Source organism: Rissa tridactyla, chromosome 19, assembly GCF_028500815.1.
Source record: "Rissa tridactyla isolate bRisTri1 chromosome 19, bRisTri1.patW.cur.20221130, whole genome shotgun sequence".
Taxonomy (NCBI): domain Eukaryota; kingdom Metazoa; phylum Chordata; class Aves; order Charadriiformes; family Laridae; genus Rissa; species Rissa tridactyla.
Window position 1 is genome coordinate 6,041,181 of NC_071484.1, and position 279,238 is coordinate 6,320,418.

Below are 279,238 nucleotides of genomic sequence, written 5' to 3' on the forward strand. Positions count from 1 at the left end.
GAAGAACAGTAAACCTCCTACACAATTACCGGGGTCAAAAGCCATATAGATCCAGACGGAGCGTAAACTCTCCTCTGGGAACTAGTTAGATCCGCACGCGGAGGAGACATGGGTCTATTGCGTTGCATCTGTTGGGCTGTGGATGGTTTATCCCAGAGCTCATCAGCTCCTTTTAGATCTCCCGCGGCCTCAGCTCGCGCTGTGTAGATGTTCCTGCCCTGCTTTGGGAGCAATCTCTGAAATACTACATATTTTTGACAGATTATTGGCATCTGGGTGTGCTGCCATCTGTGGGTCCTGGCAGCCATTACACGGTTTAGATGTTGCATCATTCCTGGGGTTTTTATTTAAGATAAAGGCAAATTGTTTATCTTGCACTAGGTAGAAGGAATAATTTGCGCTGCTGTGTTTCAGTGTCTCTCTGGTGTTTCTAAAGCATCTGTCACTTTTGTATGTCCATATGTGACAGATCAGCTGGAGAACTGGCTTAAATTTTCATTAAAATGTGAATTTGCTCCACGACCATCATGAACAAGCAGATGGTTCTTCTCTCGCCTCTTTTTGCGATCAGATTTTCCTTTTCTCCCAGAAAAGGAACCGTCTCTAGCAGCCGCATGGTGGTGTACCCAGACAGCAGAGAAGCGATGAGACATTTACACTGCTGGAGGCATTTCAAAGTCCTTACTCCAGCAAAGGGACTGGTTATCGTATTTGATGCCCAACACTGGAACAGAGTCACTGGTACCTCCTGTCCTTGGTCTGCTGGTGGGCAGACTGCTCTCACGCCCGGGCCAGGACGCCCAGGACGCCCCGGAGAGGCAATTTATCAGCGTCGCTGCAGATTCACCGTGTCCATACGATACGTCGGGGTTTGCATCCTCGCCACGGCACCCCCACAGCCTTCGGTAAAACACCAAAAGAGGCGAGTGCGTGTCGGGCCCAAGCTAAGCCCGTCGCTGGGGATGGGCTCAGCGCTACCAGGGAAACGGTAACATCAATTTTTCGTTATTCAGAGCTGGCACCTGGGCACCGGGGCCGAGCCCCCTGCGCCCTCCTCACCTCGGTCCATCTCTGGGTGCCCGGGCCCGACCTCTCCCGCCTCCTGCCCGCCGAGGAGCTGCCGCCTGCCCGGGAGAGGTTTGTCCCGGGCTCCCCACGAGGTGGCAATGCTGATCTCCTTTGCGAGAGCAGCTCTCGGGTAGCACCGAGTGGCTGCAGCTTCTTTTATGCCCAATATCTGGCAAACCACCACCTCCCTCCGTCCTCTCCGGGCTGAAGGCTGGCTCTGTGCAGAGGAAAATCCCAGTGCGTGGGGCCATGGCTCAGACTGGTGAGCCGCCGGCTTTGTTTTAGGGTCAGCAGGAGGAGCAGAGAGGGCCCAGAGCAGTCTGTGTCCTTATTGTCCCCTCAAAGACACGGCGCTGCAGTCGTGCTTTGGGCTGGGGTGGCTTCTGGAAACCAGCTTGTCCCTTAGCAGCGAGTGGTACAGAGGGACCGCAGGGCCCCTGCGACGAGGAACCGCGCTGATGGCGAGGGCAGGGGCTGCCCAGCATCCGTGCTCCTGCTAGACCGGGGGAATTCAGGGGGAGACACTTCCACGAGCACCTGCGTGTGTGTTGCGCACGACAGGCCTGGTGACGCTCAACCCTGTGTGCAGGGATCCTGCCATGGTGGTTCCAGGGGCTCACGGGTGCTCTGGGTGGGCGACCAGCCCTGGGCGGCTGCAGGTCTCTGGCTTTTGAGACCGCCACAGCCATTACACCCCGTGCTCTGAGGTGGGGGGGTCTCGGAGCCCCTCCAGAACAATTGGGGAGTGGAGCAGAAAGGAAGGAATCATGCTGGCATTTGGCTTTACTGCTTCTCCTGCAGCTCAGAAATGCCCTCCGGGCTGGGACATTCCTAGAAACCAGCTTTTCTCCTCTAACATCCTTCCTGCAGCCTCAGTGTGACTGCACAGACTTGGATTCAGGATGAGCTGGATTTTTGATGTGCAGTATTTGATCCCATTAATCAGCGAAGGCGGCACTGACAGACGTTCGCCCTGGTGATTAACCTGCTCCTGGAAAGAGCTGAGGCACGGCCGGGGTGAGCCCTGCTGTCACGGGGCCAGAGGCAGCGCAGGGAATCCCAGACTATTTGCTCAAGTACGACATTCCCTTTCTTTACACAGCTATTCCTGGCAATTCACACCCCCAAGTTTGCAGACCCTGGCAGTGTTTACTTCACGAGCAGGTGAGCGGATCCCTGCCCAGCCGAGGCCTGCAGGATGCTCGCTGTGATACGCGTCTGTCGGATGCTCCCGGGACGGAGGCACTGGATGTGCTGTAACACAGACATTCACAGGAGGGTTTCAAACGCATTCTCCACAGCACACCAGCGGGTCCCGGCGCAGCAAGGGCACGTCCCGATTCCTGTCTAACCCAGGGACTCCCACCCACCAATTTGGCTCCTGGTGTATTACAATTACAGATTTCTAATGGTGTTTGTTCTCCCCTCCCCTGGCAGGGCTCTCCCTCCCCACTGCTCAGCCTTCGCCTGTCCCGGCGCTGGCTGTGAAACCTCTCCTCTCCGCGAGGTGCCAGGAGAGCTCCAGGCACCAGGGCTGAGCCTGGCCCAGCTGGGCTGCTGGGGGTGGCCAGCGGGCACCAGCCTGGCTCCCAGCCCGGCTCAGCCTCTCCCTGCCCGCCCTTGTGCCCCAGCCACTGGGCGATGAGCTCCCTGGTCTGGGCTGGTCCGGGTGAGTGGCCCCACACCATGCCCGGGGGGGCTGCAGCCCGAGCCCGAGCTGCTCCGTCCCTCTGGGCTTGGGCTCAGCTCCTGCTTCCCGGTGCAGGGGTGCTGCGGGTTGTCCCTGGGAGGATGGTCCGGGGGCTGGGGGATCCATCGGCTTCATGCAGGGAAGGGGTGCTGCACCCTCTGCTGCAGTCCCGGCCAGTTCCTGTGTCGTAGAATCGTAGAATGGTTTGGGTTGGGAGGTGTCTGTTCTCACAGGGCCAGGATGAAGCCTGTCCTGCACCCACGGGGACCCCCCTGGCCAAGGTTCAGGCCCCCGCGGACACATCACTCAGCGCTCACATTGCAGGGAAGACATCAAACATCCGCCTTGTGGGGGTCACCGGGGCCTGGACACCCCCAGCCCTCGCCTGGGGACTTGGCATCAGCCTGGAGCAAACCTGACAGGGCAGCAGCGATGGCAGGGACTGGGAAGGGTGAGAGCAGGTCCCCACACCCAGCGCCCTACCTGCCCCCCTGCCCCCCTGCCCAGCTCCCAGCACACGGGCGGCCCCTTCGGCTCTGCCCACGGGGCTGGGGCAGGTTTGCACCGAAGCAGATGCAGACGCCTGCCCAGCGCCGGGCTGTTCCTGGGCAGTGCAGACCCTGCCAGGGCTTCCCAGGGTCCCCAGTGGCTCTGTGGGCATCTGCTGGAGAGCAGAGATGCTGCTCTGAGACACGGTGACCCCTGTGCATGGGCCACACGGTCCCCAGGGACATCTCTGGCCCCTCCATGTCTGCTCCCCCTCTGCTTAGTGACGGGGAGCCCGTCCAAAGGGTTTTCTGCAGCGGAGGGGCCCAGACCAGGCGGCGAGGGCAGCTCGAGGAGCCGGGACAGGGAGAGCCATGTCAGGTTTTTGCATTCAGTCTCTCCTGACGGAGGACGGGAGCGCGGCACTGCCAGCACCAGGCGCAGCCAGCGCTGGGCTGACTCAGAGCCTCGGCATCAGGCCGTGCCGGGGCGGAGGGAGGGATGGCCCCTCACGGCAGTTCTGCGTGTCAGCCCCGGCACGGCCTGTTTGCACACGCCAGCAAACGTGCTCTTGCCAGGCACGTCCTGCCTTTCTGCAGTTTATCACACCTGGGCCATGGTGTCGGGACGGAGAGCGGCTCCCATGGCACCCATGGGAAGGGACAAAGGTGCCGGGTTTTGCTCCTGGCTGGGATGCAGTGGGGTCAGCGTGGCAGAGGAACAGCTGAGGACATGGGGGTCCAGTTGGGGACATCACATCTCCCGCTGCTTCTGCCCTGCCCGGCCCCAGCCCGGCCTCCCTCTGTTCATGGCCGTCCTGCCCTGCAGCCCCCTCGCTCCTCATCACCCCCCCGACGCTGGCTGAGCCAGGCAGCTTCGCCCGAGCCCCGAGGGAGCTCCCAGCTCCACGCCACGGAGAGGGTTTGGGCCACGGAGAGAGCCTGGGAAGGGCCACTGCTGAAAGTCTCCTGTCCCAGACAGGGCCCTGCTGAGCTGGGCTCCTGGCCCATGGGAGCTCACCACTAGCCCCAGCACCAGCACCAGCAAGGTCTGTGGACACAGAATGGCCCAATCTGGGCCCTTTTCTGCCATGCCCGGGTATGAGGATACCCTGAATGCACTGGGAAGAGCAAGGAGACCCTCCTCCCAGGTGCCCCGTCCCCCTGCTGCCGACGCTGCCTTCCACAACGGCGACCAAAGCAGAGTCCCCTGTTAGGGCACGGCAAGGGCAGAGGGGAGAGCCTTGCCGTGCAGCTCTCCCCGCGTGCCCGGGGGGCTCCAGGGCCCAAGAGAGGAGCAGCCCCTTCCCTCCCCAGCCCGGATCATTGCTGCCCACTTGGCACTGCCCAGGCTGGGGGTTACTCCTGCTCCTGCCAAGGGAAGAACCGTTCCTGCCGTGCGAGCAGCCCGGCGTGCAAACAGCTCAGGCATCCTGCCCTGCCCCGGTGTGCCAGGGAGAGGACACCGGGCTGAATGCACCGCCCGCTGACCCAGGGGTAAAGGGACAGGAGCTTTTTGGGGTAACAGTGGCAGAAACAGCGAGCACAAGGCAGAGCCCGGCTGTCCCCACTCTGCTGACTTGAGCAGAGAGAAGGGGCAGGTCAGGCCAAACGCCTTGGTCAGCATGTGCCTTGTTCCAGTTCGCATTTCACTTACAAGGCAAAACCTGCGAGGGCTGTGATCCCGTCCCCGCGCACCTCCAGCCTCCCAGCCCGGCCCCTTCCCTGCCCCACGGCCAGGCACACTCATCCCTGCCTACACACAGCAACTCCCCGAGGGCCAAACACTGGCCGTGGGCCAGCCCTCCTTCCCGCACGGCTGGCAGAGCCCAGCCCTGCCGCCCCATCCCGGCACAACGCCCGGCGCAGCAGAGATTTGCCTCTTACGAAACACTTGGCCGCGGCCCCCGCGCTGCAGAGCCGGGATGGGAGCCGGCAGCGGGGCCGGCCGTGCTCCGGGGTCCCAGTGGCCTGGCTCCCACAGCACAAACCTGAATGGGGACAGACTGGCCCTGGGGAAGGGGGAGCTCTGGGGGCACAGCTGGGCTGCAGAGAGCACAAGGTGCAGTGGCAGAGGAACACTTGTGGGGACCTGGGGTGCCTGAGGTCCTCTGGGGCATCATGGCTGCAAAACCCGCAGCCACAGCTCATGTTTGCTGCCACGTCCTGCAGCTGCCGGGCCCTCCCGTGCCCGCTCATGCTGCTCCAGGGCTCTCCTGGCACCCCAGGGGTGCAGGAGCAGCGAGTTTAGCGTGTCCCATGGCGCCAGGCAGCACACAGCCGCTCACGCCCCTCAAGACGAGCATGGCAGGGGGACAGGGGAACCTCCGCAGGCTGTGCCTCAGGGGTTCAGCTGGAAAACAGCTCGGCCACAGCCCCTTCTCTTGGCCAGGAGACGTCAGGGAGCCGAGCACCCATCTGCCCGCAGACCTGCCAGGCCTCAGCCAGCAGCAGCACTCCAGAGATGACACCGGGGATGTGTCCTCCCCAGGGCACCCTGAATCCCCCCGCTCCCTGCATCCGCCAGCAGCGGTGCAGGCTGGGGCTCCATCTGTATCTGCCCCCAAAGCCCCTCTCTCCGCAGGGGGGGTTTCCTGCGGCCCCTGAGCACAGGCTTTGCCGTAACAGCCGCTCAGCCGCCATGTGCTCAGCCATCCTGACAGCCACCATGCTCACCCCGTGGCCTGGGGTTCCCCTGGAAAACCAGGTCAAGATGGAGCCGTTGCCCTCCCGCCAGCGGCTCCACTGCAGGCTTTGCCGCGCTCGTGCCACGGGCTCAGCCTTGTGCTCACCGGGAGGTAAAGCCACGGCAGCTGGGCCAGCGGGAGCCAGGAAGGGCCGGCGGATCAAGCAGGTTTTGGGGGCGCAGGGAAGCCCAGGGCCGGTGTTGGCCATGGCACCCTGTCCCAGCAGCAGGTTCTCGCCATGTTTGGGTGAAACCTCATGGGGCTGAGGTCAGAGGTGAAGACACTGCCCGGGTCCCCAGTCTCCCATCACCCTCCTGCTCCAGGCCAGGCTCCAGCTGAATTTCAGTCTTTGCCTTTGATCCTTAACCAGGAGCAGGAATAATCCCCTCCCCTGCAGCCTTGCCTGCCCGGGGGGGCTCTCTCTGAGCCCGTTGGCTTCACTGGAAGCAAACACAGCCCAGGGGACGGGGGCTGCCCAGCGGCCCCCAGCACACAGCCCCGGAGCAGGAGACCCCCCGGGGCTGGTGGGCGAAGGGGTAAATTGCAGGTGTGTCAGCGCGGTGTTGTTTGAGCTGACACGGCCGCCCTGCTGCGTCCCTGCTGCGGCTTGCCCCCACGCCCAGCGCTGGGCTGTGATTAGCGAGGCGGGGGCCTGCCCGCGCGTTCCCATCTCCCGTGTCACCGCCGCCACCGCCCTGGCTGGCGCTGCCAGCCAGGTGTGCCGCCCCGCCGCCCGCTCGCCCTGGGGGAGGCAACGTTGCTGAGCTCCCAATAAGGAAACCTGCTCCCTCCTGCTTGCAAAACACCTTGGACTTGGTGCTGTGCTGACGCCGCCCGTTCCCAGCAGCTCCCGGGAGGTGGCGGAGGCCAAAATGGCCTCTGTTACCCCCAGCTGGGCTGTGGCTGACAGCCCTGGGACCCTCAGAGACGATGCTCCAAACCCCGTCAGGGTTGGTCGTTGGGGTCCCAGCGAGCGAGGGACACAGGGAGGGGACGCATGCGGGGAACCGCAGTCTGAGCGTGGGGCAGACCCATGCCATGGGACCGACATGCTGTTCGTGGCGTGCAGGGACCCCCAGCTCCCAGGTCCCACGCTGCAGGACATGCAGGGCGAAGGGCTTGCTGCCTGGTGGCGGTGCCGGCTCTGCACCCTGTGCCGCGCTGGGCTGGCTGGCGTGAACCATGTCCCTGGTCTTGCCAATGAGCCACAGACCGCTGGGTGCAGAGCCCTGCTGCAGTAACGCTCACACTCCCGTGACAGCTCTTGCTGGTGCTCAGCGCGGGCTGCATGCACCAGACAGGGCCAGCAGCAGGACAGCAGTCCCAGGGGCCTCAACGCAGGGTGACCGGCAAAGGGTGGGAAACACGGCGGTGGCTGGAGAAGGACGAAGCAGGTGGCTCTGCCGAGGGCTGTGCAGTGAAGCTGGCGCAGGGAACCGCCTGCCTGCATCTCTCCGTGTTCACAGGGGACAGGGAAGGGCACAGGGGACAGGGGGGATTCGTGTCCTTCCCCACCGGTTTGCCAGCCAGGAGGGACGGGAGGTGTCCAAAAGTGCTCGGCGGGTCCAGCCCTGTCTGTCATTGGGGAACGCTGGCTGCCCGCGGGCTGTGGCAGCAGTTGACAAAAGTGCCCAGAGGAGAAACAGCCCCTGACCCCAGCGAGTCCCACGAGCCCTCCCGTCCCTCACAACAACCCTGGGTGCAAGCCCCGGGTCCCAGGCAGTGACCAGGTCCCCAGCCGAAGCGAAGGTGAAGGTCCTGGCTGGCCACCAGTGAGGCTCCAATCTCTTGGGGACGCCGGTGCAAACCCCGCCAGCTTCCAGTTCCCAAGACCCACAAGCTCTGACCCCTCAGGGAAGCGCCGTCAGACCCCAGCCGTGTCGGGACACCGAGCTGTACCGTACCCCGCACAGGGAATGGTGGCACCAGCCCCCCCAGAGCCCGCGGGAGCTCCCGGGGCAGCAGCAGAGGGGACAGGGGTGTCTGCAGCACCCAGGACAAACCCAGACGGGGCTGATGGGAGCCCCCATGTCCCCTGAGCCCACCGGGCTCCCTGGGCAGGGCCGCACAGGTGGAGAGTTATTTCTCAGGAACTGGCTGATGGTGAAAGTTGTTTCCCAGGTGTGGCCCGGGAGGAATGTGAATCCTCTGAAGTCCTCGCCTCCCCTGTAATTAGCCAGGCAAGTTTCAGCTTGGAGCTGGGCCGCCCCAGCCCCAGGCGTGGGAGCGGGCGGGGGTGACGCAGCCGGCCTGTCCCTGCAGCGCACATGTCCCCTCCTGCCCCAGGAACGCGCCCGCTGACTCACAGGGACGGCGGGGGCGGCGAGGCAGGGCAGCGCAGGGGGAGCACCCGCAGTCGGGGCGCCGGGTGGGTGCACCCCAGTGGGCTCCTGCAGCTGTGGGGCCCCGTGTCCTCCAGCCTGGATGTCCCAGGGGGAGACTGAACACCAGGATCCCAGTCCCAGGGTCTCGGCAGGCCCAGGGAAAGGCACCTCCCTGGCTCCGTGGGGTGGCTCTGGCCATGCAGGGCACCAGCCTGGCCTGGCCCTTGCCCCGAGCGTCCCCCACCCGGACCAGCTCTGCAGCCACCATCCCCGGGAAGCTGACAGTGGGTCAGTGGACCCATTTCTGGCAGGTCTGAGCCATTAGATGCCAAAGTGTTTTGGCTCATGGGGCTCTCAAAGAACAGGGCCATTGCATGGGGCTGGCAGTGCCTGGCCCGTCTCAGGGGGGTCTGTGCAGCCCCAGAGCCGGAGCCGGAGCTATGCACAGAGGCCAGGCTGGCTCAGGGCCCTGGCACAGTGGCTTGGGGACAGGGGCTCAGGGTGAGCACACTGAGGGCATTCCCCATGGGAATCACTTAGGAAGGAGCCCTGGACGGCTCTTGCATGCCATGGCTGGGTCCCTGAGCTGTGCAATTGGGGGTCGGTAATGGGCACGTGGCCAGAGCAGAGGCAGCAGCCACCAAAATGTGCCCTCATGGCAGCACAGGGGCTGTACGCCACAGCCGGGGTGCCAGCGGGACGCTTCCCTGCCAGCCTCTCGGCGCGGCGAGCAGCAAGTGGTGCCATCTGTGGCAACCAGTCAGAACTACCTACAGACATGCGTGCGCACGCCTGTGCACACCCTTACACACTTGTGCACACTCGCCTCCTCCCCTCGCCAGCTGAGAAGGGCAAGGGCCCAGCTCTGTAAGGCTCTCAGGACGCAGGCGCCGGCTCGGTGCCAGACCCAGTGACATGGCGGCTTGAACCGAGGGCCTGGATCTGCCTGTGCCAGGAGCGGGATCCGGCCATGGGGTTGCCGGGGTGCAGAGTGAGGGCAGGACCCTGGGCCCGGCTGTGACCAGCACTGATGTGATGCACGAAGCCCCTCCGGTGCGGTGGTCCGCGCCCCGTCCACCGGGCCCCACGCACGGCGTGCCCCCTGTCCCCTGCGCTCCAGGAGCCCTGCGTGGGGAGCAGCACTGGCAGGATGCAGGCAGGGAACGGTGCCCACATGGAGCACCCCCTGCACACCCCAGTGGACCCCGGCACCACACACACCCCCCACCACCCCCTGCACCCCCAACACCCTCTGCACACCCCAGCACCCCCTCTGCACAGCCCCGCGCATCCCAACGCGCCCCAGAACCCCCTACACCCCCCTGCACAGCCTGGCGCACCCCAGCACCCCCCTGAACGCCCCAGCACCCCTTTGCACAGCCCCGCACCCCACCGCTCCCGCCGCCGCGCCCCGTCCCGTCCCGTCCCGTGTCCCGTCCCGTCCCGTCCCGTCCCGCTGCGCCACCCGCCGCCAGCAGGGGGCGCCCCGTGCGCAGCGCTCCCGCCCTGCGGCGCCGCACGGTGCCCAGCCCGGCCCCCCCCTGCACGGTCCCCCTGGTCCCCCGGTACCCCCTGCACTGTCCCCGTGGTCCCCCCAGCCCGGCCCCCCCTGCACGGTCCCCCAAGCCTGGCCCCCCCTGCACGGTCCCCCTGGTCCCCTGCGCCCCGCCGCCGCCCCCCTGGCCCGGCGCGGGGCCCTCCCGGTCTCCCCGCGGGGCTGGGGTCACCGGCGGTGCCCAGGGGCTGCCCGGCCGCGCTCCGCACCGCGCGGGGGGTGTGTGTGTGCGCGTGTTTGTCCGCGCCCACCGGCGCAGGGCCGGGCCGCGCAGCCCCGCCGGACGGCGCAGCGAGACGGGGCGGGAGGTGGGGAGGGGGGCTGTTCGGTCACCCGCGTTGGCTCTCCCCCGCGGTGAGCGGCTGGGCACGGTTATTTGCGTTAAAAATAATCACAGAGGCGAAGAGCCGGTCGCGGAGCCGCAGCCCGTCGTTACCGGCACCTGCAACGGCCCAGCCCGGCAGCGCCGAGCCCGGCCCGGGCGATAATCGCCTCCCGCAGACACGGCGCTGGCGGGCGGCCCCGGCGCTGCCTTTGAACCCCCCGCACGGAAAATCATTAGCGCTGCGGGGAGGAGCCGCGGAGCGCGGCCAGGAGCGCTGCGGGGCACGGCGGGGCGGGGCGGGGCGGAGAGCGGCGGGGGCACGGCGGGGGCACAGCGCGGAGCGGGGCGGCGGGGCCGGGGGGGGGGGCGGTGCTGGGGGGCTCCGGTCCTCGGGGGGAGCTGGGGAGGGGGGTTATGGCTGGGGACCTCCGGAAGGCGCGGACTGTTTGTGTCTCGGTGATGGCTTCAGGAACCGCCTGCCACGGACGGATTAAGCGAGTAATTACAAGCGCGTGGGCGGCGACAGCGCAGCCCGGTTGCAGGGACCGCTCCGGGGCAGCGCAACGGCTCTCGGCGGGGGGCACCCCCTTCCCGTCCCTCCCCGCAGCCGCCGTGTCCCCCTGCGAGCGCTCCCCCGCCGTCCCCCCGGTGGCCGGACCCTGCTGCCCCGGGCCACGGCGGGACCCTCGCTGCCTTCTCACCGGCGCCAGCCCTGGAGGGGCACTGAAGGGGCGGCCGGGAGGGGACCGGAGGACACGCGGGTCCCGAGGCGTCACACCAAAGCCCTCCCAGAGGGGACCAAGCCCACAGCCAGGGTCCCACCCGCGCAGAGGGGCTTCCCCTGCGCACGGCAATAGAAAAGCACAGTCCATGGGGGCCGTTTCCACCACTCGTGTGTCACCAGGGTGCGTGGGGTGGGTCTGCACAGAGGCCAGGACAAGCCCCGGGAGTGGGAGAGCCCTAAATCCCGGCAGAGGCTGCCACGGAGGAGTCACGGGGCTGGTGGGGTCCCTGTCACCAGCGATGGGTTTGGCACATCCTCCTGGGGTCTTTTGGTGTAACCGGCCGCACCCCAGAGCAGGGAGAAAGCGCGATTCCTGCCCTTCTGTGAGCACGAGTGTCTCCAGGCTGATGTGAGCATCTGCCTCACCCCACTGCCAGCGTCACGGGTGTCCTGAAGCTGGGGTTCCCACATGTGGCGTGGAGACCTGGCTTGGAGTCACTGTAGGTGCAGCAGGTGTGGGCACAGAATGAAAGCAGCAGCCGCTGGCTGTTTCCTGCAGTCAGCATGGGAAAGTACGCGCGCAACTCCCTGCCCGCTCTGCCGTGCTCAGCGAGGGGAGAGGAATGAACAGACAGGGTGTGATCCTGTTTCCACACCGGCAGAATGAGACATGAGGAAATGCAAGAGCTGCTGCTATCTGTGAGACAGACACTGAAAAAACGTGGGAAACTCCAAAGGTTGGAGTTTGCTGCAGAGATGGAGCTAAAGCAATTCGTGATAGCTTGGGAGTTTGGCTCTGCTCAGGCACAAAAAAACATAGAGTAAAACAGGTGCTGATTTGCTGTCCGTCTGTCTTCCCTTCGCCAGCCGAAATGACCCTCTCGTCATGCCTCTGACTCTGCAGAGAGATTCATGGGGAGAGCCCTGGTCCCGCAGCTGCTGCGGGGTGACTCTGGACCAGGGAATCCCCATCTCTGGTCCGTGGCTCTGCGTATTGTTACTGGGCTGAGCCCCAAAGCGTACGAGCTGGGACGTCAGCGGGGTAAGAGGGAGCCAAGCTGCTCACAGCACTGAGCTCGCTGGAATGGGTTCCTCGTCCCCAAGTGGGGACAGAAGAGCCAGGCCAGTCCTTGGAGACTTGTCGGCAGTCACAGCGCTTGGATGGCTGCGAGGACGAGCAACTGCAGCAGGACCAGGGGGAAGAGCTTGAACGGTCTGTTGAAAGACCATCTAGTGCCAGACAGGTCTGTGAACCCCGATGCAAGGCGGAATGAACCCCACCGCTCCTCGCTACCCAGCCCCGTCACGCAGCGTGTGACCTGGCTGTGTTCACAGCACTGATTCACTGGGAATCACTCCCGTCAGGGGATCTCCTTGGCACATGCTGTGCCCGAACGGGCAGAGTGGGTCTCAGGCTGGGGAGCAGCTTCGCGCTCCAGCAAGGTGCTCACTGGTGGAGGTGGCTTGCGAAGCATCAAATGATGGAGGGTCAGGGCCTCACCTGATGCTCTGCAAACAGCTTGGGGCACGGGCCAACACAGAGGAGCATCACCCTCTCCCACACTCACCGAGAGGAGGAAAAGGCCTGTCGAGAGCCCACCGTGGCCCTGATGCGGGGCTGCCGATGGAGGCTGCCTGCAGAGTCCCACAGGCAGAGCGGGGTCTGGCTCCACCGTTGGAGCCCAGAGAAGGACAGGATGGAGTCGCTCCCCTTGTCTTCCCTCCACTCGCTCCTTCGCCCTGCTGGCTCCATTGCTGCCTCCTCCCCTTCCCAGCTAAAGGGGACGAGGCCGTGCTGCCCGTGTCCCCTCCATCCTGCAGGCAGCACAGCGGGGGATAAAAGGGGTGAGCATCCCCCATCCCCCTGCAGCTTGGGCAGCCGTGGCTCGTCCCGCTGGCTGATGGCTCAGCGCCCTCAGCCTGCCCAGAGGGAGTTTCCATTGCACACACACCGCGGAGTTTCCTTTCACGGTAACAGATCTAGGATCGCCTTTTTCCAGATAATGTGGGGGGGGCTGTCAGGACACGTCCTAGCAGATGATAAAGAATTAGCAGCTGAGATAGAAACAGAGACAGCGTATTTCACTCCACACCTTGATATATTTGTTACCCGTTTTGGTGTTGTTCAAACTTACAGAGCAAAGCTGTCAGCAAGGGGAAAGGCTGTGCCTGCCATTCCTTCCATGCAGGAGCCACCGTTCCCAGGGCTGCATCCTTCAGTTAGTTTCTCCTGAGCCGTGCGTTGCCACGGACAGCACTCAGGAGAAGCTGGCCCACAGGGGAAACTCAATGACTCCTAATTAGCTCTTATTCACGGCATTAAAAGCACAATTAAGTGATATTGTTTGAGGCAAATGCAACACACTGACCCTGGCTTTTTCACACCAGCCCTCACCACGCTGGGTTACCCGCACTCTGCTTGTCCCTCCTAAGGTGTAATTTCACCGCCCTTCCTATGTGAATGGAGGAGTTCAGTTCTTTCTTTCCCCTGCAGCACAACAGAGGGAGAGATAGCATCTCCGGCATGCTTCTTGCTGGAACAGACTCCGATACCATCTCCTGAACATTATGATGTGTTTGGGTGTTTTTTTTTTTTTTATCTCAAGGGAATTTACTGTGGGTGAGCGTTTCAGGAGAGCCTGGGAGATTGAATTCTTCTGGTAACATAAAGCAGCTGAAGCGGTGCACGCTCCTCGGTACAATCACGCCCCGTCGACAGAGCCAGCACAAGGGGAACCGTGTGCGAAGGGTTTCTCTCGTCAGAGCGGGGCCAGTTCGGGGATTGCCCTTTAGCAGCCCAGCCAGAGGTCAGGGCAGCAGCTGACTGGCAAGAACATTGATCAGAAAAGACCAGAAAAAGCTGATATTGCAGGACAATCTCCAGATCTCATCTGAGGCTCCTGTGCCAGCTGTAATAAAAGAGCTTAAAGACGGGCTGAGGTTGTGATAATAGAGAAAGAAAAGCCCTCAGCCCGGGGGTTTCCAGCCTGTGGGGCTGTGGCGGGGCTGTGTCTCCGTTTAGGGCAGTTGTCACCTTCAGGCTGAGTCGCAACTTGGCCTAAAACGTGGTGGGGGTGACCTGAGCAGGGGGACAGAACTCACAGCGCAGTTTCTGGCCCACGTGAGGGGCTCGTAGCCAACATGGGAATTGCCCGGAGCAGGAGGGTGTTTGCTAGAGCAAACCTGAGCGAAGCGAGCGCATCTGGAAGAACTCAGAGCAAGGGTGGCCAGGGAAGGGCCCCCGAGCACAGCTCCCCCACGGCGGCTGTTGGGTAATCCCGTACCCCCCACCACGGAGGGAAGCGGGCCAGCAGGAACACTAGTCTTCACCCTGCCAGGTTGTCCCAGGATTTCCCTGCAAGCTGAGCACCATCTGGCATGCTCTGCCGTTTGCCAGCCCGGGGTCGCTCCCAGGTCCCCTCCTTTCCCCCAGCTCTCTGAGGGACGGGGCACGTCTGCATCCCAAACCCCCAGATTTCACAGCTTGGGGAGTCAAAAATCCCAATCTGAAGCCAATCAGTTCTGAGGCAATGCTGGCCAGAGGCTGGTGCCCTCCACCAAGTCTGGTTTTGGTTAAGCCGTTTCCTCGGTGGCCGCCCAGAAAAAAATCACACCACCTCTCCTGGAGCTGCTGAGGAAGGAGAGAACGTGACTCCCTATTAAGTCCTTGAGATCTAACAGCGATGCAGATAAAGCGTTGTTGTTATTGTGTCCTTCAGGGAACAGATGAAAGAAAGGAAGCACTATGAATTACGGAGGGTGAGGCTCTGGGAACGTTTTAGTAACTCCAAAATCAATTAAGTGCATTAGAATGCGAAAACAGCCAGAGGGGCCTTGGGAAGGAAGGAGATCACCACAGGAGAGAAAGCACAAAAGGGTTCCTAATCCCTATAACTCTCTTTCGCTACCTCACAGGCACCTCTGCTAAAAGAAAAAATAACTCCTCTTATCTGAGAATGACATCGCTGGAGCCAGGCAGGCCAGCAGGTTGGGTGTGCGATTTTCCACTGTAAACTGCAAGAGCTGGCACCACATCAGTAAAGGGATATTTTTTTTTTTCCCCCGACAAAGAATAAAACAGAGCAGTGCCTCCTTTTCTGGTTCTCTGCTGCTTTTTTTCACGCTAATACCTGTCCAGCTGCATGACTGCAATCACCGTGCTCAATCCCTTAATAGCAGGGTGCAGGCGTGGCTAGCGGGGCGGCTGCGTTGCCTCATCTCTCTGCATCTCTTCCGCGTGGTCCCGTGAAACCTCTTTCTCCTGCGTGGTCCTGTGAAACCCTCCGCTCCGTAGGTGGCCGCCGTGCTCTCGCCCCTCGCTGCTGCGTCTCTTGCGCTTTGCCCACCAGTACTTTTCATACAGGTGCTGCTGGTCCTGCTGGATTCTGCTGGCATTGTGTCTTGCAGCTGCAAATGTGTAGGAAAAAGCCTGTCTCCCCGCAGGCGTAACCACGGCCAAGAACCGATCACACTCTTCCCATCAGGGACTGCCCGTAATGCGTCCTGGCAGCGGGGGTCTAACATAGCTTCAAATTCTTTTTCTCTGATTTAGACTATTTAAGCGTGAAAACCCGTCTCAGCAACCTCTCTGAGACAGAAGAAATTGCGTCCCAGAAGTTTTTAGCTTCTACAAATCTTTTCGAAGTCACAGACCTGCCGCTGTGGGGTTTGTGGAAGGGGATGCAGCAAAGCAGGGAACGTCAGGCATCCGCCTTTAAACTGACTGAAAACCCATCGCTGGGGGGACTTTCCACTCTCTGTAAACCAGTACGTAAGCAGAAATTACTGGAGTTTCTTCTCTTTTGAGCTACAAGATTTCTGCCAAATATGGTATCAGTACACAAATACGGCCAGGTCTGTGCTTGTCCTGGGATAGAGGTCCTGACGGAAACGATTCCATCTGGCTTTGGGTCGGCCAATATAAAGATTATGGATGTTCAGAGCTCTTAAGTCAGCAGCTTTCGTTGGCTTTTAGACTCTTTAAACAAGCAAATAAAAAGATTTGTAGATTTTTAATGAGCTAAGACACTTGCAGGCAACTTGGCATAGAAGAGAGGATTCACTTGTGTTCCCTCCTGAGGAGCAGCGGGGTGGAGCTGGAGGGAGCACCTCCGCTCTCAGGTGCAACAGCGGAACGCTAAAACGTAGCCGTGAGCGAGGAGCCTTCGGTCTGAATCACGCTGGGTGCTGGGAACCACAGCGGAAGGAGAAGATCCTGTGTGTGCCGTGGTGGGATGTGACAAAAGTCGTGAAATCGGGGAGAGAAAAATGATGATTCTGGAATTTGGCTCTGGCTGTCAGGGGTGACGAAAAGCGCCGGCAACGCCTCCCGCCCGGGCTATAAAGGGCTCCCGGGCGGGGGGAAGCCAGCACTCGCTGTCTGCGCTGCCGAGCCGGCGTCTCTCTCCAGCCCTCCAGCCTCCGCCAGCCCTCGCCATGAGCACCACTGTCAGGCAATACTCCTCCTCCACCTCCCTCAAGGGCTTTGGGGGCCTGGGGGGGGGCTCCAGCCGCCTTTCCTCCGTGCGCATTGGGGGAGGAGGGTACAGGGCCCCCAGCGTCCACGGGGGCTCTGGCAGCTACTCTGTCTCCTCCCGCGTTGTCTCGGGGCTCGGAAGCAGCTACGGGGGCAACTACTGCAGCAGCGTAGGAGGGGGCCTCGGCAGTGGCTTTGGGGGCAGCTATGGGGCTGGCTTTGGGGCTGGCTTTGGAGGTGGCTTTGGAGCCTGCTTTGGAGGCGGCGATGGCATCCTGCCGGCTGGCGAAAAGGAGACGATGCAGAACCTCAACGACCGCCTGGCTGCCTACCTGGACAAAGTGCGTGCCCTGGAGGAGGCCAACACCGACCTGGAGGTCAAGATCAGGGAATGGTACAAGAAGCAGGGGCCCGGTCCAGACCGTGACTACAGCCCCTACTACAGGACTATCGAGGAGCTCAGGAACAAGGTAGGATGCTGTGATTAAGACCGTGGGATGTCTCGTTGTCAGAGGAAGCAGAAACACTGGCTGCTGCCTCTGTAATAAGTAAGCACTAACTGTGTGGCAAAAGAGTGTCTCAGCCGCACGAGCAGAGCACCAGGCTGGGAACTCCGAGGTCTCTCAATGTCAGCTTTTGATTGCATCCTTCTAGATGGAGCAAATGGCAGTTTTCACTGGAAGAAGCAGATGTAAAAGGCCAAAGTGCAAAAGTGAAGAATACGAGACAAGTCTGCAGTGATAAGGCAGTTCTTTGGAGAGTTTAAAATGAATGTGCAGGGAAAGTCATAGGTGTGTGCAAGCTGGGGAACACTGATGTCACATTTGTAAACATTCAGTCAAAGAATTGGCAAACTTGTTTCAGCTCCTCCTATTGATGTGATTTAGATGCTAAAGAGAAAAAGATGGAATTGACCAATAATGAGTTTTTCGCTTTCTTTTGGCAGTCCCTGCCCAGTGCCAGGCTTGCCGCAAACCCACCCCCCAGGCAGCTCAGGGGGGATGTCTCTCGGTTCTGGTTCGATTCTCAGCACTCCATTTTGGAGGAAATACTCAAGAGTTGACTTTGTTCTTCTCTGTTACTTCTTACGTATGAATTGGCCCCGGTAAACGTGAGGGAAGGCAGCGTACAGCTGGAGCTGCGGGAGAGCTGGCAGACGATGCAGGGAATCCACTTTCCCTCCCTCTCCTGTAACTGATGTCCTCTCAAACTCTGACCTGGATCTTCTCCCATCGTGGATTATTTGCTCCTGGTTTTGTGATATAAAAATCAGCAGCTGTAGGCACCTGCTGACTGCGTTTTGCTCCATTTCTGCAGCCAACAAAACAAATCCACCCCTGACGAAATGGGCACAAGGTTTGCCAAGCACAAGTGCCCCGCTGGCCCGCAGGTGCTGTGGCGGGGGGAGCAGACCATCCCCATCTTGACCCTTGCGTAATCAGCGCACACCCTGAGGCATGGAAACAAATGCCGTCATCAGATGTCACTCCTCTTGCGTGGCTTCATGCTGCCTGTGAAGGATTTTTGGAAAGGGAGGTCACAGAGTCATCAGCCTCTTCCTGCAGTCGGTCTCAGCTCTGTCTGCCCCATCCTGCTTCGATACACACCTCTGCTAAGGAAAGCCCAAGCTTCCCCAAAACTTTTCCTGTCCCGGCAGCGTCACTTGTGCTGCCATCCCTTGGTCAGCCAGGAGGAGTTCCTGACTCTCATTTAATGCTTTTTCTTTGTCCTCCACCCTCCAGGTCCTGGTGGCCACGGTCGACAATGCCAACCTCCTCCTGCAGATTGACAACGCCAGGCTGACAGCTGATGACTTCAGGACCAAGTAAGCCACATTTCCTGGAAAAATGCAATGAAGTCTGCAGAGGCGTTTGATGAAATGGGGAGAAAATCCCATCCAAACCCTAAAAGGGCAATGTGGAAATGAATCCTTCAAAATGAAGGTGTAATTTCCAAAGCAGTAGGTTATCCAAATCTATAGGCATTTGGGGATTGTTTTGCTTCCATCCAAAACTTCACTGTTTTATTCCCATTGCTTGTTCCTCTGTGGAACGACCTCTCCTGTGCAGAGAACTCACACTGTGCCTTTAACTTGTGCGTGTAGCTCAGCAAAGCCCAGCCCCAGCAACAAGCCCCAGTGATATCAGGAGCAAGGTGATGTTACCGACCCAGATGGATGCTGTTTTGTCCATTGTTCCCCTGCATTCACCATCAGAAGGTTGCCCATGCACCATCGGAGTCATGCAGCATCGACCCGATGCCAGCAGCAGCACTGAGGTTGTTCTGTCCGGGCTGGACAAGATCCTGTGCCACTTTTGTGACGGTTCTTGTGTCCCCAGGTTTGAGACGGAGCAGGCTCTGCGCCTGAGCGTGGAGGCTGACATCAACGGCCTGCGCAGGGTCCTGGACGAGCTGACCCTGGCCAGAGCTGACCTGGAGATGCAGATCGAGAACCTGAAGGAGGAGCTGGCCTACCTCAAGAAGAACCACGAGGAGGTGAGAGGCTCAGAAAAGTCCACCCTGGGCCCAGAAATATGAGGTCTGGTCCAACCCTTTAGACTATGCTGGGTTTTGAACTGCTGGGAGGGAAGATGGGTAGTGCTGGCAAGGAAGTAGAGATGATCCATTCTGGATAACAGCCCATCCTCTCCGGAGACTGTATAACACCATTCACCATTTGCTATTTCAGTATTGTCCACTGTAGCTATTAGAGATTTATTAACAATCCCAGCAGCTTCAGGCCTGGAAGGTCTATCTCCTGAGAAACGAAGCCAACTACAGGCTTTGATTTATTCTCTGAAGAATTAACTCAAATGGAGATTTATTAAGAATTTGGATTATTTTATTTGTGATTGAGGAACAAAGGCCCCAGCTTGCTCCCTGTTGATGTGCCTCAGTAGTACCTGCTGAAGGATGCTACCTTTCCTGAAGAATCTGTCTTGAGAGGAACATCCTGATGTGCTGATTGTTGGATCGCATGAACACGTGTTTCTCTTTTGCGTCAGGAAATGAACGCCCTGCGCGGGCAGGTGGGCGGAGAGATCAGCGTGGAGATGGATGCTGCTCCTGGCATCGACCTCACCAAGATCCTGGCTGAGATGAGGGAGCAGTACGAGAGCCTGGCGGACAAGAACCGCAGGGACGCCGAGCAGTGGTTCTTCAGCAAGGTGAGACGGTCGCCAGCAGCACAGCGGGGCGCGCGGGATGCCAGGCTGTGCCCACCGGTGCTGGAACGGCATCTGACAAGGGTTTTGCCTCCTGGCAGACGGAAGAGCTGAACCGGGAGGTGGCCATCAACACGGAGCAGCTTCAGAGCGGCAAGTCGGAGATCACGGAGCTACGACGCACCATCCAGAGCCTGGAGATCGACCTGCAGTCCCAGCTCAGTACGGTACGAGGGGCCGGCTCCCTGCGGGGTGGGGGCACGCAGCAGCGCGGGGCAGGGGACGCAGGGCTGCTCCCATCCCCGCCTCCCTCTGGCCCCCCCTGAACCCGTCCCTCCCCTCTGCTCGCAGAAAGCGGCGCTGGAGGGCACCTTGGCCGACACAGAAGCCCGCTACGGCACCCAGCTGGCCCAGCTGCAGGGGCTGATCACCAGCGTGGAGGAGCAGCTGGGCGAGCTGCGCTGCGACATGGAGCGCCAGAACCACGAGTACAGGGTCCTCCTGGACGTCAAGTGCCGCCTGGAGCAGGAGATCGCCACGTACCGCCGGCTGCTGGAGGGCGAGGACGCCCAGTACGTAGCGGGGCTTCAGCTGGGAGGGTGTGTTGGGAGGAGATGGGCAATAGTGAAGGAAATAAAAAATAAGCAACCTCCGTTCCCTGGAGGATCCTGTGAGCCCATTTCCCGACCTGTGCCATGCAACAGGGTCTCCCTTTTTGGTCCTACTAGTGCAGAGCAGTCCAGTGGTGACCACAGCGCTGCAGCATCCCTGGGATGCACTTTATCCCCCTCGAGTGTCCGTGTGATCCCAGGGAAGGAGCAGGTACCGCTGCTGCTCCTTGCAGCTGGGATGCGCCCTGCCTTTACTCCCGAACCCCCGTGGTACACAGACATCCTGAGCATTTTCTTCCTTTCAATGCTGACCCTAGGCAGTTTCCAGAAGGCATTTTAATCCCATACTGGTACAAGAAGAAATGGCAGGGTTTTAAATAATGATTTTGTCATAGAGGCTACTCACTTTTTTCCCGTTTCTGACCATTCTTTCTCTTTTCTCCTGTAGCATGTCTTCTCAGTACGCCTCGCAGCCTAAGGAAGGTAAGAACATGCCTTGGCTGAAGCAGCAATCACACGTAGCTCTGTCACAGCCTTAGCCACCTTCTTAGCATAGACTCTTTTTACTCATTTACCAAAATTACTATTTTATTATATTTTCAAAATGTGAATTGACATAAACCACCCTTATGTTATACCAAAACGCGTTTCAGAAGATTATTCTGTGCAGACTGCAGCTATATAATATTTAGGGGTAGGAATGTGCTGGGTACATTGGGTTTCTGAGGCAGTTGGTGGTAATAACAAACCTACCCATGAAAACTTTTAAGACACTTTCTCCTTCGTTGCCTGTAAATAACGGTTCCTTCTCTCTCCACCGCAGGACCTATAACTACCCGTCAAATCCGCACAATCTTTGAGGAGGTGCAGGACGGGAAGGTGATTTCCTCCCGTGAGCAGATCACCCAGGCTGCCCGCTGAGGCGGCGGCTCCGTTTGCTGCAAACCTCGCGTAGCAAAGCAAAAGCAGATCCCAGCTTACGCGCTGCGGCTTTGCAGGTCACAAAATGCACCTTCCCTTTTTATCATACTCCCGCTTCCCCCACCCTTCCTCCAAGCGCCGTGCCGCGCTCAGAAATCAAATAAAGCTTTTCTTCACACTTGTGCAAAGCAGGGTCTGGTCTGGTTGCTCTCAAGAGCCAGGCTGTCCCCTCCTGGGGCTGTAGGACAAAGCTCCTCTCTGGAAGGAGAAATATTCTCCCATCTTTGGTACCCCGATGGCAGGGCCAGTACAGCTGCACTTCTATAACACCGGAGACCCGGCTGCTCAGTGAAGACGGCTGATGCGGGTGGAGGTCTAGGAAGGAACGGATTACACGGTCGTGGGAGGTGAAACTTGGGAGAATCTTTGTATTTCATCTCCGATTTGGCACTGGGACTCTCAGGTCGGGGCAAAGTGCTGCTTCCGCAGCTGCAATGTGCAGCAACAGCAGAGCTGAAGCTTCACACTCAGGGAGTCCGAGCGAGAAAGCGAACAAACCCCAGGTCACACAGACAGGACCCTGCAATCGATTCCCTTCCCAGCTCTGCCTCTGCAGCAGCCGAGCAGTCCGGGTAATAAGCTTCGTGGTAAAATGAAATTAAGCCGTAGATGTGGCAGGGATACACTGGCTGACGCCCCTCCAGAAGCACAAATTCACCTTCCTTTAACAGAGGCGCCGCGAAAGGGTGAGGGAAACAAGCGCTGGGAAGTGGTGGGTACGGTCTCTACAAGCAGAACGATTAAAACTCTGCCGGGAGTGATCCTGGCAGCGCTGCCCGTCCGCGGCTGCTCCTGACGCAGCACTTCGCCGTGCCGTCAGCTGGTCCAGCCGTTCCTGGAAAGCCAGTTCAGACACATTCTTGGCTGGATCCTGCCACATTTATTACTTTGTAAATCCAACATGATGATTCAGAGGAGTGCTACCGCAAGTGTGTCAGAATGGAGCTGGCCACGCCGTTTTAAGACCCCTTTCCAGAAAATCTGCCTAGATTTTATGGGGATATAAGTGAGAATTTAGGTTATTTTTCAAAACATTGATAGGATCCCCACCGTGCATCACCCGCAGCAGAAGCCGAGGCAGCAGGGGCAGGGACACATGCTCTGGACCCCCCCGTGCTGTGGCCATGTGGCTCTGCCCAGGGCTGCACCCCTGTCACGCAGAGCCGAACCTCCGCGACCCGGGCAGGGCTCCCCCTGTCCCCGCGCCCTCTGCAGCAGCCCCGGCCGAGCCGGCTTAAACTCTACTTGTGGCAGACGTGGCTTTGGTTTTGAAGCTTGCCACTGACAAACTGTGATCTCATTTCCACTCGGATTCCACCACAGGACACATAAACCCAAGCCAGTAAAGGAGCGCTGTGGTTGGGAGAGCGGCTCCCACTGCGCTGCCACTGCACGCCCTCACGGGCCACCACCAAATAACAGGGCACGGCCTGACCCGAGGCACCCCCAGCCCCGGCACAGTCCCACGGACTACGCTCTCTCCGCTCCCGCACCCTGCAGGGAGCCGGAGGGGTGTCCCGAGGGCGCTCCGTGCCCTGGGGCTGGATGAGGGCAGGCGCTGAGCAGCCCGAGCTCAGGTGCCTGGGAAGGGTAGGGACCGACGCAGCCCCCAGGGAACACCCGGGGCTTCCAGGACACCTCTTAGGGACCCCTCTTCTCCCCATGGGTGGCGCAGGGACCATCCCCACCTCCCGCAGCTCCTCGGGGTCCCCCGCGGCGGTCGTGCCCCTCCGGCTGCCACCCTGCGACACCCGCCCTGGGGATGCTGTAGGTGCCTCGCTGGAATTCACCCGGGCTTTAGATTTTCCTCCTGGAAAAGTCTGGGCACACCCATGTTACTACAGAAGCAACAGATAACACTTTGTTAACAAAATCCCCTGTTTTAATTACTCCTGTTATTGCAGATTGGGAGGGAGGTGTGGAAAACAGATGTTGATTCTCTCCTGCCTTAAGTGTTAATAATTAGTCCTGACCTTAAGGAACCCGCCGAGGAGGGAGCTGCAGGTGGCGGCTGATGCAGACCAGCAGCGGCAGCTTGGGGCAGGTTTCAGAAAGTGGTATTTTATTCCAGAAAGAGGGTTTGACTTCTCAGCCTACAGCGAGTTAATCTGACATTAGAGACCACTTTAGAAAGAGACGTTAAGGTGTGGCTTTTCAGCTCATTTTAGGGAACTTTCCTATGATAATCTGATACCAGGGCAAACTTTGTAAGTGCGCTAAAATAAACGGAGAAGTGTTTTTGTCCAGGTAGTTGCATCGACCAGGTCTGTCGATATGTGTGTTTGGAGCTAGAATTTCATCTCCGTTTTCCTCCTGAAGTAAGACGCAATTGCGTGTTTAAACACCAATGTGCTACCATGAAGTTCCTGTTATGCCATAGAACTGGCATTCTGACTTTGAAATGTATAAAAAATAGGCTCATAGTGTGCGTGTGCTCATGAAACAGGGGCAGAACCTGATTTATTAGTAGTCAGCCTTTTTATTTTAAAGAGAGTGCGATACAAACAATATGCAGTCATTTGTGGTTGTGTTCAATGGGAAGTCATGTAAATAACATCTTAGAATTTTTAATATGTTGTTTTAAGTCTTAATTAACACTCCATGATTTTAATTGCTGCCTTGTGGTATTATCAAAATATCATAGATATTTTGAGCAATGTGTATTTTTATGACACAGCGGTTAAAGAGGAAACAAAAGATGAAAGAAAAGGCAATTTCACGCAAAAGAATACGTTGTTAACCTCGTAATGCTGCGACAGTTGTTCATCCTACAGCTGGGCTGTGGGAAGCTGATTATTGCTGCTGTCCTGGGGGTCCGAATGGCTTTGCTCGCACCAAGGCTGAGGGTTTGGACCCGCACGGGGGCTCTGTACTGGTTTTGTGACTGACAGTCCCCTTCCTCCATGCCACCGCTGCCCTCAGCGAGGACAACCCAGGAGTTCTGCCCTTTTGTACTCCCCTGGTGAAGGTGAGGAAATGAAGGTGGCGAGAAAGCACATTCCTTGGAGCTACGCGTCCCGGCCGCCCCCGTGCTGCTGCGCCTTTGCCATCCGCACCTGGGGAAGGCGAGCAGAAAGTGGGCGTCTGCTGGCTCGGCGCCCCGTCTCCCGGCCCTCACGCGACAAGAAGATGCTGCCGCCAAGAGACTGAACCCGTCCCCCAGCCAGAGCAAACAGGGTGGAGGTTCCAGTTCTCCCGTTCTCCAAGTCGTGCAGCCTTGTCTCCGGTCACCAGTGGCAAAGGGGAATGCTGCTAGCTGTGCTTCTCCGCAGCAGCCAGCTCCTGGTATTCCAAGGACACGTCCCACTCCTGTATCGTTTCCAGCTTTCTGCAGATAGAGGGGAGGCAGTCATGCCCTTTAAAGCTACTTAGAAATCTACCTTCGTTGCTTATTTCCATACTCTTTCCCCCCTCCTTTGGCAAGTGATCTAAGGAAGAACTTGGCTGTTGGGAAGGGGTTGTTGGGGCCTGTCTGTGAAGACAGTCAAACAATTCACCGTGCAGACACATGAGAAATATCTTCTCCTCCACACCCTGCATTATTAGCTAGTGACACTCAGATTTGTGGTTTCTGCCCATGACGCAGGTCAGCCCAGAGAAGAGGAGTTGACCATGCCTGCTGCGCTCGTTTTTTGAGCCTTTTTGCTCTTCAGAGGCAACCGCTACCTCTCCTGAAGCTCTGTTTGCACGGGAGCCATAAACTCTGAACTCACACTGACGTTGTCCTCCCTGGTCACAACTGATTGAGACGTTCACCACAGAAAACACCGTTAGCTGCTAAGCTGTGTTACTGTCAACTTTGCACTCTTGTTCACAGCGCTGAGAGACCAGGAGCTTTTTTCCTTCCATCCTTCATCTACTTTATGCTGTTCCACATTTTTTCCTGGAGCATCATAATTTTTAAGTTACGCCAGTTAGTAGCCGTCCCCTGCCCTTTCTGAATGGTTTGCTAGGCTCTCGTTCACAAAGAACACCACAAAACATCCAACGCTTATCGCCTTTTCGTATTCCCCCCCTCTTGGGTGGTCTCTGAAGCGAAGTGAAGAACTGAATGAGCCCTGAAGCATGAACTCCCTTTTCATTCCTTTTTCATTACAGAACACCCCTCTCTCTGTGGATAAGAGAGGACTTGTATTTCCAGGATTGGTAGCCAAGTTCCTTCGAGCACGATTGTACTCCCGGGACTGTAGATGTACGTTCAGGGCTTCACGACACAGTGGTTGTCCCTGCAAGTGTGTACAACCTCAGCACAGAGAGGGAACTGTAGTAGCTGTGACAAAAAGACGCAGCGAAAGAGATGCTGATTTACTCCATCGAAAGGCTGCCTGAATAGCGCCGTTTCAGAGCTAACAGTACAAAGCAGTATTAAAATGTAGCCCTGAGCAAGGAGCCTCCTACTTTGAATCACACCTGACTATTTACTTGGAAACGGAAGAAGCATAAAGACGCCCTTTGTGAGATAAAAAGCTTCTACTGGAATATGACAAAAAGCATGAACAGAACAAAGGCAAAAATGACGATTCTGGAAGTTGGCTCAGATTTTAGGAGTGATGAAAATCATCGGGAATGCAACAGAAAAAAACGCGCCGGCAACGCCTCCCGCCCGGGCTATAAAGGGCTCCCGGGCGGGGGGAAGCCAGCACTCGCTGTCTGCGCTGCCGAGCCGGCGTCTCTCTCCAGCCCTCCAGCCTCCGCCAGCCCTCGCCATGAGCACCACTGTCAGGCAATACTCCTCCTCCACCTCCCTCAAGGGCTTTGGGGGCCTGGGGGGGGGCTCCAGCCGCCTTTCCTCCGTGCGCGTTGGGGGAGGAGGGTACAGGGCCCCCAGCGTCCACGGGGGCTCTGGCAGCTACTCTGTCTCCTCCCGCGTTGTCTCGGGGCTCGGAAGCAGCTACGGGGGCAACTACTGCAGCAGCGTAGGAGGGGGCCTCGGCAGTGGCTTTGGGGGCAGCTATGGGGCTGGCTTTGGGGCTGGCTTTGGAGGTGGCTTTGGAGCCTGCTTTGGAGGCGGCGATGGCATCCTGCCGGCTGGCGAAAAGGAGACGATGCAGAACCTCAACGACCGCCTGGCTGCCTACCTGGACAAAGTGCGTGCCCTGGAGGAGGCCAACACCGACCTGGAGGTCAAGATCAGGGAATGGTACAAGAAGCAGGGACCCGGTCCAGACCGTGACTACAGCCCCTACTACAGGACTATCGAGGAGCTCAGGAACAAGGTAGGATGCTGTGATAACCAAGACATCTTCATTAAAGTCACTTTTTAAAAGATTACCCTGCTCCTAAAAGCTGAAGAGTATTAACAAATGACAGGTAATTGGTCTGAGATGGGAAAACAGAAGGAGCATCCTTGGAAATACTGGTCATAATTCATGAACAGCAGTCTCTTGATGATGTCCTCCACAAGGCTCAAAGATGGGTGTTCCATTGACTGTTCCAGTGCAGGCAGACAGGCGGCAGGGAGGCAGGGGTCAGGCCATCAGCCATGGGTTCCGTGACCTGATGCTGCAGGGTGCTGCCACGCCAGGCATTTCCTGCCTGTCCTCCATGCTGCTGGTGACCCAAGTATGTGCTCCCTTTCCAGGCTCCTGATTAAGCGCTCTGCAGGCAGGGACACGTTATCTCTTTGGCACTACTCACTACTGAATGATACGCAAACGCAGATGCTAAGTTGTTCTCATAAATATCCTACAAATGAGATCTTTTCTAGCCTGACAGGAGGCTCAAGGTAGAGGTCAAAAAAGGAAGAGACTGCCCCATGGGATGCTGCTTCTTTGGGAGGTGCAAACACCAACAGAGATGGAAATCCAGGCGTCAGGATGTACTGGGTTGTGGTAGATGGCTTCAGAGGTGCTGAGGTTAGGTCTGTGCCCTGCTCTAAAATGCAGTAGAGGAAACCAAGGCCAAGCTTGTTTCTTTATCCTTAGCAGCTCCCTGGATGATTTTAGGCAAAGGTCCTTGAACGAAAGCACCAGAATCTGTCCTTCCTCTCCTCCCCTGCCATCATTGTCCTCCCTCTGCCCACATTACTCATCACGAGATGACTGCCTGGTTCTTCACCACTCACCCTGCCTACTCGGGGTGACAGCATCCTTCCTCACCTCCGGCTCCCCTGGAGAGGCTGGAGGTGTGGGCGGTGGGGTAATGACAATACCTGGTCTGTGAGAGTGAACGCCAGGGAAATGGGCAGCTGCTGACAGGCTCAGAGTCAGCCCCTGGGGGAAATCACATACCTTGAATTCTTCAGTTCTTTAACCTTTCTCTTGGGCTTCTCCTTGGGGGGAAGGGCTCTTGCCTTGATGCACAAAGCTTCTCTTTGAATTCCAGCTTCTCAGGTGTGCTCTGATCTGGAGCACAGAAACATGTGGAGGCAGAAGCTGTCTCCAGATTTGAGCAATGAAGTGCTGGGTCTCACAGAAACCCTCTACTTGGGATCCTGAGGGAGACAGACCCTTCCTCCCCTCCCGCGCCGCAGCTGGGAAATTACCACATCAGTATTCCTGGATTATTGCTTGGATATCCCCTGAAGCATCAGAACTCAGGAGAGAGCTGAGAGCTTTTCATTAGCTTGTGGCTACAGAAATTACTGCTCATTAAATGGCCAATAATTTTCAAAATCCCAGAACAAATATTTGCACCTCAGGTATAATTACGAAAGAAAAGCGATGCAGTCACAGGGCACTCCTTCCTCCACCCTTTCTTCCTTCCCAGCCGGGCTGCGCGGCGTTGCCAGACAAAGCCCAGGGTGCTGCCAGGACTCTGAGCATGGTGGGAGCGCCCGGAGGTGCCACTCTGGCAGGGACAATGGGCTGTGCCATGTGTGCATGACCGAATCGGTGCCGGTGGGACACTGAGCACGAGTGTCCTGTCTCTCTCTGCAGAGTCCACGTGGAAACCCAGCCGAGGAGGCTCAGTGCTGCTCCAGTCCTTCCAAATGGAAACTCAGGCAGCAGCACGCCTTTTTTTTGGAAGTACTTTTTCACTCTTTCACTTTCTTTTATCACCCCCCAGATTCTTTCTGCAACTGTCGAAAATGCCAACATCGTCTTACAGATTGACAACGCCAGGCTGGCAGCTGATGACTTCAGAACCAAGTAAGTCCAACACCTTCAAGAGTTCTTCCCAGAAGGGAGGGAAAAGGCAGGCTCTTTAAGGCTTTTCTTTGCTTTCTGCAACTGAAGTTGCTCCACCAGGTCACTGCTGACTAAAAGTGTGACATTTGGGAAGTGTACATCCCTTTCTGCACACAGCATTGTCTGGACATCCCTGCGCTGTGGGGAGCCATGCACACACATTTAATAAAAGATGCTTGGCAGAACTACGCCACGGTGGGGAAGGAAACAACAAGAAAAAACCTGTATCAGCTGGGCTCCAGGGTGCAAGTGTGTGTGTGTGTCCCCAGGTTTGAGACGGAGCAGGCTCTGCGCCTGAGCGTGGAGGCCGACATCAACGGCCTGCGCAGGGTCCTGGACGAGCTGACCCTGGCCAGAGCTGACCTGGAGATGCAGATCGAGAACCTGAAGGAGGAGCTGGCCTACCTCAAGAAGAACCACGAGGAGGTGAGCACAGAGCCAGGCTCAAACTGGGACCGACAAAATGTAGGGGTCAGGTCAAATGTGCAGGAGCGTCTCTGCAATTAGGGCTGTCAGGAGACACTCGAGTGGGAAAGGGGGAGGAAACCAATCTCTTCAGATAGAAACTCCAGGAGAAGGTCTGTGGAGTTCATGTGCTGGCTGCAAATAAGGAATTAGTCGTGATGGAAATATACCGATTTCACTCTGACGTGCATCATGTGTCTCTTGCGTCAGGAAATGAATGCCCTGCGCGGGCAGGTGGGCGGAGAGATCAGCGTGGAGATGGATGCTGCTCCTGGCATCGACCTCACCAAGATCCTGGCTGAGATGAGGGAGCAGTACGAGAGCCTGGCGGACAAGAACCGCAGGGACGCCGAGCAGTGGTTCTTCAGCAAGGTGAGATGGTCGCCGGCAGCACAGCGGGGCGCGCGGGATGCCAGGCTGTGCCCACCGGTGCTGGAACGGCATCTGACAAGGGTTTTGCCTCCTGGCAGACGGAAGAGCTGAACCGGGAGGTGGCCATCAACACGGAGCAGCTTCAGAGCGGCAAGTCGGAGATCACGGAGCTACGACGCACCATCCAGAGCCTGGAGATCGACCTTCAGTCCCAGCTCAGCACGGTACGAGGGGCTGGCTCCCTGCGGGGTGGGGGCACGCAGCAGCGCGGGGCAGGGGACGCAGGGCTGCTCCCATCCCCGCCTCCCTCTGGCCCCCCCTGAACCCGTCCCTCCCCTCTGCTCGCAGAAAGCGGCGCTGGAGGGCACCTTGGCCGACACAGAAGCCCGCTACGGCACCCAGCTGGCCCAGCTGCAGGGGCTGATCACCAGCGTGGAGGAGCAGCTGGGCGAGCTGCGCTGCGACATGGAGCGCCAGAACCACGAGTACAGGGTCCTCCTGGACGTCAAGTGCCGCCTGGAGCAGGAGATCGCCACGTACCGCCGGCTGCTGGAGGGCGAGGACGCCCAGTACGTAGCGGGGCTCCAGCTGGGAGGGTGTGTTGGGAGGAGATGGGCAATGGGCACAAAATATGCTGTCTGGGGACTCGGTCCGATTGCAGCTTTCCGGGTTCATCCTGATGTTGATACCAGCCATGGGTGCCCAGTGCCCACTGGTGTCCGTCTGCAGGGAGATGCTGTAACGGGCACCTTTCACTGCTGGAAGGGGCAGTGCTGCCTCTGCCCTCCCCCTCCAGGAGACGCCGAGCGGAGCAGAGGTTTTAGCAAATGCTAGGAGAAACTTCTGTTTTCTTCCTGTCTGAATAGAGAGCCGGTGTAACAACAAAAAAGAATTTTGTCCCTAACTTCTCTGTTTTTCTCCTTCTCTCGTAGCATCTCTTCCCAGTACTCCTCTGCCATGTCCTCACACTCGGGCAGAGACGGTAAGAACCCATCTTGGTACAGACATCTATAACAAACAGCTTTGAGACCTGCTTTTAGAGCAGCTGCCAAACTGACGGAGTGAAAATCACTCCTCGGGGTGCTCTGCCGCCTCGCTGGCTGAATCGGAGTGACAGGGGTCAAGAGCTTGTGCGCATCTTACAACTGCTAACCTCAGGGAAAAGCCGTCGGGAAGGGAAATACCTTGCACTCCTTTAGCACAGGAATGATTTGCCCTAAATGGGCCCTGTGGTTGAGTAGCCAATCTTCTGGCTTTACACAGACCTGAAAAATCAAGCGATGCCATACATTAGGGAGTGTGCCTTTTGCCTTCCTGAGCTTTCCCATCAGCCTGGGAATCCTGCCTCCCAGCCAATGCAGGGTTGTTTAAAACAGCGTTTTCCAGTACCTTGTGGAATTTCCCACATCTTCCTTAAGAATGTGCAACATCTGATAACGCGTTAAGAAATTTCCCTCCTCCCTGCCCCCTGAATAATTGTCCTCCGCTTTCCTTTTGCAGTCATGACATCTTCCCGTCAGGTCCGCACCATCGTGGAGGAGGTGCAGGACGGGAAGGTGGTCTCCTCCCGGGAGCAGGTTGCGCTCACCACTCGCTAGGAGGGGAAGCAGCTCTGTGGACCCTCGGCCCCAGACCCAAGAGAGCGACGAGCTGAACCAAGCACTGCCTGAGGCCGTACGGGATGGGGCTGTGTCACCGAAAGCAGTCAGCTTCATTCACCTGCTCCTCCTTCCTGTTTTACCCTAATTCCACATGGGTGCCATCGTGCACTCTGTACCCATTTAATAAAGCTTTTTTTCCCCTTGTTCATGCAACTGCAGACTTGTCTGTCACTGATACACGATCTCTCAGAGCCTCAGGGCTGTGTGTTTGTGCCAGGGAAAGTCCTGAGAAACCACAAGAAGGAGCCGGCGAGAGGAGGGGAACGGAGGGATATGGGTTCCACCTGGAGCAAAAATAATTTGAGACAGCTTTTTCTAATGAACTCATTGCTTGTAAATACATGGGACTGACTGAGACATAAACCAGTTAAATTTGATATTTGATGTGGAACGAAGGCAATGATGGAAGGATGGCGTTTGAGGTCAATGTGCCACACAACTGATAATTAAAGCCAACAAAACAAAGCTCACTTCTCTACCCCTTGGTTCCCACTTTCTCCTGTAAGATGAACTTAAATGGCTTCAGCAAGACTACTACTGTCATGGGTACCATCCCGAGACACGAACACAACACCTGACTGGTTGGCAAATCTTATATATACATGCCTTCTGTCTTATTTGACTGTCTTTAAATCACACTATTAGGCACACTGTACAAAAACTTTATACAGGTCTTTTCATGCTGCCTGGGGCTGCACTTAACAGGTTCTAAAGCAACCATTGCTTAATGCGCAGAGGGATGAGTAGCAACAACTTTTTATCATTACGGCATCTAGTGGATCACTGCTGAAATCCTCCTTGAAACACACGAGCTAGTTATCGTACGTCAACACCGTCTGCCGGCAGGCTGCCATTCAGGATTAGGTGACGCAACTGGTGCACTCGCAGCCAGGCACCAGAGTTGCCTTTGCCCGCTCAAGCCCTGGAGAGTGACCCAGGAACCAGCGGGTGCCGCGCTGGTCGCACAGTCCCCAGATGTGTCTTGTGGGACGGACAGGAGAAGAAACCATGTTAGACCCAAAAGCCTGATAGAATCACTTAGATCCAACTTCATGCTTTCTCGGCAGCGGTGCTCGGGAGCTCTGCCTTGCACCATGGCCTCACGTTGGCCACCCACCTCAAGAATACAGATTTGGGCCTCAGACAAAAGGAAAAGGTAACAGTCTGCAGTAAATCAGCTTCCCTTTGCTCATAACGATGTACAAGGGGCTTCTGCGGCTGAAGTTAAGCACGTTTGTCTCTTGGATTATTATTGGTGATTCACTCTCCTCCAGCCTCCACAGAGGCACTATGGTCCCCATTGGACAATGACGGAGGTGGCTCCCCGGCCTGGACAGGCTCTTGGAAAGACCCGGTGACATCACGCTGGGCATGACAAGACAAGCAAAGGAGAGGGAAGGTGATCGAAGAAGTGGGGAACCTGCCAGGTCTTTCCAGAAAAGGGAGTGTGTAGCGATGTTATCTGCCCGTGTTACTGTTCAGCAACTACAGAAAAGGGTAGGAAACGGAACACCAGAGAGCAGAGTTCACCGACTGTATCATGCTTTTCTCTCTGCTGGAATAACAGACCTTCCTTGCAGAAACAGGAATTCTTCCAACCCAGGTGAGCTAGAGTCATCTCGGAAATAAAAACTAGATCAAGCAATAATGTACTTTATCATCAAGCTGTCTTAGACTTTATGGCAATGGGCAAGGGTGCAGGCTGGAAATCCTGAATAAATGGCAAATATGCTTTTCTTTTTTTGCCATGAGAAGAGAGTTGTTATATTTCAGTTGTAAATGGCAGCTTTTTAACTCTTGAGCCATCTGCAGAATGCCCCAAGTGTCTGAATACAGACAGGATTTCTGAAAACCACAAAGATTACGGATTAAATATAAGTAGGAGGCTAAAAGAAGATGTCAGTCCAAGAGTATCTGTCTCCGCTGGCAGCACAGTAAGGCACGGCCACTTCTGCAGCCAAACGGACACAAGGGAGAGATTTATCAAGCAGAATATTTCATTTTCTTTGACATCCGTCACCCAGTGCTAAGATACCCATTTACATCTGTCAGTGGGAACCGCCTGCACCGAATACCTGAGAAGAGCTGGGAGAGCTGGTGGAAAGCCCAGGTTTGTAATCAGTTTATTCAGTTCCTCTGGGAGGATCTTATCAGGAGTTTTCCATATTCAGCAAAGTACATTTGCACCAATGAAAAAGGCTGAAATTCCGCATACAGCTCCACATAACCCTGTTATCATTAACAATAGAGAAGTCCAAGCTCACAACAAGTAATCACTGCGTTACATTACAGAGCTCTGAAGAAGGAAAATACCACATAACTATGAGGCAATTTATTTTTTATGATTACACCCAGTTTGTACCTGTGAAACACGGACAAATTATCATGTCCAAGAGATGGACAGACAGTGGTTTGGGGGATAATTTTTCAAATTTCCTGTGAGATGCAACCATAACAAGAAACACCTTGTTAGGATTCAGCAAGGAGTTATAGAAGCAAGTCCTCAGTGAATAATGGCGAAACTTTAACGGACAACAAAACAAAAAAGGAAAACCAAGAACATCCTTGGAGGGTATTTAATCAGCTGAGACAGAGAGAAATGTACAGGATGTGCCAGTGTCCAACTTAATACAAAATAGCAAGCTTACAATGAATCATACTTAAAATGAGTATCATGTTTCCGATATTTAAAGCTCCATGTTTGCATCAGACAGTTGTTTTTACAATGCCCTTGAGAAGGAGGATTACTGTTATTGTTTCCATCCTACAAAGCATGAAATTGAGACTCAGAAAAGCTGCAGGATTGGCCTGGAGGGACTTGCAAAGCTGGGATGGGAACCCTGGAGCGTCTGGTGCCATCAGCGAGAGGGAGATCAGTTTCGGTACGGCCAACAACACGCAGAAGAAAAGTGGAATGACAATTAGGTAGATAAGAAATAGGTAGATAAGAAAACACTTTGTTAATAGCAAACCGAAGAATTTTCCATAGGTGAAACTCTGAAATTTAGCCGGGGGTGAGCTGAGCGGAGCTGGGGCTGCTGCAGCTCTCACTGCTATACAAGGACCCAACGATGAGGCTCTGCGGGGGCTGCAGGGACACCCACACGCCCCAGCGGGCACGCTCCGGGTGCCAGACTGCGCCTGGCTCTCAGATCTCTGCCCTGGCACTCCCTGGTGGCTGCTGCAAGCCCAAGCCTGAGTGAGCCCGGGCACGCAGGGCGATGGCCACCAGCTTGGGCTCCGGCGGGGGCTCGGGGCCCGGTGTCGTGGCTGAGTCACCGAGGCCGCAGGGGAGGTCTCTTGGACATGAAAATGGCTAGTGACTCAGGGAATATTTGTAATAACGTGAAAAGCTGGATCTCCTTCTTGGGGGCACATTATACTTTCTGTACTTCATATGCGTCAGCTGAAGAAACAGTCTTAAGCCTTAAAATATCCCGAGATTACCAAAGGAGTTCCCTCTGGGGAAATCTAGTCTTGCGTTCTCATTTTCATTGCTCTTTTGAACCTGATCATTTTGTGCAGCAGAACAACCCTTGGGAATAAGGCCACAGTGCCCATCCTCCGCCACCGTCCTGCTCTCCCCTCTAAAGCACAGCACAAGATGCAAATGTAAAGCCGAAGTACAGTTCCCTTTTTTCTATGTTTTGCAAAGTTGATTAAACGGGAGCAGCACCTTTGCCTAGGGGAGGCTTTTCTGCTCATTGGTTACTTGAAGTAATAATTCTTTCCTTGTCAGGCCTGCACGGCTGTTTCTGAACCGCCTGCCAGGAGCTCCTCACAAGCCACCATTTATTTCTCGGCTCCCTCGAGTCCCTGGGGACACCACGATGCTGCGAGGGGCTCCCAAGATCCCAAGTCAAGTGAGGGCGGCTCATGAGAGCCTGAGGCTCCCTCTGCAGACTCCAGTCTGGGAGTCGGTAAAAGTTAATTCTGGAAAGAGCCTTCCATTATGCATGTAGATACCGTCATTAACAGATCTCCTCATAAAAAAATTAAAATGGCTTTTAATAAAATGAGGACTGCAACTGCTGGCAGGCCTTGAGGTGTGCTCTGGTGTAAAAGCAAGAGCTGGTTTTAAGAGAAATTAGAAATTTTGGAAAGGAAAAAAGCTACCATGAAGAACCCACAAATAGAGTAAAATCAAGAGTGAAATTATTATTCTCCTTTACAAAAGCTGTAGGAATTCTAATCACCATTGGCCACAGAGACCTATGGCAAGGTCTGAAGTTCAAAAAGTAAGGAAGAAACGTGGACATCTCTGCTCAGTTTTCGATAATTGGAAGAAACCTTCACTCATTAACATTTTTCTTATTGAAAAATGAAGTACCATACGTTTCCAAATTAAATTAAATTAAACGTTAGCTTCACATTATTTTTACAGTTCTTCTATGGAATAAAGACCGATTCCGCCCAGTTCTGCTCCTGATTCGCCTCCTGCCCAGCAGCGAGAGCAGCTGCTGCTGGCTCCGTGCGGAGGTGCCTGATGCTGGCCATGCCACAGCCTCCACTCGGGATGCCACGGCCGAGGCACGCCTGGCACCCTGGCACAGGTACTCGGGATGCCACCGCCGCCAAGGCATGCCTGGCACCCTGGCACAGGCTTCACCCGCTAATTATGGATGTAACAAAGGATGGAGACACACAGAACCCACACCACATTTAAGGTGCTCTGGATTTGCAGTGTCAAGATAAAATCAAGACTAATGAACTTACCCAAATGAAATAAGCAATATTTCTGAGAGAGGCTGCACCTGACGCATCCTTTATGGGACGTGTCCAGGTGACCTGGATGCCAAACCCAATGCTGAACACATGGGGGAAAGCCAGCCAATATTAGCATGGCTGTATTAATATTATTAATAAAATGAAAGATTCAGATGACAAAACGGTTTAATTATTTCCCTTCTTCCTCAATTCAGCATTCCAAGAGTAAAAAATAGGTTTAATATATTTTTAAAATTATCTTTCCTAGTGTCTTTTCTAAATTTAACACGTTTCCCCGAGATTATATTTGGAGAGTTTCCATTGTGCGGGTTGGAACTGCGTCAGCCCTACACGAGATCAGGCTCCTTCTGAAATTCTCCACGTTACTGTTTTAGAAATCTTATGAAACATCCTATGTGTCCGTCCTCTCTTGGCAGTGAATAGTCACGGTTAATTGCGACATTTGGTAGCCAGGAAATATCCTTTTCTCTTTTATTTTGGATAAATATTTGAATATTTTGTCTACTCTCGAAAGCAGCAAAAGAAATACCACGGGGTCTGCCCTCTGAAAGGGGATGTCTGGGAGTGTGCAGGAGAAGGAGAAGTAACAAATAATCACTGGCGCGCTCAAGTGCGCTATTTTTTGGTGCCTTTTGAGGTCCAGTGACCCAGACCCGGCAGGTTCTCGGTGCTCTGAGGACAGCACAGACGGGTGCCCGCGCCGAGGCAGCAGGGCAGGGTGCTCCCTGGCTCCGGTCCCGGGGACCGTGAGGAGCTGGATGGGGGGGGGGGGGGGCACCTCCACTTCTGGTGGCAAAGGGGGCAAACAGGCTCCGTCGGATAGGGCGGCTTTCCGACAGCTTTCACTTTCCGGGTAGACTCGCCCACATCAGGGATGGATAATTGCTATGATGTTTCATTCCCCGGGCACTCTCGGGTATCGTCGTTTTTTGTGTCACTGCTGTGTAGCTGTCATCACAGGTCAGACCTGATGATTCAGGAAGTAACATTTTTGATGTAGTTTTGAAACACGCTTCTGTTAACCAAAGCATCTTTCTGTTGTGGGATTTCTGGAGACAAACGCCTTTGGGGAAATATTTCCGGCTGAAAAAAAACAAAACAGTACTAGCCAGGTCACAAGGAGGAAGAATAAACAGCCCTTCTCCGGTGGCAACATCCAGGAGGAATGGTATAAATAGAGGACTGTGGGGACAGAGGGATCACAACCGGATCCCGCAGCGATCTGTGCCGCTTGCCTTGGGCTCCGAGCTGGATCCTCGTGCTCTCACCATGAGCTGTGCCGTCAGGCAGGTTGTCACCACCTGCTCCCAGGGCAGGAGCAGCGCGGGCAGCTCTGCGGCTGGCAGCGGAAGAAAGGTCTCCTCCGCCTCCTCAGGAAGACACGCTGCCTATGACTTGGGTGGTGCGGTTGGCAACTTTTCCGGTGGCAGTTTGAGCGAGGGATTCCTTGGGAAGCAGCTGAGCGCTGGCAGTGCCACCGGTGGGAGCTTTGGAGCTACCCAAAGGGCTTGTTCTACCCTTGGATTCAGCGGCGGAGGCATGTGCACTCGAGGCGTCGGTGGTGGCTTCACCAGGGCCAGCGCTGGTTGCGGTGATGGGATCTTATTTGCTAACAACGAAAAGGCGACGATGCAGAACCTCAACGACCGCTTGGCCTCCTACCTGGACAAGGTGCGACTCCTGGAGGGAGACAATGCCGACCTCGAGTGCAAGATCAGGGAGTGGTATGCCAAGGTAGGGCCCAGCTGCGAGCCACGGGACTACAGCTGTTTTCATAAGGAAATTGAAGACCTTCAAAACCAGGTAAATCATTGTTTTTCAAGAAAATTCTAATATTTCTTCAGGCTTTGCTTTCACATGTGGATAGACCAATGTCAAATGGTAGAGGCAATTTGTCTCTGGAGGGGCAGATGAAGCAATAGTTTATATGAAACGGACGGTTGGAGGGAGGAGGACACCTCATTTACAGAGAACCGGAGTTTCAGCACAGGCTGCTCCACCAAGCTGGCACGCGGGTTTCCCCAGCATAACGCCACCTCACTGATTAATAATCCCAATATAAGGAATTATTATAAAATCAGTGGGTTGCATTATCCCAGGGCGGATGTTTCCTGCAGGGCCTTCTGCAGCCAGAGGAAGCCACAAGCCTGAATCTCTCTCCTGCGTTTTCTTTTCCAGATCCTGTGTGCAGCCATGGAGACTAACAAAATCCTTCTGAACATTGATAACAACAGGATGACCGCTGATGACTTCAGAGTGAAGTGAGTAGGGTCCTGTGCTGGACTGGGGGGGTTCCCGCTGCTCAGTGGCGAGCGGTGGTGACGGGGAAATGCTAACACTCTGCTCGTCGCGCTGCCGTATTACAACGCAGAGCTCCGGGAAAGGCATGGCCACCGCTGACCATGTTCAGAGCATCGCACGCCTGAAGCAAAAGAAGAACTTGATCCTAAATTTTCTCCCCACAAACTCAAGGGCTCGCCATGGTTTACTGACATGCTGACCTCTCTTTGTTGCCTGTGGTTTAAGGTACGAGACTGAATGTGGTCTCCGGCAAAACGTGGATGCAGACATTTGCAACCTGCGCCCTGTCCTGGACCAGCTGGCCAGCTGCAAGACCGACCTGCAGCTGCAGTGCGAGGCTTTGACCGAAGAGATGTGTTGTCTCAAGACGAACCACGAGGAGGTTAGATTACTTACTCTCTGAGAATTAAGAAGAAAGAAGAAGGGAAGTCCCCCGAGTGTGAATATTACTGATATGGTGCACGTATTCTCTGCAGGAAATGAGCTGCCTGAGGAAACAGGCGACTGGAGATGTGAGCGTGGAGGTCAACGCCTGCCCTGGCCCAGACCTGAGGAAGATCCTGGAGGATCTGAGGTGCCAGTATGAAACGCTGATGGAGCGCAACCGCAAAGAGACTGAGCAGTGGTACGCCTGCAAGGTACTGCACACACGCAGAGCTGTACCTTACTCTGCCTGTTGGGGGAAAAGGGAAAAACGAGAGATGAACACGTTTACTGGAGGTGTCTTAATATCAGCAGCTCTGTCATGGATGTGCTCAGCGCCTAATGGTACTGCCCACTGTCAGTGCTCTTCTGGTCACGGCAGAGGGGCCACCGCATGGTGTTACAGGGTCCCAGTGGAATAAAGGGGGGGGCTTTACATTCGGAAACACTCGGGGGCACTGCAGGGCACGCACAAGCAGGGTGGTGAAGCCCCTGCACAACGAGCTGCTGTGGGGGGTGAGGAAAAGGGTTCTGTTTTCTAACCTTGCAGGTGGAGGAGGTGAATCTGGAGGTCATCACAAGCAGCCAGGAGATCGAGTCAAGCAACAAACAGGTCACTGAGCTGAGACGTCAGCTGCAGGCCTTGGAAATCAATGTACAAGCCCAGCTCACCATGGTAGGTGATGGCACATCTCAGAACTCCCAGCTCTCGTTAGAAAGCTGCATGACCAGAGTCCTATCTGTAACCGACGGGCCAAGTTTGCAGCATGCCCAGGCACCTTTGTGTTGTTTCCGTTCTCAGAAAGAAAACCTGGAATCCTCTTTGGCGGAAACTGAATGTCGCTACAACAAATACCTGGCTGAGCTACAGAGCCAGATCTCCTGCGTGGAGCAGCGCCTGGCCGAAATACGAGCAGAAATGGAGTGCCAGAACCAGGAATACAAGACCCTCCTGGACGTCAAATGCCGCTTGGAGCAGGAGATCCAGACCTACCACTGCCTGCTGGAGGGCGGCCAGCACGATATCATGTACGCAGAGCACTGACAGCACCGGGCACGCTCTAATCGCCGTGCTCTGTCTTACAGGGACATGAAAATTCATGGTACCAGTGGTAAAAGCTGCGCTGTGGTGAGGAACCAGTGCTGACCTGTTCCCAGACAGGGCCTATTAGCAAACCACGAGGCATTTGAGGATTTGGCTCTGATAAACGTCCGGAATGCAAGCCAGAGACCGTGCCCCCTCTTGGGCTAGCAAAGGCAGCCGGGAGTGGCCCCCAGCGCTGTCCCAGCCACCCGGGCAAGGCGCAGCACTGCAGCTCCTCACTCTGAGCTGGGCAAGGTCTTTTACGAACACTGTCATTTAACTGAGTTTTATCGGCTTTGCCGCAGCTAGACAGGAGTAGGGACTGGCAGTTAAATTAACCGAAACAGATAAATTATCTAAACATTTTCAGTTTCACACAACAATTTTAATTAAAGTTTTGGGGAATTTAATTTGTATGCAAAGCAGTTGGCTCTTCCCTGCCTCCCATTGCCTGAGATTTTGAAACAGTAAGGCATGCTGTTCATCTCACAAATGGCTGCACACACACATAACCGGCCCGAGCACCCACCTGCTCCATTAGTTTGGAAAAAGAGGTGTTTTAATGGTGGTGCCCTGAGGTGGGCTCTCCAGTCCTCAATTAGTTACATGAAAAATCATTTCTTGTTCCAAAATGTCAGTTGCAGTGGATGAAACGACACTGTCAGAGCTTGTCTCAGAGCCTCCGGTAATCCTGAGTGCTTCAAGATGGAAAAGCAATAGCTGTCAACAGCCAGGCAGGATGGAGGATGCACTAATTGTTGCTCTTAATGACCCTCCTGGGTCTGAAGGGGTAATGGCCCATAGTGACTGAAGAGACACAGCTAAACCAAGGCTGGGAGCAGCGCCAGGTCCCGGGGCAGATCTCCGGGGCAGGAATGTCGGGGCTTTGGTGACCAGAGCTGTCTCCTTTCACAGAGGCACGGTGGGAAGAGGAGTCCCTGCAACATCTGCTGGAAGAAGTGGTGGCCTTAAAGCCAGCCTGTGCCAGCCGTGCCTGCCCTGAGCCTGCGCGCTGGGGGAGGACAGGTAAGGTGAGGTGTCCTCAAGAAGCCCGTGAGCGTGAGCTGCTTCTTTAGTCCCGCTGTGCACCTGGGGAAGAGGAGGATGAGAGATCTCCAGGCTTGCCCGGGTGGTGAAGAGGGCCAGGATCGCGGTGGTGACTGTTAGTGGCAGAGCATGGGGACGAATCAAACTGTGGGAGAAAGCAGTGGCAAGGGATGCAGCTATGGGGCATTTATAAATGTATGCATAGAAAATATATTTGACACTGGGGGGTTACTAGTAGTAAATGTGTTTAAATAAGACTTTCAGCACACCACAAAAATGAGGAACTGGCAGGGGGAAACAGTCACGAGTCTTTCAAGAAGTACATCAAATTAAGCAAGGTAGGGAGAAGAGGGGAAAGGGCGGGCAGCACAAGAGCAAGGGGAATGTAAGCGAAAGGCACGGTACGCAGATGAAACCCCTGAAAAAGTAACGCCTCCTGCTCCCCCTCGGCAGGTCACCGCAGAGACGAGAGCCAGCCCCACTGCACATCTCCCCAAGGAGGTCTCGCAAAGAACCAAGCGTTTGGGAAAAGCAAGGCAAAAATAACTTGACAGTGCTCAGCTCTGCTTATGGCACCGGTCGGAAGGGACTTTGCAGAACGGCTGCTTCCCGCCACCCGCGCTGCTGCTGTCCTCGTCCTGCGATGCTGCTTTGATCCAACCACTGGTCTTTACTGGGGCTAATCTGTTTTGCGGTCAGTTGTCTGACAACCACCAAAACTTGTCTCTAATAAAACTTTGCTACTACTGACACAGCCTTGAACCTGAGAAATAATTTCTACAGTAATTTAAGTAAATTAATATACAAGTATTTTAAAAATTGTTACGCAGATAGTTATATGTGTCACACACCTTTGGTTAGAAATCCACCTTTCATCTATATCCACGAAGCAATCATTACAAGGGAAAAAGAAAAATAAGCCATGTGTCCATCTGCCGCACTGCTCCTGCTGAACTCACGGGCTGCAGGACGGTGATGGAGGGGCGGCTGCAGAGGATGGAGGAAAGGGACCAGTGACGCTGTGGAAAGGGACGTTTGCTGCCGGAGGAGGAAGCATAAGGTAAGACATGAAGTAGAAGGTGATGAGGAAGGAGACACTCAGGGAGACCGGACAGAGTGCAGGGAAGGAGTTCCAAGGCAGTCCGACCAACCACCTTCTATTGAAAGAGACTTCTGAGCGAAAATCAAGTTTTCATTAAAGTAGGTGTGTGCTAATATAATATAATATAATATAATATAATATAATATAATATAATATATAACACCTTTGAGTTATTATGAATGTGCAGTAGCAGGATAAAATCAAGAACAACAAGTTTTCCCAAATAATACTGAAGTAGTAATTTTGACAGCAAAGCTCTGCTGGACTTGACACACCCTTCTGGTGGAGGAAAACAATTCCCAGAGAAAATGCTAAATAAAGAACCTCTAAATGGATTTTAAAAAAAGGCAAACAGGAAGAACCAGCTGGCAACACGTGGGAAGATAAAAGGGTGAGACAAATTAATACGTGGGAGAGAATTTCTTTAAAAGTTAGATACAATAAACAGCCAGAAAAAAAATAAAGATGCTGGTATTTTATTACCACAGAGAAAGAAATTACAAACACATTCAGGAACACAGCTCCATTTTGCTGCTTGTGCAAGCAGAGACCCCAGAGCCAGCCTGTCCTGTCTCAGCGGCAGCGGTACCTGACGCAGGTGTCAGCCAGGCTGGGAATGGTGCTCACAGTCTCTGCTCCTCATTACGTAGCTCTTCTTCTTCTTCTGTAATGCAACACTGGATGGGGTTTGATGACTAACCTCATAGAGAGGTCTAACACGAAGGCTTCTAACATGAAGACTTCAGGGAACACGATGAATCTTAATTAGCGTCCATTTCTAAAGAAAGAAACGGCTCAGACGTTTCTGGAATGACAACATGGGACAAGCCAAAGCTTGGCCACAGGCAGCTATTATTGGCAAAAATCACAGCAAAGATGGGCCTTTTTGTAGCCAGTTTTGCTTCTTGCTCTGAGCCTTTGCCCTGCAGAAAGCCTGGTCTGCTCCTGTGTCACCTCTCGAGCCCCAAGCTTTCAAATGCGAGCCGCACGCCATGTCCGTGAGGGCAGGAGCAGAGAGGGCCAGGGGAAGCACGGACGGGGCTGTCCTGCTGCGGACGGCTCTCCCCAGCCTCCGCCCGAGCAACAGACACTGGCTAGCCCTGCGGGGGTAATTGCTCTAACGAGATCTGGACAAGGCTCTGTGTTAAATACTTTCTCTACTAAGTTCTGTATCTCCCGTTCCTGCAACGCTAATTATACTGTGCGTTTCAGTATTATTTAACCTGCCTCGGTGTTTACACAGCACCTCTAAGGTCACCGCGTTAAACGCTGTGCAGCCATGGAAAGATGCCTTCCCTGCCCGAGGAGTTTATAAGCTGGACAGTGATGGGAAATGATGACTGTGGAAACAGCATAGGAAGAGTCGGGGAAGGGAAGAGAAACGAAACGCAGAGGACGCAGTGCATGGGACAACAGGACCAGAAGTGACCCAGGACATTGCCTGCCGGCAAACCTCCGTCACATTCCCCACACGCAGCCACTCACACCAGCACACGGGCAGTGCAGTTTCTAAGGGCTCGTTCTTTGTCTCTTTTAATGTGCAAATCTTGTAAAGCAAGAATGAATGAGTATCTCAAAGACAGACAGAGACTTAGGCTGAAGGAGTAAGATTGGGAGAGGAACCTAAGGATGAAAAGAGCACGGGTGGGGGCCCCAGGAGAAGAGGGGGAGTTACCAGCGCTCGGGCTGCGAGCAGGAGCTATCAGCATCGCCACCAGTGCCTGCAGGTGCCAGGTTCTGTGAGTGCTCTGGCAGACACGGTCTCTGTCCTACAGAGAGAGCAGAGACATGTGAATTACACCACCACCAGGAAAAATCCCTGAGGAGTGAACGTGCCAGCGGTTTAAGACATCAGTGAAGAAACAGAAAGAAAACAACTTAGTTCTGCAAATTGCCAATGCTGGAAATCAGCCATGAGTTAAGGACTGCACAGCACAAGCAATTATACCTGATTACAGGCACTATGCATTTTTAATAGTAGGCCATATTCTGGTGTGACATATACGCTATAATTTCTCTATAAAAGTCTATTTTATAAAGTACACAGACAGGTACAGTCTCACACCCATAGTAACTATCTGTGAGCCTTGTATTTTTGTTTACTGCCTTGTGTAACATTTATAAAGAATCATAGAGATGAGAAAACTTCTACTATAATCAGCAGGAGATTTCTCAGCTCAGAACACTGAGTAACATGATTTAAACTGCCAGTATGAACCACGTATTGAAAACGTATTGAAATCAAGAGACTTTTTAGTACAAGTATGAAATGCAGATAAAGAGAAGGCACTGGGGAGGCTGGGGCCGGCCCACACCTTTGCCTGCCTGTCTCCACTGTTCCACCGTGTGCTGTTTGAGCGCAGGGAGCACCCGAATGCTCCAGTTTTGCTGGTCGGGTTGTGGTTTGACCCCCGCGGCTCTGCCAGCAGGGACCGGACAAAAGCCTTGCTCTCCCTCCCGAGCTGCACCGCACTCGGCTGTCCACGGAGTGACATCGCTGCAGTCTCCTCACCCATCGCCATTCCAGTCCATCCCAATACAAAGTCTCTTGTACTCTTCTTTGCCATGCTAATCAGCAGCGCTTCCAGAGATGCAAATGCTGGGAAGTCTGGCTGCACTGTCATCGTCTGGTAGGCGCTGGAAGGAAATTAAAACCCTTCACAAAATGAATCAGGGAAGACTGTGAGCTTCAGTAGGAAGAAACCTCCACGTTCTGCTGGACTTCTACTTCATCACTAGCAAATGTTCAGAGGTAGTTTGAAGATGTGAACAGTCAGCAAGAAAGAAACTGAAACAGAGTAATCACTTTGGTCTCCCAGGCATATTTAAGACCGAGCATCATGCTGTTAACAAAGTCATTGTGATAATTATTTCACTTGCCTTACAGGAATTCTGCTAAGCACGGTGGTATAAACCAGTGAGTCACCACCCAGAAAAAAGTCATGGTCTGCATTTGAAAGATGGGAGCATGAGGTCTGGAGCCGGTTCAGTATCACATCAAAGAAGTGTTTAATAAGCGATGCCTAATGGCTATTATGCAAATTATTAATGGTAATTACAAGTGACAAGATAAAATCATATTCCAGTGTGGTTGCACAAACATCACTGAAGCAATGCTTATGAAAGCAAAGTTCTGTCAAATTAGACACACCCTTCTTGTAGTTGACACAAGAAAACATTATCAGCTCCGATAAGTAACGCGAGCGGAGCGTGAAGAGCCGGGCGGACGTTCCGCAGACAGGCTGCGCCGCGGGACAGCCACGGCTCCCACAGGACCGGCCTCCACTGCCCGCAGCATCCCTTGGGAACGTAACATCTTCCGGCCTCCGCCTGCGCTGCCCATCACCGTGTGTCAGTATTCACACCGACTACCTCTCCGTCCACTTTCACATCTCTCATCTTTTCCATAGTGCCCACAAGAGCTAACAGCGTTTGCAGCGACACTGTGCTGAGACCACCGCCGACCGCGCTGGCTAACAGCCAGCATCGCGTCCCTTACTTCCATCTGCAGGAAACCAGTTCTTTCCTCCTCTCTTACACTTGGGTTGCAAATTCTTTTGGGACATTCTTATGTCTTAGACTTGCACAGCCCTTTCCTACACGCTGCTCTGCCTCAAGGCCACGCTCCTAGGCTACAGGCATACAAATAATAACAAAAGTGGAGGTAAAGAAATCAGTTCAGTGGGGAAAAAAAGCTGGTACAGATGGATGTTTCAGACCAAGAGGGTGGCTCACAGCAGGAGAAAGCAGAGCTCCACACAGGCAGCAAACACACACACCTCTGCCCACCCTGCGGCGAGGTCTCGGTGCACAACTACCACGCGGCCGCACACTGCCCGCCGGCCAGCAAACGGCCCAGCCACCCAGCACAGAGCGAGGAAAATTCAAACTGGTTGTAAAATGCAGTCTGGTTAGTCAGGGACTGGCTTTTGGATGCATTTGCTGTGTCAATCCTATGTTCCGTGTCCCAGGGAAACTGGCAGGAACCCAGTAAAGCTCCAAAGAATGTAATTATATCCCAAGTATGAGTACTTTGGAAGAATTGTATGATAGTTTCTAATCCTCACTGGTAAAAAGTGATTCAGTAGCCTGTGGACCTTTCAGGCAGGACATATGTATTGAAAAGACGGGTAGACAGTGCTTAGAGAGATGGTTTAGTGATGGTTTTTGTCAGAGTTAGGTTGATGGTTGGACTAGACGATCTGAAAGGTCCCTTCCAACCTAGGTAATTCTACGATTCTATGGTATGTAAAAGGTTGATCAATGCTGCAAATCTGTTTATTTTGTAGAACAAGACCTATTCCTTCTTTCTATTAGGAAATTGCTGAAAGAAGTGGGTGTAGGTGCTCCTTGCCCACCCATAGAGAAATGTCAAGTATCTGCAGCGTCTCCTCCTAAACTCAAGACTCTGAATGAAGGGAAGGGAAGGGAAGGAAGGGAAGGTAAGGGAAGGGAAGGGAAGGGAAGGGAAGGGAAGGGAAGGGAAGGGAAGGGAAGGGAAGGGAAGGGAAGGGAAGGGAAGGGAAGGGAAGGGAAGGGAAGGGAAGGGAAGGGAAGGGAAGGGAGCCTCAACCCAGGGCGCTGCTCTCTCTAGGTTGCTATTAGGCAGCTTCTGCTGAAACCCTACACAGCAGAAGCAAAGCTCCGAGCAATCCAGACATTATCTTAATTTCTGTTGGCTCTTACAGCCACACCCTGTCTTCAATTATATTCCTCAAAATGACGGATGAAAGGCAGATTTACTCCCTACCCTCCTTTTTGTTCATTATTTTCTCTATTGTGAGTCTAGGCTGTGTGGGGAGCATGGGGATGTCTTTCTAGGGGGGGGATGGACTTGTATTTCAGGCACTGCAGTCCCAGCTAAGAATGCGAGCACTGACAGACTCCGGCTCTGTCCTTGAGCAAGTTCCTTCACTGAACCATCCAAATCATGAATATTCAGGATGTTGCCAGCCTCGGGTAGGCGTCTTTTTATCATTTCTGATCTAAGTAAAGAAATAAATTATCTCACTGGAGAGTGGAGAGTCCTAACTTATGCTGGTGAGAAGATGAGCACACCTATATATACTTGGGGGACACTCTCCTACCATGGTGACAGAAGCCACCTCACTGCACACATAGTCCACCTTCCCAGAGGCATGAGAGGTGGCCGAGGTACGAGTGCGGGTTTCCTCTGCCCTTCTGCCCGAGGTGACGGCTGCTCTCGGGGCTCCCTGTCAGGTGTCACACTCACCGCCAAAGAGGATTTATCACAACTGCTCCTGTAAATATGGACATACTTGAGTCAAAGGTTACTTGTGAGTAAGAGTTGCTTGGAAATTCCACCCTGTAGGGAAGAGAAGCCTCTGTTCCCTGGAGAGCAGAATATCCTCTCATTACAGCAGTCTGCCGGAGAAAGGTACCTGCACTGGCGGAGCCAGTTCTCCGAAGGCTCCTTTGACTGTTGCTCGCCTGGTTTTGGAGATGGTGCTCCCATGACTAGCGAGGCTGTGCCAAAGCCTGCTACTACTCTGACAAACTCAGTTAAGAAATGCAGAAAGCTTTTCTCCTTCTTGCACAGCACAGCTTTTCTCCTTCAGCACAATCTTGGTAATGGGAAAGACCTGCGGGATCACATCTCGGTCCATCCAGGGAACTAGATATATCGCCCATGGATACTCCCTTTCCTGTCATCTCTTTATCTACGATCACCACAAATTGAGGCGGCATGGACAGCAATTAGAGTAATTGAAAAATAACTTCAGAGAGGTACTTCATACGCTTCAGCTTCCATCAAGTCTGTGTAACATCTAGGCACAGAGACAACCAGGGACTTCCAGCATTTAACAGTCCTGATCTCTGCAGACTGGGAGCACGTTGTCTTCTTGTGTTTGCACGACCAGAGAAACATAAGCCACAGGGAACTTACCTCAGTGATTTAAGAAATCTCGCAGTAAAGCATGTATTAGACCGACTGCCTGCATTGTGCCAGGTGACAGACATCTACACCACGACATCCCTGGTCTTTTCACACCTACGGTCACTATTAGTCACACTTTTCAGAAGTGAGAATTTATATTAATTTCCCATTTTTGTTCCACGGACTCTACCATAGCATGTGATATAAAAATGTTTATTGGACTAAGAATAAAATAAATACAAATTAATAAAAGATAAAAGGCACTTTGATGTTATAAATACCAATGTTTCTTCTTTGTACATAATCTAGGGCAAATTTTTTTCTTGACTTGTTGTAAAGTTTGCATCATACAAAAAGCTGATGACTCATAAAACATTATTTTACTTTTTGGAATAAGCTGCTGACATGTAAAGTATCTTCCTTGTGAACTGGGATTTCTAGAGGGAAACTGCCTATGGGCTATTTATTCTTGGCATAAACAGCAAGACTAGCCAGCCCCGTGGGAAGAAGAAACACCCTATAGGTGACACCCCCTTTGGAAGGTATAAATAGAGATCTGCGGCAACAACCAACCTGCAGTCTGATTCAATATCAAGCTGTGCATCTTGCTTTGGGCTTTGGGTTGGATCTGCAGCTGTCCTCAAAATGAGTTGTAGTATTAAGCAGACAACTGGCTCTCTCAGGGGCAGGACCAGCGGTGGCAGCTGTGTTATTGGTGGCGGTGGTGGTGGTGGAGGAGCACGGATCTCCTCAGTCTCTTCTGGAAGATACACGACTTGCGGGATAGGTGGTAGCCGAGGGTTTTCTGGTAGAAGCTACTGTGGTGGTGTGAATTACGGAGGAGGACTGAGCACTGGCAGTTTGGTTGGTGGAAACTATGGAGGTGGCTTAGGAGCCGCTGTCCTCGGAGGATGTTCAGGCATTGGATTCAGCGGTGGCAGTGCTCGCTTTGGCGGTGGCATTGGAGGTGGCCTTGGTATTGGTCTTGGTGGAGGGGTAGTTGGAGGTGGTTTCGCTGGTGATGGCTTTCTTCTTTCCGGTGACGAAAAGGTCACCATGCAGAACCTTAACGACCGCCTGGCTTCTTACCTGGACAAGGTGAGGTGCCTGGAACAAGAAAATGCTGACCTGGAGTGCAGAATCAGGGAGTGGTATGCCAAGCAGGGCCCTTTTTGTGAGCCACGGGACTACAGCTGCTATTACAAAGAAATAGAAGATCTTCAAAATCAGGTAACATCATTTCTCAGCTGCTTTCTCCCCTGTAAGCTTCTCCCACGGTGTTGGTTCACAACTGAATGCAGTTTTATCAGGAGTAACATTTCGTTGGTGTCTGATGCTTTTCATAAACAGCCATTAAGCAAACTACCTGCAGAAAGCCCTAGAGCTCAAAGGTAAAAACCTTGCGTCTTTGGACTGTTTCCATCGCTTTTATTCATCAGATGTATTTGAAGGGGAAAATGTTATGTTTATGGAATACGTCTGGATTGGCTCAGAATTCTTTCTGAATTAGGTTTGTGCCAAGGAGTTTAAATAGATATATGCCAAGAAAGCGACTAAAGGAGAAATAAATAATGGATCACATTAATTTGCCTGAATCTATTTTATTCTGTCACCGGTCTTGCAGAATTCCAGTTGAATGCTATTTCCTTTTTTTACAAGTTTACTCTTTCATACAGAATTGGGAAATATAGGACATCTAATTAAAAATAAGAACAAAGAGAGCATTGCCATAACACATTTTGAGTATGCAATTTAAAATTAAAAACATTTGTTTGCAAAGTGTGTTTGGCAAAAATCCTAGGATGTCAATGCACAAAGAAGAAGAGTAAAGCGAAAAGAATCCAGGAAACAGACAGGATGAGACAGACTTATAATTAAGTCTCGAAACAAAGCTTTTACATCTCTTATCCGTGAAAGTAAGATTTAGATGTAAAAGGTTAGGTGGATTGTGGCTGCTGCTGGACAACGCTAATTATACCTCCCTGACTGTCTGCATCTGAACAACGTATTTTAGCATTTTAATGCCTTCACCGTACTTCACTGAACACTCAGCCCTGTGACTACTGCGCTCCTCCACTCCCCCACGTCTGCTAGCTAATATTTAAAAAAAATAGAGAGAGAAAGAGGTTGGGTCTGGCAGCGCCAGTCAGTGGGTACACTTGAGCCTGAGGATACAGGGGAGAGACTTCAGGGGTGAATGTTCTTTTTCCAGATCGTCTGTGCAACCATAGACAACAACAAGATCATTTTGAACATCGACAACAGCAGGATGACAGCCGACGACTTCCGAGTGAAGTGAGTACCCCATGGCACACAGCTGTCCCCTCCCTCTGTCACTGCGCTCCGCCTCGCAGAGCTGGGGAGAAGGAGCTCTCAGACGGGTCTCCTGGGTCCTGCTGGTCAGGACGGGCTGGAGGCTGTGCAGAAAAGCTCTTCCATCCACTGCCTCCAGAGCTGCCTTAATTAGTGGAAGTTCCAGAATGGAAAGTTTAGGACAAGAAGATATTTTTGGGTGGAGATTAGAGTTCTTCAGAAAGCAGAAGGGATCCGCAGACAGGGAGCAGCGTGGGCTCACCTGAGCTCCCGTTCTGGCACGTGGTGTCTTTCAAAGGGGAAGCCTTTGCTTTTTCCTGTTGGAGCGCAGGAACGTGGTGAGTGACACCTCCGCCCCAGTGGAAAAGCTCCAGAGAAGGCAGACTGAGGGCAGATTTGACAGAGCAAGCCGCAGACCGCTTTTCCTAGCGTCCTGCAAAGCTAGTTAGGAAAGTACTGTAAGAAAGATGGATGGCCAAATGAAAAAAGAACAAACAGTGGTGTCAGACACTGACTCCTCTTTCTTGCTTTCTTTCTCACCCTCAGGTACGAGACGGAGCTGGCCCTGCGCCAGAGCGTGGAGGCTGACATTAATGGCTTACGCCAAGTCCTGGACCAGCTGACGCTCTGCAGGTCTGACCTGGAGGCACAGCTGGAGTCGCTGCGGGAGGAGCTCTGCTGCCTGAAGAAGAACCACGAGGAGGTAGGGTCCTGCCCCTCTCGCCTCAAAAGCCTTAATTCACACAGGATCCATCACCCTCCGTGGTCCCCACCCCTGGGGTGCTGCCTGCAGAGGGGCCAGTGGTTGGTGAGACTATTCATGTGAACTCAGAGCTCTGAACGTCCAGCAGAGAGGGGCTCTGCCAGGGGCTCTGCTTTTCCCAACAGGGGCACTTAGCTCCCTCGGTTTTTTCCTTCTTTTTAAAAAATGACACGATCTGGGTGGTGTTTTCAGGAAATGAGCTGTCTGAGGAAACAATCGACTGGAGATGTGAGCGTGGAGGTCAACGCCTGCCCTGGCCCAGACCTCAGAAAGATCCTGGAGGAGATGAGGTGCCAGTATGAAACGCTGATTGAACGTAATCGCAAAGAAGTTGAGGATTGGTATGAGTGCAAGGTGAGTAAATTCATGCAGTTCTCATTTTGCCTGCCTAACACCACAGTTCCACAGTAATTTATTACACATCAGAACCACACAACCTACTGTAACAGCATTTAGCTGCTGGTTTAGCTAGCTAAACCATTTAGCAGTGGTTTAAAGTGACCAAGTGACATAGGGGATACTGCCGCTCTGCGTCCTTTCATGGAGTGACAGGAATTGCTGCATGTTAGCGAGACTTGGGGCAGGAACTCTTTACAAAGCAGTAAGCAGTGAGAGGAACTGGACTATTAGAAGAGCAAGAGGAATGACGAGCACGGTTTACACTCCATTAGGATGAGAGAGGTCACCCAGACCTTTCTCATTTCATGTTTTTTGCTAGCTTCTCTGCCCTTTTCTTTATACTTAATCTGACTTACATTAAACATTCGCTGAACATCTTTATTCCGGACTGGTGATTTTCAGATTGAGGAGGTGAATCGGGAGGTTATTACAAGCGGTCAGGAGGTAGAAACGTGCAACAATCAAGTCACCGAACTGAGACGCCAATTGCAAGCCCTGGAAATCGATCTCCAGGCTCAGCTCAGCCAGGTGGGTGTGAGCTGGCGTAAAGCTCCGCTGTCTCACAGTTGTGCTCTCGTGTAAGAATTCGCAGCTTAAATGCAGGGTTTCTCTTGCCTGTATTTGCATTGTGACACATGTCACTCCTCAGAGGGACAACCTGGAGTCCTCGCTGGCTGAGACAGAGTGTCGCTACAACAACCACCTTGCTGAGCTCCAGACCCAGATCACATGCGTGGAGCAGCAGCTGGCTGATCTGCGCGCAGAGATGGAGTGCCAGAACCAAGAGTACAAGATCCTGCTGGACGTCAAATGCCGTCTGGAGCAGGAGATCCACACGTACCGCTGCCTGCTGGAGGGTGGACAGCAGGACCTCATGTAAGTAGGCTTGAGACGCACCAAATGATACAATAAAATACCTGTGTCTGGGGTATTTTAACCTAAAAGCAAAGTGAGCAATAGGTGGAGGCCCTGCACAGCTCCTTCACCCTCACTCGTCTATTCAAGCTGCCTTGTAATCAATGGTGACAATTTGCTTCCCCACCCTGTGCCCGCCATTGCCACAAGAAGAAAAGTCACTGCAATATTCTTCCACTTTTTGTGAAAAATGAAAACCGATTGAGACAATGAAGAAAGTAGTTCTAGTTTACCTATCTGTCATTTCCTTCACTAAAATGTTATTTTCCTGTCTCCTTAGTCAGCAAGGAGGAATTGGTCAGTCTTCGGGTCTAGGAGGAGTTGCAAGAACAAGTGGAATAGGAGGAGGAGGTATCATTAGAACAAGCCACACTTACACTTCGTCTTCCCAGATGCCATCCTGTGCAGCTGCGGAGATACAAGGTAAGAACTCCAGCACCCTACACGATTTCCACAGTCCACTCTAACGCAACAAGGACAGGCAGCAACAAAGCTCTTTCCCACCCAGCTTACAGGCGCTATTGGAAACTTTTATTATGAGGCTACTGGGAAATACATGATGGGAGGCCACAGAGGAGTGGCTACGAGTGCTCTCAGGAAGCTGTGGCTCTGCTAGGAAGCATGAGAACTGCAAAAGGGGAAGAGGGGGAAGAGGGAACAGAAAGGAGAAGGAGAGAGTCAGCAGGCAGGCAAGCCATGGAGAACATGGGGAAAGGACTGACATGAAATCTGGGACAAAGGAAAGAGCAGGAGAAAGCAGAGTGCCCAGAAATCAGAAAAAAAAGCAGGAATCATAGGAATACTGGCAGGAAACTCCCAGTACTATTTCAGGAGGAAGCTTCCAGCCAAACTGAAGAAAGAAAGAAATACGGCGACAGTTGGTGCAGGAGAATGAGTGTGCACAGGGGCACTCTTCTGGCAGGGACCCCGGTGCGTTCCCCACCCAGATTGCTGCCGGTGCAATGTCTGCAGCTTCCACCATTTGGCATTTTTATGTAAAAGGGCAAACCATGCTCAAGCCAGCTACAAATCCCATCTGCCGGACTGGCAGGCAACAATCAGACCTTTCCAGGAAGGGACGGTATTTATCTGAAATTTTAATTGAATTGGCTCATGAAATGATCACGTGTATACAATGACAGTGCGGGAAAGAAACTATTTTTGCTATAAACGAAGTAATTCTTCCTTTGATCTCTCCAGTGCCTTGCAGAAGGATTTGTGATTAAGCAGAGAAACGAGAATATCCAGCAAGAGAACCCTGAAGCAGAGCCATGGATGAAGAGAGAGAGTATTTACCCTATGCCTCTGCAAAGGGCGAGGAGCGTGCTCTTCTGTATTACTCAGCAATGCTAAGCAATGTGTCAGGGGGATACGCAGAGCGTTGGGCCACATTCTGCTTTATTTTGCTACTTGCTTTTTCCAGTCTGTATCCTGCGTGTGCCCAACCACCATGACTATTGCTGGAGTAAGCCAGTAGTATGATCATTAATGTACCTGCTGGTGAAAAAGTGTCTCTAATAAAACTTTGCTTCTGCCTGATGCAATCAAGAAACCTGTGTCTGGAAACTGAGTTCCTTTAGAAAACCAGGTGCTGATCCATGCACAAGGATCACCTAAACTGGTCAGGATCATACTCCACTGGGAAGAAGGCTGCTTTGCCAGTGGGAGCCAGAGAATGGCCTCACTGACCTTGCAGGTCTTGTCCACCTCCTCTCTGTGGAAGCCTGTAGTGTACGTTGCCCATTGCATGACATCCTCCATGATGTACACAGACAGCCTAATCAGGCAGATGCTGGTGTGCTTCCCACAGAACAGTGTGCTAAAACACACTTTTAGAAATATTTTGAAGGTCAGTGATGGAACATCTGGAGGCAGATTGCCTCGGCCCCAGTCTAGTGCTGACACACGTGGGCTGTGTCCTCTCATACCTCATCGTCCAGCCTGGGGACTGTGATTAGGTCGAAGAGCAAATCTTGGCCTCCACAATGGATTCAGTTTCTGCTGACATGGCTTATATTCCGACCTATCCCTTATGTTTTATAGGAATCTTCCCATTGGGAAAAGGACTGTAGGCAAAAGGTTTCCTTCCTATCTGTTTTCACATAGTGACTGAGTCATTTACTGGTCATCCTTCTATTTCAGAGTTTAACCTGAGCATCAGGAACTGTTGAAACATCATCCTCACATTAGACATACCTTCTTGGGAAAGCTGGAGAGGGCAGGATGGGAGCTGAAAAAGTGCAGTGCAACAGAGAATACAACGGACAAAAAAGCCATCCAGGGCCTTTGGAGACACAGAGCCATTATGTCTTAACCCTCACACGCAAGGCAAAGACCACTCCCTCCCTGGGGCCTCGAAGAGCAGCCACGCAGCTGATGCAGAGTCAGCGCGGGCTGGCGGGGTAGTGTCTGTGCGTCCTGACACTGACCTGCCCAGAGAAGCCAGGGCAGCACTTTGGTAACTCAGGGCCCTGGAGCTCTTCTGGGGGTGCAGCCATGGGAATGGGCCACACTGAGCTTGCAGAGTCATCCCGGCTTTGGAGAATTTTCAGTTAAAAGTCGTTATGAGCTGGAGGGTGTTTTGCCAATTAAATGGTCTGTTCATCCAGAAAACCAAGCAGTGACCGGTTTCACGTGCCCACTCCACCCTGCAGGTTCACAGCTAAACCAGCAGCACCGGTACGCTGCGATGCGGCTGTTACAGAAAGAGTCATATTAATTTATGAGACGACCTGGCAAAGCCAAACTCCTGGTTATTCCTTTTCTGTCAAAAGCTGGAGGCTGTGGAACAGCCAGCCTTGGGGGAGGAGGAGAAAGGGTACAAGACCAAAACATTTCAGTACCATCTATACACTATAGTGTGGCACACTTTTCTAGCATCAGTTCTTTTATATAGACACCAATTTCTCTGTTGCTACAGAAATAGACTTAACACAACCTGGAACCTTCCAGGAAAGCAGCATCTCCAAGGCCTGTAGGTAGCAAGTGTCTGAAGAATCTCAGTCATTAGCGTACGAGGGAGCAGGTGAAAGGTGCCCTTCTGCTGTAAAAGACCATGGAGAGCAGATGTCTCAGTGGTATTTCTTTTATTTTATCTACCAGACATTAAACCCAATAGTATCCAGGGGCTAGAGCACCATAAGAAAATGGAACACTGGAAGAACTGCAATAATGACTCAGAAGAGTAAGTAGATGTTTTTAAACCAAGACTAAATCAAATTGTCTTTAAAGATCAGCTCCAGCCCTACAGAAAGTGCCAGACTTGATGCAGAAATCTCCCAGTAGACGTGTAAAGCCAGCACTTCACAAGAAATCAAAAAGAGATATGTATCATGGTATAATGGCAAATTTCCATCGGTTGGACTCCTCTGTGTGTATCCCAGTTGTTCTCAGAGCTCTGGCTAAGAAAGTCAGAAAGCAAGTCTTTCATTTCCATTGTCTCCTCCTGCCTTGTTCAGTGCAAAGCAAGATGTAAGATAACCCACCGCTGCCCTTCCTGGCCTTAATGCTTCCCAACCTACGAGTCCTCGCACTCGCATTTCTAAAAATATAAATATATACTCTACTGACGCACTTCCAGTTTTCAGTCCTCTGGAAACTCCAGGCTACCTACAGTATAGAAGAGCTTGCCGCTTTCCTCTGGCAGCCCCAGCTGATTCCCACCAGGCCTGGGCTAGTCTCCATCTCTTGCGAACTGCTACTGACATCTAGCTGCTCCACCACATTCCCTCTATCCATATCAAAGGCTTCCCACCCTTCCCACCAGGTCCGGCAGGTGCAAAGCAGGCACTTTCACAAAGGAGCTGGCCTAAATTCCTGAGAGGTGAAAGAGACCTAATGACATGGCCAGAAAGACTCTAATGATCCAGACTTTGTGAATATGCCTCTGGAAAGCCCCCGGGGGGGGTACAGACTCAGCTCCTGAGACGCTGTGATGTTGTTTGTGCACCTACAAGTTGGGATGCGTCTGGAAAGCAGCTCATGAGAAGGCAGCTTGTGATAAACAGTTCCCCAGCAGAAAACACCCTGGAAACAACCCATATATTAAGGAGCTTCAAATTATGGAGTGAAAACCTTGGGCTGGAAACTACATTTCCATGAGATTTCCATATTTCTTTGTGCTAATGAGACAGACCCAGGAAATTTATGAGTTGAAATAACTGAATGAAAATAGTAGGGAAAGCTTAATTTATTTTTTTAAGGTCTTCAGAACAATTATTTAATTTTATCTGAGCTTAATTAGTGCACCCATTTCCTGAAGACAAAAAGGAAAAATAGCAAGAAAGAGGGCAAGCGTGTGCCACTGAAGGATCCTGGGCAAAGGCACCGGCCGATGGCCCGCAGCAGAAAGAGGTGGGTCTAATGGATAAAGCTCCAGGCCCCCAGGGGACCGATGTATCTCAGAAGAGCAGGAGCCATCCTCTCTGCCCTCTGCAATAATTACCGCAATAGGCATGTAGACATCCTCCACTCCCACAAAGGAGTAAGTCATTCCGTGTTTCTGCCTGTATTATTCTGATGTGCTAAATGATAACTGTGGAGCAGAGGAAGGAATGCGTGCTCACGCAGAAAAGGTGCTTGCTGCAGACAGCTCTTGGGAAACTCCTGAAGAATCATATGCAGGACAGGCAAAGCTTCAAGCAATGCAATATGACATCAGTTTCGGTTCATTCTTACCACCACACCCTGACTCCAATTATGTTCTCCAGTCCTAATAATGAAATCCAGGTATTCCTTCCTATACACAATAACTTTATTAGAGTTTTTACCTATTCTGAGCTTTGCTCCTTTGTATTCAGGGACTGAGTGGAGCACAACTTGGGAGGAAGGGCAGGCTGACATCAGGCACTGCAGCCTGATCCAGCAGACCTGGGTTTGACTGCAGACTCTGCCAGAGGCGTGCTCTTTGTCTTTGAGTAAATCACTTTGAGCAAGTCCCTCCACACCTCTGTCTCCAGCCTGCTGGAGATATCACGGGAATGCCGCTGGCTTTCATTGTACTGGATCCAAGGATGCAGAGATAATGGGAGGCATCTTTTCAACAGAAATAAGGAGGAGAAGAGCAATAAAATGATGGGCAAATCCATGAATACTGGGATAATCCTATCCTTCACTAAGGGGTATTATTTACTTGCCATAATACTAGCTATTTCAATCCACAATCCTGACACGGAGTGAGGGCTTGAGCAAGAGTTCGAGCTCGCTTGTTCTCTGGTGAAGCAGGCTTGGAGAATTTCTTACAGCGAAGGGTTAGTTTCAGAAAGCTGCGGAATGCCTGTCTCTTGCTCAACGGCCAGTAGAAACAGGCTGTCCCAGAGGGAAGGCCATTGCTCTTGAGCCTCAGCAAAACATCTCAAGAAAATGAGCTTAGCCTGAATTCTGATGCCAGAAAAGTGAAAGGGTTCTTACCTCTCAATTTCTTTGTCTAGTTAAGATTTGGAGACATTAGTGATAGAGAAGAACCTCTAGTTTGTACTTAATCCATCTTCTCCAAGCCAGTGTAGAACTGCACTGGGCAACGACTGCTCTGCCAGCTTTATCAGCAATTCTGCCTTTATATTTCCTAGGACAGCAGTCCTAAACCTCTTATTAGAATGCAGCGCGTATTGACAGAGAGACTGCCCATAGGACGTTTCCACTCCCATTCACTGTTTCAAAACACCCACCCTTCCTCAGCAACAATCACTATCCATAATGATGAAAACTGCGGAAATATCTTTCACCAAACAACAGGAAATATTTAAAGTACTTTTACCTTACTTTACCCTCTCCCCATAAAGAAACAAATCCTTTGTGTGTTACTGGAGAGCCACAATCATACACGAAGAACCTTTCATCCACGTCCATTAAGAGATCACGCCACGCTCTCACTGGTCTCGTAGCAGAGAGCTCTGGAGTTGTCATTTTGCCAATGGAGAAACTTAATCTCTGTGTCTCTGATCTTTCCACAAAGTTCTTACATCATTCCTCATACATCATTCGAGAGTCAAACTTCGTATATATTCTTTCTTTTTCATCTCACATATTCCAACATCAGCACCTTGCAGGAAAACTGCTTATTCAACTCAAAATAAAATGAAAATAAATTAATGAGAGATAAAGAGCCCTTTGATGCAATAACCTTTAATGATTTCTTCCTGGTATATAATTTAGGACAGTGTTTTTCCTGGCTTAATGTTGTAAAGTTTGCATCATAAACAAAAAGCTGATGATTCATAAAACATTATTGCTAATGTATTTTTGAAATTAGCAAGAGACATGTAAAGTATCTTCCTTGTCTACCAGGATTCTTGAAAGGAAACTTCCCTTTGAGAAATTATTCTTGGCACCAATGGCTGGAGTAGCCAGCCTTATGGGAAGAAGAAACAGTGGTGACACCCACTGTGGAAGGTATAAATAGAGTTTCGCCGCAACGGACAGCTCGCAGTCTGATTTAATATCAAGCTGTGCATCTTGCTTTGGGCTTCTGCTTGCATTTCCAGCTGCTGTCGCCATGAGTTGCAACATTAAGGAGACTATTACTGTGTCTAGCAAAGGCAGGAGCAGTGGTGGCAGCTGTATCATTGGTGGTGGTGGTGGAGCACGGATTTCTTCCTATGGGATAGGCAGTGGCAGAGGTTTTTCTGGAAGGAGTTACTGCGGTGGAGTGAATTATGGAGGGGGACTGAGTGTTGGTAGCTTGGCTGGTGGGAGCTATGGAGGTGGCAACTGCTATGGCAATGGCCTTGGGTTTGGCCTTGGAGGCGGTGTGGTTGTTGGTGGTCTTGGTGGCGACTGTTTGCTTTCATCCTGCGATGAGAAGGTCACCATGCAGAATCTCAACGACCGCCTGGCTTCCTATCTGGACAAGGTGAAGTGCTTGGAGAAGGAAAATGCTGAACTGGAATGCAGAATCAGAGAGTGGTACGCGACACAGGGCCTCTCCTGTGAGCCCCGGGACTACAGCTGCTATTACAAGGAAATCGAAGATCTTCAAAATCAGGTAATCCCCTTTTTCAGTTGCTCCTCCTCTATTTAAAGCTTATTTATAAACTTGTATTTAGAACCTACTGTAATTGTTAGAGATAACTTCGGTGCTGTTAAACGTCTTTGCAAACATAAATTTTGGCAAGTTCCCCTCTGACACTGTTGACTGTGGGTGCGTATTAAAGATGGGTGCTGCAAGGGGATACAGGTGGGATAATACTCTTAAAAGGAAAAGGATGCTTTGTTACATTGCGGTTTGACTATACTGTTATAAATACGACATTACCAAGTGTGCTCTGAGGAAATGCAGTGGTAGGAAGAGCAAAGCAAAGAGAACTATAGAACTATAGAACAAGAGGAAAACATACATAGCAAATGCTGTATCAAACGGAGCATTATAAATTCTAGGTGAGAAAAGCTGAGTATTTAAAATAGATTGCTGCAGTGGCACAAAGACCCTGATACTACTATGTGCCCAGTGAAAGCTATGGCTGATCTTCAGGCTTAAAGACACCTTCCAACTGTATCCCTGAAGATCCTTAAGCTTGAAGCCAAGAACACGCCATGGTGAATGTCAGCTGAGACTTAATGTCTCAAGGAAGGTTCTTTAGGTTCACTTCTCTGTGAAGCATCTTTGGAACTTGCCTTCAGACCTTGAAACTGGGAAGTCCCATCTCACAACTCTTTCACTCACAACCTCTTTTCTTTACTGACTGTGAGTTAAGGAGGCAAAGCTACCTCCTGCAACTGCTCCGCTCAAGGAACAAGGTGACTTAAGAAGGTAACAGAAAAAGGAAATTGTGAAGAGTTAGTACCTAACTGCAATCTAGATACACCTCTAGAGTATAACAGCAGAGAAAAGTGAGACACCTCTCATGGTCTGCTCTCTTCCAGATTGTCTGCGCAACCATTGATAACAACAAGATCATTCTGGACATCGATAACAGCAGGATGGCTGCCGATGACTTCCGTGTGAAGTGAGTGTCCCTCTGCGTGGATGAACTCCCTTGTCTCCTCCCTGCTCCTTTACATCTGACTTGTGGAGTCTCGGTGCACTAATTATAGAGACTTCAGACAAGTCTCACTACAAAACCACATTAGGGCAGGATGGAGTGATGAAATGCATTTTGCTCTTGGTCACCAGCCCTCCCTTAATTACTATTCTTGGGTAAAGCATTTGGCAAGAGTGCTTATTGGTGAGGGCTGGAGACGAGCAATGGAGGGAGTGGTCCTTAGTGGTTTGGTTGGCACATTTCCATCGCAGACCAGCGCAGATTTGGATCAGAAAAACAGAAATGCAGATGGATGAGTGGTATCAAACATACATTGATCAGGAAAAAGATAGATAAGGAAGAAAAGTTTTCACATAACAGACATCAAGTGCGGTGCAGAAATCTAATGCACAGCGCATTCAGCTTAGACAACAAAATCCAGTTTAGAGCAGGCAGGTGGGAAAGACCTTTGCAGAAACTGAGTGCGTGTGAGATGTTACTGTTCTGAGTTCCTGCTTTCTTGCACAAACCAGGTACGAGACAGAGCTGGCCCTGCGCCAGAGCGTGGAGGCTGACATTAATGGCTTACGCCAAGTCCTGGACCAGCTGACGCTCTGCAGGTCTGACCTGGAGGCACAGCTGGAGTCGCTGCGGGAGGAGCTCTGCTGCCTGAAGAAGAACCACGAGGAGGTAGGGTCCTGCCTTTCCCTGGGAGCACCGTGGCCCTGACATGAAACTTTGCCTACACGAATGTGCTCTAAATTTAGAAGCAAAGATCAAGCACTTTCACACCGCAGCTTTCCCATCAAACGCTTGTGGGGTTCAGAGCTGTCTCCTCGTGGGTGGAGGTGGCTGCTGCTCTCGGGGCTGCGCTGGCACCGGGAGGGCCAGAGCGGGGTGAAAGTTGCTGCTGACTCCAGTGGATGAGGAAAGAAATTACCCAACAGATTTGTTGGGGAAAACACTTGCAACATCTTCCAGAGCTTTCCAGCCACAGCTGGGAGGCACGGCTCGCAGGCAGCGCTGTGCTCAGCCACCGAGCTCAGCTCTTCTGCGCTGTCTCTCAAAAGCCAGTATGTGTCTGATCCGGGTTATGTTTCCAGGAAATGAATTGCCTGAGAAAACAATCGACTGGAGACGTGAGTGTGGAGGTCAATGCCTGCCCTGGACCTGATCTCAGGCAAATCTTGGAGGATTTGAGATGCCAGTACGAAACACTGATAGCGCGCAACCGCAAGGAAGTTGAGGATTGGTACGAGTGCAAGGTAAGGGACAAGCTCCTGCTGCGAAACAAACTGACATGCACATTTCAGGGCACAGGAGAGTTTCAGAAAACAGAGATGGAGAAAATAAGCAGTTCCTCCTTTACAGTGAAGCCCGAGATCAGCATTCATTATACCCTGTGTTCCACAGCAGACACAGGCCTGTCTGACCAGTTTGTTGTGTCCCATCTGGAACAGCCGCATTTGCCGCAAGGCCCTGTGGTGTGTTGTTGGAACTGAGATTTTCCACGTTTGGATTAAAGAGACGTAATAGCCACAAGGTTAATGCGATTTGTACAAAGAGCAAGCAGGTGAAGCCAGCGGTTAATGCCCAGTGCACAGAGAACTCGCCCTGCTCCCTCTTCTTTTTGCTGCCTACTCACTGTATTCTGTCTCTGTAAAAGCAAGTCCCATTTGCACAGATATTCTCTGAAGCTCTTTTTTCTGGATTGGTGATTTTCAGATTGAGGAGGTGAATCGGGAAGTTATTACAAGTGGTCAGGAGGTAGAGACGTGCAACAACCAGGTTACCGAACTGAGACGCCAATTGCAAGCTCTGGAAATCGATCTCCAGGCTCAGCTCAGCCAGGTGGGTGTGAGATTACAGCTCCAGGTGGTTCCTGCTGGATCTCTCAGCAGGAACAGCCAGACCTACCAGTCAGCATGGCGGTGGTGAATAGCTCTTTCATTTCTGCATTGGAAATAACAAACTCCAGGGTGACACTTAAATGACTGTTGTTTCTTTGTTTGGTTGTCTTGTTTATCAGAGAAATAATTTGGAATCCTCTCTGGCTGAGACTGAGTGTCAGTACAACACGCTCCTCGGTGAGCTACAGAACCAGATCACATGCGTGGAGCAGCAATTGGCTGAAATAAGGGCGGAAATAGAGTGTCAGAACCAAGAATACAAAACCTTATTGGACGTCAAGTGCCGTTTGGAGCAGGAGATTCAGACCTACCGGTGCTTGTTGGAAGGAGGACAGCAGGACCTTATGTATGTAGACCTCTAAATCCACTAGAGAATAAATTAAAATATCTAGGATTTGTATTACAGATTGGGAATCCCCCATAATCCTTAGTCCATCTTAATGCTTTCTCTGACATGAAAAAGTTGTCTCATGAGCAACTTTCCTGTGATGAACATTCAAATGTGAACTAAATGTCACTCCTTGGGATCTGCAAAGCAGAGAAACCAAATCTGTTAACTGCCAGTTACAACATCGTAACTACTAGTATTATGTCAATATTAGCAGCAATCTCTTTTCTGTAGTAAGAGAACTGTCGTAATAAGAATTAATTGCAACACTCTTCAATGCATTTCCATGCCAAAGGGGGGCAACAAATGCAAAGCAACTCTGAAGATGAAAGAAGAACACAATATAGAATACCCGAACCCCTATAAAAGGCATAGTTTGAGACTTTGTGCCCACCTTAGTGTGATGAGAAGTTCTAAAGTTCCCTATTTCTTTCACCAAATTTACCCCACTAGTCATGGAGGAGGAATCGGAGTAGGAACCGGGGTAGGCGGAGGAGTCATTAGGACAAGCCACACCTATACGACAACTTCAGCTTCCCATTGCCAGCCCCAAGTCCCTCCCTGCAAGACTGGAGATATACAAGGTAAGAGAAAGGAAAACTGTGTTTTTCGGTTTGTTCCTTTGTGATAAGGCCAGGACACAACTCACCCTCCTAGGACACGTTATTGGTATCTTCTCAGAGAGTTACAATGCTACAGGTGTGATGGGCTACAATGGATCCAACTACAGCGCAAAACTGGCTGTGTCTCGAAGACAGAGGTTCAAAGAGGGCTCCGACTGAATATGGAGCAGCAGAATGCAAATGAGAGACAAGAGGGAGCAGCAGTAGGACTAAGAGGAGAAAGCGAGGGAAATGAGGCAGAAAGAAAAGATCTGGAAGTAGAAGTAAAGAAGACGATAGCCAAACAGAGCTTAGCGAGAGTCTGGATGGAGTGACTAGTAGAGCAAACCTGTAACTTTACGAGTGCAAATTCCCATTAAAACACAATTATTTAGGGAATTTCTGGGATTTCCTGAGTTGTCTGCCAACTGCTCTTGTTTAACACCATGTATTCTTGAAATAAGGGCACTACATAGACCAAATTTTTGTTATTTGAAGGATTTTATCTCTGTTCCAGTCAAATAATACTGCTACATTTTTTCTCCAGTGACCTGCAGAAGAATTTGTGATTAAGGAGGAATGGACTAGAAGATGACATACAGAGAAACCCACAGACAAAAGAAGAACACGGGATGTTCACTGCACACCTGTCTGCAGAGAAAGTAGAAGTAACTCAGCGATGCTTTGCCATGTATCTAAAGGGGCCTGTTGGAGGCCACTTTCTTCTCTGTTCTGCTGCTTCTCTTCTTTAACGCTGCAATCTCTAGAAGTTACTTGAGTTAGTCAGGGTCGATAATGTACCTGCTGGTGAAAAAACTTCTCTAATAAAACTTTGCTTCTGCCTGATGCAATCAAGAAACCTGTGTCTGGAAACTGAGTTCCTTTAGAAAACCAGGGGCTGATCTGGGTGCAAAGCACATCCTCAGCCAGGCCAGCCAGCCTCTGCAACGGCCCCAGCAGGAACAGCTGGAAACCCATGCACAAAGGGTCACCTAAACTGGTCAGGATCATATTCCACTGGGAACAAAGCTGCTTTGCCAGTGGGAGCCAGAGAATGGCCTCGCTGACCTTGCAGGTCTTGTCCACCTCCTCCCAGTGGAAGCCTGTAGCGTACGTTGCCCATTGCATGACATCCTCCATGATCCACATGAACAATCAATTCAGGCAGATGCTTGTGTTTCCCACAGAGCATTTTGCTTAAATCATTGTAGAACAACAAAGGCGGAAATAAGCGGGGCTGGAGGTCATCAATGAAAGGAGAATAGAGAAATCAGTGACAGAAATTTCCATGAAACAGCAAGCTCAGGATGGTGTCTATCCATACACAGTTATCGGCACCATCCCTGCTGCGCATCTCCAGCTGCTCTCCAGATGTGTCAAACATTAAGCTGAGCAATGCCTTGGCTGCTGGGGAGGATGATGTCAGTCATACACGTCTCAACAGATCTGCACTGCAGTCACCTGGCGGGAGGGAAGTGTCTTCTGACCTCACCTCTCTTCTGGACTCCTCTAATATAAGTGTGTCCAAGTGAGCCTGCCTCTGCAGAGCAAATCCTGTGTCAGACACCTGCCCGGGCAGAGGGACTGTGCAACGCAAGTGCCTTTTCTCTTGGGTGACTGTAAGTGGAGCAGAGAGCAGGTGCTGAGATGACAGCATTCAAATTTTATCATGAATCTCCTCTTCTCTTGAGACAGCAAAGGGGTGGTTGGACACATGTGGCTGTGCAGAGACACCCACAGGGTGGAAAAGGCAGATGGCCTGAAAGTCCTTTTTATAGCCTATACAACATGGCACAAACATTTCTCACACCTAAACCCACGTAAAGTATTTTGAAGTCCTTTGCTAAGAAATTGAAAAATATCTGAGGTATAAAAACAAGCGCATTTCCCCAAATCCCGCTCCTGAATACGCCACGCTCCTGGAAGAACAGCATTCCTGGCTCTGCTCGGGGTCAGGTTATGGGCCGCAGCCAGCAGGGAGCGGGGCCGGGGCGAAGGGAGGATGGCGCCCTGGCTCTGAAGCGGAGCGGCAGGGCTGAGCCCTGGCTCTGAAGCGGAGCGGCGGCAGCAGCAGCAGCTCGCCTGATCCCTGGCGGCGGAGCAGCGCGGAGCAGCGCGGAGCGGGGGCGGCAGAGCCGGGAGAGGCTGCGGGCGCCGCTGGCCCCCCCCAGCGCCGGCAAAGGGTCCGGGCAGGGACGGGTGACACCAGGTTCCTGGCTGATGTGCGCCAGGGCAGGGAGAGGCTGATGGCAGCAGCACAGTCCTTCCCTGGGGTCGTGCCAGGCCCGCCGGGGCCCTCGTCCCAGGCCGTGATTTCTCCCCCGTTGCACAAACCCCCCGGGGAACCCCCGGCCCCGCAGCGCTGCCGCCCCCGGCCCCCCCCGAGGGTCTCGGCTCAGCGGCAGGAATCAAACCCCCTGAAGTGAGAGAGGGTTTCTCCTCGAAACTGAAATCCTGCGATTTTGGCACCCGAGTTTTCACTTTCTAACTGCCATCGGCACTGGCATCTCCCTCCTGCCACCACAGGAGGAAAGAGCAACCTGGAGCACTTGTGAAAATATTTATACTGGTTTGTTTAGTTTTTTTGTTTGTTTGTTTGGGTTTGTTTGGTTTTTTTCAGAGAAAAGAGAAATTGAACGTGTTTGCCTGAGAACGAAGAGCAAACTCGGTAGTTTATCCAGCTTGTACCGAGACTCAAGCAAAAGTTTTTCATGAGCACTGTATTTGATTTCAGATAAAACTTCAAAGGAGGTGTATAATAAATTATCGTGACATACAAACGGTGCCTGTGCCAGAGAACAAGGAAATGGAGAAAGTCCCTGGTAAACACCGGCAGACGAGACATCTCGGTACTTCCCAGATCTCTCCATAAGGTGTCAGAAGTTCTTAACTGGTGGATCCACAGGAAAGGCGGAGCGGGCGGTGTCCTGCTGCCCAGTGCCTGGGCTGGCACAGCCCCCTCCTGCTGCCGCTCTCCCGTTATCGCAGCCCGAGGGACTGGGACCAGCTACTCCGCTTAGAGTGGGAATTACATTTTACTAAGAGGCCAGGAGCTGCAGATAAGTTTGGCTAATACCATCTATAGCTAAATGGAAGTTGATGTTATCCTATACGACAAAAGTACAATCATATGTGATTAAAATAATACTATATAAAAATATAATGCTCCATAATATACAGTAGTTTCAGACCTGTCCTCTGGCACACAGGGAGTCGCGATTGGTGCGCTGCAGTGGGGTGGGGAAGGGGAAGCGTTCCCTCTTGCTGCTGCCCGTCTCCACGCCCACCATGCTGAGCCACGCAGACAACGTTTTGCGTTTCACCTGGGACACTGGGCCATTGCGTTTCATTCAGGGACAGGCGGAGAGGACAGCACAGGCCCCGCGCCTCGTCTGCAGCTCGCTCTCTAGAGGGCACCCGGCTCTCACCCACGCTGCTGCAGGGTGCCCAGGCCCGAGGCAGCAGCAAACCCAGCTCTGATGGCTTGGGTAATCTCTTCCAACAGGAACACCCAGCTAAACAGATGAAGCAGCGTCTGCGGTATGCGCTGGGGAGCTCCTGCTAGCTGAGAACACGGAAACAAGCTATTAGCCCTGACATCTGGCTCCAGCTCGCTCACCTGTATTCAGCGTTCACGTTCGTAGGGAGGTTGACACGACCCGATTCTGGCGTGGGACTATCGCAGGAGGCGACGCAGGCCTCCTCCCCACCTCTTTGAAGACCCCCCCAACTGCCTTCTCCTGTGTGTACCTGTACAGAATGGACGCCAGGCTGAAACTCGCTGCACCGATTTGCCAATGCTTGTTTATTGTTTTCGAACGGCACTGGAATATTTTGCCTCATGTCATTAGGCAGGAGACAGGGACACCCAGGCTCTCCGTAGGGGCTGGAACTGCATTACCATGACCCCTCGCTGACAAAGGCCTTGCCAATGAAGTAGCGTCAGCTGAGACCCCAGAGAGTCAGGTCTGCAAGCGGCTGTTTACACCCAAAATGACAAAGTTCCCAACCAAAGGGTTTGTACTCTAAAAGTCTCTTACAGCTCTGACTCACCTAATTACTGTTCTTATCATAATCACCATCGTTCCATTGGGTGGTGGATCTTTTGAAGGTGCCCTTTAATGTTTCATCAGTACTAGTCTCTGCAATAACGAATGAGTAACAGATCAAGTATAATGTATGCAAGAACTATTTTTTTCCTGAAGGAGAGATGTTTGCTGGATTGGAAACTACTGACCACCCGTACACGGAGGGCAGCGGGTCCCCCAGTGCTGCCGTCCGCTTTTCACTGACCGGGGGTGAGTGTCCTGTGTTAGCGCCGTCAGAGGCAACGAGGAGGACACGTTCCAGGGATATTCCCATGACCACACATCTCCAGGGGTGGGCAGATGCCAAGACTTACACACTGTCTTGCAGAAGACTGCAGGAGAGGTGGGGACTTTCTTACTTCAAAACAGATATTTTAAGAACCTTCACTTAAAAAAAAAAGCCTGAGTATGTTTTGGCATGCAAAAAATGATCATATGCAGATGGTTTTCATCGAATTTCACTCACTGCTTTATTTTATGAGATGTGGCCATAAATACACACAGGAAGAAAGAAACAGAATGCATAATACATCCTGTGTACTGCTCCACTAAGTAACGCTAAAAATGTGTGAAGGTGTTCCCACGGGGCACCGGGGGTTCACGACAGTTGTACAAACTGCTGTGGGACAAACCAAAGTCCACTGGTTGAGTGTCCCACTGCCAGGAGAAGAATGGGGCACAGGTTATTGACACAACTATTTCGAATCACAAAAACACATTCAGAGAAAATGAAACTTTTCACTGGAAATAGTTGGTATTGACAACACCAAATGTTTCTGGAGGGAATGGCTGCCAGGCACGGACAGCTGAGTTAGTGGGAAAAAAAGGATTCCAAAGCACAGTGTGCCCTCATGACAGAGCACACAATTGGGAATCGCTAGGTAGGAATTACTACTTTTTTTCTTAGAACTCTCAGTTAATTAAAACGATTGAGCCCTAATATGTTTCAACTAATCTGAATCAACTTTTCTGAGATTTTTCAGTTTTCAAACATCTAGCTTTTTATCGGGATAAGAAAAAAAACCCCCGTCATTTAAATTTTAGCAGAGGGGAAACAGTTCCCTGCTAAGTGTCAGGCAGCTGAACCGCGGCGGCAGGAAGAGCTGCGCGCACCCTCAGAAGGAGAACAGCGCTCTCCCTCCAACACAGGCATACTTCAGGGGCTGGGTTTCTTCTTTACTATGAAGAAATATTGTTCTATGGGATTATCTGGGGATAATAAAATTGCTTGATGATTATATAATGGAAGTTAGTTTATAACGTATAATTATGAGAATGAGTCATATTCCCCAGAGAGATTTTCTACAGTTTCTCTCTGTGTACCCACATAAGCAAATTGAATTTTCCCGACAAGAGCTGACCGGCGGTATGAGGGGTGGAAGGGGGTTCACCACCATTGAGGCACAGAAAAAGGCTGGTAACAGCCCAGTCGCACCCCCCCCGAAATGTGCAGTTTCTCCCAAACGCACCAGTGCAAAGGAGGCTGTAAACGCAGAGCTCAGAAAAGGTGGTGCCACGGGAGCTGACAGGAGCTTGCGTGTGCTCAGCCCACACCCCCATCCCCGTGCCATCACCCCGGCCCACCAGGGAGGCCATTTCGGCCTTTCCCTGCGCTGCTGCCACCCACTCCCCGAAGGAAAAGGGCTCCATTCTCTCCCAGCCTCCGCTTTCAGCCAGCGCACGTCTGTGTTACCGTGGAGCACATGGTAATTCTGCCATTTAAACGCAGCGGGTGAATTCATGCCCACGCTGGGTGAGCCTCTCAGGCTTAAATAGTCCACCACCCTCTTCCGGGCAGGAGCTCCTAACAGTTTCACCACGGAAAAAGGGAAGAGGCCTCATAGCAAACAACTATGGTGTCACCTGCCCCCAGGGCATCTTCCTCCTCCTCCTCCACCCCCTCCTATCTTGGCTGTGACCTGAAGCTTGTCAATCATGCAAGGGCAGGTTTTCCTGAATGCCATCAATCTCTTAGCTTTGAGGGTACACTGTGACTGTCTGCTCTCTGTTAGCTACGCCTAGTGCAAAAAAAAAAAAAAAAATCTGTTTCAAAAACAAGTCCTGTGTTTTAAATATCACCTTGCAGATCAATTCACACTTTTTTTTATACCACTGTGAGAGGCACAGATGATCGCAGCTTCTCTGGAGCAGCCTTTCAGAGGTGTCTCAAGCAGAAAAGAATCTGAAAGAGCAATTTAATACTCATACCCACCGCTCCTGGGACTTGACAGCAGCCAGGGCCGAGGATGCACAACACAGAGCCTGTAAGAGACATTCACTGCTGAGAAATGAAGACTCCCGCCCTGTCACAGCGTTCAGCCTGAGCACGGCCATAGCTGCCTCTCCGCCCCTGCTTCTTGCAGCAACTGGAGCTTTCTCAGCTTTTTTCATCTGCCCACGACTGAGAACTGCCCTCGGTGTGGTCAGGAGATATGTCCGTGCCTGTTTCCAGCACTGGGAAGCCCACTGAGGTGGGCAAGCAGAGGAAAGTTAATTCAGATGCTCAGCTGGTTATGAGCATCCCATCCCGGAGCGATGCCCGGCAGTTTTGAGTCTGGGTGACGCCAGGGGAAGCCCCACGGCTCCTTGTGCTGCGGGCACTGGCTGCAGGGTGGGATGGCAAAGGGCACACCGACCCAGGGTGGATGTGCCCTGATGTGTTTGTGGAGCAGCAGCCTGATGCTGCAATATGCAGCACCAGCCCGAGATTTCCTCATGTTTCACTGTCCCGTTTCACAGGCACTACTGGGGTCCTTGTAGTCTCTCCAGTTTATTGAAATCTCTCTTCTGTTAAGGTTTTCCCAGCCCTCCAGGTTCTCTTCTGCAGCTTTATCTCTCGATTTGGCTGGAAACATTATCTAAGATCATCTAGTTAGCTCAGTATGCTTGTAAATGCCTGGACAGTCCTATGAGACATAATTGCAGAGAAAACTACCATGTCATAAAACTGCTTCCATCTTACAGCAAACTTGGAAATACAACATTCCTTTCAGGAGCCATTTGTTCCGTAACTTCTATCCCTGATCCTGGCCAGTCATTTCCAGATACACTGAATCCATCAGGCTTCTTCAGTTTTAAGGAGCTAATCTTCACTCTTGAGGTATGTTGCCTGCATGAATTCTAAGGTAAAAATAGCAATAACTCTTCCTTTCATGCCTTAAACATGAAGCTATGAAGTATGTTGCACATGAGCATCCTCACTGATACTCAAACTACCCAGGCATGGGTTTTTTTGTGAACAGAAGACATGAGGCTTCGTCCACCTGAAAGGAATGACTCATACAAAAGATGTAATAAACACCTTTCCAGAAAAAAAAAGCAAAACCCAAACCTTACCCTTCTGCAGAATTATACAGAACAGCATAGAAACGTATCCATGGCCTTAAAACATTGGTGTCAGCAACTGGAAGCCAACAGTTAAATAGAACGTAACCCAATGGTTTCATGAGCCAAAGCAGCTGTTAGTATAGGAGAGAATTTCACGCGCTTCAAGAGAAAGGGATTTCTCAACGGAACGAGCTAGAATCATGACCAAGTTTTGTAGCGAACCATTTAAATTTCTGCAAGCCTGAGAAGGCCTTGTGTCCCGGGACATGTCAGAAATGAAGGCCAGCAGAAGAAACTTCAGGCGTGTCCTACTGTGTGGGAGAGGGTGTGCTGGGAGGGGTGTTTATAAAAAGATGTTTCCACAAACACTTGCTATGAGCCATAACAAACAAACCTCTAAATTGGCAACAACCAATATCCCGAAGGCTGAGGGAGCCAAGAATAACACAGAAATCAATACCGGAAGCCGGCTATCACACAACCAGTTCAGCCTACAGGGAGCGACGGTAACAGAGCGCGTTTTGCCGAGGATGCTGTGACGGGAAGGAGGGCAGGCGAGGGGCAGGCGGGAAAGAAATGTCAAATGTTTGAGGCTCAGGTTGCTGTAAGAGCTCAGAAGACGGATGCTCAGCTGCGCTGCTGTGTGCAGACACAATCGTAAAAGAAGATGCAAAATAGCAAATATTTCCTACGTTTGGTCATGCTGCGTCCATGAATGGAAAACTAAACTGAAGGGAAAATACTATTTTGATGTACAGCTTATTGACTTAATCCCCAAATCAGGAACTTAACCTTTCTCCTCTGAGTAAGTACGTTTGTATTTGCACTGCAGAAGGAAAACGTCCTGATTGACATTCTGAAGTCCCTACAGGAATGAGAGCATTATCTCCCATATTCACAGACACGTCAAGAGAGACCAGCCCAGAGCCGGGATGCTCTCCCAGGTCTCTCAGCCATCCTGTAACTGCATCTGGTCTGAGCACATGAAGAGTTATATCCCCGCAACAACCTGGCACACTTCCTTTCCTTACAGTCTTACACAGAGCTATTTTCCAGTTGTCACACAATTTTTCATAATTAAATTGTTACTTATAAAACATAATTGTAGATGTATATTTGCCAATGTTCACTAAGTTTTTATGAGAAATTCCAAAGATGTCAGAGTGGTTCAGTGTACCTACAAAATACATCCTGTGATATGGTTTCAGAAAGCATAAAGCAATAAAGGAGTGAAAATAAGGAGCGTACAGCATAAGATAACCATAAACCAGAACCTATTAAAATTTCACTTAAGTATTAAAAAATCAGCTTGACAAATATCTGAGAGGGGAAAGACCACGAGGAACGACTGTATTAAAAGAGAGACAGTACCATTCATTACTGCCCCATATGATGACAGTTTATTGTTGTGCTGAGACGTGAACCAGATGAGGTGAGTGGGATGAGTTTAATGCAGGTGACTGTAAGTCAGTGGACTAGATCATGGAAAAGATCTACCTAATTCAGAGCCACCCAATAGAAATTACATGTTTTGTGTTAATAAACAAACGGTCGTGAACACTTTGAGTATGGGTTAAGCTTCCTGATACTGTCAAACATCTTCCTTTGGCAAATTACCCTTGGCGTAAAAACTTCGGCTTGCACGTGTACGCGGATGGAAGGTACTCCCTTGGCGGCGACACCCACTATCTCAGCTATAAATGCAGACCAGGCAGGGTGGAAGTTGGAGCTATGATTCCAGAACAACTGTAGGACCAGATTTGAGTTTTAACCTGAATAGTTTGCTGCCGCCACTATGAGCTGTGGCTCCAAACAGACCTCGAAAAGCTGCCTGCGAGGGAGCAGCGGTGGCAGTGCTAGCAGTGGTGGGGGTGGAGGGGGCAGCAAGTATTCCTCTGCCTCCTCAAGAAGAATCACTTCTAGGTCAAGCGGTGGTGGCAGGATGTCTGGCAGCAGTTGTGGCGGAGGAAGTTCCAGGAGCTGCCATGGTGGGGGAGCCGGCGGTGGTAGCTATGGGAAGATGAGGCGCAGCAGTTACGGAGGAGGAATGAGCAGCGGTAGTTGTGGAGGAGGAATGAGTGGGGGTTATTATGGAGGGGGAATGAGTGGGGGTTATTATGGAGGGGGAATGAGCAGCGGTGGTTATGGAGGGGGAATGGGCTGTGGCAGTACGGGAGCAGGCTTTGGGTCTGGTGGGAGTGGGTTTGGTGGTGGTTACAGAGGAAGCTTTGGTGGAGGTGGTGGTGGTTTCAGTGGTGGCAGCTTTGGTGGTGGCGGCTTTCACGGAGGGAATGTGGGAATTCTCTCCAACGACGAAAAGCTGACCATGCAGAGCCTCAATGAACGCCTGGCTTCTTACCTGAATACGGTCAGAAATTTGGAAAAGGAAAATGCTCAGCTTGAACAATTAATCAGGGAGTGGTACCAGAAGCAAGGTCCTACTGGTTCAAAGGACTACAGCCACTATTATGGAAAAATTGAAGAACTTCAAAATCAGGTAGGATGTTCTTTGTTAGAGAAGCTTAAGCATTGACAGATTTTTTGTGATTGAGCAGAATGTTTGAGGGACCCAGCACAGATACTTCCAACGTTATTAAGTGTCTCTCTGAAAGTGCCTCTTACAGTTCTGCCTTCCGTGCGTGCATCCAACTGTCTCCAACTAGAGGTGGAGAAATGATGCCCAGCCCCTCTAGTACACCCCACAGACCGTTTGCTGGCAGTGACTGCAGACTCTCAGAATGCCTGTCGTGGCTTTTAGAGTGTAGGAAAAACAGCAACAATTACGCTCTGGGATGTGCGCTGCCTGACGTTTGAGCACGGCATGGAGGGTGAGACAGAGCTACGGCAGTGACGCCAAGCCTCTTGACAGGACTCTTGAACTCACAAAACAGCTTTTATCATTGTGGTGCTATTTTCACACAGGTACCTCTTTGTTTTGCACCGTAGATGGCCTTTCCAGGCCTCTGTATGTAGAAAATGCAGTTTCCCTCAGACACCGGGGAATTCTAACAAGATCGCATTCCTGTTTCTCGTGCAAACCTGAGAGATTCACAGGGAAAATCTTCCTCAGCATATCGTCTTCTCTTCTAGCTTGTGACTGCGGCTGTGGAAACCAACAGGGTACTTCTGGACCTGGATAACACAAGGATGACTGCAGAAGACTTCAGGATAAAGTAAATATAAATTATATATTCCTCTTTTCCAGGCACTCACTTCCTTTCTCCTACTTTCCTCAACTAAGTTTCTTAAATTCATGCTACAGCTCCTCCTGGTTCCATGGCAGCACAACTGAAATAATTTGTAAGACATAAAAATTCTTCATTATTTCTATAATGATCTTCAATGGGAATAATACCAATGACTGTGGAGTCAAAGCTTAAAAAAAGCTTTATTTTTAAGGAAAGAAAAATTGTGATTTTCTCTCACTGAAAGTCAGATGAACCAGATAGAGGAAACCTGCACAAAGTCTCAGTAAGAAGAGACAAGGAAAAAGACCACAGAAAACATTTTAATATTTAGGTTTAATATTAATATTAAACTTTAAGTAGTGGCTGCTGATTTCATAATTCTGCTGGTTGAGAGATGCTATGTGCTACTAAGTACAGACCCAAAAGCAGACACTGAGATACTGGAATACGTGAACCTTTTCGTAAATAAGGTCAGTAGGAGAAGGGTGAGAAGCCAAGACCAAGGCTGACCTTTCTGCACTGTCCTTGGCACAGGTACGAGACGGAATACGGTCTCCGGCAGAATGTGGAGGCTGACATTAATAGCTTGCGACCCTTGTTGGATAATCTGACTCTGAGCAGGTCTGACCTGGAAATGCAATTTGAGTCTCTAAAGGAGGAGATGATTGACCTCAAGAAGAACCACGAGGAGGTAAGACCAGCTCCTTGAACTGCAAACCGCAGAGGAACACAAGAACTTTTATGGTATGGGACATGTGGGCAGGTTTCCCAGGTAACATCCTCTGCACTAAATAGTCTTCCTGCTCTCCCAGTGCGCGGCAGCTCAGCCAGGCGCCCCCGAGACAGGCTGGCTGCCGGGCCCAGGCTCTCCCCCAAGCACAGTCCCCCCCAACAAGGAGGACTGGGGAGTCAAGGCCAAATAACTGCAACAAGAAAAAACCCCCAACGTATGTATATATGTTGTTGAAAGGATCCAGGATGGTTTATGATGTCAGAGCAAGTTAACTGACTTTAAAACTCTTTCGCAAATTAATGTCACCTTTTTGGTTTATTCGCCTTGGCCCTGGGTTTTCTCTGCAGGAAATGAAAGTGCTGCAAACCCAGTCCAATGGTGATGTGAACGTGGAGGTGAATGCTGCTCCAGGAGAGGATCTGATGAAAAAACTGAATGATATGAGACAAGAATATGAAAATATTATTAAGAAAAACCGTGAAGAGGTTGAAAGGTGGTATGAAACCAAGGTAAATGGTTACAATTTGAATGTTCCCAAAACAATACCAACTTTGGTAAGAACTTCCTGTAGATGAATTGCATTTTGAACAACAGCATCCATTGCTTTTAGGATATAATTGTTGAATCCCTTTGATTAAAATAAAGGAAATCACAAGTGGGCTGGCACTGCACTGGCAGAGCTATATGAGCACATTTAAACAGCCCCCATACTATAAGTGGCTCTGGCTCGACTTGTTGTGTTGCCAGATGCTTCCACAATAAACTACCATGCCGACATTGTAAGGAGAACCCAAAAACTCCGACTCTGTATGTTGATTTTTCAGATGGAGGAAGTGAGTCAACAAGTCCACTCAAGTGGCCAGGAAGTGGAGTCAAGCAACCAACAGATCTCTGCGCTGAGACGTGACTATCAGAGCCTGGAAATCGAGCTGCAGTCGCAAATCAGCATGGTAGGTAACGACTGCTTCTGATCCTCTGGTACACAAAGGACATGTGAGTTGCTGGAATGACAGGAGATCAGCAACAGCCAGCACTCCCTTTAATGAAGATGCTTGGCACATCTGACACCATGTAAAATTTTTCTCGTCTGGGGCATAGGAATGATCTAATCCTGCCACTTTTCCATAATGTGCCACATTGCCATAAACACTGTATTATTTCTTTCATTGTCAGTTACAATCCTTGCAATCCAACTTGGAAGACACGGAACGCCGCTACAACATGCAGCTGCAGCAGATCCAGGCTATGATCGGCCCCTTGGAGGAGGAGTTGGCCAGCATCCGCTGCGAGATGGAGAGTCAGAACGAAGAGTACAAGATGCTCCTGGGCATCAAGACCCGCCTGGAGCAGGAGATTGCTCAGTACCGGGCTCTGCTTGAGGAAGGGCAGCATGGTATTAGGTACGTACATTCAGATTAATTAACATGCCATCTATGTGAGCAGATGAAAGCAATACTTATATTAGGAACTAGTGCAGTTGATTTATCATCAACGTATTTACTACAATCACAAGAATTCGTACAGAATCTAAACCTTAGCTGGCAGTGTACAAAGCTGTATTATTCTATACTTATCATGAACTGGGCAAAAACATTTAGAAAAGTATTTAGAACTATAATATGCTGTTTCTTCTCCTAAGTACAATCAGAAAGTGCAGTTATATATGCAAATGAAAGGTAAGCAAGAAAATAACTGTCTTTTATAAATACTCAAGGTACATATTTTGAAAGACATCTAAAGCCATTCGTTATCTTTCTTTTTCTTCTTCTGTGCAGATCAGTTAATTGGTCCTTAATTAGGATAGTTTAAAATCAGTTTTCCAGGACATGGTTCACACCGTAGTACATTCTCAGTCATAGGAGGGAGTCGGAAAGTGGCCTCAACGCAGCCCATGGGATGCCAGACACGGGTCATGTTGCTATAAATCTTACAAACGCCCTTTCTCCTTACAGCACCTCGCAGGGAGGAGCTGGTGGGGGATCCTCAGGAGGAGGAGGTCATGGAGGAACCAGCTGGTCTTCCGGAAGAGGAAGCAGTGGAGGAGGAAGTAGCTGGTCCTCAGGTGGAGGCAGCAGCGGAGGAAAAATTGGAGGTTCCTATGGAAGAAGTTCCTCTTCCGGAAGCGGAGGAGGAGGAACAGGAGGTGGATCCTGTGGTAAAACTTCAGGTGGAGGAGGTGGCAGCGGTGGAGGAGAAGGGGGCAAATCCTGCCTCTCCCACTCTTCATCTTCCCACTCCCACTCTGGCAAGTCTTGTGAAAGCCAAGGTAAAAATTGGAATAAAAGAGTACATCTTTCCCTTAACTTTTTTCTCTGAATAGTAGGAAAGGATATGACAATTATGTGAACAATATGACTTATGTGGAAATCTGGAGATATTTTTGCTATTTTTCCCAATCATGTTTTAAGTCCACTCTGACATTTGTTCTTACACAGTAACGTACCAACATGGTAGTGTTTTCACAAGTGTCTCGAATGAAGGGGATGTTATGAAGAGTTATATCAGCAGATGTGTAGAAAGAAGAAATGAAGGGGGAAATGGAAAATACTGCCCAATCCAAAGCGTACAGGGAACCAGAGAAGTCAGTAGTTTTGGAATGAAGCCAAATGTTAGAAATGTAACTGGTATTAAGGGGGAAAATGGTTAAAGCAAGGTAAAATAGTTGGAACACTCATGACATTTAAAATATAAAGGGTATTAGCTGCAAAATCCTGAAGTAGCAAAAGATGGGAAGTAACCAAAAGGTCTTTTCCATGTCTGATTTCATGGCTGTGATTCCAGGAGGTGCTGAAAACATGAAGCTCTGCCTGGAAGGGAATAAAACACTGGACAGAGGAGCAACAATGGAGGAAGTGTCTGAAGCCATAAAAACGATGAGACTGGGTAAGGTCTCAGGTCCTGACAGCACCGCAGACAAATGCCTGAAAATGTTGAAAGTGAACAGGAAGTTATAATTTTTAGAAAGATTCTCTCCCACTTCTGATCTTTAAAAAAAAATATGGAAAATGATCCTGCTTTGAGGCTTCCGTTTATTCCTTCTTATCAGGGAAGTAACAGGGATATTAATCTTCCTTAAAAAATGTAGTCTGTCTCACAAACATGCTGATTTCCATCACAGACTGACAGTTGGGCATGAAAGTATTGGCTAGAGACCAAAAGGCCTGAAGCCATTGGTACAGAAAGTAAGAATATCGTACACAGACTCTCTTGATGCTGAAAACAAAGGCAGTGAATTCACAAGGCTTTTGTGTAATGAGTGAGATTTTTAGGTAAGATTTGGTGTAGATGAGATCTACTGTTTAAAAATAATAGGCTTGCAAACTCCTCTGTAAAAATTTACTCCTTTGATCAAACACTCTACCTGACTTGCAACAGTCTTGGGTATACTAATGCTTGGTAGGCAAGATTAATATATATTATGCACCATCCTACTTTAACTTTTACAAAGTTGCCGTAAATACCCCTACACACATCAATACAGATTCTAAGTTCACCTGTATTTGATTTATATTAAGTCTGACACTGTTCTAACCTTTCCAAAATGATGGGAAAAAATCTAGTCTGCTGAGAACTGCACAGTCCATAGTTATGAAGTAACAAAAAGATTAAAAATGCTGAATGAGGTAACGCTTCTTCAAAGAAATTCTTGCTTCCCTTCATCTTTCAACAGGGAGTTTTAGGAAGTCTGAGGACTGATTGGCAAAACCAGCATCTTCCACTGCGGGACCTTCCCAGTGGGCCATTGGACCGAGCAAGACGGTACCAGCGTGGCCGCTCATGCCTCTGCGAAGAGCAAGAGCAAACACTTCTTCAAGTTACTCAACACTGTTCACTCCAGGGGCTCATCAGAACTCTCTGGATGGGCTACGTGCTTCTTTTCCATCCGCATTTCTGTGCCTAATCACTGTTACCTGAGTTAATCTCTACCGTGATTGGTGTTCTTGGGGGGGGGAAGGAAAAAAAAACCCTCAAACAAAATAAATGCTAATAAATCTTTGCTTCTCTCTGATGCAACCAGAAAGCCATGTCTGGGAGAAATTTCCTTTAGCAGACATTTTTGTTTGAATCAGTTATAAATATCAAGCCCCACCTGTGGGATACACAATAACATGGCAGATTATGCATAAAACCCAAAGGTTGGCAGCGACATATTCACCATTTGAGACTAACTGGGCAAAACCTTGAGGAACACACTACGGGTACAAGGCCCTGGTGGCCCCTGCAATGGGAACACTAACAGTCACAAAACCTGCTCGTTTCTGCTATTAACTTCTATCAGGGAAGGAGGAAGCGGGTTTCGGGAACTGACTATTCCCTAGAAAGCTTCTTAAAAAAAATCTTCCTAGTAGTCACTAAAATGCATCCTGAAACTTTCGGATCATGGAATGTAAAGTCAGCGATTTTCAGCTCCCAGTGCCAAATCACCCTGAGTGCAGAGCTCAAATCAGGTACAATTAATTATCCAAAACGAACACATTTTGAATACTACCTGCTTGGGTACAGACTGGATAACAAACAGATGAAAGTTCAGTCGCAGGATATCTCTACTTCATGACAGTAGTTACCTGTACCGTAAAATAAATTCATAAAGCTGGAGTGTGAGCCAAATTGCATACACGTGCTCATACGGAAGAAGGAATTCACAGGCTAGCTCTGCTGATCAGCACCATGCCTGGCTGTCGGGTAGCTGTACGGTATTTCCACTTCAGGGCATTTCTCGGGTCTAACGATGGACAAGTACGCATTTTACAAAGCAGACTGACAAACTATTCATGTTCAGGGTGTGATTTGACAAAGCCCAGAGGTAGGTTGAGGGGAGAAAAAAAAAAAGATACCCCAGAGAAAAGATTCCCAAAGGAATTTTAAGGGTTGCCCACAGACCACACAGTAGAGGGACTGCTCACAGGGGTAAGGGTGCGAATGCCCTAAAAGACAGAGACCGAACTGCTCCTCTTTGTTTGAATTACAGCGCGTTTCCCTTCGTTATGCCCTGGGCAGGTGCTAATTGGCCAGAGGGTTCCCCATGGCCATGCTGTAGCCCTCACGGTGCTTCTCCCTTCTGTTGAGGCTAACAAAAGCGAGGGGTCTGCGTAACTCCTCTGGGCTGAGCTGCTGCAATGACCTGTACGGGGAGTTTCACTGAGGATCATTCAGAGGGTTTCTCGCATGACAACTGTTCACTGCTACATTCTTTATCCCTCGCACTTCTCCACTCATCCACTAACACAAAGGGAACCAGACAGGAGTATCACTGAGATAAGTTTGGCTCTCCCTGTTTTACCGTCATGAGTTCTGTTTTTTCACGCCGAGGAAGGCATCACCCACTGCAGAAGGTTGAGAAACAGATTGAGTGGGAGACCGTGGGAACGGGAATGCTGAACGCCTGAGTTCCAAGCAGATCCATGCCAGTGATTCACTGCATCGCCTTACGCAGGCTCTCAGCCAATGTCATTAGTATTTGAAAAGAAAAAAAATCTAGGAAGAATTCTTTTTTTCTGACCAGTGTCTCTATGGGGGCCTGAGGGACTGGCTGATCTTCATGATGGGCTACTTTGCACATAAGCATGGCCTGATATCCCTGACCTGACAGGTGAAGCGGCAGCGCTGATGGAGGAGCCGTCTGTGCTGGAGCTTGCCGCTCTGCACCACCCCAGCAGCTCCGGGGACCACTGCGTCCTGCCCTTCTTTCCAAAAACATAACTCACTTTTAGTACTATTACTGCCAGTTATCAAATTATCTGGCATCTATGCATCAGACCTTGCAGAAGTTCTGCTGAAACAAGTCCTTGTGAGAGCAAAGCAGAAGGAAACTTGGAGAGCTGGAGGTGTGGGAAGGGGAACGCACAGGGCAGTGGGGCAGCCCCGTATGAGAAACCAGAAACCGGTCCCGCAGTACAAACATGGCAACGTTAGACTGCAACGTGGTGTGATGTGCTACGCCAGTCTGCTGCTGATTTACATGCTTACATTGATATGTTATAATCACGCACAGCAGTAAGTAAAAATTTCCAAGCTGTTAGCAAAAATAATATAATATTACTACTACTACTTTTACTACTCTGTGTTCTTCCTTAATTAAAATCAGTGCCTTTCTTAACAAGGTGTTCTTATAATGTTCCTTGCATGAAATGAGTCTGCATCTACAATGCAAATGAACTCCATAATAAAGTCTATTTGCTACATGTTACAGTATGTGACAAAATAAATACAAACCACCAATAAACCTAAAAAAATACCTACGTAATCATGGCATTAGTGCTCATTACAGACAAAATGAAGACTGAGTTTAGAGGGTTTCTTACCATACCCTGGAAGAAAGTGCCAGCTTAATTATTCTATCCTTTTTCCATTTTGTATATACAAAATCTGCATCTATGTTATCACTAGCATTTGCTTACTGAGAGAGCAGGCTTTTAATAATAAAGATGCAAAAAAACTTCTGTGGAGGAACAGAGCTAGGAAACCAAAACTATTGCAAAGCAGGAGTAAGAAATACAAATACTGTCGTATCGGCTGTCAAAGCTCAGGGCATGCTTAAAGTAGGACTCCGATGATAGTAGGAGTAGTGAGGAGAACCTTGCACCTTTTATTTGCAGCATTTTGTCAGGCATTAATCAGCATAATAAGCTTTAATTTTATGAGCACAAAATGTTGCAATTTGGATACTTATCTGGTGTTCCAATTAGTGCTCTGAGAAGAAAATTGTGGTACGTGTTGGAACAAGACCTTCAGAACCACCTTGGGCAAAAATAAATGTGCACACACAGTCCTGTGTGTTTGGCTTTGGTACTCCCAGAGCAATTCATTTGTCCATTTGAAGGCATGGGTGTAATTTCAAAATTGCCTATGCATATCTTCTGCTGATCTCTCGTTTGTTTAGCATTACTTGTCAGACCTATCAATTGTCAAATGCTACACGGGCTTTATTTATGGGCTAGAGAATTAGTACAGCCCACTCTGCCATTTCACCGCGCTGTTGGGGGGGAAGGAAGAAATGGAGCAAACCCCTCTAGAGCCCACCCGTCTCAACACCAATGTCTTGGTGGGGTTTCTTCACTCCTATGAGGGGGTAAGACAGGTTGCTTAGACAGTCATTTGCTTAAAGTGCTGGTTTTTTTTGTGATAATAATTCTCGATGTGGACAGTCAAGCAGGGGCCAGATCCCCACGGCAGCTGGCATCAACAGGATTGAGCTACACTTGGACTAGCTGAAGTCCAGAGCTCTGATTCCCAAATCCTGGTTCGGGGGGTATTTAACCACCTTGAATTATTGCATTCACTAAACCTTTCTTTTTGACTAACAACTTCTCTAGGCTGCTTCTGCACTTGCTCAGACCAGGCTGAGGCTCGGGGGAGCAGGTACCAGCTCCTGTCCACGTCCCACGGGCCAGCAGAGCCCACGCGGGCTGCCCCGAAGGGAGTCAGTGCCCCGCAGAGCAGCTGTGGATGCCCACGCCTGGAGGGAAGCTGAGGCTGCTTATCCCAAAGGGACCGAGGCACCAAAGCTCTAGAGAGGCAGGAGACCATGTCGGCAGATGCTCTCATCGTGCCCTCCAGCTGCTCTCAGCACTATGAAAAACGCTGTTCCATTTTGGTACCAACAAAAAAAATTATTCCAATCAAATTCCCTTCACCCTGTAGGAGATTTGGGGAATCGCAGAGGGACAACACTCTTATTCTGGCTCAGAAAGTGACAGAAATGGTCACTGGCAGCTGATGGGCAGAAATCAGCAGCATGTAAACTGCCTGGCAGCTGTAGGGCAAAAACGCCTTGACCCATGGCTGTCACATCCAAATGACAAAAATGCTGTGTACATCTTCAGGATGCGAGGAACAGGCACTCTCCCATCACCTACGTGCACGAAAGATCCAAGTTATCTCGCACAAAAGTGTTCGCTTGGAGAGCACCAGAGGTTTTAAACTTCACAGGCAAGCTCACTGCTGCCTTCACAGTCCTTGTTTCCTTTGCTGGGTCTAATCTAAATTTCTTTGGAAATTACTGTGATTTCACTAGAATACTATGAGATGAAGTAGGAATGAAGAGCGAGCACAGACTCGGAGGTGAAAACAGATCCTCGCTTCTTACAAAAAGTTCTGCTAAGAGTGATTGGAAGAGATTATTAAATAGATCAAGAGAATAAAGTGTAGCACTTGCCTGAGCCGTGGCATCAGAATGACAATGAATTAAGGGGAAATGTTTTAATTTTTCAGTGCACAGACATAAAAGTGAGAATACTTTTCCTCCAGGTCTGTTCTGAATGCAGCAGCTCCAGCCTGTTGAAAAAGTCTCCCAGTTCTGCTAAAACACCCAGCAGCGTGGGCTGTCCACAGTTTTGTCTTCATTCTGATGCTAGGCAGGCACTTCTTTGATACCTATCACACAGGTCGGATTAAAAGGAAAACAATAACAGAGAGAGAGTGAAAGAATGTCGGCTGTGCTTGAAGTGTGGCATGTGCTGAGCTGAACAAGGAGCAGCACACGGTGTCAAAACACGGGGAGCCTCTGCAGGCGCAGGGCTGCAGCTGTGGTAACGCACGTCCCTGTTGGGTCTCCTCTGGAAACAGCCACGTGATATGGCATACTGGTGCTGTGTCAGCGCAGACCCATCAGTGCTTAAACTGTGCATCGTAGATAGGAAAGAGATGGGAAAAGGTCCTAAAATTGCCCGTTCCTTTTAGGTACTTCCGTAAATTATAAACTTGACATCATCCACACAACACATTAGCGGAAAGCATCAGAGAACAGAAATTTTTGAAGGCTCTTTAAATGAGCTCAGAAAGGAAAAATGAATCCTGTCGACAGAATGGATCTTCTCTGGTTTGTAAATATTTGCACAGTTAAATATTTAATAATCAGTAAATTAAAATGTGCCAGGAGGGAATTCATTTTATGCACATTTACAAGAGGATGAAGTACTCATAGTTCACCTGTGTTTTTTGGGTCCCTTTGTATTATAGTCCAAAGAGACGTATGACATTTTTGAGAACACAGTGACTGTGAAAGAAACAAAATAGCACAAGGGAAAACTTTCAGCTGTTAAGAATACGGCATATCCTAATAGCCAGCAGGATTGCTATAAAATGCACTAAGATTGAACTAGTAACAAAAGTGAAATAATAGCAACACTAAAGACAAAGAAGGAACATCCTATGAGCATGTGACTTAAAAGCTGCCAAAGACCTAAAGGCAAAGTCTTTTATTTGTGTTCCTCCTTTATATATAAGTAGTGGTAATAATACAGAAATAAAATGAAACGTGGAGGCTGCCGAAATTCTCCACCCTCAATGGCCTGACTCTTTCTTTTCTTTCATGGCTTTTATTTTTTAAAGTATCTTCCCAGCATACAATAAGATATGCCCTTATCAAAAGAACCTTCCAGTATAGACAAGTCCCTACTGTGAACAAGTCCATGTAGAAAAACACAACCTATAAATAAAACAGAAAACAATGTAGGTTCTCAGAAAGTACATAAACAGACTAAGAGACTCTTTTGGCAAATGTTTTTAGTTTTGTTTTAGTAATTCCACAGAATTTTTACTCATTATCACTAACAAACCCATAGATCGTTCTAGCTTGTCTATGAAAAGCACCTCTAAGGAGCACCACCGGAATCGCCGATGGAAATTTGAATGTAATAATCAGTTTTACTTACCGTAGCAGAATTTGTGAAAAAGGGCCCCCCATTGACCAGAACGACATTACCCAGACACAAAGGCAAAACAACACTAAAAAGAAAAAACATTTTGCCTATAGTAAACTACATTGTTCAGCACCAATAACAGAACACACAGAAGCCCAGAAACTGTTTATGCTGCTGAGGTGACACTACCATTCTCCAGCTGGGAATCAAGGAGGAATTATCCCATCATCAAGCTGTTTGGCATCTTTCATCATCTTTGAGCCACTGAGTATATCAAATAGCAAGATAAAATCAGAGAGCTTTTGAAAGAGATTGCATAAGCAGCAATAAAGCAACGCTGGCAAAAGCACCGTGCAAAGGACAGGACAATGGATTCAGTCAGAAAATGTTAAATAATCCTTAATTTAACATAAAAAGACCAGAAGTTAAGAGGCAGAAATACGGTTTGTAAAAGAATTGTGCACATGGAGACTGACAGCAGAGTGCAATAAACAGCAGCAACATTCAACCGACTTCCCAGGAGAGCTCTGGCAAGGAAGGGCTGCGCTGCGCTGCCATCCAGGGGAGGCCTTTTGGAAGATGCTGAGAAAAGGACAGCAGACAAGAAATAAGTTCCTCAGGTGTGTCCTCCTTTGTTCCCTGCACCTGAGCTTCAGGGGGAGATCGCTAAATTTCATAAATACCTTACAGTCACTAGAGGATCAGTAACCAAGCAGAGAGGAGGAAAGGCAACGGAGACACTTCAGTAACACAGAACAGAACTGTCACTGGAACAACGTCCACTTTGTCCCCAGCAAACCGAGCGCGGGGTCCATCGGCAGCCAGACCACAAGTGCTGACGGTTCTGCTGTTCGCACCGAGCGGCTGTTTGCATGAATGCAGTCTCTGCTGCATTAAAGAACAAGATGTGGATTTCTCACAAAAGCTTGCAGTGTGAGAACAGAGCTACGTGCATGCTGAGGAAACAAGATTTTGCCTGTGAACCCAGGGAAAGACAAAACATGATAACGCCAGCGTATTTTTGTAGATGTCAGTACCTGGGACCCAAGTCAGTCAGCACTGTCTGCCCAAACTCAGAGTCCTCTTAGAGATTTTTCAGAAACATGCAATTCTGCCTTCAGATACTCCGCTTTAGCGTCAAATCTAACACTTGAGGATGGAAACCATTTACAAGTCCATCTTGGGCAAACTTCTGGGGATCGGTGCAAGACCGAACTATGGTGGAATTTCTTTTGTGGTCTCAACAGTCTGGTTTCAACTGATTTATGCAAAAAGCCTTTCAGCTTTTCTCTCAGGATGCTGTTTTAGAGTCTCAAGGATCTCTGCATTAAGCGCAGTATATATAATTACCACCTGTAATATATGACACAGTAACAATAGAGAGAATGAGCAATTTAATATTATACCATAAAAGGTCTGCCTACACAGTAGTTTATAGGTCATTGTCTGCATTAATACAGCTTCTAATTGTGCTCCGATTGACTTTATAATACAATTAAAGTATCCTTAGTCTTTCTACTATTTTAGATCAACAGCTCTTTGGTGAAAAAAAATCCAATATTTTTTTTTCTCTTTGATTTCTAGGACTTTGCTATCTGGTGTACTGTATTATCACTTTCTTCACAAAGGAAGGATTTTGATTTTTAAATAAGCATCCCACTGCATGGAGTGAAACAGACTTCTCAATAAATAAATACGTTCTCTAAGTGATGGCGGGGATACACAAGTTGGACAATGAAAATACACAAGCTGTACAGTCCTATTAATAAAATTCTTGCACTGTCATGTGTAGTGAGAAGAAGAATATAAGCAGTGTAGAAGATCTTAGATGCACAAAATATGAAAGAACAAAAGAGAACAACAGTCTTTGACAATAGCAGCTACAAAAATCTTAGCAAAGAACATAGATTAATAATTGAACAAATAAATGCATAGTCCAACATGAGGGATTTGGGCCTCATCTTCTTTCTTTTGTGGAAGAACCGAGAACACAAAGTCTCTCTGTATAGTTCCATCAGGTACACATTATCTCAGCATTAGCTTCAACGAGATCCTGTATAAAGCAGCTTTGCCATCGTAAAGCAGGTCCAGGCTGCATGAGGCAAAAGACCACCTAGTCCAGAAAAAGGTAAATGACAAGAATGCCACCCAAAAGAAATGAAATGTTCGGTCTTAAACAAACAGCATAAACCCAGCAATGGGGTAGATTGCCTGAGATATCAGCACAAAAATATTGTTCAGCAAATTATTCTTGGCACAAACAACAAGGTTGGTAAATGCCCTGGGAGAAGGAAACACCCTGGTGGTGACACCCAGTGTCAAAAGTATAAATAGGGAGAGCAAGGGATGAAAATTTGCAGTCCTGAATCTTATCAGGCTGTGCACCTAAATTTGGGATTGTGGTTAGACTCTTCCCTGCTGTCACTATGAGCTGCGGCACTAAATCTTCAACTAGTACTACTAGAATTAGCAGTGGTGGTGGTGGAGGGTATAGCGGTGGAGGTGGTGGAGGGGGTAGCAGCTGTGGAATACGTAGATCTGGTGGATACTCCTCAGTGTCCTCTAAAAAATACACCTCTTCTGGAGGAAGTGGAGGCTTTTCTGGCAGAAGCTTTGGTGGAGGAGTTTCCAGGAGCAGCTATGGAGGGGGCTTTAGCAGTGGCAGCTGTGGAAGGATTAGCCGCAGTAGCTACGGTGGGAGAATGAGTGGTGGTAGTTATGGCGGAGGAATGAGCTGTGGAAGCATGGGAGGAGGATATGGATCAGGTGGGGGTGGGTTTGGGGGAATGGGAGGTGGTTATGGATCTTGTCTTGGTGGAGGTGGAGGTAGTTTTGGTGGTGGTGGATATAGTGGAGGTGGATTTAGCGGCTTTGGGGGTAGTGGTGGCTTTGGTGGTGGCAGCTTTGGTGGTGGCAGCTTTGGTGGTGGTGGCTACGGTGGAGGTAGTTTTGGTGGAATGGGGTTTGGTGAAGATTCCGGCTTGCTCTCCACAAATGAGAAGCTGACCATGCAGAACCTTAACGATCGCCTGGCTTCTTACATGGATAAAGTGCGACGCTTGGAGGACGAAAATGCTCAACTTGAACAACTGATCAGGGAGTGGTACAAAAATCAATGTCCCACTTCTAGCAAGGACTACAGCCAATATTACCGAACAATTGAAGAACTGCAAAACCAGGTATGATGTAATTTGACTAACTTTTAATAGATTCTCATTAGAACAGCACTTGCCTCCTGCAGCACAAGATCCCTATTTGTGGCGATGTATTCCCTCCTTTGTTTTAGCCAGGAAGCAGACTGCTGTGGTGACAAAGCCTGAGTACCGGTTTTTCTCTGCCGTGGGTGACAGGTGTATTCTGGCACACTGTTTTCTGGCACAGGTGGCACTGTTTGGTGCAATGGCAGATCATTTCTAGGGCACCCATTATGGGGCCTGTCCAGTGCTCCCTTCAACACTGTGCTCTTGCTTGTTAGTTCCTCACTCTCTGGAACGGGAGATATAACCATTGCTTGCTTATGTTGCCCTACTAGTGCAGCTTTTTGTGAAGGATGAGACAACATGTGCATTGTCTAATTCTAGCCTCAGCCATTTAATAGTCCCATATCTCCTACCTGAATATGGTTGATGCCACATGCAATGCAATTATGCTTTCCTACTGTTTTTGGAATATGAGGAGTTTATTTAGTTATTCTCTCCAACAATGTATTACATTTTTAATGGATATTTGTAAACCAAAATTGACAGCAAAGGCACTTTCTTTTAACCAGAAGCAATAAACTCTTCTCTCTATATAGCTCCTGCAGCACCAGTCAGGCTTGACATTACCATAAAGATATTCTGAAAGGTGTTTCTGCACAGTATTTCTTCCCTCTTTCTGTGTGTCAGACTGAAAAGACAAACTGACCAAGTAACATCTGCCCTCTCCCCTTCAGATTGTTGGTGCAAACGTGGACCTTAACAAGATCCTTCTTGACATTGACAACACCAGGATGACTGTGGATGACTTCAGACTGAAGTGAGTCTCTCCCTCCGTCTCATTCCATCTTGCCTCCCTTTACCCCCATGAGTTCATATTCCAATGAATCTTTGTGGATGCTATTGGGGAAAGCATTCCAAGACTGATTTTGTGTTAGTCTTTCATTATAGTTTTTCTCCAGACAAGTTATCAAAAAGTGACATTTAAAGGTCTACATTCTAAGTTTCTCCATCCTTGCATGTAGATTTATAAACATGATCCTCATCATATAAATCTCATAGAGGGAAATTCTACTGAAATCAAACAAACCTATTAGAGATGGAAAGAGAATTAGGTCCTTTCTTTTAAGAACTGAGCAATGGGATTAAAGACCATAAATGTACTGATGGGAACTGTTCATAATCAAGATCATAAACAAAGAGATCTGGCAGCACTTTTACTGTCTTTTTTGTCTTTCATTTAGATATGAAACTGAATATACTCTCCACCAGAGTGTGGCAAGTGATATTAATGGATTACGTCCACTGTTGGATCAACTGACTCTAGCCAGATCTGACTTGGAGACACAGTTTGAATCCCTGAAAGAGGAATTGATCTATCTGAAGAAGAACCACGAAGAGGTAAGTTGCCCCATACTTTAAAAGAATAACTAATGAAAACTCAACACTCAGAGAATTTCCTCTGGATTTCGTCCCTAGCAGTGACCACATTTTGGCTGCTGGCTTTGACCATTCAAGGTGACACAATCTGGCTTTGATTTTCAGGAGTACGTAGCATCCACAGCTGCCTGCAGCTGATGTAGTCAGGCACCCGGGTCAACGTGTGGCAAAACAAGATCAGGGAAATAAATGGCTTCAGTACAAAGTACAAGTTTGGTGCTGAACTCATGGAAGGAAAAATGGAAAGAATATAGGGAGGAGTCAAAAGAAAACATTTATACTATCTGCAATGATCTTTCACATTGAGGAAAAAAATACCTAAAAGGATTTTCACAAGTAGAATTCCTTATGACCCTGAGGAGACAATGGCAGGGTCAATGTGTATGTGGTGCCTGCTATGGTTCACTGTAAAGTCTGGCTTAGGAACGGCAGAACTGTTCCCTTTCACAAGGGCAGATGAGGCCCCCTCTGCAGGAGCCATACAGCTGTGTGAGGACTTGGGTCCCTTTCTTTGCCTTTATTTCAAACAATGACATTTCTCCTTACCTTCACCCTTTGAAAACCTGGTGGGTTTTGTGGTTTTTTTTTCAGGAAATTAAAGGACTGCAAACACAATCTGGTGGTGATGTCAATGTGGAGGTCAATGCTACTCCTGGCATCAATTTGATGGAAAAATTAAATGAAATGCGTAGTGAATATGAACGGCTTATTGAGAACAACCGGAAAGAGGTGGAAAGCTGGTATGAAACCAAGGTAAGCACAGGGGTTTTTTTTCAGTTACTAAATCTTTCAGAAAGAACTGGACCTATTTACATCCAGCAGAGAAAAGGCAACTTATCATATATTCTTTAAGGGACATTAACTTTAAATGACTTTAAGCAGTTTATTGTAACAGGTCAGTTCTGGTGTAATAAGGTTATGTGGTAAAGCATGTAGAATCTGTGTTCCAGCAGCAAGGTGAATTACCCAGAGTGAGTTAGCTGAGTGGCATGTGGGGAATGTACACAGTCAGTCTACATTATGTCTTTCTTTATTCTTATTAATTGCTTTCTCGTGCTTTTATGATAACCCCACAATGTTTTCTTACTACCAAAAATGCCTCAATGTTGTATGTGAATTTTTCAGATGGAAGAAGTGAATCAACAAGTCCACTCAAGCGGCCAGGAGATACAATCAAGCAACCAACAGATCTCTGAGCTGAGACGTGAATATCAAAGCCTGGAAATTGAGCTGCAGTCGCAAATCAGCATGGTAAGGAAAGGCATTTGCTTCTGCTTCACCTGTGGCACCGGCTGTATGTGTCACTAGAATGAAAGAATAGTTACAGCTAGAAAGTACTCCATTTGTAGAGAACAGGAGGCTGGACTGCTTATCTTCAAAGATATGCTTTTTTTTCTGGTTTGTGAAGGTCTCCAATTTGTCCACAAAAATAAGTTAAACTCGCCACATTCCCATAAACACTGTATTTGTTTTCCATTTGCAGATAGACTCTTTGCAATCCAACTTGGAAGACACAGAACGCCGCTACAACATGCAGCTGCAGCAGATCCAGGCTATGATCGGCCCTTTGGAGGAGGAGTTGGCCAGCATCCGCTGCGAGATGGAGAGTCAGAACGAAGAGTACAAGATGCTCCTGGGCATCAAGACCCGCCTGGAGCAGGAGATTGCTCAGTACCGGGCTCTGCTTGAAGAAGGGCAGCAAGACATTGTGTACGTAAACTGAGAAAAGAACCCAGCACTGTGTGAAACCCAGGGTTGCCAGATTAGTCACAAAACCAGGAAATTAACAGATTTGCAAAACAGATTTTGTACTGAAATGAGGCTAATGCAGCTATCTTGAGCAACTGTCTCCCAGGTTTGAGGTACCACACATTTCTTGGCAAACCTCTTCAGAACATAAATCATGTGAGGAAAAATTAATGCAGAAATTCTGAACTACTGATTTGGGGCTGGACAGGGAGCCCACGTACAGAGCCCTACCTCTACCCCGGCTCAAAAAAGGCCAGGAACTGAACAGACAGAAGTCACTTTGGGGAAGACCATAAGCAGAAAAATGAGCATAGTTTTCCAAACCTTCGTAAAAGTCTCAGTGTGCAGTTCTCTGAAAGTTCAAGCTACTTCAGCTTCCCTTATGCAGTGAGCCTGCTTCTGCCTGGAAGCAGCACCTGAAAGAACAGCTAAAGCTTCATTCTCTGCCTTTCCGGTTTGGGGCGCAGTGCCACCACACGCAGACAACACAGCAATGCTAAATCTTGCAAGAAATAGCTGAGCAGAATGTGGGAAAAGCAAGAACTCTTGCATTCAAGCCGAAATTGAAGGAGAGGTTCGGTTTTGGCACTGCACTAGCTGTCTTGCTGATCTGTGCCAGGTTCTAAAAAGGAGAAGTAGAGACCAGAGAAGTGCAGGCTTCCGTGCAGTATCTGTAGATAGATTTTCTTCGGAGGTCAAAAAGCATTTGATTAACTTTTTTTCTCCTTCTTTCTCTCTGCAGAATCACAGGCGGAGGAATGGGAGGAGGCATGGGAGGTGGTAGAATAGGAGGTGGAGGCTATTCTTCTGGAGGAGGAAGAGGAGGAGGAGGTGGTAGCATGAGTGGTGGATATGGAGGTGGCAGCGTTTCCTCTGGTGGAATAGGAGGAGGAATGGGAGGAGGAAGTTGTGGAGGAGGAATGGGAGGAGGAAGCGGAGGAATGGGAGGAGGAAGCGGCAGCTGCAGCACTATTGGAGGAGGAGGAGGAGGAGGAAGGATTTCAGGAGGCGTCAGCAGTTCCCACTCCTACTCTTCATCTTCCCAGTCTCAGTCCTGCAGGACTGGTGGTGAAAGCCAAGGTGAGAATTGTTGTGTGGTCACACTGTGCTCTCAGTCCCATCCTTACTAATTTATACACTACATCAACATACTCTTCTGGAGGTAAACAGCACCGCGGATAAACTACATTTCCTGGAAAGCGTTACATTTACTTTTATGAAAAATTCTTTCCTATTTGTGTGCAAAGTATCAACTCTGCTTAAGAAACACACATTCAATTTCTATTTGTGATTTCAGCTAATCATGTTGTTAAAACCCCAACTGTTTTTCTTCATCTCTCTCATTCTTTGCAGAACCTCATAAATACCACTGCTTTTGCACCATGCTGAAGTTTTCCTTTATGCTTTTGGAATGTTTACGGTCACTTATCACATATCAAGCTTCTTTTCTGTCTGGTAAATACTGGTGCCTCAGAGATACTAAAGAAATTAATGCTTTCTTTATTTCTAACCAGGGTATGGAAGAAAATCTTTTGACTAAGAATATACATTGAGGATCCTACAGTGCAAGACCTTTCAAGCAGAACTTGGCCCAAATGCTCTACATTCCCCATGCTCCCGAGGAATGAACAGATGTTCTTAACAGTTCCTCAAGGTCGCTGATGCCATCTGTCCAACAAGGCCCATCAGAGCTCCTCCGATGGGCCACCCGCCATGCACGCTACGCACTTCTGCCCGGAACGCTTTGGGGCTTCAATCATTGGCACTTGAGATACTTGCTTTACAGATTCAACCTGTTTGTTACTTGTGTTGTTCTGTATCAAGAAAATGTTGCTAATAAAAATTCATTTCTGTCTGATGCAACCAGAATCCTGTGCGTAGGTTTTCTTCCATTCTGTAGATGTAAACACTTAAAAAGAAAACACAAAGGCATGCCAACACATGCCTCCAGGCAGAAAAGCTGACGATACATTACACTGGTTGACAATGAAATTTAGAGTTAAAGCACAATTTCTGAGCATTCAGGGCAGATCGTAATCTTCTTGGAGCATCCTGGGCTGTGCCTTTGTGTTTTAATAACGTGCCAGATAATCTTGTGGAGCTGAGCTCCACGACTCAACAGCAGTTGAATATCAGCCCAGACCAGAGTGCAGAGTCTCAGCACTATATGAACGTTAATAAAGTCGGCATCAAACGAGTGCCCACCCAGGCCTGACACAAAGGAACCTGAGTGATTACAGAACCAGGACTGTGAACTGAATGTTTCTGTTTATGATTCACAAAACCTTAACTGACACTCATCGGTTTAAACTGGAAACGGACAAGCTAGTGATCTGGTTTTGAACAGACAAGGAAAAAAGGGTTAAAGGAAACATAATTTACAGGATCCTTACAAAGTTCTCCTCCATAAAATGTTAGTACTAACAGCAATATTTGCCTTCTACTGGTGACAAATGAAGTATGTGTGAAAGTACCTGGAATGTTTACTTTTGGATAGGAGGATCTGTACTGTGAAAAAAATTAACATTAAGGCTTCCAGCCGCACCCAACTGCTATTACAAACATTCCTGGCTACAGCTTGCAAAAAATCTGATTGCTCGGCTGCTGCAACTGCTCGGAGCAACTCAGCAACCAAACAATCAGAAAGTAGTCTCTTGTTATTGGCTACCTTTTGGGAGTTGTATTTGCTTCTGTCATTATTTCCAAGAAATTATAGTATAGCTTTCTCCATTGACTGGGACAACTTTTTTCATGAAGACAAACAGTAGCTTATTTCACCACAGCCCACCCCCATGGATAAAAGCCATTTCCAGAGCTGAAAACCACACCACTTTGCCTTCTGGAGACTAACAAATTCAGAGATCAAAGGAAATTAAATGTATTGTCCCAGGCCTTTCAAAGCAGTCTCTGTGCACGTTGACGAATCTCAGGAATTTCTGCATGATATTTTGGAGGAGAGAGGGCTGCCAAAGTAGGTAGATTGTAAACCACAGCTTTATTAATTTTAATGAGAAGTTGGCATCTGAATTCCTCGGACTCATTTAAAATTCTCAGTCCGTTGTACAGCTGCCACCCAGACGACCCAGAAGAGAGTCAGGGATGGGCCGTGCAGCTTGCAAGCGCAGCCAGCAGTGGAAAACCTGGAGAGGGACAGGAAAGCCCAGTCCCTGCCCAGCACACCAGCCCCCCCACAGCCTCCCCCGAAGGAGGTCCCGCTCACAGAGCTGTTTGCAGGAGGCTCTGTCCTGCCCCCAGCCGAGCCAGAAGGCTTATGGTCAAGAGAAGTTTTAAAACAAGACAGCCAATGGCCCGAGCTCCGCAGATCCCAGCAAACGAGGCCCTGAGCAACCCTGGGGCAGCACAAGGTCACCATATATAAGGGCAGGGCTCAGATGTACATGGACTTGCAGACTTCACAGGTCCATGAATTTCAGGCTTAACTGCTGGTGCTCAGGGGCTGGCCCCTAGTGGCGGATAAAGAGTCCAAGCAAATGGGGCTTGTGTGGAAGAGGAGCCAGCACCATTGACCGAAGGCAAAACAGGGTGACGGACAAGGGTGTGGATGGAGAGAACAGATGCAAAATGAATTTGCCGAAATACATTGCCAGGCAAACCTGCTCAACACTTGGGAACCATTCGGGGAAACAGAAATACTTGACCTCCACCAAACCGAAGTCTGTATTTGTTTGTATTGAGGTTTTGCAGACTTGTTAAACAGACTTTATGCTACACAAACACTCCCAGTGACACACAACTGAAAGAATGAGGTTCTAGTAACGCTGATTTCTATTTCTTGGTTTTAGATACTTGGACTACACACATAATCTAGAAAGAGATATGACACCCATAGTAAATGGTATGTGGATTATTTTAAAGTAATCAACAGAGCCCTCTAGAGGGTACGATACTGTTATCTCTTGCACCTTCTATGTTACAACTACCTCCATAGATGCCATTCTACACTTTAAATTAAACTATAAAGAGTATTTATTTTCCTGTCTCATAATTACTTTGCCACCCAACAGGCACTAAATGCTACACACCATGTGACAAAGTTCAAAAGCGATTAAAATAGGCAGAATCGAGACAGCATGTAGTAAAACGCCCAGTTTGAGGGAATGAAGGATTTTCAGGAAAAGCTCACTGGTGTGGGTAAGGAAATTAAAAGAGAGTATGAAAAGGGAATAAGGAATCTCACTGTGTCTTGAACAAAGACTGAGGGAAACCCGGTGGATCTAGATAGTGAGAACGTTTGGATGAACGGAATACAACTGGGGTCTTCCATGGAGAACTATGAAATCTGGGGATATGTCCCCCTGAAGGTTGTGGCCACAGAGATGATTCTCTATTCAATATACAGAAGGTCAAAACAGAGAACATCATGAGTTCCACTGTATCAGTCTAGGGCGCACAGATACCCTGGGCTGTATTTTGAGTGCCGTAACTTTGGTGACATTCTGCATGTGCACTCAATAGGATCCTGGAGTGTTTCAGCCCCAGAAGGAGACACATCATGACCAATGACACGACAGCGTTGTCTCTAAACACAGCAGCATGCAAAATCACGACTGACATGAAGGTCTTTCTAATTAAAGTTAGTTGACAAAACGATGATAAATCATAATTTTGTGGATTTTTTTTCATTATCCAGTTTCACTTTAAGTTCAAAAATTTGTTTCTCTCGTAAGGATTATTTCCCATGTATTGAAGTCCCTTTTCTCATGAAGTCCGGGCAACACCTCCAGGTTCCGTGGAAGTCACTGGCAGTGCCTACAAGGAGATGCCTTTAGGCAGCTGAATTCAGGCTCCAGGGTTCAGCACTTCAAGGTTAGATCTCATCGCATATTAAGCCTCTAAAGACTAAGCATTTCTACAGGTAGGAGATAACATTCTAGTGGTGACGGTTCACACCTGTTCCCTTCCAATTCAACACTATTTTGTTGACAAGCCTTTCTATATCATTCTTATGATAAAAGAAGAAAATAAGATTTATGGATATACAAAAGCCTATTGTAAAATCATAAACCTATTAAAAAAGCAAACCCAGAAGACTAAAAGCATATGGCTTCACCCGGCGTGAAGCTGTGTATTTTCAAGCAGCTGTTGGCTCTCAGAGGCACGATGGCAGAAGGAACCTTGTTTGTGAGCAATGTCTCTGGCACCTGAGCTGCTGTGGGAGACAGGCGGGAGGAGGGCTGTGTCCCGGGGTGTTGGAGAAGTGTAACGGCAGCAGGTACATGCCAAGAGCAAAGCACAGCCCAGAGGTGCCTCTTCAGGGCTTCAGCCCCAGCTCTTTTTCCATCCACAGGGCACACACAGGCACACAACTTCAAACAACCCCACTCCCCTCTCTGATGCATACCTTCATGTGTAGGGTGACTCAATCCCTTCTCTCTCTTCTTTTGCTAATTTTAATGAGTTTCCTTCTTCTTCTGTGCTATGTAATCTCTTCCTAAAATGCTTCCAGGTTGAATTCATCCTCCCTCACTGTGGCTAAGCTGATTTTGAGGTGGTAATTCACAGTAGGTTCCATCAGCTCCTTGTGCTTCCCTTGTACTAGCCAACTGACTCTTCTGGAGGAGTTACGGTGTCAATACTTAATGCACAGCTGGAAACCCAAGGATTAGTTTCTGTTCAAGGTTCTCTCAGTTTCATAGAGGCTTGATTAGTAAAGATGGAAAAAGCAACTCACTGAACACCCCATATTGCATAGGCAGTGGATGGAAAAACATACACAATTGTTTCTTACTCTGCTTTGTGTTGCAAGATATTCTCTCACGGTTGGCAAACACAATTCACTGTAATGAGTTCAGATAATTATTATATTTTTTCTAACCCAGTCTTCGGCACTGTATCTTTTCATCAAACTTATTTTTTAATACATTATATAATTCAAGGACATATTCTGAGAAACAGCTATTTTTAATATGATGATGAAAATATGAAATATCAAACATTTCTCAGTTTCCTCTGAGTCCATTTAAAACAGCTAAGATAAAATTAATAGCTGTCTGATAGGAAAAGATTTAACACCTTTTCCATTACAAAATACTGCTTTTGCAGCCGTCACCCAGTTTTCTTCAACAAGAAAAATAACTGAAATCACCATCCTGCACTTTCAGAAAAAGTTAAATACCGGCAGGACTTTCCTCAATATAAGCAGCGACAACACTGCAAAAGAACTCAGTGTAAAATTCTCTTCTATAACAGGCATAGGAATGCAGTTTTAAAAATTAAGAATTTATTTCAGTAAATTTGATTTCTAAATAGCTAATGTAAATTTTGAATAAATTAATGAATGAAGAGTCCCTTGGCAGCTGCTGGTCTTACAAATCATTGTCTGTGATCACAGGAGGAAGACAAACACTGAAATACTGAATTTTACCACACAGAAGACTGAAGGAGACAGACAACCAAGGCGGAGCCTTCATTAACGCCTATTACTAGCGATATATTGCCAGATTAATAGAAGCTATGAGATATTGTATTATTCAACAAAATATCCAACAAAGAGCCACCCACATAAAATTATAGTGCACGCTTTGTGTGAATCAACACGGACATACTTGAAGAGAATGGTAATGCATTATACTTACCTCAGACAAAATTCCCTTAGCACATCACTTTCGGCATGAGCACTAAGGCTGGCAACCTCCATGGGAAGCTGGACTGCCTTCCAGGTGACACCCACCCAACAAGGTATAAATAGCCACCAGCGAGGACGAAGGCTGCACTCTGATCTTCCGTATCAAGCTGAGCAGCGGGCTTTGCTTTTGGGGCTGGATTTCTGATCACTTCAACCATGAGCTGCAGCATCAAGAGAACATCTACCACCTCTTACAGGAGCGGTGGAGGTGGCGGCGGCTGTGGTGGCGGTAGCAGCAGGAGTTCCTCCGTCTCCTGCCGGCGATACGCCTCCTCTGTGACAGGCGGTGGAAGCTATGGGGGGGGAGCATGCGGCATTGCCTACGGAGGGGGCATGAGCGCTGGCAGCCTTGCTGGTGGCTTTGGTGGAGGCTTGGGAGGAGGCTTTGGTGGAGGCCTAGGAGGAGGCTTTGGTGGTGGTTTTGCAGGAGGCTTTTGTGCTGGGGGGGACACCCTTCTGAGCGGCAATGAGAAGGTCACCATGCAGAACCTCAATGACCGCCTGGCTACTTACCTGGACAAGGTGCGAAGGCTGGAGGAAGAAAATACTCAGCTGGAGCAGTACATCCGGGAGTGGTACAGGAAACAAGCTCCCAGTGTTTCCAAGGACTACACCTCCTACTACCAGACCATCGAACAACTCCAAAATCAGGTAGGATAGCCCCGACTAACGTGGCTCCATCTCCACACGCTAGTCCCACTTGTAAGGACGTCTTCCTTCCCTCTGCCACCGGCTCTAAAGGGGTGGGAGGGAGCTGCTGGACGGCCTTGCTGGTGGTACCGCCGGCAGAAACCTGCTGAGCTGCGCCTCCCAGCTCTGGGGTAAGCAAACCCCACCACCATGCCACAAGTGAAAGGCATGTGCTCTGGGGGCACAGCCCGAGGCATCAAGGAGTGCTCCACCAAGCCGAAACATGCTGGCGCACGTAACTGAGATCCCACGTTCTACAGGTGGCTCCAAACCAGGCGTGTGTGGTTTCCAGTGCTTCCCTCTGCTCCCACCCAGTTCAGCTGGATGGAGCGCTAAGCCAAAGCACCTGGACTGCAAGACCTGAAGGCCCTTTATCTTTGCACACTCCTACACAGACCAGAGGGAAGGACCAAGGCCTTCCCTTGCAATCAGCTTAAATTGGTACCAAAAAAAATAGAGTCAACAGACGGTGAAGAAGCACTTTGCAGGAAAAGGGATGAATACATTCCTTGGGACACATGAAGAACTCTCTAACTTGCAAAAGAGAAGCAAAGAGTAGGGATTTGGGAGGATGGTCTGTCCTAGCCCGGGTTTCCTTGAAAAGTAAATTTGGAGTCTTGCCCTCTCATATAGCCCCTGCATTACTGCAGGAAACAATTCCAAGACTTGCAACAACGCCCCACCAAAGCTTTGGGTCTTCTTTCTGCTTGTCCTGCATGTCTTGAACACAGAAAGACTCCTCTCCAACTTCCCCTTTTGCAGATCATTTCTGCCACTGTGGACAATAACAGACTGCTTCTGGACATCGATAACAGCAAGATGACCGCTGATGACTTCCGAATGAAGTGAGTACCTCTCTGTGAATCTTACATGTCTTTCAAACCCGGCTCATAATCTCAGGAGACAAGGCAGCACTGCCCCGAGTGGTGTTACTGAGTCTTCATGTTTTATTGTGATACAGACCTTGGAAAGATGTGTGCTATTGACTGTCATCATCTCATTTCCCCATTTCTCTCTCCCTGTTGTCTGTGGTGAAGGTATGAGAATGAGCTGGTCATCCGTCAGACTGTGGAGGCTGATATTAATGGCTTGAGAAATCTCCTGGATGACCTGACTCTGGTTAGATCTTCACTGGAATCCGAGCTAGAGTCCTTGAAGGATGAGCTGATTGCTCTTAAGAGAAACCATGAGGAGGTATGATCCAATGATAAATAGCGTGTCCAAGACACAGTCCCTTGATTCTTCAGGTTCCCAAAGTTACAGATCAAATCAGTTCAGCCTTATGTCATGTGACTGTCATTCCTTTGAGCCTTGACACTGCTTTGCCCACCGCCCCCAACACAAGAAATGACCTGTGCTCTTTGCTCCTCTCCTCGGCCTCTCTGCAGGAAATGAGGCAGCTGCAGGCTCAAACTGGTGGTGACGTGAGCGTGGAGGTCAATGCTGCCCCTGGCGAAGACTTGACAAAGATACTGAACGACCTGAGAAACGAATATGAGCAGATCATCGAGAAGAACCGCAGAGAGGTTGAGCAGTGGTATGAAGTCAAGGTACGTTGCGATGCACAAAGTGCAGTCTCCTTCTGTGGGAAAGCCCAGACACCCTGGGACAGGCCACGCAAAGCCTCTGGCTAAAGGGGGAGGCTGCTCACTGGCACCTCGCTTGCACGGCTGGGGAATGGGCAGGAAAGAGCTGCTGGGAAAGACTGCAGCGGCAGAGGGGGAGCAGGCCACGTCTGGTGCACAAAGGTGGGTGGAACGGCACGATCTACCGAGCAATGACCAGGCTGTCCTCGATGGGGACAGGACGAAGGGGAGAGAGGCTCCCTGGCTATCTTAGTTCGCTGTCAGCAAATCTGCTCCCTGAGGGGATTTTCTCACTCAGAAAGTGTGTCTGGGGTTTGACTCCTGCAGATTGAAGAAGTCAATCGGCAGGTCACTTCCAGCAGCCAGGACATCCAGACCAGCAGCCACCAGCTCACCGAACTGAGACGCGAAACGCAGAACCTGGAGATCGAACTGCAGGCGCAGATCAGCACGGTACGTGGGGCAGGATCGCCGAGGGCCCTTCCCCCCTCAGGACAGGCAGGGACGGGTAGAGCTCTGGTCCTAAACTCCTGCATTTCCAATTCCACTTTCAGAAAAACTCTCTGGAAAACTCCTTGGCAGAGACTGAATCTCGCTATGGCTGCCTGCTGCAACAAATCCAAGGGCAGATTAACTCTGTAGAGGAGGAGTTGGCCAGCATCCGCTGCGAGATGGAGAGTCAGAACCAGGAGTACAAGATGCTCCTGGGCATCAAGACCCGCCTGGAGCAGGAGATTGCTCAGTACCGGGCACTGCTGCAGGAGGGACAGCAAGACATTGTGTATGTATTCCGTATTATAGCAAGGGAATAAAAAGACATCCCTGTGTACTTAACTGCTAATAGAGACTTCTTGTCTATGGAACTACATCAACATCTTTTTTGACTGAATATTCAGTGGTTAGCAATTTTTTGGTCAATTAATTACTCTCCTGTTACAGTGCCTCCCAAGCAGCTTTTCAAGGAGGTGGAAAATCTACTCAATCATATTCCTACTCTCATTCCCAGTGTGGTGACATGACAGGTAAGACAACACTTGTAAGGCTGTGTTTATTAGTGGGTTACATCTACCCCAATGAGTAAAATATATTTGATCAGAAAAAAGTTTTGTATTTTGGGCTGGGCAAGATTCCCAGATCCAGTACCCCACAAGTGAGAGAACCTCATTGGCTCTGTCATGGAGGAAACAGGGGTTAAAATACAGGAAGTCTCGCCCTTTCTTCTACCTAAATATAAACCGCAGATTATAAAATTTACAGGATGGGATATACTTTTTTGTTCATTGGAATAAAAAAAATACAGTTCTGAGAAAGTGCCTAGGGTATTGCTGGGCTTGGAGCCTCTGAGCTTCTCTTGCTAACACAGCACGTTAGGTAAAAGAATTCAGTTCAGCAGGAAAGCTCAGGTTCCCCTTAAGGCAATGATTTGCTCTGTCTTTACACAGGACAGTCAAGAGTGTGCTAGAGCAACAGCAGTGACGCTGGCACCCTCCGACTAAGAGGCATTGAACATGGACAATGAGACTGAACCAAGCACTTCTGCAGCACCACTGATGAAACCGGAACAACGTGGAAGGAGCACCTGGTCCCCTGCCCCATCGCCCCTTCTTCCATTCTACAACACTTCTCTTACTCAACTTGTCTTTGTCAACGGGTTCTTTGTTCAAGGGCTTCAACTCTGCAGATAACACTGCCTCTAATAAAACTTTACTTCTGCAATGCAAATAAAAACAATGTGTCTGAGACATTTAATTTAACAAACTTTGAATGTGTATGATGTGAGTGAAAGGAGAAAGGAAATACCAACAATGGGTGGCTCTCTGAAGATTATTTAATTAACTGTTAATGTACTAAACTGTGCTCAATGCCGCTAGTATGACTCTTATGAGTCCAATCTTTGGCTTAGGTCACGTCATCACAGCTACAGCTCCTGTGGGAAGGGGTGACTCAGTATAGGTGTTCCAGAACCTATGGGTTTCCTGACATCACATATTTCTACACCCTTGACTATGCAGAGAATTACGTGTTGCTAACTTCTGTTAGGAAATACAGCCAACAAGACAATGTGCCTGTTTCCTTCAGTGTCACGCACCAAAAAACATTCCTATGTTTTATGATAGAAATTTCAATATAAATACCAATATAATACCAAGAACCCAGATTTTGTCAGTACACTCAACTGGCTGATATTATGCCTTAAGAGGAATGAGACACACGTTTCATTCACTGAAAGTATTTCCTATACTCTATTTTTCTGCTTAAGAAGATAAAATACGCAATGAAATTGGAGATGAGAGGGCAATAGTAAATTAGAACAGCTATTTTATACATATTTTGCTTTCTGATGATGACAGTGAAGCCCCTTTTTGATCGTTAACGGTGTGCATCAGATGCACAAAATCAGCCGGGTTCAATTATAAGTGCCTGCTGTTCCCTCCTTCCCCTGTCAAATCTGGTCTCTGGTATTTGCTGTTTCATCTAAGACTGAGGTATTGTTCTGTTAAGGTAAGGAAATGAAAGGTTTTCTCATCATAAACAACTCACGAGAGTATTATTTAGGTTAGGTCTTCTCTCAGCAATCATGTGTCTTGGCTCTGCCATCGCAGTATCGTAACTGCTGTCTGCAGTAAGTATCCACAAAGAAGAAATACTTCCTATTCATGTTGAAAAACTGGGTTTCCAGACTGACCTTTTCCAGTCCATCATCAGGAATTTGTATGAACAAAAGCCCATCTCCAAAGGAAAAAAGCTCATTTCAGGTTTTAACAGTATAGAAAGTGACATAAAGCAAATGCAAACACGACTTTTCTCTCCAAAGGCTGCCAGAATTCATACATGTCTCAGCTGTGCTTAACATAGCCAAAAAAGCTTAAGAAGGCATCTTTTTTGAGGCAGGATTATGGAAGCTCAAACTACAGTTAGTGTACATAAATAAGCGCTGAAAGATAATTTTGCTTCCTTCTAATCCTCCAGAAGCACAGAGAAGTATCAGAATGATCAAAAATAGTGTCTTCCACATGCAGAGAACGCAATGGAAGAGCAGAGTTGCAGTACGTCTTCCCCATTTCTGAACTAATTTGTAAAAGTGTAAGGTCTTTGTGGAACAGGCAGAACTATGGAGAGCCTGAAGTTAAATCTGCAAAACCAAAGCCATGGAAAATCTTCAGACTGAAAGGGGTGGGCGCCCAGTAAAACTGCCCGTCACTGCAGCAGGATTAGATCCCTGGCGGGGTCCTCCTGCTGCCGACAGCACACCTTTGGCATGTCACCACTAATTCAGGAGGCACCAACTCCATCTTGGTGTGGGGCGAGGGCTGTCCTGGGGAGCACGCGTGGAACAAGCCATAGGTGTGCCCAGAGAACAGCAGCCTCACCACCGCCATCTCAGGCTGGCAGGTGCTCCAGAAACCTTGTAATCTGTTCGATCAGGTATCTTGATATCAGCGTCTGTCCTGGCACTCACTTCACTTCACCCATGGTTCTTAGAAAAAGAGATATAGTTGTTTATTGTTCTGAAAAGATCCACAGGAAAGAAAAAAAAAGGGCTTTGGCAGGGAGGAATTTAGAATTCAATCAGTTAACATCATTGATTATAATATAACAGCATATTCCAGCAGGTAGAGAGACAGAGAACAGGAAGGGATTGCTCCACTGGAAGAGCTTAATTTCTCTTGGGAATTACTTTTAAACTTTTCCTTTTTCAGTGGTAGGAAGGGCTACTGAACTCAATTTAGACAGACTGTGGAATTAAAATAGCTCACATTTAATATGATTTTCTGTAGGCCCACACATGTGCAAGGTATAAAGGTCCATCGCAGGGAGCCACATCAGAGAAAAATAAGAATAGAATCCAGGGCTACAGAAATGGTTCGTCTCTGACCAAACTGAGGAAATGCACAGGTGGGTGATGGGCGATGGATGAGGATGGACGGGCGATGGATGAGGAATGCCCAGATGGAGTTCCTGATGAAACTCATGGGAGTAGCACTCTTCTTACCAAGACCACAGTTGACTCATTTGTTGTAGAACAATTAATTACCACAAATTGTTTCTGAGGTTGTCCTCTCCCTCCTGTGTGACTGAAGACACATATCCAGCGATGGCATCATAGCTTCTGTGAAACCCACTGACTGCTTTTGGTTCTTTTGCCAGTTCAGAGTATCTGTTTGTGGCTCAGCATCCAATTTCCCAGTGAGTAAACAGCACCTGGGAAGGCTTCAGAACACTGTCACTTCAAACAAACTTTTCTGATTTACAGAGGTTCATAAGATGTGTTATGAGCAAAACATCTTCCAGGGGAAGATACGATTTCAAAGCTCAAACAGCCTCATCAAATGGCTGAGGAGCCTCTATACCAACTACAACAGAAAATGTCTGAACTTTCTCTGTCCTCGCGAGGTTATGAATGTTAATGGCGCCGTAAGAGACCTGGTGCAGACCTTTCCTTCACAAGCTCTTCTGGCTTGTAAGGTAAATTGGTGTCTCCAAACTGACTCACGACAGCCATCTCAGGCCAAAGAGCTGTGTCCACAGGATGGTGGGCCAAAAAAGCGTAGGAGACATGGAAATACTCATGAGTTACAGAATAGTAAGTCTAAAGTTTCTTTGTGATACAGTTATAGCAGTAAGCATAGTTAGATCAGTTATTTAAATAAAAAAAAGAAGAGAGGAACAGAGAGACAGAGAAAAAGTGTCTGTTGATGGTATGAAATTACAGCATTGGGAAACGTTTGGAATTGTTGGGTCAGATGTTATGATGCAATAATGCCGCGAAGGAGATACAAAATCAACACCTCTGGCATTAATGCCAATCAGCAATAAACATCTCATAGGGAAGAATAAAGGTGCATTTCAACAATCTAATGAGGAAAATATGACTAAGGAATCACACCCTGTGAGAAAATAATTTTTATTTTTTAATAATGATGACTCAAGCTCAATAACATATGCAAAGCAACTGGTTCTGACGTGCAGATAATTAGAGAGCTACCAAAAGTACAATCATAATTATGAAGATCAAAGTATTACATTATCTTCAGCATATCTATGAAAATGTCTGTAGGGGTATCAAGACAGAGGGTAAATGGCTTTCCATGACTCTTCAGTCAGCCATAACACCCATTACTAACTTTTATGGATCTCATAATCATTGTGGCTTAGAAAGAAAATGTTGCTCCAGCCACAACTGCAAGCTGAGTATAAGTAAGATGGAAAATGAAGAAACGAACAATGAAATGAACTAATAACTTTTACCTCCCAAATAGAGATGAATTTCTATCAAAGTTTAACTCTCATGTGAAAAGACCCCTTGTCTTTCAGGCTCAAAATTTATGTTTTCTAAAAGTTATTTAGAGGCAAAATTTCATTTCCGAAGACGGGGTCATCACATCCTCTTCTCTTACAGAAATGCTGTAATGCAGTAGTTTTGGAGACCTCTGCAGTGTTAGAGAGACAAAAGACAGAAGGCAAGGAGAATCTAAAGGGTCATCAGAGCCGAGTCGCTGCTGCACCAGGATAAAAGCCCTGCCATCAGTTGGTCAAGGTCAGTCTCAAAACTGTTTCTATTTCCCATCCAAAGTTCCCGCAATGGAAGCACCTTCCAGACCCTTATGCCTCCCACAGATAAAAAGCTCCTCTTAGTTTCCAGCCGAAATACACTCAAAACCAGATTATGTCCTTTCCTGTGTGGACAACAGGTTTGTCTTTTATTTTAAATAGCCCTGGTACCTCCTTCCTTGAGAGCAAGCTGATAATCATCCTAGCCTCCATTTTGCTAAGTTGAAAAGCTGGATCCCTTTGCTCTCTTCTCCCAAGACAGACTCAGTGAGGACTTATAGATGCTACATATCTATTTCAGTTTAAAATAATCTTTGAGTGACTGGAAAATTGCACAAAATTTTAGAAAATCACAACTTTGAAATTACATCACTGTATGTCCATCCTTCTGTGCAAGACAGGATTATTTCCTGGAAGTGATACTACCAGAAGTTGGTGAAAAAAGGAAGAGCATTGCTTCTCCAAAGGTTATGCTACCGAGATTTACCATTAAGCACTCTGAAAGACAGTACCCATGATCAGTTACTGGCAGTTCTGAAGGTAAAATGAAACAAGACTCAGGCACAGGGTGTTTGAGTTCATATTTCTCCAACTCCAAAATTAAAACAGAGTAACTAGGTGGTGCTTTCACCACCTGTTTTCAGGACAAAAAATGACTACTAAGAACAAAGAGGAACTAGTAAAATGAGTCTCACTCACTAATTAGGCAGCAACATACTATCTGCAACAGAATCTAACACACAGCCACCCACCTGAAATTACAGTGCATGCTTTGTGTGAATCAGCATGCAAAGACAATACCCATGGGGAGTGCTGTCCCAAGCCCCAAAAGAAATTCCCCTTAGCACATCACTTTCGGCATGAGCACTAAGGCTGGCAACCTCCATGGGAAGCTGGACTGCCTTCCAGGTGACACCCACCCAACAAGGTATAAATAGCCACCAGCGAGGACGAAGGCTGCACTCTGATCTTCTGCATCAAGCTGAGCAGCGGGCTTTGCTTTTGGGGCTGGATTTCTGATCACTTCAACCATGAGCTGCAGCATCAAGAGAACATCTACCACCTCTTACAGGAGCGGTGGAGGTGGCGGCGGCTGTGGTGGCGGTAGCGGCAGGAGTTCCTCCGTCTCCTGCCGGCGATACGCCTCCTCTGTGACAGGCGGTGGAAGCTATGGGGGGGGAGCATGCGGCATTGCCTACGGAGGGGGCATGAGCGCTGGCAGCCTTGCTGGTGGCTTTGGTGGAGGCTTGGGAGGAGGCTTTGGTGGAGGCCTAGGAGGAGGCTTTGGTGGTGGTTTTGCAGGAGGCTTTTGTGCTGGGGGGGACACCCTTCTGAGCGGCAATGAGAAGGTCACCATGCAGAACCTCAATGACCGCCTGGCTACTTACCTGGACAAGGTGCGAAGGCTGGAGGAAGAAAATACTCAGCTGGAGCAGTACATCCGGGAGTGGTACAGGAAACAAGCTCCCAGTGTTTCCAAGGACTACACCTCCTACTACCAGACCATCGAACAACTCCAAAATCAGGTAGGATAGCCCCGACTAACGTGGCTCCATCTCCACACGCTAGTCCCACTTGTAAGGACGTCTTCCTTCCCTCTGCCACTGGCTCTAAAGGGGTGGGAGGGAGCTGCTGGACGGCCTTGCTGGTGGTACCGCCGGCAGAAACCTGCTGAGCTGCGCCTCCCAGCTCTGGGGTAAGCAAACCCCACCACCATGCCACAAGCGAAAGGGATGTGCTCTGGGGGCACAGCCCGAGGCATCAAGGAGTGCTCCACCAAGCCGAAACATGCTGGCGCACGTAACTGAGATCCCACGTTCTACAGGTGGCTCCAAACCAGGCGTGTGTGGTTTCCAGTGCTTCCCTCTGCTCCCACCCAGTTCAGCTGGATGGAGCGCTAAGCCAAAGCACCTGGACTGCAAGACCTGAAGGCCCTTTATCTTTGCACACTCCTACACAGACCAGAGGGAAGGACCAAGGCCTTCCCTCGCAATCAGCTTTCTTTATAATGAGATGAATTTACAGCATCACGGACAAAGACTTCACTTTCTTATACACCCAGAGTGCAGAAACCCATAGGTATTGCTGATGTCTCAGCCTAAATGTTCTTCTGTTCTTTCCCGCGTCAATATATTCTTTGATCAGAATGTATGGGGAAGCCAAAATCTTGCACTCACCAGTTCTTGTGTTATGGCAGTTCAACAATTGTCTGTGGCTCCTGCATTAATGCAGGAAACAATTCCAAGATTTGCAACAACGCCCCACCAAAGCTTTGGGTCTTCTTTCTGCTTGCCCTGCATGTCTTGAACATCCTCCCCAACTTCCCCTTTTCCAGATCATTTCTGCCACTGTGGACAATAACAAACTGGTTCTGGACATCGATAACAGCAAGATGACCGCTGATGACTTCCGAATGAAGTGAGTACCTCTCTGCAAACCTTGCACATTTCATGTAATGAATTTTACGAGATTCGTGAATGCAGGTGACCATACCCTGTTCTAAGTGGGATGACCGAGCCTACGCACTGTAATGAAATGAATGTGTAATGCTTCTTTCTTTGGTATAGGTATGAGAATGAGCTGGTCATCCGTCAGACTGTGGAGGCTGATATTAATGGCTTGAGAAATCTCCTGGATGATCTCACTTGCACTCGGTCTTCACTGGAATCTGAGCTGGAGTCCTTGAAGGATGAGCTGATTGCTCTTAAGAGAAACCATGAGGAGGTATGATCCAATGATAAACAGCGTGTCCAAGACACAGTCCCTTGATTCTTCAGGTTCCCAAAGTTACAGATCAAATCAGTTCAGCCTTATGTCATGTGACTGTCATTCCTTTGAGCCTTGACACTGCTTTGCCCACCGCCCCCAACACAAGAAATGACCTGTGCTCTCTGCTCCTCTCCTCGGCCTCTCTGCAGGAAATGAGGCAGCTGCAGGCTCAAACTGGTGGTGACGTGAGCGTGGAGGTCAATGCTGCCCCTGGCGAAGACTTGACAAAGATACTGAACGACCTGAGAAACGAATACGAGCAGATCATCGAGAAGAACCGCAGAGAGGTTGAGCAGTGGTATGAAGTCAAGGTACGTTGCGATGCACAAAGTGCAGTCTCCTTCTGTGGGAAAGCCCAGACACCCTGGGACAGGCCACGCAAAGCCTCTGGCTAAAGCGGGAGGCTGCTCACTGGCACCTCGCTTGCACGGCTGGGGAATGGGCAGGAAAGAGCTGCTGGGAAAGACTGCAGCGGCAGAGGGGGAGCAGGCCAGGTCTGGTGCACAAAGGTGGGTGGAACGGCACGATCTACCGAGCAATGACCAGGCTGTCCTCGATGGGGACAGGACGAAGGGGAGAGAGGCTCCCTGGCTACCTTAGTTCGCTGTCAGCAAATCTGCTCCCTGAGGGGATTTTCTCACTCAGAAAGTGTGTCTGGGGTTTGACTCCTGCAGATTGAAGAAGTCAATCGGCAGGTCACTTCCAGCAGCCAGGACATCCAGACCAGCAGCCACCAGCTCACCGAACTGAGACGCGAAACGCAGAACCTGGAGATCGAACTGCAGGCGCAGATCAGCACAGTACGTGGGGCAGGATCGCCGAGGGCCCTTCCCCCCTCAGGACGGGCAGGGACGGGTAGAGCTCTGGTCCTAAACTCCTGCATTTCCAATTCCACTTTCAGAAAAACTCTCTGGAAAACTCCTTGGCAGAGACCGAATCTCGCTATGGCTGCCTGCTGCAACAAATCCAAGGGCAGATTAACTCTGTAGAGGAGGAGTTGGCCAACATCCGCTGCGAGATGGAGAGTCAGAACCAGGAGTACAAGATGCTCCTGGGCATCAAGACCCGCCTGGAGCAGGAGATTGCTCAGTACCGGGCACTGCTGCAGGAGGGACAGCAAGACATTGTGTATGTATTCTGTTTGCAAATAAGCGGATAAAATCTATCACGATCTTTTCTCTATTGGGACTCTCAGAAGACAGAGTAGAATGTTTTAGCAGTCTGTAGTTGAAATCTAAATACAACAGGTTTTTCCACAGCAGCTGCATTGAAATGTGTACATAATAAGTACATCACACAGAGGGCAACACAGAGCATATAGTTACTGACATATTTTCATTTAATCAGTTCCTCTTGGCCTGTTTGTGCAGAGTGAATTCCATGAGAGTAATCACTGTGCAAAACCAGTCTGTAATACACTGCCTTCTGCCAGCTGATGAGCAAGCACAGCTGGACTGTGAGAGTAGAATTATATTTCTACAGTCTTTTGTTTTTTCTCTTTCTACCACTTTCCAGAAAAATATAGCTGACAGGAATGAAAAGAAGGAAAAAAAAAAAAAAAATATTTGCAAGGTCCGGGAAAAGCCAAGCTGTTACATGCACTGCACATTATGTTACAGTATGTCTCTCTATGAAGGTATTTATCATTCGCTTCATTAAATCTCCTTTCCTTGCACAGAACGTCACAAGGAGCTCTCCAAGGAGGGGGAATGTCCTCCCACTCTTATTCCTCTACTTCCTACTCTCACGGGCAATCTGGTGACAAGACAGGTAAGAAACACCTTCCAAAGAGGTTCCTAATTTATCCTGTCCCCATAGCTTTCATATTTTGTGTTTCATCTGTTTTTCCTACTAATACTATCCCTTTTGTTATGGTTTCCACGTTTCCAATTGCAAGAGGGATTAAACCATTCACAATCAAATCTCTTAATTTCAAGGTGTCTTAACTTCAGCTACAGAAACAACTCCTTTCCCACACTTTTGCTAACGCAGATGGCCATTTAAATAAGGGATACATCTGAAATATCAGTGCCGTGAGAGACTCTTGATTTCCCCATCAGAGTAATGGTTTCTTCTTTCATTCCCCAGGGCAGTCAAGAGTGTGTTAAGATACCACCGATGAGCTGGTCTTCCCTGATCTACCTACTGCCGCCTGAGCAGCCCAGCCTTCAACGCGATAATACACACAGCACGTGCACTGTCCACCTACCCAATGCACAGATTGCTCCACAGATGTTATTCATGAAGCTGAGATGAATAATTTCTAGGACTCCTAAACTTATCTGCTTTTTCCTTTTTATATTGTTCTTCATCTGCAATGACTGTACCTACAGGCACTTATTCGCAGTGCAATTCGTGATCTACTTTCTGCTGATAACAATGCCTCTAATAAAACTTTACTTTTCTGCAGCGCAAAGAAAACTGTGTCCAACAATCTATTTGGTATATGCATATTGTATTTAAATTTAGGTGGAAAAAATGAGATACACCTTCACAGAGAAATTAAAGTTGGGTGTATTATGTAATATGACCACAAAGAAAACAGTGTACCCTAACTTAATCAGATGATAAATTCTGGTATCAGTCAGGATAAAATATTGGAGATGAATGAATACTTTCACATTAAACTCAAGAGTGACACCTATAGGGAAGAAAAAAGGATGGGTGAAACTTTTTTCATAGCGTACATTGCAAGTGATGTGCAAGTAGTTGATTTGTTAGTTCAGCAGCTGAACTGAAACAATTAAGCCCAAAATTTCATGAAAATTTTTCCAAATCAAAACCACTTTCCTTGGAGTCACTGAACGAGAAATCAGTCGCACCCGGGCAGCCCTCTCCCCCAACTTTCAGATGAGGGCTCTGTCTAATCTCGTTCAATAAAAGCAAAGGATTAGATCAGGAAATGAGTGATGTGTATACAAAGAAGTTCTCCTTGTAACACAAAGTTCAATTGCTAGGATTATTCCTCCTGACATGTTGGAAGATCGGGGCTCAGGTCTTTTATGTGATGGTTCAGAATAAGGCAGCGCGTTCTCTTGTTTCTCAAGGCAGTACTCCTGCCTCTATGGCTGGCCAGCGCTCTGGGTGGCTGGGTGGAGGACGGCGGGTGGAGGCAAGGCTCAGTCTCTCTTACTAAAACTGCTCCACTTCATGTAACACACACTATTTGGGCTTGGCAGAGGAAGAAAAATCGGTGAAACGTCTCACCCATTTAAAACTTACAAATCTGTGTTTAGGTATTTGATTTGCAGTGGGCTGAGAAAGCAGCTGAACAGGGTCTACCACATATCAGGGGAGTGACTCACTGGTGAGCGACTTGGGTCTCACAAGCCTCCATTGTTCTCTGAATAGCACATAAATCACAAACATTCTTTATTCTGTCAAATAGCTTTGCACTTGCACTTTGGTTTGCAAACAGATTCAGGTCAGGAAAGATACCATCTTTTTGGATAACCATGTATTATTTAAAAAGGCATCAAATTGTCTACATGTTACAATCTAAAGCCAAATACTCAGCACAGCCAAGAAAAGAGATGAGTCAGAGAAACTCTCCCTAAAAACCAAAGGAGATTTGTAAAGTCAAAGCAAAAATACCTCTCCCTTGAGTCACAACAGGATTCTCACGCTCCTCCACAAGCTAACAGAGACTTGTGTTCTGCCTTATGCTCCATTTTACTTCTCAATTCAACCAGTGCTGACCACCTCAAAAAAATAAAGGTCTAAACCTGAGCATTAGTCAGCTGTAATGGACTTGGGGATGAAATAACTTAGTTGACCAGAGGTTAAATAGAAAGAATGTTTCTGATCCCAGAAAGGAGCCAATGGTGTTGTAGGCCGTCTGTTAGGAATACGCTCAAGTTTCCTGCTTCCCTGCCACTGTTCCTCTGAAGTGGGAAAGGGGAGAACCCTGGTGCCGGGTGTGCTGCCCTCAGTCTCTGCAGAGCATTTGGAGGATGGAGGCGGGTGGACTCTGGGTGCATCCGCCGCTGAGCCCAGGCGCCCACCTCTGGCTCCCCTTGGACTTTGCTGGGTGGAGGTATTAGGCGGGACTTACCAGAGCAGAATTTGCCCATTGTAACACCAAAGCCCATCAAAACAAGATGGAATAAGCTGGAATCGGTCTGCATTTGCAGTGTCAGTGTGCGGGAGAACTGTGCTCTGCTCGTGGTGGTTGGGCTCAGGTCTGCTCCCGTGGCTGAGCTCACGGCACGACCCCCCCGGTGCCTCAGCCGCTGCCTGCCCGTGACGCTGTGGGTGCAGCACCGCGGTCCGCGCAGCGCGGGGGTTCGCACAGCATCCTCTAGTGGCAAATCCAGAAAAGACACAGGAGCATTTGTGACGGAAACTGTTCAATACAGTCTCAAATTCAAGCCTCAGACCTGGGAAACGGTTAGGCCAAGGAAAGAGCAGCTAAAATAATAATAAAACAGATTCGTTTTTCACAGAGGTAACATTGTGATACTAGATGGGGTAATAAACCAAATCAACAGAGAGACACTAAAAAGGTCTGGAAAATTAAATCATTATGAAGGACGGGGAAGAGAAAGAGAGGAAGCATCTGTTTCGCATAATTTTGCCCAAAGGTTTTGAGGTAATTCCATATGAAATCAGCAAACTTGGATTAAGTCAAAACCTCCTGTATAGTTCTTGCATGCATTTAATTAGCGTTGAAGTTGTTTTGTCTCTGTTTTCAACTCATTTAGTAGCAACAGTGGTTGACACAGACAGACAGGGAGCCTGGTATTACCAAGTGAAGAGGAGAAGATTTTTATTAATAATGAGGTTCAATATAATGGTGCCGTGTTTAAAAAACAGGCCTGCAGGGGGGACTGTGGAGATACCGACGTTCTGTACTGGTAGTTTCCAAAGGCAGCCAAGGTATTGTGCATTATAATCTTTGGGTGTGTTTGAATTTCTTAATTCTGGAAATTAATCATCTCCACCTGCATAATCTAACGATCTCAGGAGGTTAGATGAAGATGAGAGGGGGGAAATAGCTGCATAGAGAAGAATCCTGAACAAGAAGCAGAAATTAGTGGACGAATTCTCTGGCTGAGGGCTGCCGTGTGCCTGCAGGGTCCAGACCGCAGCAAATGTTTCTGTTTGGAAGGGCAGCTGCCAGGCGGGGACAGGTAAAGCCGCCCGATGCGGCCACGTCCTGCGGCTTCGTGCCGGCTCTCCACAGTCTCCCGCTCTTGGCCACAAGGAACTGGTCCCAGTGAGGCAGCGCCTGCTGCCCGCAGCCTGGCCGGGCCCCCCCACCTCAGCCAGGCTGGTGCAAGGCATCTTCCCTGCTGGCCCCACCACTGCCGCGGGTACTGCAGAGAGAGAACCTGTCATTCACTGTGCTTCTGATAAAAAGTCAGACGAAAGGAACTTTAGTGATATTTCTCACGTTTCCCAACCTACCATAATCATGAAAAACAACAGCAGTCAGTTAAGGAAGTACAAAAATTCTTCTAGGAAAATCCTTTCTTTCTGTATTCCAAGTAACATATTTCTGTTAAGTTTCATGCAATACACAACATTTTGGAGTGGAAATGCCAACAAATTTCTGAATTTCTTCAAGTATTTTCACATTATGACAGGCATTAAGGGCAAATGGTGTCTCATGGTTGATACAGAGAAGATGCAATTCCAGGGGCACCGGAGCTGACTTTCGTAACTTTTTTAGTACTGCCTAAAGAGAAGTTTATGCACGCTGCAATTACTCCTAATAACCCACTATTTATGAGCCCACGCTCAGAGATGCATTGCAAAGGCTGGCTGCAGGGAACACCTTTCCACGGGCATGCACTCCTGCGCTAACCCGCCCTGGCAGCAGGAGCGCGCCTGCGGATCAAAGGCACTTACAGTCTCATTAATCAACGTTTTCTTACTACAGCTCTAATCTTAGTTCAGTTCTTTCCCACAACCCGATGTCAGGCTATCAAAAATTATGGCAGTATCAAGAACTTCATAGTGATTTCACACACGCAAAGATTTTAAACAAATGCTGCTGACTCCTTTCTGTTGAAAATGCTGTTAGAAATCATGTCACCAGAATCTTACAGTTTTTATCAGTTATTAAAGGTAGATCCATTAGAAAAAAGTGAAAAGGCACTCAGCAAGTATCTCAGTCAGCTTGATTTGGTGGTGGTGGGCTGCCCAAAATATCTACGCAGTCAGTGCACACCTTAGTGTTTAATTAAAAGAAGATTTAAAGCTGAATACAAGTGTCAGAGGCTGGTGGAAAACCATGGTTCTCACTCAGATACAGTTAATAGCCAGGACTGTCCAGGAAGGTAACCCACCTGATACACACAAATACTGTGGAATTTGCTTATAAACTACTATTTTGAAAATGGAGCAAACTGTTACGAGTAATTAGAAATACCCTTTTCCTTTCCTAAAGGTATGCAGTCATTCTGGGCAGCCAAACCCAGGGCTGCAGAACGTGTTTCCCGGAGCTGATAGTTGCTATGAGAACAAGCTGTTCTAAAACCACCTCAAACTAGTGGCTACAGGACATGCCCTCGGAGAGTAATGCAGTTTGATCTTCTCACTGAGCCTAACAGAGAACTGGAGACTCTCAGAATTTATCTCAAGCAAAAATCAGTATGAAACCAACCGTGGGACCAGGAAAGCCCAAATCCAGTTGACAGGATCCATCAGCAGGGTACAAAGAGAGTTCCTTGTTTTCTGATTTGATGAAGAACATGTGTTTAATGCTTGCACAGTAAAACCTCTACCTTTACAGGAAGCCGTGGCTTGTCGCTATGATCAGAATATATTCTTATAAAACTAGCAAAAGAAATAATAAAATATAATTATATAAATACAAATATATAAAGAGATGCATATAAATCTATGAGCACATAAACATAAATAGCACAAATACAAATATGGTCTCCAAATGTTTTACAGATATGAACAGAATAAAATAGCTCATCCCTCTCTGTGCTATGAAACCCATCTACTCTCGTTCTACCAGGCCGGGGGGGGTTTTCCAAGTCGGAATTTTCCATGCGGCCTATGGGAAAATGCCCTCTGAATGGCTCTAGGCCTCCTCCTGCAGCATGAATCACTGCAGACCTGCAGTGACCTGGCAAACCTTCCCCGCGTACCCGCTCCCTCCGAAGCCTGGCACGGGATCAGTCTATCTGGTTTTGGCAGTGGCCTCTAAGTCGCTTATTGCTGCTGCCTGCAGCAACCTGACTTTTGGAACGCATCCTCTCGTCAGTTAGACATTTGACACTTAATAATAGTTTCCAGCCCCATCATACCTTGCTGAGATTTACCGAGCAGATAATAGGTTAGAGGAAGTGTAAAAATATATCCAGTGACTTGTCTTTCACTCATCAGGGCTTGGTGTCTGAACTGATCCTTTCTTCCCACACAATTTTTAACCAAGCTACAAGAAAAGCTATTTTATTTTCCAGTCTCAGGTACTTTACTCCCTGATGTGCATTACCATTATAGTTCTGCGTCGATAGAGAAGTCAAGCATTTCTAGGGAAACTGAGACAATAATGAGGTATTTCCAAAAGTACACACCACATCCAGTTTCAAGTATTTGCCAAGTATTTACATTGCTGCCAGTTATTTAAGTGTTTGAGTTCACGATCTTTCATTATTTTCCTCATACTAACTTATTCAAATATTACACAAATGACAAACTTTGAGACATTAAAGTCTATGTCCCAATATCACTAAAGAAGCCTGTAGCTCAACAGGAATCCGTATCTTTCAAGTTCAGCTCAAATCATTGAATCATCATTTCTCTTCTGCCATGAAAGAACTAGACCCCTGGATAAAACTGAGTTGTCCTGCATCTTACTCTCGTAATTTCTTTTAAAACTGAACCCTTACATGACCTTATTTCTCATCTCTTTCAATGCAGAAATCAGGGCAGTCACATGCATTTGTCTTCCCCAAATCACATTCCTTCTACTTTGCAAAAATAGTAATTTTGAGAAAGTTAAGTGTTGCGCTCTGCTCTTATCTACCCTCTTTTTAAAGCGTGAACAGCTGTGTGTGCATGTGCTGGGACCTGCCTTTTCAGCACGTAAACATTCTTGTCTTTGAATCTTTGGCACATTCAGTGCATATGTGGCAACGCAAGGTTTGTGAAGATAAAAAAAAGATTAATGATGGGACATAAAAGCAAGAAAACTAAGAATTGTACCTTAGGCAGACATTCAACACAGTCATTTCAGTACCAGCTGCAGACCAGCTCTTGTTATCATTGGTTCTTCCCACAAGGAAGTTTAAAGAAACAATAGAAAATTTTGTGCTTAATTAAAGAGATTCAAACGTTTCATGTGTATGATCTTCAACAGGAGAGGAAAACATACAAAGTTGTGATTTTAAAAGGGCATACGTCATGATCAGTAGAGTGTGATGGCCAAAGTTTTCATGAGCTAGAGAAGAGACTAAGACTGAAAATGTGCATACAAAGAGTCAAGAAGCACATTTTCACTGATGGAAGCAGAGGTAGAAAGGAAGAATTATCAGAAGGGACAAACACTTAAAGATTTACAAGGTAAATTCAGAAAAATAATCTGACATTCCTCATTCGTCCACAGAAGCATCCATGGAATTGCGGACACCAATAATGGAGTCATTAAATTGTTCACAGAGTTCACTTAAATGTTAAATGTTAAAATGTTCACAGAGTTCACTTAATTGTGAATTAGCATTATGTGCACTAGCAATCCCTGGAAGCAAATACAGCAGGATGTGAAAAAAGTGAAGTACATGCCAGTGTCACTCAGGGGCAATAAAAAATGTTTTACAGGACAGTTAACAAAAATAGTCTGAAACGATATGAACAGTTTTGTAAAGCAGTGGTGACTACTAAAGCAGAGTAGACAAAGGGGAAACAGAACAAGGGCTCAGCAGGAGCCTGGGCGTGGACTGCCTCCACCGGTCTGCTGGATGACTTCACTTTAATAAACCTGTCTCCCTTACCCTCAGATAAGCTGCAGATAAAGGAAATTCCCTTTGTTGACCATTCCTTATATTTCCTTTAGGGAAAAGCTGACCCTACAGTAAATTGAGTTGATTGTGGTGGGAAGAAAAAAGACCTATGCAGAATGATAAAAGCACTTTCTTTCTTGAGCAAATACTTTGCCATACTAAAGGCTTTCCCAAGCATTTAAGTGCATGTTATCACCTTAAGGGAGTCCCAACAAAATCAAACACATGCAGCCACTGAGGTAAAAGAGAGATCTAAAGTTAAAAGAAAATCAAAACCTTTCTGGAAACGCAGAATGTAGTTCTAATAAAAATGCTGCACGAGGGACTGATTTGCTACTAGAAGCTTAGGATCTATTTGGTGCTATAAATAAGATTAAATAGTTAGTTCATTTGACAGTGTCTCCCAAGCTTCTCCTCTCCTGACACTTCCAGATGTATTTCCAAACTGCCATGAAGAATTGCTGCTCATTCTTTGGAAAATTTTTCCCTTACGCGGAAGCAAACCCAACCTGCTTGTGGTACATGACCAATATTCTTACAGTATAATATAGGACGATTGCTGCTTTTACTCCAGGGGGTTCAGAGGGAATGCGGAGGCCTTCCAGACCCCATTTTTCATTAACTGGATCATAAAATATTATGCAGCATCATAAATGCGCATTTTATTTTGCAAAACCCCAAAATACACTGCTCTGAGGACCTGACATGGGAGTTCAGGGAACGATGAACCTAGAGGGAAGGATGTTCCTCTCTCCTTGCAGCAGGAGACAAATCAGAATACGCTGGTATTTGTTCTCCTTTAAGCTTCTTGTATTTCTGTTCAGTGAAGAAAAGGTCATTGACTTAAATTCTTTATGCTGTAACTATGGACTTTAATATCTGTTCTTCTGTAGCTTTCTTTTCGTCTGCAGGCAGCCTGTAACTTTCTGATACTCGTTTCACGTACTCACAGGACTCGGAACAGTAACCAGCCGGGCAGGTTTTTCCTACCCAGGGCTGAACAGGACATTCAGATCTACAGAAGGAATGACCAGCGTGTCTTCGTAAGACAGCAGTGTCCTCCCTATCTCTTAAGAAAGGCTGTACAGTTTTACTGGGCAAGTTGGAGAGCTGTGTACACGCAGCAGTCTCCACAGACAGAAGAGAACTCAGCGGTGATGCCCCCAGGCTACAGCATCCCCGGCAGGTAGTGCATGGTATGTACATTGTGCGTATGAAGTGATATATTCTGTACCTGACTCATTGCAGAATTCCTCTGTCTGATACAGCCTCATAACCAGATCCAGCCCAATGGGGCTGTGAATACAGGTGCCCTGGCCAGCTTCCAGCCTGTGTGTTTGTCCTTTTACCCTCCCTGTATTTGCCCTGCAATCTGGCATTTCTTTCTGTACAAAGCGAGTACAGCACTAACGTGTGGTCTAAAATACCCGATGCATTTTTATGGCTACAGAAAGGCCAGACAGGCCCTCACACAGAGCATGCGTTTCATTTGGCGTATCTTTAATTTTTTTATCTTGGTATTAAATGAATTTCTGATTGAAACATGACAGCATGCATCTTGTGCTCCAAAGGTCCTGTTCAGTGGAAGCACTTGCAGGTGGCAGCATTTCTGCCCAGGCCTGGCTGCCCCCCCTGAAAGCTGCAAACGCTGGCAGACAGCATAGTCCCTCTTCCTTTGAAACAGCTCTGCTGGGGAGTCCCAGGGGTTTGGAGGGAGTGAGGGGCAAGTGAAAGGAAGAGAATGGAAAAAGAGATGTGAGTACCCACTTGTATGTCAGGGAAGAGCTTGCAGCAACATTGCTTTTGAAAATGCATCTTGGATAACAGAGGACCTAAAACATTTTAGAAATAACATTTTCATGGATCTCAAAGACCAGAAGACTACGCGATGGTTTCTTTCTTTTACTTCCCTCTTTCAGCAGCACCCAAAGGACTAAATGGATAGTCAGGCACTTGTTTCTGTTGTTGCTCATTCCCCAGGCACTCAGGGAAGTTTAATGCTTATCTCTGCTACAAATGCAGCTACTGCTCCTTGAAAAGGTTTCTGGTTTCTTTAGAAAACCCGACTCTTTCAGACAAGGCATGTTCTCTGTCAGACCCCCTCTTCTGCTGTCAGCCCAAAAGGAACTGAGAGCAAAGAAAGAAACAGTGAAAGTGATACTGATGAAAGAAGAATTTTTCTCGTGGGAAATAAGGAAAACAGAGGGGTGTTTGTTTTGTTAAGGTCCACACACACTGTTCACCATTTGGGATCCTTTTAAGCTCTGTTATCAGTCTAATCTATTACTAAGTTAATCACTCTGTATTAAAATTCTTTCCTGAGATTACATGAAGAAAGTCATGTGACTTCGCTATGGACGCAGTGTTGGCTGCGGCAGGGCCGCACGCTCCCAGCCCTTTGTTTCCATACAGGTAAACTGTAACTTGATTTATGAATGCTCCCCTCGTCAGGGTGCCGCCTCCTCTGAATCCCACCTTTTGCTTCAAGAGGCAATGGTCAGGGGGAGGCAATCAGCTCTTGTGTGTGAAGGTATTTGGGAGGGAAACACAGCCCGCTTCACAGCAACTGACCAATAAGAGGAATTGCCGCGTTGGCAGAAGGCTTAAGGCTGATAAATTCCATGGGTCTCAGATAACACATTCTGCAGACAACTCCCATTGTCACGGGCATAAAAGAGGTGGGGTGGGGGAACGGAGCACACACTCCTGCCTCAGGATCACAGACTCTGGGAGCTGCAGCTTGGGTTAGGTCCTTGGCATTTCTTACCATGGCCAGTTATAGCTTCAGGCAAACTACCTCTTCTGTGGCAGGGGGACCTGGTGCCTCCTCCCTCCGTTTCGGTGGGGGTTACTTTAGGGCTCCAAGCATCCATGGGGGATCTGGTGGCAGGGGTGTGTCAGTCTCTTCTGCTAGATTTGTCTCTTCTGGCCTGGGAAGCGGCCTGGGTGGTGGATATGGAAGTAGTTTTGTCAGCAGCTTTGGCGGTGGTTATGGAGGTGGTTTGGGTAGTGGTGATGGCCTCCTCTCAGGAAATGAAAAGGCAACTATGCAAAGCCTGAACGAACGCCTCGCCTCTTACCTGGAGAAAGTGCGTGCACTGGAAGAGGCAAACTCTGATCTTGAAAAGAAAATCCGAGACTGGTACCAAAAACAAGGACCAGGCCCGGCTCGGGACTACAGTCCTTATTACAAGACTATTGAAGACCTTCGAGATAAGGTAGGTGTTAATATTTATTAAAAATCATCTCAGATTTGCACTTAAGGAGGAAGCGTAAAAACCCAAAGAGACAAACTTCACTAGGAAAATACCCAGAAGGCATTGCAGTTTATGAAAAGGAGAGGAAGATCAGATGAATACGTAACGATTGGGCGGGGCAGATAGAGAAAATTATCAGTATGGAATTATGTTCTTTTTTAAATGTTAGCTAAGAGAATGTACAAAACAGTCTGAGATGCCTCAGTACTTAATTCTCTGATACTGTTCGCTTTTAACAAAGCATATATATACACACACACACACACATATTTTTTATATATATATACATGCACATACTGGTCATATATACATATAGACCAGTCAGTATATATATATGACCATATATATACTGATTTTTAAAAAGAGAGCCAAATGACAACAGCAGCGTGCCTATCTCTGTAATCTGTTACCTGCCATATAGCTTGAAAAACTTCAGAGGCACATACACGCAGCTTTAACAGTAAAAATAAAAATTGGTTAAGTACAATTTTGTAAATATGAAGATAGCAACTCAAGATTTCATCACCATACATTTATTTTTCTTTCACATTTCACTTACTTAAGATTGGAACTGAAATAAGAGTGCTGAAACATTTGGCTTATGGAAAAAGGAAGTAGCAGACATGAAGTAATCAATCCCATATATAAATGCAGGATTTGGCCCAACAGCCCATGGGTGCCTGATAACAGATTACTTTGAGATGATACACACCCCAGATAACATAAGTAGCAGCTGATTAAACTATGTAAATAAATGAACGAAAACTTGGGGTTTCATTTTCACAGTTCAGCTTGGAGTTCGTGACCGCTCCCACGCAGTTTGCTTTGCCCTTTCTTCAATCCATTCACATTCTCTATTGATTTCAAAAACTGAGCTCCAGTAAAAGGTAAAAATTCTAGGTAAAAATTAACAGGCATTACTTCTAAATAAACAAAATTTCCTTTAGGGGCTTTCATAAGGCGTGAGGAGAATCAATAAACACTATCCTGGAAATAAAAATGTGTTAAAGGACTACACGAATGCAATATAAACCCATATTGTTTATGAAACAAACACATCATTTATTTTAAAATCATCCAGCCCTTGTACCCACTGTTAAGAAAATGTGTAACGAGAACAAACTCTGCCAAGAGGGGTCTGCAGACTTTGCTCCCTTTGCATCTCTCCAGGAAAGAGGTTTCTTGCCTCAGTCCTAAAGCACCACTTACCAACGCATCACCAAAGTCCTCTCCCTCCAAGACAGCACAGGGTTTTCTCTCAGTGGGTCTTCTACCCAAAAGCTCCTTCATAGGCCAGACACGAGAAGAGCACCCATCCATAACTGACAATCATGGCAAAAGCACTGTGATGAATCTATGCGACCTATTTGATATAGATCATTGATACTTTCCTGCTGAGACCCAATAAAATACACTTTTATTTGGCGTAGCTACAGATGAAATAGAATCTCAACTCTTTTCATCGTCAGATCAGGAAAGAAGATAGCATGGCTGTTTCAGCCTCAGCAATGAACTCTCATTGTTTGTAGATCCTTGATGCCACTATCAACAACTCGAAGATTGTCTTGCAGATTGACAATGCCAGGCTGGCTGCTGATGACTTCAAAACCAAGTGAGTAACTCCTGAAAGGAAAAAGATCTCTTGAGCAGGCAAAAATCCTTGTTGAGCCAAAGGGCAGTGGTTGTGAAAAAAGAAAGGAATGCCTATAAAATCTGTGTATGAACATGAGTTTGATCCTGTCATTGCAGTTCAGCCCCTTATGTATTTGCTGAAAGCACCTTCTGCACCACTGAAAATTTGATATCATGTAAAATACGTGGAGAAAAGTTTAATGCTGGACATTTGCTACATCATAAATCCTATAAAACCATATACTTCTATAGCATGTAATGTGTTGCATGGTGGGCTGGCTTAACCAGCTATACTGAATAGTTTTGGTTTGTCTTCTTAAGGTTTGAAACAGAGCAAGCTCTTCGCATGAGCGTGGAGGCCGACATCAATGGCCTGCGCAGGGTCCTGGACGAGCTCACGCTGGCTAGAACGGACCTGGAGCTGCAGATGGAAAGCTTAAAGGAGGAGCTGGCCTACCTGAAGAAAAATCATGAGGAGGTAAAACAAACCCAAGAAACATGTTTGAAAGTGACCTTCGAAAAACAGCGTGTGGGAACGTGGAGTCCCTCGGGATTGCCCTGAGCTCTCCACTGGTGAAGAAGATTTCTGTGTAGACTGGGAAATTAAAGACACTCCCTGCAAGTATTTAAGGGGAGTCAGTCAGACCTTAGCCCTGGAAGAAAGAACAGAAGGTTTGTAATGTTTGCAGTTTATCATTGTACCCTCTTTTGTCTTCCTCTGCCATAGGAAATTAGTGCCCTGGGAGGGCAAGTAGCTGGCCAAGTCAGTGTTGAACTGGACTCTGCTCCAGGCATTGACCTGACCAAGATCCTGGCTGATATGAGAGACCAGTATGAACACATGGCTGAGAAGAACAGGAAGGATGCTGAGGCCTGGTTCCACAGCAAGGTAGAAAAAACTCCATAGTATACAAATATGAACAAACAAACAAAAAAATCCATGAAAGAAACAAAACAATTTTTAAACCACACAGAAAAGTGCTGTGAAAGCCTTATGACCTCCATTTAGAGGTCCCACATTTCTCACGTAAAGTTTTCCCTGTTTCAGACCGAAGAGCTGAACCGTGAAGTAGCCGTCAATACTGAGCAACTGCAGAGCAGCAAGTCTGAAATCAGTGACCTGAGACACACCTTCCAAGCGCTGGAAATAGAACTTCAGTCCCAGCTCAACATGGTACGTTAAAATTTGCAGTGAAATGGGTATGTGTTCCCCTCCCTCTAAGGATTCCTGCATCTGGCAGCGACCTTTCTGTGGTTTCCCCTGCTCTACTCTCAGAGAGCCGCACTGGAGGGCACCCTGGCAGACACGGAACAGCGTTACAGTTCCCAGCTGGAGAAGATCCAGGACGTGATCAACAGCATCGAGGCGCAGCTGGCCGACATCCGAGCTGATACGGAGCGCCAGAACAGCGAATACAAGACCCTCATGGATATCAAGACTCAACTGGAGCAAGAGATCACCACTTACCGACAGCTCCTGGAAGGCCAGGAGTCCCAGTAAGCAACTTCACTCACTGCAGAAAACCTTTTTGCTGAGCCTTAGACAGTCTGACCATGCCACAGGGCTCATTTGCCACAGCACCACAGTAAATACAACTTCAAATACCCCAGGGGTTCTAAGATCTTTAACAAATTAATTTTTCTGGACCAGAGCGGAGCTAGAAATGACAAAATTCCCATTTATATTAAGTGAGTAACTCAAAGAGTTTCTAAACAAAAAGGCAAACTGACAAGCAGTACAAGAGATTAAATGCAACGAGCAGTTAAAGTGATAATTAATTATTAGCTGCTTGACATCCCATAAACTTCCTGTTACCAGCTAAATAGGTCTTGCCTCATAGGAATCAGTGTAGAAGAAAATATTGTGCAGAGAAGTGAGGGCAGACGAGCTAGCTGTAGCTGTTTTCAGAGAGGCATTAAGTGGACCTCCCAGATGGGAGCATTCCACATAGAGCCTCAAGGAGGAAAACATCTCATAGCCTGGAATAAAAAAATGAGGTAGGAGTTGAAAGGTTTTGATTTGCTCCGTTCCTTCTTTTTCCATAATTGCCTTTCCCGCTGCAGTTGTTTAAAAATATATTTCCTACAACAATTCCCTCTCCTGAGCTGAGGGGGAGAGCAAGGAGATGACCATCTCTTCCTTGACTATATACAAAATGCACCTGATTGATAGAGAATTTCCTTTCATACATCCTCATCTCACGCAGCATTTGATGTGTTACCTCTCCTTTCAACTGTTGTCTCTTTGTTCTACAGGATGTTCGGCTCCCTTTCTGGAACTGCCGGTAAGAATTCCTTCTCTTTCAGGAACCCTTTGGGAATCAAAGAAGTTTTATTTTCTAAAAGGAAATATACACACATTATGGGAGTTGTGTCCCTTCTAGAGACTGGGCTGCTGCACCAATTTGTGTTACTAATAAGCAACAAATAAGTAACTCTGGCTAGAATTTAAGACATTTCAGTCATTAAAAGATGTTAGACATTAGAAAAAAATCTCAGACTATGCTACAGTAAAGGCTAAGTAAAGCACAAAATGCTTAATCATTCCCCCAGATGAAAGAATACAAGAAATTTAAGCTTGGCCAGCTCAGGAGAACTGTATGAACATGCAAGTAAAACTTGCCTTGAGCTTTTAAAGGTCAGCTGTATTGTAAAAGTGATGTATGATTCAAATCAATGCTATGAAGAAGAAAACTTCCGAGAGAAGGGAACGAGAGACGAGAGATAAAATAAGCTCAGCACCCATCGCAGAGGGGTCTCATGTGTGTTACGCTTAAGTAATCACTGTTCTTTCTCTCCATGTTATTGTAGACAAAAGAGACAAGCTGGCAGATGGAAAATAGTGCTGAGAGTCCTCCAAACGTCATCTTCAAAGTGAGAAAATGCAGACAACACACAGGAATTGGAACAGAGAGGAATCACTCTAAACTGATGGAAGTTACTATCTTAAAGCACAGAAAATTCTTGGCCACACAAAGTTTAGGTAGATTCATCCATTTAGTGGTGATTAATTTGCAAATTGGGTTAGCTTTTCAATTATTTCTAGTTCTTTCATGTACTGAATTGCTGTATCTACTATAATAAAGATGATCTTCTTGAAATCTTAACTTCTTTTCATTTCTTGGGATATTGTTACTGAAGTCTGGCTTCAATCGGGCAGGAAATAGGGAGCCTCCCCGAGAGGTTAATGCTGACAGTGTCTGGGGAGGTGGCTTGAGCTCCATCTCTCATTGCTTCCAGCTCCTCTTGCTGGCAGGAGCTTTGAATATGGAGGCAAGAGCATCCTCAACCCCCCGAGTGGGGAATACAAGAGCGACTCATTTCTGACTCCAGTGACTGTGCACTCCGAAGAGCAGAAGCAGTGAGAGGTTACGTGATTCTGGTAAGAAGCAAGAGCTGGGAGATGTTTTGTTAGGGTACAAGGTAGCTTAAATGGCTTGAAGGTAACTCCTACAGAAACAAACAGGAGTGAGAAACACTGGTGAGATTTCTTCACTCGCTTTCCCAGTTCATACAGAGGTAACAAACCTTCAGCACCAATTTCAGCCACCTTCATTCTCATGCCATTGAAAGGATAATATCCTAGCTGAAATTCTAAATGTGATCACTTTTAGTTCAGGCCCCCAGAAATCAGCAATTTCATTTCCCAGCATCCCTCTGCAAGCTTACTGCCAAGGAAACTTTTCAGGGTTTGTGCTAAACGAAAATCATGGCTATCACATTCACACCTCCCGCTGTCACCAAAGGCACCTGAGGGGGAAATGGAAACGACAGGATGCCTAGAGTAAAAGTACCCCCGTACTGCACTCCCGCAGAGCGGATCATCTTGCAGCCTGTGTTTCAGGGAGACATCATCAAATCCTTCAGCATTGCTCTCCTTGGACTTGGGAGGGAGTAAGTATTTCACCCTTGTTCATAACTAGATGTTTGTGACAGATGAATCGAGTGTTTGCATAGCAGGGAGCATCCCAAAGCTGTGGACCTCCTTGATCAAGGTTGAGCAACCCTCTTCAATTCAAGAGGCGCTGGTGCTGGCTTTGGGTTCAGCAGTGACTCAGGCGAGCTGTCAACGTCAGCTGTCAAGTACTGACACAGACAATCACAGCCTAACCTCTGGAAATCCAGCATGGAAGCATTAGGCAGTGGCTTCACTCTGACAGGGAAAAACTATGACAGGAAAGAAAAACAGTCACGGAAAGTAAGAATCAGCAAAGAGAGACAGAGAAGAGGACAAGATGGGAAGAACAGGGGGACTAAGGTGCTCTGGTGGAAACAAGGGCAGAATTGAAAGGGAGTAGTGGCCTGAAAAGTCCTGGCATGCCCAAGATGCAAAGGGTTCTTCAGAAGCTCGTCTTTTATATGCTGCCCGCTTTTGGAAGAGTGAGGAGAAAGCTCCTGTGCATTAACTGCTTCAGTACAGGCTGTTCCTGAGTGCTGACACACTTTCTAATAAATGCTTTGTACCAAATTTATTCCCTACAACAGTTAGACTTGGAATGCCTCCCAGGTAAAAGAACCAACAACTCCAGGTCTGTTTTTAAATCTTAGCAAATCCCATCCCCTGAGAGCAAGTTCTTGTGACAAAACCAGCCAGAGTATGAGATTACTGGTGCAGGTCTCTTGTGTTCTATAGCTGCAAATGTGAGTCTGACAAGAAATTCTCGTGCTCCAAGAATGCAAACTAGAAGTTACACGTACACTTTGCAAATGTGTATTTTGACCAGTAAGTTTTCTTTTCAAAGACTGATTTAAATGCATGTTTACAAAAAAAATTGTTTAAAAGGTTAACAGTTTAAAAGTCTTTAAGAGGTTAAAAGTGCCAAGAATTGAATGAATTCATAAACCCTGCTAAAGAAATTAGAGGCTGCAGAGACTTCAAAAGGCTAGAATTCTTGGTTTTATAGTCTAATTTGAATTTTAGGTTTTTTTAGCTTGATTTTGTCCTATATTTGTAGGGCAATGAAGGATTTCTGGTGAAATGTTTAATATAAAATTACTCAGAGACTATAATTTTAGAGTTTGGTTCAGAAAAAAAGTGTTTTCTATAGGTGTGTCATGTCTGAGTGATGGTTTTATCAGCAAAGACCCAGATGAAAAACAAGCTGCTTCTTGAAAGGAACTCTCTGTCCTCCCAAAAGGAGAGGCTAAAGTGTGTCAGCTCCATTAATCCCGTAACAGAAGTAATAAAAGAGTTTGCACAGCACAGACATGTCAGGGAATGTCTTCCAGGAAAGCGCTGGGGAAGCGTGACAAACCAGGGAGCTCATGTGGCACCAGCACAGTGCTGGGAACTGTGCAGAGGATGAACATTGGGTAGGAAATCTTAAGAGTGAAGATGGTGAGAACAGAATAAAGGCATAAGCTTGAAATAGCTTTTTTTTGTATAGACTATGAGGAGAAAATTTTGTAGATTGAAGTTCATGTTCCAGCTGCAGAAAAGAGCTAAATGAAGAATGCAGAGAGGAACACAAATCTCTACCCATACAGAGACAGCACCCGTGTGGGATGTTCCTTTAAAGTCATAAGACGTTATGAATCTGGAAGCATTCCAAACCTCGTGAATTTAGAGAAATGTAACTGGTTTTTCTTTTAAAATGACAGCTAGAACATAGCTAAAATGCAGAAATAATTGAAAAGAAGAATATGACTGTATGTGGAATTATACCTAGTTCTAGAATTGAGCTAAAGACAGATGATTTTCACATACTTGTTAAAATTCAGATCTGAAATTAGATTCATCAAAATACTTTTGATTTCTAAACTGTTACTAATGTAAATACCAAATTGTACAGTTTTTCACCAAAGCAAGTTTTGCCTTACATAGTCTATTAGAAAATGATATAATGCATTTAGATTTTGATATAGATGTCTGCAACCTGTAATAAAACAACAACATGTACATGAATGAACAGCGCGAGTGAGTGAATTCTGAATGCACACCAGCATTCGCCAGCAGTCTGCTCTCCGTGTGGAGGTACAGACTTATTTACCGTTTCTCTCTCACCAGAAGAGCCAATGTTCATGAGTGACCTCTCAAAAGTGAAGTTTTTTTCTTTTTAGGAAAACCCCTGTGAAGCACAGCAACTGAAGCAAGCTGCAAATAAATGATCCACGACCGACTACCTCCAAACTTCCCAGTGCTTCACTGAGGCACCTTTCGTTGGATTCTCTTTTGGTTTGAAAGTACTACTGACAATTTCGAGTAAAATATTAGGAACTATTTAGAAGTAGTTGTTTAATATGAAAGAAAAAACAGCAAAGATGAAGGCAGGGACAAGCCTCAGGTCGGCAAACGCTGCACTCTGCATTTACCAGCTGTTGATCACAGGGACACACCCTTAGGATCTGAGTTGATGGTTAACAGAAAACTGGAAAAGCCCCAGAATCCCCACCACTATGGTTTTCTGAATTATGTTATAGGATATAATCTGTATTGGCTGCTTGATTTATTTTTATTTTTCCCAGTGGTAAGTATTCTACAGGAAAGAAACAGCTTTATATCTGCTACCTGGTTTTTATAAGTGTTCATCTGATAACAGTCTAGAATAACACACAGGGCACCTGAAAAACCAGCAAACCGTATTTCACCAGCAACCTTCCAAAGAAGTTATAAAGACTGAGTGAAAGAAGACTGAATGAAAAATCCCCAACGTTTCCTGTTAAAGTTTATGGTGTTTTCTAAAAGTGATTTTGCTAATTTTTTTTTAAAATGGAATTTGATCTTGCTTATTGTGGGATCACGCAGAGTTAAACAGACCCTAGCAGCACACACACCTCAGGATATTTACATTACAGGGGTCTCAAAGGCACTTTTTTATCTTCAGGAGAGTTTGTCTAAACTTGTTTCCTGAGATACTAACTCTTGGAGATACAGAGATTTGGCAAGCTGCGCAGAGGCATTAATCTGCCCGGGAGCAGAGCTGAAGTGCTGCGGCACGGGGCCAGGTTCTGCTTGAAACACGTTTCCAGAGTGATACACCCCGTCTGTTCCAGCCAGCTGCAGAACGAGTGGACGTTCTCAGAACGGGCTGCTCAGCTGCATATCACAGCTAGAGTTTTGATGTTTCTTTCCCCCCATTTTCCATAGCAAAAAGGCTGCACGTTTCCCTGAGGCTGCATTAAACTCTCAGCTGCAAATGTTAGAAAACCCCTCAAGTTTATTCCGACAACTGGTGTGAGCCTCAGTCTACATGAAGTCACCCATCCTGAGTTCTACAGCTATTTGCTGTTGATAAGTACTGTCAAAAACTGTGCTAAAACCAACACTCCCCTTATTATGTTGTTAGCAAACACAGCATTTTTCTTCTTTTTTTCAAAGTTTTATTTTAAAATAATTTCGGTGGTTCTGAACTAGAGACCCGAGAAGTTCCTCACATCTCCATTTCATCCCTGCTTTTCTCCCTCCTCTCAGCCCTCGGTTTCCCTAAGCCACAACGCGCCCCAGTTATTGCCACCCCGTACCCCCACTTCTCCAGCTGCACCTCGGGGCTTTCACCGGAGCAATGTCACCTTGGTGTGCAAAGAGAATGGGGCTCATTCTTCAAGCGCCACACTCTTGCCACACTCGTTATCCCCAGTGACGCACCCCAGCAGGGTAAACAACCAGTTAATACTTCCTTAAAAATCTCCCAAATCTGGTTGCCCATAATTATACAGTATCGAAGAGAGCTGTACAACTGAATTACCGCCTTCTGAAATTCATTCGCAAATTATTAGATTTGAAAAATACTGGTGTTTGAGACTCCCACTTTAAATGAAGGATTACGATGACTCTTATAAGTCTTCCCAAATCTTATTTTCATGAATTACTTCATTTCATAGTGTATATTGGCATTAAACACATTAATTGCTATCTGAACACTTTCACCTTAAACCCAATTTGTTTACATTTTCCAAAAGAAACAGGAACTTAGTCCTCCCACATTTCTTCTTTTAATTGAATTATTTCAATCTTGTATTACCTTTCTTGACTATTTCACAAGCATTAGTAAATTACCTGTGCCCACTCTTCTTTGTACATTGATGGATGCTAATTGCTCCTCATGCAATACTATGATGATATGCTTTTCGTACTAAAAGTTCAGACTCCAAAATCTATTTATTAGTTCCAAGCAAAGAATGGGAATAAGAACATATCAAATTCAATTACAAATTTTTAATGGGAAAAAATATGGATAGAAGACAAGAAATAATGGGTGGATGAATGGATGATTGTACATTTTTCAATAAAAAGAGAATTTTACTTAAACTTCACTTGTAGAAAAAGTTGATGTTCTTAAAATAACCATGGTGATTGCTGTAAATGGGTAAGTGGGTGTGGTTGAACTCACTTTGTTTTTCCATTCTTAAATGTCAGAGAAGTAAACTCCAAGTTTCAGAACTATAGCCTGAAGAAAAAACACTCATCTGAATCATCCCTTTTGTTTAATTAAAAAAGAAAACCCCAGCCCTAGCCCCTGAGATGCACAGCCAGCTCTCTTTGTGAGGAATGTCATCATAATTGGCCTCACCTCTAGGGAGGAGAATTTTTGGAGGGAGGGCTGCAGGTTGGGTTTGTCTCCTACCACCCTTTCTTGAGGATATAAAAGAAGCACCAGGGCAGTGAAGGCACATACTTTCCTCTTCTACACCAAGCTGAATAACTGACCTTAGCGCCTTCTTGTGCTGCAGCTATGGCTACTTCCTTCATGCGCAGCTCTTCTTCTACCTATGGTGGTGGCTTTGGGGGTGGTGGAAGCGGCAGCTCTCGCCTTTCCTCAGTCCGCACAGGAGGAACCTGCCGAGCTCCAAGCATACATGGAGGATCTGGTGGCAGGGGTGTCTCCATCTCTTCAGCTAGGTATGTCTCCTCTGTAGGAGGTGGATATGGTGGTGGCCTGTGTTCTGGTATCGGTAGCGGTTATGGAGGAGGCTATGGTGGCTTTGGTGGTGGTGCAGCCTGTGGCTTTGGTGGAGGAGCTGGCTTTGGAGGAGGCTCTGGCTTTGGTGGAGGAGCTGGCTTTGGAGGAGGCTCTGGCTTTGGTGGAGGTTTTGAAGTTTGTGGTGGTGGTGATGGCCTTCTCTCTGGTAATGAAAAGATAACTATGCAGAATCTGAATGACCGTCTGGCTTCGTACCTGGACAAGGTACGAGCACTGGAAGAGGCAAATTCAGATTTAGAAGTTAAAATCCGAGACTGGTATCAGAAGCAAGCTCCCACCAGCCCAGCCCGGGACTACAGTAACTATTACAAGATCATTGAAGATCTCCGAGACAAGGTATGACATTCATATCTAGAGAAGTTATAAGAATGCATTGGAATTGTGGAACTGCATATTCCACTTCTTTAAAATAACCTAAAATAATTACAAAATAAATACTGAATTCCCCAACCGCAAATATATTGTGGTTGTGAGCATTCTCGCAGAAGAGAGTAGCTTTTTTCTCAATTTAAAACCCAAATGTTTTATCTTGAAAATGTGATGTTTGTTGAAATTAAAATGATTGCACTAAAAGTTAATAAAACATGGCAAAATGTGTTTAGAATTATCAATATATTAATTCAGTAATCGAATAGTAAAGAATGTGACAGGTAGGCCTCAAAGGCTGAAAAATGATTCTCCTGGCTACAGATAAGATCAGGTGTTGTACAACGTATTTTCTAATTATGTTTCTAATTTGTGTTACACAAAGGTATCTCAGCTCTCTGGTTTGCATATGGCATGTGGAAAAGAGCCTAGTGTTTTTGGTTTTTCTCTATGAAAGCTGTAAGAATTACAGTGTGACCAAAGAGCAACATGATAACTTGAACTGGCTATTGCAATCCAAAGGCAGGTTTAATCGGTGACATCACAACAGAGGTCCATTTTTTCCTACCTTTTTTGATGGTTTACAGCCTCAATAACTACATACCGTGTACTGAGGACTGTGATATTTCACCTTTATTCACAGTTTGTCTGTGTTTCTTAATTGCCAGATCCTCGCAGCTACTATTGACAATTCCAGAGTCATTTTGGAGATTGACAATGCCAGGCTGGCTGCAGATGACTTCAGAATGAAGTAAGTTTACCTAGAACACGTTTGTCGTCTCTCTCTTTGTCTCCTTCTCTAGGAACAGTTTTCTGAAGTTTAGTATCACTTTTTATCTAGAAAATAAAGTTCTTCAGTCACTGAAGAACACATTTCAAAAATATGGATAAGTATTTTCCTTGACAACTTCTGATGAAAAAACCCCTGGCAAACAGAATCAGTGTGATGAAGGATCAATTTGGAACATCAACCTGACAGAACACAGTACCCAGATGTCTAGGTAGATTACTGGATAGATTACTAGCCTAAATCACAGGGGGAAAGAAGACAGGAATAGGTTGGGATTTTCACTTAAATGGAACAGAGTGGCATGAAGAGATCGCTCTTCGGTCACAGTAGCTCTCTCTCAAAGAGTCTGAAATTTAGAAAAGAAAGACAAAGAGTAATTTGGGGCTTATGCAGCTCATGGACGCAGCAGTACATCAGACGCTGCTGAAAAGATGATAATGAAACTTGTGCAACTGATGTATCTTGCAGTGATGCACCTGCAGGTTTATATTTTCTCCTCTAGTGTCCCAGGCAGAACTAGGCTTTCCTTCACACCAAATTTGAGAGGACACTGCAAATGGACTGTCCTGTGTGACAGCTTTCCTAGTGATGCTGATAATCATTATTAGGTTCTGCAAGTGAAATGTCATGTGCTCCTCAAGAATACAATCAGATGGCAATGCATGTACTTTTATATGCCATAGCTGGATGTTAGAAAAAAACATCTTTACTCCCTTTATGCTTCTTTTCAATATATGTGTTTTCATTTATAGCCCACTGTTCCTCCTCCATTCAATATAAAATTTCATAGCTCTACTGAATACAAACTTGTACATATTCCAGTGCTTGTTTCTTTTTTAAACTGCAGATATGAGAATGAGCTGTTCCTGCGTCAGAGCGTAGAGTCTGACATCAATGGCCTGCGCAGAGTCCTGGACGAGCTGACCCTGTCCAGAGCCGACCTGGAGATGCAGATTGAAACACTGAAGGAGGAGCTGGCTTATCTAAAGAAGAACCACGAGGAGGTGAGAGTCCGTAACAGTGCAGAGAGGAAATTACTTTCCTTTGGAATTTATGCCTCTCAGGTGGGGAGGGGGACAACATTACAGCTGAATAAGAATAAAACTGTAATATTAAAAGAATCCAAAGTGTGTCCTGAGAGGCATTTCTCTGATTCCAAACTGTTCTGACCTATTAGTTTCAGTTTGACGTTCATAAGCACGACAGGTCACTGTGAGTAGAAGAGTAAAAGAGCTGAGTAAGAGAAACATACGTATAAGTTACATGTAAATATGTGTATTGTGTGGGAGTAGAAAAGCATGTTTTTATGTGTGTTCCACCTACAATACTAGATAATAAAAGCACTGTGTACCACTGCATGGATTGCTGATGGCAGAAAGTATACGAGAAGAGAGAGCCTGATCTTATTTGTGTCCTCTGCCTTCTGGCCATGCAGGAAATGAAAGAGTATTCAAATCAGCTGAGTGGAACCGTCAACGTGGAAATGGATGCGGCTCCTGGCATTGACCTGACCAGAATTCTCTCTGAGATGAGGGAACAGTATGAAGCTCTGGCTGAGAAGAACCGGAAAGATGCCGAGGCCTGGTTCTTCACTCAGGTAGAGTGACACCCATAAGCAGCAAATCGATGCATTGCCTCATTGTTATTGCACCAGCAGACAGGATGGGCCCTCCCTTTCTCAAAACAATTTTAACAATTTTAATACAATATGTGTGTGATTTTACAGTTGTTTTTTTCTTTCAGACTGATGAGCTGAACCGCGAAGTTGCCAGCCACACACAAGAGATACAGACCAGCAAATCGGAGATCACAGAACTGAGACGCACGGTCCAGAGCCTGGAGATTGAGCTCCAGTCGCAGCTCAGCATGGTACGGAGCCGTCCCAATCACGACTCACTATTAATGCCCTCTCCTCTTCCTCCCTCTCTGTCTTGCCTCTCCTTTGACTGCCCCTCAGTGGGATAAATCTGCACGCTAACCTCTTCTGATGTTACTCCCTTTAGAAAGCTGGACTGGAAGCCAACCTGCGAGACACAGAAGGACGATACTGCGCACAGCTGGCACAGATTCAGGCCCTCATCACCAGCGTTGAGGAACAATTGAGTGAACTTCGATGCGACATGGAGCGTCAGAACCAGGAGTACAGAATGCTCATGGACATCAAAAGTCGCCTGGAGCAGGAAATCGCCACGTACCGCCAGTTGCTGGAGGGCCAGGACTCTCAGTACGTTACTATATACAATCTTATGATGATTAGATAAGGTTAATAACATGACACATTGTGAAGCAGTAATTGTGGTTGCTAAGCTGACTGCAGATTAGCAAATGACATTCACTGCATGCACAGCCTTTTGAGTAATGGCAAAACAGATGCCCGGCAAAATCTCAGGCGTTGCTACAACTCAAGCTAAATCTCCAGATTAATTGTGCTGATGATTTGAAAATATAAATGCAACCATTTTGACTACGATGAGTTACAGAAGGCACCAGGCACCATACGTATGTCTTCTATAATCCTCTTGCTGCACTGGAATAAGCTTTTGGCCTGAAATAACCTATAAAAACTTGTTCTCAGTATTTCTTTAGCTCTTGGTTTTCTACACTTGTGCACAGAGGTAAAAATATTCATCATCATATGCCAATACTCCCAACTAGAAAAGAACTTGGCATAGGGCACAGCTTCCTTTAGTAAAATCTACATTTTAGTGACCATTTCTCACATCTGATCTACACGTGGAATTACTTTTGATTCTGAGGAGGAATCTGCTCCTTATATTGTTTCTAGATTATGACATTTTGAGAAGAGGAGAAGCATGTAGAGACACATCAGGACCAAGAATGGGTCTGAGTACTATTCATATTTCCTATTGAGTACATAGGAGTGGCCTTCAAAGCAGAAAGCACCTTAACACCACCAGTAGTAACAACACAGCTGAGAAACAACCCACTGAAAGCTGCAGGGTGAAACCCTGGCTATTCACACACAGTGGTTCCTAAATGGATCAATGGTTTCAGTGGACAGGGTCAGTGATGGTCATTAATCAAATCTTTCTTCTTTTCTACAGGATGTCAGGAGTGAACCCTAAAGATGGTAAGAAAAACTTTGATTTAAAGAGGGACTGAAATGAATTGACAAAATAGGATTAGATAAACCTATTTTTTTGCTTAGGATTTCTTCTTACTAACACAGATTACATTCTCTCCGCAATGACCACATTCTTTATCACCTTGCGACAAAACTATTCTCTCTGCAATGACCACGTTCTTTATCATTAAGAGACTTTATTTTATTTTATGTGCACTTTTGAGACCAGTAGCTTGCCAAAATGATTGCATGAACTCCTCATGGGATGCTAAGATACCAAAATCTTCCAAAGATTCCTAAATTCCTCTGCTGATTCACACAACATACAAGATACTTCCAAGCCCAACACATGATGTGCACACCTAAGATTTACTGAATGAGGACCAGTGGGAAGAGAAGATAAGATGTAAAGGCAGTTCCCCCTTTAATATGTGAAAAAAATCTTGTGAGGAAAGAAATAAAGAACCCCATTGCACAGCTCCTCAGTGCGTTAGCAGTGCATGCTTTTTTTCCCTACTTGAATTTCTTTTTTTTCTCCTACACAGCATCTTCAAGCAGTGGAAGAGGTCGCATGAACGCGGAAGATGACGGAAGAGCTCCTTCTACTCGTGATAGGAGATTCTAATAAAGAAATACTGAATCCCCTCTTGCATATGACACCATATAAACCCAGTGCAGCCTATACATTGGCTAATGCTAAGAGAAATACCCTTTTACTTCCGCTGAATCACAAGAATGTAATCCAAGAATGCGCAACAGCTTGATGTCTTTTCTCAAATTTCTCTCCCTTTTGGCATGACCATTACACGATCATTGGTCAGAGATTACAAGCTTGTTTTCTGTCAGTAGCTATATAGTTTCCTTATGAAAGAACCTACATAATAAAGTTTCTGTTCTGCTTCTGCAAATACACCCTGTCTAATGTTGTTTTTTTGAAGTGAATGTGGCACTGCCATACACACAACCGTACACCCTCCCTGTAACCCCAAACAAGAGATGCTCAGTGGATAACAACAACAATAACAATAATAACTTTAATAATAATAAAAAAGATGATGATGAATGGACAGATACAAAAAGTGCCATTAGATTCTCCCAGGAACCTGAAACTACTATCGGTAAAAAACTCAGAAGATAATGCAAAAAATCCTTAAGCTCTTTGTTGTGAATTCGAAGTGCACAACATGACTACAATTCATGCACAAATAAAATAATATTTGTCTATATATATATTTACGTTCCTGCACTTCCTTCAGCAAAAAGGCAAATTCCCTTTGCTCTTGAGCAAGCACTAGGCAAGGTCCAGGTGAAATGAACTGTTCACACAGAGTTTGCAGTGACTATTTTGGTTTTCTTACATAAGGAACAAGCTCAGCAGCCTTGTATTAGCACCTTGTATTAGCAACACTGCTTTTCTCTGCAGGAAGGTGGTCTGCAAATCTACAGCAGTGTAGTCAAACACTTATGAAGATTTAAGAGGCTAGTAAATCCCAACTTCAGAAGCATATAAAACATTTACATAAATGCTTTATTTTGATAACATAACCAGTTTGGAAAATTTTTTGTTAACTTCATTGCTGGGTATTTCAATCCACATAATATTATCTACAGAAATGGTATAATTTCTAGAATTGTGTATTTTATTTTCCTTTCAACCTCCTTACAGCCACTTGTTTTTGTTTTCTGTTTTCTGACATTTAAAAAAAAAATACCCACACTGCTGGCACCAGCCCCAAAGCTTAGGCATGAAGGAGGCTGCAGGACCATTGACGTACCATGGGTAAAAATCATACGTACTGCTGGTATTCTCACTGGGAAGAACTGAGAATTGGCTCTTGCAAACTTCAGCAAAGCAACATCACAATCTACCAGAAAAGAAAAACCAAACGGTACAAATGATATTTTTTCCTGACCCAGAAATCAGGTGACTGTTAGATATATCACTCAGACAGCAAGAGAGAGAAATTCTGCATCCAAAGGCAGCCATCCGTTCGTATTTCAGATGGAGGAGCTGAATCAACAAGTGATAGTCGCAGGGTATTTACCTGTATAATGTAGGTGTCAAAATATTCTGCCTACACTTAAACTGCAGCCTGCACATTCAGTTCAGTTTGCTTTTCGTGTTCCAGTTCAGTGAAACAAGTACAATTCCAGAAGAAGCATCCTAGGCCCAGGCGCTCCTCCATCCCGCTGCCCTGGGCATGTGGAGCGGCGGGTGCGGAACTGCCATCTCCAGCTTCTGGTGCCACCTGGTGACGGTGCCTGACCTCCCTGCGCCGCTCATCGCTTTCCTTCTGCACCCTGGGAGTTCAACGGCTCACCAGAACCACGGCCGACAGCGCCAGCCTGACAAAGGAGCCGTTTCTGGTTTTTAAGTTTTCTGGTCTTTTCCATGGATCCTCAACACGTGCTGATGAAAACTGTGTGGCAACTTTTCCAGTTTGAAAACGTTAAACTTCAGAGCAAATATTTCCTATGGGCCAGATCACCTTTGTTCTGTGTTACTTGCCAGAAAAAAGACAATTCTCTTTTCTATGATGGCATGATATTCTGTGAAACTCTCAAGGAGCAAGACAGAGGCTATTGTGTCTCACAAACTGACAGCCTCATGCCGGACAAGTTGTGAATCACGGGGTAATTTCATGTGAAATAAAGAATTTGTTTTATTTCATGTAATATTTTGTGCATATGTATGTATTTATGTTTCAATGTAATAATTCATACAATGTTAGCTTGCTGAACTGCCAGGCTAGAAAATTCAGTCTGAAATTGATCTCTGGTGAGATGAATTGACAACAGTATATCATTGGTTCTATTATAATTTGGGGTTTTTTTCAAGTGAGGCTTCATTTTCTGTCTGGTGCTTCAAGCTCTTCTCACTCTCAAGCAGCAGGGCTGACATCGAACTGTAGCTGTTAACAGTAGCTGTTCTCAGAACATTTTGTGATAACCATACCTTGTACTTATTGGAAAACCGTATCTTCAGTGATTAATTTCCCCAAACAATTAAAAATGTTAGCATTTCTACACAATGAAGCGCAAGAGGAATAAGAAGGAATATGCACTCAATGGAAATGTAACTGTTAAAAAGAAAATCCCCAGGTGCTGAGCAGAGCTGACAGCGGGCCGCAAGGAGGAGCTCAAAACCTGCCCAATTCCATAAAGGAGGGCTGGGAGGCAGCCCAGGGAAGGATGAAGAGCAGCAACTTTCTGTTACTGAAACATTTCAAATGGAACAAACGAGAAAAAAAGATTCCTTCAGGCTCCTTCCAGGAGAGCGTAATTCTGGTTCGTAGAGTCTAATCAATCAATCTCGTTAAAGAGCTGAGCCCTCAGCTGCTCTCAGGAAAACCATCTGCACCATTTCTGGGAGAGCCCATGCCCAGCCAGCTTCCCACCCCTTCCCAAACCTTCCTCCATCCCACCCCTCAGCTGCGGACCAGAACTACTCGGAAAGATAAGGTGAACCCAATAACCCTGGCTGTTGCCATAGGAACACAACTCACTACCTCTTCATCAACATGAGGAATAAGAAAATCTCTGCAGAAGCCAGACTTGCCCGTTCCATATTTGATGGAAGAAGTTTGACAGAAGGTTGCTGAAACTTTTGAGAAAGACTATTTTTGCATTATTGCCAGGTCAATTTTTAGGGCTGGAAGCTTTAAATAATCACGTGAATTTTTCGAGTGTTGTTACAAACTCATATTCTAAATATTTTCTAATATAATCATATAAATCATATACCATATAATATATGATTCATGTAATATAAATCATATAAATATCTTAATCATATAAATATCTTAATATTAATAATTGTAGTAATGGCAAGAAATTCCTGCACTACTATCTATTTCAACAAGACTACTGAAATATGACTGAACCTCAAATAATGAAAAAATCACCAGAAAAGATTGTTAAGTACCTAATTCTCATGTATTTCAACTGGAAATGGGCAGCTGAGGAGAATTGCTGGGCCTTACTCTGGACTGGAGTTTCAGCCCGATGACAGAGGCTGGATAACTTCATTAAACCTCACGTCTCACACAGGCTAAAGCTGTTGGGTACGTTAATGACAGCTCGACAGGACGTGCTGCGTTTCAGGATTCACAGACTGCTGTGAACTCTAAAGCCTGAGAATTACAACAGAAAGGATCTTGAGAGAGCCATCCCTGCCCCAGCTCTCCGTTTATTCTGTAATGGACGATACTCTTCCCTTATAAGCAGGAAAATGTAACACATTAACTACAAGGTTAGAAAAAAGTCTGAGGCAGAGCTGATCCTGTTCCACACCTACTGATTTTAGCCACACCTCGCTATTACAATATGAAAAGAAAAAGAAGAAAAAAACCAAAACAACCAAAAGGAAAGCAATCTGGTATGCGGCTGTGATTCCAAATAACAACAACAGTGTGTGCAGGCTCATAAATGCTTCGGAATTGACCAAGAGGAAGCACGTTTCATGATGACACAATCTTGTTGCTGTAGTCATTCATCGAAGGGAAACTCCCACAGGAAAAGGCATAAAGCTGCTTAGGGAAGGCTAAGAAGCTGCTCAGTGCTCGTCAGTCAAACATTGGGTTAGATTCACAACAGAGCTAAGCATGAGTACCAGCCAAGGCCCTTTTCAGCTTTTTTCTGGGTCCCTCCGGGTTAGTTCAGGGTGTGGTTTGGCCCAGCAAGGAACTTCTTACAGACCTTCAAGTGCAGATGGTGGTGCCAGCAGCACACAAACCTCCTTCTCCTCTGCCAGACCCCTCTGGCTGGCTACTGGAGGAGGGGCACCTTGGGGAGGCTTCGGCGAGCACCATGGGGAAAGCATCTTCCTGGGGGGGAATGAGAAACAGACTATGCAAAACCTGAATGACCGTTTGGCTGCCTACCTGGACAAGGTCCGCTCCTTAGAAGCAGCTAATGCTCAGCTGGAAAGCTGCATCCGAGAGTGGCACAAGACAAAGTCTCACGGAAAGAGGCATGACTTCAACCAATACGAGCAAAACGTCACTGACATGCAAAGACAGGTAAGTCAGAGCTGTAAGGGACTCTGTCATTCTATGCTCTTTTAAGGAATCTGGGTACTCACTTATGCTGATGGCATTCCTTTAAAGAAAGTTACATAAAACCTTTATATGTTTCTAACCATATGTTAGAAATACTAATGGAAGTGGTTACAGGACCTGGGCATAAACAAGGAGGAGAAAGGGCTACGAGAAAGAAAGGCTGGAAGGAGACAAGGGGGATTCTGCAAAGCCTGAGAGTTTGAAGAGATTTGTGTGCTGCCAAGTGTTCGTTTCTGTACATGAAACTGTGGTTTGGGTAACTATGTCTGGCAGAATTTGGTCTTTTTGACTGCACATGTATTCACGCAAATTACAAAGCAGGCAAACTGAAGAGGCTGCCTCCTTTCATGCATGCTCATGCTCTCTTTAGCCATACTCTTGCATTTCATTTCTTTGATTCCTGTGGTAGCAGACAATGAAACTCCAGGAGCTTTGGGTCCAATAAGCTTATGTAATCAGATGGAAAAATACTTCATTGTAATTAAGAAAATAGCAGTGACAAATTCCTTGTGGATGTTTTCACTATAATTAAAAGGAGAATTTCTGGTTCCTGCCAGTAGTTAATATTAACGTTCAACAATAACTCTTTCAATCTCCCAAACTCACGTGTCTTCAAATTTATGCATAATATTAATCTGTATTCATAATGAACATACTTAGCACTGTAACCATCTGTGTGACTAATCAGTGTAATTAACTTTACACAGCCATATGAGGCAAAACCTAAAGCTATTCCAAATGCGATGTTGTAGTTTTCCCTCCACTTTTTACCATATGATTACTTGGCATTCTCAAGACCCTGAGAAATTTTTTTTTCAAAAGGCCTGGAAATGGTATTTTCCCACATCTTTGCTGATGGAGGCCAAGGACTTGATCAAACTCCTGCTCGCTGGTAAATGTGTTGCCTCCAGGCAGAAGATGAGGCACTCCGACCACAGACAATGTGTAAGAGAGCCAGAATTGTCATCACCTATTTCTGTTTTAAGGATAAAGAAAGGTCATCTGTCTCCAGAACTATCACTCGAGCGCTTTTTTTTTAACTGATCCAGAGATAAAAACTTGCTCATCAAGAATATAAATGTGTTCGCAATGATTCGGAATTAATAAATCAGAAATATTTAGGAAGACAGTAAGACTAAAAGCACGATGCTGATTGGGGTAACGCCCTCATTTTTTAATAGGTTGTACCCAGAACACTTGTTTTTACCACTCACCACTTAACCAGCGATCACCGGCTACTGGCACCTGTGGGACTAGCGGCTGTCTCAGGCAGTGGGTGCTGAATGTGGTGCTCACACTGGGGAGGAAGGGCCATTAAAGGATTATTTACAGGCGACGATTCAGTGATTTAATCCAGAATTTTTACTTTCTCTATAAATTATTGCAATTAGCACCATAACTGCCAGTAAAATGAGTGAAAATATAGCATCTAATTATTAACCATAATTAAATCAATTAACCATGAATTAAAAAGGTGAAACTAATTTAGCGCCTAAAATGAAATTTAGAAAAAATGTAGGATCCTATATCCAATAACCTGGAAAGTCTGTGAGGTACTGGCTGTCTGAACTTGGACGTGTATAACCATTTGGGTCCCACCTTTTGGACCACACTCTTTCCTGGACACTTGAATTCTGGATGACCATGCCAGATGGAGCAGCAAGTTGCCTTGCTTCACCCTGACTCCATTCTAACCCAGACACAAAGTGAAATAGCACCAGTTCTTCAGGTAAATGTCTCATTCAAACATCTTGTACCGCTAAATAAGCAAACTGACTTACAGAGCATTTAAGGAGACAGGATCAATGCTGTTGGACAAAGGACACGACATGCTGAGGAAGAAGTCAGTGCAGGAAGCCGCCTTGAAAAAAAATCTGTTTTGAGAAGGAACTGGAGTGTATTTCGTATATAACAATATATGAGTTCTTAATTAAATTATCTGTAAACTTGCGGATTGATCTTACTGATGCACCCATATTCACGATGGATGTAGTGAAGAAATTTGTGTAACTAAACAGATAAATGTCCACATTTGAAATGCACTACTAACTGGCACAGCAATCAATATCCTACAGCGGGGGCAAAAGACTGACAACGGTACAACCTCCTTTGTTGTACTCTTTATTCTTTCAGATTGCACAGAAAGTTATAAAGCATTTATATAAATGTGTTGCTGTGTTGCATGATTATGAAGTGGCGCAAAGTTGGGTAACTCTTATGTTGCTTTCTCATTGCCTTACTACCTTCCATAGTAAAATTTACCATTCTCTAAGGATGGATTGAAGAATTGCCTCTTCTCTGACAACCAATTCCAGGCAGCAACACTTTTAGGGTATTGTTGTACTTCTTCAGCTGGCATTGATCATGTCCCAGGGCAGTATCTGAGGTGTGCTGCTAATTGCCCAAGAACGTACAGTCTGCTAACAGATTAGTGAAAAACATTGCACAAGCAACTTCTTTTTTACTATGAGAGGTAAACTTTTGACACTTCAGGACAATTTTGTCATTTCCTTGTTTCTTTGTGATTCATTTAGGTGTGGGAAGTTTTACTTCAAGGTGCTGAGAGCTCTGTAAATGGCTAATGATTTCTGTACAGCCATAATGCACCTTGTTTTTTATGAAAGTGTTGAGTGAAGGCAGTTGTTGGAACTGTAACCATGCTTCTCTTTCCTCTTTGTTAGAAGAGGACACGATGGCCCACAATTATTAGTTCCTGCCGATTTTATATGAGTTCCCACTTGTATTCTTTCAAAGATTTTGAATGGAATACTGAGCTTTTCATATTCAGATCTATAGTTCAAAGCTATTTCATGTTAACAGGGACTTACAAGTCTTTTCAGTGCGTGCTGAGTGCACTAAATGAATGATACGGTGCACTTTCTCCTGCACCTTTTAGGGCAATTTTTAACATCCTAAAGCAAAATCAGAAACATGAACTAATCACTCCATGCTGCTGGATGATTCAGTACAGTTGTAAGTGCATAATTGAATGGACCATGACAATTAGATGCCAGTGTTATTCTCAAAATGACAATCCATGCAACTCTGGACTGAAGCACATAGCAGACTTGAGGGGTCCTGCTGATGAGTTGCTGCCACCATCATCATTACGCCTCTGCAGTACAACACTGATTCAGCAAGGTGTTTCTGCACGTGCTTGCTTCTTAGCATATGATTAATTTCAGCATTTTGATTGTACTCAGACACAGCTTAATGATCTTACTGAAATTCGCCCTAAAGATGACCAAGGCTGCTTTCCAGCAATGCTAAACAGAATCAAAATCAGGTCACAAAAATAGAGGAACACAGTGATTGTTATTCTGTAACATACCATGAAGTTTGTGTAATATTATTCATATCCTCTACCTGTCCAGGAATAAGGTGACTGCTTCGTATCCAGAAAAGTAAGACAAAGACAAAAGTAAGATTATGGACAAAAACTGCAGAAATATCTAAGTGAATCAGGAAACTAAGCTGCTTTTATTCATGTACTCTCCTTAGCATGGGATGTCTACTATTTAGATGCTTCCTACAAGCAGCAGGGAGTCTAAAACAGCACAGGTTATTCACCATCATCGTGTGGCAACACTGAGTCTCCTGTTGGATTCTCTGTTTTCCAGATTGAGGATAGCAAGATCACTAATGCCAGTATCCTTTTACAAATTGATAACGCTAACATGGCATCTGAAGACTTCAGGCTCAAGTAAGCTCTTCTTTAGTTTCCTGATTAAGTTTAAAAGATGATTAAGGAAAATATTGCTTTTTCTTGATAATCCAATATGAAACTGATTTTACTGAGGTTTTCTGGTGATACTTGACAAATAAAGCCAATGTAGAACAGAAAAAAACCCAAACCTTAAAAAGCATAAAAAGGATGTAAAAACCACAAATGATTGCTGAACAATTTTGAGTCACCCTGTTTGTGATACTTAGTTCAGGTCCTGAAGAGCAGGTTTTACAGCAGACACTTGATACTTGTGACAAAAGGCATTTGAAACTGTCATCTGGGAATACAAATTAAGCCTTTCTGCACGATGCTTCCCCAGTCCAGCCCAAATCTATTTCCTGTACGTATCATCTCTGCTGTCCGGCTCTGCAGGAAATACCCGTCCTTCAGTATCTTCTGCTTTGGAGTCTCATAAGTTTTGCCCCAGTAACTGGGCCAGGGCTTCCTTGGCTACCAGTACATGGTTTGGCTTTTCAGTACATTGTTGAAAGATAGTTCTCAGACCAACTAAAAAGCCAAAATGTTTGGACAGAAGGCTTCCAGGCAGATCTTTGCAAAGGAAAGGAATTTACATTTTCTGTAAGTTAGACTTCTTAGGAATCATGAAATTTGTCTTATTTTCAACAGATGATGATCAGCTATGAAAAAAATACCTCAGCTTTTGTGAATATTATAACAAACTTAGACTCTGAAGGCCTTACCTAGCCTTGCCTTTCTTTTTTTATCATTCAATAGCATCATAAAAGGGAAGCAGCAGAACTGCTTTCAGAGACTGGCATCACAGAATGAGTCTGATGGATTAAATGTAGAACCACCAATAGTGCCCACAAAAAATGAAGTAAAGGGAGAGATTCTGAGGAGCAAAAGTGGTTCATACGCCCAAGGGAAGAAATGGCAGTGTCGTTCTGACTTTGGCTCACTGCAGATGGCAAACTGCAAGAGGTTAGAGAGGAATGTTAATAACTGGCTTCCATGACATTTTCCCTGTTTTCTGAAGGACTGAAAAGTTATCATTTTGGAAAAACTACAGAAAGCACTGATTGTTGATACTGTTTTCAAAGCTTTCACAACCTGGTGAATATTAAAATGCAAAAGGCAAAATGAAAGAAAGAGCAATTATTTCATACCATATAGGAGGAGCTGTGAGGAAGAAAGAAGAAAAACAACAATGAAAATAATGAAACCTTATTTTTAAGACTATTCGAGAATATTCAAATAACATATTTTAGAAACAGAATCTGTTTCCTTGGTTTTTTGTTCTCTCTAGTTCTCTACATAGAGGTCTCAAGCAAGTCTACTTCTCTTTGATACTACTTATCCAAGAGGCTAGGAGCAGTTTGCTCTCAGCAAGCATGCTTTATCTTCTTTTTCCTGATAAAGGTACGAAGCAGAGAAGTCTCGCAGGCAGGGAGTGCAGCTTGATGTTGAGAACCTGCGTAAGGAGCTCGATGGCCTGACCATTATTACAACAGATCTGGAAATGGAAATTGAAGGCTTGAGAGAAGAGCACATCCTCAGGAGGAAAGACCATGAGGAGGTAGAAAAAGTTCCACCTGTAAAATCCTATCACACAAATCTTCGCTACCATGTAATTAACTTTGAGTAAGATCCACAATCTATAAATGGGATTGATGATTCAGAACCTAATCATATTTCTAAAGCAGCCAATGAGAGGCAGATGAGGCACAAAGTTTTTTTAATTATTTTTTTTAATTTTACCAATTAAATTGGGATTTCAGAAAGGAAAACAAATTGCTGTATTTTCTCCCAGATTCTTTTCTAGTCACCTGCCAATCTGTCACACATAGCTAATAATGCCCTACATATTTGACAGAAATGTTCTCAGAAATACTTAAAAAGGAGAATAGAAATACAGGGGTTACACAGCAGTAGGTGACGCTGTCTTTGGCTGATGCCCTTATAGCCAAGGATACGACTGAATGGCTCTAATAAAGCAGCTCTTGGAAGCAGCGCAACTAACAGAGCCATCAGTATGTCCAGTCCATGGGCGTTTTGGAGGCCGTGATGTCATACCCTGAAACGCTGCCTTGCCTGGGCGCTTTTGAAAATGGTACCTAGCACATAAGATTGTGCTACACCAAAAGGAATGTTACCATACCTGCTTGACTTGTCCTGTAATTATGTTGTTTACACAGTAATTATACGCTTTAATCCAATTATTCCTTTAACAATTACATAGAACTTTTACATTACTCTCCTGTAAACTTAGTTATAGTTCCATAAATATTAACATATAGGGTAAGAAAGATGAAATTACTGTTAGATTTTATTCAAAGGTTTTAGGTTCCTAATAGATAAATAAATACAAAATATCAGTGCTTCTTCATTAAGTATATATCTTCCAGAAACATTATATGAAAAGATCTTCTCACATGTTTTTTATTCAGTTCTCTAGCACAGTTCTACCACAGAAGCAAATATAAGTCTCTGCTTTAAGTCATGTCATAGTATTATCCATATATAAATTTTCCAGATAGTGTTAACTGAATATGTATAACAATTACCCTACCATAATGAAAAAAATACCTTGGGTATTGTGAGAGGATGGAACTGAAGAAGACAAGACAGGAACGAAAACTTTCCACTTTCATAAACAAGTTTGCTTGTTTCCTCTGGCAATATTTGATAGGATATGGAAGCAAATCGCTCATCGCAAGACTTCAAAGTCAATGTAAAAGTAAATGCAGCACCTCCTGAAGACTTAGCCAAGATTCTAGCAGGAATAAGAGAAGATTATGAAGCCATAATTGAAAAGAATCGTCAAAGCCTGGACAGTTGGTACAAAGAACAGGTAACAGCTATTTTCTGCTCATGTCAAAGATCCCTGTTGCTGTACATGAACAGCCAGAATCAGTAAGCTTTTACCTTGCTTTTGCTCCCCAGAGCACAGCTATGTCTCTGGCAACAACCCCTAACCCCGCACTGATACAGCGCAATGAGAACGAGATCAAGGATCTAAGACGTACGTTACAGTCCCTGGACATCGAGCTGCAGGCACAGATGAGTAAGGTATCTATTGCAGACATCCCTGGCTGCTCTCTGTTACTTCCTATATCTCAGAAATTGTCATGGACCAATTCTTCATTTAAATCCATAGCCTAGCATAACTTTATTGTAGTTATTAAAGTATCAGTGAAATTGGAGTTGGGATTATGCTTCACTTTGCCAGCATATGCAAAAGAGATTCAGCAACCACCACCAAGAAGTGAAAAATGTATGTCTCTCCTTAGAATAAAATATGGGGAGAAGAAAAAGAAGAGATGGGATAGCTGACTCCATGATCTAAAAAGAAAAAATGTCCAAGAAGACAGATAGTAACACAAAGTTCATATTTACAACTGCTATTATAATGTATGAAATATTTGAAGTGTGAAAAATGTTGGTGGGAAAACTTCAAAAATATCACTCAGCTCTTGTACAGGTTAAAGCTCACTTACCCGTGACTTGGAGACTTTAGAGCAATTCTGGACAGTAAATGCAGAACTGACAAAAGAGTCAACAGTTAGAGGAGCACAGCTTTGGAACAGAAAGAATATGCCAAGGATAAATTACCCAGGTTTTACCTCTCATTATGCACACACGACACAGCTTCATGACTCTGCTGTCTTCACATGAATAGTCATGCAAATGCATAAGTGTTTAAATTACCACAGTCTTAATTTTGTAATCTTTTAGCCAGGGACTAAATTTGCTGGCATTTCTGCATTATATCTATGACATAAATAATAATCATAATATTGGTATTATCTGCTCTGTCAGAAACACATGCTGGAAGACACCTTGGCCGACACTCGGAATTACTATGCTGTTGCACTTCAAAACATGCAGCACATCATCTCCAAATGTGAGGAAGAGCTAAGCCAGGTTCGTCATGACATTAAGCAGCAAAATAACCAATACAAGGTTCTTCTTGGGATCAAAACTCGCCTGGAGAAGGAAATTTCCACTTACCGCCTGCTGCTGGAAGGGAATGTTGACGGGTAAGGCAAAGCCGCCCTGACTGGAATAGATGAGAAGAGAGTTCTCATATTCGGGTTATTTATTGTTTGTTTGTTTATGCTTAATCAAAGCTTGTGAGTTCCATACTACATCAAGGGTTGGTATTTTAATGTGACGGATCATAATAAAAAGCTTGAGCCACTTAGCACACAGAGAAACTTGTACCCATGTAATTTGGATTATCAAAATTAATTTAACTTTTTATTAAAAAAAAAAAAAACAAAACCACATTCCCACAGCATGCCTATCTCAGCATAGGAAAAAATGCTAATTTCAGTAAAATTCATAGTCATTTCCTATCTTCAAAACAAGTTCTAGATCAAAAAGAAGCCTGGAAACAAGTTTAGATCTCTTTTGGTCAGCCACCTGCAGTTACCAATCCCAGCACACAAAATCTGGACAGTGTACCCCTCTGCTGATGGGCTGTTTGGTTTCCCCACCTCTGCCTCGTCTGAAATCTCTGCCCTCAGAAACCTTTGGGCTTCTATTAATTATTCTCTCATCTTATATACAGAGGATGTCTTATTTATACAAAGTCAGAAAAAGGAAGATTAGGAGCCTTTATAACTGAAAATCTCAGGGAGGCAGGACAGTAGGGCACCAAGCCTGGGGTATCTGTCAGAAGCCAAAACGAGATCAACTTGAGAACTCAGAACATACGAGAAACGATGCCACTGTCCACAGTACAGGCAGTCATGAATGGACACAGGAACAGCTCCAGGTGATAGCAGCCGTGCCTAAGACTACTGAATATTTTTTTTTTAATCTCTTCTCATAGTCCTATGAGGTCTCCTTAGAATCAGTGAGAAGAAGGGAATGAATAATTTATTGAAATCAGTATAATCATTTTTTTTCTTTGTTTTATTTTCTTTACAGGATAGCAAGAAAATCTGAATCAATAGCTAAAGGTAAAAGTCCCTTATTTTCTTCTCTATAGTGACTCTTAATCATTGTCATTTCCACTAAAATTTTACTCAGAATAATTTCAACCTTACATGAATGAACTACGAGTTAATTCTCATGTAGGCCATATTTGAGAATAATTTCAGTGATTCCTCAGTCTCGTGAAGGGCTGCACTTCAGAGCACCTTCTGCTGTGTCTGTGCCGTCGTGGACTGTCTTCAGACTGACCTCTGCTAGTCAAACCCCTTGTCCAAAGCTCAGACTCAAGACTGAAGCTTTCCTGGTGTCTGAGGAGGCACACAGACTCCATTTGGTGACTAAAAGAGGGTTAGGGCTTGAGAGCAAACAGAAAATCTGCATGTCTGGAAACTCGTATTCTGGCATGAGCGTGACCTGCAGACATTTAGGCTGATCTGCTCTGAAGTTTGATTTGCATTGGCTGGGATGTAGCTGTGTGATTCATTTGCCCTGACCTGGACAAGACTCAGGGTGACTCTGGCAGTACATTTCACAAAGAGCAATCATAAGTATTCACTTAAAGGGAAACATGTAAAGATAAATCAGTTGAGGAGTAGCTGGTAAATTACTGTAAATTAAGCTTTCCCTGCATCATCTTGTCTCAGCATTGCTTCTTTTCTAATTAACTTTTCTTTTTCTTTCAGAACGTGCTGGGCAGACCAATCGGAAGATAAAAGCAATCGTCCACGACAGCGTGAATGGGCAGGTGGTATCCTCCACCATCAACGAGATCCACCAGCAAGCATGAAGTCAAAGTTCTGCTAACTCCTGCTTTCCTGGCAGGCCAAGCGCTTTCTCTGCAACTCCATGCTGTATGTTGGTCTCCCTGTGTGTAAAATAGGGATACTATAGCGAACTCTCTCCTAAAATGATTTGCAGCCTAATCATGAAAAGTGCCATACAGAGCTAGGTATAGCCAATATTGTCAGTTTAAAGAGCTTTTAGTCATCAAAACCGAAGAAAAGCTATTCAATGAAAATGACTGGCTGAGCTGGTAATATATGTATTATGCACGTCTCACTGGGGCATGAATCTCCATCTGTGATTCATTTATTGCTCTGCAAATTAACTATACTTTAAAGTGAATAATCTCTCAGCTTTTCTCCTGGTCTTATGTCTCTCATCATATACCTCACTGCAGCCAATAAATTCTTTTCCATTACTTGGTCTTGTTGTTGGAATTTCCAATTTTGCTTTTTCCTATACACGCACCAGCCCAAAGCGGCAGTGTCACTGACATAGGTCAAGACTGCAAAAGCCTCATTTTTTTAGAAGGTATAAAACCGGAAGGATGCAAAAAAGAAGAAAAGAGGTGACACAAGTTACAGGTGACACTTACATAAGCAAAACTATTAGACTTCCCTATATACAACTTTTCAATGTCATCATTTAAAACAGCATTAGTAGTAGGATTGTTATAAAGTACACTTTACTAAAATAATCACCCTAGAAGCATGTCTTTATCCTTCAGCATTAGAGAAATTTTCTTTAACTGTCTTTACACACTTTCCTTCAAAGATTATAAATACTTTTCCAGACACTCTCATTCTTTCTCAGTGACCCATTTAATTCAAAATACCATTTCAGTTATTTGCTTTCATATTAATGCTCATTGGTTTTGTTGACGGGTTCTGTAATCAGGATGAGCTGGTAGATGCAACACGTAAGAACGTAAGGGGAGAGGCCCGATTTCTTTAGCCAAATCCAAGCTTCGTCCCCTCTCTCACATCAGCCTAACTATCGATTCAGCAGGAGACCCTCACAGCAATAGGAAAATTTCCAGTGATGTGCAAAGCTAAAAACTGAGCAAGAAAAAGAGAAACATTATTAGGGCTGTTTAGACGAGGAAGACTGTAAAGCAGGATGAAGAGAGGCAAAATGGAGCATAATGAGTGTCTGCAGGGATTTGCATTCCAAAGTCAACGTCTGCATATAAAACAGTGTGTTCAGGGCAGTCTCATATTCATGAGCGAAATTGTCATTGTACTCTTTCCTACCTACTCAGAAGGGACTTTCATAAAGGATTCCTGTTACCTGCTTTGCTTTGAAACAAGGCTCACAAAAGAAAGTGAAAATTTCAAAGAAAATGCAGATTTAAAATAAACAAAGTCCATCTCTATGATACAATGTTTTCGTAATGGCATGTTAGGACCAGTTCACGATTCCCCTTCGCCCCCCCCAACTCTCCACCCTTGTTGCACAAAGAGATCCCAAAAGCATTGAATGGATTACCTAATGGTTTCTTTAAATTGGGTAAAACTTGTAATACAGGATTAGTAACTCTTGGCTAATTAGCAATGTCCTTCCTTATGGCTTACCAGATCCAACAAGCCAGACCTGGTGTTTGTAGTATCTGGACAAAATGTGCCTAGGTTTTCTTGAACAATTTTCTGTGTTATTTAAAGCTAGATTCATTTATCAAATCTACAGAACATAACCATGTTGCTATGATACAAATAATTGTAAAAACTTCTAAGTAGCCCCTAATTTCTAAATCAAAGGAAAATATCTATGCTTTGCACTAGGTTTTGATTGTGCTAAACTACAAGGAAACAAGAAGGAAAAACAAATAATCGAAGCGCTTTACAGAACACGCCTGTCCTTATTTCACATTCTTGAGCAATGCATTGGCTTTACTCCCGTCCTGGTGTCCCCTCATGCAGAGGTGAGAGATGCACTCCCTGCATTCCTGTGTTCCGCTGGGTTCTGGTCCAAATGAAATGGTACTGGCTGAGACGCAGCGGAATTCCCATTCCACTCCACCGCTCTGATGATTTTAACCCTCTGTTACTACTGTGTTGTTGCATTCTGTAATGGTGACGCCAGTACAGCCACAACGCTGACCTCATCCTTCACCCCAGTCACTAACATCATCACACACCGGTGACTCTAACACATCCATTCAAGTTGCTGTCTTTTAATAAGTAACCCAAACCAATTAGTCCTTAAACATATAAATGTCCACTACACTACATTCTATTCTGTAAATGAAAGCAAGTATTCTGTGGCAAAAATTGCTTATTTCTGGAGAATTCTTCATGGATTTAGAATGCTATGTATAACTGCAGATTTCCTTTTTGTTGAACAGCTTATGATACTGTGTCACCGGCCACATGTTGCTCTATATCTAGTAGTTGTTGATTCTTTCTGAATTCGTGTCCTAGTAGAAAAGCTATGCATTTCTAAATGTATTTAGGGTAGGTTTGCACCCTAAATAATAAATAATGATACCAAAATTTACCACTTGCATGCACTGTTAACATTATATTCTCACAACATGCCAAGAGATGAAGTTAGGGAGATAATGAATGGGGGTAGTATTATCATTCCCATTTTATTGCTTGAGAAATTGGAAAAAGAGATGACACAACTTGCTCAAGGCTGCAAAGAAAGTCACTGATAGCGGCTAAATTAGAATTCATCACTTCACAGCTTCTACTTAGCCCAGCTGTTAGATAATACAACTTCCGCGAAGAGCCATTCTCTAGTTACAGCAATCCTTGCTGTATCTGATCGCACTGAAGAGAGAATTTGATTGATTCATTTCAAGTATGCACCGCTGGTCAAGACCCTGCACATATCCCTGCACGTATTTTGATGTTGTTCTTCAATTTACACGTGCCAATAGCCCTATTAAAATTAGTGCTGTACAGAACACTATGCCTGGGTGTCTTTGGGGATTCTGTAGTATTTGGGAAACTTTAAAAGAGAGATGGCGTATGTGCTTCTTCCTCTGCCTGTTTCTCTTAGATCAGTGTCTTGAAGGAAAGGAAATCTTCAGGAGTGTGATTCTGTATTGCTTGAAAAATCATTTTATTAATTCCTTATATTAAACTGGATTGAACTCTGCTAGCTGGTATTTATTCTACTTCTGTATTAAATATACACAGAAGTGCTGTTTCAACATCAAAGAAGTGACCAACCCAGGCCCAAAGAAACTGCAATTTTAAAAATTTGAAGTATCATAAAAAATAGCACACTCAAAGTTAATATATTCCATTTCCCATAAATGGAACAGGATAGCAAAAAACTATCAGTGGGAGATAATGTCATTTCTAAGCCTAAGTGAATGATGTAACAATACTTTTGCAAACGAACAAGACACAGGAACTCACAGTCTATAAAAGGAGGCTGAAACCATCAGCATTCCCAAATCACTTCTTGCAGTTTCACCTGCCATTTAAGGAAGTCCTGCACTAAATAATCCTCCAACGTGATTTCTAACAGACTTGAATGCACTCCAGAATGCGTATGACTCATAGCTCATTTCACTTGTAGAAATGTTAAAACTTATTAAGGTATATTACAATACACAGCTTTGGTAAGTGAATTGTTGATCCTCTGGAAGAAGTTTGCGATGAGGTAATGCAGTCATGGTTTGCGCTATTAATCACACATTCTTTCTGGTGATGTGGTCACACATTGGCAGGTTTCTTCCTTATTTATGAACAAGACATTTCTGTAGAAAGCAAAATTTTTGCTTTCTGCCTGCCTTGTTAATACAGATGCAAAATTAATGAAGACATTTCAGAAAGAGAAGAAAAGATAACCTAGCATTTATAACACTGCTATAAACACTGTTTGCATGCTATTATTGAAGCAGAGAGAATAGGTAGAAGAGCCGGTAAAACATTTCACAATGTCCACACCCTGACCTATAAAGGTTTCTAAAGTTTTGCTGGGAGATGCCTGTTCCTGTGCATGAATCATTTTGAGAAGGGAAGGATCTATAAACAGGGGAGCAAGGAAAGAATAACGCTTGAGCCGCCTGTGCCCCCCGTCCTCCCCATGTCCTGAATTATACAGCAAAAGCATCTTAATTATTGACTCTACATGTACATTTGGCTTTGTGAAATCACAAGTAATTTTTTAGTATGTGCTGCTTCCTCATAATTCCTTCCTCAGTAAAATTTTTCATTTCTTTTCAAGTTGTATTCTATGATGTTTCTAATTGTATGACTATACTGAAATGACCCACTTGAACCACACATCTAGGGGTTGGCATAAAAGAATTGTATGTAAAAATATCACATTAAACATAAGCATCAATATATATTACAGTTTGGGCTGCCTGTGTAATAGAACTCATAGTACTAGACATGACCTAATGGTGAAACAGGTGCATGGCTGCTTCTTCTGGACATATTCATTTGCCTTTTGAAAAACTGAATATGCATCAGAAGCTTAAAGGCATAAAATCATAACATCAGCTGTGGTAAAGCCACTTGCAATAACTGTCTAGACTTCAGGGGTAAATTTTTTTGCTTTCCAACTTCCTAAGGACAAGTTGCGTTAATTCGATAGGCTGTTATTAGGCTCTATAGAAAGCAACAAAGATGAGGAATACAATTTGAGAAAAATGTATTTCAATTTAGAGGAATGATTATTTGGAGCAGGCAGGGAAAAGGAGAAACAAACAAGCTGAAGTAGCTGACAATCTATACAGTACTTCTTTAGAATAGAAGGTAATAGTCTGCTACTTTTAGAGAAAAAGTACCAGCTTTGGCCCAGCACTACACCCCTGAATCATACACACAAGAAAATAAAGCATAAAATGCATAAACCAAATATACTGGAAGCAACTCTTGCCAGCGTAATTTCAAAGAAGGAAATAATGTAATGTTGCTGCAAGTAGACAGAAATTGTGATTTTAAAGTTATCAGTGCAGGAAAACACCCACTTTTCCCCTGGAAAGAACAGTGCTACTATCCAAAAAGAAACATAAAAACAAAACCAAAGAAACCTTTTCTTTACTGTCTAGAGTTTATTGCTGTCTAAAAATTAAGACACTCAAGCATCAGTCATAAAGAAAGGGGCATCATTCGAAGGGATAATGAACATTCCTGTCCTCAAAAATTCAGCCTTCAAGATTTAGAAAGACAGATAATACTTGTTGCCATTGCTTACAAACTCCCTGCTATACACAGCACAAAACTCTTGTAATTACAGCTTGTGGCTGTGAAGATAAATAACTTTAAACATTCGGCCACAAGGGTTATGCAAAAAATTTTTCTTCTGGATGTAGGACCAGAAAAGTAGGTAGTATGTTAAATTTTGTTAGGCAGTATGTGAATTTCATTAACCACGTTCAGGTTCCAGCATGGATTCTCCCACTGTAGCAAATAATAGGTAGATTTGTAGGTGTAACTCTTAAGAAGGCATGTGGTGGCCTCTAGTGACAAACAGGTATATAGACATTGTCTCCTGTTCCAAATGGGATGCAAATGGGACTGTGTGAGCCAGCACTGCCACAGGAACCGCTCCTCTTGCTATCTGTGCCTCCTCCGAGACTTGCAAGGCCAGTGAACAACTTTAACTGGAAATTTCTGTGGAAGAATTTGTGTAATGGACATTCCTCAAAGCCCACAGCCTTCTCAAGGGGCGTACTGAGATGCAGTTTCAGCTTGTTTTCATTTTTTTTTTTCTTTTTTTTTTTTGTTTGGATACCTGCTTGCCTGACACAGATCCTGAAGCTGGGAGAGTGTTTCAGGTTCCTTCTCTTTACAAAACAAGCAACCCGTAGTTGCTTCTGGTTATACAGATACTGGGAGAGGGGATGCCACGGGGCACTAGGTGCACTGAAAGGAGGATTTACCAGAGTGGTCCCCAAACAAACAGCTGCAGCCACGCAACTGCCCAGGCAACTCCTGAGAGATGAGTGCAATTATACCCTCAAAAAAATTATGTTTTTCTCTTGGTTTGGGGTTCCAAAGGGTGATACAAGTCAGGTCCCTGAAACCACAAGGATTTTTTTCTTTTTTAAAGCTACCAAAAAAAATCTACAGAAAAGTGACTACATGCAATGCAGTGTTGGTACATATCTTTTATGGCGTATTATCAGTATGGCCATATATTTGCACAGGGCCATGAAAAATATATTTGCTTACTGAATCATATAAATGTGTAATGTTTTCTCATGGATACTGAACTATTCCAGCATTATGGAACTGAGAAAACCAGTAAGCTGAAATTTTCTCCAGCTTACTGGTTTTCTCATTCCAATGACACCTCAGTTGCACGTAATTTTTAGCAGGGAAAAAGATCTGCCTGGTAGTCTTTTAGATTATATTAGACCTGATATTAACGATACTTTTAGGGAAGAAAAAAGAGAAGGTTCATTTGTATGGCCTGGAGCTGTTATTGTTGGCACTGAAATCTGATTCTATTCAAGGAGAGCAGCTGAGACAGGAACGGCAGCTCCTGACTTTCATTTTCAGCCTGTGGTTGGGGAAAGATGTAACCAACACATTGTCTTATGCACCACTCCAAGATCTGGAACACAGCTTTAAGTATCACACTATTTAAAGTATTTTTAAAAATTTACATCTCTGGTCAAAAGCTCAAAGCAGAAAGAAATAAGGTGTAGTGATTTGATGATTAAGGTATTTTCATTGGACAAAAGATAAAAAGGAGAAGGAAATGAGGAAAAAATATCTATGTGAGGAAGACAGTGTAAGATCTTGTGCTGCAAATGCTCACGGCTTAAGTGAATCCAGTGGAGTTACTGACATTATTTGGACCTTTCTCTCATCCGATCACATTCAGCAAAACACAAAACATCTTGCTTTACTCTTTGGAGAAAGCAGGCTTCAAGGGTGCAGAATTTGCATTAACAAATGGTGCAAAGATAGTTTGTTTTCAGCGTGGAGAATTGTCCTAAGTACTCTTTTTTCACTCGTTCAGAAAAATCTTAATTTAGAATCTGCTATTGGCTCCCATCTACATTAAAAATTGGCTCTCGTTTTCCCCTTAGAGCTCATCTCAACTGTTCCCTTGGTTGTAAACCAGTTGTATGGCATAAATCTGGAATTAAATTCTCTCACAAGTAGTTTAAGAAGAGAAGGAGGGGAATTTGTCAGACACACAAATACTGAATACTGGAATATGGCTGGAATATTGAACAAGGAATTCCCCCTCCCTGAATGCATTTTGGACAGTAGAAGTCCTTTCAGGACTTTATTCTAAGAGATCTTTCAGATTCAAATCCTTATGACACAAAACCCAAACTGAGATCAGCAATGTAGTTACAGGGACTAATAAACGGGCATTGGATTTCACTCCTAGAATGGACTGTCACTAAAACTGAACTAAAGACTTTTCTTTATTTAAATCTTTAAGTCAGCCAAAAGAAAAGCATATGTTCCACCTAAAGGCAGCATAAATGCAGAACTAAAGCTGGGTGTGTCTTTTTTCCTTGAACTCTCTAGACTGGTTACCCATGACTGGCTAGTAAAGGTGAGTAATACTAAATGGCATGCACATGTTATCATACCCCTGCATGACTTATCTTCATTGCTCTCTAGTATACATTGAACGTCTGTCACACAGATGAGATTTCTTCATAAAAAAAAAAAATTATTAGTGTTGCTATGAATGTTTTATTATGATTACACATAGACCAGTCCGACCGAGCACGTCACTGAAAGGAAGTGTTACGCACGAATCCACGGACCGTCCTCCAGAGAGTATTCGCAATGGAGCTTGGAGTTGGAAACTGAACTAAAACATCAGCGAAGTGTTAACAGCATTTCTTTAACACTGAACAAAACTGCAGATAATATATTTTTAGATTCCTCAACATCTATTTAGATAATTTACTGTTACAACCAATAAAATATAAAAATAATTAAAAAATAGTAAGGCAGCCCATATTCTTCCAGATAATATCTGGTCATAGTTCAAGAGGTACTGGAGGCTGATGAGCACTCCCAGCTGACAGCTGAACAGCTTTGGAGACGTGAGATACAACCAGCCACTTGCCCTTTGGCCAGTCTCGGGGCCTTGTCTTTGTTTCATTTACTGGTAGAGATATAGCCTGTGGTGTTCACTTGCAGTTTCCAGTGGTTTATACCACCATTCAAGATATAGTCCATTAAAAAAAAACCTGTATTCAACTAAAAAGTAGGAGCAAAACCCACCTCTGTTATGAACAATACCTACCCTGATCTTAGTAAATATTCTTGCAAATATTCCAGCTTATTTTTTGGAAGAAAAGCACATGCAAAATGATAAGATCAGAGAATTTGTCAGTAAACAATTTGGAGAAGAAAAGAAGAAGAATGCTAAGAAAATTCAGCCCAATGTCTTTTCATTTTAGATCTGCATGATGCTATTGCTCTGTGCTTCCAATTGCATAGGCCTTGAGCACTTTTGCTTAATAGTCAAGAGGATTCTGGAAGGAAAATAATTGTTGAAGGTTCAGCTTGACCTAAAGTAGCAGAGCCTGAACACAAAGCAAATGTCTCACCTAATCCTGATGCCCACTTTAATTCAGATCACTGTATAAGCTGAAGTTAGACAGAAGTTTAGAAAATTTTATGTATCAGTGAATTTTATTTCTCTATCAATCTGAAATGTATTTTTATATTATTCTTACATTACTAAATAGTATCCAGCTTCTGTAAGTTTCAAACACCAGACATTGAAATATATAGCCAAGAAATGTAAGTGTAGCAGGACCTCTTGCTGTATTCCTCTTACAGCTTTAAAGGTGTAAGCTCTGCCCTTCTACCATGATCAATTCTTACTCAGTCTGAATATTTTTAATGAACAAAAGACAACCCACCTTGATTACTAATGTACTTTGGTTTCAACTCTCATAAATGCTTTTCATTATCAGTTACACCCAAAAAAGTTCAAGGTCCAAAGACAATTCATAGCATCCTCCTGCAAAAAAGTTCCGCCCTGAACGCTAATCACTTTGCTGTGGAAGATGCATATTTTCAGAATAGCTAATTATGACAGTTTAACTCTTTGCCTTGATCCAATACTGTTTAGACTAATCTGTAGCACAGTAACTTAAAAGACTTAGCAGTACTGATTCCCTACCATCCCAGGTTAGGTGTTCTCAGAAACCTGAAGATTCTTCCAATACAGAGTTACTGCCTCCAAAGCTTATTGTCTCACCAGTCTCCTGGCCCTGAGGTTGAAGATCAGTACGTACACCAGCTGCTTTTGCTAATACAAGCAATATGTGTTAATTGTTCTACCTGACCAGCTGTACATTAATAATACACTAAAGTACTGTCAGTGCAATGCCCCAAGGAACTACACCTACGTACTCTCCCAGAGCACACCTGCCACATGCTTTCCTGTTGCACTAAGCCCCCCAGCAACCACTTTCTTCCCTTGCTTTCCATTTTATCTCTGCATGGTCTGTATCACTCGTATTACACCATAGCCCATTTAGGAACCTCAGGAACTAAGTAGGATTGTTGGGTTTCTTCATGTGCTGAAAAAAGGCAGCTGATTTCCTGTTAATGAACGTAGCGCCCGGGTTTGTGACAGAACATTAGCTGGTAGTCTCTTTGTCTAAAATATTGACCAGGCAGGAGGGATACTGGTTTTGCTTTAACTTCAGCCACACGGGAGGGCTGGAAGCTGGTTATGCTGAAAGCTTGATCTCAGCACCTCCCGTCACTCTATGGACCTCAGAATCCCGCATATGAAATAAAGTGGGCAATGAAGATTTACAGTAGTCTTGATTCTATTACTTTATTTATGGATAAAGCAATACCCTCTCTGATTAATTTCAACTGTATTGAAAGCTAGTTCAACTTGTATCGGTTGTCTAACACTAAATGAATGTATATTCAACGTAAGCTAGCTACAACAACTACCATATAAATATTGTTTTGTGCTTACTATAAAATGAAATAACACAGTAGTTACAGATGCCTCCTTTCTAATAATTTATACACTGTTCTAGACTGTCCTGAGGCCCAGAGTATTGCTTACTCAACAGAAATATATACTTGATTGCAAATATAAATATTTTAGGTCTCTTGTCACATATCGTCAACTCTCATTTTAATTTCATACACTGGGTATGGGGGTTAGAATCTACTTGTTTGTTCAAAAGGACTATAGAGATTATGGCTGCAGGTATACTGTGATAAATGATTTAACAGTTTATTTGTGTTTTATCTCTTATTCAAAATAGTAACAAAGCAAGCCAAACTACCTGGGGAGCTTTTCTCAAAAACAGATGAACAGATGAAAACCCTTTACATTATACAGAGTGGGGGGGCAATATGCGGTGTGCTATTTGTGCTGACACCAGTTACATTATGTGTCAACAGAGGTGGGGTTTATAACTATTGAGTTTCCTCTTCGAAACACAGTATAAAGGTTTAAAGAGCACACGCTGCTCTTCACTTCAGCTGCTCTCTACCTGCACTGATTTAGCTGCTTCACTTTAGAAGACGAAGAAGAGAAATGGCGTTCTCTACCCGAAGCATTCAGTGGGGTACAAGCACCCGCATCCAACCTACTGCCCCCAGCATCAGTGGGTTAAGCTCCAGGAAAATAGCCACCCAAAAGATCCAGGCGCCCAGTGTCTACGGGGGAGCGGGGGGCTATGGCACCCGCATCTCTACCAGCTCCGGCTATGGGCAAGGCTTCGGTGGGAACTTCCAGCTTAATATTACTGGTAACGATGTGCTGCTCGCTGGCAATGAAAAATCAACTATGCAAAATCTAAATGACCGTTTGGCATCGTACCTGGAGAAGGTGCGTTCTCTAGAAAAGGCAAACTCGCTGATCGAAAAGCAGATCAAGGAGTGGTACGAGAGCAACACCACAGACATAAGGCAAGACTATAGCTCATACTTTAAAACAATTGAGGATCTCCAAAATAAGGTAAGATATCATACAGCCACCTATACATATACAAATTGCAATTATCAGGGAGATAGATAATAATCTATTGTAGAAAATGTACTTTTCCAAATTGCAATTATCTCAGCTAAGAAAAATAAATGCTTTATTTTGATCAGAAATAAATTACTGACAGATTTTATGTAATTTGTAATACTAGATATATGTCAGCAGACATGAGTAATCTCATACATGAAAAATCTTTGAATCAAAACTAATTAATTCTATTCTACTTCCTTAAATGGCTCCCCTCTTACTTGTCACCGGTTCTATTTCCCATCCCTTAAAAGCAGATCCCTTCCAGAGAGCAGTTATATACCTATTTTATGACAGGATAATTTGCCTTTTGGAAAACCCTAATTCTTCCTATGCACTTCTAAAGGGAACTTAACTTAAACCTAGATGACAAATAGACAGCTAAAGTTAAGCAAGATGAAGCCCACACGTGGTATTAATTTCCAGAAATGGATCAAGTGTGCATTTATGTGCAAAGATTCATTGCTTTTCCACCATTCCTTTTTAGGTTGCTGCTGCACAGTTGGAAAATGCAAGGCTTGTCCTGCAGATTGACAATGCCAAACTGGCTGCTGATGATTTTAGACTGAAGTAAGTTCCATGATGGTTTCATAAATTCTCTTTCATGCTCCTCTTACTCATGAAAGTTTCTAGTTATTAGTAACAAAGCTGATAAGTAAATGTTTTCTAACGTAAAGTTTAATAAAAAGAAAAATTTCACAACTAACGCTGCAGTAGTTACCGATTCTAACATTTACATGAAACAGTTGCATTTTCATGACAAAACAAGCCTTATTTTACAGGTATGAGAATGAATACCTGCTCAGGCAAAGTGTCGACAGTGACACTAACGGACTGCTCCGGGTTCGTGATGACTTGACTTTGACAAAATCTGATTTGGAGTCTCAGATTGAAAGTATGAATGAAGAACTGGCTTTTCTAAAGAAGAACCACGAGGAGGTGAGGGCAGCCAAACACTGCCAGGGAGAGATTTTTTTTTAAGCAGCACACATAAACTCAGCCTCACTAGGAAAAATGAAATCTTCATGGTTAAACTAAAAGAATATTACACTTACAGTGGGATTCAGCTCCAGATTAGCATATCAAAATTTAGGTACCTACTTTAGGTATTTAGGTACATACACAATCTATGAGAATGTGCCTATGGTTCTATCATAATCAACTGAGAGACAGTCAATAAAACACACACAGGCTGGAGAGTGGTTCAGCTCACTGCAGAGCAATCACCTACTGGCTGCTCAGCTGGGACACGCTCTGCTCTCTACCGGTTTTAATAGGAGCTCTGGCTCATGCAGAGATACCGACGAGTTACATATGTGTACTCGGCATGTCCTAGGAGTCTAAACTCAAACCGAACCTCGCCCTTAGCATTACAGTTACAGTTTCAAAGACCTGCAAAGGTAAGAATGTTGCACAACCATTGCCTATTTCCCCTTTGCAAGTAAAGACACAAACTGAAATCCTAAATTCAAGATGCCTGTTAACAAAATCTCAGTTATGGCATACGCCCAAGCTTTCCTCTTACAATCAACTTCAAAAGTGTAAATTCCTTGTCACATTGCAGAAAATACATTCTTTGAGCACAATATTAGAAAAATCCAACCTAGAAAAATAGCCAACCTAGCCATGCACTTAGAACCGTGCTGTGCAGGACTGAAGCACTTGTGTCGTTTGTGGAAGCAGTATAACCATGTGTGGCACTAACTGACATCCAGGGCATTGGGCAGCAAAGGCTGAACAGCTCCAGAAACCATGGAGTGAAGGTTTTCTTTAAGAATAATCTGTGGTTTAGGATCGCTACCCCACAAAAGCATACAAATGGCAATCATGACTTCTACGCTTATTCCATAGATCCGGTCCTGAGGAAATAATCTTTTTATATGTTTATCTATGATATAGAATTTATTGCTACAAAGTAAGTAAAATGTTCTAACATGAGGTACACTAAACAGCATTTGCAAGGTGATTAAGTTATCTTGCCCTGAGGTGCTATTTAAGAATTACTTCTATGTCTGTAGATTTTGAATTTGCTTCCAGTATTCAGGATTGAAAGTTCCCTGTAGCTGGTGGGGACCTTTCACGGCCAGGTTGGACGGGGCTTTGAGCAACCTGGTCTGGTGGGAGGTCTCCCTACGCTGGGCAGGGGCGTTGGAACTAGATGATCTTTAAGGTCCCTTCCAACCCAACCCAATCCGTGATGCTGATACAACCCTCATTGCCACAGGACGTTGACCGACTGCGCAAACAGGTGGGCAGCTCAGTTAATGTAGAGGTGGATGCTGCTCCAAGTATTGATCTTGCGACTATTATGGAAAACATGAGGAAGCAATATGAAGAAATGGCAGAAAAGAACCGTCAAGAAGCCAAAGAACAATTTGAAAAGCAGGTAAGGTCGATTACTTAAACATCAGCAAGAACCTCAGTCATGTCTCCTTGCAGTTTACAGCCCCTCCATTTTTTGCATTTCAGACAGCAGAACTGAACCAGGAAGTGGCAATCAACGTTGAGCAGCTGCAGGTCCAAAGGAAAGAGATCACTGACCGGAGACAGATCTTCCAGGGTCTGGAGCTTGAATTACAGTCCCACCTTAACATGGTAAATAACAGAGTGCTTGAAATAAGGACTATTTTAGTAGACAGTCACATGGATAAATAAAGAAAGTGAGAGGCTTTTCAATCAAAATGCTATCTTAACACAAAAATGAATCCTCTTGAATAATACATCTCTGTTCTTTTCATTGGCTGTAGAAAAAGTCTTTAGAAGACAGTTTGGCTGACACTGAAGCACGTTACAATCATCAGCTAAGCCAAATCCAGGAAACAGTTGCCAATTTAGAGGCTCAACTGAGGCAACTCCGAGTTGAAATGGAGGGTCAGAATAATGAGTACTGTCTGTTGCTGGATATCAAGACTCGCTTGGAAATGGAGATTGCCACGTACCGACGTCTGCTGGAAGGAGAGGACAGTGGGTGAGGAAATACACACACTTTGCTTGTCGGTTTAGCATATTCACGGAAGGTGAAAACGTAAACTCTGCCAGTTTCCAACTGGTTGGGGGGAGTCTGTTGCTCAGTTCGCAACTGTAGACTCAGAGCAGGCTGCGGTTCCTGCTGGGTTTCAGAGGCTGCTGTGGAAGTCCGTTGAGTTTGTCTCAGCCTCCGCATAGGTATATCCTGTTACTCTTTGCGAGCTGAGCAGCTAGATAGATGTGCACACACCATAAGCACCAGTAATTCAATTTTGGATCGACTGATCCATAACTGTAATGACTGCAGCTTCTGCAGGCCCGGACTAACCCAGACTACATTTTTTTTGACCTGGTTTAGAGCCTGCAGCACCTCAGCACACTAGAGCAGGCACTCAGCAAAAGCATACTGCCCTTCTCTTGCAGTCCAGGGCAAGTTTTGCAGCCTGCACTGGATTATGTTCTGCTCTACCTGTGTCACTAGTAGCCAAGCTACTTAAAAATTTGAAGAGATGCAAGCGAGCTGGCACTAAACGTTGAGATAGTCCAGTGTCCCATATTCTGTAGTGAAAAGAGCAGAGATCTATGAAAGTGGGGCAAGAAGACAGTGGTATTTCCCCCCAAGAACTATCTGCATAAGCCGAAGTCATAGCATTGCAGAAACAAGTCGGCAGATTAATTTCTCCTATAGCTCATGCTTAGCAAGTCTTACTTTAACAGAGGAAATTCATTCAAACATGTGGTTAAAAGTTTTGATGAAAGGACATCAGCTGTCTTGATTAAAGGTAGTGGAAATGTACAAGGATTTTTCTTCAATGTTAGGCACCATATATTTATATTTTTTTAATTTATAATTTGAACAGACATTTCCAATTGGAGGAATCTGCAGCAGAGCTTGAAAAAGGTATGTCACTCTAACTTCCTTATTTTTTGATGGCTGCCTGTTGAAACGTTGTGGAACTAAGTAGCCTGACATAAAGCAACACAGTTTCAGAGCAAATAACCAACCAGTGGAATCTTACATCAAGAAAGCAATTAACTGTATGAACAGATAACCTATAGTGATCATACAAAGCCTGGGTTTATGTGTGTAATTCAGGTGTCCAAAGAAATACCACAGACTCCTCAAAGAGCCAAGAGAACAACAGAGATTTATTGAATTACCCTCTGGAGGACTTCAGAAGCATCTGCTTCTCTCTGCTCCCTACACAGGGAGACCAGGCTCCTGAATAAAATATCTAGTTTAATAGCAAAAATATCCATTTCAGTGTAAGACTATTCCTAGGTTTTAGGTCTACAAGTTTGTGCTAAACTGAAGCAAAAATATCAGGAGGGATAAAGAGGTATTCAACATAATGTCCACCATAGTATTATGGGTAACATACAGGATTTTCAAAGGAAGAGAAACCACATCCTGTATACCCAGTAACTGCGCACTGAAAATATGCCTTTATCTATTTCCTCATTTGTGGAATTGCTGCTAGCACTACAGTAATGTTATTCTGTCAATATACATTGAATTTACTTAATTCACTGTTCAATTTCATTAGCAGAATCAAGTAAAGTTAAGAAGATCAAGACAATTGTTGAAGAGGTGATTGATGGCAAGGTTGTCTCCTCTGAGATCAAGGAGATTGAAGAGAAGCTGTAAATGGCAGCAGCAGAGAGGAGACGGCTCCGAGCTTCCTGCAGCTGAGGCCAGAATTAGAAGATTAAACTTTGTAAAGAATCCAGTCTTCTTCCTAAAACCCAGAAGGGTTGAAAAATGCCACACTATCAAATCTCAATCAATCTTTGTCTTTTCTTTTCTTTTTTTCTGGGGGGGAGGTAATTAATAAAAATCAGTAAGTTACAAAGTACAAGATTTTGGGTTTACGTACATAGTGACTAAATACCTTGATTAAAAAACAACCAAGCAGCCTGTTATAAATGTAGAATTGTTTCTAAGACAGATAAAAATGGAAGCTTTAGTTTTTACTTACATCAGTCTTAAAATTACATTTAAGAACTTTTTCAGTAAAAATTGGAAAGTCAAATGACTTATGGCATGAATTTACTATAGCTTTTAAAATAATTTAAATTAAATTTAGAAAAATACTTCAGCACTGCTTAGTGCTTAAGTTTCAAAGCACTAAGCTAGCGAAAGTCACTGGATGAAGGCACGGGACACAATTACCCATGTGCTTAACAAGCCCTCGATGGTAGTGGGCTCTTCTGAAAGCCCTAGGAGTTTTTCTTCATTTCTTCAGACCGTTCACGACAACAGCTGGTGCCTTAAGTCTTCCCACACTTTCAACATATTAATAAGAGTTTTCAGAAGAGAGCTTCTATTTCTGAAACCTTGATGGACACCTTATCAAAACTTTATGAGAAAGAATTTAAGATACAGATGATACACTTGCTATCTAATATGTTAATGTAATTGCAATTCAAAGTTTAGCAATCTATTTTTTCTCTTACGTATTAGCACATTCAGAGTAGATTTGGTTTTAAAAACAAATTAAAATGTTGATTTAGTGCACCTTTTCTGAACTTCAACTACCATTCAAATGTAATGAAGCTTCACTTCAGTAAAAAATTATTTTCAAATAAACAAGAAGTGTCCATTTTCATTTAATAATTAATTAAAATGTAAAGTTTAAGAAGCTTGTTTATTTTATTTTCACTCTGTGAATGTTTATATCACCAGGGACTACAGCAAGCAAAGATATTTTATCAATAAGAATATTTTGCCCTTCAGTTCAGAAATAAAGACCACCGTTTCTGTGAAACCTTTCTCTACCGATAACCGCACGTACCCTTTTCCACACCCAGATCTCCAGTCCAAGGAGTCTACATTTTCCTCTTGACAACATAAACACAAAACTCTCTTCCTTTTGAAGTCTCACCCGTCCAATGCGTTATTTACTTTACATAAACAGCTGCCAAACAAAATAATCCTTTGCTTTCACAATCATGAGTCACTGATACCAGGCTATCAATTCATTTCTCCATAAATGCTTTACTGAAACCTTTGATCTACTGCTCATAACACATTTCTGCCCAAAAAAGCACCCCTGCTCCTGGCTGTAGATAAATCAAAAATTAATACATTTCAGTTGACAAATCCAATGATATAATTACGCCAGGACAAAGAAAAAACGATTTTCTGTTTACCGAAATAACCTCAAAAGAAAAGTATATTGGTTTTGAAGGGTTTCCATGCCTAAACCTGTAACCCAGAAGAGCTATATTTGACCTTTAGATTTATATTATGAAAAGCAGAAATTACAGAAATCGTTTTCCTTATTGTGAGATAATAGCAAACTATTTAGAAGAAAAAATGGTTAGTTTTCAGCTCAAAAGTATAAGCAATTGGTATAGGCTATGCATATTACACAGAGATATTTCAATGATGAAAGGTTTAAGGCAGAAAACATAATTACAAATTATATTCAGTATAATCAAGTATATTTATGTTTTCAAATTAATGATCAACCTGCAGCTCACTGAATGTCCATATGCCTCTTCACACACTTTTGTTGATCACTTTTCTTACTTCTTATTAAACACGTAGAGAGCGCTAATCTGTCAGAGGTTCACGCCAGAAAAGTATTACGAAAAGAAACACATTTTTGATGTGCACACTGGGAAGTATGATATGAAAGGGATCATTACACCGACTTAAGCATACTTTTATAATGATAGCCCCAAACCAAGAAAGAAATGAATATGTAATGACAAAAAAATTATTTAGGAAGGATTTAAATGCGAAAAGAATTTTTTGTGCTCCATTGCACATGCCAAAACATTATCATGGTGTCTTAGGTCTACTCCACCCATTTCCCCTCACACAGCAAATACCTGGAGGGCACCAGATTTCCACTCCCATTGGCAATTTGGATTGGCACATATCACTTAGCTTGGTCAGAACACACTAAACTGACTTCCCACCAAACAAGAGAGAGAGAGAAAGAATTAAAGATCTTCCTAGGAGGTGGGACTACTACTGAAACACCCAACTGCCTTCCCTATATAAGGGTTAACCTGTTCTCGGCTCTGCCCTGCTCTGTGCCGTGCGCTTGGCAAAACAGCTCGGGCACCAGCAGCACCATGGCCCTGTCTGTGCGCACAAGTGGTGGATCCCGGCAGCTCTCGTCTCGCAGTGGGCTTGGTGGGGGATCTCTGAGAATGTCTGGTTCTAGCGGTGGCGGAGGCTTTGGTGGCAGCGGACTTGGGTTTGGTGGTGGATCTGGCGGAGGTTTTGGTGCTGCTTCTATGCTCGGCTCAGGCTCTGGCCTCAGTGGGGGCTTCGGGGGCAGCTTAAGTAGTGGCTTCGGCGGAGGCTTTGGCGGTGGGTTAGGTGGTAGCTATGGAAGTGGCTTAGGTGGTGGTTTTGGTGGAGGTTTAGGAAGTGGTTTTGGCGGAGGTTTAGGAAGTGGTTTTGGCAGCAGCTCAGGCACTAGTTTTGGAGGTGGCTTTGGTAGTGGCTCAGGATCTGGTTTTGGAGGTGGCTTTGGCACCCCTGGTGCTGGGGATGGTGGCCTTCTTTCTGGCTCAAAAAAAGAAACTATGCAGAACCTTAATGACCGTCTGGCTGCTTATCTGGACAAAGTACGATCTCTGGAGGATGCCAATACTGAGCTGGAGCGCAAAATCCGCGAGTGGTATGAGAAAAACGGCCCCGCAGATGGTGTCCCTGGAGCTGGGAATGATTATAGTAAATATTATCCTATAATTGAAGATCTTCGAAACAAGGTAGCAAAGCAATGTACTTGATGTATCTTTACATTTGTAATTCACCTGATAGTATTTTGGCTAAAAATAACTTCCTTTCAGAAACCAAGAGCAAATTTATTCTACAGTACCGACGCTTGTAATAACCTCTGTCACACTGCACTGGTATCAAGTGTGGAATTCTTGTATATTAACAGCAATTCTGTATCTCTGTCACACAATGCTGTGTGACTTGCTCTAATTTGAATAAAGGAGAAGGCAGTGATGGAAGCCAGTTCTACAAACTCTTTCAGATTACAAAGTTTAAATTTTAATAAGTTTCATATTTCTTATATCGCTAATTAATTTCCTGAAATAGACCACCTGGCAAGGTCTTCAGAGGTTATAAACTATCTAGTCAGAGAATGCAAACTGGTATTCTAGCATTAAGTGAAGTGCACCGATGTGCAGAAGCTGAAAATCCGTCCTATGTATTTCATAGTAAATTATACAAGAGTCTAACAAATTACATCTAATATTATAATCGTATTTAGGATTACAGTTATGTAAACAACTATATTGAACCGCAAAGCCATTGGGCTATAAAATCATTCTCTGAACACTGTTTGTATTCCAGATCATTAATGCAACTATTGACAATGCAAGAATCATTTTGCAGATTGATAATGCCAGACTGGCTGCTGATGATTTCAGACTGAAGTAAGTGTATCTTAATATTACAAAACCTCTTACTAATATTTCAAGGGGGGGGGAAATGTATTTAAAAATCTCTTTTGTTTAACATAATTATTAAAAAATATTGTAATAATTATGTGTATTAAGATTTAATAGTAAAAGCTATGTAAGTACATAGTAATAGTTTCCATTTGACCTCATTAACCACGTAAAAAATGATATTTAATGACTTTCTTTACAGATATGAGAATGAAGTGGCTCTTCGCCAGAGTGTGGAAGCCGACATCAATGGTCTGCGCAGAGTTCTTGATGAGCTCACCTTGACAAGAGCTGATTTGGAGATGCAGATTGAAAGCCTGAACGAAGAACTGGCTTATCTCAAGAAGAATCATGAGGAGGTACTTTTTTTCCCTTTGTGAATCCACAACAAGGCAGATGGAATTGTGAAATACCAAATTATTCCCTTATCTATGGCAGTGGGAGTTCTTTGGTTTCATTATTTGTTTTGTTTGCTGTTCTTTTTTTGAGTTCACTAAATGCAAGAGTGAAGGAAATATACACACATATATTTCTCTATATATGTTTTTGGTAGAACTATTTTGCCTTTTATTAACAGAAACTTTTCTTTATTTTAAATCTCTCCAGGAGCTTCAGGGTATCCAAAGCAGTGCAGTTGGCCAAGTCAGCGTTGAAATGGATGCTGCTCCAGGAATTGACCTGACCAAGCTTCTGAATGACATGAGGGGACAGTATGAAGTCATTGCTGAGCAAAATCGTAAAGAGGCTGAAGCATGGTTCAACGAAAAAGTAACAACCAGAAAGAGCAAATTCAGCAAATTGGATGTAAAAATGAGTTAAATATTTGTAACAGTAAAATTACACTCTATTCTTCCTTGTATTTCAGAGCGGGGAGCTGAAAAGGGAAATCTCCACCAATACTGAGCAGCTTCAGTCAGGCAAGAGTGAGATCACAGACTTAAAACGGACTCTCCAGAGCTTGGAAATTGAACTACAATCTCAGCTTGCCATGGTATGCTCTAAGGAAGCTGCTCACTAGTCAGAGTTAATAGTCCAACTTCAAAAATGTTGTTAGATCTATAGGATTTAAGATTTGCATTTATTTCCTATTAAATCCTGCATTCTTTTAGTTCCTAAATAGCAGTAATTATATATATATAATTGGATTGCAAGTAGGATGTTATAACGCAGATGAACTTCTATATTCGCATGCAGTGAAGCAGCAAAGGCCAGTTTTCAAACTGGTATTTCACGAAGAAAAAATAAAAATCTCTAAGTAATGAGGCTATACTTACTCCCATTAGACTATTTCAGTTGCTTTTGTCTTCGTAAAGATTTTTTTTTTCCTCAATCAGAGATTATTTAATATCCTTCTTACACAGAAAAAATCCCTTGAGGACACTTTAGCAGAAACGGAAGGAGGTTACTGCGCTCAGCTTTCACAAATGCAACTTCAGATTGGGAACCTGGAGTCTCAGCTGTTTCAGGTCAGGGCTGACATGGAGCGCCAGAATGCAGAGTATCAACAACTTCTAGACATCAAGACTCGCCTGGAAATGGAGATTGAAACCTATCGTCGCCTGCTGGATGGCGAGTTTGTGTAAGTAACTAATTTACATTAAATATCTCCTTTCTTTTATTTTCTGTAGCAATATCCTTTCCAGGAAAAAAAGAGGTATAAACGAGTGGTGTATTCACCAAAACAGCACAAGGCACATACCATGATTCTGAAATAATACAGACAGACTCTACGTGAGGAGAATGAACCGTTCTGCTCAGTATCTAAAATAATACAATGTCTCCTGATCGTGACAACCACTCTGCAATATTGCGTGTCTCTCATTCACTTTTAGGAGCGCAGGACAGGGAGTTACATTTGAAAGCTCATCCTTGACAGGGTCCAAATCACAAACGCAATCACTGGATTCTTCTCAGGGTAGGTAGAACTTGACTGAGTAAAATTTTGTTTCTAAAGTCATTCTTGTAAATAAAATAATACATGCTATTCTGTTTAACTACATCATAGAGTTCATCACAAGAAGCCAACAATTTGAAAGGAAAGATGCAACTGTTCATGTACGCATGCTGCTCTGGTTTATAATTTTTAACACTTTGATAAATATTTGTTTTGTTTTGTTTATTTAGATCCTACCAAAACTAGAAAGATCAAGACAATTGTTGAAGAAGTGGTAGATGGAAAAGTTGTTGCATCCCACGTTAAGGAAGTTGAAGAGAAGATATAAGGCACAATCTGATACTGCAAAGGATCCGTTCACTCCATGTTTCTTTCAAAGCCAAAATGGATAAATAATTTTGTTCTTTTGTATGAAGTGGTAAAAATAGATTTGCTTTTTACTAAGATTCTTTTACGTAAAACAAACCCTGCATTTTCATTCTTAGCTGTCATGCAATATATTTTCTGCTTCAGTCTATTGGCATTACATGTATTATTTTTATGGTGTTCTTTAAATATATCATCAATTCTTTGTTCAATAGATGGAAGCATGGTGCACACATTAGACATCTAATTAGATATGCTTTTTCATAATTTTTAGTAATTAATAGATAAAATAATTTTGCTATTCTGACCTCACTTTCCAGTTTTCTTGATTAATAAAAAGGACTCAACAAGCTTTAAGATATTAGTCTCCCTTTATTCTTCATTTCGGACTGCTGCTCCTGATCCATATCTGGCATTTTGTTGGGTATTTTGCTTTACGATATACTATGGCTGCGGTAAGGTATTCCCCATTAATTTAAAGAAATCAATCCAATGCTAGAACGCATACATGTTAAAAAAGCTATTTAAATGCGGGATTAAAGGAATACTTAATAACTTATAATTAAAGCTATCAGTTTAAAGGAGAAGCCTTTGCAAACGGCACAACACACTGCAGAGCAGTGGAAGAGGAGGGACGGGACAGCCCGGAGGAGCAGTGTCCCATGGCCCGGGGTGCCATCTGCTGGGAGCACACCATGGGCTTGCGGATCCTGAATTTGGCTTCCGAATGCCCATCTCAAATGAACTATTTAAGGGAATCTCATCCAGAACAAAATTATGAACCAAAATACAATCCCCTTACAGTTCACACCTGAGCCTTTGGCTCTTGAGCCAAAGCGTTGGCGATTTTTGTGTGATTCTCAGGTAAGACGAAGAAATTATTGTGACCTCCTACATGGATATTCCTGTGTCTCTAGAACACAAACGTTCTGCACATTCTATCACATCCCTCAAGCACCTGACCCAAACTAAAATGTTAGCGGGAGCACAGACTTCATACTGTGCTTCCATTCTGCCTTTTATAAAAACCACTACTAGCATTTTTTCAGCTTCCTGCTTGGAAACAATAAAAATCAATAAAAACCAGGGTAAATAAAACAATAATCAAAGAACTAAATCAGCATGGTAGAATCGCAACATCTAAAATCCAGTAAATTAAAGAAAAAGTACTGTAATAAATAACCCAAAGAAATGAAATAGAAGAATCTTCTATATATGACAGTACAAAGAGGGAAGAACTTGAAAACCTCTTGAGCAAATGCACCAACTTCAACAGTTTAAGGAAGTAATTTCATTTCTAAAAGCATGGAACACAAGTGTGCCTCTTTTTTTCCCGCCTTTAAAAGCAGTGATGATAAATAAATGAAAAGAATCTCACGACATGCAATGTAGATCAATAATATTTTTTACTGTTGCAGACCACATTTTTTAATTAAAATAATTACAACATAAATGAAAATAATATCAGAAATAGACAATTTGAGGTTGTTTATGTAGCTGAGTGTGATTACCAAGATGACAATTATAGAGAAATTTTAAGATTATAGACCAAAGGACATTTTTTCTCTTCCTAAGGCAGGACAGCATTCATCATCTTTCTTCCCTACCCATAATTTTTTTCTCCTGTATGGAAAACCTGAAACCATATCATCTTCCCCATTATTGACAGCATCTCCATTTTGAAAAGAAAAATATGTCTCTTATGTCATCTTCTTCCAAAGACATATATACTTTCAGAATAATTGTATACAAAGAAATATGAAATAATGTACATACCTCAAGGACTGCAACTGTGATTGCTGTGAAATCATTATTCCCTACCTCATTCAATGTAGATTTCCACTGAATAATCCTGCAGTTTAGCTACATACACATTAACCCTGAATTTACCATTACGGTCTAAAAGATGACTGAGAACCGCCTAGGATGCAGTTTTGATGTATGTAAAATCTAGAAACCCCTCCAGCTATCACCTTGAGAGAACGCAACAATGGTAAATCAGCACAGTTTGCAATCACTATAGCGTTAGTACACTGTACCAAGAATCCAAATAATTGATGCACAGTATCTGAACTCTAAAGTTAACTAAAATCTAACGTCTGTAATAGAATATGAACATTGAAAGTAGCTAGAATTTAAAATTACAGGAATCCTAGCAAAGATATAACTGCTTACACCTACCTTTAGCCTTCAGAGATCTCGTAGCCAGATGTTCCCTTTACACCTGAAAAAAAAGGTGTGAAAAGCAAGCATTAGTGCTAATTTCTTTTTAAAAAGCTTTTAAAAATTGTATCAACTGGCAAATATTTAGCTCCTGGTAATATGAAGATTGATCCATAGATGCTCGTTGATGCTCATTTGGTTAGTGGGGCCAATCTCCCTGCAGACCTCTGTATCATATTTCTTACACATTTCTGGTTTCATTTCTGGACACTAGACAGCGTTGGCTTTGCCCGATGTAAACAAAACATTCAGAGTCCCAGGGAACTGAAAGCAAACTGTAAGCAATCAGCATTGTGATGCAAAGAAAAAGGAAGATTTTAAATTACATTTCAAGTTCTTATTTGCTTAAATACATAGGCTCTTCCTATGAATGCTTATCCTGTCCTAAGGTATATCATCTTATGCTTGTTTGATGGATTCCTAATGTTTTTATTATGTGACTGTTCTCATACCATCAATGAAAACCATGGTCAATATTTCGGTTTTAGAACTACATAAAACTAGAATAATTAAGACACTTGTAGAAAAGTTAGTGGACAACAAAACATTCTCATCTCAGTCCAGGACAGATGAAAAGCAGCCAGCTAAGAAAAACAACCTCAGAACACAGGATCCTTTGACACATGCCAGCAGACGGAGCCGAGAACAAGAAAGCCCTATGCACACGAGACTTTCAAGTGGTGTAATACTTTGACTTCTAAAAAGATGAGTGTCTTGCAAAAGTTTGCTGCCTTTTTTTCTCATTTTACTGATGTATATTCTTATTTGGAGCCTAAATATGCGTTCTACTTAGTGATTTATATTTTTTTTTCCTGAAATCTGATTTTTTTTACTAAATATCTGGTATTGTCCATTACTGAAAAAAAAATTCGAAAAATAGGTAAGAGCTGTTATTAGTGGACAAGATCATTGGGATCATACAGTAGCTACAGAGCCAGGAAATTAAGAATTATTTGCAGAATACATAACACAGCAAAGAACCTACACTTTCTACCTCCCTGTCAGATGTCAGGAAAGGTATAAGAATCCTACAAATCTGATATTCTGTGAAGGGAACAGCAGTTAGCTATGTTTGAAGTGTTAATCCACCCGAACTTTGCACTCTGCAGACGGGGAGCTGAGCCCCACAAAGCACACAAGCATCTTACCCCCAGTAGCGCTGGCTCCTCTCCCGCTTTTTGTGCTCCTGCCCATAGAAACACCCAAATGTTGGTGAGAGGATGTCTGGGGGCCCAGCTCCTTTTCAAAGCGGGACAGTCCTCAACACCAGATTAGGTCAGACACCTGAGACTTTGCCTCGCTGAGTCTTAAAAACCTTCAAGGATGGAAATCCCGTAACATCCCCAAACAACCTGCTCCAGTGCTGCACAGTGCCTGGCGAAGGCCCAGTCCGGCAGCTCTGCCACCAGTACAGGTGCAGTGCTGGGAAGCTGCTCCCTTCCCTTCCCTTCCCCTCTGCGACTGCACTTTCATGCTGTGTACCTGTAATTTTGTCCTTTGCTTTGTATCTCTTAACCTCACGTTTCGAGGTTATTAAAAAAACACAGTTATAGTGTAACAGCAACATAAAGACATGGCATATATTCATTTCAGGGCAGAATTTAGGCATCGTTACTTTAATCAGTGCAGAAGTGGCAGATCTTTGCTGTATTAAACTAGCGTTTAGGGACGACTGGGAGCTCGGAAATGGTGCTGTGCAGCTTTAAGGGCGGCGGCAGGCGCTGCCTCCCGCCAGCGCTGCACCAGCCCGGCCCAGCGGCAGCGCCCGGCGGGGCGGAGGATGGAGGATGGAGGATGGAGCTGGCCCGGCTCCTCAGTCAGAGCGGGGCAAAGTATGAAACGCTCAGCACCAGAAATCAGATAGAGACCGTCAGCCCAGCGAGGACCCAGGTAATGACTTCATACAGACACACACCTTCCAGAGGAAGGAGACAAGCCCTGTCCGTACAATTCCTCCCTCAGCCTCTATGAGGTACAGTATTTCCTTTTCAATGCAGCATATTATTGGGGAAGGGATTCTGATTTTACTGCAGTAAGACGTGAACTAGAAGATACGGAAATAGATTTTGTTCAGGGTATGAAATTCACACTAAAAGAATGCCATGTAATTCATCTGGATGCTTTTCTGTACCTGCAACAGTGATATTGTTGTGATTTAAAAAATGATGACATATGCTGTAACCTGGTAACCTCTAGCACCATTCAGTTATCCCAGAGGAAAAGAGAAGGTTGAAAATCAAAGGCAATGTAAAGAATCCATTTATATACAGAAAGCTTTACCATTTTTAGCACCTATATTAAAGAAAACTGTACCTTTTCAGGGCTATGTTATATTGTTCACAGTAAAATTATGTCATACTCTTCGGCAAATATATTTTTTCTTTCATATAGATTGATTAAATGTTATCAACACACATGCTACTATTATAGATTTACATACAAAACATCTCTAAAACCCAACTGGACTTTGAAATAAAATGACACAACAATTTTCAGCCATCAAATGTCAAGAAATTCAGGGTGAAAATTAGGTATTATATCACCCTGTTGTACTTGTCAGGTATTGCAGGAATTCTGGAGGTTTTTTTTTTACCACAGGTCAGAGCACTGCTGCAATCTGGCTGATCCGCATGGAAACCCAGTGCCACACAGCAGCCGTAAACCCGAGAGTTAAGCCAAGTGTATATTTGTGTTTGGCACAGAGCAGCCAATGTGCATGGGTATAACCTTGTCACATAAATTCTGCAGTATCCAGGCAAAAAGAAAGGATAAGCAAGAGGATTAGCCAAATCTAGATTTTTAACCCAAATGATAGCATGGTAAATTTACAGCAGGTCAGTATGTTATAAGGGGGGATTAGGAACTTATTTTACTTGCTTCATAAGACCTGAATTAAAGAGCTTATTTCCTTCAAGTTGATGGCATCATATGAACCTACATAAAGCAGTAAAATATGCAAAAGAGCACGTATGGTTTCAACGGCTTATGGCACCTTCACCACTTGCAGTAAAACTCAGAATCAAACAGGAACAATAACTTTCAAAAGCAAAACAATCAGCTTAGAATAGGCACTTCACTTCTGAACTGTCACATCTAACATGAGTTACCTATCTCTCCTGTGACAGGTAAACCTTAAATAACCTGTCCTTAGAGGACAAGGAAAAGTTGTAGATTTGGATAAAGATGTCACTCATATTTAAATGAATGGAAGTACTTGCTCTCAAATGACAATCTGAAATCTAGTCAATGACTAGATCAGGCAAAAACATAATTACAGCAATTGTCAATTGTGATATATTCATGCAACCACTCAAAAGTGCTCCTTCTCTACAAAGCTGTTCTCAGAAATCAAAAATACATTAAAAACAAAGAACCTTATTCAAACCTGGAGTCTTGAACTGACTGCAATTCCTCTAATTTCCATGAAGTTAAGCCCATTTATCTAGTTGTGAGTAAGAGTAAGATCTAAATACAACTGGTTGATTTGTATGGAAATTCCTCAACGACAAATACGTTCAAGACGTGTCAAACTACCTCCCACAAACACAGCAGGATAAGGGCTTCCCGTCTACATGGTACATAAAATATTAACTCATCACTGTTAGCATTAACAAATTTATATGGCTCTCAAAAAACTCCTACTGGGGATTTTTATGTATCTATTTTATTTTCATTGTTTGACTATTTTTTAATATTGCTATCATTTTTATAACCCCTGAAGCTAGAAGAAGCTACGATTAAAAGAATGGACAAAGATGCAGAGGCATTAAAGGCAGCCAGAGCAGAACTTTGTGAAGCGAGACGGCAGTGGCACCACATGCAGATTGAAATTGAATCTCTCCACGCTGTGGTAAGCATCAGAAAAGGAAACTTAAAAGTCTCCTGGAAAAAAAAAAAATCTTTTTCTTGATGTAAACTATTCCACAGTTCAGTTTATGTAACAATCACATCCACTATACAGCAGAAGTACAACACGCTCAGAAATGCATAGCTCTGTGGCGGATTATCAGCTTGTCACACAGCACTAACCCAGCACTAAGCTGGTCATTTGCTCACGTTTACAAGTATCGTATGTTTCGATTCAGCATCTGCCATTCAATATCCGCGTGTTTTTGTGTTCTCACGCCTGCCAAACATACATCTGCACGATACTCCCTCCTCAAGTCCCCAGGTATTCTGCCTAACCAATTCACATCACATTTGTAACTTTTTTTGAATGTGTGGACCAAATTTATCAATTTATTCACAATAAAATATGTCAGCAATTTACTGAATTCAGTAATATAGACAAGCTACAAGAGCACATAGACTACTCAGTTTTCATAGGGTACTGAGCTGGATATCGGTTTAACCATACAGGTAAAATCAGAGATCTGTAAGCTCCATGGTAGTGGATTGCTGGTACAACAGGCGGCTACATTTTTTATCCTATCTTAAATTATTACAGATTTTAATGGAAAATTTCTCAGCAAAAGTATTATCTTGAAAGCTTTACTCCTGATCGTAAAGAATATTCTTAAAAGAACTGATGTAAAAATACAGAGATTGTTAATGAAAAGTACATATAAGATCTTTACACATACACTTTCCAAACCTTAAAATATGAGTTAAATTTCACAGGAAAAGGGTTTGGAACGTTCATTGCGTGCCACCGAGCAGCAGTACCACATGCAACTACAAAATTTAGAATCTGAGATTGAATGCTTAGAGAAAGAGCTCCTGGACGTGAGAAGAGGTATTGAGAAACAGCTGCAAGAGCATGAAATTCTCCTGAACACGAGGATGAAACTGGAGGAGGAGATAGCAACATATCGCAGTCTGCTTGAGCAAGAAGAGAACAGGTACTTGTTTAGAGAAAAAGTACTCAGATTTATCTTCCATTGCAGAACTTCTCATTGAAATAATCACCAGAATTGTAAATACATGAACCAATCATTAAAAAATTACAGTATAAAATCCTTAGAAACGGTTTCACTTTAACTTCACTGACTCCACACTTTCTGGAGCTCAGGGCATCTCCAGGATACATCGTAAGGTAATAGCATGCTTCCTGCATCCTCCCTGGAGGCACTGCGTGTTGATGCAGACTTTGCAGCCTGGTAGCTGCTCGCTGTGGGCTACGTCTGTCTCAGGCCACTCCTGAAGCAAGTCCAGAGGCATGTGGCTCTGGGAGAGGAGTTCAGGGCTCCTCACGTGGCAGATGGCCATTCACACATGGAGCTTGTACTACTCAGTGTCATTCCAGGTGTGTTAAGGCACACATCTGGGAGGGTCTACACATTAGGATGCTATTTAAGAATATGCCTTCCAGGGACATTTTGCCTTGGCTGTAACTCTTCCCGTCTGCCCTTTCCCTGGCACACAAACACAAGTATTTTGAAATGCAGACACAAGAGGGGCAGCTATACACAGGTAAGCAACAAGGAAAGGCAATAAGGAAAAGGCGTAATATCATATCTTGCACTCAGCACTGTTATCTTAAAAAAACCAGGCACCTGATTCTGACATCTTTCAGTGGAACGTTGCCTCCCTCAGTCCTTTCTACAGAAAGTGGCGGATCTCAGTCCAGGAACCTCACACATTTGCATAACAAGATTACAGACTGGGGAGTCAGTTACAGATTCAATACTTCTAAATCTGTGAAAATCCATACAATTCAGTATTAATAAAATTAAATAACTCTTCTTGGCACACAACAAACCAACTAAAAACTGTCCGAAATCGCACAGACATTTGCCATAACTTTCTTTGTTCTATACTCAGAATGAGAATTCCTAACAAATAGTTGTTACAATCAAACGGAACTTCACATGGTCCTCATATTTTTAAATTTTTCATAGCTGCTTATAAGAAAAGGTTTGGATTAAAGTAATTCAATATTATTAGATGACTGTAATTTTTTTTTTTTCAGGTTTCGTTGTGCTGTAGGTGACCAGAAGGATGACAAAAAGCCTACCACTAGCAAGATTGCCTTTACACTGCCTTCAGGTGAGTTTTTAGGCACTTTCCCCTTAGGGGATTATGGTCTAAAGGAGGTTCCTAACTATTGACAAATTACTGGCTATTACGAAAGGATCTTCTTCCAATACAGGAGGAGGAAAAATACCTCTAGGTCATGTGTCCTGACCTTACTCTATGCCTAATATATCTGCATTTTCTTTTACAGATGGTGTAAAGAAGCATGAAACTGAGAAGGTGGAACTGATGACAAAACAAGCAATCCTAGATGGAAATATTATGAAGGAAAGCGCTGAAGCTCACGGCACTGTACAGTAAGATAAACATGAATTTAACAAAATAATAACTGAAAGTAAATGGTGGGCATTATATTTCAATAGCTCTGAGTTTTCCTTTATTTAGTATCTTCTATATCATTCACATAGAGCCAAGAAGCTCCAGAACAACAATGATAGTTCAAGTTATATTGAATGGCATGTTTTAACAACAAATTAAATTTTAAAGTTCTTTTTATTAGCATTTACTTCCTAATCAATATCATGATGATGCTTCTGATTTATAATTTCTATTTCTGTCAAGAATGAAACTATGAATAATTCATTTAGTTACGGCTGAAAGCAAAAAAGCCCATACCATGTTTGTGAAGTCCCTCTGGGGCATATTTATGCACATAAATTCAGGCTTGGCTGCTCCAACTTGCTATTTGGAAACTCGTACGTTTCACCAATTACTACACAGGGAACGGAGAGCTTGGCTTCTAAGTGGGCATGGGAAAGTCTGTTAGTATGTATTATTCACCTTAAATTACTTTAATAGCATTGGATTGCCTCATTCTATTTTTTTCTACTGCTCTTCAAGCTCTTTTGTGGACTGGCATTTAACACAAACTGTAGTGTAACGTGTCACTAATACTTGTTGAAAACATGTAGAAATTAGGATTCAAAATTAATGCCATCATATGGTCCACCATATACGTTCCATACCCGAAGCTGATTTTTCATACAGGAGCTTTGTTCATCTTACTCACTCCAGCAGATCTGCACGGGGACACTCAGCTGGGTAAAGTTTACTCAACCTGAGTAAGGCCCCCAGAGTTGGACTTTCAGATCTGGATCTTGACACATACTTAGAGGATTAAATCAATAGTATTTGGGTGCCTAAATACTGGGTTTTCAATTGTCCATATTTTACTTTTGCCTTATTTTTTCTTTTGTTAATTTACTGTAGCTCTACATTCTGAGGTTTGGATCTGAACTTGATTTTTCTCCTCCCTACTTTGAAGGTTTTCAGGTGCAGGAATTCAGTCCTGCCCACTACAGTATGGAGGTTTCTTGCAGAGTTTTTGAGCTTGAATTCCAAACTTTCTCCTTGGAAACAAACTGCCTGCTCTGTTTGGAGCGGTGGTTTTGTATCCATGCCTACTTAAAAGTACAAAAACAAGAATATAACGAACCCTCACCCTTTATGTAGCTTTTCTGAAGAATGAACCTGTGAAAAAAAAGAAAATTCTAGTATTTCAGTACCATTCTAAAATAACTTGACACTTTATAATGCAATTTCTCTCTACATTTTAAAAGCAGTCCTGAAGACAGATATTTCATGTTGCCTGAGGGATCATAAATACATTTGCTTTATTGTTTCAGGACAGAAAAAGTGGATGAAGTCATTAAAGAATGGGAAGGTTCTTTCTTTAAGGACAACCCCCGCTTAAGGAAAAAATCAGTTTCGTTGCGCTTTGATCTCCACCTAGCAGCAACGGATGAAGGATGTTTACACGCTAAAAAGAAAACTCTTCCCGACATCGAAGTCAGGCTGGTAATGAGGAGATCTTGCAGTATTCCTTCCATCAAACCTTAGCCTACAGCAAATTAACCCAAAGTTCCTCTCCAATGGGCTCTGGAAATAAACTGTAGATGGACTTACATAGCCTGCTATCTTGCTACAACTATGAAATCTTACTAAGTACTTGATTAATACAATAAAAACATACCTATCTTTTAAAAGAAAGGGAGAAGAGCAAGGGAGTTAAGATTCCAAGAAACCTAACTTCTACTAGTTTTATACTCTGGGTGCAGCCCTTTGATTTTCTCATTATTGTTGTTGTTTTGTAGAATTTCACCAAATATTTAAAAAATTAAACTCTAACTTTATACTTTGACATATTCTGCCTTTGTAAAAGAGAACTTGTTTTCTCTTTCTGGAAATGAGAACTGCATATTTCATTCTCTTGATTATTCAATATTGCATACACATATTGACTGATGAATCCTTGTAATAATTTATATCACAAATGTCATACTTCTTGAAATGTATTTTAAAATAATACTTTCTAACAACAAAAATTACATAAAAAGATGCTCTTAAAATACATAAACTATTAACAAAGAATTTTCTTTTTAAAGTGGCTGGTATTTTTAAATTTTTTTTTAGGCAACAACTGAGCAAAAATGTCTTTCCCTTACATAATTATACACACATTTTTTAAAAGTGTTGCTACAAATGACTAATACTTTAGCCCTATTGTTCCACTGATTTTGAAGCAGTAATTTCCACTGAAAATCAAACGTTCTCTTATTTGTCCACACATATCTGTACTACAACTTTCTTAGCCATAGCAAGTAAAATTATACCCGTTAATTGCTCAAATGTAAGGAGTCAACCAATCGTTTCAATGCCATATTATAACAATGATGTGACTTAAAATATCTTCAACGAATTCCTCTTCTGACAAATTTTTATAGGCAAGTTATGCTCTTGATCTAGTACACATAACAAGTCACTATTATGCCAGGGTACAACTATTATAGCTTCAAATTAAATGAACAAAATAAGGGCTAAATATTCAAAGTAAAATTCTACCATTAAGCATCCCGCACTACTACACAAAGTAGCTAAGGGCAAATACAATGTACAGTAGAAGACCTTGCACCTGTAAACTGAAAAAAACAGAAATACAAACCCAGACATGCTTATTCATAACATTATGAGACAAATTTCAAACAAAAATTCAAGCAAAATTGTATTAAGATAAGAATGAATGTTTATGAGGATTTTTAAGAGGCACGGATGTCTCAAACTCTTAGCGAAATCACTGGGATTGCAGGGGCTCAGAATCTAGAGAAAACACGTACAGTTTTTGCTGGATTCACAGCAGCATGTAAAAGACTGTCAGTATTTGCCTTACTACTTATGGCATGTGTTATAAAAACTGATACTACAAATTCTTTCAGTGTTAAGTTATGCTTCTATCTTTTGTTAATGGTAAGAACAATGCATTTTTAACACCCACAGTTCTATATCTGCTGTATGATGCTGGTTAATTATCATTAACCCTAATACTGATCTGGTGGTGTTAATACTTGAGTATTTGGCATCCTGAATGTATTAGCCTGCTCTAGCGTTTTCACTATGCAGCTTTTTTTGTGCTTATACTCTGTACATTTTACAATACTTGAATTTAAACTAAGTTTTAATTGCTTTAAGGCACTTTAAACAGGGATACGAATTTACCAAAGTAAATGATAGTACTATAATAAAAGAAGTATTAAAATTGAGTTTGCCCATGTGTATTTTGTGAGTTTTAATGTGTATACCTTAAAAGGAAAGAAGTAACAGAGAAATACAGAATAAAAGTTGTAGATAAGAAAATCTGTAGTGCTGCAACAAAGTGTTTTTTAAGCTCTCCTCTACAATTAGAAAGACACAAATTACCTAAGAATCTTTATCATAACATGTAAAGTGAGCATCCTCCTGCTACAAAAATTACTCTTTTTCTGGTAAACCCATTAACTCTAACCAGATCTAAAGTCTTTTCTTCGGAGTAGTGCACAAGAAAGAAGAGAAGACAGCATCTGGCATGCACTGTTTACAATCTACAGGCAAAGATAAATAGCAGGCAAATATGTAACAGAAACTTCGCTTAATACATATACCTTTAAAACTGCTCAGGCAGACTTCCTCGTGCAGGAAGAGCTTGCATAGGCGTATAAAAAATTACTGCACAAATACATGGAAGGTACTGCCATCTCTACAGTAAACACTAATGGAATAATCTTACTCACAGACATATTTTTTTCTTTAACCAGGGGGTATTTGGCTTATTCTCTGACCTTTGGCACTTCTCAGGGTATTACCTTCTCTAGCATAACTCTAGTTTGGTTTTTTTCCCCTAATGATAGAAACCCAGTCCAGCATAGTACAGAACACATACCTGACTTCATCTTGCAATATAACCTCCACGTTATTTTAGAAGAGAAAAATTACTGTGTCTCTATAGTAAACATTGTCTGGGATACTAACTAGAAAAAATGTTGACCTTATTCATGTATGTTATTTCATCCATACAACAGCCTGACCTCACAGCTTCTGAAGCCACCTCCCTGACCCCAATGACTGCACAAATTCATCCTGAGCTGTGATGAGAAATTTATTCCACCCACAGAAGCTGCCATTGTTTAACACCGGACTCAACTGCTCATGAAATATACAGCTTCTGTTCGCAGTTTGAAGCAACTAGCATAATCCTAGTTATAGTTTTATGATCATGAAACCCAATGCTCTAAAAATAAAAAAAAAAAAAAAGATTCAGTTTAAGGGCTGGTTTTGTTAACACGTGACATTCTGCAGGCAGCCCGCTCTTGCCTGTTCAAGGCTATTTTCTTTCTGTGGGACTTCCTGACACTGACTTCATTGTCTGCATTAAGAATTGCTCCTACTCCAGACTTGGTTCAAGTGCACATCCCAGTTTTAACTACCCCTTCCAGTACATATATATCTTTTGCATTATTCACAAGTGCCATCTCTTCAAATATAAAGAGTTTACTCTTCTATTCATAAACAACTCAAACTTCCACTAGTGTCAGAGCGAACTCCATGTGGGCATGGGAAAAAAAGAGTATTCACAACATGTCACCCTGATTTTAGGTCATTTTAAAGCTTAATTAAAAAATATAACACTGATGCCTGAGAATATAGCAGAGTTCTTTGATTCTGTGCTGCTAATTAAATTCAGACCAGCTGAGCTATTGCCATCTAATACTTGCAAACATCTTACATAAAAATGAGTTTCATTGTCTCAGCCTACTTTCCAATGAATATATGTCCTCATTCAAAGCTTATGAAACTGTTGCTAATTAAAACAGTTGGATTAAGAGTCAACTATTTGGAGCCCCCTGGTTAGTATCGTGCAGTATAAACAATCCTATTAAATCGGTAAAACTACTTATAACCTGCAGTATATTAAGAAGTGTACACAGGCAAAATCTTTCACTATCACAACATGGAAATTAGGCAAACATGATGATTAAGAACTGGTAACATGGCAAGTGAGTACCAGTAAACATACTTGAACACCATAATAAATATTTCAATAAGCTGCACAAATTTAGAATTTATTTTAACATTATTAACATTAAATGCTTTTTAACACTATCAACAAAACCATGTTATTAATAAACCAGAGATGAATGCGTGAAGCAGTCAAAATCAGGGTTTTTTTCACCTCTTAACAAGTATTTTCTCACCTTCTCATTACAAATGTTCTGCCCAGGCATCCTGGCTGACTGAGGAACCGTTTCAATTTTTACTTTCTTTTAATTATCAAATTGAAGTCACAGATTATTCTGCTGCATGTCAATAAATTTCCATTGTGGCCACAGATAGCAGACTGCAAGCAGATGAGGGCAGAGTTCTTGTCTCATTACTTGTCCGTAAAAATGTGCTTATTTAACAACAAAAGCAAACTGGGCCAGACAAACTGTAGGCATCAAGAAGAAATGGGCCTAACTTGCAGCAACCTGGCATCATATTCAGATAGTTTTTCTTCTTTTCACCTTCCACAATCCATGTGGGTTAGGTAAGTTTCATCTGTTTGGCCTTCCTTCAGCTACCACGTTCACCAGATCCACCAAAACTTCCTTTTTGGTCACGTCTAGAAATTTGTCTTATTGGCCGTATAACAGCATTTCAATGCCAAACCTTAAGTTTTCATGTTTAATTCAGTCACTTTAACAGTTTTGGCTATATAAGAGACTCCTATGCTGAACGCTGTCTGAAATTCTTCGTCTCCCTCAAACACTCAGGGCCGCAAGGCGTACTGTGTTTTACATTTGCAAGCTTTTTACTTCCGTGTGTGATACCTTCACAAATTTCTTCAAGAAATTGTTCATTTCCACTGCTCCCAGTCTACTCTGTAATTCCTAATCCGCTGTGGCAAGAGCGTTTCAGTCGGTCAGTCTGATTTAGTTCAAAATTACCATCTACGCAGATCTATAACCTAGGGCATTCTCCGTCGGCCTTCCCTCACACCACGCTGCAGACTGACCCGTTTTCCCCAGGCCCTTTCACTGCCGCACCACCATCTCCCTCACGCATGGCGAGGGCCACCAGACTTGAGGGAGGGCCACAGCCCCTTCAGCCTCTCTTCGAAGAGACGCCATTCCCCAGCCATGGTTTACACGGCCAAACGGCTCCCCAGCACTACCGGAGCGTTTCACCTCACTTTATCGCCTGCCTTTATGGGATTTATTCGGGTTCGGACCATGCACTGCGGCATCTTCCCAGCTGCCCCCCGAGCGCCTCAAGGCCCCTCTGAGGAGAAAAAGGCGCCAACGCGCCGCGGGCGCGAGGCGTCATGGCCGCCGCCGGCCTGGCCATTCTGCGCCGCAGATTCGCCACTGGGAGACAGCGCTGCCGCTTCTCCGGCCCGGACGCAGCAGGCATGCGACCACCGGCCGGGACTCCCGAGCGGGGAGGCGGGCGGCAGGCAGGGGAGCCTGCCCGTAGGAAGCGCTGACAGGAACGTGAAGGCGGGAAACCGCCCGCAGCTTCTCCGTGCTGGCGGCTGGGCGAACGGGACGAGCCCGGTGCCGGAGACTGCGAGTCTGGGGCTGAGGCAGCCCGGCCCGCAGGGTGCCTAGGCAGCGCCGGTAACATCCCCCTGCCCAGCGAGGCGGCGTCTCCTTCCCGGTAACGGCGGGGCCGCGCCCGGGCCGCCTCGGCCTTTCACCTCCGGCAGATTCGCCACAACCCCTTACCGGCCTCCGCCGCCCCCGGAGGGTAGGGGGAAAGCCTCGGCCCGGCGGGAGCTCCAGGGCGGGCAAACCGCCTCCCTTTGGAAAACCGGTCCCGCTGCCGGCAGGCTGGGGAAGGGCGGCGGCGGCGTGGCGAAAGTGCGGAGCGCATCGCGCAGGCGCCGTCCTCGCCGCCGCCCCGGCCTGGAGGGGAACAAAGGGAGCGCGGCCGGAGCTGGAGCGGGTGAGTCGGGGCGGCCCGTCCGGCCTGGCCCCGCCGCGGTGGGGCGGGCAGGCCCCGGAGCACGCCGCGGCCCCGGGAGCGGCCTAAGCTGGAGGAGTGTGAGGGGGCAGGCCCCGGTCCCCGGGCCTGTTCGCGGAGTGGGGCTGTGCGGCGGGGTGAGGGGCTGCCGTGCGCGGGGAGCGGTGGAGGGGGGGTCTCCGGTAGGGAGCGGTGGGGCGCCCGGGCCTCGCCGTGCAGGGGGGGCTCGGTGGGGCTGAGGGACCCCCATGGCGGGGGGCGCAGCGCAGCGGGGCCCGCTCCCCTGCCAGCGCCTCGGGGGCTCCGGGCTGAAGAGTTCGTACGAGTCCGAAGCCAAGCACGGTATTAACCGGGAATTAATTGCAAAAGGAGCCCCGACTTCTGTTGCGACTTCATTGGAGTTTTTTGAAGAGAAAAGCTGAAAAAATATTGCTTTGTTATAGTGCTTCTTCCATACGCACTGATGGGCCTATAGAATCACCGAATGGTTTGGGCTGGAAGGGACCTTTAAAGGCCATCGAGTCCCATCCCCTGCCATCAGCAGGGACATCTCCAACCCGACCAGGTCGCTCAGAGCCCCGTCCAACCTGGCCTGGGATGTTTCCAGGGATGGGGCATCTCCCACCTCCCTGGGCAGCCTGGGCCAGGGGCTCACCACCCCCAGCGTAAAACATTTCTTCCTTAGGTCTAGTCTAAATCTTCCCTCTTTTAGTTTAAAACCATCACCCCCTGCCCCCTCGCAACAGGCCCTCCTAAAAAGTTTGTCCCCATCTTTCTTGTAAGCCTCCTTTAAGTACTGAAAGGCTTTTTGCTAAAACATTAAACGTGCTCACCTCCCGTGGCCTGTGGTGCTGCTTCTGTCATGCAGGTGATCATTTTTTTTGTATCGTGCAGAGATACTATTTGATTTGGTCATGTATACATCAGTACCAGTTTACTGGAAGAGTCAGCATAAAATAATGATGTATATTATTTTTATTTCTTAAAGGAAATAAAATATATACTTAAAACCTTTAATATGAAGATGACGTAAAGCTGAGTGTTGTTTCACAGCTCTTTAAGGCCAGATTCCTTGGAAAGTATATTCGTTGTTCAAAGAGATAACACTTCATTTTTTAGAAACTCTTTTGTCTTTATTTCAAGATTGTCGAACCTTTTGGTAATCAATGGTAACTATAATAATTGAAGTTTCAAAGATCTAGCGAAGCAAAGGCATAATACTTAATAGCATGATATTCTTTTGTCTTTCAGAAGTACAAATATAATGTCAGGTGGCTGAAAATTTGCCTATCAAAATGTCAAGTAAGTTTTCAGATTTTTCTTCCTTTAACTTCAATTAAAGATCTGGTTCAGCGGAACCTGTTTGTGAGATAATCCCATTATTCCTTGCATTAAAAGGAATGATATGAAGCGTAGTTGTTTCTGACCAAACTCTTGGCCTCAGATCTTGCTGTGGCTGATTTCTGGCATATTATTTTCATAGGAAATCCAAACATCCCAGCTTCTCCTAAATCCAGTTTCACTGCATTTTGCTTACCCTCTTTTTAATTAATGTGCATATAAATGGATTTCATAGTCTTCAGTCTTATGCCTAAATAAAAGGATAGCAATATAGCAGTGGTGTGGTCTTAAAATTTTTTTCTCTTGTGTTCTTTGCTTTACTCTCTTCAGTGGCAAAATGCAAAGTCTGTGAGAGTAGGATTTCTGTGTCGTTTTTGTAAATCACGTAAAAACGCTTGCCACAGCACATGCCTTACAAAGAATTCGTTCAAATTTTCAAGAAAGAAAAAAATTGCTTACATTTATATCTTAACAGAAAGGCCATCTTATGCCCCACCTCCTACCCCAGCTCCTGCAACCGTAAGTATAGTGTTTTTTCTCATTAACACAAAGCTGGTAATACAGCCTTTAATAACTTACCAGAGCAATAATTATGGAGTTGCATCACTCTCCTGTATCAGAAGCACAAACTAGTTATATTTCATTATTAACATGATATGCACTGTTTAAATTAATCTCATTGGGTTTTTTAAGCAGTTTGTGAAAGAGAAGCTGAATAAACTTGTTTCACCTTTAAGGCTAGATCCTGCAGATACTTAATTTTCTGTAAGCAGTCAGTTGGTCTAAAATTATTCACAGTGACTTGCAACAGTATACTGGAATACTTAAGAACAAGCTGATAGATTTAATTCTAAAACTTCCCACTCAACTTGTGCCCAAATCATGGGCAAACAGTGCATTTTCTTATGTTTCTGTTGTACCTAGCTGATTTTCAGTGGAATGCACAAGTATGCAAAATTCTGTTACATTAGGTCAGAATAATGAAATACTCATGACACCAGACTTATTCAAATTTCTTGCAGTTACTGGTATTTTGGAGTCTATGGAATAAGAAATATTTTACTTTCTAGTAAAATGGTATGGCATGGCACTGAGGGAAACATGAGCAGCAGCTTTGAGTCACGTCCAGTTGCATTCGTGCAAATACCAGTAAGCTGTGGTCAGGAAAGCATTTGAAAGCAAACGCGCCTCTTCTGCCGCGTTCACATTTCGAAATAGCTTGTGTTTTAGGAGTGACATACTCACATGAGAAAATACAAATCTTTTGTACAGAAGAATGAGCAAAGATGCTATAGTGACATTTTTTTACCAAAGAAAATTTGAAAACTGTTATCCAGTTGAGTGTCCCTCATCTCTGCATCTGGGATGAAAATTGCAGGATGGGATTTAGACGAAATGTGATCCTTCAAATTTATTGTGCCATACTTTACATTTAAAGAGGCTTGAAAATTATATAATGTGTAAATATAAGTTATGTTCTTATAAATTTACATAAATAAAACTTTCTTTGCATAGTTTGTTCAGAGTTTTCATTTTGCACACAACTTAATAGATTTGTGCCAGTATTAGAAGGAACACGATGGCATCCGCTCGTACAACTGGATCCCGGCATCGAGATCTGTGCATAGATACGTGTGATTCCTTTGGGACATGGCATGGATACAGATGTTGTTAAACGGTGTATATTGATGTGCTACATTCTTTAGTCAAGTTAAAAGTCTTCAGAAGGGTACATGAAACAAATGCCAAAACTGCAAGTAGGACGTGTGTTACCTGTCTTTCAAGCATCTTCTGTATGACTTGTATTTTATACAGTCCTTGAGATGACGGTCTGTGCTCTGTTAACGGAAGCCCTAAAAATAATCTTGCTTGTTCTTCCACAGCCAGTTCCAGTTACTACAGTCAACAAAATTCCAGTAGTTCTCATAACTGCAGTATTGTAGCCGAAGTAAAAATTCTCAATGTAATGCAAGGTAGTTCCCTTGTAACATTTAAATCCTGTCTTGCAGAAATAAAGAATTAAGCAGACGGAGATTACAATTGCCATCTGATTTTATTGAAGAGGTGTAGTTCAACATATTCAAAACCTGTTATGGTAATACGGAAAACTACAGTAAAATGGCGTCTTATTAAATAGTGAATGTGTATGTCATGCTCACAGGCATACAGACTGAGGAAATGTCAGCTGCTGCGACTGAGTTTAAAAAGTTTGGTAATAAAATGTATATCTGAAGGCTGACTGTTTAAGGATAATTTTACTCTGTATGTTTAGAAATAAACTAACTGCAGTGTGTCTACACATACTTGTAAACTTCACAAGTTAATGTAGTTTAGCTTGTAGGTTATTCTTGTTCAGTGTTTGTATTTGTCATGTCTTGGTTCTTGGAGTCCTGAACCAAGTTGTAGAGTTTTTGTAGCCGTAATCTAGAATAGATCCAGTCAGCAAATCACTTTAAAAGACTATTGGAGTATGTTTCTTACTAGGGCCAAAGTGCTACTAAAGAGTGGGACACTGTGCGGATGACGCTTAAATGTCTAGAAACGCTGCAGGATATGATGAATCCTAATGGAATGATAGGACCACCACAGTCAGGAGTTGCTCACAATTGCTATTAAATAGTTGATGTGTTTTTTTCCAACCAAAATTTGATTGGGAAGTGGGGGATAATGGAAAAAGGCAGGAGAGAGATTTACGTGGGAGGGGAATGCAGTGAACCTTATGATCTGTCATTGTATGTAGATGATGAGTAAGAAGGGATTGTAAAGAAATTAGATTCTTCTCTACATTACTGAGGTGAGAACGAATCCATCCGCTTTCAAGAATGAATGAAGATGTATTGATTAACTTCTTAAATTGTCTCGGATTCAGTGATGTGCTAAGATGAGTTTCTAGTTTCTAACTTGTAGATCTTACTGCAGGGGTTCCTCAGCTCTGTCAGTCTGCAGCTACCTCATAACAGAAGGATCCCTCTGAATTGTTTTCTCTCCCAGCTTTCCAGTCCTGGTCCCATAAAATATTTAAATTTTGCAAACCACCAGGAAAGTCTTCAGATACCGGTAGCGGTGCACAGATGGTGCTTTGAAAGATTTCATTCCCCGGCTCCCCGTTTATTGACAGTATAATGTTTGTTGGAAAGGCAGAATGATGGGAAGAAAAGCAGACAGGGATTTCATTGGTATCGTCAATGTTGATACTGGGGATTTCTGCCCGGTCACCGTGTGCTGTGTTGCCTTGTAAGCTCAACTCTTTGGGTATAAGAGTCTTTCTGAATTACTTAGTGGCTTATGCTGGAAAATTTCATTAGCTGTGAGCTGGATGTATAGAATACTTGTTTAAATGAGTTACACACTTAATAGAAATAAAATCACCAACTTCAGACAAATCTGTAGTGACACATTTGTTTAAAAATCCTCTTTCCTTAATAGGTTTATACTGGAGTAAGTTTTGTGTGTTGAGAAGATACCAACTGCTACACCTCATTTGCTTGTTTAAATTCTGGTTGCTTTTGCATGCCATATTGCAGTTCATTTTCATTTCTGTGTTTTCCTCGTTTGAGCTCATTTCTCATTCGTGTTTTTGTCTCATTTGTTTCCATCAGCAAATGCCCAGCACACCAGGGTTTGTGGGATACAATCCATACAGCCATCTGGCCTACAACAACTACAGGCTGGGAGGGAACCCGGGCACCAACAGCCGGGTCACGGTAGGAGAATCAACTATTACATCATCCGGCAAACAACAGGAATTGACCAGAAATGGCTTTAGAGTTAGGTTCTTCTGAGTCTTGGCTGCTACCACTTCTTGATAAAAACAAAGAATTACTTCTGATTCTTATTCCCCACCCCTACCCCCCTTCCCTTTCACTCTGAAACCTTTTGCAGGAAAATGGACTTCTCAGCAGAGAGAAAAATGTGGTAACCGTGTATGATGCAGAACTCCAAAAAGACAGACTTGGTGGTCTTCAGTGACCGCTGCATGCTTAGGGAGAAGTTCTATAGCATGGGTACAAACTCTTGGAGGGAGGGAAGTACTCTCTTTATTGAGGTTTATTGGCACAAAAATAAGGAAGAACATTTTGCAAACTGGAGATCGTTGATAGTGGTTGCATCATACAATTGAGCCATGCAAGAGATGCAAGCTTTTATTTTTCTTTCCAGTCTTAGTCTGGCAACAGCTGCAAAGTCCCAAGTTCGGAAATGATTTTTTCAACAAAAGTGTGGTGGTAATAAAATAGAATCCTTTCAGATCGTATGTACTCTGTCAGTGTGTGGAAAATGGATGTTACATTCATTTTTCATGGAGTGAACAAAGTGAGATGGAGTCAAGTGACAAGAGAGGTGACAGCTTCTTTCAAATACAGATAAAGTCCTGAGCGTTGGATGCAGTTAGGGAACAAAAATAGACTGTGGAAGTGTAACATTTTCATAAGTAACGCAACAGAAATAGAGTAAATCCCTGACTTTTTTTTTTTAAGTTCCTGTAATTCTCATAACTTTAAGGTTTTTCACGTAAAACTTTCTACCTCAAAACATCTGACTAGTTTGGAACGTGATATAAAGATTTCTCAGAGAATAAATATATGGCGCTTTTAATGAAGTGTACTCTTTTTATGCCTCTCTCATATAAACCTTCTTTCAGACTTCATATCTGAAGTTTATCTGGTTTGTTAAAACGTTTACAAAAAAGACCTTCCCCGTACAAGCTGGAACTTGACTGAAAGTACTATCTGAACATATACTTTTTTCCTTTTACAAGAATAAGTTAGGTTTTGTCTGAGAACTTTCATTGTTTCTGTATGTCATAAGCATATACAGCCTTCTCTGCCATGCATATATCAATATATGTATGGTGTCTTTAAATTCCTGTTAATTTAAAAGCATTAAACAATTTCCGTTAATGTTTTTCAAATCCATCTGTATGTGTATATATGTATACATTTTGGTAATGCATATACCTCATGTACATTATTTATATCTATACACAATTCTGTACGCATTGTTTCATAGAGCTCCATAAATTCAGCGAAACAAAAAACAACAGGAGGAAAAATTGGAAAGCCGAACGCTGACCATGAGCCAAGTATTTGCTTATCTATGGCCATAGTCCTGAACAATCTTGAAACCGCTTATATTCTCATGAGAATGCTCCCACTTAACATAACAGAACTCCTCGCATGTGTGAGTGCTTGAAGAGTGGAGGTTTCCAGAGCCTGCAGGTGGCGGGGGCTGCAGTGTCGCGCTGGTTTAGGAGAGAACCCTGTCGGGCGCGCTGCAGACCGAGGGGACAAGAGGGGATGCAGCAACAGCTAGTGCTCAGCGTCCTTTTGTTCAGGGCGAGCGATGTGCTTGGCAGCGTACAAAGCTAAAGGAGGAAGAGGGCACGGAAGGATATTACAGGCTAATTTGGACAATTAAGTACAGCTTAGATACAAATAATGCGCACATTGACAGATCAGTTGCATAGGGTTGTTTTCTTCTTACAATGAGTAGTTTAATTGGCTCCAAATTACCACCGACATATTTTGCAGACAAATACATTGCTAAAATGATCTGAAAATGAAAATACGTCCTGATAACTTTGTGATCTGAAACTTTCTCCTTATCTTTTTTCACCTGTACAGTAGCCACAGTAAATTTGTCAAAACAGGTACAATAAATTGCTCATCAGAAGTGAGAAAAACAACCTGCTGGGATGGGTGTTTCCTTGTAAATTTCTAAGCTGCGTATTTCAGTTTTAAGAATATGGAGTCCCTTTGAAGATTTATCTAGTTACTATTTTGTAAACTTAGAGATAAAAGGACAAACTTAAATTGGAAAAACATGACTGTGAGGACCAGCTCTAGTTAGTACCTGTTCACAGTTTGGGTAATTTTTTGGTGATGTTGCTTGCTTCTCTTGGTGGGTGTGTGTGGTTGGTTTGTGTTAACCGCACAAGAACGCGTGTTTTCCAAAACTAGTGTGTATAGAAACTGTCCAGCGATCACATTAACGAATGGATTTATTCGGTTCTTTTATAGGCTTCCTCTGGTATTACCATTCCAAAGCCCCCCAAACCCCCAGACAAGCCCCTGATGCCCTACATGAGGTACAGCCGGAAGGTGGGTATACGGTGTCAAACAAGTAATAATAAAAGTTAGCGTTCTTATGTGCTAACAATTAATTGCTGTTATCTTAGTTTCAGCTTCTAAACTTTTACTTCTAACAGCCTGCACATTCTTTTAAGGGAATTGTAAAGTACAGATGCATTGCCCTTCAGAACAAAGGCAGCAGTAGTCTGTTCATACAGTTGCCAGTTTCTGGGGGGAAAAGTTTTCTCTAAAATGATAATTACTACCACTGTCTCTGCTGACAAGGATCCACCCTGCCACAATCAGAAGTTCCTGTGACTTACTGACAGAACTTTTTTTATATAAAGGAAGTATTCCTTGCGGTATACTGGGCTTGGTACAGTGCTGTAGCTGGACTGAAGAGTAGCAATGAGTGGACTTTGCATGTTCTCCTTCACCACCCTAGCCTGTGGCAACGTTTGCTTCGCTGTTCTCTGAACTGTTTGACAGAAAGTAGGAGAGAGACTCTTGTGGAGTCTGAAATCTGATGGGGCATGGGGAGGGCATGTCAGCCTGTCTGAAGCGGGTGAGCCAGAAGGAATTTCTTCCACTTCTGGTAAAGTATCTTTACCAGCATGTCTGTCTTAGGCAAAAAACCATCAACAAAAAAAAAAAAAAAAGTCAAGTGGCGCAGCAAGAAATAACACTGGCAGCTCTCCTCTTTTTTTTTTTTTTTTTTTTCCCTATAAAGTTAGAAACTTTTTTGGTGGAGTCAGAACTTGTTGGAACTCAAAATTGATCAGCAAGACTGAAAAATATTTTGAAATGTTACATTCTGATCTGAAAAGCTCAGTGCTCTTTATCGTAATCTACTGCTGGATGTGTTTACTCAGTAGCATTTTTTTTTTTCCCAGAGATGCAGCGATGTGCATTTAAGAAGAGAATTAAGAGGGTTAAAGGCAATATTCTCATGAAACCAAAGCCATTTCAGCAATTGCCTGTTTCAGTAGATGGCTTCCTACTGACTTCCTGCCCCAGAAAATAATCGAGATAGTTTAGCCAGACTCATTCCTAACTTAATCCTGTTTTTCGTGGTGATTCCAGAAAGAACACTGAGATGACAATATAAAATGTTTAATTTGGAAGTATTTAGATATCATTAGTAAAGCTCCAGCTGTTTCTGTTAAGGTCTGGGACCAAGTGAAGGCGTCCAATCCTGATTTGAAGTTATGGGAAATTGGCAAGATTATTGGAGGAATGTGGCGAGATCTCACTGATGAAGAGAAGCAAGAGTATTTGAATGAATATGAAGCCGAAAAGGTAAATGGAAGAAATCTGGGATGTTTATTACAGCTGATTCTTCTAGGAACTGGTCTGAGAAGAAAAATTCATCTTACCCATGCAGTGGTGTATGAGGCATTCACGAGACCCCTGTATGTAACTTAAATGGAAGTATGTCCTGACACGTCTTTTAGATTTTTTTTTAAATAACTGTACATCAACTGTGACTGGTCAGTTTTTAGACCTAATTCAAAATGAAGTATTTATAATTGAGTGTCGATTTTAACTGTTTAATGAATGGATTTGATTGTACAACATCAGTATTGAAAAGATTGTCTCAACACCAAAATCCTCTTTCAAAACTGGTGCTCTGCAACTACTGCTGTTGTCATGAACGGGTTCGTAAAAGACTTCCAGTCACGTAGGGTTTGGTTTTCATGGTGTAACCCGGTGTAACTCCACGCAATGGCGTAGTGTTTTGTTTCTTAATAGAAAAATGGTACCACTTTTAGGGTTTTCTTGTGGTTTGGTTATATTGATCTTAATGGCAAAAGGTGACAGCCGCCTCGTGTCTAGGCTGGTAAGTGTTGAGGACGTTACAAGACTCGTATTGTGGTCCTGCCTAAGGTACAGAGGGAAGATTGTCCAGCTGCTGTGTTGTGCTTCAACCTGCCAGGCATCTGAGGCTGCGTATAACCTGGTCAAATCTAAGCTGGTTTTATTCTGAGTCAATAGAGAAGCACTTCAAAGCCGGATGCTCTTAGTTGAAAAAAAAAATAATCAAGGAATTCTATTTTTTAACTTGGCAATGATGTTTAGATTGTAAGCTCCTTGGGGCAGGGGCCATCTTGTTTATATTTTTACAGCGCCTAGGGAGAAGTATTCCAGTCCTAATCATAAAACAAGACATTTAGGTACTTTTAACAATATTGTAGATTATATCTCATTTTTCATTGGGAATCTCTCTTGGCAAATTTTAATAATGAGATTAAAGAAAGCAATTCAAAGGGAAAAATACTTCAAAGATGGTGAAAATAGTGATGCAGTCCTGCTGCCAGGAGGAGACAGTAGTCTGGCTGCGGCATTCTGTGTCATCCCAGTGCAGGGATGGATCAAAGAACGGAAAAATCGTAAGTTATTTTGAAAACTGTTCCATGACGTACTGGAATAAGCAAAGAGAAGAAATCAGAATCAAAGATCTAGTTAGAACTCCAGAGAATTACTGAGAATATTCTGACTCATTTTTTTTAATCTCACCAAAGATTGTCTGATCATAAATGGCTTGTGCTGAGGCGTTTGATTTTTAAATCTTTAAAAACAAAGCTATCGTAAGACACTGAGGTGTTAAAACTGAAATGTACCTGAAAGCCCAGCTAGTCTTTTTAAAACACGAACGACTACGGAAGAAGTTCTAATTCGTAAAAAGAAAGACTGAGAGAATATGGTCGTTTGTGCATCAGCCAGATGATTCAAAATAGCTTTGTCTGTGTAACTACAATTTGAGTTAATGCAGGCTGCAGTTATGGCGCGTCTGAAATCGTCCAATGGTGCAATCAAACGATATTGGTCACGTTTCAGATAGAGTACAATGAGTCCATGAAGGCCTACCATAACTCTCCTGCCTACCTTGCCTACATCAACGCAAAAAGTCGTGCGGAGGCTGCGTTGGAAGAAGAAAGCCGACAAAGGCAGTCGCGCATGGAGAAAGGTGAACCCTACATGAGCATACAGCCCGCGGAGGATCCCGATGGTAAGCACAGAGGGATTTGTGTGCACGTCCGGTGAGACAGTCTCGTTACAGGACCGACCGTATAAACGGATGCCAGATGTGGAAAACTACCAGTGTACGACCTTCACGGTGCTTAACGTGACTTCCTTTCTGTTTTGGTACCTTTAATACGGATTTTCATTATCGTGTTTTATTTCGCGCAGCTAACAGCTGACCACGTCGTTTCCAAAAGCTAAGGTGGCAAGCCAGCGGCAAAAGTTACTCCAGCCCTTAATTAGTTATGTGTGAAGTCACGCTTACAGTTCAAACCAACGGAGTCTGCTTAAAGCTCTGTAACGGCTTTAACATACGCATTATAAAAGGCTTAGATGCCTGATTTAATCCAGCTTGAATGGAATTTTGTGCGTTATTACCAGAAGTACATAATTCTGACAGGCAGAGCTGGGGTGTGATTAAGAGCACCTGAACTTTTGAATGTGCTCCACAACTGTCATTTGAGATTGTTTAGAAAATAAGTTACCCTTGCCGTTGACAAGTTGATGAGAAAATTCTGAAAGTTTATTTGACTGCGAGGAAATGCACCCCACCCTGTGGGAAAACTCAGCCTCATACACCTAATGTCTACTTTTAAATCCACAACCAAATTCTTGTTGAAACCTGAGGGTGAAAAATGTACTCAGTTACGCCCTTTTTTTTTCCCCCCTTGTAAAAGAATACCCTTGAGATAAAGCTCACGGCAAACGGCGCTTTCCTCAGTGTGAGGTAACTGCCGAATTCATGTAAATACATTTCGTGTTCCAGTAGCTGGCATTTTGGGACTTCCAATTCTGCTCTGTGCTACCAGGGCCAAGCGATCTCGGCCTGAACCAGCCGCACCGGGCGCTCGGCTGCAGCTGTTTTCATCTGGGACAAAAGCGTTGCTTCTGCCCCATCCTCCATGTCACTAGGATCAAGAATTTTTAGTCTAAAAGGAACCTTATTAAGAGGACAAAGGCACACCTTTAAGGGGACCAGTTTGCTTAATACGTCTTTGTCTCTTGTGAATCTTGTCTTCCCACTGTTTGCTTCATTTCGTCCGATACCTCAGTGAGAAACTGAACGTAACGCTTTGAAGTAAGGGAGACAGAAACTCATTACACTGGTTATCTTCTTTGGTAGTAATTTCTGGCATGATAGGTCAGCATTCTCCTGGAGACTTCTGTGAGCACTTGGAGAGTAACCTCCGTTAGGAAGGCTTGATGTAAAATAAATTCAACTTCTGGACTTTCCTACATGACATCCTTCTGGAAGATAATTCATACTTGTTTCTTAACTGATTTCAACACTCAACTAAATATGAATTATACTCACAGAAGTTTGTTCTAAGTTTGTTTCGTCTTAATGCTATTTAATTACTCTGCTTTAAATTCTAATAGTTGGACTTGAATTTTTTTGAGTCTGTTTTGTAAATAGGTTCTTGATCCCAAAACTGCAGACTGTGTTTTCATTTTTATGATGTTGAAAGGTTTTGCCTGCTTTCCTTCAAGAAGTACAGAAAAAATAGGAAGACTTCTGTCTGCCGTGGGCTGGAAGCTTTTGAGTGCTGCCAGATACAGGAAAACACATTATTTTGTTCTGTTTTGTAGCATCAAATTGACTTTTAAAATGAGTACCTAGTACAATCCCTAATGCTGTAGTTCATGTTAAATTCTGTCAAGGTTTGGTATCTTGCCATAAATCGGAAGCCCTTCTAATTTGATCGGAGAGGAAAAAAAAATTCTTGACCTGAAATATTCTTAGATCTTTGTAGTTAATCCTCTAGATGCACGTCGAACAAGGCAGTTCAGTTCCTCTGGGGCTTCCTTTAGTTTCTGTTCTCTGCAAGAAGATCATAAGGAGACCAGCACTTGACCGATGTGCTTCTGGTGCTTCTCTACATTTTCTCCTCAAGTGGATTTTGGTTTTTTGGGTCACTGTTCTTTAGAGAACTGCGTTTACTATAATTAAATATTGGATACTTTTGTTACGTTACCGTGAATTTCAGTGATGAGTCAACATGGGTCACTGCTTCATGCTCTCATTCCTCAGCGTTTCACAAAAAATAAGTCCTTTTGATCTGTGCTGCAAAGCGCATTTATAGAGCAGTCACTCTCCTGTTGGTACCTTGCACTGGATATTGTTCTGGTAACGATTAATCTGGAATGATTTTTGTATTCGGTGTATTAATAGTTTCTCTTACTCTGGAAACGTGGAAAGCAACACAGTAAATAACTAGGTCAATCCAAATTTCAGACGTGGGAAACACGTGTAAAATCAGAGCTGTTACAGCTGTGCCAGGGTAAAACGTGTTCAGTCCTCACCTTGTCTTTTTTTCTGATTACTGAATGTTCTGTATTTGTTTGTGTGAACTTTGTGACACGACAGCAACTGGCGTTAAGCTTTTTATTTTGTTTTTAATTAGCGGTAATGTGGGCACAGTGTCATTAGACCTGGTACTCATTTTGTGGAATTAAAACAGTTACACTTAAAACTCTTGTTTCAGATTACGACGATGGGTTTTCTATGAAGCACACGGCCACAGCTCGTTTCCAAAGAAACCATCGTCTCATCAGTGAGATCCTGAGTGAAAGTGTGGTGCCCGACGTCCGCTCCGTTGTCACCACAGCTAGAATGCAAGTTCTTAAACGCCAGGTTCAATCCTTAATGGTTCATCAGGTAAAGAGAAATGATACGAAGGCAGCTAAAACATAATGGTGTTGGGCTGTACTCCAAGTCTCAGATCATTTAATCATCTACGTGACTATTCTTGTTGGGTGTCAACGTTCTGTACGCTCAAATAGCTGATCTCTGGGTTTTCAGAGGTGAAGGAGACTTCACCTTCTGTGCACTTTTGCTATTGAGAATCATGTTAAACTGTATTTTGTTCTTTAAGATATCTTAAGTATTAATTCCATAGCTCTTCGTTATTATAGTGTGAGTCTTCTGTTTAATAGGCACTGGCAGAGTTGTGACTTTTGAGTAGCTTATGACACACAATCTTGTTTGTAATGATTCTTTATTACAGTAAATCCTCCCTATTGTAATATTTTTTCATTGCAAGTTAAACGCATACAAGGAAATCTAGTGAGGTCACGCGTGGACGTTTCACCTTGCTTCGGGCATAAGCCTGTATTTTCCAAACGTGCACGTTAACAAAAGAACCCCATCAGAATAGCCAGCGTGTGTGTGGGTGAAGAAAGCAGAGACCGGAATCGGATAGAGATTTGTTGCTTTTTTTAATTAACAATAGAGATTTGTTGCTTTTTTTAATTAACAAAAGACGACTCGGGGGGTGGATGGGGTTGCTGTCCCTCCTTTCCTTTGAATTGTATTTCTCCATTAGGGAATGTCGCTGGTGGGGGGTGTATACGCCCATGCGGTGTATAACGCATACATTTCCTGCTGGAGGATTCGTCTCGAGTCCACGCTGGTTTCCATTGCCAATGCGCCTCGCCGGTCCTGAGTGACCGCATAGACCCATTTAGTGTTCACACTTTTTAATAGGAACTTCCGAGCTATTGGGCATTAGATCAAGGAAGGCATAAGGATGTTTATATATTGTACGGGCAGAATTTAAAATACTGGTCTAAATATTCTTGTACGTAGCTGTAAACTTTGTGCAGTTCTTCACATGACCGCGTAGTAAGGTTTTTACCGTTTATTTCATTTCCAGCGTAAACTAGAAGCTGAGCTTCTGCAAATTGAAGAGCGTCACCAGGAAAAGAAGAGGAAGTTTCTGGAAAGCACAGAATCCTTTAACAACGAGCTTAAAAGGGTACAACTCTCACTTTTCTCCACTTACTCTGAGGAATCTGCTAGTTACCCATTTGTACGAGTGCTCCGCCAGCTCCTCTTTAGTTCTGATCCAGTGAGGTGTAACTACACGACTGACTTCAGCATCCATGGCGGGGGGAGTTAGAAAACACGCAGCGCTTTTATTCTTTCGTGCTCCTTCAGTGACCTTTAGTGGTGACATCCAGCCAGTACAGTTTAAAACTGCTTTCGGGCTTGACGGGGTCGAGTTCGCTAGCGAGTGGCTCAGGGAAGGTGGCCTGAAGCCGCTGCGCAGAACATACAGCTCTGTCCCTGGCCGCCTTCAGATAATAAGGTTTAGGTTGTTCCTTTATCCCCTTTTTTCTGTTCCTGTTAATTTCCTTATATCTCCTTCCCTAGTTACCGAAGCTTTTAATATAAACTGTCAAATCAAAAGAATTACGCTGCAGATAGAAATATCGAACTCGTAATTGGGTTTTACTGATGTTTTATTTTTCAGTGTAACCGAGGTAGTAAAAGAGCTTTTTCTTTTTTTTTTTCCAACTGCTAGTTATGCAGTTTGAAGGTGGAAGTGGACATGGAAAAAATTGCAGCTGAGATTGCTCAGGCTGAGGAACAGGCTCGCAAGAGGCAGGAGGAACGGGAAAAAGAAGCAGCGGAGCAAGCCGAACGCAGTCAGAATAACGTAGCGGCTGAGGAAGACCAGGCAGCTAACAAGACAGAGGAGAAGAAAGAAGAGGAGAGTGCTCCGATGGAGACAGGTAACTGCGTTTGAGACCAGCTTCAGGGTCCGCGAAGGATCAGCATTAAAGTGCCTCTGTAGAGGCTCAGCGTAGCCAGGGGTGCCTTGTGTTCTTGCTGCAAGAAGCAAGAAAAGCTTCAGAAGAACAACATTCAGAATGGTTACCTTCATCTTGGGGAACACAGGCGTTTGCTTTCTTCTCACTAAATTGCTCCTTTTTTAAAGGGGAAGAGGTTAAGGTGCCACAAAGGCCTGTGTAATGCTTTGTGTGTCATGTACCAAGGGAAAAGGGCATTGCTTTCTAAACCTAACTCTCCTTCTAGACATTTCCCTGTCCCGGTACCAGACAGAACTGACACTTCTTTCTGTGCTGCTCTTACAAGCTGATTTGGAGGCTTTTTTGTGTTCTGTACAGTGACATGAGAAAATATTGTTGTACTTCAGAGTATCAGTGGCCGATATCTCAGGGAGTTACTGCCGTAACAGCACGAGCGTAAGGGAAAGGGACTGGGGAGTCTGAATGCCAGTGCTTCTGCTTTAACAGGGCACGAGGCTTTGCTGTGGCTGGACTTCGAGGTCAGGCAGCTGCAGGTGCCTCTGGGGACACCGTGTGGCAGCACCGCTGAGCACCGAGAGGTCTTTCAGAGCCGTGCCCGTTCCTGCACACTCTAAGGGACAGAAATAACTGCTGTGGAATACTCGGATTTATTACAGATCCTGTTTCTTCCTAAATTCCAACTGTACAACCTAAATAAATGTATTGGCATGTAAATGACACTGAGAAATATCTTATTACAGAAGAGCCTCACCCGGAAGAGAGCACAGAAAACCAGCAGAACGGTGAAGAAGGAACATCTACCCCAGAGGATAAGGAGAGTGGCCAAGAAGGGGTCGACAGCACTGCAGAGGAGGGGACCAGTGACAGCAACACTGGGTCAGAGAGCAATAGCGCGACAGTGGAAGAGCCTCCCGCAGACCCCATCACTGAGGATAGCGAGAAGAAAGAATAAACATTGACTTACTTCATGTGTCTCTTTTTAATGAAGTACTGTTTTGATTTCAAAATGTGCTACACGGCTTTTGTATCTTCCTTGCCTGTATCACTTGTCTCCACGGGGTACCGGGGTTTAAGTCACCGTGCTGATAATGTGACGTGTTATTAAAGGGGCCTGTGGGGGCAAAGGGTCTCTTAGAATGGACAGAAAAGAAAACCTCGTGTCTGAACAATGTGGAGAGGTACTTACTATTGCTTGGGGTTTCTTCCCTAGATAGCGCTGGGTTTGGGTTTTAGATTAGAAATCGGGCCTTCTCCCTTTCTTCTGGTGACGTGACCCCAGAGGACCCCAGTCTTCCTCAAGGGCCCGTGTTGGTCTGTGCTGAGGCGGGGCGAGACGTGCATCACCGCCCCTGCGGCGCTGCCAGCAGCCAGGGTGGGCTGCGGGGACGGGGCACGGCTGAGAAACGGGGTCAGAATGTTACTGAGGCACCCGAAAGCTGACGTTAGTGTAGAGCAGAGACGCGATGCCTGGGCTGGGTATAACCTGGAGCATTTCCCTCACCTACCAAAACCAGAAAAGCTCACGGCAGCCCCGCGTGTGCTCCCGCTGCTGGCCAGTTCTTGCCAGTTTGACGTCTACTGCAGCTGCCCAGTTCTTTGCTTTTAAAGAAAGCTTTCAGTGCCCGTGGGCACTGCTCCTAAATAAGGCTTAAAGACTTGATCTTAGGGGGGTTTTTGGTGTAATTTTTGTAGAGTAGCTCTTCTATAGGGCTGGAAACGCGCTCCTGTTCTGCATGCAACGTTTCAGGAGCTCCATTTCCAGGGGACTGATAATAGTCTCGAAGTAAATGACATATCTTAGGGGTTTTTTTCTGGGATGCAGGATTATTTTCAACAACAGTCTTTGCTTTTCTTTACCAATTAACTCCTTTACTCGCTACTAAGATACCCTGGTGTGGCCTCAGCCGGAGATACGGCAAAGTACGGAGCAGGGGAGCTTTTAAACACGTACGTGTTCTCTGAGCAGCCACTCGCTAATATGGCACAAATGCTAAAAAACAGTAGTTTTGCTTGGCGTGAGCTTTCAAAACCCCTGGGAGCTCTATAAATGTACTGAAAATGCCCCATTTTGCCCTATATGAGCAGAAGCCCTACTGATGAAAAATATACACCCAATTGCAACAACAGATACAAGCCGTTCCGTGACTTTACAACTGAAGAGAACACATGATGCGTATGCTTCAATGAACTAGGATGTTTTTATGGAATAGTGGGTATATCGGATGGTAATGTTTTTTAAATCCTTTTGGTCTTTTTTTTTTTAAATAGGCTAAAGACAATAAAATGCAACATGTTTGGGTTTTTTAAACTTACAGCGGTCTGTTCTCGTCTTTGGAGGTAACGCCTGTGTGTCTTTCTTTGATTTAGGGCTTTCATCAGCCCTTCCCCATCCTCAGCCCAGAGGAGAGTTAAAACCAGGGGATTCCTTAGGGAAATGCACTATGGACTGAAAGGTGGGGGAGAAGGAAGATGCGAAGGATCGATGAATTCCTGCGGACGGGGATACAGCTCGCCCAAACAGCCCGTGGCGGTGACCAGCGACCGCTGCAGGAAAGGTTATTGCGAACACGACGGCAATGGGGAAGGACAGGGAAATGGCTGAGGGATCGCTTCCTCCAGCGAGCACCCACCACAGGGAGCTCCGCACGGGGGAAGGCTTGGATCTTCCTCATCTCCTAAGGAAAAGTAGGAGTTCTGACATCAACGCAGTTTCTGACAAAGGTGGACTCAAGAAGAACCCTCTTACGAGGAAACAGAAACCATGACTGCTGCTTAAACTGGGTTTTAAAAGTTTGAAGGAGTGAAACCTGCCGAAAAGTTAAATTTACATCCAAAATTTCAGTTTCTCAGAAGAGCAGGCAAATTGTTCTTGCCGTTATCCTTAGCGCTTGCAGTTATATCAGTTCAATTGCATTCTAGGAGTTTCTATTTCCAGCAATTAAAAGGATTGCTTTTAGAAAAATACAACTTGAGGCACTGAGAAAAGGGGGGGAGTTCCCTCGTGACCCATTTTGGGTTTGTATTTCTTAATTAACTGTGCCAAAAAAGCTAGTAATTAAGAGAGGAGGGTTATTTGTTCCACTAACTCATTAGTCTGAGGGAACTCACATCACCAGAAATAAGACAGTGGCTGAAATACGACGCGTGACGACGCAGAGAGGTGTGTACCTTCAGCTAGAGGTTCTCTCGCTTTGGGACAGAGAGAAAGCCGTTACGCAGACACCAGACACGGGCTCGTTTCATGGAATAAGGTGGTTCTTGCCAATAATTCAACACTTTCAGCTCTTCAAAACCAAAGGCAAAGCTTAGACAAGATTGCCCAGCCTGTCCTTCAGGGAAAGATGGGAGCTATCACTCGGCCGAAGTTGTGAATTCTTTGTTAAAATCACATTAGCTACGAAGACCGCAAACAGACCCGGCTGCTGCCCTCGTCTTTAAAGCTGAAGTTCATAGAATCATAGAATCATTTAGGTTGGAAAAGACCCTTGGGATCATCGAGTCCAACCATCAACCCCACTCTACAAAGTTCTCCCCTACACCATATCCCTTAACACCACATCTAAACGAGTCTTAAACACATCCAGGGATGGGGACTCCGCCACCTCCCTGGGCAGCCTATTCCAGTGTCTGACCACTCTTTCCGTGAAGAATTTTTTCCTAATGTCCAGCCTAAGTTCCCACGTTGCGCTTTCAGACAGGTGATTCAGATTGAAAAGAACAAATGGGTTCGCTCCCTCCTGTGTGGTTTATTCCCTTAATCCCACGCCGGGCCCTGCTGGAGCTGCAGATCCCGCAGAGGCTGATGGAAGTGCTGCTGCCACCAGCCGAGCTGCCTTTACCAGGCCGTTGTCATTACAGAGAGACGGCTTCACACCTTACGCTACGCACCTGAACGTTTATTTACTGCGTTTTGCTCTTCAAAAATATAATTTTCTCAAACAATTGCTGCCGCCAACACAAAGCTTTGATTTCTGAACCGATACCAGGCGCTGCCTGGGCTGGGGCCGGACCCCGGGGGGGACTCGGGGGACATCGCCCGGGGCAGGAGGAGACTCCGCACCTCGGTGCTGCGAACGCTGCTTGTGCCGCAGCTTTTACCTGTGCAACAGCCCCGCGTTTTGAAGGCTGTTTGCGCTTTTCATCTGCTACGTAATCCCCAGGTTTATGTAAATAACAGTAATTACTGGCAAAGACGGGGTGCGTTGCAGCTTCGGGTGGGTACCCGAGTGAGTAGGTGTCGTCTTCAAGGGTAAAATAACTTCTCCAAGCACATGGAAACCTCCTGAACAAGCTCCCTGTGGGCAGCGTCTGAACACTGACCAGCCCCCGTGCACCTGGCAGAGGCCCCCGCAAGGGACCAGGTGCAGGAGAGGGACCTTCTCGCAGGACCGGCCTCACGAGAAACCCATCTCCTTCCCGGTCCCCGCATCAGCCCATCCTCAGCCCCACCGCCCCTTCGGCTGCCGCTGGAACCAGCTCCCGGGAGCCTGGGGCTGCCTGACACCTCCATCCACCAACCCCCCCGTAACAGAGAGCAGCTAATTGGAGCTCCCGAGGAGCAGCACACCCACCTGCAGGCCCTCAGCAGGACCTGAAACCCTCCCACCAGGAAGATGGGGCAGATAAAGCCCACCAGCTTGTTGTGCCTTTGCTTTTGGGCTCACTGGAGTGAGCGGTTTGCTTCCTCTGGTTCTTGGGTGCTTTGTTTGATGAGTGGGTGTGAGCTCTGCAACCTCTGGGGCTCCTTCTTCCTCCAGCTGTGGTCGGTGTCCCCTGGGGTGGGATGGCTGAGTGTGCCGGGGACAGGCTGGGCTCCCCCGGGGGGGTCTGACCATCTCCCACGGGTGCCCGAGAGCTGCTGAGTCTTTCACACCCACAGGGATTGACGAGGAAGTGAAGAGGCAGATCTGCAGCGTCGCACCATGGCGAGGGAGTTGTTTTCTTTGGTTTGTTTTTCTCTTCAAGAGGAAAAAAACAGGCTGGTTTTGAGAGTCTGGCTCGTGCTTTGTGACCTCTGACACCCCCACGGCTCTGCTCCTGCGTTTGCTCTGCAGGTAAGAGCTTCTCTTCTGTATGGGGTAGTTCTCAAAAATATGCTTTTATCTCGCCACAAAAATACACTTAGAAAAAGTTGTTAAGATGCCTGGGCTAAAAAAAACCCTGCTCTTAAAGTTTTTTGGATTTTTTTTTTTTTTGCATCAATACAATTATCAGATCTTATCACACACACCCCCTCCAAACTTTCTGACCTACAAAAGTGAACTATAATAACTGGTACCTGCAGCAGGCTCCCAAGGGGTAAATATCGAAAGGAATTTAGGTGTTAAAACATGAACCAGGGACCTTGTGGGACTGTTCCAAAGCAATTCGAGAGGCGAAGCGCTTCGCTCCCAGGGGCACCCAGAGGACTCGGCCTCTGGAGAGCTTTGTGCACCTCAATACCCTCCCAGAGCACCAAGCTACGTACACGACGGCGGTCGGCTTCCCGTCAAAGACAAAAGTCTCGTGTTTGTGCAGCAGCTGAACTTTAGGAGGGGAAAAAAAAAAAGAAAAAGCTTATGGAGAAACTAAACAAGGGTTTTAGGGTTTTAAAAAGGAAAGGAAAAAAAAAAAGATCACCCAGGATGGTCCTGCAAAGCAGATCTGCTTCCAGCAAAAGGAGGACTTTGGCGGTAGCAGCTGTGCTTACAGAAAGGATTATCCCTTCGATAGAAAGCCATAAAACAGATTAATAGAGCTTTAGAGGGATAAAATATCAAAGTAAAAGCAAACGCTGGCACAGAGGGGAGGCCGGGGCAGCTTGTGTATGGAAGGAAACCCGAGGTGCCATTGGAAGCAGCGTGGCACACCGCGGGTGAGAGCCGAGGAGAGACCCCGCTGCCCCGTCCTGGGGGGAGATGGAGCCCTGGGGGGGAGGGAGCCGCAGACGGTGACGCTGGGGGGGGGGTGTAGGGGGGTGGGTGACGAGCAGAACGCGTTCCTGGGGGACGGGGAGTGGGGTGCAGACCCTCTCTCTGCTCCGTTCAAAGCTGGCATTCGATGAGGGCTCTCATCTGTCCCCGATGGGTTTTCTCAGTGCCCCCCCGCTGCGAGTGCCCCGCTCACAGACCCGGTTCTGCGCCCGCCCTGGCTCCAGCAGCCAGAGGTGGGTCCTTTCTCCTCCTCTTCCTCTCAGCTTTCGTCCTAAAGCCCCAGCTAGGTGGGTTTTGCTTTTTATTTAAAAAATAATATATTTTTTTCCCCCCCTCAATTTATCAAAAGCTGCTTAAAGAAGACGCCTGCAGCGTGGCCATCAATCCGAAAACTTTGTGCCGACGCGGGGCCAGTAAATCTGCACCGTCTTTGCTCCGCTGCTTTGCTCACCTCCCCTTCCAGCCTGGAATGGCCAAGTGTTCCCAACAGTCCCCACTGCTGCGCTATTGGGAAAAAACAAAAATACTCCTCACCACGGACTCGGGATGAGTGTGGTGCCGGTGCGGCGCTGGCAGAGGCGCACGGGCTGGGACAAGCGCTGCCACCAGGCGTCTCTCACCCTCCCGCCCGGCCACGGCTACGGGCGAAACACACAGATTTCCCTCGGCTGCGAACCCCCGGCACTTCTTACTCTTTTTTCCATAATACGTGGTAAGCGCCAGGCAGCAGCGACAGTACGTGTTGCAGCACGTGGGTTTCGCTACCACGATGAGGGCTCCAAACTCCACGATTATCCAGGCTGTGGATTTACCCCCTGGCACCGTAGGGCTGCCGGCCACACCAAGGCACCGGGTGCCGACCCGCTTCCACGCCTGGTCACAGCTGTGAGTGGTGGCTGTGGGTTTCTAGCTTCATATAGATTGTGGTAAATAGAAATTAAAGCCGTTAAAAAGAACTGTTTCCTTCCTTTCCTTTTTCCAGCTTTCTAACGAGAAAGAGCCGTAGGGAGAAATGCTTCTCCTGTGACAAAAGGATCCCTTGGAAGGATTCCATGCGCGGAGGCATGGAGATGGGCTGTTTATGGACCAGATACCTTGTGAGGGAGTGGAGAGAAGCACTTCACTGGAGCGTAGGTGAAGCTTGCGGTGGTGTACGCCAAGGGGAAGGCTCAGGCTTCCGGCACTGTCCTCACGGAATCACCGCTGGATGGCGGTTTGAGTCTCTCCGTGTCTTCTCCAGATGATGGAACCAATCCGAAGCCATATCCCTGCACAAACGCAGAAATTCAACTATTAGCCCTAGATCTTATGTTTACGTTGCTCTTGGATAGACGTGACCAAAGAGAAGAGTGTAAAACCTCTTCTGCACCAGCGACGGTTCGGATGGGCTGGACGGAAGCACCGTCTCTGCCCCTGGGAAGGGCGAAGCCCTCGCTGCAGGCGGGACCCGGCTGCCGGGGCAGAGCCTGGCGTTCCCACTCCCCTCTCGGATAACCTGACTTGGGCCCGCTCAGTCACGGCTAACCCCGCCACAGTTGATTCAATCAGTCAATAAAGGTAATTTATAGTTACACCAACGTAACTTTCAATGTGAATGAAGCTAAACCGAATTAAGCTCATCTTATTCCGAATAAAACGGTCTTTGTGTGGGCTTAATGCAGTTTAACTAATCCGCTTTAGTTCGCGCATGCTAATTTATCACTATATCCTTGTACACTTTAAGGGAAAAATAACTTAATCCAGAGCGCAAAGGTTGTTAGTGACGGTTTCTGGGATCTTTGAGTGCGGGTGTGAAACAGTTTTCATTCACTCTCCGTGTTTTGTCCCCCGAGCTGTCTGCTGTGCCGGGGAAGGGCAGGGTTTCCCAGCACGGTGTGGCTGGAGCGGTGCTGTGGAGGCAAGAGGGGCGGCACGATGGCGGCGGCGCGCAGACAATCCAGGGGTGTCGTCTCCCAGCCGCAGCGCATCGCAACCTGGGGGGCTGGGTCCTGGCAGGGCGTCATGGCAGGGTGCAGCGCGCGAGGGACCTGCAGCGCCTCGTGGCAGCGGGTGGAGCTCACTGCAGTCGCCGTCGGGAACCCGCCGCGCGCGGATGCCCGAGGTTGTCGGGGACGGAGGAGCGGTTGGCGGGTTGCGTGCTCCCGCGCGGGCCTTCTGTGAGCTGGACCGTGGGGCTTGTTACTGTCTCGGATCTCGCCTCGAGCAGAAGCTCTGCCGGCTGTGAGCTTTGCCTCGTGGTGGCTCCCCACTGAGCGGGGAATATCACTCCCCACCTTCAGTTCTTGTGTAACTCACGGCAGTACTTCTGCTGAGCTGCTCCCGTCGGGAAGGGGACGGGCGAGGGGGGGGTTCAATGTGCCACCGCTCTCTGGAACGGTTCTTCTCGTGGTTAGAGATGGAGAGCGGGGAATCCTGGACTCAAATCTTGGCTTTGCCGTCGGTTCCCAGCGACTCCCGCTGCCCACCCAGCAGAGGAAGGGGGGGTGCCAATATGGTGGTGTAATAGCTGCTGGTACAGCTCCAGCACAGGCTGGGAATCCGCTGTAGCACCTCAGAGAGAAACTGCAATCGCCGCCCGGCGGAAGCGTGGGGTTCAAGGACATTAGACAGACGGAGGGCTGTAATTGCACCCTGTTCTCCTGGGCAGATGTGCATTGGGCCCCAGTTTCCTCCTCAACCGATGGCAGCCATAACCGCGTCTGCCTTGACGGGCCCTGCAGCACCCGCTCCAGGCCCTGGAGGCTTCACCAAGCGCTTCCTGGGGGGCATCAAGAAGAGCGTGGGCAGCAGGTGGAGGGAGGTTCATCCTCCCCCTCTGCTCTGCCCTGGGGAGGCCGCACCTGGAGCGGTGGGTCCAGTTCTGGGCTCCCCGGTTCCAGAAGGATGGGGAACTCCTGGAGAGGGGACAGCAAAGGGCTACCGAGATCCTGAGGGGACTGGAACACCTCTCTGATGGAGAAAGGCTGAGGGATTTGGGTCTCTTCAGCCTGGAAAAAAGGCGACTGAGGGGGGATCTTATCAACGCTGATAAATACTTCAAGGGGGGGTGTCAGGAGGATGGGGCCAGGCTCTTCTCAGTGGTGCCCGGGGACAGGACAAGGGGTAACGGGCACAAACTTGCCCCTGGGAAGTTCCATCTCAACAGGAGGAGGAACTTCTTTGCTGTGAGGGTGGCAGAGCCCTGGCACAGGCTGCCCAGAGAGGTGGGGGAGTCTCCGTCTCTGGAGACATTCCAACCCCGCCTGGATGCGTTCCTGTGCCACCTGCTCTGGGTGACCCTGCTCTGGCCGGGGGTTGGAGGGGGTGATCTCCAGAGGGCCCTTCCAGCCCCGGCCAGGCTGGGATTCTGGGATTCCACTCCAGATCCGAGGTCTCCCCTACATACACAGGTGATTCTTGCCAGTTTCTCCCTGTCACTGATGGCGATTCTTGCCAGTCTCATCCCAGTGGGATTTGTACTGGTAACCAAGCGGAGATCAGCTACTCCACCACAGGCCTGGCAGCAGGGATCCTGCTCTGCTTTGGGTCTGTGTCTCTGTTTTTGTTCTCAGTTCCCTTCTTTCGCTTTGACGCTTTTTTTTGCACAGTCCTCAAGGGGTTTTTTTGAAGTGGTTTTGCAGTTATCGGGCCGGTGTCTCATTTTGTTGTACATCATCACGTACAGCTTCACTTGTGACTTATAAAAGTCTATAATTTCTGTAAACATCTAGTTTCAATTTGCTTTTTTTTTTCCCACTAAATTATATTAAAAAGGCAAGAAAAAGCCATTTTAATCCTGGCACCACTTCTAGGGCAGGGCAGGGGGGAGCCAAACCAGAAAGAGTCACAGTAACAACAGAAACTGAGTGAAAAATCACAGTATGATTTTTTTTTTTTATTATTATTTTAAGCCCAGGGATGAAGAATGCCAGGTCTGTGATAGAGGGGATGGATGAGCTCTGGGAGAAACTGCTGACGGTTTCTCCCTGTCTCTATACCCAGCCTTCTTTCAAAGACCGCAGGGGACTGGTGTTAAACTTGACGCCTTCTGTATACGGCACCGCAGGCTCGCAGGAAGGACGCTCACTGTATGGGCAGCAGAGACTTTAACCCTCAATGCTTTGGGAAGATACAATGCTATCTCTTTATCCCCCAACCGATTCATTGCTCCCCCCTGTTCGATGCCCCGTGGGAACTGCCGGGAAGGAGGTGCAGGGAAGGCTTGAAAACCCTCCCTAGACACAACCCTCCCCAGCACGGCTCCTCTGACCTCCCAGGAGTTTTTCTTCTTATTTTTTCCCTCCTTGCCCTTCCCTGTCTGTCATTCTGGGGCGACCGCTGTCTCTCTCACGTTAGTTCAGGCCAGAAGGGATGCGTTTGCTCTTCACGGGCCCCTCCGTACGCAGGGACCTGGTGGGGTGGGCAAGCGACAGGGATCTCGCTGGGGACCGAGGGGACGGAGGAACCGGCGGCACGCATGTCACTGCCCGGCTCCCCCGCACCCCAGTGGTGCCCCGACCCCCCCACACACACACACACCTGCACCTCTGGGGACATTTCCCTCCTCACAGCCCAATTCCTGGACTGCAGGTTGAGGAAGCTGCTTTAGGGCAGAGCAGATGCCAATCTGGTAAAACTGGGTTGTTTTGGTTTTTTTCCTCCAAAAAAGAACTGGAGAGAAAGCCCCTCACCCCTGACGTGACGCAGGCATGAAGAGGGTGAATTCCCACTGACGCCAGGTGTGTGTCCTTCCCTCCTGCGGCTGACCAACAGGCAACACGGGCAACTGCCATCCCCGATAGTGCCTGCCTGCTGCGCAGATTACTTCCTCTGTTGGGAGGATAAGAATCTTTTAATAACCTCACAGTGAGATCACAATCATGAGATTTTTTTTCAGGGCATCCCCTACAACCGCTCTAAGAACTCCTCTCGGTAAGGAATCCCAGCTGGGTACCGCTCTTAATGTCAGGAATTTACTCAAAATTTCACTTCTGCTTTTTTCTTTGTTTGTTTGCTGGAGGAATGACTGTGTCAAAGCCCCCCCCCGCCTTGCGATTAAACCTCCTGACTCCAAGAGACGAGCTTTCCCTGCAGGCGTCCCAAAAATGTCAGGGGAGGTTTAGATTGGATATTAGGAAACATTTTTTCACTGAAAGGGTTATTAAACATTGGAATAGGCTGCCCAGGGAGGTGGTGGATTCACCATCCCTGGAGGTGTCTAAAAAAAAGGTAGATGGGGCACTTAGGGACGTGGTTTAGAAGTGGCTTTTGTCAGGGTACGTTAAAGGTTGGACTTGATGATCTTAAAGGTCCCTTCCAACCTCAGCGATTCTATGATTCTAAATGCCAGCTCGAGAGCCGAGGGGGGTTTGGGCAGGAGGCAAATCTGGAGGCGGGAGATCCTGAGTGTCCTGGTTTGTCATTGCCGGGCAGAGCAAAACACGGAGGGGATGTCAGGGTCCCTCCTTGATGTAAGAGAAGGGCCGTTACTGGGAAGTGGGCAGTTGAGTCAGGTTCACCCTTAACTCACCGATGCGTCGTTCTGGGTGACTCTGGTTTCCTACAGCGAGGGCAGAAATCCTTCCCGGTGGTTCGGGTCCTTCCCTGCGGCGCTCGGGCTGTCCGGACCTGCGGCGGGGTGCGAGGGGAGAGGGACAGGTCAGCACTTTGCAAGGGAGCTATGATATCCAGATTTGAACTGTGATGCTTTAGCTCGTGTGCGAAGCCTCCCCCAGTCCTCGGCCTGAGGCTGGACGGCAGCGATGGCCGTTTGCCCACCTGGAGCTGCCGGTGCCGCTCACTCAGCGCGGTGCGAGCCCACCCCGAGGCGCTGCGGGGGCTCCCGAGCAGCCACGAGCACAGCCGCAGGGACTCCCCACCAGCTGAGACAGTGATCTTTCAGAGTCCGTCTCCCTCTGAATTTACTTAAAGCCAAATTAGTGGAAAATACAGGAAGGCTTTGAATTCAGGATGTCAAAACACCTTGTGTTGTGCTTTTCTCAGGATGAATGACACCTTGCTAAGGTGCAGTAGAGCTTTACGAGTTCTGCTTTCGAAGACGCCCGGCCTGCGTGTCCTGGGCAGGCACCATCTCCTGAGAGGCACCGGGATCCTTCCCGTTGTGCCGAAGTGGAAGGAGAGGCTGCAAGAAGCCCAACGTCACACACGGGACGTAGCTGGGAAATACAGGAGCTGAATTCCCACGGGATGCGGCAGTGCTGAATGAGTTGCAATTTAACGTCAGATCAATTCAAGATTACATGTTTCAATTCAGTTCAGCAAATTCAATGTTTCAGCTCAAGTGGAACCGGCCCGCACTGAAATCTTTCTTTCTGAGCTGACTTCCTGCGGAATTTATTAGGAACCGCATTTTGTTTTGACGAGTCATATTGATGAGCAGCTGCCATCCAGCTCCAGCTCTGCAACCCCGGCAACAAGTTTTAAGCACAAATTTCCACTCTCCTTGCGGTGAAGGTGAGCAGAGTAACCTCTGCTCATAGGCTCTAACGTGAGACTGAAAATACCCGGTAACTTGGTTTTTTTTTTTTTTTTTTTAAATAATTAATTTATCCTTAGGGTTAGAAATGTGTGCAAACAGCACGGCGTGGCCTTGGGCACAGCTGAGGCCTGGCGCTGCTGAGAAGTGCGGTGTTTGTTCATGCAGGATCACATTTTTTGCAAAAGGTAGCTCATGGGGCACATGTGTTACAGGGAACGTGTCAGAGAGACAGAATCATGAGGGCACGAAACAGGCTACAAATGTACACAATCAAACGAAGCAAAGCTCTAATAAACGTTTTGAGAACTCCCTAGGTACAAAACATGACTGTACAAGAAGATTCAGTGTCATAAAGACGTGGTAAGTTGTTTATTTTAAAATACTCCCATCCTTTTTTTAAGGAAAACAATTTACTTGAATTGGCTCTGACAACACAGAACTTGGCATGTACCAAAACTTTGAAGTTAAAGCCTGCGAGTATGTGCGGAAAACAACCTGCAAACCACCCGCCTGCTGCCTTTCTCTCCCTGGCTTTGGCTCCAGCCACCGCGGGTCTGGGGACCGACTCGCCGCGCCGCTGCCTTCAGCCTCTGCCCCTCTGGGAGCGGGGCGAGCACGGAGAGCATCCAGGCCAGCGGCCCCACCGCTACCTACCCACCCCTCCCACAGACAGCACCGCAACGACGCTTAAAGGCTTTACACCCACCGTTTCTAGGTATTCTGCCTGTACCTGAGAAAGTCTTTCATCTCTAGTCCTTGGCGGAAGTGGTTAAAAGATAAGACTCTCAAAGGCAGCGTACCTGCTTGGATAATTGATGAACAAAAGGAAAACAGAGCAATAAATAGAGCTGTGGAGATGTGACCTGCACCTGCCTACCGAGATAAGTCAGAAGCGAGCGTGCTGAAAAGCCAGCGATGCGTGCTTAGAGAGCGCTGAGGGGAGCGCACGTCACCTTCCGTGAAGCCAGATAAAAACGCTGATAGTCTTCCAGCCCCTGACTTCGGGTGAGGATGTGGGGATCCGGCATCCTGCACATTAACCACCCAGAATGGGATCAGGACATCGGTGGCACTGCCCTACCGAGAGGGAAACACTGAGAAGGTTTTTAAGTGACAGCTGGGCTGGCACAAGGTCTCAGGAGGGCGCGAAACTGTGGATGGGTGCTTGCACAGGCTCTGCGACCACCCACAGCATCCTTGACTTCAGGTATATTTATTTTGGGCTGCAGAGGGGTAGGGAGAGAAACATTTGGCTTCATGTTGAAGCAGTTGGAGTTTAAGGCAGGGCAGCAAGTGATCAGTGGTAGGATCAGACTCCTACATGTACTCAAATTCTCCTGAAGTCTTGGCTGCGGTTAGCCATTACTTTATCTTCAAATAACTCACATCAAAACACCCCACTGTAACGCTGGGTTTGTTGGTGAACTGGCTCCTTTGGGTCCACCCTGAGCCCTTTCGCCTCCTTCAGCCCCGAGCAGGGGACCTGTGGCATAACCCCGGGATCAGCCCAAGGTTTTGGGTGCTCCCGAACCTGTCGGAGGTTGTAAGCTCTCTTTGGGATCCATCCTGGGAGGCATTAGCTTTCCGTCTGTCCTGGCTGCAGTAACAGCAGTGACATGTTGTAAGAAGCTGCAGAGGACAAGATGAGAAAGCGAATACTTTGAGGCACTTTGGAAGGAAAGTGAGTTCATGAGGAGCCGGTGATGTTTCTACCTGTTAGAGGAGTCTGTTCCAAGAGCAGGATCCGCCTTGGGCAGCCACAGAACAAAAGCCGCTGATTTGTACTGAGTCTGGTCCATGGCAGGAACAGGATCGGGTGAAGTGACTCCCTGGCAGGGCAGGGACCAGCACTGACAGTGCTGCAGGTCCTCCCAGGGCTGAAACTTCTGCAGTAACGTGACGGTGGGGACGGCGTGGGACCGCAAGAGCGCAAAACCTTTTGAGGAAGATGGTGCATGGTGATACTCAGCAGACAGCAAAGCAAAAACACCCAAAAGCAGAAAGAGAGGGGGAAGTCCACTTACTCACTTGAGCTGCTGATAACCTAGAGGATGCTGCGAGCGTGCGGGAGCCAGGCAAAGGGATACCAACCCCCGGCACTCCTGCCCGCTGAGATTTTTCACGTGGTAATTGAACCCCTTCCCCAGAAAGGGTCTGGTGGAGGACATAGGGACCCTTCCCGTTCCTTAAAACACCGGGTTCTGGTGGATGCTCCAGCAGATGAAGCAGGATCTGCTGGGGAGAGGAGAGGTAACAAGAAAGGGGACTTGCTCCTCTTGTCCCTTCACCACAGACAATTTCTCATGTGCCAGTGCAAAAGCAGAACCCACTTTGATTTACCAAGTCTCCGTACAACATGTGTGTGTGCAGCCCTCAGCTGCCCACGCTGGGGACGCACCGAGGAGCCCGAGTGCCTGAAGGCAGCGTGGCACATAACAGCTCTCCTGGGCTGCTGAAAGCACGAGGAGGAGGAGGAGGAGGAGGAGGAAGAGGAGGAGGAGGAGGGTCTACTGAATGTCAGCGACGCCTGGGCACGTCATGAGCTTCTTGCAGAGGGGCAGGAAGTATAAAAGAGAGAGTTTCCCAAAGAGGGTCTCTGGTGGGAGCTGCGGCGCGTTGGGGCTGCGCTGGAACATACGATGCTCTGGCCAAGCCTGTGACTTCATCTCTGCTTGAAACAAGACCATGGACGGTGGTGAGTACCTGCTCCGCAGCCTCCGGCTTTGTCTTCGGCTTTCCTAATAATGCCCAAATTCACACCCTATGACACAGGGATGAAGCACTTTTAACAGAGTATTTAAACAATATAAAAGGCTTTCATATTCCTCATAATTGCTATTAAAAAAAAAGAAAAGCAATGTTAAAAAACTTCAAATGAATTGCTTCAGAAAGACACACAAAAAATAGGCTTGGAGGGGATTTCAAAGGGGTATTCTGTCCCAGAGCAGATGAGTTCTGCTATAATTCATACCTTTTCTTCCAGCTTCTTAAAAAAAAAAGAAAACCGAAAAAAAAAACCAAAACAGAGAGAGACAGTTCTGTCTCCTTGGGAATATTTTAATTCAGTGAAGAAATCAAGGAATTAGGAGCAACCATATCTGAGGTTATTGTTGGCTAAGTCTGTCCAGTCTTATGCAAATTGTTTCTATTAATGAACATCTTCCCTGCAGCGACAAAACTTTGCTGCAGAAGTTATGGGTTTGTGTTTGCTGAGGGCTGGAACAGCCCCGAGTGAGTGCCCTTGTCCGGGTCCATGTTCCCATGGATCATCCCATCACGGAGAGCACGGAGAAGCGCGAGTATGCGAGAGAAGCCTCTTCTCTTTGGCATTTGACATCCCGTTAGCCCGGGAGGCACAGGACAGTTTGTTTCTCTTTCTAATGGAAGTTTCAGACTCTCTTTTGCCGTTTATTGTTGCTCTCTGACACCCAGTGCTCTGTGGGCACCAGCTCCCAGGAGCTGGAGTAGGTGGGCGGCCGGAGGAGGGACCGGCACTGCAGGTCAGAGATGTGGCAGACGAGATGCAGGCTCTTCTTTCCTCTAAGGCTACATGACTTATTCCTTTTTTACTTGGTTTTGGGGTTTTTTTATTGCTCCAATATTTGCAAACGCTGATCCTAGTGCGACCGGGGGAGTGCAGGGAAGAGGGAGAAGTGCAATAGCTCGGGTGGGTAAGTTAGTATGTAACCAGATCACCCAAACTGGGTTTGATATGCCCAGTCCCTCCCTAAGGCAGAGAGCGCGGTCAGCGCTGCAACGGGGATGGTGAGAGGGATGGGACAGTAGCCACAGAGTTCATCCCAGTAAAGCCCCGTTCCAGGTGCAATGAATTCAGTTTTGTAACAGGATGAAATGGCAGGTGTCACTGCTCGTCTCTGGGACGTTTTCAAACCAGAGCTTTAAATTAACCGGGACGCGAGAGGCCTCCCCGGGCTGGGAGGTGTGGATGTCCTGTGTGAAGTGTTGCCGGCAGAGCTGGAGACGGTCTGTGAACACACCGAGATCTGCGCGCCAAACTGCCTACTGGTGCCTTAGGCCACGGCACACGAATGGGGAGCACTGCCCTCTCCTTTTCTGAAGACATCAAGATGCAAAAACTTAAAGTGACTCATGCAAAATCACACAGGGAGCCAGTCTGGTACAGCTGGGAAAATAACCGCTTTTTCCTATCTTTGTCCAGTGTTTCAGCCCCCCAAACTCATCCTCATTTTTGCCCCCAAAGCTCTCCTCCTTTTCCAGGCAGGGATTTCACCCTCAGTTTTGCCCCCAAAGCTCTCATTTCCCAGGCAGGGATGTGTCCTCTTGCAGGCCTGCAGAGATCTGGGGACTCAGCAGAGGTCTGCTCCCTGGGCAGTGCCTGAGCCTGGGGCCATGCGCAGCTGGAGCGAGGAAGGGGGAGCTCAGGGTCTCCCGGCCCCTGAACTGACGCCGGGAAAAGCAGCCGGGGGTGCAGAACGCCCCAGCAGCGCAGGCTGGAGGCACCGGGTCCAACGGAACCCACCAGGCAGGAGCCGGGGAGAGGCAGAGGAGGCTTCTCACAACGCCTCCTCGCAGCTCCTGGCCATCAGTGGCTCAGGAAAGCCCTGAATTTTGGGATCCCTGCATCCAAGCCAAGGCACCGTAGCCCAGCCGGACCTGTTCACCACGCACCACTCATCGCATTTAAACTCTCGGCCTCTGCAACACCACGCGGGTGCTCCGGGGGTTTCTTGTTTTAAGGGGGTCAGTACATGGGGGCACAGCTGTTACTCTGATGTAATGAACTGGTAAAGGTTAATTATGACAGGAAAAAGAAAGAATTAGTGAAAAGGTGACTAAAAGAGTACGGCAATTTTCCTGCTTTGGGTTTTTTGTCCTACTATCATATTTTAGAGGAATATTCCAAAAGAAGTATTTCCCAGCACTGAGAGATGCACAGCATTATTGTGACACAAGAAATCTGATTGGCTCACTTAAGAACGAATTTTTTAACTTGCTTATCTCTGCTTATCTCACCTTTTGATTCACAATTTCCTAAAAGCGGTAGAGGCAGATAATCGCTAACTTTCTTCTGTAACAGATCTATGAACACATGAAATACAAGTATGACTTCAGTTTCACTGGATTTATTCACTCCTGAAATGATGGTATCTTTCCTCTGCCAGTTGAGAGAAGTAGAGGGGAAACGGGGGGGGGGGAGGAGAACAGACACTGAGCTCTTAACTGCCAATAGTCATTATATCATTTAAGTATGATTAATTTTTCTCAGAAATATCCGGTTCTTTCCCTAAAAGCCTACTATAACTGATGCTCAAGAGGCGCCAGAAACCGGTACATGTTTAAAGACATAAACAGTAGGTTACTCACTGCCTATAGATGTGCCGAGGTGCTCGAGACTGAAACTTTTGCTCTGCAGTTCTGGCCACCAGAGAAACAGTCTGTCCCCACGAGGGTTTAGCCAGAGCAGCTCTGCTCGCCTTCGCCAATACTCCCTAAAGCATTCCCGACTCTTGCTTCCCACTTTGTGCATCCCTCAGCACCCGCAGAGCCGAGCGGCCGCTGGCTCCGGGTCTGGGTAGGACCTGACCTCGTGCTTCATTCCGCAGGATTTTCCCCAGTTTTAACCATCCCGTATGGTCGTGTTCCTGCTCCTCTTTCCTCCTCTGGGTAGACTTTCTGCTACCAAATATTTCTCACCGTCAGAAGCTTTTCTGGCCATACCTGGGGGGGTTTCACTCAGCTTCTTCCATATCTCTCAAGATTGGCTGAGGGAGATGCAGATAAACTGGATGGGATTCATCCAGTTGACCCCACAGCATGGACGAACTGCATCCCAGATGCCGCAACAGCCCCCTTTCTTTCCCTTTGCCCTCGAGGGAGCCGACACGGCTAACCAGACGTCGAGGGCCAAAGCTCAGTGGGATGAATCCCACCCTTGTGCCTACTCTATGGAGGAAGAGTTTCAAAACCGGTGGGCTGCTGTCCCCTCTCCCCACACCAGCAGCAGCAGCGAGCAGACCCCTTCCCTTTTCCATTCGCACGGAGCAATTCTCCTTTCCACCTTTTCCCAGGTCCCACGGGACAGGAGCGCGCTTTCGAGAGCCGCAGCAAAGCGGTGCAGCACCAGCCGAGGGACACGGGGCTCTATAACATGTCCTGACTCATTTGCTGTAATGGGTTTTTGTTGTCTTTTTATAAATGAGGTTTCTAGTTCAAGTGTTTGTGGGGACTTTTGAGAAAGGGGTTTTTTCTTAATATTTTGAGGAACAAAACTTCAGGAAAATACCCACAGCAGAGAACTGTAAGAGGGAAAAAAAAAAAAAAGAAAAAGTAAAGCCAGCTACCTAAAATTGCCTATTAAACTCCAGAGCATGTCTCATTTCCTCTCTGCAACCCCTTTGCTTCTGCTCCCTCCTCCCCCCCGCCGCTGCCCCGGACCCCCTCGGAGCGCTGCGGGGAGAAGTGAGTTTCGTCCAGTCTGCCCGAAACCGGTGACGCAGGGACTGGCTCAACAAACTGGTGCGGGAAGACCACAAGGCTGCAGTGCCGCTCTGGTTATGCCTCTGCAAATGCGTCAGCTGAGGGGGGGTGGGGGGGGGTGGAGGCAGAAAGAGGGGGAGAAACCGTGCAAGCTTTTTTTATATTGAAAAATCATCTGACATTTAAGACACCTGAAACAGCAACTGAGAGGAAAGACAAAAAAAAAAAAGTGTGAAATCTTCAAAGGAATGATTCTTAGCTGAACTGTTTCAGGATCGTTAGTTGAGTCACTTATCAGCCCTATTTCGTTAGACACTTCATGGTGTGTTAAGAAGAAAAAAAAAAAAAGGAAAAAAAAAAAAAGAACAGCAACTCGCCACCAGGGCTGTGCAGTCATGACATTTCAGATCAAATAGGGGCTGGGCTGGTCCTGGGGCTCGAAGGGGAGATGCAGAAAAAGCAGGGGAAGAGGGTCCCATGCCTGGGGACAGGTGCCCTGCGCTGGCCGGGCGGGTGCTGCAGCCCGGCACTAGGCGGCACCGTGTCCTTGGCGAGAGACCGAAACTGCCAAGAGCAGGGCACCCATGGAGCCGGCTTCAGGGTGCTCCCTTTCCCCTGCGGGCTGGGTGGCTCCTCTCCCCTGCCTCCCTTCTGGACAGCCCCCCGGCCCCTGCCCCTGACCTGGGCCAGCAGAGGGAATTATTGCTCTGGGCTCCCCGGTTCCAGAAGGATGGGGAACTCCTGGAGAGGGGATAGCAAAGGGCTACCGAGATGCTGAGGGGACTGGAACACCTCTCTGATGGAGAAAGGCTGAGGGATTTGGGTCTCTTCAGCCTGGAAAAAAGGCGACTGAGGGGGGATCTTATCAACGTTTATAAATACTGAAAGGGGGGGTGTCAGGAGGATGGGGCCAGGCTCTTCTCAGTGGTGCCCGGGGACAGGACAAGGGGTAACGGGCACAAACTTGCCCCTGGGAAGTTCCATCTCAACAGGAGGAGGAACTTCTTTGCTGTGAGGGTGGCAGAGCCCTGGCACAGGCTGCCCAGAGAGGTGGGGGAGTCTCCGTCTCTGGAGACATTCCAACCCCGCCTGGCCGCGTTCCTGTGCCACCTGCTCTGGGTGACCCTGCTCTGGCCAGGGGTTGGAGGGGATGATCTCTAGAGGGCCCTTCCAGCCCCAGCCAGTCCGGGATTCTGTGATCGTCCACCAACAGGCACAGGCAGACCTAAGCACCAACACCAGGAGTCCCCTGGAAACCAGGCTATGAAGAAGGTGGAATAGAAGACTAAAGACTCCAATGGCTGGGGGGTTTTGCAGAGGTCAGGGACCCCATGCCTGTGTCCCAGGAGAGCAATTACAGTCTAGGCTTGCTTAAATTCACCCAACACATTTAAGTGGTTTGGGCTTTCAGTGTATTTCCTGCAGCTCAACGGGAGAGATGGCTACGCCAGATGCTCAAACCTCCTCCTGCAGCCTGGGACTGGCCAGGGTGAAAGCCCTTGGACACACAGAAAATACAGACAGAAGCATTTAGCCAAGCTGCCCCCTCACCCCTCGAGCCCAACCTCAGCATACTCCACTCCTGAGCGTACACGGCACTAACGATGCACTATTACGCTTTTCAGATTCCCCCAGGAGGATTCAGAGAAGGCGAGGGGTGTATGAACACAACCAAGCACCCAGCTGCATGAGTTTAAAAGATGAAAATAAGGGGGAAAGGCGAGGCACAAACTGCTATGAAACATAGTGGGAAGCTCGCGTACAGGCTCTGGGGATGAGAAGTACAAGTTTTTTCACATGTGCCTGAGGATCTCTCACCCACACATCACCACTCACATATAAACAAACATCTCTCTTCACAGACACCAAATAACACCATTTCTGTTATTAACGATGCTATTGCATCTGGCAGAGCGGGGAGACTGGCACAACGGGTGCAGTTACCTGAAGTAGTGGAAGTTCATCATCCCGGTCCAGAGCAATACCCAAACAGGAGACTGGCCGAGCAGGGAAGGACGCAAAGGGGCTCTGCAGAGAAACGGTGCAGAGCTGTGTACAACAGACTGCTAAGCACAAGGGGGGCAAAGGAATCAGCTAAACGTATGAACAACCAGGCCATGAGGAGAAAGCCACGCTCCCTAAAAGAAATAGGCGGCTGAAATCCAAAGGCATCTCCCGCCTCTGCCCCAGCCTTGCTCAGGGACCCTGGAGCAGATAATCAGCAGGGAACCGAGGGGCTGCGGCACGGGGAACCAGCCAGTGCCTGGAGAGACATCCTGGGACGAGGAGCGCAATGCTCGGAACAGCCGATGCCAACCCTCCCTCAAGGAAGGACAAACGTGCTCACACCAGCACGGGCAGGGGCGAGGGCTTTCTCACAGTTGCCAGATCACCTTCTAGCTTGAGCAACTTCCAGTTGCAGCTGCCTGAGGTAGATGCCAGCATGTGCTTTAAATAGAGCGAAGAGAAAGCTTTCGCTGACCTCTATGCCTCTGCTAACCACAGCAGGAAGAGCTGTTCGTCTGAGATTGCTCTCACCATTATCACATCTGGCTCTGAATTTAATTTTTCCTCCCAGCTGTCAGCATCCTGTATCTCCACATCCAAAGGCAGCAGAAGCCAACTCTGACATTTAGAGACAAGCAATAAATTTCAGGCAGCTTCAGTCATGTATATCCTGCAGGGAGCAGAGCTTTCCTGTTCTGCTGCCCGTCACCGCGCTGTCAGGGAACAGCTGGGCCAAATTTATTGCGCTCACAGCTGCATGGTTTTACACGGGTTGAGTACGCTACACCCTCACGGCTCAGAATAAGGCACAGGAGATGGGATGCTGACTGCCTGTAGGAAAAAAAATAATGTATAAAATAAAAATGGTTACACTGTGCACGAGTTAACTGTCCTTAGCCATCAGCCTTTACAGATGAAACTGGAGGGGTCAGACGCCTGAGACTTATTCTGTGCTCTGACAGTCACTTGTTACGTTAGCATCGTCATCGTGTTTTAGTTTACCCAACTGTGGGAAGCTTTGCAGGGTTGAGAATGCCATGGTCAAGTACGCTACCGCGGCTTTTTCGAAGTGAGCATCATGTGGAAACCCCCACCTAACCACTAACACTAACACAGTGTCTCCTTCTTCCATAGGCAAGCGGTTACAGATCACCCTTGTTTTCAACCTTCTTCTAATTTTTCAGGTAAGATGTTAAAAACAACATCACTGAAATCCAGCTGCATTTGTGTTGTGGGTAAAGAGAGATCTCGAGAACTCTGACAGGCAAAAAGCAGCCACCCACGGCCTGCAGAGCTGTGTGGGGACACGGCCGCTCGCAGGGTGGGCGGCGAGGCAGCAAAGCAGTGCTAGAAGCCAGGGGAAAAACAAACAAAAGGAACGAAAACAAAGAGAAAACAGAAACAATGACATACGCTGTGCTTTTAAGATGCCCTGGGCTGTTAGAACCAAGTCCCACTCTAGCACCAAAATGAGCATTTTCAGGAAAGACAAGAGCACCCTACACTGAGCGTTCGTGAAGAGCCAGCTCCTCACTCTTTGGGAATAACCTGCTCAAAGTGCTGGGCTTTAAGTGAGGTCGGTGTGGGAGAGCTGACGGGCCCGAGGAGGAAGAGTTCAGCATCTTCCTCTGCCTGCTCCTGCTCGGAGCGAGTCCGAAGCAGGAAGAAGACCCCAAAGCACCGAGCTGTGCCGTGACCTGCCCGTGCTCCCACAGCCACCGGAGCAGCCGCCGCCGCGCCACGGCCCCAGCTCCGGCTCTCCGAGAGGCTCGGCAGCGCAGGGAGAGGTTTGCAGCCTGCTTCTTTTCCCTTTCACTTCTGGCGGCATGCCTCCGCAGAGCAGGCAGGATGTGGTGAAAGCCAAGCCTGCCCGAGATGGAGAGCGCGCGAAGATACTCGGTGATAACAGGCAGAGGTATCCAGGGGAAACCTTTCATCTCTGTGCAATGGAGAGAAGGTGCTGGAGACTAATAAGTCACAGAAAAGCAGGGCACAGATACCACAGGCTCACTCTGCCCTGTAGGTTATGGCAGTGTAGGAAGATGAAACGAGAATAATCAGAACTTAAATCAGGGGCAGGGGCCTGAATGAGACACTGGCAACGTGTCCGCGCCAGCACGGTAACAGTTTCCTGCTTCACTCGCTGCGTTTCCTCCCCGTCCCATTGACACCTCTATTCACCCAGCAGAGAAACAGCCCAGCGAGCTCCGCTTTGTCCTCCCTTCCCCCTCGCCGGGGCACGGAGCGGCAGCAGGACAGGGACACCCGGGAGGACCCTGGTGCTCGCCGTGCCATCCTGCTGCCGGTTACGGACACAACCGCAGCAGCCCTCTTCAGCGCTGTCACCGGCGAGAAGGGGACGTGAGCAACAGGAGTATCTCGGATGGGAGAAGGGAGGGAATACTGGGGCTAGAAAATGCCTAATGAGTCGAGTCAGTCAAGAGGAAATGCTGTCCCTGCCGAGAGAAGGAGAATGCTGAAAGATGTATTGTTTTTACATTTTACCCGACAGCTGACTACGTACATACAGCTGTACATGGGGCCTGAAACAGCCTGGAAAGCAGCCACGCGCTTGAGAGCTTGCAGGTGTTACTTTGGCTGAGCACTAAACATTTCTTGTGGAATTCCCACTCTGAGCCCCAAAAAAAACCCAAATCCCACATACTTATGGGAAACGTTTTCAGCCACGAGACCTCACCAACTCTGTTTGTGATGTTGCCATGAGCCAATGCTTGGGAACTCCCTGGGACTTCTCTGTGGCTGGGTGCTCCTGCCCGGCCAGCACCCGGCTCCCTTCCCAACATGGCCATGGAAGGGCACAGTACCTCTCCCAATACACTCTTCTCTTCTTCTCTGTTCTAGTTTTGCACCGGGAACGTCACCTACGACTATGACTCCAACACCACCATCGACTACAACCTGTTTGAGACCCTGTGCGAGAAGGAGGAAGTCCGTAACTTCCGCGCTGCCTTCCTCCCAGCCATGTACTCCCTCATCTGCTTCACAGGGCTGCTGGGGAACGGGCTGGTGATGCTCACCTACATCTACTTCAAGAGGCTGAAGACCATGACAGACATCTATTTGCTGAACCTGGCTCTGGCAGACATCCTCTTCCTGCTGACCCTCCCCTTTTGGGCCACAAGCGCAGCCATGCACTGGCTTTTTGGGGAGTTTGCCTGCAAAGCCGTCTACTGCATCTGCAAAATGAGTTTCTTCAGCGGCATGCTGCTCCTCCTGTCCATCAGCATCGACAGGTACTTTGCCATCGTTCAGGCTGCCTCAGCCCACCGCTTCCGTCCCCGGATGATATTCATTAGCAAGGTCACATGCGTCCTGATTTGGCTCCTGGCCTTCATCCTCTCGATCCCTGAGCTGGTTCACAGTGGTGTAAATAACTTGGAAGAACATCCCCGTTGTTCCATCATCGCTAACGACTTGCAGACCTTCAACACTGGCATCAAAGTGTCCCAAATGGTTTTTGGCTTCTTAATTCCCCTACTGGTCATGTCTGTCTGCTACCTCATCATCATCAAAACATTACTCCAGGCCCGCAACTTTGAGAAGAATAAAGCCATCAAGGTCATCATCGCTGTGGTAATTGTCTTCGTTGTCTTCCAGTTGCCCTACAACAGCGTCATGCTGGCCAAGACCATCTCAGCCTTCAACCACACCAGCTCATGCGAGGAGAGCAAGAAGCTTGACATGGCGGATGACGTGACCTACACTCTGGCCTGCTTCCGATGCTGCCTCAATCCTTTCCTCTACGCCTTCATCGGCGTCAAATTCCGCAACGACCTCTTCAAGCTTCTGAAGGAGCTGGGCTGCCTGAGCCAGGAGCGCCTCTGGCAGCTCTCCACCTGCCGCGAGAGCAAGAGGTTCTCCTTTGCCATGGAGACAGAGACAACCACCACCTTCTCCCCATGAGCCGAGCTCCAGGCAGGCTTTGACCAAGCTGGAATAGTTTTGTACACTTTCTCTATTCTGAATTATTGGTAGAGCGAGACCTGCCACTACCATAGGAAAAGCAACCGTAAGAGGAAAACCCAGGAGCCTCCCCGTATTTCAGGCAACGCGCACTGCTAGCCAATACTCCTGTGGATGGCGAGACTCCAATAAAGCTGTGACTAAAGCAAAGCAAGGGAGAAGGTGACCAGTGAGTCTAGAATTTATCACGTCATTTCACCTTTATTTTAGTCTTTCCTAGTCAAAACAAGAAACGCTCAAAATAGAACATTTTCCCTAAAAGCGACAAATACCAAGAGAAACAGACATTTGTGCAACAGAATTGCTTGTTTTAGAGCTGAACTTCCGAGACCATCGTCCTTGCTTTGAATGTTGCTTTTAACAAGACTACATATTGCTCTTCCGTACCTACAGAAACGATGCCTGTTGCACCGATTCAGTCTTCAAGACAAAACAGCACCAGCAGCCTCAGGCTCCAAGCTTAATCCAATACGCAACGTAAGCTGTGAAGTATCCTGGCACACAACACTCTGCTCTGCCTTCCCCCCTGAAGTGAGAAATTTCCATAACTAATATTAAATCTAGACGTATGAGATACATAATTTCAATAACTTTGTATATTATGGTGGCAACTCATATGTTTGTCAGGAAAAGTACAAATTCCACTTCATTTCTGCCTGTATCTGGTGTTTCACCTATAAAGAAGGTGCATCCTAAGGAGCGCAGGTTGTTCCGTCCCAACATTGACTTGAATTCTTTAGAAATGCTGCTTCCCTCTGGAAAGAAGGTCTCCTTTAGCTTCTGAAAGGACATCTGCCCACACAAGGCCGACGCAGGGGTATCTAGCACAGTTTAGATTCAAACTTTTTTGCACAAAGACAAATCAGTTGCAAACAACCAACATCCTTCCAGTCACCAAGCCCATGGGCCAACCACTTCAGCCTGCCAGGATCTGAAGCTTGCTTGTACTTAGCTCTGTCGGCTGCTGCGGACACGGTCTGCTGACTTTCACAGATGCCTGGGGGCCTTCTGCGCTATTGCTTGCTGACCTCAAGAGATAAAAACGAATGTGGGTTTTCTTCTCCCTTCCCAATCAACATGTCTTTCTCGAAGGACTTCAGCAGCTGGCTTTTCAGTCAGATATGTATTTCACTTATAAGCTATTGGAAACGTGTTTTGTATTCGTACTGTCAGTGCTGATAAAGATGCCATTCGCTGCAGTTTGATGTTAATGCAAAGGACAGTCACGTGTTGAAGATTACTGCCAGGGTCACGTACTTGAAAGGAACATGGCAGCTGAACAACAGATTACTGTCATGTAAAATAAGACCTTGAAAAGAAGCCCAGAATGTCATGCCAGTTGGTGCATTTACTAGAAGAGCAAAGATTCCTACCGACAGATGAATACCCTGGGAACTGCTGTCATGGGACATCTGAGTGTCAACTGGGGAGGAGTTGCTGCAATTGTCTGTGCATATGGTACTGACTGGCGTGCTCCCACCCCCGCAGCGCAGAGCCAGATGCCAGCGGTGAAAGGTCTTGGCCAGGAGCCGCTCCGGGTGCTGGGCAGGAGCGGGCTAACTCAGCCGGGACACGGCACCTCACCCTCCAGAGAGCACCTGAACGACTCGCTGGAGACTTTAAGGCGTGTTCCCGTGAACGTATAGCGCAAAACACACTTACTAAAAAGACATTTATACTCTTTTTCAATATCACACGTGGATCCATTAGGAGTGATACAGGGAACAACTGTCTGGATCATAGGTCAAAAAACATTGCTTTAGAGACCCGAGAATTAAAATCAGCCTTCCAAGGCAAGAATTCAATTAGCTGGTTTTGAGACAATGTTGCCAGCTATATAGCTGCCTGCCACCACAACTAAATACATTCTTCTTCATCAGCCATTTGGCTCTGGGGTATGGGATTTTGCCAAGAGCTGGGATTCAGGAAGAAAGCATGTTCTGCTCCGCATTACCCGTCTACGCTGAAGTACAATCCCATCCAACTGTTTAACGCGTTTTCTTTTCTAACGCCCATGTAACATGTACAGAAGTGCTGCTTCTCTGTCATTTGAAATGGGGGGTTACGACTGACACTCAGTAGTCATTTGTTCTCGGTTTGTTCCTATAGTCCTTCCGCCAGCAAGACACTCAGCTAAGGAGAACTTTGCCAGAGCAAGGAGTACCCATAACACAGGGTCTTTTTAGTTTTCTTCAACAGTAACAATATATTCTTAATGTATATTCATATATGTAAAGCTGCTTTACAGAGAAAAAGTTAAATATGTATGTGAATGTACCCTGAAAATACACTGCTTTAACTAAAACTTTTTATGCAAAATACATTCACCTAACTTATTCTAGCGAGGAAAATTGCTCCACCAAAACATGCAGTTGTACTTGTCTCTTGTTTGATAAACTCCCCTTCCACAAACTGAGAAGTCTTCAGGTGTTTATTGACGAGGTGTATTCTAAATAGGAAAACACGCAGCTGCTTCTACAGGAATGAGATACCAAAAGCATCACCTGGGACAGCTGCGTCTGGTGCCATCTCAATGAGACAGCAGTGACTTCAGAGTGCATAGCTTTTTTATTTTTCAGAAATTTAATGGGCAGAAGAAATTTGCCACTTGTTGAGATGAATCATGTTAACATTGGCCTAAGATCCGAACTTGAGATTCCCCACTGAAGTCTGAAAACTGATTGTATTTTGCTATTTGTGGAAAATAAATTATAACAATTTTTAAAAATACCTTTGTTTTTCCCTTGTCTTTCCTCCACAGGATGTATCGTAATAGTTGGTATCATATCATTCTGGTCCTACCAGGAGCTGTTTATAAGCTTCATATCATAATAGCTTCATATCAGTACTGCCCTGCAGGAATAGAAGCAAGTAAAATAAATTAATTAGAAAAAAAAGAGTTGCTTTACTGCACCTGTTGAAGAATTATACAGTGAAAGAGTCATTATCGGATTAAGTAGTAGTCTTTATTTTAACTACTAACCCAACTGCCTTAACACTGCTCCACCACTGGACGTACCTGATGGCTGCTTATCAATGTTTATGTAAAAAGCCTTTCTTTTGTAACATTCTGTTGTTCACTTTTAAATTAAAACAAGCCAGTATCGCAATACCACATTACTGTGCAAATCGCTCATGGGGAGAGGCAGCGACCGCAGCTGCGGTGGCTGGGACACCTCCAGGGAAGGTAAGAGCAGTCACAGCCGTGCTAGCAGAGATGAGCTTCCTAGTCCAGCTCTGCAGCTCCAACAGGCCAACGCGGCACAATTAACATGCGCCGGACGTTTCTTCCTGACCTCCCCGGTTAGGTTATGCCTCGAGGCACACGGGGACGATCAACATCCTTTACAATTGCAGCCATGGAACCAAAGAGGAAGGTACCTCAAAGAAAACCCAAAGATGTGAAGCTTCACATTTGAGCGCCAAAACAAAGGACCGTTTCTGCTTTCGCTACACAACGCGTGTCTGTCATGGTTTCTCCCTAGAGAGAAAGTATTAGGCTAGTTTCAGCATCCGGCCCAGAGGTTCAAGCAGCGATAAGGAGCATCTTAAGACCACGGCACCACAGTACAACTCAAGATAATAACAGTCTAAACCCAAAGCTCCTTAAATAAACTTTAGGTCTTGCTTACCACAACTAGGTCAGAAGTCTCAACTGCCCTGAGTCCAAGGAGCTCATCTGTGCAAGAGCTGAAACAGGAGCACTGAACCACAGCACACAAAATATGAAACAGAACTGGGGATTTGCAGAAAGCCACCACGCTTTTAACAGTTCCCTGTGCTTCTCAGAGGTGGCTGCAAACCAAGCTTTTAAACAGGAAAGTTCCCGAATTTTAAGAAAACAGACTCTAACTTACAACCCCGATTTAAACCAGTAAAACCCAGCCCACCAAGTAACAACCCAAAGTCACACTTTAGGCCATAAATACCCCAGCCAAACCACACAGAATCTCTGACAGAAAAAAAAAGAGGTGTATTTCTAGGATGGCTTTAACCCATTTTAGTACCTTTCACCAACAAGACAGGGAAAGAAGTTTCCTTTTACAGTTCACTGAGGGGCTGGGACTAACACCAGTTTTAAATCTTCTTTAGAAAGTCCATTTAAAAAGCCTGGTCCTTGTTACAGAAAAGGGCCACTGGTCTGCAATAAACTACATCAAAAGCAGGAGGGACACCTACCACCTAGTCACAGTCGCACGGGCTCCAGGTGGCTCCTGCGACCCCCGCAATCCCTTCTCCGAGCCCCTCTGGGAAACCTCTCCGGCGCTCAGAAGCCCTGGACTCCTCATTGCTCCAAATAAAGCATCACTGCTAATCATTCTCCTTCCCTGCCAATTCTTTACCTGTGCACGTGTGTATTTTTAAGTTACGGTTTAAAAGCCCTCGGTGACAAACAGATCTGGGCTGAGTGGGAGGTAAACTGGAATTAGGGGGAGGTAAACTGGAATGAGGCCTCCCTAAATGCAGTTGCTCCCATCCATCCCAGAGCAGGCATTGGTTTGTCCTCTCCCTTCGCGTGGTGTCCCAGCCACTGCTTCCCATCGCTTGCTGGTGAATCAACTGATTAATATGAGGGTGAAGGGGAAGCTCCTCCGGGCACGGCTGTGGCTTCTGATGTGCCACCTGGGCAGCTGCCGGAGGGAAGTCCTTGTCACCCTAAGAAAGAATGAGCTGGAGTTAAGCGAGGCAAACAAAACCTAAAAATAATGCACGTGGGTGATGAGGAAGGGTGGTGGCACGCTGCAACCATCAGAATAGCTGAGAGTGAGCTATGGTTTCCTCTCCCCACATCTTCTTTTACATGGAAAAACAAAGCAAACTCCTGTTCTGGGGGTGGAGGTGTCGTATCTTGAGGGAGAACTTCTTGCATGGCCAACGATCCTCCTCCCCAGCTTGCCAGCAGAGCTGCCTTGCCCGGGGGCCACCTACCCCAGAGGGACCAGGGGTGGGTTCTCACTCCACACCAGGGCATTTCTCCCCTCCTACCTGTGAGATGGATCTGGGGAAACGTAAGTCAGCTGAGAGCCCAGCTGCAGCTTGTTTGTACCACTACAAGCAGCTTTGTGACCCCAAAACGAGTAGATCAAAGGCCCCGACCAGACTGAAAAGCAGAGACTTTTGATGGATTAGAAGATGGCAGGACCAGCTCAGAGCATACTGTTGGCACAAAGGACGGGACAAGAACATGTAGGTGGAATACCAGGAAAAATAACTAGACAAATACACAGCATCATGACGCGTTTGGCGAGGGCGGCACAATCCACCACTAGCCCACCCTACCCTCCTTACAGCCCCCAGTGTGGTGGGAGCTTGCGTTGGGGGGCGGGAAAAGAGACGAGAATGGATGTGTAACATAACGAATAACCCTCTAGCTTCGGATGAGGCTGACCACAAAAACAGAAGATACACAAAGGGACAGGATCTTAACAGGGTTTTGCTGAGTTCTTCTTAGACTTACTTCTCAAAATGGGCAGTTTATTCCTTGTGGTGGTCTGTATTAACAGCTGACTGCACAGTACAGAAGGGTTAGAATGAGAAAGATGGAAAAAGATGGAAAAAAAGGTGCCTGACTAGAGGAAAAAAAAGATCACCTAGCAGTATTCACTCTCTACCAGCCCTTTTCCTGCTTGAACGCCCCTTTGGCTGGATGAGCCTCCGGACAGGCACTGCGCGATTCCACCCGAAGGACACATGGCCAAGAGTGTGCCCGTTTCCAGCAGTGGCACTGTAAGGGGAACACAAGCTCAGTCTGATCCAATGGTTAAAACTTCGGACAAGACTTAGAAAATAGGGGCCGTATCCCTGGCTCTGCTCCTCGGTGACCTGAGTCAGTCCTGTGCTTCTTCCCCCAGCACTAAAACAGAGATAAACCCTCATTTGTCAAGAGCAGTAAGAGGAGTCCTAGCTCTGCGCTGGTACCATGTGCGGGAGCCTTCCCGCCCTCGCGCTGAAACAAAAAAGGCGACCTCACGTGCTCAGCTTTTGCAGAAATTGCACGTTTTTGAGCACGGACACACCCAGCAGGCTAACCTGCCTCCAAGGTGCTCGGAAAGTTATTTTTCACTTTCGCCCTTCCGTAAGACCCCAGCTCTTCACAGAGCTAAGAGTATTACCCAAGCAGGGCATCAAACCTTCTTGATATTCAACAAACACCTGTCACTGCCACAGCTCGGTACAAAAATCTTATTCAGGTCTTAACAAGTACGGAGACTTTCGGTTCGCCTCCACCACATGCGCGGCAGACGCAGAGCCCATCTAAGCATGATCTCATATATTTGTCATTGCTGAACCCATGCAAATCCTCAGCTTGCAGGAACCGAAACTCTAACTTCCCTTCCTGCTGCTTTGTTTTTTTTTTTAATTCAATTGTCTAAAATAAGATACCAAGCAGATATTTACTTTCCTTTCTTTGCTGATGAATGCTGTTGCACAAAACCCTAATTCTTCAGTGATTATGTGCTTTATTGGGAAATTTCTGTGTCTGAAGGTCAATTCTAACATCTAAAATCATCCTGCAAGATGGAGGGGAAAAGGCCAAATAATTTCCAGTGCAATAAATAGTCCAAAAGTCCTTCCAGGACTCAGAGTCTGCGCACACCTCCCTGTACCAAAATCAGAATCTCCCATCGGTTCTAGTTCCTTCTTCTTTAACTAGGAGCATGGTCTATGATCCACGGAAAGCAACAGGAGCTTTCATGGAAAGCCTCTGCATTAGCTTGGGAGCTGGTATGAATTGTTCGTGTTACGGAAGAAGAGAGAGGAGATACACATGCCAATCCATCCCAACGCTGATATATAAATGTACGTCTGAAAAAACACAGGGAAGGGAAACCATTAGTCTGTGCTCCCCCAGGTGCCAAGAGCTCTCCTGGCTTTGCAACAGGAGCAGATGGATTTCACGTGTCTGTTGGGGGCTGAAGAACCCCAGAACCGCCGCAGAAGCCCCGGTGCGGTGACCGGACGGTGACAAACGCAGCTTCTTTCCAGTCCCCACCCATCCTCAAGGCTACGCAGCAGCGTAAAACTCAAAAGCTGCGCTCCCCTGGGACGATGTCCTGGTTTATATTTATCTAACGACCGAACTGCAAGTGGCCGAACGCTGCAGAGAAGGAAAACGGTGCTCTTAGAACGCTCTGAACCAACCAGGTAGTAAAACATGAAATCTTCGCAAGCAGAAGTGACTCACGAGTCAAAGTGCCTTTTCCAAAGAACCTTCAAGCCTTCATTTCCAGGAGACACTAGAGCTTTTACATTTCACACCCCCAACAAAGGCACCCTCTTTCCCACCCAGCTCTCTGAAAATGAAGGCGCTGAGTCGGACATCCAAAAAAACCTTTGTCTGACCAAGATATCCTTGGTGACTTCCTCAGAGCCGGATCCTGCAGGCCTTCTTGTGGTCTAGAAATTTAGGCATTCTGGTTTACCGACTTTAATTACAAGAAAAGTAAAGTAAATGTTCCCCGCTGCAGCAGGAGCGCCCTGCCCCACCGCAGACGGGGACTGGTGGGTACCACGGCCTCCGCTCTCTCCGGTTTATCGGTGTTATTAGCACAGGCAGCCAGCGCAACCTTGCAGGTTTCTATAGTATCCCCACCGCTTTGCATCTTATTATCAGGGAATCACCCATCTGCACGCGAACGTTAACGTGGAAGGAGGTGTGAACGCACACATGCGTTCATGTTTGCATACGTCTCCCAGCAGAACTGGTTTCGGACTCTGGGGGCTATCGCAGCAAAATTCAACACCACCAGAGCAAAATCTCACCGCCGGAGCTGCACAAATAGAAGCTCATGTTTTCAGGGGAGAGTTGACTGATTCCCTTGGAGATAATGTGTTTCTTCTTCAAACTTTTGGCCGCACCAAGCAGTGAGAAAGAATCTCTACCCCCGTGCCAGGGCAGGGAGGGGGAGAAGGAAAAACAAGTCTCTCTCTGGATGACTAACACAGCCAGCAGCAATTGCCACTCTGCAGCTCGGCCCCGCTCTTCACCAGGGAGTTGCACAAGACTCCTTTGAAGAGGTTAACACGTTCGCAGTCAGTTCTCCTCTGCCGTGCTGGAGGGTCACAGGTAGCGACAAGGCTTCTGCTCAAACTCTGTGACCTGACCGCACGCAGAGGGTGAGAGCCACTGCATGTCCCTGAGCTGCACCCCAACAGACGTGGCTTCCACCAGGTTTTGGGTGGGACTGCAGCAGACCTGGCGAGTAACCAGATCCTTACAAGACTCAGGAGAACATCTTTATTGCCAGCAGCTTCTGGCGGGCCTCCACACCCATCTACAAATGAGCAACCCTCACGTGCCAGCGCTGCCTGCACAACCTCACAAACAGCCGAGAGGCACGCAGCCGGAGACGCGGAGACCGTTTTGAAGCATGCTGCAGATAACAAACAACAGAAAAGGTCCCCACACCATCACAAGCAAGACCTGAAACGCTGCCAGAGCCCGCCTCCTCAGCTGGGCACACTGTCTGGGGCATCAGGAGGGCTGCAGCCCTTGGACGTGCTCCCACCACACCAGCTCACCCTGCGCCTGAGGAGATGGCAGAGCATTGTCCCCCAGCACCGCGGCCGTGCCGCATGGTTCTCCTGCCTGAGGGCCACCGCCGCTCCTGCACAAGAGGGCATGGAGACGATGCACTAGCGAGACACCAGTTCTGCAGAAGAGCTGCTGCTCTCTGGGGACTCAGGGCTCCCAGTACGTGCCCACCCCAGAGAACTGCTCCTGCGCTCCAGCGGGGAGCACACAGGGCACTGCAACCTGCTCTGCACCGGCTCACCCCGAGCAGCTCCCTGCTCCACAGCCCTGACCCGCTCTGCGGTGGCAGCATCTCCCTGGGGAGGTTTAGTCTTTCTCCCTCAGGATCACGGTTTCGCCAGCCCCTCAGGAGCAGTCAAAACCCAGCTGGGTCTCAGATGCATTGCAGATGAGGAACACCACACCTTCCCTCCAGCCCACACCAACCACGCGTGGTGGGAGACGGGTGGAGGGGAGCCAGATGTGCCCAAGACACCTCCTGGCCCTAACAAGTGGCCATTCGTTACAGATCCCTTACAACGCTCTGGGAAGGAGGGAAGTATCTCCTTGCCAAGCAGCAACGGTGATCTTCAGCTTGGAAATTAATTCCCTTTATAATCAGCAATACAAAAAGAGTGTTTCCTCACAAGGCATTTCCTTCTGCAGACATTCATGAAGTTTGTCAGTCATGGCACATGCCCTGAAACACACTATGAAATGAAGCTTCAGTGCCTAGTAACCAAGGTGAAAACACCTCCTTCCTGCAAGGGGAAGCTATCTGAAGACAAAAAATGCAGATTATATGCAAAGCTGGGTAACAGAAGGCACCCTCACAACACACTGGCACTGGCAACCTCCCCAGGCCCCAGCACCACCTCTGCAAAGACACGACAGCCCAGATGGGCTCCGAGTGAGCCACAGCACATCCAGAACAGTCCAAAGCCACTGTTCCCTTTTGGCTGTCATCACCACACAGCACCAGGGGCAGAAAGCTGTGATTTCTTAAGAGAGCGGGGACATGATCTCGTCCACGTCCTTCCCTCCGAGCTGCTCTCCTCTCCTCTTGCCTTCAGCCACCCAAGAGATGAAAAAACACCCTCTTCTTGGGCGAAGGCTCCCAGCCAAACCTCTGATCTCTGGTCACAACCCGGGTGAATCCGCAGGCGAACAGGACCAACCACAGCCCTCTCGTTGCGAGATGCTGACACCATGTGGGAAAGGCTGAGAAACGCTCCACCGCAGACACACCACCTGAGCCCACCGAGCCGGGACTCTGGGAAAAACTCAGGGAAACCTATCCCTGAAACCAAGGCGTGGGTTCAAATAGTAGTAGTTAATCACACTAGAGTCCTCTGTGGGCAATCAGGCTAAAAAGTAGCGTCATTTTAGTTTGGTTTCGTTTAAGTATACTGGAAGCGATTTTAAAGTGGCTTTGATTCACTTTCTTTTTACCTCTGAGCCTGACTGTCCCATGCCTTTTCCACGTGATTTCAATAATCAACTTCAAATGCTAGACTTCACACTGTTTCTCACATCTTCCCATAAAGATGTACCACCTTCCATTAGCTTCGTACCCAAATTTCCTAGACAACTTCGAAAAACATAGATGGCCTTTTCCAGTCAACTCCTGCCACTAACGACCCTGCGGGAAAGGGCGCTGCAGCTGCGGCAGAGCTCAGCTGCACCCACAGCCTCTTCCCCCGCGCGGGAGCTGTGATTTCTTCACTTTTTTAAAGTGAACTTTACAAAACGTGCCTTTTTTCCCCACAAGGCCTCATTCTGATTTTTAATCACTCCTCGATCTAACCCGTGGAGAGCTCGATTTCTGCTCTCACGTGCAGCTCCGGAACCTGCCCCTCGGCAGCAGCCCTGTGAAAACCGGCTGCTTGAGCATAACCGCAGCTTCTACAAAACAACGAGCCACATTCCTGGAGCCCCGCGCTGCTCACCGGTCACCACCAAACAGGGGACAGCCTTTGCCTCCAAGCTCTTGTCGGTGAACCAAGAAAGAACCCTGTCACTTCAGCCAAGGCTTCGCTTGATGACTCAAAACTTAGTCACTGTTGTGCAGGTGAGAACAAACTTAGCAGAGATGTAAAAGTTGCACCGTAGGAAAGCCACCGCCGGCAGAAGTTAGAACAGGTATTTGCACGGTACCTGTGCTAACTGCTGGAGAGCTTCTGTTTCCCTAAAACCCCACCGTACGAATTGCTGGCGTTGTATTATGGAGCAGTTCCTATATTTGTCAGGAAAAATGCACATGAAAACTTACAGAATTAGACTATTTCTCACATAGTGGAGAAACAGGCTTATTTCAGCAACTCTGCAGGGGAGGCGACCAAACCCTTTAGATGCTCTTCCCATGAGGCCTACGCTTCTGTGCTCCTCCAATATGCGTGAGCCGTAATTTAACTTTGTATGCTTTTTTTTTTTAACACTGGGGCAATTCCTGCTTTCAACGCGTACTGCAAAACTCCCACACCTGACCCGTTCCCAGCGCTCACATCCAGACGAGGACCCGCCGTGTGCCACCCTCCTCATCTGGGCAGGGGCTCCACCAGCTGAACCCCCAGGAGGGTCCATCGCCGCGCTCTGACACGCAACTGGCAGAAGTCGCTGCCTCCATTTTGCCTTCGCACAGGCTCATTGCAAACTGAAACCTGCCTGGCTCCATGTGGGTTGGCGCCGGTAATGCCTCTTTCCCCTGTTTGCATAGAAAAGAAGTCCTTTTCTTTGTGGCTTTCTGCAGAAGTTACATGAACAAAAACAACAAAGATTGCTCCACCTATGCAGACGGTTGTTACCTGAAAGGGATACAGCTCACAGCCCACACTCCACCCACCCAAACCTTAAAGAAATAAACATACAGTGACATAAAATCTGTTATCAAGGAAAGTTTCCCCACACCCCCTTACAAAAACACTTCAGTATTTTGTTCTCTGAGATGCTGCCAACTCGCTTCTCCCCCGCAAACCAGAATGTGTGCAACAGATAAGGAATCAGACATCCCTTTTGGGCCTTAACGATGTTTCGCTAGACATTTTCCAAAGACCATTAAAAACTAGGATACATACAGGAGGCAAAGAATTCCTGCTATTTTCTGAAAAATGCCCAAGCAGACCCCAAAAAATTAGCGATCCAATGATAAATGGAATGACAGCCTGTTTGTGCACCAGGCTGTGCCAGGGTAAGACAGCCCAGCGCCATCCTTCGAGGGTGACACTAGGTCTGCCCGCAGAGCAGCCCAAGGTCACGTTTTGAGCGTGAGTCCTACTGCCGCTCTGGAAACGTGGATTTTGTCACTGACATCCATCAAGCCCCCAGGGGCGGGCACAGTGCTGCGAGGCGAGCTGCTGAGACTACAGGACTGCAGTGGGTTGGCAGTAGGGAGTGGTGTGAGCCTGTTTGTCTCTGCTCTGCTCTTCTTCCAGCTGCAGAGAGACTCTAACCTGCTCCCACAGCTCCCATTTCAGTAAAGGTAATCCCTACGTGATTCCTGACACTGTCAGCAAATGCAGTGATGCTGAAGGACATAAGGCCGTCCCATCTCTTACCTGTCACACTCCCATTTGCCGGAGTCTCCTCTCCCAGGTGAAGTGCTCTCCACTGCTCTGGTCCTTCTGAACAAAGCACATCCACTAGCTTTCCCTGCAAAGTAAACATTTAAAAGCATTGGTTCCAGGTTTGACAGGCCCAGGACAGCAAAGCCAAACTGTGCCAGGGCTTTTCTCAACCACCCCTGACCTGGCACCAGCTTTCCAGGCGCTTTGGGGCTCTCCTAAGCTTTCCTACCCCAGGCTCTGCCTCCATCCTTGCGGCTTGCCTTCCTGAGCCATGGTGTGCCTTTATGAACCAATTCCTCCCCATTTCAATGAGTCCTGATCACTTCTTCCTCACAGGCTCTGAAGAAACAGCAGCCTGAACGCCTCAGCACAAAGAGAAGCTTGGGATCTGGTTCCCTTCCCAGCTTGCCTCCACATTCCCCGCATGATCCCAGACCAAACACTGAGGAACAGCATGTCTCAATTCCCAAGCTATAAAATGGGGCCATTAGCACTTAATTTCTCTCATCCATTGTCTGCCTAGATTGTAAACTCAGTAGGAAAGACTATGTGTTTGTACAGACTCTAGCATGAAAGAGCCTCCAGACATAAATGAAATATAAAATAATAAAAATAATTTAAAATCCCCAGCAGGCAGCTGTAGAAGTAGCAGGATAGAAGATAAACACATGCTTGCTTTTTACTGACAAAAATAAACACCCTCCAGGCAGTTTGGAGGCCGCTGAGCTCCATGGCGTGAGGTTTCTCATTGCTTTCCTGGGAAGGGCTCGCAAACGCACAGCCGGGGACGCCAGGGCAAATACCACCAGGGAGGTCAGGACCCCAATAACACCCCACCAGCCTCGTCCCCTCAGTACATCCTCCCCGCAGCATCCCAGGCGGAGCTCGCCACACTTGGTGAGACCTAGCTGCAGATGGGACAAAGAGATCATGAGACTGCCTGAGAAGGTAAAGGCACCTGCACCAGAACACCGGTCATCAAAGAGGACACGTAACCATTGAACAATTTGACTGGACAAGAGACATGTGCTTATTGTAGAATCATAGAGTTGCCTGGGTTGGAAGGGACCTTTCAGATCATCGAGTCCAAACATCAACCCGACAATGGCAAAAACCATCACTAAACCATATCTCTCAGCACCACGTCTGCCCGGCTTTTAAACACCTCCAGGGATGGTGCCTCAACCCCTTCCCTGGGCAGCCTGTTCTGATGCTTAATAATCCTTTCAGTGTAAAAATTTTTCCTAATATCCATCCTCTGGTGTAACTTGAGGCCATTCCCTCTTGTCCTATCGCCTGCTCCTTGTGAGAAGAGACCAACCCCCCCGGCTACACCCTCCTTTCAAGTAGTTGCACAGAGCGAGAAGGTCTCCCCTCAGCCTCCTTTTCTCCAGGCTGAACACCCCCAGCTCCCTCAGCCGCCCCTCACAAGGCTTGTGCTACAGACCCCTCACCAGCTCCGTTGCCCATCTCTGGACACGCTCCAGCCCCTCAATGTCTTTCTTGTCGTGAGGGGCCCAAAACTGGACACAGCGCTCGAGGTGGGGCCTCACCAGTGCCCAGTACAGGGGGACAATCACTGTCCCAGTCCTGCTGGCCACACTAGCGCTGACACAGGCCAGGATGCTGTTGGCTTCTTGTCCACCTGGGCACACGGCAGGCTCATATTCAGCTGGCTGTCGACCAACACCCTCAGGTCCTTTTCCACCAGGCAGCTCTCCAGCCACTCTGCCCCCAGCCTGGGGAGTCTGTGGGGCTGGTGTGACCCAAACGCCGGACCCGGCACTTGGCCATGTTGAACCTCACACCATTGGCCTGGGCCCGAACGGTTTGGGTTGGAAAGGACCTTAAAGATCACCCAGCTCCAACCCACCTCCCACCAGCGCGGGCTACTCCAAGCACGGTCCGGCCGGGCCTCCAACGCCGCCAGGGCCGAGGCCTCACGGGGCCTCCGGGCAGCCTGGGCCCGCATCACGTGCCCCCACGTGCAGTCACGTGCCCCCCCCCGCGCCGTTCAACACACCCGTGCGCACACGGCCACGCGCTACCACCTGCACGCGCCGCGGGCACCACTCCGCCCCCCCACCAGGCCCGGCCCGCACCTGCCGGCGCCCCCTGGCGGGGCGCGGCGGCAGCGGGACCACGTGACCGGGCGCGATCACTTCCCCTCCCTCGCGGGGGGGGTGCAGAGGGGAGGCCGCGCCATCCGCCCGCCGTCGGAGCGGGGAGAGGGGCCCCGCCACCCCCGCGGCTTGGAGCGGCCCGGCGGCTTTAACAGGAGGGTCCAGGGGGTTGAGAGGAAACGGCCGGGAGTGTGCTGAGGGGAGTGTGCTGAGGGGAGTGTGCTGAGGGGAGTGGGCTCGGGCGGCTGCCACTATGGCGGCCTCGGCTTCTCATGGGGCCCAGGTGCAGTGCGGGGCTGCCCGGGCAGCCGGTGGGGCAGCGAGGCCTTTGGGGGTCATGGTGGCCCCTCGCTGCTGCTGGCCCGTCTGTGGCGGTGGTGTCCCACCTTCCCCGCTGTAGTAAGCAGGGCTGCCAGGTAGGATTTAGTCTAGAAGGTCTTTATCATGCCTGAGAAAGCACAGGAGAGAGTTTGTCAGAAAAACAAAAGTGCTGTGGGCTGATGTGTCAAAGGGAAACTCTAAGCTGGGCTCCGTCAGTGCTGAGGGATGGGTCAGCTGGAAGAGCTGCACCTGGGTATTGGCGCTGCTGTTGTCCCCATGGTGCCGCAGGTGCTGTGCATTTGGGGGGAGGCAGCACAAACGTAGAACTCTAGTAAATGGGAGAAACATCAACATCCTAGGACTACTGTGTATGGATCACCCAGCTGTACCTAGAAAGAACCTTAAAGAAATACAAGAAAAAGGTTTAAAACCCCCAATATCAGAAGGACACGGAGCTGTTGAAGTGGGGCCAGAGGAGGCCCTGGAGATGCTGGGAGGGCTGGAGCCCCTCTGCTGTGGGGACAGGCTGAGAGAGCTGGGGGGGTTCAGCCTGGAGAAGAGAAGGCTCCGGGGAGACCTTGGAGCCCCTTCCAGTCCCTAAAGGGGTTCCAGGAAAGCTGGGGAGGGACTCTGGGTCAGGGAGGGGAGCCACAGGACAAGGGGGAATGGTTTTAAACTGGAAGAGGGGAGATTTGGATGAGATTTTAGGAAGAAATTTTTGGCTGTGAGGGTGGTGAGCCCCTGGCCCAGGTCGCCCAGAGAAGTTGTGGCAGCCCCATCCCTGGAGGGGTTCAAGGCCAGGTTGGACGGGGCTTGGAGCAACCTGGGCTGGTGGGAGGTGTCCCTGCCCAGGGCAGGGGGTGGCACTGGATGAGCTTTAAGGTCCCTTGCAGCCCATTCTATGAGAAATCAGGCCGTTCCCATTCCACAGCTGGAACTGGTGAAGGGCTCTACCCTCAGTGGTTTATGTGGCGATACAGGAAGGGGCACGACCTGCAGCAGCGCCTGCGAGGCGATGGAGCAGAGCCTCGCACAGCTTCAGCCTTCTCCCCGCTGGGAAATGCCGGGGGAGCAGTGTGAGACAGCACCAGGGTCTGCACTCACCTGCGGTGGGTTAGCTGCGTGCTCGTTAGCTGCGTGCTCATTAGCTGCATATGAAACACCAAGGGGAAATTACCGTCTTCCCGGGGCCGGCCAGGTGAGGAGCGGGTTCCCTGCTCGCCCTCAGCCGCTGCCACTGGAGGGCAACAGGAGACCACGGCATTTCCCGGCCCTGGCCCTGGAATAGCACAAAGGGCAGCTGAAATCAATCCCTGGTGCAGAACCGCTCTGCTGGGGGGCTGTGGCGTGCCAGAGAGATCAAGCCATAATTAGCCTTTTATGTGTTTTCTTCCCAAAAAAAGTTTCTAAATCTTTCTCCGAGCTGTGTGTCATGTTATTCTGGTTTAAGTGGAACAGCATGGTGCCCTTCATTATTTTTTTAAAGGGTCTAAAAGCTCAATTTGATGCTTGAATGTCCTCATACCTCCCGAGCGGGTGCTGTTACAACCTCCCCTCTCGCTACTGCTGCTGCAGGGAGTCAGATAATGCCCAAGAAATGCAGAAACAACACATTCTTGGCAGCAGTTGGTGTCTTCTCTTTTAAAAACAGACTTGCGCCATATAAATCCTGGCTCCCTGTGTCCCGTCAGTGGCCGCTGAGGCAGGATTTCCATTTCTGCACACCGTGACCAACGCGGTGGGAAAGCCCAGCTGGGAAACAAGGCAGGAGAGCCACGTTTTCCTTTGCTCTGGTACCTTTTGAGGGTCTCAAGGCCCTTTGGAAGTGAGAGCCATGCTCAAAGTGTGTGTTAGAGAAGGAGAGAAATAAGTCTAAGGTGATGCTTAGAAATGTGAGCAGAGCCTGGAGCTGGGCATGTATTTCCAGTGTCGTGAGCTCATTCTCATGCCTGTTTTGCTAGCACAGAACCGTGGCACTTGGATTAACGGGGAAGGAAGTAGTAATGCAGCAATTCTGGTATTAAAACGAACGAATAAATAGGTTGCGACCTCCATGCAGCGCACTGTAGTTTGGAGCCATCGGTTTCTTGGCCGAAGCCTGGGAGCTGATCCTCTCCCCGCGCTGCGCTGGTGAGCTGTAACATCGTGGTTTATTCTCAGTCAGGGGCAGGAGGGAGGGGGAGAATGCGGGCGAGCAAGCGAGTGCTAATTCATAAACACTCAGGGAAACAAACAAAACCAGAGGCAAACCATCTTGTTCTTGTAAGTGCTGAGCATCTCTCTTCGGTTTGCTCTGTTTTCCCATGACACATTTTTGTCAGTGTCATGAGAAAAGCACTGAAAATTCCTGGTGGCAAAATAAAAATTAAAGAGGCCGGCATGTCGTGCCCGATGGCCGGATCAGGCCCATCCCTGCCGCTGGGATCCGTCTGCCGCAGGGAGTCTCACCAAGGAGCTCCTTGGCAGAGGAAGGTGCCGGTGTTATCTGGCAGAATCGGGATGCTGGCGAGGCAGAACGTGAGGTATCCCAAGTCCTCCAAAGTGGTGGCACCGATGCCCAGATTTCCCATCCTGCCGGCCTCGGTGGTCATGTCTGGAGCTGCAAATCCTCCGTTATAATCTGCTGAAGCTGTGACCCCCAGGGGATGTCCGAGAGCGACAGCCAGAACAACCATGGAAGTGCTAGTTGCTTTTGAGTGGAAGCTCGCCGCCTTTTCTTTCTTCAGGACAGCTCGTCTGCCTCCCGGGAGAATCGCCACAACTCCATTAGAGTCCATTAGCAGCTTCCTCTCCTTTAGCCCTGAAGCGAGTCCAGCCCTGGTGAGAGGTGCCGTGGTGGCAGCTCCGGCGTGGAGAGGAGCCCGGCGCTCGTGGAGCCGCCCCGACGAACCTGCCCTGGGCAGGAAGGAACCTCCGGGGCTGGGGCCTCCGCTTCCTTTTCCTGCAGGATGGGACAATAGCAGAGGCGAGAAAGAGAAGGAGTGATGGGTTTCCCCCCATCAAAACCAAGAGTTTTTTTAATAAAGTGATGTCTGACGGGCATTTGCTTGCCCTGCGGAGGGGGTTTCAGGGGCCCAGCCATCCCAGTTGGAGAGTCCATGGCATCCCTGAGCCAAGGGCAATCCTGAAAAGAAAGTATTGCAGGATTGTGTGGGATGGGAATGGATGAGGCTCGTACGGAGGGCTCTGGCCAGGACAAAGAGATGGCTCTTTCACTGCGAAACGGCCCAGCCTGGAGCCCGCAGGGGGCCATGGGCAGAGCGGGGCCATGGGCAGAGCGGGGCAGGTCCTTCCCGCTCCGGAGCCCCGCGGCCTCGGCAGCGGCCAGGCCAGGAGCGAGGCGTGGAGAAAGCACGCCGAGCATTTGGCCTTGCTTGGACCCTGCACCGCGGATGTGAGCAGCCTTCCATAAATATCAAAATACTTTCAGCATGACAAGTGTCAGCAGCTGTGAGTCAGCCCTTTGCAATGCTGCCAGTCGGACAAACCATGGCTTCATTGTCTCTGCGTCCCCTGGAATGTGAGCCGCACAGGAGCCCACCCTGGCATTCCGGCTGCTTCCCTGGGTTGCAGACAAAGGCGAAGCAAGCCCCTGGTGAGGTCCTGGTGATGCACACCTAGGCTCCAAGGGATCCGAGGGGAAGGTGCCACTTTCCAGGTACCACTTTGTGCCTGGCCGGCACGTGGCTTGGGCTGGAAAATGGATCCTGAGAGCACATCCCGACTTCTGCCAGGGGAGATCCAGGAGCAGCTGCTGAGAGAGTGCCTGACCCTCGGTCCCTCCAAGGCTGCTGCAGATTTCCGTGGATTTTAGCCATCGTAAGACGGAAATGTGCATGTGCCTGTCCCCGCACGGCTGCGCACCCTCAGCGCTGCCCTGTCCCACTCGCAGCCTTGGCAGCCCTCCAGCTCCGAGTGATTCACACCTGTCTCCCCTTCCTTGCCCGCTGTATCCCAATAAACCCTCAATAATCAGCCTATTCTTCTCTAGCCCTTTGCTGCTGCGCCCATCTGGAGGCCCTCAATACACTTTGGCTCTACCTTTCCCCTTCCTGTGCCATCCCTTCTTTCATTCCTGCTCAGCCGTGCTATTAGTAATAAAAGCTGTAATTAACGTTGCTGGCTATGCCCGGAATCCCTACCCTCGCTGCAGTGGGGTTTACAGGCTTTCCGTTGAACAAATATGGGTGCAATTCACCTGAATTGCCAATCCCTATCAGTTGCTGGCTTGGGGCATTGCAGCATGAGCAAACAATTGTGATTATGGAGAGGAAAAGCAAGTGTGGGAAGCCATTGTTCTCGTTGACTTCACCTTGATAACAAAGACGCCAGCTCCAAGACAAAAGCCGTTTCACGGTTCCGTGCCCTGGGGTTGCGGGAGTCTCATTCCTGGAAAAGAGAAAATTGGCGGTATTAGTTTAAAATGCAGCGTTGAGGTGGGAAGGATAGTCCGCTGGTCAGGCAGGGTGGGAAGAGCTGGGTTTCGTTTCCTTTTCTTCCTCCTTCACCGTGAAACCTCAGGCAAATCTCTTACCCTGGAGAAGAAAACTTTTCCATGATAATTTAGTTGAAAGCTGTCAACAGCTATAGCTCAGAGGTTAATGTCCCTCCTCTTGCGGTGCTGTCAGTGTGTGCAGAAATCCTCCTGATGAGAGGTCACCGGAGTGCAAAAAGCCTGTCCGTAGAGAGGTGTGATGCCTTCATCCCCGCTCCGCGCAGCGCCCGCGGCCCAGCTGCCGTCCGGGCTTAGGGGCCATCCCGCTGGATTTCTTTACAGCAGTTAACGGAGCGAACAGCCCAACTAATCGTCTTTCCCAAAGTCTTGCGTGCGACTACCCACGGCACATGGGCTGTTGCTGACGCTGAGCCCAACCCAACTGACGGCAGGATCCCACCCTGCGCGGGTGCGGGGGGTCCCTCCTGGCCGCCCACCCTCGGGTTTCTCCAGTGGCTGGTGCTCGCAGCTTCACCGTTGCCCGGCTCTGCGGCTCGCTGGAGGGTTAGCCATTTTTAATGATGAAACTTCTTCTGGCTTACTGGGGCCAGGGCGAGTTCCACTGCGAGGCGGCTCAGCCTGGGAGTGACCAGGACGGTCTCCTCTGAAAACCCCTGGGATTTAGCACTGATAGTTACCAGAATGGCTCTACCAGTGTGGTTTCTTTCAAGCAGCATCTCCACAGCCCTGTGTTGCTGGTTACATACAGAAGGACTGTGGAAGTGCCTACCGAACCATTGCTAACACGCTCCTTGGAGGTGTCCATCCATGTTCTGGCTCCGTCTGGCTGAGCAAAGCCTGGGGCTGTCGTGGGTAGAGAGCTACTGGATAGAGAAAGACTCACGGAGACTGGGCTGTAGCAGCAAGAGAGGAGGGAGCATCGCTGCTCCTCTGGAAACACGACGTTGTGGTTCCACACCTGGACTGGAAGATCTTCTGTTAGCCCATGCTCGCGTGCCTTCGCACTAGGCTGTCCTTGTTGAGTTCACGTCGGGTGTCTGGCACAGGCACTGGGAAGATCCGCCGGTACCCGAGAACCCCAACCTGCAGAACCCCCTCCAACAACCCAGCTGAGGTCCCCCAGGACTCAGCTGGCAGAGGTGGCCTCCAGGGCCAACACAAGTCCGTGATGACTAGCTGCAAGGTGACGGTGTCGCTTGGCACAGGTTAAAACACCTCTCTGCTGGAGAGCCAGGTGGCTCCATGATTCATTCGGTGTCTCACATCACTGCGGGATTGTTCACCATTGTATCTGGGGCGGATCCTCAAAGCGTCTTTCTAAGGAAAATTTTGGGCCCTGACGTCTCAGCTTCTGAGGGATGGGTGCTACCACCTGCGCTGCCCGCTCCTGCCCTGCTGCAGCGTCACGCGCCACAGCAATATGGAGGCACTTGTTCCCCACGCGAGGTTTCCTCATTGGAAACGATCCGTTAAAAGCTGCCTCAGGAAGAAGGCTCGCTGTTGAGAAAAGAGGAATCCAGCCTCTAGCGCTTCGCAATTTTGAGAGCAAAATGCAAGCGGCAGAGGCATGCTGAGAGTGTGTCCTGTGCTCTTTTGCTGGCTTTAATGTCCCCGACCTCGGAGGAAACACCCCAGAGAAATCAAAGATGAGCACCCTGGGTGGCGGTGGCTCGGGAGACTCCGTTATGTGCCAAGCAACATCTGTACAACATCCTCAGTGCCCTTTGGGGCAGGGAGCCTTTAGATGCCAGTCTTCTTTTGGGCTTGTCCGTACCTTGTTTGCACATGGTAAACTACCGGTGTCCCGCAGCACTGGCCAAAAAAGGCTTTTTCTCAGTGCTCCACCTCCCCAGCAAGGTAATTCCTTGAGGGAGCTGCAGGAACCACCCGGCGCTCCCCCCTCGGCTCTGCCCGTGCAGGGCAGCACCAGCACCTCATCCTCTTTCCTTGACGTCAGTGATTTTCCCCTCGCCGGCTGCCGAAGACCTCGCACCACCCGGCGTGTGCTGACAGATCCGGGGAGCTCTGCTGCAACCCAACCCACGCCTCTGGCACGCTCCAGGCTGGAGCAGAAGCTTTTCGATTCCCTCCAGCCCAGCCCTGTCTGTTGGCTGGGGACCCCCGGCCAGCCCCATGGCGGAGCATGTGGCCCTGTGTGCGGGACGGAGGGAGACGGTCCTTTCCCTCGCCCAGCTCGTGGCCATCTCTGACTCTCACCAGCGCTCCCGGGCACGGCGTGGCTTCTGCAGGCTCGCGCTTTCAATTTATGAAAACCTTGGCTGTAAGGTCTAGAAAACAAAAAGTCCTTTTCCAGTCAGAGGAGGGTGATTAATGTTCCCCCGGGGGAACCAAAGGGCCTCGTCACTCTCCTGAGTAAATGCGGTTTGTTGTTCCAAGAAAAAGGTGACTCACCTGGGGGAGGCTTCGGAAGCGGTGAGGTCTTTGCAGCACGTGGCCGTTAAAACGAGCCCTGCAGTAACGGGGTTTGGCGGAGGTGTGAAGGGCTGTCCCCTGCCCCGGCATCAGTCTGTCCCCACGTCCCCTCGCCGGGACTGTCACGAGTGCTGTTGAACGCTTCGGGCTCGGGGCTCGATGCTGTGCCCACGTGCTCCCACGCCAAAAGAAGGGGCTGGCTCAGCCCGGGGTGTCCCTGGGGGTGTTGGAGGTGGCAGCAGGACCCTGTGACAGACCTCAGTGGGAACCCGTGGTCCTCTGCCCTGCCCCATGCCACGCACCAGCCTGGTGGAGGTCCAGCCAAGTGCAAAGCAGGTCAGGCATCCCTCAAAGATTCCCCTGGGAGCCACCGGGACTTGCTCTGTAACAGTTGTGCCATCAATCCTAGGGAGGTCATAGCCCTCCATGGCTTTTTCAGACAGGTATTTCAGCACTTGTCATGTTTTTTTCAGTTTTGAAGGCCCCAAAGGAGGGAGAGGAAGGCTGGAGGGGTGAGGAGGAGGAGGAGGGAGGAAGATAGCAGCGCTCTGCTTCCTGCCCAAATTCACTGCTCGGTCGACTTCCAGTGTCACTTGCGATGTGTTGGGCATGGTGCCACTTCACTTCTCGTGTGTCTGACTTCAGCAGGGTTTTCTGGAGCCGGGGGTGAGAAGGACGCGGTCTCAGCACGTCACGCGGGACACAGGGCAGAGCATTCCCGAAGAGCAGTTGGGCAGAGCAGCTGCTTGGGCCAGCTCGCTGATATTATTTGTTCTTTTTTAGCTGTCAAGTTAATACTTTGTCTTTTATGAGCGCATCCTGGGTAGGGCAACGCTGGGAAAAATCTGCTCTGCACAGACAGGTCCGTTTCAGTTGAGAAAAGAAGAGCCCGAGGAGCCACCGACAGAGGAGGTCGCAGAGGGCTCTGCCCCGCATGCTGCCGAGGCGCCTTCCCAGGGTGAAGCTGGACCTGGGGGACAGTCCCTTGTCCCTGAACCTTTCAGCTCAAGCAGCCCCCGCAGGCACTCCATGCCTTCCCTCCAGTTAACGCGAGAAACAAATCTCCAGTTCCAAGCAGAGGTTACAAACAGAGACATTTTTTAACCTTTTCTCCCCGTTTGCTCAGGTGCATTCCAGGGAAGCACTCCCAAGTCTTGTTCGTAACTAATATTTGTTCCTCTGAAAACGCTCTTTTGTGTTGGGTCAGCTCATTGATATCTGTGTGTTTGTTTTGCTCAAATCCCAGAAACAAGGAGCCGTGTGTTTACAAAACCTACGTGATCCTGACTCCACGGCTGTCTGCCTCTCTTGTTCTTGAAATAAATCTTCGTTCTTTATTTTTGCAGCCGGCTTCTGTTGGGAAGGCTCATCTGTTCCGCAAACGGCCCCTGCACAGCTTGCTGTTACTGGCAGGGCTCCGGTTCGCCGGTGATGGTGCCCCGAGCCGGCCGCCAGCCGAAGGTGGGCTGCAGAGCGCCGGGGAGGAAGGGTTTGCTCCAGCCAGTCCTTCGGCTTCGCTGATCCTCGGCCACCTCCGGCTCCCAGCTGTGACCAGTGTGCCAGCCCCCGGCCGCCCTCCCGCTCCTCATCTCCCTCTGCCTTCTCCTGGGAACGAAAAAATGGCATTTACTGGCTGCCAACCACCCATCCCGCCTTGGAGGAGCTGCCTTACCACCGTCTTCCCCACCTGCACGGCTGTGTAACTGTTTACGGCGGCTGGGGATATGTTAGGGCTGGGGATATGTTGTTTGCTAACAATGTTTGGGGCCTTCGGGGTGGGAAAATCCAGGAACGACGCAGAGGCTTGTTCGTGGTGGGATTTTTCGCTTGGGCGTCAGTGCGCCCGCCCAGCGTGTGCTTCTCACAGGCATCGCTGCTTAAATGCAAAACATCCTCTCGATTCAGCCTAACCCGGGCTGCGATTGGGATAACAGAGCCTTAATGCAAGCGGATTTTTACACCTGTGCGACGCAGGGGGTGGTTAGTGATCCATCGGGGCAGGGCAAAACACCCCGCGGTGTCGACAAGCCCTCTGTCCACCTCGTTAATTTTTTTCCCATTGCTGTCCCGTGCACAGGGAGAGCACAAAGGAGATGTAACGGCTTGGGCCAAAGCGCTTCTGAACGTCTTGGCTTCGCTGCAAAACCAGCAACGTCAAAGCCAAAGGAAAATGGTGTGGCTTTTTTTTTTTTTTTCTGAGGGGTCTTGCAATATCTCCGCGCTCGTGTTTGCTTCAGCGTTCAGGGAGGAGTTTGACAGTACAAACAAGCCTTTTTCTATAGCAACTGGCCCCTCCAGGCCATCTCCGAGCGCCTTACACAATGCACATGGAAAAGCACTGGGACGTGAATGTCTGTGCCGCAGATTGAAAGCAACATGAAAACAGCAACAGAGGATTTCAATTTGGCTTTTTAAGTGCCAATAGCAGCAACAGGCCAATCCCCGCTGAGAACGAATTGCTTCACTCTGGGACACGGAGGCCTCTTCCAGCCTGGGGCAACCGGGACGGGATGTGAAAACACGTTTGCAAACAGCTTTGTGTTTGTTTATGTATTGCTGAGCAAGTTAACGTTAGCGAAAGGTGTCAGTGCGATGGAAGCGCCTTCTTTTGTGGCGGCCGGCCCAGCACCGCCGTCAGCTTGGATCTGCTCAGCACCTTCGTTCCAACGAGGCGTGAACCAGCTGCTGCTTGGAGCTGGGCACTGGGACGGGATGGGGATGGGATGGGGATGGGGATGGGGATGGGGATGGGGTGGTCCAGCGCAGGGTCGCTCTGGGATGCGCACGCCCACGTGCCATTTTTCCAAAGGAGATGCTTCACCCCAAACAACTCATTTTATCCCCCGGACCCGGGGTTGAGCTCACCAGGGTTGCAAACCCCCTAGAACATCGTCAAAGCTGGGTGTGCTCTGAGTGCGGGCTGCAGACGAGGGACCAGAGCGTAGAGGCACCTTGTTCTACTGCCAACCCCCGTCCTCTCCCCCGCAGCCCTGCTGCTTTCCCTACGCTGTCTGCAGCTGCCGCAAACGGCGCGGTCCCCTCTAAGTGCCCCAGCATCCCGTGGGAGGTGAGGCGCTCATCAGCTCGAGGGACCTAACGCGGGTCGCGGTGCTCCGACATCGCTCCCCGTCTGCTCCCTCCCGCCGGAGCCCTGCAGTGGTGTCCTGTGTGCCGTAACAGCCACGCTGAACGTCCTCCTGGTCACAAACGCCGTCTGTCGAGTACCTCGCCAAGGGTGAGCTTTACCAGGGCAGGGAAATGCGAGCTGCCAGGAGATCCCTCCCCAGCGCGATCCCGCAGCCGTTGGGGAAGGACAGGGGCTGTGCTGGCAGCGTGAAACACTGTTTACCCAGGGATGTAAGGAAAGGAAAAAAAAAAACAAACCCAACCGCTGATAATAAATAAAACGTCGGAAAGATTGCGAAGTGAGATGAAGGAATTTAAAGGAAGGGAGTTTATATGGGGTATTTCCTGATAAAATCGGACATTTCAAAGCGTCCCTTAGCGGTGTGGCAATGTTGCGGTAAGCCGAAAGCATTTATGGGCAGCAGGACAGGCCGTTTCCTTGAAAAAGGGTATTTCGGATACATGATTTTAAAGGTTGCTGCGTGGCTCTGTGCCCACTCAAACTGGAAGAAACCCTTGAGCCAAAACGTACAGCGATCCAAAAAGATGTTTGGGGATTATTTATTATCATCCATTATTCCCATTGCGGGAAGGCTAACTGCGGCAGTCAGGCCTGGCTGCTCCGGGCTGGACACAGTGCAAACACCAGTGAGAGACACGGTTGCCTTTAAATACATTTTTTAATCTGTGATACAGCAGGCAGATAATTGTGCGGAGGGTGTGTGCAGAACTGGGTGGGTTTTTTTCAGATCAGAGCACCCTGGGAAGCATCGCCCTTTAGCCAGACGATGGGAGATCATTTCTTCCCCTTTGCACCGAATTGGCCCAGTCTCCCTCCTTAGCGCAGCACCTTTGCCACCCAGGAAGGGACAAAGGGCCAGGCTGTGACCTCCAAAAGTGCTCCTCCCAACAGCAGGGCTGTCAGTGCCCTCTGCACCGGGGAGTGACAGATACCTCCGGAGAGGGCCAGAGCGAAACCGCCATTCCCATGGTCCAGCTGGAGAGGCGAGAGTCTTGTGCTTTTTGGTCCCTCTTCATTTATTACAGAATCCCAGAATCCCAGCCTGGCCGGGGCTGGAAGGGCCCTCTGGAGATCGTCCCGTCCAACCCCCGGCCAGAGCAGGGTCACCCAGAGCAGGTGGCACAGGAACGCGGCCAGGCGGGGTTGGAATGTCTCCAGAGACGGAGACTCCCCCACCTCTCTGGGCAGCCTGTGCCAGGGCTCTGCCACCCTCACAGCAAAGAAGTTCCTCCTCCTGTTGAGATGGAACTTCCCAGGGGCAAGTTTGTGCCCGTTACCCCTTGTCCTGTCCCCGGGCACCACTGAGAAGAGCCTGGCCCCATCCTCCTGACACCCCCCCTTGAAGTATTTATAAGCGTTGATAAGATCCCCCCTCGGTCGCCTTTTTTCCAGCCTGAAGAGACCCAAATCCCTCAGCCTTTCTCCATCAGAGAGGTGTTCCAGTCCCCTCAGGATCTCGGTAGCCCTTTGCTGTCTCCTCTCTAGCAGTTCCCCATCCTTCTGGAACCTGGGAGCCCAGAACTGGACCCACCGCTCCAGATGTGGCCTCGCCAGGGCAGAGCAGAGGGGCACAGCTGACATTTGGGGCATGAGACCGACGCCTGGTCCTCGCCTGCTCTCCCTCCATGAGCTGCGCGGGGGCCCGGCCGTGGCCGAGCGCTGGTTTTGGTGCTCCCGTTGCCCCGGGCGGGATTGTGGGGGCAGAGCAGAGTCAAACCCCCAGCTGCTCTGAGTACCTTCCTCCTGCACCAGCTGAAAGTCATCCTCCTGAGCAGCCCCCTGCCCTCCACGTGCTGTGGAGGCAGCCTGCTCCCTCGCCGCCCCGCTGGTGTCCCGGCGGCGGGGTCTTCCCGCTGCGTCGCACCTGGCCCCAGAGCGGGGCTGCACCCTGCGCGGCGCGAGCGAAGCTCAGCCCAGGTGGGAGGGACTGGGTTCCCGTTAAATCCCAGGCTCCCAGAGGACGGAGTCCTTCCACAGACTCACCCTTGCGCTGGTTTTGCGAGCTCAAGGTGCTGCAGGAGGCGTCGCGGCGGGAGCAGGGCGCAGCAGCTGCAGCTCAGGTACCCGCCCAGCGCCGATTTCAAGGGCCGCCTCTGCTCTTCCGTCTCTCTCTCAAGTCCTTTTTTCCTTCGATCCTCCACGCTAACGTTATTTGCAGTTTGCATCAGTTCCTCTCTCCCATCGCTCCCCTTTCTCCTGCTGCTGCTTTGTGTTTAGCCGGCGATTATTCTCGGGCCTCGGGAGAAATCTGCTGCAGAGATCTCAAATAAGCCAAGACATGGTTGTTCCTGCCTGAACAATCCTGCTGGCTGGCAGAGAGACCCCGCGGTGTTTATCCTGGGTGGGGAAGGCTGGATTTTCCGTGAGAAATGGCACGGGATTGTGCTTATTGCTCCGGCTAAGGTGTGGGGCTCTACTCAGCAGCCCATGGGCTTTGCTTTATTAGCAATTACCTTTCTTATTCACCCCAAGTTTGACGCCTGTTTACGATTCCAGTGGTGTTTGTGGACTGTGCATCTGTACGAGTGGTGTGAGCTGTTTCGGTGGCCCTGCCCGAGGGAATTCCGCCTGTGGCCGTGTGTCTGGGTCTGCTCCCGGCTCTCCGGGGGGAGGCTGCGCTGCCGGGGCGGGGGGTGGGGATAGGGGGGGTGTTGAGAGGTCAAGGCAATAAAAACGCCACGTGGCAGCAAGAAGTGGGACTGGCCGGAGGCGGTGGTTTGTGTAGGGCTCGGGAGGAAGATCAGCGAGCTCTGCCTTAGTCAGGGTTGTTTGGTGCCGCTCGACTTTCTTGAGCCTCTGACAAGTCAGCAAGGTCAAAGCATCGCGACTCAGGGCAGTGTCAAGAGATGCCGTGAGGCCAAACCCAAGGTCCTGAGGATCCGTCCTGGCGTGAGAGGAGAGCAGGGCATGGGGATGATGGCGTGGAAGCAGTCCAGGGGTCCGTAGAGGGGCACTGCAGAGACGCTGCCCGCGTGGGCAGGAAGGGAAGGTGTGAGGAGGGGAGGGAGGGTCTCTAGTCCCACCTTGGCACCTCCGAAATGCAGAGAAACAACCTCTCGGATGCTGCAGCTTCCATCGTAATCATACTGCCTAATGCAGTCCCACAGGGGGACGGAGGCGAGGCGTGACGGTGGTCTCAGGAGGGAAAAACCCAGGCTGGTGCTCCGAGGGGTGTGTTGGTGTGTCTAGAGAGCCTCATATTCCTGTAACTCATCTCAGACATTCCTAGCACTAGCTAATTTAGTCTATTTTTGGACAGACGCCCTCTCCTAAAGATGCTCTCCTTGCTGCCCCCTCCCTGAGCTTCCCGTGCCCCCTGCTCACCCTGCAGAGAGCCGGAGGGAGAGCCCTCCTGGCTGCGCCGGGACATCCCCTGGGAACGGGGACCGGGCTCCGCTGCTCCTCTCGTACCCAGAGCTCTTGCCAAGGGGGAAAGAGCCGTCCTGGGGGAGGAGAAGGAGCGTGGCAGCAGGAGGGGGAGTTATTTGAGTAGCAATTTCGACATTGCTAATAACCTTCCTCATCCAAAACCCTGGAGGACCCTTTCAGAAGTCTGCAGTGTTGCTAAAGCAGGGATGCAGTGGGGCTGGGGGGCGGGGGGGGGGGGGCTGGGGGAGGATGGATTCTGCTGCCGGAGGCTGCTGGCTGCCCCACAAAGGGTCGCCCCGGCGCTGCCCCATGGCGGGGGTCCCGGGGCTGGTCAAGTACCGAGAGCCAGCGATGCCGTCTGGGGCTTCGTAATGGCTTCTTTTTGCTGCTGAGCTTTTTAATTATTCTTGTCTGAGCAAGGAGGGGGGCGGCTTTGTCTGACAGTCACCCTTCTCCCCCCGACACTGGGGGGGCTGCCCCTCCTCAGGCACCAGCTGCCTCCAGCTCCAGGTGCCGGACCCCCCCTCCCCGCCCCCCCCCGCCCCCGTAGCTGGAGGTACGTCAGTATTTGCTATGTGATACCTCTGCTCTGCAGGCAAAACACGGAATAACCATGGCAACTTTTCTCTTCGCCCTCAACCTCATCAGCACACCCGGCTAATCCAGGCAAGTCACCCCGCGGCCCTCGCCGTGATTAAGCCGGGTGTAATGAGCTCCGTGGATCCTGGGTGTCCCACCAGTTCCCTCTGCCGCTGCCGGCGCGGGGGTGTGTGACAGCCTTGTCATCGGGAGGCTCCCAGGGCTCACGTTGTGAGGAAAAACAACCCGGCCTTGGCAGCTGCCTTTGCCGTTTTGGGCTCTCTGCGCAGACAGGGAACAAGCCCGTGTCCCGGCTCGTGTGTCCCAACCCCAGATAACCACGCTGGGACACCCAGGGCAGCTGCCGGGCAGCGTTTGGGGCTGTTACGGTGTGCGGGGGAGAGCGGGCACAGCCACGGGCAGAGGGGGGAGCTGGGGGTCCGCACCGGGCTCGCTGTGCTCCGGCGGGCGAAGCCGGGACGGGGCGCTGCGCGATGGGACTTTGCTCCGTGCAGGATGCGTGGGGCTCGTCCCACGTGGCGGTGGCGGCCATGCGGGGCTGTGCTGTGCCCGGCGGCTCTGGGAAGGGCACGGCGGCGGTTATCAAACACCCGGGGTGTGCCCGGCACAGCCCTGGCCCGAGGGCACCCCGCTTCTCCCACCACCGCCCCGGAGCACCCCGCAGCCCTCCCAGCCCAGCTCCTCCCTCCACGGGGGGGGCTCCAGCTCCCGTCCCAGTCCCGACACCCCCAGCCCGGCTCCTCTTCGTGTCGGGGGGCTCCTGCCAAGCTGGAGGGGAGGACTGGGGTTACTGGAATGAACTGCAACTCCGGCCTTGCCCAGCCGGGTCTCTTGGTGCAACAAGCAGCTGCGTCACCAAGAGCTTTTATAAATGTGTCCGTCTGCATCCAAAATCTGTGACTTGTCTCCTGCCTCTTAGGGGCAATTCTGTTCCGCAGCCTGTTTCCAGAAGCAGAGACTCTGTAATTTCCAGTCTAGCTGTGTTTGCGGCCAGCTTATTTCCGTTTCTTCTTGTGCTAGCCTTGTCTTAGCTTAAACAAGAGTGCTCCTTCCCCCAGTGTTCCTGCACGGCCAGCAAATCCCCCCGGCCCCGGCGAAGCGAGCCACCCACGGCACGTCTGCAGCGCCGGGGCTGCCTCTGCCGGCGCTGCCGGAGCCAAGGGCATCGCCCCTCGTGGCACGGCACCCTGTGCCATCGGCCACATACGGGCTCCCTGCCTGCGCTCGTGGTCCTGGCATTCCATCCTGGCATTCCATCCCGGCCCCTCTTCCCTGCCCGGGGGGGCACAGCTTTGCCCAGCCTTGGCCGGGGCCGTGCAGGAGGGCACTGCTGTTTCTGGGTGCTCTTGGAAAGTCCTGAGGTCCGCGGGCAGCGTTTGTCTTTCTCGTGGCTGCCCCACGCTGGTGGCGAACAGCCACCGTGTGATGAACCTCCCCCCGAGCCCTTCTGTGCCCCCGAGCAGAGGAGCCTGCAGCCGAGGTTTGAAATTCTTGTGAGGAGCCTGGGAGACCTCTCGCTTCAACCCGGAGAAGGGAAGGGAGGAGAAATGAGGTTTGGAGGCTAATTCTGGCAGCATCAGGCCCGAGAAAGATCAAAAACTCAGGGCAGGAGTACAAGAGAGGAGGGAAGCTGTTGCGTGCATGCTCCTGGAACCCCCTGACAGCCCTGGTTCATGCATACTGCACGTTATTTCTGTACCTACTTAAATTAAAACCAGCCTTGTCTTGCGGACGCTGACTGGAGCCAGGCAGTTCTTCTCCCCAGGGGAGAATCCAATTTTCACTCCATCTAGCTTGTGTTTTTGACCTGGAATGACTCTTCTTTTTATATTTAACAAACGCTCCCTCCAAGCCCTGTACTGCGCTGTGCTTCTCGCGGCTGCGCCTGCGGCGTCATGGCACATAGCATGCCCCAAGGCGGGAGAGCGGGAGCGGGCAGAGGGCTCGCCTGGGACCCAACTGACCCATGGCAGAGCCGCGCAGTGACCGGGGCAGAGGGGACGTGGGGCAGAGCCCCGGCATGGCCGGTGGGAAAGGGGAACTGGGGGCCCAACTCACTCCGCATCCTCTGCACCCTGGGGTTTGGGTCCCCGGGTGCCGGCCGTGGCTCGGCCGCTGGGGAGGGACCCGGAGGGACCCCTCCATGCTCAGCCTGTGCCTCTCACCCGCTGGCCCCCCGAGCCTGGGGAGCGCCCACTCTCAGGTCCAGGGTCCCACCCGTTTTCTCATAGATCCCTCCTCAACCGACCCTCCGTAGGGATCACCTGTCCCGGACTGTCCGGAGGCTGGGACAGACCTGCCTTGCCGAGCTCGGCCCCGGGGCGCCTGGAGCTGCCGTCTCTCCCGTCTATAGCACTGATGGTTAGTTACAGCTCAGAGATGCCGTTTGCCCGTCTAATTTGCAGATAAAAGCACAACAGCTGCCTCCCAGAGGGGTTTTCCTTTCTGCTCACAGGTCTCGGTGCAGGACACGTCCTTGCTCCTGAGCCCTTCTCACGGACCAGCCAGTCCTGTAAATAACATCCATCGGAGGCTCGGGAGACACAGCGGGGTCTGGGCTGGGGGGAGGCTAAATGGGTTTGAAGTATTTATTCACTTCTGCAGTCCTTAAAAACCTCTCTTAGCTCTTTTAAGAGCGTTAACTGGTGTGACTCGTGATCCGTAGCCGCGGCGAGTGCCGTGCGCCGTGAGCAACGGCGGTCAGCGGCAATGTTTTGCTTCTAATTCGCTAATCTTCATGAGTCTGTGCTATTCTGGGTGTCTCTTTCTCTGGCAAGAGTAGGGGCTTCTTCAGGGTTGTGTAATTCACGGAGGGCAAAGCCGGCCTGTTTTGAGCCATCTCGGTAGCAGCTCTTAACACCCGGCACGGCAATTAGTCACCGCTCACCAGACATGACGTACCACGCCAACCCCGCGCTCCTGCCCTCGCCCACGGGGCCTTACAGCCCGCCTGCCCCACAGCAACGTGGCTCTTTCTTAATCCTGTGACTCCGCGGTTAATCAGCCCCAGATAGGCGAGTAAACGAGTCGGTCATTCAAGAACGACGCAGGAAAGGACAAATGCGTTAATTAGGGCAGCCCACTGTTTGTATGTATTACGCACCAGATCCGCGCGGGACGGGGAGGAGGGAGCTGTAGGATTGACTCCTGCCAGCGAGCCGCCGGCCCCAACCCGCTGGCCATCCCGTGGTCCCCGCCGGGGCTGCCCGGCCCCAGGACCGGAGAGGACGGGTGCATTCCCTGCACAGTACGGGCACGGGGAATCCGCTGGGCTCTGGTGTCCCCAAGCACCGAGACGTTGGGTTTTGGCCACCACGGTGGCTACGGAGAGGGACGGGCTTGTTTTCCTCACCCGGAGACACAGGAGTGAGGTTCCCCCAGCGCATTTGGTGGCAGCTGGGGGGACCCCACTTGTTTGCTGATGGAGCTGGGCGGCTTCCCCACCTCCAAACGGCATCCGGAGACCTTTTTGCCCAGAATCCCCCCAAGGAAGCCTGCCTTCTTCCATGGGTTTTTTTTGAATGGCGAATTAAAACATACTCTGTACCTAAAGCAAAACCGGAGAGTATTCAAAACTTAATAGCGATGAGATTCCTAGAGCAGCGCCTTGACTGAGGCATACACAGGGCTTCCAGGGCTCGGCTCACATGGTACCAGCAAAATAAACCCTCAGATTAAATGTACACCCCCTGGCAGAACATCGCTCTGGCAGGCTGCTCCTCCTGGCCCGCTGCGAGCCCACCCTGCCCGGCTCCGGGCTCGCTGCCTGCCGTTGCCCCTCCGGATGGCTCCCGAGGGCCGGGATCCCATGCAAAAGTTGGTAGACCGCTACTTCATTTCATTCTTAACCAAAAAAAAAAAAAAAGCGCTGTGCAAATAAAGCAGAATATAGTTTTTAGGTCTTTGAATCCTGAAAAGCTGTTGCAGATTAATCCTCCGTGCACTTGCCCGGATGCACTGTGGCACCGGGAGCAGAGGCTGGAAGGGGGGTGGAAAAGCAATACAGGATGACTTGTTTTCTTATGTGCTGAATTCCAGCTTTGCGCTCCAAATCCCCGCTTTTATAGACTTTTCCGCTGAAGTCTGCTCCTGGGCATGCCTGTGTAACCGCTCCTCTCCCTGCATTCCTTAGATTCTTCTTCCGCCTGAGACGCTGGATTGAAGAAGGGGTCTGAGGTCCCCGCTGGAGAAAGGGAGGCGAGGAGGAGGAGGAGGAGGAGGAGGAGGTTTCCCTTGGACTCTAAGCCGTCAAACCAGAAAACCAAACCATGTCACAGGTCATACAAAACCACGTGTTGCGCGTTGGACAGACTGTGTGTGTTTCCTCACAGGAGGAAAGCAAGAGCCTGCGCCCGGCGGGGTACGCGGGCTGCTCCGCGCTGCCCATCAAGTTCGGCTACTGCTCGCGGGAGGGCTGGGCTGCCCCGGCCGCCGTGGTCCACGCCAGCGCCCGCCTGCTTCCCAGCGCAGGGCTGTACGAAGCCCACCCCGCCTTCGAGCCCGTGGCTGCCCAGGCGCAGGGGAAGGGGCAGCAGGATGCCTCTTCGGAGAGACCCGCTGCCCCGCGTCAGCCGAAGGAGGAGGAGGAGGACGCCAGCACGGATCCGGAGGCTCACCTGGTGTCACCAACCTTGGACATATCCATAGAGACTCTCAACAAGCTGATCCTAGAAATCGATCCGACCTTTCAGCCGCTCACGTGCAAGCCGGTGAAGGATGCGGTCCAACCTGCTGCTCAGGGTGATGCTGTTGCCACCGGGAAACAAGATGCGGAGGCAATAGGTGAGGCAAAAGGTGCTGGTCGTGCGGTGGAGCCAGCGCAGCTCAGACCTAACGAAAACCGTTCGCAAGAGGCAGAGTGAAAGCCCAGGGCAGAGAGGCTGGACACACACCAGGGCAGGATGAGGTCCTGTGCTCTCGTGGAGGGCTGGAACCGGGTGACATCCCCCACCCTCCCCAGTGGGATCAGCATCTCGTGTGGGATACTGTCTCCTGACATCAGGGCTTCATATAAAGGAGCAGGAGAACAGACCGTGTCTCCAGGCTCTCTGCCGAGGTTACGTGCTTAGGTGGCTCCGCTCTGAGCTCATTTGAAACATCTCGTGTCCAGCTAGCTCAACAGGATCCAAAAGCAAACAGGGAGAACGGCCTTTAATTCAACCTCCCGTTTGTTTCCCTGGGCTTGGAGAAAACATTGCTCATTAGGAATGGGACTTGTAGCTCTCGGAAAACACCCGATCCAAGTTATTACCATCAGTGACTAGAGACAGGCACGGGGCTCTGGAGCGGTGCCCGGAGCGTGCTCACCCTCGCAGCAGAGCCCCAGTTCTACCAAAGGGCAGTGGAGCCTCTCCCAGGGTCATACTTGACCTGTGGAAGCACAAGGATTTGATGCCAAATTTCCAAAGCCCTGGGCTAAGGTACTGATGGTTACACAACCATCCCATTTAAATGTTCCCAATGGTTTTGCCAGGGAAATTCTTTTTCCAGGGCTTGCGCACTCCTCCGGCAGCCTACCTGGCATACGCAAGGCAGAACATCAGCAGCACATACCAACCCCCTCTTTTCTCTCTCCTGCCTGGGTGCCTTACGTGAACCCTTTTGCAACACTTCTCTGGCGTCCCTGCGATCCGGAGCCGGGCTGGGTGTGCTGCTGCCGGTCCAAGCGCTCTCGCCTGCGGCTCTTTTGCAGTGTGTTGGCTGCTCAATGCACTCTGCGCAGGGTATCGCCGGCAGACAGCGTGCTGTGGTGTGTTTAGGTGCCTCAAGTGCCTTAAGTGTCCAAGGTCAGGCTGGATGAGGCTTGGAGCAGCCTGGGCTGGTGGGAGGTGTCCCTGCCCAGGGCAGGGGGTTGGGACTAGATGGTCTTTAAGGTCCCTTCCAACCCGAACCATTCTGTGGTTCTATGATACAGTCCCTCTGCTTCCAAAAAGCCTTATCGTCCCTCTGTGTCTTTAGACACGGAAATACCTTGAAAATCCCTCCCCCGGCCTCTTTCCAGAGGAAGGTCAATTGAGAGGGTGTTAAAGGCATGAAAAAAAATTCCGTTTTCCTTGAGCCCTCGTGCAAACACCCGCGTGAGGCAGGCGGGGTTGGAGGAGGAGGAGGTGCATGTCCCCAGGGGCACCCACCCGCAGCCCTGCGGGTGTCAGGGTCCCAATGCTGGAGCCGGGAAGCGGCAAAGCCAGAGCCAGGGAGCGCAGGGTCCGGCGCGCTGCGAGCACACCGCGGGGCTTGGGCGATCCTGGAGCGGGCGGCATCCCTGTTTCCCGCTGGGATGGAAGGGGGTGGCCCTGCAGATGGAGTACCCTGACAAAGGGCAAGTTCAGCTCTTGGCTCCTCAGGCTGGTGTTTGGAGGCCCTCAGACGCCTCTCCGTCAGGCACCACTGGAGGGCTGGAGTCCCGAGTGGCTCAGCAGGTAGCGTGCTAGTGGTTTTGAGAACCTGGCTCCAAGTGTGGAACTGAACATCTGGAAATCTGGCCCTCAATTCAGTGGGAAAAGCCTCACTTTAGCTTTCTATTTTCTTTTAGCAGCTCTTATTTTTTTTATGTAAACTTCCTACTGCTGTACAGCGTCCCTCTTCACCCACCTCCTTCCGCTCCCGCCTGGTGGAGGAGAAGGAGAAGGAAAAGGAGAAGGAGGAGAAGGAGAAGGAAAAGGAGGAGAAGGAGAAGGAAAAGGAGAAGAAGGAGAAGGAGAAGGAGAAGGGAGTAGGAAGAGAGGAGAGGAGAAGGAGGAGGAGAAGAAGCAGGAGAGGAGATGGGAAGGAGAAGGAGAAGGGGAAGGAGAGGGGAAGGAGAAGGAGAAGGAGAAGGAGAAGGAGAAGGAGAAGGAGAAGGAGAAGGAGAGGAGAGGGGAAGGAGAAGGAGAAGGAGAAGGGAGGAGAAGGAGAAGGGAGTAGAAGGAGAGGAGAGGAGAGGAGAGGAGAGGAGAGGAGAGGAGAGGAGAGGAGAGGAGAGGAGAGGAGAGGAGAGGAGAGGAGAGGAGAGGAGAGGAGAGGAGAGGAGAGGAGAGGAGAGGAGAGGAGAGGGAAGCGTTGCGTTGCGTTCCTGGCTTGCGTGACAGCTGGGCTCGGTGTTTGCGGCACTTTTGCCACTCCTTGGTGCTGAAAAACCCGCCAAGGTCTTGAGCAAATATTTGAGGTTTAACCACACCTGATAAGCAGGAGCGAAGGCAGAGAAGTAGGAGGCAAAAGGCCTCCTTAGACCAGAAATAACTTTTCAGTTATTTGTTTAATGGACAATTAAAATCCTCATTTCTTTTCCCCTTTTGAGGGAGACATTGACAAAAAGCATCCGGCCAAGAGCTCGCTGGAAGGGTTTGCACACTGATACCAGAACCACGTCCCTCCGGAGCCTTTCTGAGGACGGCTTTGGAGGAGCTGCTGCCCGTGGCAGCGAGGGTGTGGAGGGGGACGGCTGCGGTTCTGGCTCCTTCCCCTGCCTGGTCCAGCTGCGTCCCGGCTGGGGACCAGCCCTTCTGCCTTCCCCGGCGCCTCCTCGGCGGCTCTCCGCCGGCCCTGCCGATCCAATCCTGCGCTGGGATCGGCGTGGAGAAGAGGCTCAGGGAGTAACTTTTGTACAGACTTGCGCTTTTCCTGCTCGTCAAGCTTTTATGCCCCAGAGGTCTGGCTGTTCCTTGCAGTAAACAGGGTCGGCAGTGCCTGGCACTCCAGTCGGCTGCTCTGCCCCGGCCAGCTGCCCTCGCCGGCAGGTCCCGGGGCATGTAACATCCGTGCCAGGGAGCTCAGGGCTGTTAGGAGCAGTTTGTCATTGCTGCAACAAAAAGGTTTTCCTCTCTCCAAGAAACACCTTTAAGAAGGGGAACTTTCCTGAACTCCATGGCAGGGCAAGAACCAGGAGCTGGAAACAAAGCTGGGCACGTTCAGGCTAGAAGGGAGGCGCACGCTCCTCGCGATGGAGGTGATTAACCACTGGAACAGCTTCCTGGGGAGATGATGAATTCGCCATCGCTGAAAGCCCTTAAATCAAGTCTGAGTGTCTCTTGCCAAAAGGCATCTTCTAGCTCAGCCAGAAATTACGGCCTTGTTCAAGGAACCCAGTGACTGACGCGCATCGGGCACCTGGGAGCCTGGCACCCCCCTCTCCTGGCTGTGAGGCTTCACTGAAGGTCTTGGAGCAAGTGCTGCTCCATCAGATAGGATAAATAATGGCGAGCAAAGGGGCTAGGAGGTGCCCTGCCTGCCCCGAGTGTGAATGGAAGAGCAGGAAGAAACACACAGCGGGGCCCAGGCACAGAAACCACCTTGGAAATTATTTCTCTAAAGAGAGTTGTGCGGGATGGGGAGGAGGGAAGGGAGAGCAGCCAGCCCCTGCCCTGGGCTGCGCCATCGCTGCCATGCTGGCCGGTCCCGTAGCCGACACCGAGAGCCTTGCAACCGCCCTTGTCCCGTGTGGCTTCGCTGTGCCTCCCGCTCCGCAGCCACGGGGAGGATGGGGAGGATGGGGAGGATGGTGTGGGTGACGTCCCCCGTGCTCCTCTGCCCAGCCGTGGGCACCCTCCGAACCTGATGTCATCCCTGGGGGGAGCAGCCGGATGTTTTTCTCTTGAGTCAGGTACAAATGGAGCGGCTGATGGAGGAAACACCCACCTCCTGCTGCAGGTCTCGGCACGCGCCGGCTGTGCGATGCCGGCGAGGGGGGTCTGTGCTGCCAGACGTGACCGCGTGTAACCCCTCATCCCGCCGAGCCCACCAGCACTGGGGTGGGTCACCATGGACTAGTGTCCGTGGAGAAATCAGCCCTCTTAGGGTCTTAAAGGAGGGCAGCGTTGGGCCACGGGGGTCTCCCGTGGCACCTGGGGGTCCCTGCAGCGCTGGAGGTGGAGCAGCATCCCCCGCCCGCCCTGCCAGAGCTTGCGAACAGGAGCCAAAATCGACAGCAAGAAGAACAGAGACGCGTGTCCCCCACTGAGCTTAGCTAACGAACCTGACTCGAGCGCTGAATCGGTAACGACCTCCTCTTTCTTCCTGCAGACATTAAATACATAGAGATGACGCCAGGCAGAGCCACGTGTCCCGAGCGGCTGCAGGGCTCCCCCAGCCCTTCGGGGACGCCGTTCTCCAGGTCCCCCCAGGGCAACGGTTCCCTGCCCCAAAAAGGGGGACTCAGAGGCAACTACAGCACCGGTGGCAGCGTGGTTTTCTCGAGCCCACCCAGACCCGTGAGCCCCCGCTCGGCCGCCCCAAGCTGCGCTGCCTCCCCGACCTGCAGCAAAGCGTCCGAGTGCGTCGCCGTCCCCCTGCAGTGCGCGGCCGGACAGACCGACAGCATCTCCTATGGCCCCGGGGCTCTGGGCACCTCCCTGGGCTTCGACAATTTGCTGAAGCCCCTGCAGGTGATGAGGACGCAGCAGAGGAGCAGCTGGGTGTCCCTGCTCTCCACCAGCCCCGGCTCGGACACCAGTTACATCCTTGGAAGGTAAATGCCGCCTCGTGTCCCAGGCTCGGGCTGGTGGTGGGGATGGAAGGGGCACGGGGCGGTTTTCCCAAGTCCCAGAGTCCAAGCCCTCCTTCCGCAGGCTGGGAGTCGCTGCCCCGCAGGGCTGGCGCGGTCTCTGGGGTGGGCTGTGCCTCCCACCCCGGCCGAGCCCCGCTCAGCTCCTCCTGCTCTCCCTCTCCCTCCTGCAGCAGCACCCACTCGCTCCCCCACGACGACTCGGATGCTCACCTCGCCGCCTGCCGCTCGGCCGACTGCCCGTCCCCTGCCAGCTCCCTGGGCAGCCCCTGCCCACCCTCCCCGAGCGTCAGGTCTCACTCTGGAGAAGCTTTTGGCCTGAGCCTCCACCAGCCCAGGACAACCTGCTCCACCAAAGCCAACGCCTCCCCATCCCAGAAGGGACAGGCCAGCAGCTGCCCCCCCTCCATCCTCAACTCCGCAGCCGACATCCCGGTGCTGCTGGTGAACGGGTGCCTGGAACACGGAGGTGCATCCTCCAGGCTGGCCAAAGCCCCCCCAGCCTCTGCCAAGCAGAGCCCCCCTCCCAGCTGCAGCCTGGCCGTGGGGCTCGGGGGCCTCAACGCCGCGCTGTCGGCACCAGCGCTCTCCTGCGCCTCCGACAGTAAGTCACCTCCCTGCCACGGGGTCTGGGGCCGGGGGGGGTGGAAGGAGCTGCAGAGCCCAGGAGCTGCCAGGAAAAGGGGGAGCAAACACCGGTTTCTGTTCTGGTTTATCTGTGGGTGAGAGACGTGAAGGAGAGGACGTGAGGATCTCCAGTCCTTGCTGGAGCTGGAGATCCTCAGCGCGTCTCCGCAGGGCTGCAGGGCTCTGCGGTGGTCTCGGCTCTTTGCTGATGACCCTGTGTCAGACACGGTGTTTTGCCCACCGACATCCACGCACTCAGCAGGCAAAAACGCTCTGGTCCCCTGAAAGAGATGCAGACACGCTTATTTGTAGTACCTGAGAATGAGGACCGTAGTTCTGTCATTTCATACTTGTTTGTGGGCCCAGAACGGGTGGGGAGGAGGGGTTGGGGTTCCAGTTTGCTCTGGAGGACATCTAAAGATACCAGAGTTTATAAGGTCCCTCATTGAAGGGTAAACAATAGGGCTGTTGTTCTCGGGAGGAGATTAGCAGAGACAGCTCTCCGGGCAGAGGGTTTTAATTGGGATTCTTATGGGAATAGCAGGAGGGCTTTGCGGGTCACGTCCTCGGCGGGTGTAAATCCCCATGGTCCAGTGGACTTGTGCGGGGCCAGGCAGGCTGGCACTGCTGGGGGATTCCATCCGCTGCCTCTGCGCTCCATCGCCGCCTGCCAAGAGAGATAATTACGTGGAGAATGAATCATTCTGGGGAGCGGGGAGGAAGCTCTGATCAAAAGGGTTGGAAAAAACCCCTCAACCCTGGCCGGCCTGAAAGAGAAATGTCTTTGCTAGAGCCCCATCCTGCTCGCTGTTGTCTGCTGTGAAGGTCTTTCGGGTCCCACGCTGGCCTTGATGCCATAAGGTCTCTTGCAGGTCCCCTCAGGGCTGGGCAGCCGACCATGAAGTTTGTGATGGACACGTCGAAATACTGGTTCAAGCCGAGCATAACCAGGGACCAAGGTAAGGCACGAGTGTCCCTGCTGGGATCGCCCCACCTCAGGCCCGCAGGACTGCTGCCCGTTCCCCAGGCGGGGGTTTTCTCCTCGGTCCCGCTCTCGCCCGCGCTGAGCTCCTGCGGGGACCCGGTGGTGGCAATTCAGAGTATTCGGGGGGTTGATGGGCATGGAGAGACCCATGGGGGAAGGCTCAGAAACACGGGCTGTGCCACGGCCCCTCTGTCCCCGCCGCGGGTCCAGCAAAATTTCTCCTGCCTCTGACTGTGCTGCTGCTGCGCAGCGCGGCCCGCGACGGGGCTGACTGTCCCCTGGCAGGGACCCGTGGCACCGAGTCGGGGACCCTCGGTCTGCCGGGGCCGTGTACCTGCAGCCGGCACCGGCCGTGTTCTGCAGCTGGTACCCTCACGAGGGACGTGCGCGTCCTCAGCAAAGGCTCCCGATGATTTCTCGCGGCTGCCAAGGAACGTCTCCCTGCGAGAGCATCGGCCGGGCGCGAAACGCAACTGCGGGGAGGTTCCACCTGTTTTCCTTGGCTGAGCCCGCGCCTGTGCTTTGACAGCCATCCAGCTGCTGAAGGACAAGGAGCCAGGCACGTTCGTTGTGCGGGACAGCACGTCGTACCGGGGGTCTTTCGGGCTGGCCATGAAGGTTCCCGTCTCTCCGACCGGCAGCCAGACAGGTAGAGGGACTCGCTGGGAGAGGTGGGGTTTGCTTCGGGGATTTAACTGAAACCAGCCAAACTATGGCAAGCTGAGAAGCCGCGGGACGCTGGGTGCGTGAGGGAGGCTGGCAGCGGGGTCTGCGTGTGCCTATCCCCGTGCACCGGGGCTGGCACCGTGATCCCCACGCAGAGCAGAAGCTCCGGTGGATGCCCTGGGATGGAGCCCCGGGGCAGGCAGGGGTGGGCAGGGGGGAAACACCGATGCTGACACCGTCTTCGGTCCCACTCGCAGGCGACGAGAGCGGTGACCTCGTCCGGCACTTCCTCATCGAGTCCTCTGCCAAAGGGGTGCACTTGAAAGGAGCCAGCGAGGAGCTGTATTTCGGTAAGGACGGTGCCGTCACCCGCAGCCCGGGCAACCCCAAGAGCGGTCCCCGAAGCCCCTCGGAGCAGCGGCCGTGCCTGCAGCGGGGGTGTTGGCATGGGGGCCCGCCAGCCCCTGGCTCCTGCCCGCCCTTCTCTGCCCGTCAGGCTGTGGTAGCAGCCTCCAAAGCAAGAACGTGGGGTGGGGGTTAGAAAACCCATTTTTGTTGCTGTGAGGTCCCAAACGGTCCAGCTTAGCCCCCCCCCTCCCCTCCTTCTGAGGTCCCTGGGACACTTGAGGGGCCAGAGGCGTGCGGGTGGGAGGTTTTGGGCACCAGTCCCCCCCCTGACGTGCCGTTCCGTGTTGCAGGGAGCCTCTCTGCCTTCGTGTACCAGCACGCCATCACCCCGCTGGCACTGCCCTGCAAGCTCAGCATCCCCACCCGAGGTAGGTGTCGGGGGCAGGAGAGATGCCCCCAGTGGTCCCTCCCGCGGTCTGGGGTGGCGGGGACGGTCCTGCAGTGGGGAGGGGGCCGGACCGCCCATGTGCCCCCACGACGGGGCCGATTGCCCAGGCTGCCGGTGGAGCGGGGACCTGCAGGAGCCAACTGGAGTAGGAGACGGTGGTGACTGGCTTCTGCTGGGGATGGAGGGTGGTCAGCAAAGCAGGGGAGCACTGAGGGTGGGCGAGGCAAGGAGGAGCGGGGAGGTCAGAGAGGAACTGAGCCAGGAGAGGGAGACGGAGGACAATTAGATTAATTACTGCTCGAAACCCCAGCAATGGAAGCGGTCTTTGGGCCGAGAAGCAGAATTTCACCCCATGCAAAGCAGTGGCCCGGAGCAGCCTGACCTGTGGCACCAAGTGCTCCCGCTTCTCCTTTTGTCCTGACCTGTGGCATCAAGTGCTCCCGCTTCTCCTTTTGTGCAGATCTTGCTGACGGAGAAGACAGCCCTGACTGCGCCCCGGAGTCCGCGCCGGCCCTGCTGAAGAAAACTGCTGGTGAGCCCAGGAGAAGGCTGCTGCCAGCGGGGGCCGGGCGAGCTGGCAGTAGATGGGGCTCTGGGCAGGAGTCCTTCCTTGTCAAACACCGGGCTCTATTTTTTTGCGTCGCCCGCTCTGACACCATTCACAGCAGAAGCCGAAAAGTCTTCGGCGCTGCGCAAAGCAGCAGGTCACCCCAGTGCCGGTGTGATGTCCCCCTCCTGGCTTTATCACCAGGCTGGAGATACCTGCAGGTTTTCTTCATGTCCTCAGATCACGGGCTTGTAAGGGAACCTGATATTTTTAAAGAAAGGAGACTTTTGGACCTCACCATGGTGAAGGAAAGCTTGAAAAGACAGTTCTCGAGGTCCCAAGGCTGAGAAAAGACCCACAATTTCAAACAGCCCCTGATTTTTAAGCCTGTCTCCTGATCGGCCTCAACCGGGGTGTTGAACCGATGGGCACTGAAGATCTGGAGTTTCTGGGAGAGGGAGGGGGCAGTCGGGGGCTGGTTAAATTGCTGAGGGACCTTATGGGAGAGGGATGGAAACGGCGCAGCAGGACGGGGAAGGGTCTTTGCTTCTCCTCCGCAGCCAGGTGCCCCCAGCTCCAGGTGAGAGCAGGGAGCGACGGGCAGGAGACCGTGCCGGTGGGTTCCGGCGCAGGCGGGGAAGTCGGGAACCGCGTTGTTTTGCTGGAAATTCTGAAAAATCAGTTGGCAAGCCGAAAAGTTTAGTTTGACCCAGAACAGCCCTTTAAACAGCTCAATCAGCCTGAAATGTCATGTTTTAGGTTGGCCTTCAGCCGTTAGTTGGCTTGGGGTATTTCTGCTTTTCATTAAAGAAAATATGTAATAAACAGAAAAAAAAAAAAAACAAATGTGACATTTAAAAACCGGAAATTAAATACTTGGACTTTTAAAACAATTAGCGCAAAGAATTAAAGTAAACCAAAATAAATTTGTGAGGAATTTCTGAGTCACCAAATCCTCAATTTTCATCAAAAACAAATCTGACCCACGCAGCCGTGTCCGGTTCCGCGGGATGACGCCTGGGCCCCGGCCCCGCTGCGCTCGGCGCCACTGCGGGACGCCGCGGACCCCGCGCTGAGCCGGGCTCCGTGCTGTCCTTGCAGTGTGCAACGTCTTGTACCTCAACTCGGTGAACGTGGAGACGCTCACGGGGGCGCCGGCCATCCAGAAAGCCATCTCCTCCACCTTCGAGCTGGAGACGCTGCCCACCCCCACCCTGGTGCACTTCAGGGCGACGGAGCAGGGCGTCACGCTGACCGACGTCCAGAGGAAGTAAGAGGCGCCCGGGGAGGGTCGGGACGGGGCCGCTGACACGGGCTCGCCGCTGGCGAGGCGCCGGGCAGAGCGAAACGGTGACGGAAACGCAGCTCGCCCACGGCCGCCCAGCTCTCCTCCTGCCCCTCAGCCTGCCAACGTGCTGACCCACAGCACGTCAGGAGAAAAGCTGGCCTGCTAGGGCAAATCCGTGTCGCAACCCGGGGATGGATTTCACAGAATCACAGAATCGCCCGGGTTGGAAGGGACCTTTCAGATCATCGAGTCCAACCATCGACCTAACTCTGACAAAAACCATCACTAAACCATATCTCTCAGCACCGCGTCTGCCCGGCTTTCAAATGCCCCCAGGGATGGTGCCTCGACCCCTTCCCTGGGCAGCCTCTTCCGATGCTTGACAACCCTTTCAGTGTAAAAATTGTTCCTAATATCCATCCTAAACCTCCCCTGGCACAACTTGAGGCCGTTTCCTCTTGTCCCATCTCCTGTTCCTTGGGAGAAGAGCCCGACCCCCCCTTCCCTACACCCTCTTTTCAGGTTTCGGGGTTGATGGGTGAAGCTCGTGGTGACATCTCGAGAGCGGGAGGCAGGACCTGGCAGAACCCAAGCGCTGCCAGGCTGGGGGCAGCCCCGGGTAGCGGGACTCCCACCCCCCTGTTCCCCAGCAGCCACCACGGCTCGAGCGGGGCTCGGATGGGCAAACGGCTGTTTTCTCCCAGCAGCTCTGCCCCGGCGCTTTCCTCCTGTAACGCTGCCCTCTCCTCCTCCCCCAGGGTGTTCTTCAGGCGACACTACCCCTTGGCTGCCATCCGGTTTTGCGGGATGGACCCTGAGAACAGAAAGTGAGTTACCGGCCGCTCGGGGGGCTGAGGTCTCGCATCCCCCCCAAATCCCAACCAGGCTGGGCAGCCCCGGCCTTAACGCGCTGGGGCTGGCCAAAAACAAACCTTGACTTTGCAGCTGACGGGGTGGCTTAAGTATCGCTCCCCTGAGCAAAGCCAATTCTGTTCTTCCCGCAGGTGGCAGAAATACTGCAAGTCCTCGAGGTGAGACCCGCGCGGGGACATCCCGCCGCCGAAGCGTGGCGGTGGGAACCTGGGGGCGGCGGGGGGGGGCGGGGGGAGATGCTGCCCAGCGGGCGCGTTGCAAAGCTTCGCGGGGCAGCGAAGAATCAACGCTTAAAAATGAAGAGGGGATGCGATAAAACTTAACGTGGTGGCAGGATGAGACGTGGGACAGGTGGGTGAAGCTTTCCGGGGCGGGGGGAGGGGGTTTGCTTTGTAGGTCTTGATGAGGGGTTTGGCGGAGCCCGATTCTCCGCGTTTAGAAAGCCCCCGTCCGAGTCCGTCAGCCTCCCAGCGACGGCTCGCGCCGGGCTCAGGAAGGGAGTTTGTATCTGGCTCTACCTTGCCTTCAAGAAACTTTTCACAGCTGGGGAAGCCTTGCCAGAAACACTTCTCCCGGCTGTTTTGCTTCCAAGTAAACGTGATTGGGGAGCGGGCCAAGGTGGAATTGCTGGAACCGGGGTTGTGCTTTGCGGCCGGGGCTAGTTTAAGCGTATTCCTTTGGGTTCCTGGATGCAAACTACATAAGGCGCTCTCTCCTTTTCCAAAGGATCTTTGGGTTCGTGGCCAAAAGCCAGACAGATTCGGAGAACTTCTGTCACCTGTTTGCAGAGTACGACACCGTGCAGCCGGCGTCGCTTGTCATCGACCTTCTCTGCAAGCTCCTGCCGGGCCCGTAGAGGACAGAAACCCGGGGACAGCTCAGGGCTGGCAGCTGCCCACGCTCTGCCAAGCTTCTCCCACTCACCCTTTCCCGCTTCTGGGTTGCATTTTGGCAACAGCCCATATTTATTTTTTTTTTTAATTTTTTTTTTTTTTGTTACATACCGTCAAGTCAAGAGTCTCAGTTAAACATTTTTTACGCTCTGGTGGGACGAGATGTTCCTCTGAGACCCTCCGTGGGGGACGGCTGCCCACGGGGAGCGGAACTGTGGGACGGGAGCTGCGCTCGCCGGACGGAGCCGCTGCCTCCCTCCCCTGCCGCGCACCCTGCGCTTCGCTCTGCAGGACTCAAATACTCCGGCCGAGATTTCTCCGGGCAGCGGGGGATGCCTGTGCTTGGGGTGTCCAAGCCGAGGAGCGTTCGGTGGCGCCGGGCTCAGGGACTCAGCACTGAACCCCCCCCAGTGTCGCAGGGGGGGGAGGTCTGGTGCAGGCTTGCCGGGGGGACTCACAGACCAGCACCAGCCGGGCGGGTTTGCAAATCAAAGCGTATATAAAATCACCGGGCCCTGCTGAAAAATCCCGCTTCCCTCAAGGAGCAAGAAGCGTCGAAAGGCAGAAATGTCAGAGCAGCGCGGTTTCGGCCGGTGCTGGTAAATTCTCCTGCCCTTTTTTTGCAAAGCGGGGTTACGGGCTAGCTCAGCCTGCAGGCATCGCAGCGAGCTGAGAAATAAATGTTGACATTTTCATGACAGTAAAACGTTGGGTTTTTTGGAAATGACTTGCATGAATTTGGGCCAGATCGTCAGATGACGTAAATTGGCGCAGCCTCATGGAAGTCAGGGCCGCCGTGATTTACACCAGCTGAAGATTCAGCTCTCGCTGTAATCTCAGAGTGGGGCAGAGCCGCTCTGAGGCCGCCCTCCACCCGTCTCCCTTCGCGCTCGCTTACCTGCTGCCTTTACGCTGCTTTAATTTTGGACGCCGTGCTAACGAATGCCCTGCTTAGGGGTTGTTTTCGGTAAAGCGGTGGATCGTTTCCCTCACCGCAGACCCTGCGGAGATGTTAGCGACTGAAATAGGTTACTCCGCTCTCTTAAGCTGCCAAAGCATGTGCACGGATTGCACACAAAGAAGAAGTCGCTCTCCTCCAGCCAGGCTGGGAAACGGCAACCAGCTGCAACAGCTCTTTGGCGGCGATAAAAACAGATATTGGAGTTACTGCGTGGGGCGGGGAGGGGGGAGAAATTAATGGCTTTGTGCCCCCCCCCCGCCCCGGTCTGCCTGCCCTAAGCTCTGCTCAGCCGAAACCCAGCACCCGGCCCGTGACCCCCCCGCACCCCCGCACGCCGCTGCCGTCCCCGTCGTTCCGCAAAGCCCCCGGAGGACGCGGCGCCCCAGGGTGACGGGCAGCTCGGGGGGAGGTGGCTCAGCCCCAGCGCCCCGGGGTTGTGCATCCCTGGCCCCGCACGGACCCCCCCACGGGGTGTGCAGGATGTGACCCGCTGCAGTGCACGCTGCAGCCGGCAAGGGGCCCCAGCACGACCTGCGCCCTGCCTGCGCCCTGCCTCTACCCTGCCTGCACCCTGCCTCTATCCTGCCTGTGCCGTACCTGAGCCCTGCCTGCACCCTGCCTGCAGCCTGCCTGCAGCCTGCCTGCACCCTGCCTCTATCCTGCCTGCAATCTGCCTGCACCCTGCCTGCACTCTGCCTGCACCCTGCCTGCACCCTGCCTCTATCCTGCCTACACCCTGCCTCTATCCTGCCTGCACTCTGCCTGTGCCCTGCCTGCACCCTGCTTGCACCCTGCCTCTATCCTGCCTGCACCCTGCCTGCACTCTGCCTGCACTCTGCCTGTGCCCTGCCTGCACCCTGCCTCTATCCTGCCTGCACCCTGCCTGCACTCAGACTGAGCCCTGCCTGCACCCTGCCTGCCTCCTGTGGGCACCCTGCCTGCAACCTGCCTGCACCCTGCCTGCACCCTGCCTGCACCCTGCCTCTATCCTGCCTGCACCCTGCCTGCACTCTGCCTGCACTCTGCCTGTGCCCTGCCTGCACCCTGCCTCTATCCTGCCTGCACCCTGCCTGCACTCTGCCTGCACCCTGCCTATGCCCTGCCTGCCCCCTGCCTGCATTCTGCCTGCACCCTGCCTGCACTCTGCCTGCACCCTGCCCGTCTGCTGGGAGTCGTCAAGAAGGGCAGAGGCACCAGTATGCGCAGAGCATTTTTCATTAACCAACATTGGTTTCATTAGCCAACACTTAATTAGCGCCGCGCCCAGGCCTGGGACCCCGGCGCCGCGTCACTCCGTCGCGTTTATGGCGATGCTGCTCAGGGCAGCAGCCACACGCACCAGGGGAGCGCGAACGTTCAAGGGCTTCGGCTCCAAACGGTGCTGCGGGGGGGTGATGGTGCTGCCGCCCCCGAGCCCGGCCAGCGCCGTCCGCGCCGAACCCGGGCCCCGGCTCCCCCGCATCGCCAAACGCAGCCCCAGCCGGGAGCGCTCATCTTCTGGGGAACTGGGATGGCTGCTTTTCCCCGCTTTGGGACCACTTTGGGATGGGGGACGGGCCCATTGCCAAGCACCGTCTTCCGTACGTGGAATTTTTAGTTCATTGAAAACCCTTTTCCAGCGAAGCGTAGCTGGAGCATGGGCCCAGACACCGCGGGGACAGTTCAGCCAAAACCACCTGGATTCAGGAAAAAACAAACAATTCTCTGAGCTCCTCGTGGCTTCCAAAGTTTGTCCCAGGCTTCCTGGAAGCGCGGCTCTTGGTTTTGGTTCCTGGGTCCATTTCCAGCCATTTTGTAACAAACCCAGCCCCTGTCCTGGCCGGGCTGGCGGGTTTGTTCCCAGTGGCCTCTGCCGCCAGCGGGTGATGTCCCATGTCCCCAGCTGCAGCGAGACCCCGAAAGCCACCGATGCTGTGACACGTGGCCAGGCTCTCCCCGGTGTCGGGGACACAGATCGCACCGGTGCCCACCCGCCGCGCGTGTGGGTGCACGGACACGTGTGCACTTGCGTGGGTGACACACAGAGCCCGACGTGGCTTTGTGGTGACAGCGGGGCAGGCAGTCATGCGGTGGCCACCAGGGTTCCTGCACAGAAACCTCCTCTGGAAAGGGAAAGGGCCACAGCCCGCCCTGGGCCGACGGAGGAGCGGCAGCACATGGGGGAGCCGGGGGGAGGCGGGTGCCCCCAGCCTCCAAGCGTCATGGGAAGGGGCAAACGACCCCCTTTGGGCTCCGTGGCACCAGTCCCCATGGTCCCAGCAGCCCGGTAGCGGCTCTGCGAAATGCACACACACACACTCACACGCACACGCGCGCGCACACGTTTCTCCAGCCAAATCGGTTCCCGAGCCCAGCCCGGTGCCCCCGCAGCCGCCAGAGGTGGGGTGGCCAGAGGGGGGCCCCGATGGAGAGCCTGGGGAGCCCCCGCCCGGGGCAGCCGTTGGCGCGGGGCCGGGTGCTGGGCTGGGCTCCAGCAGAGCTGGCGTCGGCCCTGGTCCGGCTGCCGATCTGCTGCGCCAGCAAATTACAGCACTTGTCTACATTGGCTGCAGACAGCTGCCTGCGGGCCCAGCTCCACTGGGGTGTTTGCACAACCCCGAGCGCTGCCGGCCGCACAGCTCCGGTAACCGGAGCATGGGGCTGGCGCCAGCCCCGCGCAACACCTCCCGCCCCGGGGAGCCACAACACCGGGGACCCAACCCTCCTCCTGCGACGTGACCGCAGGTGACGCCACCTCCCAGCCGCCCCCGGGGAGCACCTTTGCTGCAAACACCATGAGAAAGCCGAGCCGTGGCCGGGAGCACCGGTGGCAACTGGGAGATGTGCGGCTGCCGGCACTCCCACGCCGGGGCATCTCCCAGCTGCATCCCCTGACGCTGCGTCCCCTCCCAAAACACTGAGTGGGGCCGGGGATGCTCGGTGGGTACCACCACTGGCATGCACACACATCACGGGCTGCAGCTCTGCGATGCCGGCAGTGGCCCCTGGCCACTAGCACATCACCCTGGCACATGCCGGTGCCTGTCCCCGTCCTCCCCTGAACCTTGAAGCCCACCCAGTGCCTCATCCCAGCCTGGTGCCGTCCCCAGGCCCCGCCACTGCTCCGTGCCGCTGTGCGGGGCCGACCGTGATGATCCTCCCTGTCCTCACAGTGTCACCAAGCGGAGGCAGAGCTGGGACTCATGAGGAGGCACAAAATCTTTCGCTCCTGCCCCATCCCCGCTCGGCGCAGCTCCTCCTGAGGCTTCGTGGGTGCCTGGGTTTTCAGGGCTACTATACCCCAAACCCAGCACGGTGTCCCCCAGGCTGAGGGGACCCTGTCCCCAAGCAGGGACGGCGCAGCAGAGCCTGTCCCCACCCCGGTGGGATGCCCGGCGCCGGCCCCAGCCCAGCTGGGGATGCTGCCGAGCGCAGGCAGGGTCTGGCCCCGCTCCCGCAGCCCAGTCCCGGGATCTACAAACCAGACACTCTCAGCTCAGGCATTTTTTCCACTTCCAAGCGGCTGCGATCCAGCCCTCCCCAGCTCCCCCCACCCCGGCCTCCCTTCCCCTGCTCCGCAGCCGGCCGTGCCTGCGGCCCCTGGCACGGGGCAAGCAGGTGCCTTTGGAGGTGGCCAAAGGGGGGGGTCCACGCCCGGCGGGGGGTGAGGAGCAGCCCAGGGACCAGCCTGCGCCGAGCGGCACCCGGGGGAGCTCGGGGAGGGGGGGGACAGGGGGCTGAGGTCACGGGCGGTTTCTGGTTTAACTGGGCTCCTTCCGAAGGGGAGCGTTTCCATACGGCACACGCCGGCGCCGCAGGAACGCAGCGCCCAGCCAGGTGGGATCCCCGCAGACCCCCCCTCTCCTTTTCTTTAAAGCAATGCGACGACAAAATACACGCGACAGAAACACGGGGAAAATTAAATACGGTAATTACCTTTTTGTTTTTTGTTTTTTTGTTGTTTTTTTTTTTTTTCTTTTTGACGATACAAAGCTTCAAGTTTACTGTGAAAGAGAGTCGGTGCTACACGGGAGTCCGAAGGGACGGGCTTGGCCCAGGAGGAACTGAGAGAAATCACGTCGGCGTGGGGTCGGGGAGCCTTACGCTGGTATATGATCGTGTGTAAATACAGCCTTAAACTACAGGAGAGACGATACGAAACACTGGAGCCCTCTCAGCTGGACACGAAACGTGCCCCAGCGAGCGCCGGCATTCCCGGCCACCCCAAAACCGGGAGAGGCTCCGTGGCTCTGCCGGCGCCACCCCAGCCGCCTGCGGGGGTCCGGGTGGCCGAGCCGGACCCACTACGCCCTGCACCCCCCGCGGCGCCGCTGGGGAACGGGGAGGGGGGGAAAAAAAGGGTGTTTCACTAAAACTGAAACATTTCATTCCCATCGGGGGCCGTGGCACCCGCCGGCGTGGCCGGGCCAAAACCACACGGAAAACCAACCAGAGACAGGGGGTGGGTCAGGGCGGGAACGGCAAAATCGTCTTTGGCACACTTGCCATGGCAGCCAGCACGGCCATTTCTCACCTAGAAGACATTTAGGTGAAAAATTTCCAGCCCAGCTGGCTCCCACAGAAGGGTTTCAAAGAGAAAGAAGAAAAAAAAAAAATAGCTACAAAAATAGTGACAATTTCTCATCTGAGAACTTTGCGCTGGCGAAATCCGCAGATCCCGTCACTGAGACGTTCCAGAGATTCGTCCCGGTTTTGTCACGTTGGCCAAGTTGGAAGAAGAGACGACAGAAACCATCGCCAGCGGTGCCCCGTTCCACAGCGATGGAGGATTTCAGCCCCAGGGGCCACACGGGGGGCGTTTAACATCCCACCAATGACATTTTTTAAATATTAAAAATCTTTGGGGAAGAAGAAAAAAAACAAAAAAAACAAAAAAAAAACAACTAAAGAAGCCCTTCCTGCTGGGAGGTGTTTCTTCGGCAGCCCTCTGCCCCCAGCCCTCCCCGTGGACCCCGCGCTTGTGGGGACACGATGCACCCGGGGGCGGGGGGGCCCAACCCAGGATGGGCAGGAGCAAAACGCTGCGGCCGCCGGCTTCGTCCCCGCACAGGGAGCGGGATGGGGCTGGGCTGGGGGGCAGGTGTTCCCGGGCCGTGGGGCTGGGGGCTGCAGCGGGGAGGGGGACGGTCTCCTATTGCTCGGTGCGGCCGCGACGCCCATCGCGCGCGCACCCTTTGGGCGAGACGGAGCCAGGGAGGGCCCCAGGCAGGCAGTGGCGGGGCGGGGGGGTGTCTCTCTGGGCCCCCCCGCCGTTGCAGGGGCTCCCCCAATCCTTGCCCGGGCAGCCGTGGCACGGCAGGGTGAGGCGCTTCTGCCACCACACGCAGAGGTCTGGGGTGGACGGGGCAGCAGCGGAGCCTCCGCCACGCTCCGGGTCCCCCGGCCGTGCAGCAGCACGGAGGGGCCGGGGTGAAAACCAGGGGGGGCACCACGGGGCAGCGGCGGCTGCGGGAGCAGCACCGAGGGGCGGCAGCAGCACATGGCGGGTGCTCTCCACCCGCTGCACCCCGGCCGCCCGACGCCATTCCCAGGGCAGCGTCTGTCCACGCAAGCGTCTGTGCGGGATGGAGGTGCCGCCGGCACATGCTGGGGACCCCTCAGCGGTGGCGGCTAGTGGTCATGGCACAGGTCGCGGTGCCGTGTCCCGTGCCGTGGGCAGCCCGTGGCGCAGAGCATGGCGGCGATCCGAGGCGTGTTTTGGGGTCCCCTGCCATCGGGGAGCTGCTCGGCAGTCGTGTCCCCTCTCTTCCTCTCCTACGCAGCCCCGGTGGCTGTCCTGGCCGCGGCACGGCGCGGGGCTGCCGCGGTCGTGCTCACATGCTGTCCGCCAGCTGGTGACAGTCCAAGTCCCCCTTCAGCTCCAGGAAGCCCGGCAGCTTCACCCCCGTCTTGCGGTCCACGCACCAGCACTTGCCCCGCTGCCCGTCCAGCGCCGGGTGACACTGAGGGGACAGGCTGGGTGAGGGGCGCCCGGCCTGGCCCCCACGGTCCCATTCCTGCGGGCTGCCCGTTAACGGCAACCGGGAGCTTTCGCGGGGGCTTTGCCACCCTCATCCCACCCCGGGGCTTTTGCAAAGGGCCCCGCAACACCCGAAGGGGGATCCCCACCGAAGGCAGGAGCCGCGGGTGGGCTCTGCCTTGCCCCGGCACTGGCCCATCCATCCGTGTCCCCCTCCCAACGCGAGCGGCCCCCCCCCCGGCGCCCCGTGACGGGCGAGAGCCTGTCCTACCTGCTTGGGGTGGAAGTTGCCGTTGCGGTCGCAGTTGGGGATGGGGATGACGTACAGGTCCTCGTGCGTGCGGGTCTGCGAGGCCGCCAGCCTCTCCAGCGCCCGGTGCAGCTCGCTCTGGCACGAGCCCTGCGCCTGCGGGAATTGGGGGGGGGAGAGGGGAGCTGAGCCGGCAGCGGGGCCGGCAGTGCCCCCCCACCCCAGCACCCCGACCCTGGAGCACGGCCCAGGGGCAGCCAGCGCCCATCCTGCCCTCCCCATGCCCCGCGGTGCTCACTATGGGCCGCGTCTCCTCGCGGTGGTACGGGCTCCCGCTGTTGCGCATCTTGTTGCCGTTGTTGACCCGCTTCGCCTGCTGCTTCTGCAGGCACTTGCGGTCGTGGATGCTGCAGGGGTTGAAGCTGTTGTTGGGGTGGTCGATCTCCTCCTTCTCTGCAAGGACACAGACCGGAGGGGGCTCAGCGCCACGGGGCAGCCCCAGGGATGGAGATGCCCCCGCGGCTCCTCCGCAGAGCAACTTGCACCCCCAGCCGCAATGTGCAGCCGGTGCTGCCGGACCCCACGCCGCCCTCCCAGGTCCCCACAGGCGTCACCCCCAGCCCTGGGTCCCCTCCTGCCCCTGCCACCTGGGAGCTCAGCTGGGCCCAGCTCTTCTTGCAGCCCTGGGAAAGGCTCCTGGGAGTTTTTACGACTCATTAGCCACGATTCACGGGCTTGTTGCCATGTGTCTGTTATTGTAGGGTTGCAAATGCATGCCGCGAGAGCGCCGGGCAGTTGCTCCAGCACGCTGTGCGGCACGAGGGTCAGGCTGTGCCCCGGCCAGCCACGTGCCACCAGGCGCCGGGTGCTTGCCCACAGCCAGGGAGCCCCAGCAAGACCCTGGTGCCCCCAGAAAGGTGCCTCAGAGGAGCTGCAGTGGGAATGGGGACACCGGACCTGCACCAGGGCGGTGCTGAGCACCCGCCAGGCCCGGGACGGCACCAGGCGCTGTGGCCGGGAGCGGAGCCGTGCTCTGCCACGGGGCACAGCCCCCGCAAAGACATGAAAGAAGAAATTCCTGGAATATGAAAGTTAATCTCCCGCGGGGCCAATCCTGAAAGGCGGCGCTTGGCATCCTCGCCTGCGCCAGGAGCGCAGCCAAACTGCGATCCCAGATGTTGGCAGCTGGACGGAGCGTCATGAGACCCGAGCTCTCGTCGCGATTTTTTAAAAAGCTGCCAGTCCCTCCGGTTTGGGGCCCATTAACGCTCTGTGGAGGGGGGACGCCCCGAGGAGCCGGGGTCCCACCTGCGCTCGGAGCCACGTCAGGCACGGCCCGAGCAGCGTTTTGACTCCCGGCCCGCCTGGGCTGTGAGAGGAGAGCGGCCAGGGCTCCCTGCCCGAGTTTACCCCAGGGTTGGGCTTATATTAATCAATATTGCAGCCAGCAACGGGAAAAACCTTCCCAAAGCAGGCGGGGGGGGCCGTCACGGTGCAGCACGGGTGGAAGCACCCAGGGGCTCACAGCACCAGGGACGGAGGCTGCCAGGGTGATGCCCGGCCCCAGCCCTTCCCGCGGGCAGGCAGCAGCAGGCAGCAGCAGGCAGCGGGGTCGGAGCCGCAGCCTCCTGCCCACCGCATCCCCCTGGGATCCCGGCCCTGGTCTCCCATCAGCACCTCGCGCGGCGGCTCCCCTGCAGCGGAGGGTTCCTGGACCGGCTCCCAGCCGCCTGGCTAAAGTTCACAGCGGAGCCCAGATCAAATCCTTCTCCTTCGTTCGTGTTATTTGCTTTTTGTTTAATCTGTCAGGTTTTTTCCAGGAAATGGGCTCATGCCCTTGAAATTTGAAACACAAACCCA

At 48.4% G+C, this 279,238-nt stretch overlaps 17 protein-coding genes and 2 long non-coding RNA genes across 32 annotated transcripts in view; 16 read left to right on the top strand and 3 right to left on the bottom strand.

Moving 5' to 3' along the window:
• Positions 1-16,294: 16,294 nt before the first annotated feature.
• Positions 16,295-30,672, top strand: LOC128919085 (keratin, type I cytoskeletal 14). 7 transcript variants are annotated; one of them, XM_054224056.1, is made up of 9 exons: positions 16,295-16,571; positions 26,014-26,306; positions 28,099-28,181; positions 28,490-28,646; positions 28,896-29,057; positions 29,156-29,281; positions 29,406-29,626; positions 29,990-30,039; positions 30,558-30,672. In XM_054224056.1, exons 1-9 carry the CDS (start codon positions 16,295-16,297, stop codon positions 30,653-30,655), a joined length of 1,467 nt encoding a protein of 488 aa, XP_054080031.1. In that variant the 3' UTR covers positions 30,656-30,672. The 7 variants fall into 7 exon arrangements, with proteins under 7 accessions (XP_054080031.1, XP_054080033.1, XP_054080034.1 ...); XM_054224058.1 differs by lacking the exons at positions 26,014-26,306; positions 28,099-28,181; positions 28,490-28,646; ... (3 more) ...; positions 29,990-30,039; positions 30,558-30,672 and adding exons at positions 18,077-18,159; positions 18,674-18,830; positions 19,340-19,501; ... (2 more) ...; positions 20,558-20,592; positions 20,933-21,030 and having other exon boundaries at positions 16,295-16,804; XM_054224059.1 differs by lacking the exons at positions 26,014-26,306; positions 28,099-28,181; positions 28,490-28,646; ... (3 more) ...; positions 29,990-30,039; positions 30,558-30,672 and adding exons at positions 18,077-18,159; positions 18,674-18,830; positions 19,340-19,501; ... (2 more) ...; positions 20,558-20,592; positions 20,933-21,030 and having other exon boundaries at positions 16,295-16,804.
• Positions 20,456-185,423, bottom strand: LOC128919104 (uncharacterized). Its single transcript, XR_008469826.1, has 3 exons — positions 183,948-185,423; positions 172,426-172,468; positions 20,456-20,583 (listed from the first exon to the last, which is right to left on the bottom strand). It is a non-coding gene; the product is annotated as an uncharacterized LOC128919104 (long non-coding RNA).
• LOC128919091 (keratin, type I cytoskeletal 19-like) lies at positions 36,716-40,257 on the top strand. Its single transcript, XM_054224073.1, has 7 exons — positions 36,716-37,249; positions 37,625-37,707; positions 37,973-38,129; positions 38,224-38,385; positions 38,721-38,846; positions 38,973-39,199; positions 40,170-40,257. Exons 1-7 carry the CDS (start codon positions 36,716-36,718, stop codon positions 40,255-40,257), a joined length of 1,377 nt encoding a protein of 458 aa, XP_054080048.1.
• LOC128919087 (keratin, type I cytoskeletal 13-like) lies at positions 47,948-52,961 on the top strand. The gene is made up of 8 exons (XM_054224064.1): positions 47,948-48,532; positions 49,515-49,597; positions 50,162-50,318; positions 50,571-50,732; positions 51,180-51,305; positions 51,427-51,653; positions 51,973-52,115; positions 52,893-52,961. The coding sequence occupies exons 1-8, from the start codon at positions 47,948-47,950 to the stop codon at positions 52,916-52,918; spliced, it is 1,509 nt and encodes a 502-aa protein (XP_054080039.1). The 3' UTR covers positions 52,919-52,961.
• On the top strand, positions 58,186-63,354 carry LOC128919088 (keratin, type I cytoskeletal 19-like). The gene is made up of 8 exons (XM_054224065.1): positions 58,186-58,674; positions 59,553-59,635; positions 60,184-60,340; positions 60,754-60,915; positions 61,376-61,501; positions 61,680-61,906; positions 62,402-62,532; positions 63,098-63,354. The coding sequence occupies exons 1-8, from the start codon at positions 58,186-58,188 to the stop codon at positions 63,121-63,123; spliced, it is 1,401 nt and encodes a 466-aa protein (XP_054080040.1). The 3' UTR covers positions 63,124-63,354.
• Positions 71,761-77,582, top strand: LOC128919084 (keratin, type I cytoskeletal 13-like). The gene is made up of 9 exons (XM_054224052.1): positions 71,761-72,462; positions 73,056-73,138; positions 73,688-73,844; positions 74,234-74,395; positions 74,711-74,836; positions 75,060-75,286; positions 75,839-76,152; positions 76,668-76,769; positions 77,557-77,582. Exons 1-9 carry the CDS (start codon positions 71,761-71,763, stop codon positions 77,580-77,582), a joined length of 1,899 nt encoding a protein of 632 aa, XP_054080027.1.
• On the top strand, positions 85,954-91,643 carry LOC128919083 (keratin, type I cytoskeletal 10-like). Of its 2 annotated transcripts, XM_054224051.1 has the most exons (9): positions 85,954-86,320; positions 86,354-86,706; positions 87,462-87,544; positions 87,969-88,125; positions 88,756-88,917; positions 89,290-89,415; positions 89,648-89,874; positions 90,656-90,993; positions 91,428-91,643. In XM_054224051.1, the coding sequence occupies exons 1-9, from the start codon at positions 85,954-85,956 to the stop codon at positions 91,451-91,453; spliced, it is 1,839 nt and encodes a 612-aa protein (XP_054080026.1). In that variant the 3' UTR covers positions 91,454-91,643. The 2 variants fall into 2 exon arrangements, with proteins under 2 accessions (XP_054080026.1, XP_054080025.1); XM_054224050.1 differs by having other exon boundaries at positions 85,954-86,706.
• Positions 96,716-100,297, top strand: LOC128919094 (keratin, type I cytoskeletal 16-like). Its single transcript, XM_054224076.1, has 8 exons — positions 96,716-97,210; positions 98,012-98,094; positions 98,287-98,443; positions 98,638-98,799; positions 99,163-99,288; positions 99,390-99,616; positions 99,775-99,857; positions 100,278-100,297. The coding sequence occupies exons 1-8, from the start codon at positions 96,716-96,718 to the stop codon at positions 100,295-100,297; spliced, it is 1,353 nt and encodes a 450-aa protein (XP_054080051.1).
• LOC128919093 (keratin, type I cytoskeletal 16-like) lies at positions 105,420-109,265 on the top strand. Its single transcript, XM_054224075.1, has 8 exons — positions 105,420-105,914; positions 106,724-106,806; positions 106,956-107,112; positions 107,307-107,468; positions 107,832-107,957; positions 108,059-108,285; positions 108,836-108,927; positions 109,246-109,265. The coding sequence occupies exons 1-8, from the start codon at positions 105,420-105,422 to the stop codon at positions 109,263-109,265; spliced, it is 1,362 nt and encodes a 453-aa protein (XP_054080050.1).
• LOC128919090 (keratin, type I cytoskeletal 19) lies at positions 118,886-123,945 on the top strand. Its single transcript, XM_054224071.1, has 8 exons — positions 118,886-119,335; positions 120,904-120,986; positions 121,328-121,484; positions 121,734-121,895; positions 122,055-122,180; positions 122,283-122,503; positions 123,263-123,291; positions 123,818-123,945. The coding sequence occupies exons 1-8, from the start codon at positions 118,886-118,888 to the stop codon at positions 123,847-123,849; spliced, it is 1,260 nt and encodes a 419-aa protein (XP_054080046.1). The 3' UTR covers positions 123,850-123,945.
• Positions 129,679-148,963, top strand: LOC128919080 (keratin, type I cytoskeletal 15-like). 2 transcript variants are annotated; one of them, XM_054224046.1, is made up of 14 exons: positions 129,679-130,263; positions 130,962-131,044; positions 131,931-132,087; positions 132,519-132,680; positions 132,827-132,952; positions 133,087-133,307; positions 138,772-139,189; positions 142,849-142,931; positions 144,336-144,492; positions 145,606-145,767; positions 145,860-145,985; positions 146,736-146,956; positions 147,852-147,883; positions 148,541-148,963. In XM_054224046.1, exons 1-14 carry the CDS (start codon positions 129,679-129,681, stop codon positions 148,642-148,644), a joined length of 2,637 nt encoding a protein of 878 aa, XP_054080021.1. In that variant the 3' UTR covers positions 148,645-148,963. The 2 variants fall into 2 exon arrangements, with proteins under 2 accessions (XP_054080021.1, XP_054080022.1); XM_054224047.1 differs by lacking the exons at positions 138,772-139,189; positions 142,849-142,931; positions 144,336-144,492; ... (3 more) ...; positions 147,852-147,883; positions 148,541-148,963 and adding exons at positions 134,149-134,174; positions 134,714-134,793.
• Positions 159,114-164,205, top strand: KRT20 (keratin 20). Its single transcript, XM_054224077.1, has 8 exons — positions 159,114-159,536; positions 160,078-160,160; positions 160,373-160,529; positions 161,815-161,976; positions 162,060-162,185; positions 162,338-162,558; positions 163,418-163,458; positions 164,108-164,205. Exons 1-8 carry the CDS (start codon positions 159,114-159,116, stop codon positions 164,203-164,205), a joined length of 1,311 nt encoding a protein of 436 aa, XP_054080052.1.
• Positions 166,833-170,206, top strand: LOC128919100 (keratin, type I cytoskeletal 12-like). The gene is made up of 9 exons (XM_054224084.1): positions 166,833-166,956; positions 167,029-167,291; positions 167,887-167,969; positions 168,187-168,343; positions 168,591-168,752; positions 168,850-168,975; positions 169,346-169,557; positions 169,817-169,899; positions 170,109-170,206. The coding sequence occupies exons 2-9, from the start codon at positions 167,106-167,108 to the stop codon at positions 170,204-170,206; spliced, it is 1,107 nt and encodes a 368-aa protein (XP_054080059.1). The 5' UTR covers positions 166,833-166,956; positions 167,029-167,105.
• Positions 174,262-180,282, top strand: KRT222 (keratin 222). 2 transcript variants are annotated; one of them, XM_054224081.1, is made up of 6 exons: positions 174,262-174,357; positions 176,189-176,317; positions 177,088-177,314; positions 178,379-178,455; positions 178,607-178,739; positions 180,069-180,282. In XM_054224081.1, exons 1-6 carry the CDS (start codon positions 174,262-174,264, stop codon positions 180,280-180,282), a joined length of 876 nt encoding a protein of 291 aa, XP_054080056.1. The 2 variants fall into 2 exon arrangements, with proteins under 2 accessions (XP_054080056.1, XP_054080057.1); XM_054224082.1 differs by having other exon boundaries at positions 177,088-177,308; positions 178,634-178,739.
• Positions 185,424-185,525: 102 nt separating the features above from the next.
• On the top strand, positions 185,526-202,999 carry SMARCE1 (SWI/SNF related, matrix associated, actin dependent regulator of chromatin, subfamily e, member 1). Of its 5 annotated transcripts, none has more exons than XM_054224068.1 (12): positions 185,526-185,679; positions 186,949-186,999; positions 187,514-187,557; positions 189,048-189,133; positions 190,638-190,805; positions 193,056-193,136; positions 194,274-194,405; positions 195,945-196,116; positions 198,617-198,789; positions 199,787-199,888; positions 200,438-200,648; positions 201,428-202,999. In XM_054224068.1, the coding sequence occupies exons 4-12, from the start codon at positions 189,131-189,133 to the stop codon at positions 201,637-201,639; spliced, it is 1,254 nt and encodes a 417-aa protein (XP_054080043.1). In that variant the 5' UTR covers positions 185,526-185,679; positions 186,949-186,999; positions 187,514-187,557; positions 189,048-189,130; the 3' UTR covers positions 201,640-202,999. The 5 variants fall into 5 exon arrangements, with proteins under 5 accessions (XP_054080043.1, XP_054080041.1, XP_054080045.1 ...); XM_054224070.1 differs by having other exon boundaries at positions 185,527-185,679; positions 190,638-190,742; XM_054224066.1 differs by lacking the exon at positions 189,048-189,133.
• A 12,603-nt stretch (positions 203,000-215,602) lies between these two features.
• CCR7 (C-C motif chemokine receptor 7) lies at positions 215,603-228,232 on the top strand. The gene is made up of 3 exons (XM_054224078.1): positions 215,603-215,772; positions 222,678-222,727; positions 224,406-228,232. The coding sequence occupies exons 1-3, from the start codon at positions 215,763-215,765 to the stop codon at positions 225,465-225,467; spliced, it is 1,122 nt and encodes a 373-aa protein (XP_054080053.1). The 5' UTR covers positions 215,603-215,762; the 3' UTR covers positions 225,468-228,232.
• Positions 228,233-258,323: 30,091 nt separating this feature from the next.
• Positions 258,324-270,708, top strand: TNS4 (tensin 4). Its single transcript, XM_054224048.1, has 12 exons — positions 258,324-258,837; positions 263,053-263,497; positions 263,707-264,137; positions 265,033-265,119; positions 265,675-265,794; positions 266,069-266,161; positions 266,510-266,587; positions 267,068-267,139; positions 268,256-268,424; positions 269,201-269,269; positions 269,447-269,473; positions 270,042-270,708. Exons 1-12 carry the CDS (start codon positions 258,324-258,326, stop codon positions 270,169-270,171), a joined length of 2,235 nt encoding a protein of 744 aa, XP_054080023.1. The 3' UTR covers positions 270,172-270,708.
• LOC128919105 (uncharacterized) lies at positions 264,487-271,305 on the bottom strand. Its single transcript, XR_008469827.1, has 3 exons — positions 271,107-271,305; positions 267,030-267,120; positions 264,487-264,827 (listed from the first exon to the last, which is right to left on the bottom strand). It is a non-coding gene; the product is annotated as an uncharacterized LOC128919105 (long non-coding RNA).
• Positions 271,306-275,072: 3,767 nt separating this feature from the next.
• Positions 275,073-279,238, bottom strand: part of IGFBP4 (insulin like growth factor binding protein 4) — a 9,162-nt gene continuing 4,996 nt past the window's right edge. The window contains exons 2-4 of the mRNA XM_054224080.1: positions 277,677-277,831; positions 277,400-277,534; positions 275,073-277,111 (exon numbers count right to left, since the gene is read on the bottom strand). Of these exons, the coding sequence (XP_054080055.1) occupies positions 276,983-277,111; positions 277,400-277,534; positions 277,677-277,831 (419 nt within the window). The 3' untranslated portion in view covers positions 275,073-276,982. The remainder of the gene's footprint in view (positions 277,112-277,399; positions 277,535-277,676; positions 277,832-279,238) is intronic.

Bases quoted from the DNA above. Each gene is read 5' to 3' on its own strand.
- LOC128919085 (XM_054224054.1), top strand. From the start codon at position 16,295: ATGAGCACCACTGTCAGGCAATACTCCTCCTCCACCTCCCTCAAGGGC. The intron at 16,805-18,076 runs GTAGGATGCTGT...TCCACCCTCCAG, and splicing joins TCGAGGAGCTCAGGAACAAG to GTCCTGGTGGCCACGGTCGA. The intron at 19,726-19,849 runs GTACGAGGGGCC...CTCTGCTCGCAG, and splicing joins TGCAGTCCCAGCTCAGTACG to AAAGCGGCGCTGGAGGGCAC.
- LOC128919091 (XM_054224073.1), top strand. From the start codon at position 36,716: ATGAGCTGTGCCGTCAGGCAGGTTGTCACCACCTGCTCCCAGGGCAGG. The intron at 37,250-37,624 runs GTAAATCATTGT...TTTCTTTTCCAG, and splicing joins TTGAAGACCTTCAAAACCAG to ATCCTGTGTGCAGCCATGGA. The intron at 37,708-37,972 runs GTGAGTAGGGTC...CTGTGGTTTAAG, and splicing joins GCTGATGACTTCAGAGTGAA to GTACGAGACTGAATGTGGTC.
- LOC128919087 (XM_054224064.1), top strand. From the start codon at position 47,948: ATGAGTTGTAGTATTAAGCAGACAACTGGCTCTCTCAGGGGCAGGACC. The intron at 48,533-49,514 runs GTAACATCATTT...TTCTTTTTCCAG, and splicing joins TAGAAGATCTTCAAAATCAG to ATCGTCTGTGCAACCATAGA. The intron at 51,654-51,972 runs GTAAGTAGGCTT...CTGTCTCCTTAG, and splicing joins GGTGGACAGCAGGACCTCAT to TCAGCAAGGAGGAATTGGTC.
- LOC128919088 (XM_054224065.1), top strand. From the start codon at position 58,186: ATGAGTTGCAACATTAAGGAGACTATTACTGTGTCTAGCAAAGGCAGG. The intron at 58,675-59,552 runs GTAATCCCCTTT...GCTCTCTTCCAG, and splicing joins TCGAAGATCTTCAAAATCAG to ATTGTCTGCGCAACCATTGA. The intron at 60,916-61,375 runs GTAAGGGACAAG...GGTGATTTTCAG, and splicing joins AGGATTGGTACGAGTGCAAG to ATTGAGGAGGTGAATCGGGA.
- LOC128919084 (XM_054224052.1), top strand. From the start codon at position 71,761: ATGAGCTGTGGCTCCAAACAGACCTCGAAAAGCTGCCTGCGAGGGAGC. The intron at 73,139-73,687 runs GTAAATATAAAT...TCCTTGGCACAG, and splicing joins GCAGAAGACTTCAGGATAAA to GTACGAGACGGAATACGGTC. The intron at 74,837-75,059 runs GTAGGTAACGAC...TTTCATTGTCAG, and splicing joins TGCAGTCGCAAATCAGCATG to TTACAATCCTTGCAATCCAA.
- LOC128919083 (XM_054224050.1), top strand. From the start codon at position 85,954: ATGAGCTGCGGCACTAAATCTTCAACTAGTACTACTAGAATTAGCAGT. The intron at 88,918-89,289 runs GTAAGCACAGGG...TGAATTTTTCAG, and splicing joins AAAGCTGGTATGAAACCAAG to ATGGAAGAAGTGAATCAACA. The intron at 89,416-89,647 runs GTAAGGAAAGGC...TTCCATTTGCAG, and splicing joins TGCAGTCGCAAATCAGCATG to ATAGACTCTTTGCAATCCAA.
- LOC128919094 (XM_054224076.1), top strand. From the start codon at position 96,716: ATGAGCTGCAGCATCAAGAGAACATCTACCACCTCTTACAGGAGCGGT. The intron at 98,095-98,286 runs GTGAGTACCTCT...TCTGTGGTGAAG, and splicing joins GCTGATGACTTCCGAATGAA to GTATGAGAATGAGCTGGTCA. The intron at 98,444-98,637 runs GTATGATCCAAT...GCCTCTCTGCAG, and splicing joins TTAAGAGAAACCATGAGGAG to GAAATGAGGCAGCTGCAGGC.
- LOC128919093 (XM_054224075.1), top strand. From the start codon at position 105,420: ATGAGCTGCAGCATCAAGAGAACATCTACCACCTCTTACAGGAGCGGT. The intron at 105,915-106,723 runs GTAGGATAGCCC...CCCCTTTTCCAG, and splicing joins TCGAACAACTCCAAAATCAG to ATCATTTCTGCCACTGTGGA. The intron at 108,928-109,245 runs GTAAGAAACACC...TTCATTCCCCAG, and splicing joins GCAATCTGGTGACAAGACAG to GGCAGTCAAGAGTGTGTTAA.
- LOC128919090 (XM_054224071.1), top strand. From the start codon at position 118,886: ATGGCCAGTTATAGCTTCAGGCAAACTACCTCTTCTGTGGCAGGGGGA. The intron at 122,181-122,282 runs GTACGTTAAAAT...CTCTACTCTCAG, and splicing joins TTCAGTCCCAGCTCAACATG to AGAGCCGCACTGGAGGGCAC. The intron at 123,292-123,817 runs GTAAGAATTCCT...ATGTTATTGTAG, and splicing joins CTCCCTTTCTGGAACTGCCG to ACAAAAGAGACAAGCTGGCA.
- LOC128919080 (XM_054224046.1), top strand. From the start codon at position 129,679: ATGGCTACTTCCTTCATGCGCAGCTCTTCTTCTACCTATGGTGGTGGC. The intron at 144,493-145,605 runs GTAGAAAAAGTT...AATATTTGATAG, and splicing joins GGAGGAAAGACCATGAGGAG to GATATGGAAGCAAATCGCTC. The intron at 145,768-145,859 runs GTAACAGCTATT...TTTGCTCCCCAG, and splicing joins ACAGTTGGTACAAAGAACAG to AGCACAGCTATGTCTCTGGC.
- KRT20 (XM_054224077.1), top strand. From the start codon at position 159,114: ATGGCGTTCTCTACCCGAAGCATTCAGTGGGGTACAAGCACCCGCATC. The intron at 161,977-162,059 runs GTAAGGTCGATT...TTTGCATTTCAG, and splicing joins AAGAACAATTTGAAAAGCAG to ACAGCAGAACTGAACCAGGA. The intron at 163,459-164,107 runs GTATGTCACTCT...TTTCATTAGCAG, and splicing joins TGCAGCAGAGCTTGAAAAAG to AATCAAGTAAAGTTAAGAAG.
- LOC128919100 (XM_054224084.1), top strand. From the start codon at position 167,106: ATGCAGAACCTTAATGACCGTCTGGCTGCTTATCTGGACAAAGTACGA. The intron at 168,344-168,590 runs GTACTTTTTTTC...AAATCTCTCCAG, and splicing joins TCAAGAAGAATCATGAGGAG to GAGCTTCAGGGTATCCAAAG. The intron at 169,900-170,108 runs GTAGGTAGAACT...TTGTTTATTTAG, and splicing joins ATCACTGGATTCTTCTCAGG to ATCCTACCAAAACTAGAAAG.
- KRT222 (XM_054224081.1), top strand. From the start codon at position 174,262: ATGGAGCTGGCCCGGCTCCTCAGTCAGAGCGGGGCAAAGTATGAAACG. The intron at 176,318-177,087 runs GTAAGCATCAGA...TAAATTTCACAG, and splicing joins TTGAATCTCTCCACGCTGTG to GAAAAGGGTTTGGAACGTTC. The intron at 178,740-180,068 runs GTAAGATAAACA...TTATTGTTTCAG, and splicing joins GAAGCTCACGGCACTGTACA to GACAGAAAAAGTGGATGAAG.
- SMARCE1 (XM_054224066.1), top strand. The intron at 193,137-194,273 runs GTGGGTATACGG...GTTTCTGTTAAG, and splicing joins ACATGAGGTACAGCCGGAAG to GTCTGGGACCAAGTGAAGGC. The intron at 194,406-195,944 runs GTAAATGGAAGA...GTCACGTTTCAG, and splicing joins ATGAATATGAAGCCGAAAAG to ATAGAGTACAATGAGTCCAT.
- CCR7 (XM_054224078.1), top strand. The intron at 222,728-224,405 runs GTAAGATGTTAA...TCTCTGTTCTAG, and splicing joins ACCTTCTTCTAATTTTTCAG to TTTTGCACCGGGAACGTCAC.
- TNS4 (XM_054224048.1), top strand. From the start codon at position 258,324: ATGTCACAGGTCATACAAAACCACGTGTTGCGCGTTGGACAGACTGTG. The intron at 265,795-266,068 runs GTAGAGGGACTC...TCCCACTCGCAG, and splicing joins TCCGACCGGCAGCCAGACAG to GCGACGAGAGCGGTGACCTC. The intron at 266,588-267,067 runs GTAGGTGTCGGG...CCTTTTGTGCAG, and splicing joins GCTCAGCATCCCCACCCGAG to ATCTTGCTGACGGAGAAGAC.